The following is a 248,807-nucleotide window of genomic DNA, read 5'->3' as shown; positions in this document are numbered from 1 at the left end:
GGAAGCCTCAGCGGGAGTGTGCGTGGAGGTGGTCTTTAAAGAAGGGTAGGGAGGCTGGGCAGGAACAGGAGTGAAGAGCCTGCCAGTGGGATGGAAACTCAAGTCAGAGCCTACACCATGCAGGAGTCCAGTGACCATTTCAAGTGCTGGCTTTGACGCCCAGTGGTCACCTTGGTCTCACCGAAAGGCACATAGCATTGCTAACCATCATGAAAGCTATGGAGATCTCCAGAAAAACGTAGCCGCTCACTTTTTGTAGAGTTTGGAGGTAGGATTGAGACACTGTTTTCCTGAAATCCATCCATGATCTCCTTAATTCACCATGGACCAGAATTTAAGAAGCCCTCTCATTAACATACAGATAGGAAAATGTGCTGTTTCCAGTTCCTTCCCACAAGAGTTTAGGTCCAACTCGAAGTCTTGGACACACCACGACCCTGAAAATGCCTTGGTCAAGTTTTGTGACTCCCCATCAGGACAAATTCAGTAGTATTTATCTGTCCTTATTGTCATCCTAGTACCAATTGACTTAGGTTCCTTGAAAAGTCTTTCATGATAGGACCCTCCACACTCTGTTTTGCTTCTATTTTTTTTTTTCTCAGTCTCTTTGGTGGACTCCTCTACCTCACCTCAAAATATTGGAGTATAACAGGGGTCACTTCTCAGCCTTGTCTCTCCCAAAGCAATCCCCAGAGTACCATAGCTTTAAATACTATCTACTCCCAATTTATAGTCTAGTTTCAACTTCTTCCCTATTTTAACAGATTTTTTTTTTATCCTTACCTGAGGACATTCTTGCACCTACAGACAGAGCAGTAGGGAGAGAGGGGCAAAAAGAGAGAGAGAGAGATCGATGTAAGAGAGACACATTGAGTGGCTGCCACCCACACGATCCCAAGCAGGGCCGGGGACAAACTGCAACCGACATACGTGCCCTCAGCGGGAACCGAACTCGGGACTGTCTGGTCTGCGGGCCGATGCTCTAACTGCTGAGCCAAACTGGCCAGGGCAACTTCTTCCCTATTTTAGGTCTTGGGGTCTAAAATGCATCTCAAACTTAACATGTCAGAAACAGAACTTTATTTTTACTCAAAATCTGCTTTCTCTAAACTTCCTTATGAGGACTTGTGAGTGGGGAATGTCAGGCCCAAGAAATCAATACCAGTTAACATCACAGCCTCACCAAATAAGCCTGACCAAATATAGCAGGCTAACTTTTAAGTCGATAATTTTGCATGGCCCAAGAATGGTGTTCTAAATATCCAAATAGCTCTTGGCAGAAAAATGGTTCTCCACCCCTGAATGAACATTAATGTCATCATTTGTGGTCCAACATTTGTATCACTACAGTTTGCACTCTGAGACTGCTTACAGAGGGTGACTGCTTCTTGGACTTGGACACTGCCTGCAGGACAGTCTATACTGTTTGATTTCTATTGATGAGTAACCCAAAAACTTTCGTTCTATACACCTGAACAGGAACTCGGATGTTAATAAATGCCTAATCATGGGTTACCCACTGTTCTTGTAGCACAACCCCACTTGCTGACTACTGAGTCAGCCAACTGTTGAAAAGTCCAGTTGTCCCCACTAATCATAAAGTAAATAATGTAAGTTTGTTGCCTTGTTTTCCCTAGCACCCCAGCTCTTTGATCACTAACTCCTTTCAACTTTGCATTTAAAATCCTACACTTATCCCCTCAATTTTGAAACATTTCTTCTGTTCATACCAAGGGTTACATCCTTGATTTACCAATCATGTATGAATAAAACTCTCATTTAAATTTATTTTGGAATTATCTGAAGTGTCAAAGAGAAAAACACAGGCCTAATATGGCGTCACTTTTGCTAAAGCCCATGATACCAAACCCAGATTTAGTGCCTGACCTAATTGCTATTTAATTTTTTCCTATATATATAATCAACTAGTCTGGAATATTCTTGTCAAGCACTAAGGTAATCTATCACATGGGCCCTCTCCATTCCCAATAGAAAGAAGAGGTAATCTGCAAAATAAGAACCTTGCCAGCTTTACATTCTAGAATGAAAATTAATTGAAGATATCCCTGGCCCAATGGCTCAATTGGTTGGAGCATTGTCCTGATATGTCCAACCCCCGCCAGAGCATATAAAAAAGAATCAACCAGTGTGTGCATAAATGAGTGGAACAACAAATCAATGTTTCTCTCTCTCTTTCTCTCCCTTCCTCTCTCTCTCTCTCGCTTAAATCAATAAATAAAAATTAAAAAAACAAACTTGCCATCCCTTCCCCCAAAAGTAGAGGTCCTGGTCTAAAAATAATATTTTTTGCCCTGGCCGGTTTTACTCAGCAGTTAGAGTGTCGGCCTGTGGACCAGAGAGTCCCTCCCGGGTTTGGTTCCCACTAAGGGCACTTACCTCAGTTGCAGTTTGTTCCCCCACCCCGGTTGGGATTGTGTGGGTGGCAACCAGTCAACGTGTCTCTCTCACATCAATGTTTCTCTCTCTTCCCCCCTTTTTCCCTCTCGCTCTATCTGAAGATAAATGCAAAAAAAAAAAAAAAAAATCAGTAAATAATACTTTCTTTTCTTTTGTTAATAGCCCTCTTGCCCCACCCTTACAAAAACTTTCCATTTTGTACAACTCCTGAGAGAGCCCTTCTAATTGCTAGGTGGGAAGCTGCTTGATTCATCAGTCGCTTAATAAAGCCAATTAGATCAGATTTACTTGGTTGAATTTTGTTTTTAAGATCATCTACCTCACCACTCTTAATACCTCACACCAGAGAAAGAAGGAGGTGGATAGTATGGCTATAAATTTTAGATGGGGTGAGGGCAGGCCTTATTGAGAATGTGATATTTGAACTAATACTTCATACGCAGACGTCTGGGGGAAGGGTATTCCAGGTAGGAGAAACATTTAGCACGGAATCCTGCACTGAGAGGATTTCAGGCGTGTTCAGGTAAAGTGAGGAGGCCAGTGTCCATGGAGCAGTGAGTGAAGGAAAGGATAGTAGAGGTGAGGAAGGGTGCAGAGAGGGAATATATAAAATGGAATGAGTTTAAGCTGCTAAAATGGATAACTTGATGAAGGTTGAGGCATGAGGAAAGACTCCACTCTTGTTCTAACTAGCCTGGGAACTTAAACTTTTTTTGACTTTTTAGTCCTGCATCAATGCCTAGATATACATCTAGACCTCCAGGTAACCCTCTAATTACCCCCTGAAGGACTCATGTATCCAAGCCATCTGATTACTCCATTGAAGGGCTCGTGTATGTAGCCACCTGACACCCATTATCCAGACCACTGGATGAGACCAGACCTTCTGGCGCCCATCTTCCAGACCACCTGGCATCCATCCTCCTGACTCCCTGACGTCTGACTGATGACTGTCCTGGACCAATCCTGGGCTAAGATTACATTCTCAAGAATGCACTTTTTGCTATAAGAACTTTTAATTTTTCTTTTTCCTTTGGAACACCTCTGGGTTTTTTGCCTAGCTGTGTTTCTAGTTTGCAAACTCTAAGACTCTTGAATAAATCTTTATTATTTATTTCTCACAAAGCCTCCAGACTTTCTGAATTAATTCAACAGAAGTCAGAGAAGAGATGGAGCAAAGTGCAGCTTATATAAGACCTCGTAGGCCATTGTAAAGCCTTTGGTTTTTACTCAAGTAATATGGGAACCAATGGGAGAGTTTTTAGTAGAGATAAGATATGATTTATAATTTAAAGTATCTATTTCTTGTGTTGAGAATAGACTGTGGGGGGCAGGGAAGGGTAGAGCCTGGGAGATCAGTTAGATGGCAATTATCGTGTCAATGCAGGTGGTGCCCACCTTGATGCACAATAGAATCACCTGGAGAGTAGTGACAAATCCCAATGCTCAGGTCACAGTCCATATCAATTAAATCAAGATATCAAGGGTGGGAGCCAGCCATTATTGTTTTGTAAAGATCCTTGGGTGATTCCAATGTGCAGCGAAGTTTGGGAACCCCCAAACCAGGCCAGAGATGAATATGATTTGAATCAGCATAGTAAGCAGTGAAGGTGGTGAGAAGTATTCAGATTCTGAATATGTTTTGAAGATTTCAACAAGACTTCCTGACAGATTAGATGTGGCATATAGAAGAAATACACACATGAACATCAAGGACGCCACCGAAGCTCTTGGACCAAGGGACTGGAACCATGTCGTCGCTGTCAGCTGAAATGAAGAGGACTGTGGGCGGGGTGGGATTTTAAAGGGGTGATGTGGGGCCAGTGTGTTTGGACATGTGTTTGGGGTGCCAATGAGCAGTAAGTCATGAAAAAGGTTAAGGCTGGAGATACCAGTTGAGAGTCAGAGGCATAGAGGTGAAATTTAACCCTACAAAACTGGATGAATGTGGAAAAGAGAAAAGAGACCACAGACTAAGTTTTAGGGCTTATTACTAGATTGTTCTTACTAGATTGAGGAGAAGAGGAGTAACCAGCAGAAAAAGCGGAGGAGGCGCCTCCAAGGAGGTGGGAAGAAAACTGGAAGTGTGGCAGCCTGGAAGCCGAGTGAAGAAACTGTCTTAAGGAAGAGGGAGGGATCCACTGGGTCAAATGTAATTGATGGGTCCAGTAAGATGAAGGCTGAAAATTGACGAGGATCGTGAGGACTTAAAAGAGGAACAGTTTCATGGAAAAGTAAAAGTGAAGGCTTGACTGGAGTGAGTTTTGATAGACCGAGAGGAGAGGAATTTGAGACAGTGAGTTTAGACAACTCTTTGGAGGGATTTTGCTGTAAAGAACTAGAGAAATGGCCCTGGCCGATTTGGCTCAGCGCTTAGAGAGTTGGCCCACAGTTCAGAGAGACCCAGGTTCGGTTCCCACTAAGGGCACATACCTCAGTTGCAGTTTTTCCCTGGCCCCGGTTGGGGTCGTGTGGTTGTCAGCCAGTCGATGTGTCTCTCTCACATTGATGTTTCTCTCTCTCTCTCTTCCTCCCTCTCTCCTAGCTCTGAGGATGAATGCAAAAAATGTCCTCGGGCGAGGATTAAAAAAAAAAAGAACTAGAGAAATGGGATAGTAGCTGGCTGGGCAACTGGGGTCAAAGAGAGTGTGACACTGGCTGGGTAGCTCAGTTGGTTACAGCGTGATCCCAATACACCAAAGTTTCGGGTTCGATCCCCAGTCAGGGCACATATAAGAATCAACCAATGAATGCATAACTAAGTGGAAAATCAATAAAGGGGAATAAAAGATACATTTAAAAAATAAATAAAAGAGAGTGTGTGTTTGTTAAAATGGAATACTTAACATCAAATTTGTATGCCTATGGGAGTAATGGAATGCAGAGTGAAAATTTGATGAATTAAGAGAAAAGAGGAAAGCATTCTATCTAGTCCCACAGTAGAGAGAGGTGATGAAATCTGGTGCACAAGAGAAGGAATTAGCACATGGGTGATTTTTCTATTAACAGACTGGAAGGCAGGGCACGCTAGTGCATTCTGAGAGGTGGTTGGGTGTGATGAGGGCGCTGTGGCTGTTCTCTTTCAATTGGTTCACTGTTTCCAGTGAATGCAATGAAAATTCAGCCTGGTAGTTTCCCATGCTTGTAACAGACCTAGCATTCAGGTGTCTAATAGCAGGTATCGAGGAACCCAGGAAGTTTTAAAAATGATCGAAATTACTTTTAGTTATGAGGTACCTCCGATAATTGTAGAAGCAAGAAACAGCCAGTAGAGGGAGAGCTAAGCACATGTGACATAAATATAAGCATAAGGTGTGATTTTTGCCCAGAGGTAAGATCAACACTAATGATGGTATTCATGTTGATTTTTTTGTTTTGTTTTGAAATTTATATTGGTATTTCTGTGGTTTTCTTTTGGATGAAGCACACCGTCTTGACAAAAGTTCAAAGCAATTTTTGTTGTTGATCCTCATCTGAGAGTATTTTTTCCTTTGATATTTCAAGAGAGTAGGAGGGAGAGAGAGGAGAGGGGAAGGGGAGACACAGAGAAACACATTGATTGGTTGCCTCCTGAAGGGGTGGGAGTGAGGGGTAATGGAGCCTGCAACCCAGGTATGTGCCCTTGATCAGGAATTGAACCTGCTCTGACCACTGAACCATACCAGCCAGGGCTCAAAGCAATTTTTACGACCCCAGTCTAAACATTTATCTTTTTTTTTTTTTTAATTTCTTTGTCTGCTAAATTCTCCTTTCGGACTAAAAACATACCTACAGTTACTGAGGGTCATTCTAGTAATGATTGAGTCTGTCTTTGAAGGTCAAACTCTACCTGAAGTTGAAGTTTAAAACAAAACAAAACAAAAAAACCCACCAGCCTTTCCCTGTATTATTTGGGTGGCCAGACACAGCCAAGTGGAGTAGATTCTACTTTCTTCTCTTCTGGACAGCATTTTACAAACATTATATTTGTTTTGTTTTAAATATAAATGTAAAATTTTAATTCCAGAAGGAGTCCAAACTGTATGACTCATTTCTTCAATCAAACAATCCAATATTGTTGGGTTTTGGTGAATTTCAAGACTTTGTATCAAGAATTAATTTATCTTCACCACCTCATGCCATCCATCTCTCCAGTTGTTTTGTATTTGGAGGAGTATGAACCAGCGTTTTGTCTCTTTTGAGACCGAGCATTTTCACATATGCTCAGGTTAGTCAGTTATATCCATCTAGATAACTTTCACCCTCAAAGAAAGAAAGGCGCAAGATGCATGCTACAGTCTATTTAAAAAGGAAAATAACTAATAACTATCTGTGACTAGGGGAGAGAAGACTGTAAGATCCCCAGTTCACATACAATTCAATCGAAATGAAAGGGGGAAATGGCACGAATCAATTTTTGAGGAGAGGTTGTTCGTAAATAGCACTCTGATGGCAAATCAGTTTCGCTTCTGCTTGTGTAAATGTGACTTTGTAACTGTGGCCACAGAGGGCTGTACCCCAGCTGGTTCCACATGTCTGTACTAGGGCAAGGAAACCGCCACCATCTGCACCGTGGACTCCTGGAGCCCAAGCAGAAAACGTGACATCTGGTAAGTTCTTTCTTTTATGTAATTTCTGCTGTGACTTTTGGTTGAGTTTTTTAAAACACAGACTTTCGATTTATGGAAAAAATTGAGAAGACTGTATGTACAGAGAGTCCCTGGTTAACCCACACCCAATTTCCTCTCTTATCTTACATTAGTATTTGTTATATATTTGTTACAATTAATGAACTGATCTTTATAACATTATTATTATTAACTGACGGCTAAACTTTATTTGGGTTTTCATAGTTTTGATCTGATGTCCTTCTTATGTTCTAGAATCCCAGCCAGGATATCGCATTACGCTTAGTTGTTGTGTCTCTTTAGTCTTCTCTTGGCTGTAACAGTTTCTCAGACGTCCCTTTGGTTTTGATCACCTTGACAGTTTTGAAAAGTGCCGGTCAGGTTTTGAGGAGTACAGACAGGTCAGATATTCTGTAGGATTCACCTCTGTTGAGTTCTGTTGTTTTGTTTTTGTTTTTATTCATGATCAAACCAGAATTACGGGTTTAGGGAGGAAGAATTCGGTGTCGTTCTCATCACATCAGATCAAATGTACATACAATGAACATGATTTATGACTGTTGATATTGACCTTGATCACCTGGCTGAGGCAGTGGGTGTCAGGTTTCTCCACTGTAAAGTCACTCTGCCTCCTTCCCGTGCTGTGTCCTCTTTGGAAGGAAGGTACTCTGCAAAGCCCACGCTCAGGAGTGAAAGATGAGGCTCTCTCTCCTTGAGAGCGGACTATCTACCTAACGTATTTGAAGTGTTTTTATATGAGAGATTTGTTTCCTCTCTCGGTTGTCTTAAAATACATTATTTCTTGAGGGAAAGCAAATTCTACTTTCTTGTTTGTTAACTAAGGTTGTGTAAAGGCCAGTGAACTCAAAATCTGGAGGGTCAGGGTTTAGTTTGTATTTTACTTAATCGTATGATCTATGGCAAAGTCACTAATCATTCCTCTCCAAAGAAAACATATATTGCAGGCGTCATGGGGGTAGTTTAATGTCATCTTATGCATCATTAACTTTGGCAAGCTTGGGGGAGCAATATGAGAGTATTTGTTCTGATAAAGTACGTTATGAAAATATCTGCTTATTTTACTTACCTGGGGGAGAAAGACAGAGAAAACCATGTCACCCCAATGCCTCCTCTACTGTCTGTACCTCTGTTGCTGTGCTTCTAATGTTGCACACTTCAGCTGACCTGTTAACACTGAAAATGTAATTCTTTTCTTTGCGGGGTTTGAAGGCCCTTGTTTCGCTTTTGCTTCTAAGCGAACATATTCAAATTGTTCCTTTGGGACTTACCTAGTTTGGAAAGCAATGCAATGTCCAATAAGGTGGGTCAAGAAATGTTGCAGACACCAAAGCTACTTAAATCTTAAATAAAGGAAATAAATCCTCAATGTCATCAACATTCTATCATTTTATTAAGAATCTCTTTCTTCTCCTTATTTCATTATTTTTTTTTCCATTTTATTTATTTGCTTTTCAATAAGTTTAAGTCTTTGAGGGGTACAGCATTACGCAGATTCTGTGTCCAATGGCCTTAGCAGGAAGGTTGCTTTGGAATTTAGCACGAACCATGCCACAACTTCCGTCAGCACGAGTTACCTTTCTTCCCCAGATGACTGGTTTGTTTGGTTTGCCACCAGGAGTCACTGTGTTGTTCTTTACTTTGTACGCATAAGCACATCTCTTGCCCAGACAGAATTCAGTTTCATCTCAAGCATAAACACCATTTTAAGAAGCGCTGTGTGCTCCCTCTGGTTCCGGAGACCTCGTTTATGGTCGGCAAAAATGGCCTTGGACCACAGCCTCCCAGACACATCTGTCGTTCTAGAAGCCCTTTCCCCAGCAGGCCTCCACAGGCTCCAAGATAGTGGGAAATGCTCCTTGTTTCACTCTTATGTCGCCTTTCTGTGGGAGGGGATGAGGCTTTACCAAAAATTCTTCAAGGATGATGGGATAAAACCCTTAAGGTGATTGGTCAATGGGGACAAGAGGGGAGTCAATTTATCAGGTAAGGTGGCATCTGTTCCCCCCAACTAAATAGACTTGGCCCCGGTAAATACTAGTACTGATTTCTAGTTTAATTGTCTTCACCAAATAGTCTAAAAATAAATAACACTTGTACCGATGCTTAAGTGTTTATAGAGCAACTCGGCATGAAATATCCTATTTAATCCTCACAATGAACTCTGGATATAGGTATTTTTATAGTCTCATTCCATATGAGGTTAAACTGAGGCTCAGAGAAGTGAGGTGATTTGTTCAGTGTTATATTGAAGTGCCGGAGCAGGGTCCCAAAATCTAGGCATCCTGACTCCAAATTATGAATCATTTTCACTGCCCCATTCACTGTCTGGAATGTAAGTCCTGTGTGTGCAGACAACTTGCCCATTTTGTTCCGTGATATATTTCCAGCATCTAGAACAGTGCCTAGTACATAGTAGACACTCAACAAGTATTTGTTGAATGAATGAATATAATTTCTGCCATTATTAATCTTATCATCTAAGGCATATTTGAAAGATATACTTCATTCATTCAACAAATATTTGTTTAGTGCTTACTCTGTGCCTAGCACTTCTCACATTTACTAAAAGGAGGGAATACACCAGAGTTGATCAAAATGCCCCTTGAAGAACTTAGCTAATTTAAGCATTTTGATATTTTTCCTCTTAGTGATGCCTTGGAGTGGGGGTGGGGGTAGAAATGAAAGGAAAACAAGAATAATGTTGGGAGGAGTTAATGATGTGAAGCAAGGTAGGATAAAATGAGATCCAGACCAAAGAAGAACAGCTAGGGGCAGAGACCAGGATGTTTGTTGGTAATTCTTTTCATTTTTATTTTATTTTTTATTTTATGCTCACCCGAGGACATTTTTCCACGTTTTTTTTGTTGTTGTTGTTCAGATAGAGTGGGAGAGAGAGAGAGAGAAACATCAATGTGAGAGAGACACATTGAGTGGTTGCCACCCACATGACTCCACCTGGGGCCAGGACAAACTGCAACAGAGGTACATGTCCTTAGCAGGAACCGAACCCGGGTCTCTCAGGACCACAGGCCAACGCTCTAACCACTGAGAAAAACCGGCCAGGGTGGTAATTCTTAATAAACACATTTAATTCTGCATCAGACACAGAATTAATGCAGTGGCAGTGTACTTACTACTCAGTGTCTCCCAGCCCCTTTTCTCTCCTCCCTTCTTCCTCCTCCTTTTTCCTCCTCTTTCTCTCTCTTAATCTCTCTCTCTTCTCTCTTGCTCACTTTCTCTTTCTCTCTCTCTCTCTCTTACACACACACACACACACACACACACCACTCTAGCTTGTTTTACTTCTGAGGGCACTGAAGAATTTTCAGGCAGTAGCTTCATTTTGAGTCTCTGAGTACAATTCTATCAAGTTGCTATGCTCCCTCCTACTCCACAGCCTTCATTCCCCAAATGCTTTTGTCATGCATTTGAAGGAGCCCCTCACCGGTGGGCACTGTTCCCTGCATTGTCCTACTCTAGCTGCTTGGTGGAATGAAGAGAAGGCTGAACTTGGCGTCACTGTGTGACCTTGGACAAGTTCTTTCCCCTCTCGGGGCCTTGGTGTAGAATCTATAAAAGAAGGGGCTCCCAAGTGCGTTTTATTTAATTCCACTATATGAAGCTGTTCTTGTAGAGAGGTAACGATTGTACATGTGTCACCTCTGTTATGTTATTTTAAGAAAAAAGACAGTAAGCAAAACAAACAAAAGAGAGCGTGGGAGAAGCAAGAATAACTGTCAAAAGTCATAATTATTTCACAGGAAACTGGTTCTGGGCAACCTTCCCATATCTAGCTCAATATGCAGACAGTCATTTAAAAGACACTATTCTTAGGTTCAGTGCACATACATTTAAATAAGTACTAAAAGCAAAATTTAAGTGCTAACCACATGTTTGAAATACAAGTGAAATAAACCACAAATGAAAACCGTGCTGTGTGAGCAATACATTTGGGCTGTTTTTGATTGCTTCTCCACAGAAACCAAATTTTCACAAAATTTCACCATTATGAAGTGCCTCTCTTTGGGGGAGAGTGGACTGCAACATGATTTGAAGAAGGTCTGTGCACCTACTGGTTATTTACTCCTTAAAGCAAAATGTACCTGAATTCGATCATCTCAGTTGTGCTATTTTTAATGACACAAGAGCACTAATCGATGGTACAACAGATGACACTTCAAAATAAGAACCTTAATCCTTTTGCCACCCTACTAAATCAGAGACTATTCACACTTTAAGGACTAGTTTTATCTTTCATTTATAGATGAGAAAACCAAGGCCTAGAGTGGTCAAATGATTGGTCAGAGTCCTGGCGCTCCTGTGACTGGGGCAAAGCCAGAACTGGAGTCTTCTGCACTGGCTTCCAGCTGAGTGCCCTTCCCGCCACATCATTTAGTTCAACCCACTGACTCTGAGGGTCTGTGCCAAACTCCCCCCTCTTATTAGTTGATATATTTGTTTATAGGTTATTTTTTTTTTCCCTCATCCGAGGACATTTTTCCATTTTTTTGTTCAGGTAGAGTAGGAGGGAGAGAGAGGAACAGACAGAGAGAGAAACATCGATGTGAAAGGAACACATTGAGTGGCTGCCACCCGCATGACCGACCAGGGCCGGGGACAAACTGCAACCGAGGTACGCGCCCCTAGCCGGGGACAAACTGCAACCGAGGTACGTGCCCTTAGCGGGAACCGAACCTGGGTCTCTCCAGACTGCAGGCTGACGCTCTAACCGCTGAGCCAAACCGGCCAGGGCTATAGGTTATTCTTTTTAAGGGCACTTTATTTTATTCTCCCTCCTCAGCCTGTTTTGTAAATGATCCCTTTCCATTTTCCAGAGTTTTCGTTTGCCAGCCAAATGGTCCCTTCCTGCCAGTTTTTGAACATGGCCGGGAGGAATTTAAAGCCCAATTCACCCACAACCACAGCTCAGATAACTTCCAATTTCTTCAAATTCCATTTAGAGGATCACAAATCACTCATGTACTGTGTCATAGATGCTGCTCAGTGGGAGGCCCATGGTTTGATGTCTTCCCTGCGTGCAGCTAATCCCAGTGCAATCTTAGATAGTTACCTGCTAACAGCCCTTGCTGGTCATCGTGTTCTGTTGACCTGGTAAGTAAAGTCAGATGAAATGAAGTCCTTCTGATTCTGAAGGAAGCCAAAACCACTGCTGCATTCCAGAATTTGGTGAACACACGTGTTTCTAATCTAAATCCACTTCCCTCTCAGATGGAAGAGTCTTCCTCGATCTCAGTGTTTGAATGGTGGTAACACCAACTTGTTCATTCTTTTGGGCCTCATCCAACTCCTCTATTTCTTCCTGGGATTTGACTATCAGAACACAAGTTGTCCTGGAAGTCTACAGTGGGTTTTTCCACCTGTGGGACCATACATTTTGTTTTGTTTCCTGTGCCCAATGGGATATGATCCCAACCAAGATTTTGTGTGACTAGAGCTCACTGAGCTGCTGTCTTCAGACAACAACAGATCTCTTTCCTGGAGGTAATTCCTAGTTCTGTATTGACATTTTTCCATTTTTTGTTCAGGTAGAGTGGGAGGGGGAGAGAGGAACAGAGAGAGAGAGAAACATTGATGTGAAAGGAACACATCAAGTGGCTGCCACCCGCACAACCAACTAGGGCCGGGGACAAACTGCAACCGAGGCACGCGCCCTTAGCGGGAACCGAACCCGGGTCTCTCAGGACCGCAGGCCAACGCTCTAACAGCTGAGCCAAACTGGCCAGGGCGGGCATTACCATATTCTTGTGCGCATTATTGCTCATCTACCTTCTTTCTTAACCTCACCTAGGTTTTGACATGGTTTAGCACTTTTAACTTGGCATTTCAAATCAGGAATTGCCTGCGTCTCTCGTGAGTTTGGGTGACTTCATAGGGTACTTCCTCTACCAGCGTTACTGGTGAACATTTCGAGTTAGAACACGGAATCTTTGATTTAAAGTAGCCTTAAAATTCATCTAGTCCAATGCTGTTGTTAGGTGATCACACCAATATAGGTTCATATAACCTATATTGGTGGGAAATTCATTACTTTCTAAGGAAGATAATTCTATGTTGAACAACGCTTAGTACTAGAGACTGTTAAGCCAAAATGTACTTTCTTGTACCTTCCACCTGGTAGATCTAGTGATTCCCCTCTTGGGACCATAGAAAACACGCACCATCCCTTTTTTATACGCAGCTTTAAGGTCATGTATTTGAAGACCCCTACGAAGCCTTCCTATGTCGTTTGCCTTTGCCCCTGTCTTCCTTTCCTCAAGTTAAACATCCCCAGTTCCTGTGGCAGTCCACACTACGAATGCTGCTCTGTTTGCATCCCTGCCTCTTTGTTCCTACTCTGCTTTACTCTCTAAGTCAAGACTTTGATCATATAAAAAACGAATTTGGTTTTTAAACATCCTTGAGTGTAGACTCTCTTCAAAAGCTTCCCATCATTTCATTCGTCCAGTCAGCATTTACTGTCAGTCATTGCACTTCAGACAGAAATGCAACATTGAAACAATGACCTTGACTAGCTCATGCCTCAGGAAGGAGGAAGCAACGGGCATGAAGCGTGGTAAGCGTCATAACAGAGGTGTGCTCGGAGCAGCGCTGACATAACAGGGGAATGACTGGGAATCACAACACGGTTTTACAGAGGAAATGCTAAAACATACCCTTGAAGAAAGAGTAGGAATTCACCAAGAAGAGGGGAAGGGTACCCCACACAGAAGAAACAGCATGTACTAAAATGCATGGAAGTCCAAGAGAATACCCTTGGAGAACTGTGAGGAATTCGAGGTGGTCTGAGTCAGGGTGCAAGATAAGGAATTGAGAGATAAGGACCTAAGGCTCAGAACCTTGCACATAGTAGGGGTTCACATCACATTCAACAACACCCACCACGTACAGAACCATTTGTTTAGTTAATACCCACCAGCCAAACTAAGAGCAAGAGGCTATTTCATTTTCATTTGGGGTTAATATGTAAATGAGGCACAGTCTCCCTAACTAACGGCCTGTGGGTCTAATGAGGGTTGACAAATCAGGTGGTATTTTGCATAGTTCAGAAGGGCTGATGACTCTCGGCTTTGAATTACACAGCTGAGTGACCCAAATAACAACATCAGATACAGTAAGCACTTTCGGTGCTCCCCGCTTGTGTTCCTCAAATTCTCCTCTATGTGTGGAGACAAAGAAGGTCCTCACCCGGCCTGTGCAGTGCCCTGTGTTCTGAACCTCTCTGCGCCTAGTTCTCCCTCCGAGCCCAAGCCTGGTCTGCTGGTGGACTGGAGACAGGCTGGATCTGACACTTCTCCTTTCGGAGGTTCCTCTCCTTCTCCCTCCCGTGCAGATGCACCTGCTATGGTGCTGCACACAGTCCCCACTAGGGGTGTCCTCTTGGTTGAAGTGGGGGTGGGGCGGTGAGGAAGACGCAGAGAATCTAGTCACTACCCCGCACCTTTCTCACTCTGTAGCCCCCAAAGCAAATCCAGGGTGCCCGAGGAATGTCCAAAGTTCCATCCATCGCTCAGGTTCTTGCTGAGAGCTGCTGGGACTAGATTTCACTTGCGCCAGGGTCCAGGGCTCACCTGTTTGGGGCACTGATGTCACCCAAAGCAGCAAAGCTATATAACTTCACTTTCACGGTTCTGGTCACTAGAGATTATTCTCATTTCAAAATGAGTTGCCCTAGCCCTGGCCATTTTGGCTCAGTGTTAGAGAATCAGCCCCCTGATCAAAGAGTCATGGGTTCAATTCCGATCGCGGGTTGCAATTCAGTCCCCAGCCCTGGTCAGGGTTGTGTGAGAGGCAACTAATCGATGTGTCCCTCTCACATTGATGTTTTTCTCTCTCACTCTCTTCCTCTCTCTCTCTCTCTCTCTCTCTCTCTCTCTCCCCCTCCCTCCCCCCTCTCACTCTGTCTGAAAATAAATGGAAAAATATCCTTATGTGAGGATTAAAAAAAAAAGATAAATAGAAAGTCTGTATCAGTTGAAAGTTCTATAGATACAACTAATACTGAAACCCAATGGTTAAACATTCATTTTTGTGATATTTAAATGGTATATATTGTACTAGGTGTTATGAAGTATTCAAAGATATAGCTCTTGGAACCTCGTTGGGGAAACAAAGCATAAGCAGAATTAAATGTTATTTTTGTGTTTTTTGTATTTATAATTTCTGCTGTCCTCCCTTCCCTTCTTTGTATGTATTTTTAGGCTGGTTCTCCCAAGTGGATGAAGCGGGCATTTACATAACAGGAAATGGCAGAAATGGAGGATTTTGTGGGTCAGGAGTCGCCTCCAGGTAACATCCCTACAATATCTCTTGATGAAGTAAATAGAACTGTTGACCATCATTTAATCAAGGGCAAATGGGTTGAGACTGTTTAACTATAGTCATTGTTCCTGGCTCGTTATTCAGAAACTGCTTTCTTAAGATACATTTTCGTTGTTGTTAATCCTCCCCCAAAGATATCTTTTCCACTGATTTTTTTTTTTTTTAAGAGTGAGAGTGGTAGGGAGAAAGGGAGGGAGGGAGGGAGAGGGAGAGAGAAACAGTGATGTGAAAGAGACACAGCAATTGGTTGCCTGCTGCACGACCCCAACCGGGGCCAGGGATCAAACCTGCAACCCAGGTATGTGCGCTTGACCAGGAATCAAATCTGCGACTCTTTGGTGTGCAGGCTGACGCTCTAACCACTGAACAACACCGGCCAGGGCATGATGCCTTTTAATAGTGACTGAAGATACATTACCTCACCAACAACTAAATTAACCTGTTCATAAGGTAGTGGCTGTCTGACTAGCAATTAAATTTAGTTCTCCCTCCCCTTTAAAAGAAAGGTCCAGAAAGCCATCTAGGATTTTCTGAGAGCAGCCTCTCTTAGAATGGGCAAGGTAAGGCCTCTGGGATCATTCGGATGCTTTCCTTAGACGAGGACATGTAGGGTGAATCACATTGGAGTCAGTGAGGATGGCCCCCTCCCTGCAAGTCTGGGTGCAGGGCTCCTGGAGCCAAGGAAGGAGCCTTTCCTAGGAAGATGCTGGAAAGTAACCTCTAGGTGCAGAACACGGTGTATCACATCCTTTGTTTTGAGACTCGAAGAGGCTGAGGAGCAAGGGAAGCTGTGTTTCTGGGTCAGTGGGACAGTGGCTAGCATCTGAGGCATGGGTGGGCATACAAACCAACATAATTTCAATTTGGGGCACCCTTGATTGAACTTAGCGCTGAAGAAGTGGGGTTGTTTTGCTTGGAAGAGGCACGCGGCCCCTGGCAATAGTCTGCATCAACCATGAATGAGTATATTCTGGGGTCAGGCTATTTGGGATCGGTTTTCAAAAGTGACACCTTGTGGCAGCAAGAAGCAAGAGCAGCAGTAGACTAAGGTTTCCTTCTTTGACATGCCCCCTCCTCCCCCACCACACACACACACACACACACACACACACACACACACTGTTCTCTCAGATCAGTAAGTGTGAAATGCTGAAAAGGGCCCAGGGAGTGCTTGACAATTACAGGGATTACAGGGAATAATGAAATGTGCCAGTTCAGACCACTTCATTTCAGTAACAATTTAATAGAAAAATACTTCCCTTAAATAGTATAGATCCAAGATGGAATACTCTCCTTTCCAGGTGGTTTTTCATTTTAGAAACCGAAGAAAAAGTTTAAAACCCTGCTGTTTTATCTGACTTCTTAACCTTTGCTTTAGTAGAAAAATAAACTCGCAACGTTTTATCAGATTAATTGCCAGTGCTTATAAAGTTGAAATAAAGCCCACAGGTATGGACCTGCACGCCCCTTGTTTTACATATGTGGCTAAAATACTGTGCCAACATTGTTTACACAAAAGAGTTCCTGAGTTACAAAGTCGAAATCAAGCCCGACACCCATTAACTTCCTTTTCACAGACAAGTTGTAGAGACATCCTGGAATTTGGAGACATCTTTTGTAACACCACAGCTGGCCTGGGGCCCCAGTGGCATATTCTTTTCTCCTCCGCCTCTTCCTTTCCAGCTCCAGCCACTGGGCCAGCAGCCACTCGGTATTTCGTTCTAATGCAGTCCTTGGCTTGAGCCAGGATGAGTGATCTGAGTTGAGCTCAGTCATGAAGTGAGAATGAGATAGAAGGGTCTGAAGTACCAGCTCTTCCAACTCCCTGTCACTGCAGGAGCCTGAGGGGGTAGAGATTCAGGCAGACGCCGTTCCTCTGTGCTGCCGTGCTCCAGGGGTGTGAGCTGGCTCTGGGGCACGGCGGAATCTGTGCTGGAAGACGCAAGGCTGCGCAGAGGTGAAGGCGGCCTGCGCTGTCTGGACACCTGCATCTGGAGCCCAGTGGTGGAGGCTGCATCCTGGTCCCCACGTGAAGCTCCTCCCTGTGGTTCTTCAGGAAAGATGGTTTCCAGTGTCACACCCAGGGGGCCTCGCGCCCTTAAGAATGTTATGACTCGGGAGGAATCAACTCTTCTTTCTGTTCACCTCGGGGTCATTTCCTAAGGCACAAGCCAGCCCCAGGAGTACACAGTGAGGACCATTTCCAACAACCTTGACTCCAAAGACCCACCTATTGACCCTTTCTATCTGCCGGGGGATGTTTGCTAAAACCAATCCAAAACATCGTTTTGGCGATACTTTTCCCCAAAGAGTGTGGACCGTGCCAGCCATTTACTTGATAACCAAGGGAAAGCACTAAAGGATTAGTCTCCACAGAAATACAACGATCTGCTTTGCGGTGATTTCTGTTCTTCTGTGTGTGTGAGGAAGCAGCTGTTAGTGACTGTCAGTGAGGAAGGGGAAAAGTCTCCAGATTTAATCTCTGAAGGGCACCCGATGGTTGAGCACCCCCCAAACCTGTATGACATGTATTTTTTGTCAGCCCTCTCATTTTGCAGATGAAGAAACTGAGGCTGAAGGAGAAATGATTTGCCCGGGTTAAGTGGCCCATTCTTTCCTCTGCATTCTGCTCCCACTCAATTTCTTCCCCTGTTTGAAAAGACCTCCCAGAGGCCTGTCTCCACTCCACACTTAGCCCTGCCTCGGCTTCTCTCTGGACTGTTGGCACTTGGTGAAGAATGTTGAGCCATTTTGGCTTCTCAGCGTTTCCAAACAGGAACTTTTCATTTCATTTCAACATCTCTGCGGAGGAGATATGTTGGACCCTGCGCTTTGGAACTCGATGCAAAGTCCTGGGACGTAGGAAGCAGACTGGAATGGCCCGACAGTGCCTGCTTCTGAAATGAGCTCGCAGGCATGCTGCGCTGGCCGGGGGCCTGTCGGGCTCTCTGGGTCTGTGTACTGATAGAGGTCAGGCAAGTGTACCATGGCCCAAGACCTGTAATTTTATATGACCTCTGTTTGCCTCTAGCTGATGATGACTTGTTTAAAGAACCGATGAAGAAAAGACGACGATCAGATAGAGACCAGCGGTTCCGAGCATTTCCCTCCGTAGAACAAAGTGCTCTTAAGGAATGTGAGTGTTATGAAACTGTTAAAATTGTTGTTTTTATTGTTTTTGTAAAAAAAAAAAGGTGGCCCTGTTCTTTTCCAAATGTGTTCAAATGCTCAGAGGAAGAGAAGGTTAAATTCAGGAGCAGAATGAAACGCCTTCCTATGATCCGGACCCAGCAAAGGAGGCCTTGTAGTCTCCGCGGAGATATAACTTGATGTTAATTTCTAAGAGTCTCTGGAGAAGAGGGTTATCATCAAAATAACCTATTCCTCATTAAAGCAAAGACTGAAAATGGTCAGGTTGGTGCTTTAGTGAGTATTTATATGATGCCCTTGTTTTTTGTTTTCTTTTAAAGTATAGTTGATATACAATATTATATTAGTTTCAGGTGACATATTTTTTTCTTTCCATGACCACAGGAGAGAAGAATCTAGAAGGCCTAAAGCCCGTGGCAAAGCCTATGCTGACTTATGTTTCAAGGAGTTTCAGAGCAGGCTGGCCCCTTGAGAGGCTGTCTGATCAGCTATTGCTCTCTCCCAGGAGCTAGTATCTCTAGTGTCAGATAACTTGCTATCTTGTTTAACTGGCTTTTCATTTCATTTCCTCTTTTCCCTCTCTTTCTGTAATACTGAGCAGATGCCACCTGTGCAGACCTAGGACCTGACCCCTGCCAGGTGCATCCCAGGTAATACATCTCTATTTATTCCAGATGAAAAACTGGAGTCAAGGACCAGAAGGGTTTTGAGCAACACTTACCAGAAACTTATTCAGTGTGTCTTCCTGGATGACAGCATCCCGAACGCACTCAAGTATCTCATGTGAGTCTGGGATTGACTACCATCAAGTCTTACTTTGATGTCTTTCCTGAGGTGATTGCAGGTGCTTCTCTCCAACAACAAAGGGAAATTTCTAATTAGAAACTAAGCAAGAAAGCTGAAAATTTCCATAGCCATCGTTTATATTACTGATAGTTTCTGCTCACTGAGCTGTCACTGTTGCTAGGTAATCTGATGGATACTTTATATACATCAATTGCATGTAAGTGTCCCAATACCCTTATAACGTAGAAGCTATTATTATCATCCCCTTTTACTGAAGTTGAGGCTCAGAGAGGCCAAGATATTGAGCAAAGTCACACTGTTGGTCAGTCCCTCAAAGGTCCCAGAATCCAACCCAAACCTCCTGACTCAAACCTGTGTCTTCAACTGCTGTGCTGAGCTGGCCCGAGAGACTTGAGTGGTACTAAGGCTGCCTCTCCTGCTCAGCAAGACTCTGTGTTGCTCCTAATAATAGTTTACCTCTGCATAAACTTTATGTCTAGGGTCAAGACCATGTAATTTCCATAGAACACAGAGATGCTTCACATCTATATAAACATTGTAGAGTTTGTGTAGAATTATCATTCTTTTTGAGTAGAATTACCAAGTATTTTTGCATAATTTCATTTAATCCCCATGACAATTCTGTGTAGTAAACCGGGATTAATATTCCTCTTTGGCCGGATAGAGAGCCGAGACAGAGAGATGTTGTCACTTGCTCGGGATTAGACCTCAGTTCCTTTGTGTTCTAATCTGATGTTCTTCTCATTATGCTTTGATGATCATGGTAATGTGCACTTAAAAATTGATCTAGAAACAGGCTTCTTGCTTTAATTGAAAAACCGTCATTGGACCCAATCTACATTGGATTATTTGGAAGCACTGGGGCTGGGAAGAGCTCCCTGATCAATGCCATCATCCAGCAAGCAATGTTTCTGCCAGTGTCTGGAGAAAGCATATGCACGTCATGTATAGTACAAGTGAGCTCAGGCTGCTCTGAGCAGTATGAGGCCAAAATCCATCTTCTCTCTGACCAGGTAGTGTCTCCTCCCTCTCTTCCCCCCTCCCTCCCTCCCTCCCTGCCTTGCCTTTTTCCTTCCCTTCCAGTTTTTCTCCCTACTCCTCTTTCTTTTCTTTCTTTCCCTCTCCCTCTCTCTTAGAGATTAACATTATATTCCTTGTAAATATAGCTCATACCTTTGTTGAATGAATGTGAAAGTTCAATAGAGCGAGATGGGGGTTCTAGCCTGGGTCCTGTCACCGTTCATTATGGGACTTTGGGGAAGGCCATTTCCCTCCTTGGGTCCCTGTATCCTCATCCACATAACAAGGGGGTTGGGTTAGATGATCCCTGGCTGGAAAGGATGGTTTTAGATTTCCAGAACATGCAGCCCCCCCCGCCCCCCTTCCTCCACAGGGAGAGTGGGCTCTTCCCTTTGTCAGTGTTTTTCGAATCTGTGTCATGAGGGGCTTGGCCCTGCTCTGCCTTGGCAGGAGTGGAAGGAGGAGCTGAAGAACTTGACTAAACTCCTGCACAGGACAGAGGAGCTGGGCCGAGAAGAGGCGGATGTGTGGGACGGGGATGATGCAGTGGAGGAAGCCATCTGGAAGCTCCAAATGTTCTATGGAAAAGGGGCGGAAAGGAAGAACTATGAGGAGTTACTAAGGGCAAAGCCCAAAGGAAAGATTCCCACCTCCAGGATCATCACCCTCAAGGCAGAAGAGGTAGCTTCCAGATACTTTTTCTTTATTTGTTATGAGTCTTAAGTATAACAATTGAATCCATTTAGGGGATTTGTTCAGGGTAGGGTGTTTTATATTGGAAATAAGGGGTTTTTTTTTGTTTGTTTTTGTTTTTGTTTCTCAAAGCTTTAATTCAACATCTGGCCTTTGCAGAGCCCAGAATAGTCAGGACATTGTTTTTTTCAGACTAGCCCTCTTTTTAAAGTTTATTGTTACTTCAAAATTTAAAATTATTAAAAACAATGTAACTGCTGGATTTCATGTCTCATCTAAGTAAGTGTCAGAAGTATCCATGACCAAATTATTTTTCATTATTTATGGCTGTCAAATGGGAACATTCTGTGTCTGAATGAGGGAGCTTTTGTGCACAGGAAGGACTATTTACACTTACTTGAGGATTAATTAAGGACGCTTTTGGCACAAATGATTAAGAAAACAAACCCAACTTATAATGGCCTAAACAAATAGGGACTTCCTCACTTTCTCACACAAGGAGTCTGGAGGCAGTTGGCTTCGTGGATTGGTTCAGTGACTCAACAATGTCAAGGTCAATATCTCTCTGGTTCCCTTGGCCTCCACCATGCTTGTTGCCTCATAGTCATAAAATTGCCACTGAAGTGCTATTCTTCACAGCTAGCTTCAGAGAAGGAAGAAATGGATTAAAAGGTGGCATCAACCACATCTCCCCTTCCATTGAAAAGTAAAAGCTTTCCAAGTCACACCTCCAACACACCTGTGTAGATTTCCTTGTTCAGAGCTGGTTCACGTAGCCTTTCCTGGCTGAAAGGTAGTCTGTCTGGACAGCGAGAAGCTGAGCTGTCACGATGGACTCAGACCAGTCTCAATCCACTACCTGCACAATCAATCAGGATTCTTTCAGCATGGGTGAAAGATGGGATGAATATTAGATATACGATTAATAGATTATACTGTACTTCTAATCAGTATTAATTTTATTAAATTAAACTTCAGTTTTAAGTTAAACTAAAATACTTGCAGAACAAATATTTAATTTATTAATGTTGTACCTTTAAAAGCCTAGTTTTTCTTGCCTCTTAAAAAGTTGTCATTATAATAGTGTTATTCTACTTTAAAAATCGGACTTCTTAAAATACAATAAGAATAATTACTTACACTTGTTCTAAAATTTAGTGTCCAATCATCTCCTAAGTTTAACATAGCAAATCCTCCTCAAATAGTTAACTTACATAATTAGTCAAATTTCCTTAGACATTTTATATTACAGTTAAAATGTAATATATTCAATTCTTTCAAAAAATTTAAATTTAAAAAATTAAAGCACACTTAGGAGTCAAATGAATGGAACCTTTTAAGATAGCTTCTGCTTATCTAGGAAATCAAACAAATGTAGTAGCCATTTCTTACATTTAAGTGGATGTTACTATTAAAAATAATTGCATTTTTAATATCTAAAACATAGACTGAGCATATCCAAAGAAACATAATGAGTATAAAAATGGTTACTTTATCTGGATACACAGCTTTCACCAAGGTATCAAAATAATATATATTTATTAACTACTCTGTATTTAGAAATACTCCTTACCAGTGTTACAAATTTAATCATAGAAACCGGGGGAACAGAAAGCCCATGTCGGTGAGTGAGAAGGCACAGTTTCAGAGTGTGGGTCAGGGACTCTAGACGGGCATGAGGCCATCTGAGTTTGCCTCCCAGAATGGTTTGCCCTGAGCCAGGTTATTGGATCAAGCCTTCTTCTTCTAGGAAGGGACTTTTCAAGCCCTTGCTTTTTGTTTTATGGAGCTCTTATTGTGTCTACCTTATTTTTTTTTTAAAATAAAATATCTTAAGGAACTTTTATCATCTCCTCTTTCACAGTTTCTTGTTATGTGAACAGAATGGATGATATCTGCCACCCCCTACCCAGACTGCAACAGCTCGCTAATTCAATCTCAACTCTCTTGAGAATTTACTTCCTTGTCTTTCTTCCAGGACCATTCTGTAGATGTTTACTAACAACGACCCTCATACATCCCGAATCTTCTGTCCCTTGAACTAGCCCAGTAGAAATATGCTGCCACCTACAGTTGCTGGCATGAATGTGTCCTTGTCCCAAGAAATGTTTAGGTAGGAACAACAGGCTGAAAAAAATCCTCCCCCACCCCCCACCATGAAAACATTCTGGAAATGCCTACATGTCAACGTGGTTTTTGTACTTGAAAGATAACTTTTAAAAACCATTTTAAAGATCATATTCAGATCAATTTTTGACTTGGAAATTATGATCACCTGATCACTATCAATTTTCTGTAGTCTGGGCTCTCTGGTAATTAAAATGTTCATATTAACCATGCCAGAAGGATTCTCTTTCCACATTTCAGAAAATTGCATACTAATGACCTGAATTTTAGAATTGAAATGGAATTTAGGAGATAAAAGCATTATCTGGCAAAGCTCTAACTTTGCTCAAGTCCCAATCTAACTGACTGGTTGCTTCACCTGTCAGTTGAGGAGTTTGAACTTCCCGGATTCTGGCTCTCAGCACATAGATAGGCCCTTGTTGATGAGCACGGGCCTCCTGGTGCCATAGCTGCTGCTTATCATTACTCAGCACCTTCAGTGAACCTGAATCACACCTCCTCCAGGCCGAAAAGGCTGGGAGAAGGTCTGCTGTGTGTGACTTTTCCTCCTTCCTCAGGCAGGAGAGCTTTCTGTCAAGCTGGACCCCTACATCCGGACTAAGAGGAGAGACAGGGATGGAGAATCAGGGGAGACACACATCTGGCCCTTGATCAAACATGTGGAAGTGATTCTTCCCAAGTCACAGCTGATTCCAGAAGGAGTTGTGCTGGTGGACATTCCAGGCACAGGTGACTTCAACAGCAAGAGGGATGAGATGTGGAAAAAGGTGATTCTCTTTGTTCCCTCTTTCTTCAACTCCTCCACCCTTTCTTTCGCAACCAAGAATTCTCTGCCTTCAGCTTAAGGGATTTTATGAATTCACGGGAGTCAAGTTCTTCCACTTGCTATGTTCCGAGCCTCAGGACAACAGCAGGAGATGGGTGGCCAGAGAAAACGGAGAGTTAGGAATCATGAGGTAGGCCTGGTAGCTGGAGCAGGAATGCGTGTAAAACAATGGTCAGCAGGAGAGTGGCCTAAGAACACACAGCAGAAACAAGGACGGAGTGGGAGAGGAGGGCTGAGAGTTGGGTACACAGCAGAGAAGCCGACAGCCAGGCACCAAAGAGCCAAGAGGCTGCCACTGTGCTTGGTTGTTAGGAACAGAGACTCAGGAAAGCAAACCCACGTGGCGTGCAGTCAATCAAAGGATGAGCAAAGAGTCCCCTGAGACCCAGACTCAGAGCCACCGCTCAGGATGGAAGAGCTATTTCCTACTCATCCTCTGCATGGTCTCTTGTGACTGTTTCTCTTTGTACATCTCTCTGCACACTCCTGCTTCTTGCTCAGATTTCTCTACTTAGCCATTGGGATCCACACTGTGGGAAACGACCACCCTAGCCCTGTCTTTATTATTTTTTATTAATTAATTTATTTTGGTTACAGGTGTTCCTCCTTCCCCTGCCCCAGACACCCTCCTCCCTCTACCACCCCCCTCCCTGCCCCAGGCATCGTTGTGTATGTCTGTTGGTTATTCATACATGCATATATGTTCTTTGGTTTAGCTCATTCCTCTTCCCCACCCCCCTCCTCTGAGGTCTGTCAGTCTGAACTGTACTCTTTTCTATGTCACTGAGCCTATTTTGTTCATCAGTTTTTGTTGTTGTTGTTGTTGTTCATTATATTCCACAGATAAGTGAGACCATGTGGTATTTATCTTTTTCTGATTGGCTTATTCCACTAAGCATAATACTCTCCAGGTCCCCCAATGTCATCTCAAAGGATAAGAGATCTTTCTTACAGCTACACCGTACTCCATTGTGTATATGTACCACAGCTTTTTTATCCATTTGTCTACTGATGGGCACTTGGGCTGTTTCCAGATCTTAGCTATTGTAAATAGTGCTGCTATGAACATAGGGGTACATATATTCTTCCTGATTGGTGTTTCAGGCTTCTTAGGGTATATTCCTAGAAGTGAGATCACTGTAGCCCTGTCTTTAAATGACATTATGTAGTCCATGTGCCCATGACTGACTATGTAGTCTCTGTGTTTTAGTTAAAATTCCCAAGAAGGAAAATGTGATTGATTACTGCCCAGTGAATAGATTAGCTCTCTCTGGATTAAATATCCAGGCTTATTGTAATCAGCTGTGGCTGATGGTGCTGGTTGAAATGAAAGTCCACCCGTTTAACCAAAATCTTCAGTTCCCAACAGAGGAACCTCCAGATGTGTCTACAGCCAGAGTTAAGCATTAATTTAATCTGCACCTAGAGGCTGTATTTTTTAGAATTTATCTCTTTGTTCATTTGCTTTTCATTCATCAGACACATATAATAGGTAAAATCTACTAAGCACTGAGGATGCAAAGATTATAGATAATAATCACAATAGCAGACATTTACTGAGCACTTACCTTGTGCCAGGTCCTATTCTCAGTGAAGTGAGTTGCCCATTATAACACTGGGGATTTTAACCTGGACAAGATGGCAGTGAATGAAAAGAGGCAGAGCATGACCTTTAATGTTAAGAAGCATGAGTGCACGCATGCGCATGTGTGTGTATGTGTGTAACGTTTATAAACATGCAGCGAAAGTGAGATCCTGCCTGCAGGAAGGACACATATCCAGTAGTTTCTGTGTTTACCACCACTTTTAACTACATACACCTTTGTATTGTTTGTATATTTTGTATGAACATGTATTACCTTTACTCTAAAAGGCTGAAAGCAAAATAAGACAATATTGAATGAGAAATAGAGTCTCGCCCAGCCAGTGTGGCTCAGTGGTCGAGCGTCGACCCATGCTCCAAGAGGTCACTGGTCCAATTCCCAGTCAGGGCACATGCCCAGGGTGTAGGCCAAATCCCCAGTGGGGGGCATGCAGGAGGTGACCAATCGATGTTCTCTCTCGTCGATGTTTCTGTCTCTTCCTCTCCCCCTAATATCACTAAAGAAAAAAAATTTTTTTAAAGAGAGAGAAGTAGAGCCTTCTCACAAAGGGCCCAGAGTCCAGCAGGACAGAGGAAACGAGCAGATGACTAAATTTGTGGCGGAAAGTGATGTAACAGAGGGACAGGTGCTGTGAGCACTCGGAAGTGGAAATTACCTCCAATAAAAACTCTTATTTCTTCAACAAACACCCACAGAGCATCTACTCAATTGCACAGTAGATTCTGGATGGACAGAGACAAAGCCCTTGTCCTTGGGAGTCTCCTAGTCCACTTTGGAGGCGGTGAGGATTCGGAGAGACTCCGAAGCTTCGCCTCCCCAGGCAGAGAGGGCAGCTGGAAACGGGCCCGCTGAGCTCTGGCCAGAGAGCCAGTGGGCTGAGGGAGCTGGCTGTTGGGGGAAGGAAGGGTCTTCCTGGGTGGCTGGAGGGAGGGAAGGGGGTGTGGGGGTGTAGAGAGAGGCCCAGAAGACAAGCCTGGAAATGGGGATGAGTTTTAATGCCACACTTCCTGGGGAAGCGCAAAGGCTAGGAGGGACTGAGACGTCTTGAGGAATGAAGGAGCTCAGGAACAGGGAGTGGGAACACGGGACACAGGACGGAGCTAGAAGGGGACTGGGAGGGAGGACCCCCATCACAGAGTCACGATTCGTGCAGCAGCTGCAGGCCTGTGGGCCAGGTGAGCTTTGTGACTGGTTTCCAGTCAAGATCAGGATGATAGGATCAGGATGACAGCTTCCGGATAATCAGCTTCTGCCCTCATTTTACAGAGGAAGACAGGAAGACTCTGAGAAGGGAAGTCATTTGCCCAAGACCACACAGCTACTGAGTGGCAGAATTTGAACCCGAGATCAGGCTCCTACCTTCCCAGCTGAGGCTTTATCGATCAGGATGTCCCCTAACTCGTCTTTAAGACGAAGGCAGTCCCTTCCTCCTGTCGGTCGGCTCAGGGCTGGCCAGGAGAGCCCTTGTTTCTGCAGGGTCTCAGCTCGTGGAGTGGAATTGCCAGCCTTGGCTCGTTCCAGGCCAGGCCCAGGGAGCGACGGCCTAGGGGAGGCTGCCAACCTCTCTCACTGGATGGAGCCATGGTTGCCGCCGGTTCAGATACACTGGGCAGCTTATCAAAGGCCACTCAGAATAGAGGAGCCAGCAGATCTGGCTCAGAACACCCGCTCTGAGGAGGTCAGGCTGAAGTGAAGGGATGGTTCCCAGCGTGCTCTGCTTGGCCCTGGCTCTCCTGCATTCTTGTGGTTTTTCGATCTCCTCTCACAAGTTACTAAAGACTTCCTTCTTTCCAGGGAGAACAGAGCCAACACCCCTGCCCCATCTCTCCGGCTGCCAGTTTGGCCTTCCCTAAACTAAAACAATTATGAATCCAGACCTCCCTGTTCTGCCACCTAGAAGTCCTGAGACTTTAGGCATGTCACCTGACCTCTTGGAGGCCCATTCTCAACTTGAGGAGAGAGGGAGATGGGGGGGGCAGGGGTGCCATCCCACCCACTCCTAAGTCCAGTCACTCTTGTCTTATGGACAAGCTTTTTGGTGTTTTCTTCAACTTGAACTTTCCTGGCAGTTAGGGGCATTGTGGAGGGTATGAAATTCAATCACTGCCACCTTTATGATTGCCATCCTCTTCTCATGTTAATAAACATTTATTAAGCACCTGTAGTTTACCAGGACCATGGGGAATGCTGTTGACCTTTAATAAAGAGACAGCCAGATATTTTTCCAGCAAAATGGGTTGATTCAGGAACATTAAAGAATTGCATTTCAAGGTATTCCGTCTAATGGTGAACAGTGCAGAAGTCCAGAGAAACAGGAGATGAATGCTCTTTTATGGACTTGGAAGGGGCTGTTGTTAGCAAAGAGTCCATGGGAGGAAACAGAAAGCTCAAAGTATAGTGACTTTCCATTAGCTGAGTTATGGCAGCCTCCCATTGGCTGGGCTGTTACTGGGCAAAAAGGAATCTTTTCTTCCTCCTGCAAAGGTAGTAAAATGGTGTGACTTCCTGTTAGAGATGCAGGGTATGTCATTTCCTGTTGAGGTCAGTAGTGTGTGTTGAGTGACATGTGTGTAAGAATTCTCTCTTCTACCCTCTGGACTCCACTTTAAATGCATTTTTGTTATTTTGTTATTAATTTTCACAATACAAAGGTGAACGAAGGACTTGCCTTGAAGAGCTTGCAGCCTGACATCCTAGGATCTTCCACAACCTGCCTGAAGATCCTGAAGCTTCCCAAAGTTGATTATAATTTGGGGAGTGGGAGGGAGCAACTCTTTTATTTTTTTCTGTCTAGATGTGTGTTCATCCACACAGGATGGAGCTTCAGACCTACGAGTGGGTGTCCTTATGCTGGTCCTTTGCCTCTCAGGGCCTATTATCTTCTCTACAAAAGAGTAAAGTTTGTCTGACTCTAGAGATTGATGATTTTAAAACAATGATCCACGAAACCAAGAGATTCATGGACAGAGGGTGGGGGGCTCTAAGCAGGTTGGGGCTCCAAACCCTCCACCCCCAGTTGGAATCCTTCATAAGATTTTATTTGGAAAAGGCTCCACTGCTTTAAAAAACACCAAGTTTGAAACCCACTATTCTAGATCAAGTTTTATCAGCCTCGACACTTTTGCCGTTTTGGGCTCAAAATTCTCTGTTGTGGGGACTGATCTGGGCATTGGTAGGATGTTTAGCAGCGTTCCTGGCCTCTAGCCTCCCCCACATCAGTCATAACAATTAAAAATGTCTCCAGACATCACCAAATGATCCTGAGAGTATAAAACCAGTACAGAACCACTGGTATAAAGCTAAATTGATTTCATTAGCAGGTCACAAACTTGTCACACCTTCATGTGCAAAGAACTGTTCTGAGGAACCACAAATAAACTTCGTTCTTGAGTTGGACCAGCTTTTCATTGATAGGGAGAGATAAGACAGGTGAAACAATACAGTAAGAGAAATGTCACAAGGCAACATGTGATTACTTTTACATCAAAATTGCTTATTTCAGAAAGCAATATTTGTGCTGTCAATCAAAAGTTTTAATTTCATGTTCATTGACGTTTGCCACTTGAATCGTATGGTTCCCGGCCCCTGCTGCCACATGATGGCAGTGTGCTGAATATGCAGCGACAGTCAAAAGTCAAAATGATGCCCTGTGATGATAGTTTTGGGGTACATTCATGGCCAGAACTCGTCTTGGAAAAATAATAATTTCCCCAAGAGGACAACTATGGCAAAGCAAGCTAGTGAAGAATCTGGTACTTGAGGTCCGACTTCTTGATTTGGTTGATCACTAATGCTACAAATAACTAGGAAGCTTCCACCATGGCTGCACACTTGAGGTGGGGTGGATTCCAAGCTGAATGGTGCAGCCTCTTTCCATCAGGCACCTCACAGTCTGGATGGGAGGGTGCAGAGAGCCAGCTCTGCACAACTCTGTCTGAGAAATACTGTGGCAGAGAAGTCCAGGTACTGTAGGATACAGAGGAGAGGTGGCCAACCCATCCTTAGGGAGCCCTTAGCAGAGTCTCAAAGGGCAAGTAGAGGTCAAGCAGATGTTGTGGCAAGTGCAAAGGCCCTGCGGGATGATTAGAGCAAGTTACATCTGAGAAACTGAAGGAAGCTCAGTGTGGCTGGAGCATAGAGAGTGTGGTGGGAGTTGTGAGAGGTGGGATAGAGAGAGAGAGAGAGACGGGGCAGAGCATGGAGGACATAAATGGTATATTAAGGAATCATGAGCCCTACAACTGAGACACCATTTATGTCGCTAACCATATTGTGGTCTTGCTCCACAGACCATCGATAAATGCTCCGTGATCTGGGTGATCAGTGACATTGAAAGAGTTTCTGGAGGGAGAGCCCATGAAGACCTTCTGAATGAGAGCATCCGAGCCTGCCAACGGGGTTTCTGCAAGGATGTTGCCCTGGTGGTCACCAAGACTGACAAGCTCCATTTGCAGGAATATCTAAGGTACCACGTTGGGCTTGCAGGGATGTGGGGCTTTCCTCCGTGGCTCCTGACTACAGAACAACTTCCGGATGCGGTAGGCACTGTGCGTGTTGGGACTGTTGGGGAGGAAAGAGGAGTCTTGGCGACTTCCTGGAACTGCAGGACCCTGAAGTGGACTGGCTCAGGAATCTGAACCATGTGGCCCCTCTTCCAGAGTAGCTGCAGAACACCCAATGGGTTATTCTCTACATAGCTCCAGGGGTGCCGCTCACGTGGATGCGAGGCAAGCAGCTCCTCCTGGAGCTGTTCGGTGTGATGGTCCTGCCAGACATGGTAAATGGAGATGCTCCCACAGCTAGTAGGCACTTTCTAGAATATTCTCTGGCACAGTGCAGCCTTGAAGTGTCAGACTGTGTTTTCAGATTTGTCTACTTCTGAGAGTTTAGACCTGTTTGGAACAAAGTTCTCGAAGTTTTAGAACTTTGGCCGAAAGTAAAAGCATTCTTACAGAGTTATATTCTAACAACACGAAAAAGGAAACAATGAAAGATAAACATTTTAGAGCTTAATAGATATTAATTTATGTTGATTTCCATGTAGATCTCTGCATCCCAGCCCCCAACAAGGAGGACTATTCCATCTTCCACACTGGGGTACTTTGAAAGTGAAAGGGGGTGTCACTAACCATTACAAAGGGTCAGCAGGTATAAGGCAGGTATAAACTGGGCTGTGCTGGGCACACGGCTTATGGCCAAGGGATATCGCATTGCTGATGCTTCTCTGCTCTAACAAGAGCTTCTTTAACGGTCACTGCTTCCATCACCCCACCCCACCCACTGAAAGGTAAATCTGGGGTCTCCGGGAATTTACTAAGCAGAGAACGTTTCCTCAGGGAAGACATAGGTTAAGGCTTCTCCCCTTAGCTTCTTGTTCTCATGGTCTAGGTTGGAATTTCAGCTTTACTTTTTTAATTTAATTTCAGCTTTAAGATTCCATCCACTTCAACCCCTGACACAGAATAATATCTAAAGCTTTCCTTTTCCAATGCCAACTCTAAAACTAAACCTAAGGCGATCGAATTTGTTAAATGTTTATTGAACACAGTGGTGGGGACTGCCATATTGCTTTGTCACTATGGTCACTGTCGTAAAAGAGGGTTAACGTTCAGAGGAGCGGGACAAGCAAAGTGTTATGGGAACCCAGAGAGAGAGGGAGGAGGGAGAAGAAAGGGGGGATGAGAGAGAGGGAGGGAGAGAGAGGGAAAGGACTGTATTTTGTCTAGGTCAGGGGGTGAGGTCACAGAAAATGCCACTGATGATAAAACATTGAGAAATAAAGACATTTTTTCCAATGGACACTGGAGGTAGGGCAGAAGAAAGAGCTTATGTAAAGGCTCAAAGTCACGACAGTATCTGCGGCTTTCAGGGAAGGTCAAAAGACCCCGTGACACACAATGAGTTAAGTAATTGTTGCAATTTTCTAATTTCATTTCAGGGAAAGAAAAGTGGGAAATGTAAGTATGGACTAGTTATTTTTATCTCTAATCTTTAAAGCCCTACTAACATATCATTGATATTGCGCCCCCCCCCCCCCCAGCACATGTTTAATGTAAACATCTTGATGAGTTTGGACTGCATGGACTAGTTATTTATTTATTTATTTTTAAATATTTTATTCTTTATTGATTTCAGAGAGAGAGGAAGGAGGAGAGAGAGAGAGAGAGAGAGAGAGAGAAACATCCATGAGAGAGAAGATCAATTGGCCGCCTCCTGCAGGCCCACAACCTGGGCATGTGCCTTGACCAGGAATCAAACCGGCGACCTCTTGGTGCATGGGTCGATGCTCAACCACTGAGCCACACTGGCCAGGCCGGACTAGTTATTTTTAAATAATACTTTTAATGTTTAATATTATATAATTAATCATTATAATTACATATTACCTAATAATTAAAATTAATAATTTTATAAATAAAATAATTATTACATTATTATATAAAATTGATCATTTGAATACATGCACATTTGTCTGGGCCAAATGAAGACCTGTCAATAACATGTGCATCTTACCCTTCACCACTCTTGATAATTGTGTACTCTTTGCCATGCTTTTATTTTCCTTCACAATCTAGCAAGCTATTCAAAGTCAGCGAGAGGCTGTTTTAGAAAGAAATGAAATGATAAAACTACAAAGAAATAGAATTCTCAAGGAAAAACTAAAGGTGAGTTAACAGACTTCTCTGTGTATTTGTCTGCTTTTTAACCACTCAGATTTTGAGAAACAAATGTCTGTTTGGTCTTGGGTAGTAGAAAAGATGAAAGTTTTGGAGTAGACGATTTGGACTTAGTCCTATTGATTAATAACTTTGTGACCTTAGGCAAATTACTGTTCTTCTCTGAGCCTCCATTTTTTTTTTTTCATTTATAAAATGGGAAATAACAATATCTACCTCCTATGCTTGTTGGAAGAATTGAATAAGCAAATGGTCTGCTGAGCCCTGGCCGGGTTGGCTTAGTGTAACCACTAAGGGGGTAGTGTAATCACTAAGGGGGTTGTGTTGGCCTGCAGTCCAGAGAGACCCAGGTTCGGTTCCTGCTAAGGGCATGTACCTCGGTTGCAGTTGTGCGGGTGGCAACCACTCGATGTGTCCCTTTCACGTCGATGTTTCTCTCTCTCTCTCCCCCTCCCACTCTATTGGAACAAAAAATTGAAAAATGTCCTCGGGTGAGGATAAAAAAAAAAAAAGTTCTGCTGAGAAATATGTGCAGGTAAAATTAAAGATCACCGTAGTTTGGGTGAGTTTGGCTGGAGTAATGCATAGTGTGATGTGGAAATACAGAAGGAGAATACGCAAATCACATCGGCAGGCTGGGCAGTGGTGTTGGGTAGAGGTTCAGGGAAACACTCAGCCTCTTGAGCAGAATTCTTTTAAAAAATATTTTTTCTTTATTGATTTTAGAGAGATAGGAAGGGGGAGGAGAGAGAGATAGAAACATCGATGAGAGAGACCATCAACTGGCCGCCTCTTGCACACACACACCCCCGTCCCTCCCGGGGATAGATGCCACAACCTGGGCATGTGCCCTGATTGAGAATCGAACTGGTGACCTCCTGGTGCATTGGTCGATGCTCTTGAGCAGAATTAAAAAAACCAGTATCTTTAGTAAGATGAAGAAGTAGGAGAAAGAGCATTTGAGATGAAGAAAGAACATGATTGAAAAAACCATGTTTTTTAAGCAAAGGGTACTTGCAGGGAGATAAAGTCTGAGCTGTATTTTTCAAGCTTGAGTAGTTGTTTCGTGGGACTCTTAGTGTTTTCTTAAATTATTTTTATTGTCTGTCACTGAAATAAGTACAAACATAAAACTCCCTACTTTCATAGTCTTATACAACTATAAAACCAATTTTCAGATAAACTGTAAACAAAACAACCTATGTGGTATATTGGAGTTAGTATAATGTGATCGATGATATGGTTTTGCTGAAACTAAATCTTCAGTGCTGGGTTTAATAGTAAAAACATCTGGCTTTAGGTCCATTTTGATATTTAATTGCTTTCTGTATTTCAACTTCAATTACATCCATGCAGAAAATGTCTGAAGTACGATGTGGAATTGAAAATTTCAAAGCATTTGTTTCTAATTCAGAATAATCAGACCGCATACGTAAGCCAATGTCTTCTACTAAGCAATTCTTGAATGCTGGTTTTGATGAGACAATAACTCAGTAAAGCTGTTCTTATTCTCTTTAATCATTTTTGTGGCATTAACAATATGTATTTTATGAATACCTAATTATATTGTTTCTGGAAATAGAAACATAAAATGCTTCAATACACAATTCACAGCTCCATTTATTGCTCATCAGTGTGGCAAATTGGTGTGTATGCACGATAGGGTGTAGGCAACAATACATCAGCCTGTAGGGCGACTATGGTTCTGACTATCACAGTACAGGTTCGCTTGAGGTCTTCACACCTATACTTCTGATGGCTAGGTGATACCGTAATTCTCCAAACACTTTATTTCAGTTTGAATTATTGTGAAATCTTTACCTGTACTGCATGCTTTCATTTGGAGCAAATTTAATTTTAATTATAGAAAATATGAGGAAGAGGTAGACTGTAAAGTAACCATTCATATAGATGGCCATGCTTATTTTTTAATTATAAAAAATTAAAATTAAGAAAAAGTATTGTAAGAAAAATTACAGACCCCGGAGAGTACATTTATAGATCTCAGTTTGGAAATACAGTTGCTCTTGAACATGTGGGAGGGGGTACTGACCTCCTGTGGAGTCAAATAATAGGCATAAAACTATAGTTGACCCTTTGCATACACAGATTCCTAAAGAGAGGAGATGACCCTTGAAAGATGTGGGTTTGAATTGAGGTCAACTGAAAAAAAAAATCCACGTATAACTGGACTTGCACAGTTCAAATCTATGTTCTTGAAGTTTCAACTTTACTATACATTTTAGAAAGACTGTTCTCTCAGTAGTATGGAGAATGGAAGGTTGAGGGGAGGATTGAGTGAAGATTGGATGTAGACACCATTTGTGAGGGTTAGTTAAGAGTCTGAACTAGGCAGTCAATATAGGAATAGAGTAGAGAAGATACATTCAAGAGATATTAGGGAGGTCAGAGTCACAGGTCTGGATGACTATAAGAGACAGCTGGTTATTATATAGCATGTTACCTTTGCTTTAGTACACCTGTAAAAAAAAACCCTATATTTCTCCTGTGTGTGTCTCTCCTTTACTCTCACACAACTACTACTCAAGTGTGTGGGGCTCCTGGAAGGCTACCTGCATGTCTAGTTCAACCTTGACTACGTGGGCTTCCAACATTTCCAGAGATGTGGACTCTCCCCTCTGCCAGGGCCCTACTTACTCAGCTCTTTTATATCTTTGCATCAAAAGGATTGACAATGCTCCACTGTTTTCTGCCACCCTGAAATAACCATGCATTCACACACTCTTTTTAAAAAAAATATTTTTCCTTTATTGATTTTAGAGAGAGAGGAAGGGAGAGGGAGAGAGAGGTAGAAACATTGACGAGAGAGAACATTGACTGGCCCCCTCCTGCATGGCCCCCTCTGGGGATCTGGCCCACAACCTGGGCATGTGCCCTGACTGGGAATTGAACCGGTGACCTCTTGGTGCATGGGTCGATGCTCAACCACTGAGCCACACCAGCCAGGCATTCACACATTCTTTATGTTTTTTCTCTTTTAAGTGAGATGAGTGAAAGATTATGGAACAATATTTATGCATAATTGTAGTATGACTTCTCTGTGATGTTTTACTAATCAGAAAAAATTATTCTCACCTGATTCTTAATTTCTTGATGTTTAAAGCCATCATTTGCTTAAACATTTTCATATTTAAATGTGTATGATTAATCACTAACCAACCAGTTCAGAAACTTGCACTTTTATAGAACCTCTTCCCAGTGTTGTATTGTGTTTGCTGATAAATGTTTAACAATCAACTCTATTAAAAAAAACAGGCCTGGTTTGTAGCACTTGCTGATTCCCATTGTGTAAATACTCCCACTGTTGCCCTTTTTTTTTTTTTTTAATCCTCACCCGAGGACATTTTTCCATTTTTTTGTTCAGATAGAGTGGGAGGGAGAGAGAGAGAGAAACATCGACGTGAAAGGGACACATCAAGTGGCTGCCACCCCCACGACCAACCAGGGCCGGGGACAAACTGCAATCGAGGCACATGCCATTAGCGGGAACCGAACTTGAGTCTCTCTGGACCACAGGCCGATGCTTTAACCGCTGAGCCAAACTGGCCAGGGCCCACTATTGCCCATTGTAACCTACCAGTGTGATGTCACTGAAGGCAGAGTTGGGAAGAGCTGCATCCAGTTGCCTCCCAGAGCTGGTACAAGCTGCCTCTAACACATCGCTGCCTTTTCCAGGGTTGTGGCTCTTTTTCCAAAAAGGATCCTGGTACTTTCCCCGCTCTGAACATCCAAGTCTGCTTTTGAACTCTTTTCCCTATCATTTCCATTTAGAATGATCATTTTAACCCCCAAGACAATAGTTTCTGTGCAGCAATTTCTGAACAACTTCCCAGCTTGTGAGGTGTGGACACATGGGAACGTCTGACATACAGAATAGTGTCTGTTCTTTGTGGGGCTCTCGTAGAACCGAAAGCGAGGGAGCTGGAGTTCGCGGCAGGCTCTCCTCGGCCGGGCGTGTGCCCTGTGCCGTGGTGGAGTTATGCCGCCCTTTCTGTGCCTCTCTCACTTCAGAGAAAACTGCCGGCCGACTCCAAGGTTCTGGAAGCCTCACATCTGGTGTACACGGTCAGCGCCCAGGAGTACTGGCAGCAGGCTCTCCTCACCGAAGAGGAAACTGGTAATTGAAAGAACTCTCAGTCACTGAAATTCTCAAGGTTAAGCTTGGCACTGAATTTCCTGCCCTAGACCGTCCTGGGCCATGCTCCCAGCTTGCCGCACTTTCTGTACCTGTTAGAACACGGTGAGGTTTGTTTGTTTTCCTCTGCATTGTGGTGATGCCTGAGACCACAATTCCTCCCTCCTCCAGATCTTACCACAAGTCGGTAACGGTCAGTCATCGGGTTAGTATTTGGCTTGAGATTCTTCACACGCCCAGCTATTGGCATTATAAAAATTGCCAGAGTATCTATTGTGTGCTTAGTCTGTGTGTGGGGCTGGGAGTAGAAAACATGGCCCCTTTCTTCATACAACTTAAAATCTAGGCGAGGAGCTATCACTAAGCCATGTACAAAACTCAAAGTAAAAACAAGGCTTAGTTCAGTAGTGCTGTTAGCACAATAAAAGTCCAGAGAACCTGGAGAATGTGTGACTGGACTTTTCAGTGAAGACCAGTGAGCAGATCTGAGCTTGCCTTCGACCTGAGATTACAATGCATTTCACAAGACACGGGTGAGCCAAGGCGCAGAGGCGTGAAATGTTCCCAGAAATGGGGGACCTGCTTGAACAAGGATGTAAAAGAAATAATCAGCATGGCACATGCATAGAATCGTATAGGGAAACTTCCACTTAAAGGAATAAGGGAGAAAATACAAGAGTGACATCTGTTATCTTCTGACTAACAAAGGGCTAGGGCCAAGGTAAGTTTCTAATCTGGAATCCCACCCATCAGAGGGTCTTATCCCTTTTTACAGCAAGTATAAACTATTTTGATATTAAGGTCGTTCGATATAGATAGAAACATCTAGGGGGACTGAAGGGCTGAGACTCTAGAATGTGAGCATTTTTGGCTTCATTATCCAGGTAAGTACTCATCCAGAGGCAAGTACCAATTTTTTAAAACCAGCTTGCACTTTTCTACATAGATTGTTCCATACCGCTACAAAACCTAACAGTCACCATTGCCAGTTTACCATTCATTATTGTTGGTCCTAGACTCAGGAAGAAGGTCCTCAGAAAGGCTGGTTTAGTGGGCACCCTGCCCACATAGGACCTCAGTGGTAGTCCATGCAGACTGCCATCCAGACCTGTTCCTTCTGATGGATTCTGTTTATCATGAACTCTGGTCTTATAAAATTGTTTGTGCTGCCTGTGAATCCCAGAAATCCCCAAGTTACGAGAACATATCAGGAAAAGGCTCTTGGACAAGAAGAGGAGGATGGTGACCAAGTACGTTACTGAAGCCTTTGGCCTGTTGCTCCTCACAGACAGTTTCAACTGCACGGAACACCTGCCGGTATGGATGCCACTCGGACTGCCTCCCCTGCCTCCCCCGAGCCGAACATTCCTCTTCCCCAAGTTAGGGGTTATAGTTTTTTTTCTTTTCATATCAAAAGAAGATACTAAGCTCAGAGGATCTAAATAGGACAAAAAGATAATTAGAGGGTTAAAATTGTAACATTTGAGTAATAAAGAAAGAAAGAATGTTTATCCAGGACAAAAGGACTGAGGAAAATGTACACATGGTCAGTGCTTACTTTTCCCTCCTCTTAGACTTGCCTAAGATGAAATGTATTAGCGGTGGCAGGAGCGATGGGTTTACTTCTGGCGGATACAGACAGTTCTAGGTTATCCTGCAGAGACCTGCGTGTGCACACAGTCCCAAAGGTTTGCCTCTGCCTGTGGACTCCCTCATGCCCTGTGCTGTCAGAATCTCAAGCCCAGAGCAGCAAATGTGCGAGAGGAAGGAAAGAAGGAGGGACTTTCAGCAAAGAGTTTAGATATTTACCTTTGCAGTTAGAAGGCAGGCCTTCTGAATGACCAGTTAAAATTACTTTTCTCATAGTAATGGGCAAATTTATCTCTTTAATAGATGTGTGTGTTTTTTTGTTTTGTTTTGTTTTGTTTTGTTTTTACCCTAAAATAAGAGGGAGAAGCTGCAAAAGTAGAGGCTTAAGAGAGTTTGGGAGAAAAATCTATTTCTGGAATCAGTTACCAATTGCATTTCTTCTTTATGGGGGACTGACTTCTTAAGAGAGTATCCTATACAGGTGACCCCTGAAAGCACAGGGTTGAATTGCATGTCTACTTATACATGAATTTTTTTCAATAAATACATACAGTACTGTAAGTGTATTTTCCTTAATTTGTTTTATTAATAACATTTTCTTTTCTCTAGCTCACTTTATTGTGAGTCTACAGTACTGAATACATATAATATATAAAATATGTGTCAATTGACTGGGTATGTTCTCAGTAGACTTTGGGTCAGCAGTAGGCCATTAGTAGTTTAGTAGAGTCAAAAGTTGGATGTGGATTTTCTACTGCACAGGAGTCAGCTCTCCTAACTCCTGTACTGTTCAAGGGTCAACTGTATAAAGAACAAATTCTGACCCACAGCCTGCAACCTGTTTAGGAAACCAACCCTATCAACTGTGAATAGCTCAGGAAGCCAGCATGCTGTAAGTCAGAATTGCAGGAAGTCAGACTGCTATCTCTAGTAACAATCCAAGAAACTAAACAATAACTTCTGTAACAATCGGCCCCAAATGGCCAGACCTTAGTTAATAACTGACAGCTTCCCTAATCTTTTTTTTTTAATCCTCACTCGAGGACATTTTTCCATTTTTTGTTCAGATAGAGTGGGAGGGAGAGAGAGAGAGAAACATCGACGTGAAGGGACACATCGAGTGGCTGCCACCCGCACCACCCAACCAGGCCGGGGACAAACTGCAACTGAGGTACATGCCCTTAGCGGGAACCGAACCCAGGTCTCTCTGGACCGCAGGCCGACGCTCTAAACGCTGAGCCAAACCGGCCAGGGCGGATTATACAAAATACAAAAATATTCCCTAATCTTGATCCGTGCAACTGACTTACGACCAACCAGAGAAAGCCAAATATGCACTCTGCTGCAACACAGATGACCCCGGCTTCTAGTTAGCTCACCCACACGCCTGCAGCCTCCGGTCAGGGCAAACCGGAAGCCTTCCCACCGCCTGCTTTGAGTCCGCCAAATGCGAGTGACGGGGGCTGACGGCCTGGCTCTAGCAACCTCTGATCAAGAGGCTTTGCGTGTCCTCCTTTGGTAGGTGTTTATTTCCACATTTGCTTTCACCATCAGATTTATACAAGTTGCCTGACTTACTGATATGCAGAGTAGGAAAGGGGCAGAGAGAGTGGACCAGTAGGGCTGGATGGGAGTTCAAGGTCCCGAGAATGTGGGAACGTCAGCCTGGGACGGCCCTGGGAAGTGGCAAGAAGGGACAGATCATAGAGACCTAACTTCAGTGTGAAAAGTAAGCAATGCCAAGTGTAGAGGGTGTACACAGTTTTGGTCAAATACCCACATTTAAAAAATTCTGTATACAAATGAACTAGAGCACAAGATTCACTGTCATTTTAAAAAGTAGTATTTTTTAAAGCTTTGTTTTGGTCTAGTTCTGTGAGGTGGAAAAAAAAAAGACCCTCCTGGAATCTGAGATTTGTCTAATTTGACTTTTGTCCTCTAAAATACTGGGGAAGGGTTTAACCTTCTAACTTCCCGAAAACGTTCTTTGGGGTGAGAGTTGCTTCTCTGCCCAGCAAAAGATTGCTTTTGGAAGTGCTGATGGAAAACCAATCAGATGTGGTGCTGTGTGTGGTTGGTTTATTTTACAAACACAAGGACGAGGCATTTTGCAATCAGGCTTGGAGTGCCGGCCCCACGGGCTCTTCTCTGGGGAGCGGAGGTACAGCCCGTGGAGGGGCGCAGCCCCGTCCTTGCAGCCAGACTCCAGGCCACAGAAAACACAGCGGAGGGGGCGGGTTGGCACTTCTTTGATAACCTTTTAGAGGGAGTTGCCAGCAGCTTTCTTCAAAATTCTTTGGCCTCAGATATTGGTCTCAGCCTTAATTTTTGATGGAAAATTGGAAGGCAAGCGTTTTGTCAGTTCCTTTGCATCCTGAAAAATATCAAACCTAAAAATGTTCGCGACTGATCAGTTTTTGAGATTGTACCTCAAAACAAAACAATCAGAGTTGGGATAGTTAGTGATTTTAAATGAGCAGGGCTCTAGTTGTTATTTTTTAAGAATCAGTGGGAAGTTAATTATGACATCTCAATGATGAGCCCTGCATTTATTCAAAGTAGGTGCCAGCTCTTCCCCTTTTTACTGTCCTTTTCTTTCCAGCCCTTCCCTTTCTTATCATTTTTTTTGGGGGGGGGGAGGGTGTTCCAATGTGGATTTGGTGAGAGGGAGACTTTGTGAGAATCCTGCCCATAGATTTTCTTTTTGCAACTTCGCTCTCATTTCATTTTGATCACCCGCCACAAATTCGAAAGAATCTAGAGGATACGATGGAAAAAAAAAAAAAAGTATGGCTTATAGAATTCTTACCAGTGAAACTATGAAAACCCTCACGGCATGCCGAAAGCTAAATAGTCCCCTTAAACTCTGGACTCCTCAATCTAAGACTCACAGAGTGTGTGTGTGTGTGTGTGTGGGGGGGGGGGTGAGGCTGTTTTCAGGATCATTCAGCCCCATTCACTTCCTTCAAAGGTGGTGCGATCAGGATCCAGAGAAGTTAAATCACCTGTTAAGTTCACACCTCAATTCCAGAGCTATTTCTGTCATCAAATTTGGAATAGAATTTATAAACCTACATTATCGACATTTCTCCATGCCACTCATTCAGTCCATACATGTTCATGGACCGCACTCTCTGTGCCACGCCTTGGAATAAACACACATGAACAACACGGTCTGTCCCTTCAGCAAGTCCCTAGTTCGGGGGAGGGGACAGGGCCCGAGAGAGACACCGCCCGGCAGGAGGGGTGCCGTGCCGCAGGGGTGTACCAGACGCTGCGGGAACGTGGGACAGAGAGCCCCAACTCCGCCTGGGGTCGCCAGGGAAGACATCACGTGGGAAGTGACTGTTGAGCTTTGTCTGGAAGGATGAGAAGCTGGGAACAGCAGGTGTAAAGGCACAAGGTCACGAAAGGAGTGGCACGTTTTTGAGGAATGATAGTAAGTTCAGGGGCAGCTACAGGGGAGGCCCTTTCAGGCAAACAGAGCCGGTGGTGCTGGAGAAGTAGTCTGAGTCCTCGCTATGAAAGGCCTTAGGTTAAGGGCTGAGCTCGGGAGTGTGGTTTCTGTCTGCTGCGGAGCCCCCAAGGTTCTCACACAGCGAACAGACACCAGAGTTCCCAGTCTGAACCTGAAGGCCAAGGCTCTCCCCGGTGGTTTCTCCATTATATTATTTGAATTGATGGTTTCCTCCCCGACTAGACTGTATTCTCCTCTGAAGAAGGGACAGAGCCTTGATTTTTGGTCCCATAGCTTTGGGTGGTGCAGGGCCCAGAAGATTGGCCTCACCTGGGGACTTGCTGGAAACGTAGAACTCCAGGCCCTCAGATTTGAACGTACTCTCCTGGGGATTTGTACGCTCCCTGAAGTCTGAGAGACATGAGCCGCAAAAACTGCTCTGTGCACAAAGCTCATTCAATGGTCATTGACTCAGATATCACTGGAAAAGTCTGTTTCAGTAACACCAGGGTTTTTATTTGGCCAGTTCCTCCCACAAATGGGCTGATGGATTGTACACCCAAAGTAAGTTGCAGGAGGCGCACAGCTGTCTGTTCTGCAGTCCCTCAAAGCTTAAGGAGGTTCACGCACTGAGGGATGCCTTATTGGGAGGATAAGGAGAAGTCAATTGTGGGTGATTAACTCAGGCTAAATCCACTTAAAGGAAGCAAAGTTCGAGAAGAAAGTGCCTTTAGGGAGGGGGTGACCTCATGCTCCTTGTGATCCTGTCCCTAGAATGAATACTTGCACATGAGTGGCCTGCGGAGATTTGTAGAAGAGAAAATACAGCTGCTGGAGAAGGCCATTGACCAGTGCTTTGCCCACATAGCACAACCTCTGCAAGAAGGGGTCAGGAATGCCAGGACTTCCTACCGCCGGATCCTCGGGGCATGTCTGGTGGTGAGTGACCCTTCCGGGAAATGTGTGGCGAGGTCTGCCTCATCCGAAGGTCAGGATTTGGTAGTTGCCCATAGGAAATTGATACTCAGATCTACCGGAGTGAAAGGTATTGAGGAGTGGAGAAGACAAAAACATGATATAACCTCACCCACAGGCCACATTTAGGGAGCAGAATAAAGAGGAGTCCGGAGAGGGAGCAGAGAAAGATTAGTCTGAGAAATCATAGCGGAAGGAAATGGTGTAATGCTTATTTTCTTGTGGTTTTTTTTTTTTATACTTACTTTTCGTGTAAAGCTTAAGTTCTTATTTTCTAATAAGGAATCCAAGCAGGAAAGTGTTAAGGAGATGGTCAGATACTCCTGAAGGGTTAAGGAAAACTGGGTAAGAAAACGGCAGTGGGATTTGGCACCGAGAGTGTTCATTGGTGACTGACAGGCAGCTTCCAGAAAGGTCGCCGTGAGCCTCACCTCCTGGTGTTCTTGCCCTTGTGGCGTCTGCTCCCTCAAAGCAGACAGAGCTGGACTCTGTGGGCAGCAGAGTGCCGCAGAGGGACGTGTGTGACTTCTGAGGCTAGGCCATCAAGGGCCACCGAGGCTTCCAAGTTGGTCTCGTAGCTCACTCACTCAGTGGGAAGCCAGCCTCCCTGTGCTGACGTCAACCAGCTGCGTGGAGAGGGCCACATGAAGGGGGGCTGAGCCCCCCCCAGCCAGCACCACCTTCCCTGCCCTGCAGTGAACCTCCTTGAAAGCAGATCCTCTAGCCCTAGTCAGGTGACCACAACCCCAAGTGACACCTGCCAGAACCTGCCAGAACTGGCCAGCGTTGGGAAAGGCCATCCAGGACATGCAGTCTTTTGACCCTCACTTGGCCACATAAAAATGGGCCTTGGGCCGGGAACACTTCCTACCAAGAGTTAAAGAGCCCTCACAGCCTGTGCTGGGCTTATGTGCCTGTGTGGGAATATCTTTCCCTGTTTCATGCTCAGTGTGTACTCCTTTGTTCTGCTTAGAGCAGACGTCCAAGCCCTCTGGCGAGCCCCAGTTTCCTGTATTTCTGACCTGTGGGGAGGGGCCGGGTCCTCCTGCAGCACAAAGTGGGCTGCGTGCAGCTGCATCACCTGCTGTGGCTGTGGAGGGACTCGCTGGCCATGGGGCCCAGGTGTGGCAAGGGGTTGGCTGGATTCTGTGCACACTTTCCCTCCTCCTGTGTAAGCAAACGCCGTAGCACTTGAGCCTGGTGTGCATGTTATCTGACATCAGTGACCTTGAATCGTGCACTGGTCTCTTCTCTGGGTGGCGCGTGCGTTTTAACCTTGGCCGCAGAGCCCAGCCACCAAGTGAACTGTGAAGCACCAACCAGCCAACACCAGTCTGAATTCCTGACCCACAGAATCGGTGAGAGATAATAAATGTTTATCGTTTTAAGGCACTAGTTTTGGGGCCATTTGTTTCATAGCAATAGACAACTAAGCAATGCGCTTGTGAAACAAAGGAGCATGTTAGTCATCTCCAGGCCTTCACTGGGCCTTCATCCCGTGAACCGTCCTCTTTCTCATCAGCTCTTCATCAGCTTCTCTCTCTGTGACCATAAACCTACCCACGGTGTTCCTACTGGATAAGCAACTTCCCTGTGTGATCAGAAATGTGGGCAAACATTTATGTGCTAACATCCTACCACTATGTAACATAGTGAAATAACTTAGATGTCTAACAGTGAGAATAGTAAAATAAATTATGATACATCCATGGGATGTATTCTGTGGTTATTAAAATGATGTTTTCAAAGTATTTACAATGAATTAAGGAAATGCTCATGTTATAATATTAAGTGAAAAGGGAAAAATAAGATAGATAGAATGTTGTCAATTGTACCATCCAACATAGCCATTCACTTAAAACAATGTATCATTGAAGAATAATCCCAAAGCCCACTACTGAAATTTTGGTCAGTGCAAATGTATTTTTTAAAAATCCTCATCTGAGGATATGCTTGTATTGATTTTGAGAGAGAGAGAATATCTATTTGGGAGAGAAATAGTAATCAGTTGCCTCCTCTACTTGCCCTGGCCGGGAATCAAACCTGCAACCTTTTGGTGTACAGGATGATGCTCCAACCAACTGAACCACCCAGCCAGGGCAGTGCAAATAGATTTTTATTCTCTTTCCTAAGGATCACCATCTGGCTAAAATTTATCAATGTCTCTTACAGTTCTAGCTCCATAATATTTTTTTCCCTCTGATTTGTGAACTTATTTCTCTGGGAAAAAAATATTACACAAATACAAAGATACATAAATCAAATTGCATTTCCTTAAATATTTAACAAAAAGAATAAAAAATTTGGACTCTGCTTTCAAGAACCTGAAACAGATACTCCCAGTAGGGTCGTAGCACATTTTCATTTGATTACTGCTCATTTAACAAATATTTATGAAGCACTCCTCATGCCCCTGCCAGATGGCAAGGACATCGGGGTATCGGATGAGACGCTGTGCCTGATCTCAGTGAGCTGATGGTCCCCTAGAGGAACCTAATGAGTCAACAGACAAATACAAAACTGTATGAGAAGAGTTGGGAGCAAAGTGAGCACAGGGCACTTTGGGAAACCAGGACAGGGCACCCCACCGACTGAAGGCATGACTGCTGTCCTGTCTGTCTAGCTCAGTAATGTGTTAAAAGGTTATGTGGCTGCTACTGTGATTCTTAATAATAGCCTTTGGCCAGAGGCAATGTAATTTTGATCCTGGGGCTGTGTAGTTAATGCCTACTAACTCTACTAATGTATTGTTTACTTATGTAGAGGAGTAGAGGAAACCAGGGTTTCCACCAGACCCTGAAGGCTGTTTGCCTGAAAAACGGCATCTATGCCTCGAGGACGCTCGCAAGAATAGACCTGAACGAAGCCATCACGCAGCCCATCTATGACCGGATTGATCCTGTTTTTGGAGGCATTTTTAGGTAAAGGGTCTTTCATCTTGTTCCTCTGTGAACAAATATCTGAAGAATGTTGGGCCAGAGTCTCATCTTGAAGAATTTATACTTTGGACTTGGACGTGTAAAGAGTAGCTTGCAACTCGAGGAGGAAAACTTACTCTCTGGCAAAACACAAAAGCCTTCGTGGTTTGGTTTACTTAAAAATTTCCCATGGTGACCGGGAGTGCAGCTGGAGATGCTGCCTTCGGACTAATATTATGATTGCCATGATTTTTTCAAATATCTCATACGGGGGGCAGGGGATACATTTTCTTATGGACCCAAGCCCAGGATAGGGTATTTTGGTTGGAGAGTGTGGAGTTAGGCAAACACAGGGCCTTCATAAATTTCCCTGAATGCAGAAAGGAGAAGTGACTCACTGAGCACTCTGATTTTGACACACTACATGTTCACACACATGGCGTGGGAGGGGGTATGTGCCTTCATGGCTTCCCCTCCTTCTGTTCGTCCTCAATGCCAATCCTTTTCTCCATCAGAGGAAACAGAATCTCCTAATCTTCCAATCTGTCCCCCGTCTTCCTCCTTTGCCTCTAGCATTTCTCCTGGTTCACCGCCTGCTGCTGTTTGAACCATCCTACCTCCGCTTGGTTCTTACTTAGTGCCCCCTACCCCACCCCCACCTGCCTTGGAACATTTTGGGATCATGCCCTTCTGCCTCTGCCCACCCCACCCACTGCTTACAAGTCTGTAGGGTCCACTCCAAATTCCTTAGAATGGCACTCGACATTCCTTCTGCCTCCAACTGCCTTTCTGATCTCTCCGAGAGCCGTGGCCCAGCGCCAGCCCTCTGCCCCGCCTGGAGGGGAGCAGAGAGCCACTGTGATGTACCGGGAACCATGCTAAGTACTTTGGGTGCATTATTTCATCGCATCCTCGCCTCAGCACTCCGAAGGGTTTCTGTCTTCGTACAAAGACAGCTTCACAAAGACAGGACAAACTGAGATCCACCCAGCTCATAAGTCAAGGGCTAAGATTTCAGGCCGACACCATCTCCTCTACAAACTGCTGCTTCTCTTTTTCTTTTCTTTTTTTTATTCCTCACCCAAGGGTATTTTTCTGTTTATCATCAGACAGAGTGGGAGGGAGGGAGAGAGAGAGAGAGAGAGACAGAGAGAAACATCGATATGATAGAGCCACATCGACTGGTTGCCTTCCACACGACCCGACCAGTGCTGGGGACAAACCGCAACCGAGGTATATGTCCTTGACTGGAATCGAACCTGCGATTCATTGGCCTGAGGGCTGATGCTCTAACTGCTGAGCCAGGGCCAAACTGCTGCTTCTTATTCCTGGGATGTGCTGAAACTTCCTTCACCGCCTTGTGCCTGTAGTGAATAACCCCTTCTTCCTTTCATTTCCCTAAATCTTACCCATTACTTAAGGTGTAGGTCAGGCCCACCCTTTCAAGTGAAAACAGGTTGGCAGTGGAAAGACTGAGTTTTGAGGTTAAACAGATCTGTGTCCAAAGCCTGGCTCTGCCACTTACTGATCACATCAGCAATATCTTCCGAACCTCAGTTTTCTTATCTGTAAAATGGGCATCACTGCACTGATTTTATAGGTTTTGATGTCAAGGGCCTGGCACAGCACAGTGCCTGGCACAATATAGGAATGTGATAACTGTCCGATCTTGTCTTCCTTCTCTTAAAAATGGATAAAAGGATACTAGCCGGTCTCTCTTTTTTTTTTGGCCTCACAAAGCCACTATCGTTTCTTAACAGTTTACGTTGCTTTCTTCTGAAGGGTTGGAACGTCCTCGGGTTCAGCTTTGATGCCTCACATAGATGCTTTTAAGCACTCTCTCCAGGAGAAAATGACAGAAATTGGGATAAGAAATGGCTGGAAATATGATAGCTACAAAAAGAGCTTCCTGATCCAGGAGGTAAGAGTGTTAGATCATGAAGAGGGCAATGAGGTTGGGTTGTGGGTTTCTTCCCAGCAGGACTTGGGACACCGCCTGACTCTCCGCACTTGTGCCCCTGCAGGTCTGGGGCTCTCATAGCAGGAGCTGTGAGGTACACAGTGGGGTGGGGGGAGCAGCGGGCCCGAGCCTGCCACGGGGGCCACGCTTTGCTGCACCGCGACCCGCTGTAAATGCTGAGGTTGTCAAGTGGACTCCGTTCCCAGAAAGAATCTTCAAAGGCTCTTTAGCTGTACAAAAATTTGAATCCATTTGTAATGTTTTTACTAGCCTCTCTATCATTTTTGCCAATATTGTGAAATATCATCCAAAGCAGTGAAGCGTAAAGAAGTATATTTTTGCAGATTGTTTTTTATTTATTTATTTTTTTATGTAAAAAGAAAGATTTTATTCTTTAGAAAGATAGATCACATACTATATAACAACTAGTGAAGTGTTTTATTTTATTTATTTTTATTTATTTATTTTTTAAATTTTTTATTTATATTTTTGTTACAGATATTTCACCTTTTTTCCCCATTGGCACCCCCCTCCCCACCCCACCCCTGCCCCATCCCCGGCTTAGTTGTCTATGTCCATTGGTCATGCATACATGCATATAAGTTCTGTGGTTTATCTCTTCCCACCACCACCCTCTTCTGAGGGATGTCAGTCTGTGCCCTACTTCCATGCTTCTGGGTCTACCGTATTCCTCAGACTGTTATGTTCATTATATTTGGTATATAAGTGAGATCATGTGGTATTTGTCTTTTTCTGCTTGGCTTGTTTCACTTAGGATAATACTTTCCAGGTCCCTCTATGGCGTTTCAAAGGATAAGAGATCTTTCTTTCTTACCGCTGCATAGTACTCCATTGTGTATATGTACCACTGCTTTTTATCCATTTGTCTACTGATGGATACTTGGGCTGTTTCCAGATCTTAGCTATTGTAAATAGTGCTGCTATGAACATGGGGGTACATATATTCTTCCTGATTGGTGTTTCAGGCTTCTTAGGGTATATTCCTAGAAGTGGGATCACTGGGTCAAATGGAAGTTCAATTTTTAATTTTTTGAGGTAGCCCTGGCCGGTTTGGCTCAGCGGTGAGAGCGTCGGCCTGCAGTCCTGAGAGACCCGGGTTCGGTTCCCGCTAAGGGCATGTACCTGGGTTGCAGTTTGTCCCCGGCCCTGGTCGATTGTGCGGGTGGCAGCCACTTGATGTGTTCCTTTCACGTCGATGTTTCTCTCTCTCTCTCTCTCTCTGTTCCTCTCTCTCCCTCCCACTCTACCTGAACAAAAAATGGAAAAATGTCCTCCGGTGAGGATAAAAATAAATAAATAAATAAATAATTTTTTGAGGTAACACCATATTGTTTTCCATAGTGGCTGCACCAGTTATTTTATTTTTTAAATTATTTTTATTAATTCATTTTTGTTACAGATGTTTCTCGTTTTCCCCCATTGACACCCTCCTCCCCATCCCCCCTGCTCCTTCCCCAGCCTTGTTGTCTATGTCCATTGGTAATGTACACATGCATATAAGTTCTGTGGTTTATCTCTTCTCCCTCAACTCCCCCCTCTTCTGGGGTGTGTCAGTCTGTACCCTACCTCTATGTCTCTGGGTCAATTTTGTTCATCAGTTTGTTTAGTTCATTATATTCCACAAATAGTGAGATTATGTGATATTTATCTTTCTCTGCTTGGCTTGTTTTGATTAGCATAATACTCTCCAGGTCCCATGTCATCTCAAATGATAAGAGATCTTTCTTTCTTACAGCTGCATAGTATTCCATTGTGTACATGTACCACAGCTTTTTTACCCACTCAGCAGATCGTTTTTTAGTTTTGAGTATTCAGGACTTTTGTCAATGACCCATTGTCTCCTAGACCTAGCCTGTCTTAGTCCATTTGGGCTGCTACCACAAAATACTGTAAACTGGGTGACTCATAAACAACAGAAATGTATTTCTGGGGACTGGAAGTCCAAGTCAAGGGGCACGCAGATTTGGTACCTGGTTGGGTTTGCTTCCTGGTTCAGATTCAGCCGTCTCCGCACTGTAACCTCACAGGGCGAGGAAGTGCTCTAGGGCCTCTTCTATGGGGGAGTAATTCCAACCATGAGAGCCCCCTCCTCATGACCTCATGACCACCCAATAGCCACCACCTAATGCCATCACACTGGGGATTAGGATTTAAATATATGAATTGGGGGGGGGGGGCTGTGTACCAACATACAGTCCATAGCACATCCCAGCCCAAACCACATGGCAACACTAGAGAAATAGCCTGTTCCTCACCTACACCGCCCCCCACCCCCAAAAGGGGCTGTTTCAGCGCCTGTTACATGCTGGAGCTCAACTCAGCAAATATTTAACAAGATGTTTGTAGGTGCCCGGCACTGTGGGAAGCACTTTGGGATATAAAGATGCTTAATTCCTGCCCACGAGGGGCTCACAGTCTAGCTGTGGAGATGACCCGGGAACAGCCAAATGTAATGTAAGGCAGAGGAAGTGGAGACAATAAACAGGAATGCTCGGCCTATTTCCGTTGAAGGAATTGTCACAAACGGCCTTTTGTTCATGCGGGTTCTCAGATAAGCGCCATCCTGGGGGGCCTGGAAGGACACATCCTCAGAAAGAAGAGGAGGATCTATGAGTCTCTCACCAGCTCTGTTCAGAATGACCTGAAGCCCTGTTACGAAGGTGAGGCTCTGGGGGCAGCAGCTCCGCTCCCTCTCTGTCAGGATTGCAGCATCCTTCTCTGCTGCACCCCCAAAGCCCCCCAAGTCCTATGTCTCCCGAACACTCTTGGTCTACAAATTAAAACCGAGCAAGTGCAGGGGTGTGGGGAGAGGTAATTCATGAGCCATTTTTACCTGCGTGTTTCCAGTTCCCTGTCCTTCCTTTATCAGATACGTTGCTTCTCCTCTCCATGCTGCATCGCAGCTAATTAGACCATAAACCCACCCCCATTCTCATTCTTATTGTCTTATTTTCTCTGGGAGGCAGGGGGTTGGATGTAAGCTTCTACTTAATTCACTCATTAGATTTTCTGAATGACAGCTATCTAAATATTGAAAATGTCCATTTTTGCATCATGTTACTAAACTATTTCCACTGTGTGGAATATGGTGCTACGAATGTGAATGAATATGTGTGTGTGTGTGTGTGTATGTATACGTGTGTGTGTGTATACGTGTGTGTGTATACGTGTGTGTATATGTATATACGTGTGTATGCGTGTAGTTTGTTTGCTCGTCCTTCTGATGCTGAAGATTTCTACTCAAGTCCTTGCTGTGGGGTAACTGTGACTGTCATTTTTGCCAGAGGCGGGTCAGATCACTGGTAAAAAAGCATGTGAGAGGATGAAAGATGTCATCAGAAGAGGGGTGGACCGGCAGGTGGCGGAGGGCATGTTCGAGAGAGCTCAAGAAAGGATGCAGCACCAATTTCAGCAACTGAAGGTATTTCACACCCACAGTCTGAATTCCAGCCCCGAGAGGCCCCTGCGGGAGTGGAGGAAGCTGGCACAGAAGATGGGAGGAGTGGTAGTCATCTGGGCCCACGGAGAGCCAGATGTCTTCCTCAAAGTGGGTAAACCAGTGCCCATGGTGCCAAGAACGGAGGCCAGCTGGCGCTGGGCATCCTTCCTTCCCTGCCTCCGCATGCTGGGCTCAGGCCCTTCTCTGGGGCTGTGACTTCAGAGATGCAGCCCCTGCAGCCTTCTCCTCATCGTCCCCTTTAATGAGTCAGCAGTAGAAATGTAATATCAAGATGGGATCCTAAGTTTTTCATACACATTAGCTCACTTCATCCCCAGCAAGTCTGTGAGGAGGTACAGTCGGCCCTTCATACCCGAAGGTTTCACATCAGCAGAGACAACCAACATGGATTGAAAATATTTGGGAAAAAACTCCAGAATGTTCCAAAAAGCAAAACTTGAATTCGCCATATACCGAGCACTACACTCAATCTGTATGAATGAAGTGGTGGGTAGGTGTACCCTGCTCTAGCCTAGATGCAAATACTACGCGATTTTATATAAGGGACTTGAGCACCCTCAGATTTTTGTACCTGGAGTGGGGGGGTCCCGGAACTAATTCCCTGTGGATACTGAGAGATGACTGTATTATTATTATTCTCATTTTATGGATAAGAAAAACTGAGGCAGAGAGGTGTAACAGCAGGCTACACAGCTAGGAAGTTGTAGAACTAGGATTTGGGACCAGGGAACCAACATTCAAGCATCTCCAAAAATAGCATAATCTCAATGCAGATATATATATATTTTTTTTTTATTTTTTTTTTATGAATTTTTATTTATTTTTTTGTTACAGATATTTTACCTTTTTACCCCATTGGCACCCCCCACCCCACCCCCTCCACCCTGTCCCCGGCTTAGTTGTCCATGTCCATTGGTCATGCATACATGCATATAAGTTCTGTGGTTTATCTCTTCCCACCCCCCCACCCCCCATCCCCTCTTCTGAGGGATGTCAGTCTGTGCCCTACTTCCATGTGTCTGGGTCTACTGTATTCCTCAGACTGTTATGTTCATTATATTCCGTATATAAGTGAGATCATGTGGTATTTGTCTTTTTCTGCTTGGCTTCTTTCACTTAGGATAATACTTTCCAGGTCCCTCCATGTCGTCTCAAGATATATATTTTTTTCATGAGGAAAATGTCTTCTCTACATAAAACATCAGTACATGCCAATAAACTCTTACAGGCCAGCCTCTTGCAGTACCTAGCGTGGACAGGTTGGCTTCTATCTCGGAAGACAGCTCCGCACTGTTTCCTGGAACCTAAGAGCTTCTGTCAAGTCCACTTGGACCCTCTTGTCTCAGCTCTGGGTCTCTTAGCCTGCCATCCCCTCCCCAAGTCGTATAAATTCTTTGTTATAGTCCAAGGCACTGCCGGCCCCTGGCCCTGTGAGTTTCCAAGTTCTCCTGCCTCAGGCCAGGCTTAGCCGATCCGCTCCCAGGAACCTGGCTAGCTGCTCTCTGGGTCACCTCTGAACCAACCTACTTCCTGAAACATCTCCAACCTGCTTCTGCTTCTGTCCACAGCTCCATCCCCACCACCACCACCACTGCAGTTTTGGAAAATACATTTACCCACAATACAAAGCATGTAATTTCTCTTGGAACAGGCTAAGGGGTTTCTGGTTTACCAGTAGCAATTTACTTCCTCTGTCATTTAACATGTTACCACAGTCTACACACATGCAGGAATTGGCCAGACTCTTCAGCACCCAGTACATAGAAATTGGCCCTTAAAGGTGCCCAAGAAAACAATTCCACTGGAAGAAAAAAAAACAACAACAATGGGTACATTGACCATGTGCAAATGTATCCTAAATGATGGAAGTGTAGGAAGTCGTAACTGGGCAAGACCACAGTGCGTGCTCACTCCCTGACCTTTCGGGCAAGGAGGCAGACACCAGAGTGCCCAAGTTCCTCACTCTAGGCTCAGAGCTAGAGCTGAGACGGGAGCTTAGCGTTTTAGGCTTGGTGTGTTGAAGAGAAAAGCATAAGACTTGGAATCAGAGGATCCAGGGTCAAAACTAGGCTCTGTCAGGCTAGAGAAGAGAATTAGGTTTTTTTCAAAGGGAGGCAAGAGATGGTCAGGAACATGGTTGTAGGTGATAGAAAGAATGAGAGTAGCAGGAAGACCTTTGTCAGGCAGTAGGGATGGAAAATCAAGAATGTCATGTGTGATGTGTTGCGCAAAGCAGGTACTCAATACCATGTATCCAGTGACTAAATGTGTGATAGGAGGGTGGGCCAGTGATCAGCACGTTCTCTCTTTTTCCATCTCTGCGGGTGCTGTGATCTCTCCCAGGCTTCCATGTGGGATCCCTCCCAGGCTTCCATGTGGGATCCCTCCCAGGCTTTCATGTGGGATCCCTCCCAGGCTTTCATGTGGGATCCCTCCCAGGCTTTCATGTGGGATCCCTCCCAGGCTTTCATGTGGGATCCCTCCCAGGTTTCCATGTGGGATCCCTCCCAGGCTTTCATGTGGGATCCCTCCCAGGCTTTCATGTGGGATCCCCCCCGGCTTCCATGTGGGATCCCTCCCAGGCTTTCATGTGGGATCCCTCCCAGGCTTTCATGTGGGATCCCTCCCAGGTTTCCATGCTGGGATCCCTCCCAGGCTTTCATGTGGGATCCCTCCCAGGCTTCCATGCTGGGATCCCTCCCAGGCTTTCATGTGGGATCCCTCCCAGGCTTCCACGCTGGGATCCCTCCCAGGCTTCCACGCTGGGATCCCTCCCAGGCTTCCATGTGGGATCCCTCCCAGGCTTCCATGTGGGATCCCTCCCAGGCTTCCATGTGGGATCCCTCCCAGGCTTCCACGCTGGGATCACCCAGGCTTCCATGTGGGATCCCTCCCAGGCTTCCATGTGGGATCCCTCCCAGGCTTTCATGTGGGATCCCTCCCAGGCTTTCACGGTGGGATCCCTTCCAGGCTTCCACGCTGGGATCCCTCCCAGGCTTCCACGCTGGGATCCCTCCCAGGCTTCCACGCTGGGATCCCTCCCAGGCTTCCACGCTGGGATCCCTCCCAGGCTTCCATGTGGGATCCCTCCCAGGCTTCCATGTGGGATCCCTCCCAGGCTTCCATGTGGGATCCCTCCCAGGCTTCCATGTGGGATCCCTCCCAGGCTTCCACGCTAGGATCACCCAGGCTTCCATGTGGGATCCCTCCCAGGCTTCCATGTGGGATCCCTCCCAGGCTTCCATGTGGGATCCCTCCCAGGCTTCCATGTGGGATCCCTCCCAGGCTTCCATGTGGGATCCCTCCCAGGCTTCCACGCTGGGATCCCTCCCAGGCTTTCATGTGGGATCCCTCCCAGGCTTCCATGCTGGGATCCCTCCCAGGCTTCCACGCTGGGATCCCTCCCAGGCTTCCATGTGGGATCCCTCCCAGGCTTTCATGTGGGATCCCTCCCAGGCTTTCATGTGGGATCCCTCCCAGGCTTCCACGCTGGGATCCCTCCCAGGCTTCCACGCTGGGATCCCTCCCAGGTTTCCACACTGGGATCCCTCCCAGGCTTCCATGTGGGATCCCTCCCAGGCTTCCACGCTGGGATCCCTCCCAGGTTTCCACACTGGGATCCCTCCCAGGCTTCCATGTGGGATCCCTCCCAGGCTTCCACGCTGGGATCCCTCCCAGGCTTCCACGCTGGGATCCCTCCCAGGCTTCCATGTGGGATCCCTCCCAGGCTTCCATGTGGGATTCCTCCCAGGCTTCCATGTGGGATCCCTCCCAGGATTCCACGCTGGGATCCCTCCCAGGCTTTCATGTGGGATCCCTCCCAGGCTTCCATGCTGGGATCCCTCCCAGGCTTCCACGCTGGGATCCCTCCCAGGCTTCCATGTGGGATCCCTCCCAGGCTTTCATGTGGGATCCCTCCCAGGCTTCCATGCTGGGATCCCTCCCAGGCTTCCACGCTGGGATCCCTCCCAGGTTTCCACACTGGGATCCCTCCCAGGCTTCCATGTGGGATCCCTCCCAGGCTTCCACGCTGGGACCCTCCCAGGCTTCCACGCTGGGATCCCTCCCAGGCTTCCATGTGGGATCCCTCCCAGGCTTCCATGTGGGATCCCTCCCAGGCTTCCACGCTGGGATCCCTCCCAGGCTTCCATGTGGGATCCCTCCCAGGCTTCCACGCTGGGATCCCTCCCAGGCTTCCATGTGGGATCCCTCCCAGGCTTCCACGCTGGGATCCCTCCCAGGTTTCCACACTGGGATCCCTCCCAGGCTTCCATGTGGGATCCCTCCCAGGCTTTCATGTGGGATCCCTCCCAGGCTTTCATGTGGGATCCCTCCCAGGCTTCCACGCTGGGATCCCTCCCAGGCTTCCACGCTGGGATCCCTCCCAGGCTTCCATGTGGGATCCCTCCCAGGCTTCCATGTGGGATCCCTCCCAGGCTTCCATGTGGGATCCCTCCCAGGCTTCCACGCTGGGATCCCTCCCAGGCTTCCATGTGGGATCCCTCCCAGGCTTCCATGTGGGATCCCTCCCAGGCTTCCGCGCTGGGATCCCTCCCAGGCTTCCGCGCTGGGATCACTCCCAGGCTTCCAGGCTGGGCTCCCTCCCAGGCTTCCACACTGGGATCTCTCCCAGGCTTCTGTGCATCCTCACCAGCTCCTGATTTAGCCTGTCAGCAACAGAAGGACAGGTCTTCTGATAGGCAGGGGAGGAGATGCTGAGACAGGTGGGGCTTCACAGAAATGTTGCCCTGATGACTCCTGAGCCTTTCTGTAGACTCTAAAGTGGCCCACCTTGGCCCTGCCTTTGGCTTTGGCAAGCCCAGTCTGCGCACTCTGACCGGGCGGTTGGGTGGGGCCCCTTTCCTGTGGCTGTGCTATCCTGACAGTGACCACCCTTTGTTGTGCAGCACGGAATCACGGAGAAGGTGAAGGGCAGTATCGCCACCATGCTGACCCTTGCGTCGTCCCAGGGGGATGGTCTCTACAAGGAGCTTGCAGGTAAATACATCAATTCTTTGCATAAAGGGTGGTGATCTTGCTGACCCTATCCCCACCCCAGCCGTGGTGGCTCTTTGCTGGATTTAAAGAAATTAAATTAGGAAGAAGTTCCAGGAGAAGGAATAAAGACAATGATGATGACTACGACTGCCTCGCCCTTAGCTGAGCACTAGGCTGAGACCAAGCACTGTACTCGGGTTTTGTGCTCAACATCTCATCAAACCTTCACATTAGGCCTCAGAGGTAGATGTCATTGCCCCGTGCTGCAGATGCAGAAACAGAAACCCAGATGAGCCCTGGTCGGTTCGGTTCAGTTAGAGCGTCAGCCCAAGGACCAGTGAGTCTCGGGTTCGATTCTGGTCAAGGGCACGTACCTCGGTTGTAATTCATCTCTGGCCCTAGTTGGGGTCGTGCGGGAGGCAGCCACTCGATGTGTCCCTTTTTTTTTTTTAATCCTCACCCAAGGACACGTTTGTATTTATCCCAAGGACACTTTTGCATTTATCTTCAGAGAGAGCGAGAGGGAGAGAGGGAGGAATAGAGAGAGAGAGAGAAACATTGACATGAGAGAGACACACAGACCAGCCGCCACCCACATGACCCCAACCGGGGCCGGGGACAAACCACAACTGAGGTACGTGCCCTTGGCGGGAACCGATCCCGGATCTCTCTGAACAGCAGGCCGACGCTCTAACCACTGAGCAAACCGGCCAGGGCTCGATGTGTCCCTTTCACATCAATGTTTCTCTTTCTCTCTCTCTTCCTCTCTCTCCCTCCTACTGTATCGGAACAAAAAATGGAAAACTGTTCCCAGGTAAGGGTAAAAAAATAAAAGTAAAAGAAACCCAGATGAGATAATGTGCCCAAGGATTCAGAGCTGGAGAGTGTCAAATTCAAACCCATAACTCTGCCCAGCCGTCTCCACAAACCAATTCTTTTAGTTGACACCTTCTGAAAAGCCTCATTTTCCGCTGGTGGTGGAGGAGGGTTTCTCTCCATTCACCAGGGCCCGGGGATGCCACACCAGCTGCATGTGCCCTGTGGCAGGCTACCATCTTCCTTCATGCTGTGGGCTCCCCGGTGTAAACTGGAGAGTGTGAACTGGCGCCAAAAGCAATGGGACAATTTCTAGCAAAATTTGAAATGCACCTATCCTGTGGCCTGGCGATCCTGCTTCCAGGAGTTCATCCTATGAAATCCTCGCACGGGAACAGAATGGCACGTGGACTAAGCTATTCAGGACAGCAGCACCTATATCAAATGTGGGAACAACTCAGTATCCATCCGTGGAGCCCTGGTTAAGTTAACTCAGGAACACAACCAGCGGAGGACTGCGCTATTGTTCAAAAGAATCAAGTAGCTCCGGCCGGTCTGGCTCAGCAGTTAGAGTGTCAGCCCGCAGAGCGAAGGGTCGCAGGTTCAATTCCCAGTCAAGGGCATGTACCTGGGTTGTAGGTTCGATCCCCAGTCCCGGTGGGGGTCATGCAGGAGGCAACCAATCAATGTGTCTGTCTAAGGTTGATGTTTCTCTCTTTCTCTCTCTTTCCCTCCCTTCCGCTCTATCCAAAAATCTATGGAAAAATATCCTCGGGTAAGGATTAACAAAAAAATAATTTCCACCCAGGCACAGGGCAGTGTTTCCGGTGTTGAGGACACAGCAGTGACCAATACAGACAAACGTCTCTGCTGACAGAGCTTATAGCCCAGTGGACGGGAGGCAGGCAGTAAGCCAAACAGTAAACAAGGTCAGAGGCTGCAGAAGGGGGATAGTGCTATGGAGAAAAATAGAGCCGGAGAAGACCCTCTTTCTCCGAGAGGCCAGCCTTTGGTTCCAGTCAGCTTTCGGATGATTAGATCAGGAGGGTGATCTGCTTTACTCAAGGTCTACCAGTTTAAATGTAAATTTCATCCAAAAATGGACTCACAGAAACATCCAGGGTAATGTTTGACCACATATTTCTGGGCACCACAGCCTAGACAAGTTAACATAAAATTAACCATCGCAAGGATGTCATCTGATTGCAGATCACGGGATGAAAACCTAAGATGCCAAAACAGAGGAAATTCACTGAGAATGGGCACTGCTGGGAGGGGAGGGACGGGGGAGGAGAGGACTACCTGGACAAGTGTGTTATGGCTGCATTGCACCTCCTTCCACGAGCGCCTGTGAGGCCCTCGTAAGGGCCCAGAGGTGGCCAGACCTGTTTAGCGGGTAGGCTTTGTTATTTGACGGTGGCCCCTAGGCTGAGATAACCCCTAAGGTAGGAACCAGAATGCCAGGTTTGATCAGGTTATTTACAAAACAAATGAATTGCACTATCTGATCATGAAGTTTTATTCCAGATCTCGCTTTCTGGGACAAGTGACTCAGGTCATAACGTGATTCTCAGGGGATTTGTTTTCTGGGGACATTTCTGAAAAGGATGCTAACTCCTGGCGTGTGTTCTTGCTCCTCTGCAGACGTCAAAAGCGAGTACAAGGAGATGGAGAAGCTGCACAGAAGCCTGAGGGAGGTGGCCGAGAATGCAGTGCTGCGCAGGGGCATGCAGGAGTTCCTCCTGAGAATGTCCCCCAGCAAAGCCGGCCCCCCCAAGACATAAACTTCTTTCTTGGGGCTTAGCACCAAGTAGATGAGAAACAACTATGGAGACAAATAAGGAGAATGACTTCTGTTTTGTAAAATCTAATAAAAAAAAAAACACCCCCCAAGTGTTTGGGTTCGAAATACATATAAAACTTAATAGACTGTTTTACTTGTGGCATAGGTGGATGACTGGGTAACATAATTTAGTTTTTATTCCATAGCCAAAAAGAGTCATCTTGAATCCTGAATTGGGTTCTGAAGCTTTAGGGACAAGAAACTTGTGTTTCACCGAAGGAAAATATCTAAACGTCGAAAAACTTAAATGTTATGGGTAAAAGCCTTTGCAAAATAAAGCTTTGAGGACTCCATTTTATTTACCATTTTAATACTGATGAGATGTTTGTGTAAGGAGGTAACTTGTGCCATGGAAACAGCATGGATCTGAGAGCCAGCCAGAGGAGGCCCAGCTTGATCACTTCTTGGGAGTGCTCGTTATAATCGGGGCTTCGCAAACATTTTGAGCTCAGGACCCTATGCTCTTAAAAATTATTATAATTTATGGGGGTTGTACTTATTGATATTTTCTGTATTCAAAATTGTAAATAGTTACTAATCCATTTAAAAGTAACAATAATAAACCTATTATATGTTCATATAAAGAAGATGTTTTATGAACAAAACTTTCAAAATAAATTTAGTTAGAAGAGTGACATTATTTTACACTTTTGCCAATCTCTTTATTCTCTGATATAATAGAAGACAGACTCTCTTGTCTGTTTCTGCATTCAACTTTTCACAATATGTCTTTTTGGTTGATGTATATGAAGAAAATACAGTCTCATACAGATGCAGAGTTGGAATACAGAAGAGTATTTTAGCCTTTTCAGATAATTTCTGGCTATTTTTCAATATGACAATCTTGACAAGTGGTAGTTTCTTTTTTTTTTTTTAATCCTCACCCGAGGACACTTTTGCATTTATCTTCAGATAGAGCAGGAAGGAGAGAGGGAGGAAGAGAGACAGAGAAACATCAATATGAGAAAGACACATTGAGTGGCTGCCACCCACATGACCCCAGCCGGGGCCGGGGACAAACTGCAACAGAGGTACATGCCCTTAGTGGGAACCGAACCTGGGACTCTCTGGTCTGCGCACTGACGCTCTAACTGCTGAGCCAAACCGGACAGGGCAACAAGTGGGAGTTTCTTGAAGGTTATTTGCAGTGTGGACTCTGAAACCATACTGGTGAACTTTAAAATATTCTGTCACATTAAAATATATTTCTATCTCATACTTTCAATGTGTCTTTTACCAATGCATGATTTTGTGGCATCAGTCATTGGTTATTTTGAAAGTATTTTTCATTGAGTTAAGCAGATCTTCCAAAATGTCGACATATTTCACTTATAATAACAAAAAGTCACATTTGTTAATACCTCTGCCAATTTCATCAGGAAAATCTTGAAGTATTGGGAATCTGTCAAGTTCATGGTAGAGGGTACAAGTTTTGCAAAATTTCATTTTATCCCTAGAAGCTTATCTTGTGATTGGCAATAAACAATGTTGGTTGTTTTCTGGGAAGTTATAGTTCATTCTGTTCATTTTGAGAAAATGTTCACCATATAACTAAATATGATTAATCATAGTCTGTCTGTCAATAGTTACGTCAAGTAAAAATAATGTTCTGAGAAAAAGAAATGTCAAGCTCAACTCCTAATTCAATCATACAAATGCTTTTCCTTGAGATAGTAAAAGTGGTTTAAGTGTATTTCCCTTTTTGTTACACAAAATAAATAATAAAATATCATCTACTTAAGAGTCAATAATTAATACAACTAATATACTGTTTGATTAAGAACACTCTGACGCCAAAGTGCCCTTTTTATGTGCACAGTGAAAGATACATAATTACTAGGATAGTTTGGTACCACTGCATTGGTTTTTGCTAAAGTACAAATGGTTTTACCGACCTTTTTTTTTGTTTGTTTTGTTAATCCTCACCTGAGAATATTTTTTCCATTGATATTATTTAGAGAGAGTGGAAGAGGGGGAGAAAGAGAGAGAGAGACATTGATGTGAGAGAGACACATCAATTTGTTGCCTCCTGCACGACCCTGACCAGGGCCTGGGATGGAACCTGCAGCCCAGGTATGTGCCCTTGACTGGGAATCAAAACCGCAACCCTTCTGTCCAAGGGTTGATGCTCTAACCACTGAACAACACTGGCCAGGGCATGATTTTACCCACCTTTTTAAACCTTTAGTGCAAGTGCCAATATAGTAAAAAAAAAAAAAAAAAAAAAAGGCAATCAACATAATAATATTACTATAAAAGTAGTTTGACCTGGAAGACCCCCCAGAGGTGTTTCAAGGACCACACTTTGAGAACTGCTGTCTCAGACAAATTACTTAAACTCCGTAAGCTTCAAGTTATGTATCTGTAAATGGTGAAAATAGCAATACCTACCTTGACACTACTATGGTTGTCGGACAGTTTGAAATAATGCTTACCAAGTATCGACACATAGTACTTAATAGTAGTCAATAAATGATTATTATTTGGAGGCAGAATAGAAGTAACGTGGTTTGATGGCTTATTTGTTGGGAGACACAGGTCTTGATTCCACCGCTGCCCAGTACCAATATGCCCTTTGACAGTTCTTCAACATCTGTACGATTTCATTTCTTCGTGTACCAAATGAGAGAGATGAACTGGATAATCTAAAAAGTCTTTTGCTTCTTTAAAATTCTAAGACTTAAAAATTCTTCTTTTCTTATTTTAATGTTTGTTTGTTTTTGCCTAAGTAAGATTTTTTAAAAAGGATTTATCCATGTAGGTGGGTCTCAGTGGTTTTCTTTCATTTTAAACTTCTAAACACATTCAGTTCTATTGAAGTTTTCATAGTTTTACTTTATATATTTCAAGGGAGGGATGTGGAGAACTTCCACTTCCAGCCATGACAGAGCAACAGGGACCAGATTTACCCTCTCACCTGAAGTCACTAAAAAGCCAAACAAAATTTGCCCTGGCTGGGTGGCTCAGTTGGTTGGAGTGTGGTCTGTATACTGAAAGATTGCTGGTTCAATTTCCGGTTAGGGGGCACACAGGAGGCAACCGATCAATGTTTGTCTCTCACATCAATGTTTCTCTCTCTCTCTCTCTCTCCTGTCTTTTCTCTCTAAAATCAATAAAAACATATCCTCAGGTGAGGATAAAAAAAGCCAAGCAAAATTTATTAAACAACAGTTTTAAGATATGAGAAAATAATCAGTGTGTAGGGTAATAATCCATGAAAGAAGAAAGACAAAAAAAATGAGCCCTACAAATGCCCCATTCTGCTGCCTGGATGGAGTTGCCAGGCCACAGTACACAGAGACGGAAGCCATGCAGAGTTTGGTCATCTCCCTGAGTTACGGAGACAGTGCAGAGATTGGGGGAGTCCAAGGTGGTTAGAATTTACAGGGTGGAATGCCGAGGAGAAGCAAGCTATACAGAGAGAAAGCTTTGGAGATATGAAGCAGGTCTCCCTCAAATCTTCAACAGTGCTGATTAGCAAATGCAGCTACCCAGAAAGAACCACTGGAAAGAAGCAGGAAGCAAAATCCCCAATTTTCACATCAAGCTCAGAGTAGCCAGAGTAGAAAGACCTTCTTATACATGAGGCATCAAATAGAGTTCTCAGAGAACATTGCTTTAGTAGTGGGGCCAAAATTGTCCTAGACCAAAGCTGTTGTGCACCTACCTAACAAAGTTTAAAAACAAGCCTCAGAAGAATCAAACTGTTTCCAACTAGCTTAACTGCATCCTAGAGCAAAACACAAAAACACTTGAAATAAAAAAATTCAGCACCCAACTAAGAAAAATTCACAATGTATGTCATCAAAACAAAATTATCAGGCATGCAAAGAAGTAGGGAAATATTAAATATGGCCCATAGTTAGAAGAAAAGTCAAAAGAAGCAGATCCAGAAGTGACACAGGGTAATAGAATTAGTAGGAAAAATATTAAAATGGCTATTATAAATTTACTCCAAATGCTGAAGAAGATAGGATAAAGCATAAACACAAAGAGGAAAGAAATGAAACAAATAATAATAATTTTCAAAACCCAAATAGAACTTCTAGAGATTAAAAGTTCAATCTTTAGATTAACAGCAGAATAGATTCAATAAAAAAAAATTTTTTGAAGGAAAATATGTGAGGTGATGGATGCATTAGATAACTTGATGGAGAAAATCCTTTTACAATGTGTATATTTATTAAATCATATCAAATTATCTCATTGTACACTTTAAATAGCCTACCATTTAATCATACTTTATTTATTTATTTAATTAATTAATTTTTGTTACAGATATTTCTCCTTCCCCCCACTGATTCCCCTCTCCATCTCCCTCCCCACCCTGTCCCCAGCTTTGTTGTCCATGTTCATTGTTCATGCATACATGCATATAAGTTCTGTGGTTTATCTCTCCTCCCCCACCCCCTCTTCTGGGGATTGTCGGTCTGTACCCCACTTCCACGTCTCTGGGACTACCCCATTCTTCACACTGTTACGTTCATTATATTCCACGAATAAGTGAGATCATATGATACCTGTCTTTCTCTGTTTGGCTTGTTTCGCTGAGGATAATACTTTCCAGGTCCCTCCATGTCATCTCAAAGGATAAGAGATCTTTCTTTCTTACAGCTGCATAGTACTCCACTGTGTGCATATACCACAGCTTTATTATCCATTCGTCTACTGATGGACATTTGGGCTGTTTCTAGATCTTATTTATTGTAAATAGTGCTGCTACAAACATAGGGGTACATATATTCTTTCTGATTGGTGTTTCAGGCTTCTTAGGGTATATTCCTGGAAGTGGAATCACTGGATCAGATGGAAGTTCAATTTTTAATTTTTTGAGGTAACACCATATTGTTTTCCATAGTGGCTGCACCAGTCTGCATTCCCACCAGCAGTGTACTAGAGTACCCTTTTCTCCACACCCTCGCCAACACTTGTTGTTTGATGATTTGTTGATGGTGGCCATTCTGACAGGTGTGAAGTGATACCTCATTGTTGTTTTAATTTGCATCTCTCTGATGAGTAGTGATGTTGAGCATTTCTTCATATGTCTCTTAGCCATTTGTATGTCCTGTTTGGAGAGGTGTCTATTTAGTCCCTCTGCCCATTTTATTGTTATTATTATTATTATTATTTTTTATCCTCACCCGAGGACATTTTTCAATTTTTTGTTCAGGTAGAGTGGGAGGGAGAGAGAGGAACAGAGAGAGAGATAGAGAAACATCGATGTGAAAGGGACACATCGAGTGACTGCCACCCGCAAACCAACCAGGGCCGGGGAAAAACTGCAACCGAGGGTATATGCCCTTAGCGGAAACCGAACCCGGGTCTCTCGAGACCGCAGGCTGATGATCTAACCACCGAGCCAAACTGGCCAGGGCTCTGCCCATTTTTTAATTGGGTTCTTTGTCTTTTGTTGAGCTGTATGAGCACTCTCTATATATTGGAAATTAACCCCTTATCTGATGTATCATTGGCAATTATGCTCTCCCGTAGAGTGGGTAGCCTTTCCATTTTGGTGGTTGTTTCTTTTGCTGTGCAGAAACTTTTGAGTTTGATGTAGTCCCATGTGTTCATTTTCTCCTTTGTTTCTGTTGCCTTGGGTGATGTATCAGTGAAAATTCTGCTGCGTATGATGTCTGAAATTTTGTTGCCTACAGTTTCTTCTAGGATTTTTATGGATTCATGAGTCACACTTAAGTCTTTTATCCATTTTGAGTTTATTCTTGTGTATGGTGTAACTTGATGGTCTAGTTTCATTTTTTGCATGTAGCTGTCCAATTTTCCCAACACCATTTATTAAAGAGGCTGTCTTTACTCCACTGTATGCTCTTGCCACCTTTGTCAAATATTAATTGAGCATATTGCCTTGGCCCCATTTCTGGGTTCTCTGTTCTGTTCCACTGGTCTATATGCCTGTTCTTGTGCCAGTACCAGGCTGTTTTGATTACAGTGGCTTTGTAGTACAACCTGAAATCTGGTAAGGTGATTCCTCCAACTTTGTTCTTCTTGTTCAAGATTGCTGTGGCTATTTGAGGTCTTTTTTGGTTCTATATAAATTTTTGAAGTATTTGTTATAGTTCTGTGAAGTATGTCATTGGTATTTTGATGGGGATTGCATTGAATCTATAGATTGCTTTGGGTAATATGGACATTTTAATTATGTTAATTCTTCTAATCCATGAACGAGGTATGTGCTTCCACTTTTTTATGTCTTCCTCTATTTCTTTTTCCAATGACCTGTAGTTTTCTGTGAATAGGTCCTTTATTTCGTTGGTTAAGTCTATGTGTAGGTATTTTATTTTTTTACCACGATGGTAAATGGGATAGTTTTTTCAGTTTCTCTTTCTGTGAGTTCATCATTGGTGTATAAGAATGCCGTCGGTTTCTTGACATTAATTTTGTATCCTGCTACTTTGCCAAATTCATTTATTAAGTCTAGTAAATTTTTGATGGAGTCTTTGGGGTTTTCTACGTATAGTATCATGTCATCTGCGAATAACGACAGTTTTGCTTCCTCCTTTCCCATTTGGATCCCTTTTAATTTTTCTTCCTGTCTGATTGCTGTGGCTAAGACTTCCAGTACTATGTTAAATAAGAGTGGTGAAAGTGGGGATCCTTGTCTAGTTCCTATTCTTAAGGGAAATGCTTTTAGTTTTTGCCCATTGAGTATGATGTTGGCTGTAGGTCTTTCATATATGGCCTTGATTATGTCGAGATATAATCCCTGTATTCCCAGATTGCTGAGCGTTTTTATCAGAAATGGGTGCTGGATTTTGTCAAATGCTTTTTCAGCATCTATTGATATGATCATGATTTTTATCTTTCATTTTGTTTATGTAGTGTATCACATTTATTGATTTGTGAATATTGTACCAGCCTTGCATCCCTGGGATGAATCCCACTTGGTCATGGTGAATAATTTTTTTGATGTATTGCTGGATTCGACTTGCTAGTATTTTTTCAGGATTTTGGCATCTATGTTCCTCAGGGATATTGGTCTGTAATTTTCTTTCTTTGTAGTGTCTTTTTCTGGTTTTGGAATTAGGATTATGCTGGCCTCATAAAACAAGTTTGGAAGTCTTCCTTCTTGAATTTTTTAAAATAGTTCAAGGAGAATGTGTATTAGTTCTTCTTTGAATGTTCGGTAAAATTCCCCCATGAAGCCATTCGGGCCTGGGCTTTTGTTTGCTAGGAGAGTCTTGATTACATCTTCAATTTCTTTTGTTGTTATTGGTCTGTTCAAGTTTTCTATCTCTTCCTGGTTCAATTTTGGGAGACTATGTGTTTCTAGAAATTTGTCCATTTTGCTTAGATTGTCGAATTTGTTGCCGTATAATTGTTCATAATATTTGTTCACGATCCTTTGTATTTCTGTGGTGTCAGTTATTATTTCTCCTCTTTCATTTCTGATTTTGTGTATTTGGGTTCCCTCTCTTTGTTGCTTGGCGAGTCTAGCTAAGGGTCCATCAATCTTATTTATCTTTTCAAAGAACCAAATCCTTTGAATTGTGTTTTTGGTCTCCATGCCATTTATTTCTGCTCTGATCTTTACTATTTCCTTCCTTCTCCTTGCTCTGGGGTTTTCTTTTTGTTTGTTCTCTAGTTCTTTAATTTGTGAGGTTAGATAGTCTATTTGATATTTTTCTTGCTTCTTGAGGTAGGCCTGTAGTGCTATGAATTTCCCTCTCAGAACTGCTTTCGCTGCATCCCATAGATTGTGTGTTGTTGTGTGTTCATTTTCATTGGTTTCCAGGAAGTTTTTAATTTCTTCCTTGATTTCCATGGTAACCCATTCATTGTTCAATAACATGCTATTTAGCCTCCATGTTTTCAAATGCATTTGCATGTTTTTGTTGCAATTAATTTCTAGTTGCATGCCACTGTGATCTGAGAAGATGCTTGATATGATTTCAATCTTCTTGAACTTGTAGAGACTTACTTTGTGCCCTAACATATGGTCTATCTTTGAGCATGTCCCATGTGCACTTGAGAAGAATGTGAATTCTGCAGTTTTGGGGTGTAATTCTCTGTAGATATCCGTTAAATCCATTTGATCGAGTGCTTCATTTAGAGTCTGTGTTTCCTTGTTAATTTTTTGTCTAGAAGATCTGTCCAGTGATGTCAGCAGGGTATTGAAATCCCCTGCTATGATTGTATTGCTGTTGATTTCTCCTTTGAAGTCCTTCAAAAGATTTTTAATATATGTTGGTGCTCCTATATTGGGTGCATATATGTTTACCAAGCTTATATCTTCCGGTTGGATAGATCCTTTCAAAATTATGTTGTGGTCTAATTATGGTCTTCATTTTGAAATCCACTTTATCAGATATAAGTATTGCTACCCCAGCTTTTTTGTGCTTTCCATTTGCTTGAAAGATTTCCTTCCATCCCTTCACTTTCAACCTATCTAAGACTTTTGTTGTGAGGTGGGTTTCTTGTAAACAACATATATGTGAGTCATGGTTTCTTATCCAGTCAGCAACTCAGTGTCTCTTTATCAGAGCATTCAAACCATTCACATTTAAGGTGATAATTGATATGTACTTATTTATTGCTATTTTTTTTAGTGTGGTTCTATTTTTCTTCCTATTTCTTCTACTAATTACAACAGTTCTTTTAACATATCTTGCAGTACTTGTTTGGTGTTAATATATCCCCTTAGTCTTTTTTTTTGTCTAGAACGCTCTTTATTTGACCTTCTATTTTGAATGATAGCTTTGCTGGGTAGAGTAGTCTTGGATTCAAATCCTTGTATTTCATGACCTTGATTATTTCATGCCACTCCCTTCTGGCCTGTAGTGTTTCTGTTGAGAAGTCAGCTGAGAGCCTTATGGGGTTTTCTTTGTAGGTAACTTGTTGCTTATCTCTTGCTGCCTTTAGGATTCTCTCTTTGTCTTTAATTTTTGGCATTTTAATTACTATGTGTCTTGGTGTGGGCCTGTTTGGGTTCTTCTTACTTGGGGCTCTCTGTGCTTCTTGAACTTGAATGCCTTCTTCCTTTACTAAGTTAGAAAAGTTTTCTGTCACTATTTCTTCAAATATATTCTCTAACCCTTGCCTATTTTCTTCCTCTTCAGGGACGCCTATGATGCAAATGTTATTACGTTTCCAGTTGTCCCACGGTTCTCTTAAGCTGTCTTCCTGTTTTTTAATTGCTTTTTCCTTTTGTTTTTCTGATTGGTTGATTTTTTTTACCCTGTCTTCTAATTCACTGATCCAGTCCTCAGCTTCCTCTATTTTGCTGATTAGTCCTTCCAATGTGTTCTTAATTTCTGCTATGTCATTATTCATTTCCACTTGTTTGGTTTTCAATGTTTCTATATCTTTACTCATGGTGCTGATGTCCTTACTCATGCTATTGAGCTTCCTCAACATCATGGCTCTGAACTCTACCTCTGATAATTTGCTTAGCTGCATTTCATTTATCTCATGTTCTTTCATTTGGGATTTGTTTCTTTGTTTCACCATTTTGGCTATCTCGGTGGGTTTTGGAGCCTGCCAAATTTTTCCTGTGAGTGTTGGTGTTCTGCTGTTTGTGGCTCCCTCTGATGGGTTTGGATGAGCCTGGGTGGGCCCATGTTAAACACCACTGTCAAGTCTTACTTTCCCGGGTAGATTTTCAAGCCCAGGAAAGGTTCAGTTATCCTCTAGCTTTTTCCTGGTGGCTAGTAGTCTTAGTTACTCAGTGCCTTGGAATGTAGCCCTGGTGTTCTGCATAAGAGGATTTCTAGAGGGTGAGATAAATGCTGGTTATTAATGAGCCTCAATTTGCATTTCTTTCCCTCACCTGGGAAAGGCTGAATCTCTGAGGGGGGGTGCTGCTGCTTTTCCCCACAACTGTGGGAAGGAGCACACTGGCCACCGTCCTTTATGGCTGCAACCCAGCAAAAACTCTGAGTGCCCCCAAATCCCAGGTGTCCCCAAAGAGTTCTAGCCCAGTCTGCCCTCCCTCTGCAGTAGCCCCCAGGTGAGTTGCTGTGGCTATTTTAGTGCTCTGTCCTGGCTCTCTGTGCTGTGGAACGGGCTTGGTCTTTATTCCCCAAGGGCGTTGCTCACAGCTAAGACTGCTTCTGTTCGTGGGCTCCCAGCCCGCCTCCCCCTCGTGCCTCCACAGATTCTACCAGTGTCCCTGGTTATATGGTCCTGTCCTGCTGCTTTCCTGTTGCTTTTTTCAGAGGATTTGTCTTTATTTTAGTTGTAATTCCCGTTTGGTCCTGGGAGATCAGCTGCATAGCTTCTATTCACTCCACCTCCATTTTCACATCCTCTAAGTCTATCTTGTGCGCAGCTGGGTTGCACAGGCTTTTCTGCTGTCCTTGTACCCTGCAGGTCCCACAGGTAACTGGATCACACATTCCCTTTGGGGACCCAGCTTAATGCCTATGTTATGGGCCGCTGGGTCGCACAGGCCTCTCTGGTGTTTCAGTTCCCCACAGGTCCCGTGGGTATCTGAATGGCACAGTCCCTGCTGGGTTGCATAATCCTTCTGGTGCTTCAGCACCCTGTAGGTCCCAGGGGTAACTAGATCGCACAGTCCCTGTTGGGTCACACAGACCTCTCTGGTGTCCCTGCACTCTGCAATTCCTGTGGTCAGGCAGCTGGATCACACTGTCTCTCTCAGGCTCCGGCTTCCCACTGCACTTGTGGGCTATTATACCGCACAGGCCTCTGTGGAGCCCCAGGTCCCACTGCTGGTGGCTGGGGAGTGCTGCTGTCCCATGGGGCTCAACTCCTGCTCAGCTTTTGCTGTAGTTTTTGGGAATGGGTCTCAGCTGCTGGTCTGTTCTTCTGTTGCCTGGGGATGGATGTCTGCTCCCCAGCCTCTGTTGCTTGGGGTATATCTTTACTCTGATCGGGCTGCTACTATGGAGGATGGTGCTGGGCTCTGGGCTGTCTGAGGGCTTCCATGACTGGCACCTTGGGAGCTCCACTACTGTGCACCGGTCTGTGTTGACACAGAGTGTCCACTGGTCTGATGGTGCCAGGTGTGCTGCTGGGCTCAGGTTGCTGGGCCCTAGCCGCTTCCACTGCCTCCTCCTAGGGAAGACCCAGGATCTTCCAAAATGGTGGGACCTCCCCATGGTGCAGGGAGAAATACCCTGAAGGGCTTCTTACCACAGTAGCCGGCTTCTCCCGTCCACAACACAGGAACCTTCTGCTCCACGGCTCTGCACTGCTCAGGTTTGGTTGTCCACCTTCATGTCCACTCACACTCTCACACACTCGCTCACTCTCTCACACACTCACCCTCCCTCTGGTCCTGCCCGCCACCATCTTTCTTTAATCATACTTTAATAACACTGAAAAAAGAGAAAATATTAGAAAATCCGAAGACAGAATTATAGCAGCAGAATATAGTCAAAATGTATCAGAGAAGAAAAACAAACAAACAAAACAGAGTATCAGTGAAATAAAAGACGTCATAAAGCAGCCTAAAATATGTGTTACTGAACTCAAAGAAGGATAGGAGAGAGATGGAGGTACGGAAAGAATATTTAAAAGCATAAGAAACTTTCAAACTTTATCAAAAACAAAAAACAAACCTATAAGCCTAGACATCCAAGGTGCTCAGTTAATCCCAAAGCATAAGTTACATAAGAAAATCACACCAAGATTCATCATTATCAAATTGCTAAAAACCAGGAATTAAGAAAAAAATCTTAAGACTAGCCAGAGGAGGAAATTTATTACACACAGAGGAATATAAAAAAGGAATGACACCAGACTTCTCATTATAAACAACGCAGTCCAAAAGACAGTGGAGTGATCTCTTTAAAGAACTGGAAAACAACAAAAATCCCCCAAACTGTTAACCTAGAATTTTATGACAGTGAAAACATTTTTCAAACATGAAGTGATAAAGACTTTTTAAGAAATACAAAACTGACAGAATTTATTACCAGAAGACTAGTTTTACAAGAAAGGGTGAAGGAAGTCCTTCAAGCAAAGGATGATGGTACCAGATGGATATTTGAATCTACATAAAGAAATAAGGAACATTGGAAATAGTAAATATGTGAGTAAATATAAAATACTTAAATTTTTCTTTACTCTCATTAAGACTTGAAAAATTAAGACAAAAATAATTACAATGTATCACAGTTTTTGTTGTTGTTGTTGTTGTTGTTAATCCTCACCAGAGGATTTTGCCATTGATTATGGGGTTTATAACATGTAGGAGTAAAGTGTACGACAATCGCACAAAGGCTAAGAGGGGAGAAATGGAAATATATTTTGTAAGGTCTTTATACTATACATGGGTGATTAGTAATACTTGAAAATAGAATATGATGAGGTAAAGATGCATACTATAAATCCTAGTGCAACCACTAGGAACCCAAAGGAGAGAAATGTCTAATAAACCACTAAAGGTGATAAAATGGAATATTGAAACTACTCAGATAATCCTAGACAGGCAGGAGAAGAGGGGGAAAGGAACAAATAACAGAAGATAAAATGGAAAACAGCCAAATGGTAGCTCTAAATCCAATCATATTGGTAATAACATTAAATGCAAATGGTGAAACACTAATTAAAAGGCAGAGATAATTAGATTAGATTTTTAAAAGCAAGACCCAACTCTATTTATTTTTTAATATTAATAATCATTAATGTTTATTGAGTAGTTACTATATGCCAGACATGTGCAAAACAAATATAAACACATGAAGTACACTTTGTTGCACTTATCATAAATTATCTCCTTTAACTCTTATTGAACCCTGAAAAAGGATGATTTTTTAAAAGGGTATAAAAATATGAAAACTAACTCTTTTTTTTTGCTTCAAAAAAAATTCAATTAGAGTTGACATACAATATTATATTAGTTTCAGGTGTATGACATACTAATTCGGCATAGTATCCACCTGACACCCATACATAGTTATTAAAATATTATTGACTATATTCCCTATGCTGTACTTTACATCCCTGTAACTATTTTTTGGTAGCTGCCAATTTGTATTTCTTAATCCTTTCACTTCCTCACCTCTCCCCCTAAACCTCCTCCCATCTGGCGACTATAAATTTGTTGTTTGTATCTGTGAGCTTGTCAAGAAACTCACTTTAAATATAAAGTCACAGTAGGTTTAAAGTGAATGAATGGAAAACACATAACTTATAAATCCTAACCTAAAGAAAGTTCCAGTGGCTGTAACTTCTGTCCCTGGCAGAACAGAACAAGTGGGGAAGAAGCTGGGGTAATGTCTTGGGTCCTGGTCAGAGGCATCGGGCTGATACCAACATGAATCCTGGAGAGAAGGTCGGAACTGATGCCAGAATGAGAGGAAATGCTTAAATACCAGGGGTAGAGCCAAGAGGCGTACAGGAGATTTTTCAGGAGGTTAATATTGGGAGCAAGAATCTTTCGTAGTGGGCTCCATTATGGCTTCGAAGTCACAACTGATTCTGAAACGTTTCTTTGTGTTGATTTGAATTTCTTCTGTTTGAATTATCCTTTCATGATCTTTAATCCTTGGGGGTTCCCCATGACTTTATGACATCTTTCTTTTATACTCGGGAAGAATTTCAAACTTACAGAAAAGCTGCAATAATCGTACAGAGGACTCCTATGGACCCGGTGTCAACGTGCTAAAACATTTTACTACATTTGCCTTATTCTTTGTGTGTGTGTGCCCTTCTCCTGACTCCTGAACTGTTTCAAAGTGGGTATATATTGTGTCCCTTTACCCCTTTATATTTTATCATGTTCCCTAAAAACAAGTATATTCTCTCACGCAACCCCAGAACAATGCTCATACTCAGGAAATCCAACATCGATGCAATATTACCATCTTATCCAAGGTCTACATTCAGCTTTATGTCCACAGAGCAGCCCTTACCCTCTGGCATCCAGCCCAGATCACATGTTCCACCCAGTTGGCACAGCCCTTGGATTTCTTTAATCTCAGACTTCTTTTTTTTTTTTAGAAATACAGGTCAGCTGTTTTATAATGTTTGGGTTTGTCTTTTCATGATCAGGTTTAGAATATACCATGAGGAAGTAGACTAGGAACTAAAAATGGTTTGAAGTCGGACCTAGGTGTGGAAGTGGGTCCCTCGCTCTGTCCTGCAGGGTCAGGGTGATGCTCACTAGCCTATGGGGATGAGTATGTAGGGCGGGAAGGTTGAGGACAATTGGGAATAAACCTCCCAGTCCCTTAGGCCTGTAATGTCACCTGCCCATGGCTGCCAGTGACCAGGGGAGGCACACTGTGGTAGAGGAGTGGAGAGAGGCGGTAGACCCTAGCCCCATGTCAGCCTGTAGGGATCAGGAGGCAGATACTTTCCTCTCTTCAGCTTCCCCTTCTCTTCAGACCGGCTGCATGACTGGGGGGCCAGGAGGATCTCAGCACAGCAGTGGGAAACCAGAGGCAGAGCCTTCGCCACTGAGGAGACAAACCTGCCCAGCTGAGCCCTCCAGAGGCTCTCACCTGACTGCCCTCTGTCTCTCCTCCTCACACCCCTTCTCCAACAGCCCTTCTCCCGTCCCCACACGCCCTTTCGTACCTTCTGTGGGCAACCCCAGAGCTCAGGCTTTGGTCAGAAAGTAATGAGAGCCCTGGCCGGTTTGGCTCAGCGGTTAGAGCGTCGGCCTGCGGTCCAGAGAGACCTGGGTTCGGTTCCTGCTAAGGGCACGTATCTCGGTTACAGTTTGTCCCCGGCCCTGGTTGGGTCGTGTGGGTGGCAGCCACTCCATGTGTCCCTTTCAGGTCGATGTTTCTCTCTCTCTCTGCCTCTCTCTTCCTCTTTCTTCCTCCCACTCTAACTGAACAACAACAACAACAAAAAAACGAAAAAAATGTCCTCAGGTGAGGATTAAAAAAAAAAAAGAAAGTAATGAGATGCCCTTCTGCCTGCTTTATTGACTCAAAAGTGGGGGAAATGGATCCCCATTCTACAGTGTCAGCCTCACCACCAGCAAAAGTTTGTGGCTCTAGTCAGAGAAAGACAATTACCATATGAGTGGAATCTAATGAACAAAAGAAACTAACAAAGGAAATAGAAACAGACTCATAGACAGAGAACAGACTGACAGCTGTCAGAGGGGAGGGGGCTCGTGGGGCTGGGTGAAAAAGGTGAAGGGACTAAGCAACAAGACAAGACAATAAACAAAAAGCTCATAGACACAGACGGAAGTATGGTGATCACCAGAGGGAAGGAGGGTTTGGGGAGGTAGAAGAGGATCAAAGGAGGATAAATGGCGATGGAAGGAGACTTGACTCGGGGTGCTGAACACAATACAATATACAGATGATGCATTAAAAAACTGTACACGTGAAACCTCCATAATTTTATTAACCAATGTCACCCCAACTAATTCAATAAAAAAAAGAAGAGTTGTGGCCTTGCAGATTCTGTGGGCAAGGACACTTCTCCAAAGCACGTGTTGTCATTATTATTGTAGAACCCCACGCTGTCTTGTCTCTTATGAGGAGAGCTCATTTTGGACTCTGTTTCGTGGCACAACTGTGCTAAGACACCTCTCTCCCTCTCTGTCCTGAGCTAATGTGACGAAGGCCACCACTTGCCCTGAGATGGCTCTGTTGTACCCATCTCACCCAGACAGTGCCAACTTCACACAGCTTCTCCCTCATCCCAGGACTCTTCCTTTAGAGATGCCACATGTATCCTTCCACAGTACATTGCAAGTCATAAATGGTGGCTTGTAGGGTTGGGGGGTTGGTGGATGAACAAAATGTAACCTTGAAATATGCATTCTTATAGCCTGGCCAGCCGAGGATCAAAATACGTATGTGAATAGATAAGATACGCATGATGGCCTGGAATGCTCCCTGAATGTATAGTATACATGTGAATAGATCAGGTACGCATGATGGCCTGGAATGCTCCCTGAATGTATAGTATACATGTGAATAGATAAGGTATGCATGATGGCCTGGAATGCCACCCTGAATGTATAGTATACATGCGAATAGATCAGGTACGCATGATGGCCTGGAATGCTCCCTGAATGTATAGTATACATGCGAATAGATAAGGTACGCATGATGGCCTGGAATGCTCCCTGAATGTATAGTATACATGTGAATAGATAAGGTATGCATGATGGCCTGGAATGCTCCCTGAATGTATAGTATACATGCGAATAGATAAGGTATGCATGATGGCCTGGATTGCCACCCTGAATGTATAGTATACATGTGAATAGATAAGGTACGCATGATGGACTGCAATGCCACCCTGAATGTATAGTATACATGCGAATAGATAAGGTACGCATGATGGCCTGGATTGCCACCCTGAATGTATAGTATACATGCGAATAGATAAGGTACGCATGATGGCCTGGAATGCTCCCTGAATGTATAGCATACATGCGAATAGATAAGGTACGCATGATGGCCTGGAATGCTCCCTGAATGTATAGTATACATGTGAATAGATAAGGTATGCATGATGGACTGCAATGCCACCCTGAATGTATAGTATACATGCGAATAGATCAGGTACGCATGATGGCCTGGAATACTCCCTGAATGTATAGTATACATGTGAATAGATAAGGTATGCATGATGGCCTGGATTGCCACCCTGAATATATAGTATACATGTGAATAGATAAGGTACGCATGATGGACTGCAATGCCACCCTGAATGTATAGTATACATGCAAATAGATAAGGTACGCATGATGGCCTGGAATGCTCCCTGAATGTATAGTATACATGTGAATAGATAAGGTACGCATGATGGCCTGGATTGCCACCCTGAATGTATAGTATACATGCGAATAGATAAGGTATGCATGATGGCCTGGATTGCCACCCTGAATATATAGTATACATGTGAATAGATAAGGTACGCATGATGGACTGCAATGCCACCCTGAATGTATAGTATACATGCAAATAGATAAGGTACGCATGATGGCCTGGATTGCCACCCTGAATGTATAGTATACATGCGAATAGATAAGGTACGCATGATGGCCTGGAATGCTCCCTGAATGTATAGTATACATGTGAATAGATAAGGTATGCATGATGGACTGCAATGCTACCCTGAAAGCATCCAATGGGCTTATCGCCCAAGTGTGAATTTGTTATGTATCTCTGCTGAAAATAGTGAGAGACAGCTGAAACAGGAAGTATGCTGGGCTTGGCTGTAAGGTCAACAGGTATACAATCTCAAGGACTTAATTACTTAAAACACCATGTAACCTAGGAAACCACTTTGCAAATAAATTGGGCTGCATCCAGAGATCTGGAGCATTTGCTCCCTTGCATGCTCCCCCCCACTCCAAGCAGCATCTGCCTATAGTTCATTGTGATGCAATGATCCCCTGCAGGCCAAGAGAGACAGCAGTGGCTCCAACTCATTATAACTATTAAATTTAGCCAATTAGTTCTGCTTAAGAAAGCAGAGATGATAGTTTTAGACTGCACACCACCCAAACTGTAAGAATAAAAACATGTCTTGCTAAATAACAAAAGGGAATATGTTGTTCAAGAGGCACTTTATTACCTAACAATGCTGGAAAAATGAGATGTTATCATCAAAATACAACATCAGCATCTCCATATCAAGGAGACAGTGGAGAAGAGACCCCTCACTTTCTCTGAAAGCATCATCCCACGTGAAATCAGTGTTATCAGCTGACCTTTGGTTTCTTTCACATTTCTCCCCATTCCAAATGAATTACCAAGAACAGTATGAATGCATGTCAATTTATTTCCTTCAATCGAAGTAATGTCTTAGTTCAGCCCTGCCCCCTTCTCCCAGTCACACAGTTTAATCTGATTAGGGACAGAGGAAATTCATGAAGATTCATGAAATCTGGGTAAGACTGCGTTCTAGTACCCTCCGTGATAAAACCATTCTAAATCTCTGTGTTAAAAATCTTGCTGCATGGTCTATATAAAATTCCTTCCATTTATTTTTCTCCTGGAAGAAACATGTGGGATATTGATGCTGGAAGGTGGACAGACAAGTTATGTGACCAGGATCATCATCTCTTGGCATCAAGAGGAGGAAAAGGCAGACTTGGCCTTGAGCTAGAAGACCAAAGAGGCTGTATACAGCGGCCCCGGAGACAAAGTCCAAGGCAAGTGATTCTCATATTCTCTCTCCTTCATATCAAAACCTGCAGTAGAAGGAAGTTTTTGAAAATCTGATAGAATAGTGGAAACTATGGATCTGTGTCATAGAAAGAATTGAGGGCAAGTTAAACATTCCCATTCAAACCCAGATTGGGCGACATTAGGTAGCAGTAATGGATGACAATGAAGGTTGCCTTTAGGCATGTATTTCTTTACATCTGAGACTCTTCATCTACATCTACCTGGAAGGGTAAGTTTCTCCAGATGACTGATTCTGGAAATGGACACATCTTAGTACTGTCCTCCTGCCCATACAATAGCATCAATCCTTCCCCTTTCAGACTGGCGGAAATTTGAGTTATTCTAAAAACAAGAGCAAATTTGGAGGTCTCCAGAATTTCTTCTTGGATGTGGTAAACTTTTGTGTGCGTGTGCGAGTGATCAGAAATCTTGGTTAAAGGCAAGTCTTGGGTGGGGTTGGAGTGCTGCCTTCGCAACAGGATCCTAGTGGTCTTTGGGGAGCAAAGGTCAAGAGAAGACCAAGGGCTCTGGCTACAGATCCTGTCCTGGGTGCCTGGGATGCCTGCACATGTTACTCTACTTCTTTGGGCCGCAGCCTTCTCATCTCCCAAATGAGGGCATAATGTGTCACTGTGCTCAAAGGTCCCTTCCAGCTCTCACATTCGAAGTGATCAACTTGAACTTTGTGAAAGGGGTAGCGCATCACGTGCCAAATGAAAGAAACAGGCTGACAAAATAGGAAGGAAACAGCGGGTATCAGTGCAGACGTCTCCCAGGGTGTAAGTCTCAGCAAATACAATGTGAGTGGTACCCTTGGATTTTGTACAATGGAGCAGCCCTGGGGGTACCAGGCACACCTTTCTTTCTTTTTTTTTTTTTTTTATCCTCACTCGAGGACATTTTTCCATTTTTTGTTCAGATAGAGCGGGAGGGAGAGAGAGGAAGAGACAGAGAGAGAAACATCGACGTGAAGGGACACATCAAGTGGCCGCCACCCGCACGACCAACCAGGGCCGGGGACAAACTGCAACCGAGGTACGTGCCCTTAGTGGGAACCGAATCCGGGTCTCTCTGTACCGCAGGCCGACACTCCAACCGCTGAGCCAAACCGGCCAGGGCCAGGCACACCTTTCTATCTACATATATTCCTTTAACTGTTGACTTCTCGCAAATGTGCCTTCCCATGGGCAATTTTAGGAGAATTGCTGTATGCTTGAGGGATTGATAGCTCTCCAACAGCCCACTAATGGCAGGGCCCCTGACTCCCAGAGAAGTGCTCTCCCCCTTCCATCAGAAAAGATGAAGCACAAGAGGGCCTGATGCCTGGAAAGGAAAGCTTGGGCGTGACTGTGCAGTGTTTGAATGTGGGCCAAGCTGTGCTAATAACATGAGACGGCATGCTTGAATGTGCTAAGCCAAATACTGGAACGTCAACACCATAGGGGCCCGGGAAGCTGCCAGAGCTCAGAGAGGCCAAGGGTGTGGGCTTGGCATGTCAGCACGTGCATGTTTGGTCTTCGGCCCCTTGGCAAAGTGCCTCTGGTCTCTAGAAATAATGCCACCCAGCCCGAAGATCAGTCATGCAGTGAAACAGGTCCAGTGTGTGCCCAAACGCAGGGGATGGGGCTGGAGAGAGGACCCCTCAAAGGATAAAATGAGAAAACCGACCTTGCTCCCTGGGATGATGGCCTCTAAAGGAGGGACCCTTTAATTAAACCCACAGTCAGAGAGCATAAGAGTTGAAAGGGACCGCACAATCCGTCTTGAAGAATCTCTGGTCCAGATGCACCTGCTGGGAGTTCAAGCTATGAGGGGGGAGGGGAGGGAGATGAGGCTGGAAGGGCTTTCTCGTTCCATCTCTGTGGCAGTGGACAGCAAGGAACGGGACCAAATGGACCATCAACGATGTTCATACGGATATGATGTGGCTTTATCTAGTGATGCGACACGCGGGGACCTGGAGACTCTAAGGCAGAGGGTTGTCATCGAGCCGTTTTCCTAGCTCAGTTTCTGCTTCTGGCGGAGATCTGGCCATTTGCCTCTGGTCTGGGTCCTCAGCAGCTTCCCTCTGCTCATTCCAGGCACGGGGAGAGTTTCCAGAGAAAGGCAGTGAGATTCATGTGCTGAATCCCTGGTAGACACGGTCTGCCCTGTGAGGGGCATGGCGGCACGTGTATGGCAGAGAGCCAGTGTGTGCTGGGGACATGGCCGAACGTACTCGGTCCAGAGGAGAGAGATGGCCAACAGCACTTGCCGGTGCTCTTTCCCCCAACAGAAGGCTAAAGATGATAAAATGACAAGAAAATATCTTAAAGACACACACCAGGGGTTCCCTAGTAAAACAACCCATCCAGATCCCCCCACACAGTGAAACTGAATTCACTCACCTATGTCCACAGAGCTTTGAAATACCTTTCTCCACTCCCAAATATGAAGAGATAACCAAGACTCTAGGGAAAAATGCTCTACCATAAAAATATAAAGACCAAAATAGATAGACTATAAGAAACTTAGAGGAAACAGAGACAACTGCAGAAAAAATGTTAATGTCTTGAGGAAGACATGTGAAGATATTGCATCCATGAGACAAGGAAGCACTATCTTGAAAAATTACCACAGAATAAGACAGCCCTGGAAATTTAAAAATATAGTAGCAGAATTTTTTTTTTAAATTAAAAAGAACATTTGAAAGATAAAATCAAGGAAATATCCCCCAAAGTAGGACCTAAAGGAGAGAGAGAGAGAGAGAGAGAGAGAGAGAGAGAGAGAGAGAGGAGTTGGGAAAGAAAAGCTAGAAAAAATAGAAAATTTGTCTGAGAACTCCAACATCTGAATAACAAGAGTTTAGGAAAAAGAAAAGTGTGTGTGTGTGTGTGTGTGTGTGGGGGGGGGGTATTTACAAAGGGAATAATTTAAGAACATTTCCAGGAATTATAAAACCTGAGATTCCAGATTGAAGTGTCTTTTGAGTGCTTAGGACAATGGGTAAAAACTGAACACCCATCTTTATAAAATTTTGAAACAGTGGATACAGAGAAAATTTGAAACACTTCTAGAGAGGAAAAGAAGAAGGTCTATATAAAGATCAGAAATAAGAATGGTTTGGGACTTTGTCACATTGAAACTAGGGGACAATGGTAGAATGCCTTCAAAGTTTGGAGGGCAAAATATCTCAAACTTAGAATTTTACACCTAGACAAACTGTCAGTCAAGGGTCAGGGTAAAAGTAAAGATATTTTCAGACATGCAAGGTCTTTATAAATGCATTCCACCATTAAGTAAGTTAAAGAGAAAGGCAGGATAGTAAGAAAGCAGAGACTCCAACCAAAGACAAGATTAAAGTGAAGAAAAATCTGTACATAATAGGCATGAACTACCTGTAGAGAGCAACTGACCCAGTATGAAGCAATTCAGAAAACTTGGAAGAGATGTCTACAGAAATATAACTTGATAGAATACCTGATGTACTTGACCATATCAAGAAGAGATGGGTACAAGTGGTGTAGGGGTGGGGGGATTGGAAAAGAATTAGTGATAAATCGAAAACTACACAAACAGAAAAATAAGACCATTAGCAACTCTACTCTAGAGAAAACATTTTCTTATAGAAGAAAATGTATTGCACGCCTGGCTGTGAATAGTATTTATGTAGTCATAATAAATCAAACTGAAAAATGATCAAAACAAAAACACTCTCTAGCCGTACTAAGAGGCTATGGGAAGGAAGGTGTACAGAGTGGGAGATAAAGTTAATTCTTTTCTCCACAGTGGGAATGATAAATGCATAAAACAAACCAAAAATATCAACAAATAGCAACATACAGTATGATTTAAAAATGTGGACATAAATACAAAAAGTAACGGTTTAAGGATTAAAAATGAGTGCCTATGGAATTAGGGAATGGGCATGAGCGGGTAGGAAGTGGTTGCTTTCATAGCAAGTCTTGTAGAACTATTTGATGATTTTTAACAATTATTAAAATATATGCATATCTTTTTTTTTTCCTCACCCGAGGACATTTTTCCATTTTTTTTTTGTTCAGGTAGAGTGGGAGGGAGAGAGAGGAACAGAGAGAGAGAGAGAAACATCGATGTGAAAGGGACACATCGAGTGGCTGCCACCCACACGACCAACCAGGGCCGGGGACAAACTGCAACCGAGGTACGTGCCCTTAGCGGGAACCGAACCCGGGTCTCTCAGGACCGCAGGCCGACGCTCTAACCGCTGAGCCACACCGGCCAGGGCTATATGCATATCTTTGATAAGTATAAAATCTAAACTAAAAATAGAAAATCCACACTTTGCCCTAGCGATGATATGTATCCCCTGATGTGTAGCCAATGCTGTAGGAAGAAAGAGAAAGAAAGAAAAGTATTATATCACTTTGTATTGTCTCTGATTCCTTTGTTCTTTTCCTTCCTCTCCCTCCTCTCTCTCTCAATTCTCTTTTTCATTTATTGTCTTCTATTTTATCTCTGCCATTCATTCTTTCTGTTTCTCTTTACCTCTCCCCGCCCTTTTTTCTTCTTTTCTCTCTTTCTGGCATAGTATGCAGCCAAACTATTATTATTATTATTATTATTTATTGAAAACAATGTTTCCTGTTCTTAGTTCTTAATATTAAAAGCATGCCTGGAATGTTCTTTCTTTCCCCCAACCAAAGCAATCTAAGCAGCAAACTCAGTTGTAAGCTACTTTTTATCAAGGTGAAGAAATTTTTCATGTAAAGGTTCTCTTAGACTTGGAGGATCCATCAGAGGTCCTTGGGGCCAACCAGTCACCTGATGCAGGTGATTTCTCTGCAGTACTTCTGTCCAGCACGTGTTCCAAGCTCTGATTAAACAATGAGTGTGGAGAATACGGAGCCATCAGCCAGGACGCTCCGATCCAGGCAGCTCAACTGTGAATAAGAGCTTCTACATGTTGAATGGAAGTCGGCCTCTCTCTCTCAGACAGTTAAAAAATAACCTAACACTGCTCCCCATGACAGCCCCTGAGTGGTTTCTACTCTAGGCTAAGCATTGCTCTTTCCTGTTGCGTTCTGGACCCTTCACCACCCTAGTGACTCCCGTGGGCACCCTCTCCGGCCATCTAAGCAGTGACTTAATCTTTCAGTCAGAGGCACCTAGAACTGAATACACTTCACCAGGTCTGTGCTCATTAATGCAGACTGCAGGAGATCTGTCACCTCCATTTTCTGCTTACCATGCTTCTATTGATGTAACCTAAGTTTTGAAGTAGCTGTTTATCTCAACTCTTGCTTACATCAACCTCAAAGTCATCTAAACTCTTAGGGGTTTTTTCTTAAGTGCCCATACTTTGTTTGTGGGCAGATGAGTTTTTCGAATATTGCTGTCTATCTTACACTTCTCCTACAAAATCTCTTCTTCTGAATTCTGGCCCAAATTCTCACCCTGTTTTGAGAAGTTTCTTATGATTCTCTTGAATAAGCATATTTAGCTGCCAGTTATAAATTCCTCGTATTAAAATTACTTCATCATCTAATTCCCAAACAAAATTTATATCATCTGAGCTCTAAGAACGATCCTCTTAGAGCCCCCCAATCTGTGACCCATTTTGGGTACCCTGGGCCATTGAGTTTGGCAACAGAAGGAGGTCTGGGCAAGCCCTACTCATGGGTCTCTGGCCTGTGCACATGACGGAGAGGGGGCGCATCACCTTTACTGCCTATAACCCTGGACCAGTGTCAGAAAACCTGGGCTGTCTCATGTAATCCATCATCCCCATACCTTCTGGGAAATGAATGGGAATGAGCTGAGCCCACGGAGACGAAGCAGATGGTTGGGTAGATTCCACGATGGATGAAGAGCAGGGAACTCCACAAGGCGGAGGCTCCTGATCCCACTGTGTTGGACTCAGTGCCAGCTGTCAACAGCTGGACACTAGACAAAGAATCACATCGTGATTAATACTCCATCTGTCAGGGACTGTCAACTCTGGAAAATAATAATAATGCTAACATTTGCGGAGTGCTTTGAGTTTTCAACATTCCTCTCCCTTGTAGTAACCCTTAAGATGGAAAAGCCAGGAGATCACAAGCCAGTTTTATAGATGAGGAAATGAATTTTCACAGAGGTTCAGTGACTTGCTCATACCCGCGGCTCTTGGGAGGGTGGAGCTGGGAGTCAAGGCTGGGTGTCCTGGCTTGAAATCCAGTCTTCTCTCCACAAGGCATCGCTGAAGCCTACTATTCATGTCACACATCAGTAAATGTTGATCTACCACCTACGTTGGGCCTGTCACTGGGCAAGCTGCTGGAGGGGGGCACAGAAGAGTATAACGCATGAACCTTGAGCTCCGTGAGCTCATAGCAACCTAAAGCACTTTGTTCAGGCGCCTGACCAGGTGGAACAGCCCTAGGCACTAGGCCATCAAAAGTAAAGTAGGCCCGGCCAGTGTGGCGCAGTGGTTGTGTGTTGACCCATGCATCGAGAGGTCGCCAGTTTGATTCCCGGTCAGGGCACATGCCCAGGTTGTGGGCCTGATCCCCAGAGCGGGGCATGCAGGAGGCAGCCAATCAGTGTTCTCTGTCATTGATGTTTCTGTCTCTCTCTCCCTCTCCCTTCTTCTCTCTCTAAAAATTAATTTAAAAAACATTTTTTAAAAGTAGAAGTGGCCCAGTTAGTGGCCGGGGTGGTCCTGAAGGGTGAGCTGAATTGAAAAGTCTGGGAAGGTGGTGGTGGAGGGTGGGCAGTGGGCAGTCTCAGTAGTTGGGTGTGAGTGTAGAAGGGTAAGAAGGGACTAGCCTAAATGCTGACAGAAGGGGTGTAGGGGTCAAGGTGACAGAAAACAGGGTAGAGAGGGTGAGCCAATGGCAATGGGCAGCCACTGACCTTGCGCAAGGAGGGAAACCCATGCTTTAGGTGTCCAGCTGACATTTATGGGGCTATGCTGCAGGGTGGGGAGCAATGACAAGTGGGACATGTTCCCTCCCTCAGAAAAATGACAGACAGGATTGCCGTATTGTCCTCTCAGAATGAGTGGCTCCTCATCACACTCCAACAGCACAAGACAGGAATGGAACTCGGGGTGGGGGGCTGGGCGAGAATACAGAACTCTTTAAAGAGTGGATGAAAAGAATTCTGGAGGTGCTGGAGGTTGTCTGCATAACATGAAGCAACTTAGCACTACTGAACTGTACACTTACAAGCTGCTTGACCTTGGAGAAGTTACTTAGTTCCTTCATCTCTGTAGAGTGGGAATAACAGTACCTACCTCACAGGGTTGTTGTCAAGGTTAAATGAGTTAATATAAGAAAAGCACTTAGCGCTGGCTGGTTTGGCTCAGTGTTTAGAGCGTTGACCTGCAGTCCAGAGAGACCCGGGGGTTCTGTTCCCGCTAAGGACACGTACCTCGGTTGCAGTTTGTCCCTGACCCAACCTGGGTCGTGCATCGTGCGGGTGGTGACCACTCGATGTGTCCCTTTCACGTCGATGTTTGTCTCTCTCTCTCTCTTCCTCTCTCTCCCTCCCCTCTATCTGAGGATAAAAAAAGAAGTAAAGCCCTTAGAACTGCTTAGCACGTGGTATATACTATTAAGTGTTTTCTCCTCTCTTTCCCTCTCTCTCTTGTTAAACCCTCACCTAAGGACATGCTTAGAGAGAGGAAGGAAGAGGGAGAGGGAGAGGAAGAGAGAGAGAGAAACAATAATGTGAGAGAGAAACATCGACTGGTTTCCGTCCATATGCTCCCTGATTGGGGATCAAACCTGCAGCCCAGGCACGTACCCTGACCGGGAATCAAACCAGCATTCTTTCAGTACACAAGACAACGTTCAACCAACTGAGCCACTCGGGCCGGGTTCTTCTCTCTTTCTCTTCTCCCCTGTTCCTTCTTCTTTCTCCTCCTTCTATTATTATTATTATCATCATTATTATTATCTCACTACTATATTTTCCCTCTGCAATACAGAGCCTCATTGGAGCTGCCTCCCAGGGACGGTCAGGAGTGCAGTCCCTGACAATGACTAAGACATTTCTGACTCAGCTGTGGGTTGGCAGCTGCACTGTGAAGAGGGCGGAGCCTTGGCAAACTCTCCTCATGGACGAGATCCGACCCTCGAGTACTGAGGCTGAATTTTTAACCAATAAACGGGAGCCTATGCATAAATGTAACCTGCAGACCTCTGTCCTCAGGCTGTCCACTAAAATTGACGGTATTGCCACGGCTCGAACTATTTTTAGGATTTCCCTAATGCCTTTCCCCATCTCCACCTCAATCAAAATGTAACTGCCCTCTTAACATTTTGGTTAGATCTCCTTTTCGAAATGTAATCAGTCATGCTTAGGGTTATAGGGATTTCTGCCTGTGTCTGCCCCTCGACCTGGGTGGCAACCCCCTCGTCTTCCTCACTCCTGCATCCCCGCCCTGTGCGATGTCAGTGCTTCACAAATGCTGGCTTTATGGTGAGTTATGTTGAGACTGACTTCGCGAATCAGGAGACATACTTCTGAATATCCCCACTGCGGCTGATCTGCGTCCTTTGGGGTGGATGCGATTTTAGGAAAACACGAAGTAATTCCTTTTTACTATTTTTGTATTTTAAAATTGTAATCTACTGTGTAAAATTTTATTTTATTTTATTTATTTTTATAATGTTTATTTTTGTTACACGAAGTAATTCTAAGCTAAGTTTGGTGAATTCATTCAACAATGCCAATTTGGTCCTATAAATAAGTTTACAAGTCTGGTTTCCTCGCATGGCTTGTAAGCCAGGTCTACCTGTCATTCTCCTGGAAGATTTCCAAAAGGTACTTGGCGCAGGGCCTTTAGAATAGGCACGTGAAGACCAAGGCTGCCTTCCCTGCTCTGGACCTAGCAGCCATGCCTGCGTGGGGTTGTAATGCCCAAATTGGCCACCAGAGGGGGAACATGTTCCAGACCCCAAGGTGGGCCTCCACTCTTGCTCCAAAAACTTTGCATTTAAAGACTGGCCGCCAGAGCAGCTGCAGTTCACGTCTCAGTCAGTACCTAGCAGAGCTGCTGGTGCCTCCACAGAACATCTCCCGAGCATTGCCCCAGGCTGAACGAGGCGAGGCACCAAGACAGGGACTCCCCAGCCCCAGGCACCCCGCTCGGGCACAAAGCTGAGTCTTGCCTCCTGACTTGATCCTCCTGGAGAAGTGACCCTCAAGACAAGTCACCGGGCACCCCTACAGTCTCCTTCTATGACTCTGTCTGGATTTGCCTGGCTGTGGGGAGAAGCTCCGAGCAGCTGCCTGGGTCTCAGTGCGGTGCAGCAGCCAGCCACCATGGCGGGTGCCGGGAACTGAGGGCACAGCCTCTGCAGCCTCGGCGGAGGCACTAAGGTGAGTCTTTATCACTTTGACACTAACTTAGTCCCAACACCTGGGGCTGGTGTCCCAAAGGCCGTTGGAGGACACTGAGAGGTGGCGGATGGAGCAGGGCACGGTGTTTGGGGATCCTCAGGCGGTGGCGCACAGAGGGGCCAGCACCAAGTGAGAAGGTCCCAGTGCCAGCCTGTGGGGTCCATGAGGCCCTGTGCCAGCGGCCTGGACTGGCGAGTGTGAGTCTGCATTTGGGTGCCAGAGGAAGCTACTGCCTTAGTGACCACTATTCCTGGCTTGCGTCACTGCTCCAGAGCCTATTCAGGGACAGATGGTACAGGTGGCAGTCCCTCTACATGTGCAGAGTATGTGTGTGTGTGCACGTGTGTGTGTGTGTGTGCACATGTGCCCAGTGGTGGAATATATGAAGGGAGAATTCATTTATAAGACATCTATACCTTTCCAGCTTTGGGTTATGCTTTAGGTTAACTAAGTACAGTTAGAGGGGGAAAGGGCTTAAAACCTCCTCAGTGATTCTCTCTCCAGAGAGAGCCACATGAAAGCTAGGCAATCCAAAGGAAAGCTGTGAGCCCTGCAGAATTAGTTGCTGGATCCACCTTCTTTGCAGCCACAAGCAAGGCTCGTGCCACCCCTGGGCAGGAAGAATGGATCGAGTCCTTCTCCTGCCCAGAAAGGGACTGTGAGTCAGGATCTGGGTCTTAGCTCTGGTCTGCATCACGATCACCTTTCGCAAAAGGAACCTCTAACAACGTGGTTTCTGGCTCTGTCAAGGCAGGAGGGAGGCCTCAGGAACTGCAGGCCCCCCACTTGGCTGCTGGGCAGAATCAGAAGATGCTGGGGGGCTGTTGGCTCTCACCAGACTCTGCCACCAACTTCCTATCTGCCCTTCTGCGCAAAGCCCTTCCACGTACACTGTCCCGCATGAAGCTCTCGATAACCGAGTGGCTGGCAGATGTGGCTGGCTTCTCCCCATCACAGAAATGATGGCCTGAGGCTGCGCGAGCTCAGCTGATTGGGCCAAGTTCCCGAGTCATAAGAAAAGTGCAGCCAGATAAGACCCTATGTCCGCTGGCCTGCACAGAGCGCCTGGGGTGGGGCTGCAGGTAGCGGGGAGCGCCAGCTCTAAAAGGCATCCTCAAGACACTCTAAGAGGTCAGTAAAGTGTCCTCTCCATCGGGGAGGAAGGCCCCACTGTGACTTGAAACACAGAAGTCTAGGTTCCTCGGGCTTCCTCCACAGGGCACCTGGGCGACCACACCCTGCCCATGTTTCCATGGCCCTCATCCCATCCTTTCCAACTCTCAGAGCCTCTTCTTGGCCCCAGAGCCCCCACCTGGCCCTCTTTAGTGACTCATCTTGGACTCCAGAGGTGGTCAGTGACAGGGATGGATACACCCTTCCCGGATAAAGCAACCGCATGGCTGAGCCGGTGCCGGGTGGGAAGTTTGTGCGGCACCTCATCCCTCTCCGACATCCGCTGGTTCTTGCCTCCTTGTGCCTCGATGGCTTATCTTTCAAATGGGGATGACAGACTGACACTGCCTGCCCCCCTCAGTGCTCCTGGGAGGGCAGAGCGATCCTGGATGGCAAGTGGTCTGGAATTCGTGGGATGTGCACACTAGGGGTTCCGCTCCTTTATTAGCACACACGGCAGTTAGTTGTACCTTGTCTGAGAGCACAGACTTGGCCCAAAGGCTTGAAGATCACTGATCAACGATCGAAGGGTCCAAAATAAAACTTGAGGCAGAAAGAACATCATTCGGTTTCATTCCTAAGTAACAAACATTAGCAGAGCTGGCTGAGCATTTTGCAATCTCATCTCATTCACGTCTGGCTCCTGCTCGGCCAGCCCCTCCCCAACAAGCTCCCCAGGGCTCCTGCTCCACCAGCTGAGGGTGCGGAGGAGCAGAGATGGGCCGCCCTACAGACACAGTCCAGATAGCAAACAGCGCTGTCTAGCTTTGGTCCAGAGCTGATCAGCAGTGGGGAGGTAAAAAGAAGACGGGGCTACAGCAGTCCAAGCCCGGCTCCCACCTCCATTCCCCGCATGGCCGCTTGGGCGCTCTGCAGCCTCTGGGCAGCAGTGCCTGTTGCCTTTGGCAAGGAGTGGGTTACCACATGCAGAAGACACTGGCCTCCTGCTTTGCAGCTCTCCAGGATCCGGTGGAGGCCAGGGGAAGGGGTGCCTCACACGGTGCTGTGAAACCAGGGAGGGTCCCCAGCAGCTCAGCAGCAGCGGAGCTGCTCGGGGCCCCACCTAGAGGCCCTTACTGGGTGGAGGACTTGGATGGATGGAGGGAATTCGGAGGCTAGCAAATTGGACAGAACTGCAGCACAGAGAAGCTGGGATAGGAGCTGTCTTGGGCTCTGGGAACCCCCAGGGCAGGGAGGAAAGGTCATGGCAGAGCCGTGGGCTCCCCTCTGTCCCTCCCTCCCACAGGCTGGAAGAAAGGCCTGCAGAGACTGCGAACACCCTGACTGTGTGTGTATGTGTGCGTGCTTGCGCGTGCACGTGTGTGTGAGTGCATGCACGTCTGTGGGTGCATCCATGTGTGTTACATGCACGCACGGTGTGCAGGAGATGTGGCTTGAAAAGTCAAGAGCAGAATTCATTATTCATCCTTCTGGCTGTCAGAAGGACAGTTGTGTGGCAACTGGTCATTTATGGCTTCTTCTCAGCCCTGAAGTCAGAGGTCTCTGGAGGCAAAGGTCACGTCATGGAAACAGGGGATTTGTTTGCTCTGCCAGGCAGACCGTCCGGCCAGCCTCCTCCTCCATTCTCCCTACTGAGCGGACTGGTCCTGATGCCACTGTCCCCACCTGCCTCTGAAGGGGGACTCGCGAGGTGGCGCTGCTTTCAATCAGCAGCACTGTCCTTCCCCACCCTGCCGGCCTGTTGGGCCAGGTCTCCTTCCCGGTGGTGGACCCCCGGCTGGCACCCTGGGCCTCAGGACTGAGTGTGCTCCACGCTGGGCCTGGGGCCCATCCATCTTCCCAGGGGCTTTTAGCCTCCAAAGAATTCAGTTTTTACAAGTGGAGTTTTTGGATTCAATACTCATATAGTCAAAGAACATCAGAACAAAGGTCAAGTTAAATTAATGTCTAAAGTAGAACATAATTTATAAAATCACTGAACATTATATGTGAAAAAAGTATCAAGTATTTTATGTAAATAAATACTTTGTAATTTGGCTCGAAAAGATGGATTTTCTCATTATACAAGGAATACATCATAGAAAATCCAGGAAATCCACAAGCAGAGGCACGGGTCCCACCCAAGTCCTGTGACACACCTGGAACAACCAGGACGTCCCATGTGCACTCTGCCCTGTCGCACATGCAGGGCGTGTGCATATTACACAATGGGCGGTGGTGTACACACTGAACAGGGCTGGTTCATTAGCAGAGCATTTTCCCCAGTCGGTGGGTATGTTCCTGGAACACCACGGGTAGGACCTCAAGCTCCCGTGATTCAGCCTCAGGAAGCCATTCGGGTACCTCCTGGGTGGAAGGCTGCCCAGGTCTTGGTGTCTGGAGGGACCACCGGCTCCTTGGGCTCCTGCGGGAATGATTCCCTGCTATGATCCTGCTGAACCAGCTCCTGTAACCAGCAGCCTGGCCGGGTTGGGAGCACTTCTGGTTCTAGCTGTGTTGGCTGGTGGTCTCTGTACCTGCCGTTGTGTCTACTTTCCCTCGTTTTCAACACAGAACAGAAACCCAAGTCTCTCTGACATGCTCAGGGCTGCAGAGCCTCAGAAACTGCTCCATGTGCTCCTCCAGGCCCCGCCCTGCATGGCTCTTGGTGCCCCCCCAGCTCAGGGCACCAGCCCACTGAGAGCTGTTGAAAGGAAGAAGATGGTCACGATCAGAAAGGCCCAAAGGGCCTTGTCTTCTGAAGCACTGAGGAAATTGGAGAGGAACAGAAGTCCTGAGGACCCAGTAGATGCCACCTGTTGATGAGGACAGGGTCCCATTGTTCAGGCGCAGGGTCACAGGATAGACCCTTTGTTTCTTTTTCTATCCATTTGTTTCTGTTTCTACTTACAGTTTTTTCTTTCTCTCTACCCCTGCTTCCTTCCTCTCCCTCCTCTTCTCTCGCCGTCTCTCTGGCTGCTGCTGCAGGACGGGATGGAGAACAAAGCCATGTACCTCAACACCGTAAGCGACCGCGACACCAGCTCCATCTTTGAGGAGCCCTTCGATGGCAGGAGCCTGTCCAAGCTGAACCTATGTGAGGATGGTGAGTGCCTCTGGCTGGGTCTCGGGTGAGAGATCTTCCCTGACCCCTACACTCAACCTCGGCATTGTCCCAGGTGCTGGTGACCTCCCGCCTAGTATGCATGTATTGAACTTCATGCTTTGAAAGGTCTTTTCCAAGTGTCTTCTCATTCATACATCTCAGCAAACCTTTGTGATCAGCAAGATGAGTACCCATTTTACAGATGAGCTAGTGAAGGCTGAGAAAAGCATTAGGGATAATTCAACACATAGAGGGGTTCCAGCCCTGAGTCTCCTGACCCCTTTTGTCTCTCTTCCGAGTGAGTGAGGCAAGGGTCAGACAAAGGCATCTGAACCAATTAGCCAGGACCCTCTCAAATGAGAAGCCACCAATCCATTTCTAGAAGCTTTTGTGAGAAAAAAACATACTCTCCAGGTGCTCATCTGCCCCCAGGTCTGAGGCCCCAGGTTCCCCTTCTTGGTGACCCAGATGTCTCTGCATCTTTGGGAGCTGGTAATTTGCTAAAACTCTGAAGATGTAACTGATATAGCCCAAAAATAGCCAAAGCTCCTTGCCAACAGCCTGCCTCCTGTGTACCCAGCACAGAGCTCAACATTTAGTAGGTGCTTTTAATAAAGGCTTGCTTCATGAATGCACATACTTCTCTTTGCATTGAGTGTGGGAGTGGACGGCACCATCCCCATTTCAGAGATGAATAGAATGAAGCTCACACAAGAGTCCTATAAAGACTTATTGTCAATGAGATAAACTTATTGTCTGTATCAGGGTTCTCCAGACAAACAGAACTGGTGTGATGTTTATTTCCAATATAAAGAAATATATTATACAGAATTGACTCATGTGATTATGGAGTCTGAGGAGTCCATGATCTGCCATCTGCAGACTTGAGACTCAGGAGAACTGGGGTATAAATCAGTTCAAGTGAGAAGGCCTGAGAACTAGAGGAGCCAATAGTGTAAATAGCACTTTGAGGGCTGGAGAAGGTGAGACATCTCAACTCAAGCAGCCAGGCAGGAAACAAAAAGCAAATACCTCCACCTTTTGTTTGATTCAGGCCCTGAACTGATTGGATGAGGCCCACCCAATTGGGAGAGCAATCTGCTTTACTGAGTTCACCAATTCAAAAGCGAATCTCATGCTCACTTCGGCAGCACGTATACTAAAATTGGAACGATACAGAGAAGATTAGCACGGCCCCTGCACAAGGATGATGTGCAAATTCGTGAAGCGTTTTGTATTTTTTGCCAGGGTCGTGATGAAACATCTCACAACGACCCAGCCACATTGCCTCCCATCTCCTTCAGCCCCTCAGACCCCCAGCTCCACCCTAAAGAAACAACCAAACAAACAAAAAACCAAAAGCAAATCTCATTCAGAAACACCTTCCAAGACACACCCAGAAATGATGTTTAATCTGGGCACTGTCATGGCACATTAACCATGATGCAGTCCTTTTCTCAAGAACATGTCCTGTTGTGCTCCACTCTGCTAGCTGCCTCTGCTATAAAATTACTCAACATAGAAATGGCTTTCATGCTCCAATCCTGTTTTTTCTCGCACAAGGTGGTTTAGAAAGGCAGGGACGAAGGACAAGCACTCAAGGTAAATGTGTGCTTGTGACCAATACACCTCCGCATGCTTCCCTGGTAAACTGCCCACCATTACACCGCTTCCTCTGGATCCCAGTCAACAAACATATTTTGAGAATCCACAAAGTGTCAAGCTGTTGGTTAGGTGCCAGGGATGCTCCAAAAAGAGATTAAACCATCCTTGCCTTCAAAGTACTTATGATCCCAGTGGAAGGGACTGGTGTGGGGACAATTACCCATAATACAAAGTAGGTGAAAATATGTGTGATTACTGAAGTCAAACACGGAGAAGCCTTTCTGGAAAAGGCCTTAAAGACTGAATACAATTTTGTAAGAGAAGAGGTAGGTGGGGAAGGGCATGGTCGGCTGAGCTGTACTAAGCCAGGCCAGTGTTTCTGTTGGGTTAATGCTACCTGGGAAGAGAGGAAGGACCCTGGAGCACTTGGCCACTGGTCAGGGCTCAGCACATCCCCACTAGCACCTCAGCAAAGGCCAAGTTGGTTTCAATATCCTTACTCCAGTCCCCTTCCCACCAGCCCATCAGTGGGGAGGCCTCGTTGAGCAAGACAGAACTGGGGTCCAGCATGATGGGGGAGACTGAAGGACTACCTCCTGTCTCCCTTGCATGCACTTCTGACCCCCCTTTCCCCGCTTTGCTTTTTCCTTTTTCCCATAGTCTTATGTTCTTCTAAAATTACATATGTAATTTTCTTATTATGTTTATCATTTGCTGTCTGTTCCTCATGAGAAGAACAGACTGGACAAGGGCAGCATCTCAGTTTTGTTCATTGATGTCTCCCAGCCTGGCATGTAGTAAGAGCTCACTAATATTTGATGAATGAATGAATGAATGAATGAACACAGGGGTCCTTGAAATCTAAACGTGGCAAAACAAAGGCATTTGAAATGTGAATTCCAAATCATCTGGGCCTCCCCGGCTTGCTGTTCCTGGATGCCAGGTGTGAGGTGGGGAGGAGGACACCAGGAACCCAAAAGACTAGAGTGTTGGGATGCAGCCAGCTGCCTAAAACTCCTGGGTTTCTGGTTTGATTCCCCCCCTTCCCTTTCATTTTGAAGAGGAAAGTGATGAGCTCTGGCTTGGGAAATTGCAGCCAGATTTGATCTATTTTCTCAGGACTTGGCTTTTCTTGATCCTCATCTCTGGAGAATGTAACAGCATCTCTGGAGTGTACCAGGAGAGGGAGGGGAAGGGTGGAGCAGGTGGGAAGGGGCACAGAAGTTGATGGGAAGAAGACAGAGCGCAGAGGTGGGGACAGGGAGCGAGACTGAGCCACCCGTGGGCCTTGAGGGAATTAAAACCGTACTGTCTGGTGGGCTTCACTGGGGCTCCAAGTCCTTTCCAGATTTCCCCCCCAGAAGGTTGGGAGGTGGGGAGGAGAGGAGGTGCCCCCTCCTGGTCCTGGGGATACTGGGATCTGGGAAAGCAAAGTTGCCAAAATGCAATTTGGAAATTAAGGTATGACTTGGACTTGAATGCAGGTGGGACTTTAAAGAGGTCGGGGTCATGCACTGACAACTTCCCCTCCCCTCCCTTCTGCTCGCCTTTCTTTTCTCCTCCCACCCTGCCTTTATCCCTCCCTTCTTTTCACTTACCAGGTGAGAAGGGAGGGTGAGGACTGCTCAGTCCCCTCCATGAGAAGCCATTTTGCCCACCCCTTGCATCCTTGGAGGCTCACTCCCACACCCCGCTCTGTGACGCCATGGGGACTGCTCCCATTTCTGCACCCCGTGGTTGGGACGCTGCTGGGACTCACCTCCTTCCCTGTGTCTGAGCTTTCAGCACCCTATTGGAATCCCTGTTGATGGGAAGGCCCCAAGGGCAGGAACCTCCTCACCTCCATGTCTCCACCTGGCAAAAGCATCGGTCCCACCTGTGTTGCGGAACTACCGTGCAAGGAGTAACTGCAGAATCCCACCTCCCAGGTCCGTTGGCCAGGCCTTCTCGGCCTTGATGCCTACTTACCCTCCCTTGGAACAGAAACACACACAGGGGCCAGCTGGGTCTGCTCCCCCCTCTCCCCCTTCCTCTCGCTTCTCCTTCCTGCCCTCCCCTCTCACCTTCCCCGTCCTTCCTCTTCCCCTTCTTCCCTGGCCTGGACAGCTGTAGGCCTCTCCAGTCTGGCGCCAGGAGGCGGGGGAGGCGGAGGGCCGGGCGTGGGCGGTGTTTGGCTGCGCCTGGCTCCTCCACGGCCCTTTCCGAGGGTCAGGGAGAAGTGTTAGTGTCAGAAAAATATTGCAGTCAGTCACCCCGCAGCCTCAGACCCTCCACCACACTCGTGGCATCGTCACCGGCCGCAAATGGGAGGCTCGCAGAGGTAATGAGTTACACATGTTCCTGGCTGCGCCTGGACGCCTGCTTCTGCGTTTCGGGCCCGAGCTCCCCATTCCGGTATTCCTTCCCCATAAAATTAAATTATTCTCCCGGGGGAACCCCCACATCTCCTTTCTCATCAATCAGATCTTCCCAGTGTATCTGGCGCAGCTGAGGGCTGCTGGGCAGGTGCCCGGGGCTCGCAGTGGATTTCCTGGGAGGGTCCCTGGGGCCCACGGAGGGCCCCCGCCCTCTGCAGGCTGGAGAACTGAGCACCGAGGCAGGAGATGAGCGGAGACGCGAACTCCCACAGCAGCAGCGTGCTCCCGGGTTCTGTCCCGGTTAGAGCAGAGCAGAGAGCCAAGTGCTGCGAGATGAATGTGTGGTCACTGGGGTGGCGGCAGGCTGGGTCCTGGGTCTCTCTTGCCTGTGGGGTGGTCCTCCCACAACATGGGGAACAACCTGGGGTGGTGACAAGAGCCCAGACTTTGGAGTTTGGCAGATCTGGGCTGAATCCATAGATCACACTGGCTGTGTGACCTTGCGCTCGGGCAGTGTCTTCTGTTTGCCCCCCATCACCACCATTCACGCACTCTCCGCCTCCTTGGGGTTGCCTGTCGGGGAGCCACCCTGAATGGAGATGGGAGACAGAAGAAAGCGAGGTTGGAGTATTTACTCGCCCACTGCCAGCTCTATGGAGTCACCTCAGGCTGCTGTGTCCTTCCACTCAAGGTCATAGGTCCTTGTAAGCCACCCTCTCCACACTGGCCTTTCTGCCCAGGTTCCAGCACTGGCCCCCTCCTTGACCCTGGGGGCCGGGGCTGGTTACAGCCCAAGGACACCGCTCCAGCCCTTGTGGGCATCTTAATTCCTTTTCTAAATCCTGTGAAGTCGCCTAGTTTGAGTGGGCCATCTGTTTCCCTGACCCTCTAAACCTCAGTGTCCCCATCTGCCAAATGGGAATAATGTCACTCACTCCACGGGAGCAGTGGGGAAATCAGGTGGCATAACCCACCAAAGCACCTTGTACACAGTCAATCCTCGATACATGTGTATTTCACCTTCCTGACCTTTGGGGAGTCCCTGCACATCTTGGGAACATGAAGAGAAAGGAGAGGGAGAGACGAGACTGCTGCCACCCAGGGTCTCCCGGGGACCCAGCCTGGATAACATTGTAAAGCTGGTTCTTACCTTCTGCTAAAGAAAACGCTGTCTCAGCCCTGGCTGTGTGGCTCAGCTGGTTCAGTCCCATGCGCTGAAGGGTCTCCAGTGGAGTCCCAGTCAGGGCACATGCCCGGGCTGCGGGTTTGATCCCCGGTTGGGGTGTGTGCAGGAGGCAGCCAGTCTGTGCTTCTCTCTCACATCGATGTTTCTCTCCCTCTCCATTCCTCTCCCTCTAAAATCAATAACAACATATTTAATTAAAAAAAAGAAAGCACTTTTGCAGCTAATGAACTTCCTCATGAAGCCTAGATACTCAAGGAAACCGAGCGAGTTCTTTTAGTCCACTCTCCCACATAGCAGAATCTTTAAGGGATATTCTGGGTTCCGAGGGCCCCTGGTTCTGCGCATGCGTGAGGCTGGCCGTCTCCCCCACCTCCACGCGGATTACAGCAGCTGGCTCCCAGAGGCCTTCCTGAGGTTTGCTACCAGAGGGTGGAGGGATGTTTTATTGTCCCCAGTGGAGTCTGGTGTCTTTCGAAGGGGACAGGGAAGAGTGAGAGGAGCCCAGACACCCCGAGGCGCCTTTACATTGTGGTGTGAAAGGAAACTCTGCCTTCTTCATTCACTAAATCGCCCATCGCCAAACTATGCCACTTTGTAGGTGGCGTGACTCCGGGGAGTGGGGGCTGCGAGGATGGCTCTGAGGGGCGTGCTGCTGGCCTGGCACACTCTGGGGTGGGGGGAGGGCCTCCACGGACAGCGCGGCCATACGTGGGAGGGGGCGTCAGGAGATACCTGAGCGGAGGGGAGCTGAGCCAGGTCCTGGTTATTGTTCATCGTATCACCCACTTCTCCACACCCAAGGATCTTGCTCTTCTGGTTCCTGCCCTTCATTCCCTTGCTCATTCCTTCCTTCCTTTTCTCATCTTCATCTTTCAATGAGAAAGGTGCTTTTCAGGCATCCTGCGGGTGCTTCGCACTGCCTGTGTGCAGCGAGGGCCGCAAGGAGGCACGAGACTAAGTTTCTCTGGCCCTTTCCCCGGCCTCTGGCCCTTGTGTGCTGTCCATTCACACCTAGGCTGCAGCTTGTACACCTGAGTCCCCTCTGGACTCTAAGTCCTTAAGGGCAGACACTGTCCACCTTAGGTTCATCTTCGTGTTCTCAACACCTAGCGCTGTGTCTTGCACATGGAGACGCCTTTGCTTGTGGAATGACCGAACACATTCCTGTTCACCAGGGGGAAGGAAGGCTTAGAGACGTAAGCTTGACAAATGAAAGGAATTGTGACTTCATTTATCCAAAGATTACAGGGCTTTACCGTGCTGCTGGTAGGTGCAGAAATATAAGATCATGGGTCCTGCCCTCAAGGGGATTAAAGTCCCCCGAAGCCACAGACATGTAAACAGACATCGCATTATAATTGGATTAATGCTCAGCTGGATGTGCAAGCGATGTGCAGTTAAAGGGGAGAAGAAGGAGCCCTCAGTGGGCCTTGGCGGGGTGGTAGGGGAGGAAAACCTTCTGCAGGAATACACATGGGAGCAAAATTTCAAAGGGCAGGCTGCAGTGCCTGTTAGAAAGGGCGGGAAAGACTCCCCAGCCAAGGGAGGAGCGTTCGGGCTGAGCAAGGACAGTGGTGGGAAGTAATCAGCACTCACTCCCCGAGCTCCGCCAGGCCAGGCACCATTCTAAGCATTTTACAAGTCTGAGCTCATTTGATCCTCACGTCAACCCAGTGAGATGAGTCTCATTATTAGACCCAAGTGACATATGAGGAACCAAGGCACAGAGACCTAGTAACTTGCCCAAACTCACAGCGTTAGGAAGGGTTGGTGTCAGTCCACTCAGGGTAACAGAACACCGTAGACAGGGGGCTGGTAAGCAAGAGAAACAGATTCCTCACAGTTCTGGAGGCTGGAACTGTAAGGTCAAGGTGCCAGCAGATCTGGTGTCTGGGGAGAGTCGGCTTCCAGGTTCATAGAAAGCTGTCTTTCCACTGTGTGCTCATATGGTGGAAGGGGCGAGGGAGCTCTCTGGGGTCTCTTTTACAAGGGGATTAATCCATTATGAGGGCTCCACCCTCATGACCTAATCACCCCACAGAGGCCCCACCTCCTAACATCATCACACTGGGTGTCAGGTTTCAACATATGAACTTGGAGGGATATGAACACTCAATCTGAGCAACTGGAGTCAGATTCACTGACACGACAGCCCACACTCTTAATTGTATGAGACTAAAGCCAAACCGTGGAAGGTCTCCTGTACCATCCATAGGGTCGGGGGTTTGGGGGCAAAGGGAAGCCAGCAAATGGTTTCCAAGCGGTGAAAGGAGACAGTCCGATTTGCATTTTAGAATGGTTATGCTAGCTGTAGCAGGACATTAGGTTGTCCAGCATCGAGGTCACCAGTGACCTCTGCAGAGCCATGTCTGTGGAGTGGGTGGAGAGAAGCCAGAGTGCAGTGGGCTGTGAGGCTCGGAAAAGAATCTGCGGAGTGGTGGAGGGAGTATGGGGTCAAATCTAGGAGGATAATCCAGAAGTGGAGGAGGTGGCAGATGACCCAGTTCTGCTTGTATACTCTTAGATGAGAGCTGACAGGTTGGTGGGGTGTGTGAAAGCGAGGTCCAAGGAAGGAGCTCTGGCTCATGCCATGCTGATATGGGTAAGAGGTTAGGAGATAAGGAGGAGAAGCAAAGAGACTGAGAAGGAGCAGCCAGGGAAGGGAAAAGCAAGAGTGTTGAACCCTGGAAGCATGCTGGGGAGGAAGGGGTGACCAGCTCTGCCAATGCTGCTGAAAGGTCGCATTAGAAGCGCAGTGAACACTGGCCATTGGACTGAGCCTCTGGGCATCAGTGGTGACCTGGTGTGTTAGTCAGCTCAGGCTGTGTAACAAAATACCACACAAACTGTTGGCTTCAACAACGGACGTTTATTTTCTCATGGTTCTGGAGGCTGGAAGTCCAACATCAAGGTGTCATCAGGGTGGGTCCTCCGGAGGTCTCTCTCCCTGGCTTACAGACGGCTGCCTTCTGGCTGTGTCCTCGCACGATCGTTTCTCTGTGCCTGTGTGCCCCTGGTGTCTCTCTGAGTGTCCAAATTTCCTCTCCTATAAGGACACTAGTCCAATTAGATCAGAGCCCACTCATTTTAACTTAATCACCTCTTTAAAGGCCCCCTCTCCAAATACAGTCACGTTCTGAGGTGATGGGGGTTAGAGCTTCAACATAAGAATTTAGGGATCACAATTCAGCCCATAACACTCCAGGCAAGAGCAGTTTCAGTGAAGTTGTGTGGGAGGAGGCAATTGGAGTGGGTTCAGGAGAGAACGTGAGGAGAGGAATTGGAGGCAGTGGGTACCTGCAGTTCTTTCGAGAAATTACGTATAAGAGGATACACATGGAGGAGGAAGGAAGATCAAGAGAGATTTTTTTTTTATCTTCACCCGAGGACATTTCTCCATTTTTTGTTCAGGTAGAGTGGGAGGGGGAGAGAGAGAGAGAGAAACATCGACATGAAGGGAACACATCGAGTGGCTGCCACCCACACAACCAACCAGGGCCGGGGACAAACTGCAACCGAGTTACGCGCCCCTAGCAGGAACCGAACCCAGGTCTCTCTGGACCGCAGGTGGACGCTCCAACCACTGAGCCAAACTGGCCAGGGCTTTTGTTTTATTTTTGAAGATGGGAGGAATAGCAGTACGGTGGATGCTGATGGAGTGATTCCACGCAGAGGGAAGCGCTGGCTAAGCAGAATTGCTGGAGTCAGGTCCCCGAATAAGGAGGAGAAGAGAATCTGAGGTGCGGGTGCGGGTGCAGGCGAAGCCAGGAGCACAGGCAGCTCACTGCCGTGGGAAGGGAAGGCAGTGTGAGGCCCGCACGCAGGTCAGTGGTTCCACTGTGGTGGGAACTCACAGAGGCGATTTCCTCGCTGCTTCCGTGTTTGCAGTCAAATAGGAAAGGAGAGGGGAGCAGGAGGAGGAGGATGGAACACGCCTGTGGGAGACGAGTGTGCGAATGGACTGGACAGGGAGCAAGCCCACTGGACAGCCCTCTGGCCCACTTGGGCTTGGTGACCACGAGCTTCAGGTCGGATCAGTCAACGCGGCGCCATGCGTTTCCTTTCTCCGCGAGCTCGGCTGGGGGACGGAAGCACAGAGCTGCGGGGTCCCCTCGAACCCGGCTTAGAGTGTAGCCACGGGGAATGAGGAAGCCGGAGAGGGACAAGGGAGTGAAGGCTGGGCGTAGAGAGTGAATAACAGATTATAGAAAGTACACTGAGCCCTGGCCGGGTGGCTCAGTTGGTTGGAGCGCCGTCCCGTACACCGAGGGGTTGCAGGTTTGATTCCCAGTCAGGGCTCCTATCTGGGGTTCAATCCCGGGTTGAGGTGCACACCAGAGGCAACTGATTAATGTTTCTCTTTCACATCGACGTTTCTCTCTCTCCCTCCCTCCCTTCCTTTCTCAAAGATCAATTAAAAATAAAAATAAAAACATATCCTCGGGTGAAGATTAAAAAAAGTAGAACGGACACCAGATCAGAAGGGAAGGTAGGACGTGAGGGGAGAGATGGGGGAAAGGCAGTAAGTCCCATGGTTTGCAGGCCCTGGTGAGGTCAGGCAGCTCCGGAGTCGGCGTTGTTGAGGGAGAGTAGTAGCAGAGGTGGCTACGATGTGGGACTTTGAAATTGGGATTAAGAAAGGGCCCCGGCCTGGCTGGTTTGGCTCAGCGGTTAGAGCATCGGCCTGCGGACCGGAGAGTCCCGGGTTCGGTTCCTGCTAGGGGCACGTACCTCGGTTGCAGTTTGTCCCCGGCTCCGGTTGGGGTCATGTGGGTGGCGGTCGCTCAATGTGTCTCTCTCGCATCGATGTTTCTCCCTCTCTCTCTTCCTCCCTCTCTCCCTCTCGCTCTATCTGAAGATAAATGCAAAAATGTCCTCAAGTGAGGGGAAAAAAAGAAAGGGCCCCGATTATTGGTAAAGCCAACAGAAATGTAATGTGAGCCCCTCATGCAATTTTAAATGTTCCAGTAGCCATGTAAAAGGTAAACAGTCACAGATGAAACTAATTTAAAGACAGTCCTACTTTTTATTTCATCTAATATACCCAAAATATTATCTTTTTGATATGTAATCGCTATCAAAAATAATGGAGGTATTTCTATTTTTTTTTCTCCTGCTGAGCCTTCAAACTGCAGTGTGTACTTTGCATTTGGAGCGCATCTCGTTTTTGGCCACATTTCAAGCGTGTCAGGGTGGAGGCAAAGCCAGGGCAGAAGAGGTCAGGAGGACTAAGAACAGGAGACCCAGAGAACGACAGTGAGCCCAGAGATGGGGAGGGGGAGCAGACGCCCCTTAGCAAAAAGGAGAAATGCACAGTCTTGTGATGCGAGACCCCAAGCTGGGGGCCTTGGGGGGAGAAGAGAGAAAGTTCTGAAAGTAGCAAGAGTAGCAAAGAAAAACACCGTCTGCACCCCTAGGCTGGTTGTAGGAGCGTGTGAGTGAGAAATCCACACTTGGGAAGACAAAGGAAGCAGGTTTCAGTTACAATAAGAAAGTAAAAGAAATGTCCCCGGCGGAGGATGAGGAAATCAGGGATTTTGTGGAAGACTGCTGGGAGGTCCAGGGTCTCAGTGGGAAGGTTTTAGCAGTTGAGGAGGGAGATGGGGGTCAAAGGAGGATATACACTTTGTTTGGAGTTTAGAATGGTGATGAGGAGTCCTGGGCTTCTCCGGGACTGATGCGAGCCAGGACCGAGGACTCGGTGGGGTTGGTCAGGCTGATCTTGGGGCAGAAACTGATGGTGAGGCTGCATTTGTGACAGGGGTCTTGCCAGGAGCACACAGAGTCCTGGGGACCCTCCCTCCCTCCCCACGGTGGTATGTGGGTCAGGGAGCAGGGGAGGGGGCTTGTCTTACCGCCCCATGAGCTCTGGGGTTCATTTTGGCTCTTGTGAAGGCCAGGAGGCCAGGGGAGGTGGCAGGAGGGGTGGCTGGGTCCTGTAGAAGTGATTGTAATAGAAGTGGCAATAATACCTGGCTCCCCTTAATCGAGCATGTGGACAGCAGTGTGCTCTGTGCTTCAAAAAGATCTCTCCATTAAACCTCATTATATGTTATGTTCCCAGTCTGTCCGTGAGCAGATGAAGTCTTAGGGGAAGTAAGTTGCCGAAGGTCACCCAGCTAGTCAGAGGCAGAGCCTGGATTCCAAGCCACATCTGCTTGATCCCTACACCCCACCCCTCCGCACAGCTCACACCTGCTCCTTGGCCAGGCCCTGGAGTCCCTGCTGAGGGGCTATGAGAGCAGACTCGGAGTTTAGGGTTTCAGGGGTGGAGATGGTCTGGCTCTCAATGAAGCTAGGGTGGGGCTGTGGGAATAAATGGCTAAATGCAGGGGACAGACAGAACGGATTATTCTAAAAGGTGCCTCTGACAGGAAATAGATAAAAACACAAATAGGTTTGGACAGGAGCTCAATGACGGGGTCTTAAATGGCTTCTGGGAGAAGCCAGCAACACTAACGTCAAGGCGGGCTGCAGGTCAGAGAAATGCTCTACCCTCCCCAGAGATTCTGCCCCACCCCCACCTCCTGAGGCTCTGGCCTCAAGTCTAATGTCTGAAAGGTTAAAGTCAGTGGTGTGGTGCACCGACCAGCTAATGGCAATCCTAGACAGTGAATAAAGAAAAATTGGGTTGTCCTGGCCAGTTTGGCTCAGTGGTTAGAGCGTCAGCCCATGGACAGAAGAGTCGTGGGTTCGATTCTGGTCAAGGGCACATATCTGGGTTGCATTTGGTCCCCCCCAGCCTTGGTTAGGGTTGTGCAGGAAGCAACCAATCAATGTGTCTCTCTTGCATCGATGTTTCTCTCTCTCTCTTTCCCCATCCCACTCTATCTGAAGATAAATGGAAAAAAGTGTCCTCAGGTGAGGATAAAAGAAAAATTGGTTTATTTAAAGAAAAGAGGCTGGAGGATGGGGATATACAAAAGCAAGGGCTATACATCACCGAGGCAAGGGGTATTGGGTCGATGACGGCAGCCCCTAGGGGCTGGAGTTTCATCCTCATATGCACCCACTGGTGGGGAGTATTTGTCGTCAGTGGGTTTTGGGGTCTTGGTTGGTGGGTTTGGGCAGGGGGGCTGGGTCTACCGGAATGTGGATGTGGGCTCGGGTGCTTCTTTGGCAAGTTTGGTTTCTTCTATGGTTTGATTCCTCGTGTCTGGCATTTCTCATCCAGCCATTTCTCCTGGTCTTTGTTCTCCTATGACGAGAAGCTTACAACATGGCCATTAGAATTATATTGCCTTGTAAATCCTCACAATGTCCATATGCAGAGTTCAGCCACAGGGACACAGCTGTGAAGAGGGGCCCAGCGGGGTAGACCTGGCCTGGCCCTCCACCTTGCCCACCCAGTTGCTGTTTACCAGGAAAGCCCAGCCACAGAGCTGAGGGGCGCCCATGATGGTGCCAGCCTTCTGCACGGTGTCCCAAAGCCTGCCCGCTCCCTGGTGCCTTCTCACTTCCTGCTGTCTGGCTTGAGATTCCGTCCAGTCATGATAAGCCCAGGTATTCACAGCAGGTAGAAGAAGGCTTGTCTTTAGAAAGTCCTTGTTAAGATGGTTACTCGACTTATGGTGATTACATGATAAGGCATATAATCGTAAAATCACCATGTTGTACACCTGAAACTAATATAATATAGTGTTCGACTATACTTTCATAAAATACATAAATTACTCCCTTTAAAAAAGAGTCCTGTTAAGAGAGGAGGCTGCAAGGAGGTGGCTGCCTGCTTGCCTCCTCCCTGACCCTTACTGAGCATTAGGGCTTCCATCGTCCACAGGTCTCCTTGGGGGGCACAGGGAATCTAACTGATGGAGGAGGGACTAGGAAGAGAGAACATACTGGAAACCTGAAGGGGGCAGATGGCAGCCATCAGATCAGGAGTGTTGGATGGAAGAGGATTAATGAAGACCAGGGAAACTGAGGACACGCTTCCCCAGTGGAAGCCACACCTCCCAGTTTGCAGGTGTGTGCCCGCTCTGCCTGCAGGTCGCTTAAGGGAGCACCGCTCACTCTTAAAACTGTCTTTGTTTGAACGTGATCTCACAGTTTGTCTTTGAATAAAAGTGAGCTTGATGTTGTTGTCCCCTCCCGGGGGAGTTTTATGTCAGCATCTCTGTCCTCCAGTGCATTAGGACCTCAGGATGCTCTTCAGCTGTAGGACTTCATCCCCCAGCCCTGGCCTCCCCTGCGATGGGGATGTGATGTCATAAGTATTCTAAGCATTTCCAGGGTGTCCAGGGGAGTTGGCTTACTCATGTAGGTTTATATTGGGGATCATCGCCTGAAGGGAGTTTACAGACTAAAGGTAAGAAGGGGCGTGGAGCTGAGAAGAGCCTTGCTGGGTGTGCCCTCCCCCCACCTTGTGCCAGTGGCCCTCCTGTAAGATAGTTCTGTTTTGTGATCAGAAACATAAACATAGTTATTCTCGATGTTCTATTCTAAGATAAGTTTTCAAAGTTCCAAAGTCTTGTTTAGGGCCTAGATCCTAGAAGATGATGAGCCTGTTTTTGGCCAAATTCCATCCCCAGAGGAAACCCGGAAATGGAACAGCACCTGGATAGGAAGGTGCATCGTGGGTAAGAGGAGGATGCTTCCTACCCGTGCTCTCTGGCTGCAGTCCCTGTCTCGGGGTAATGCGGAGATAAAGCCACAGCCATGGGTTCTCCCCCATGGCTGTGTCCTGAGCAGCATCATGCTTCAGGACACTAGCATGTGTCACTGGCCTTGGGGCTGGGGGCCTGAAGGAGAGGGAGCTGCCCTTCCCAGGGGCACAGCATGGGCAGCAGAGATGGCGTCTGGAAGGTGGCACTCATAACACTGCATCTCGCTCAAGAAGCGGCTGCTGGCCCTGGCCGGTTTGGCTCAGCAGTTAGAGCATCGGCCTGCGGTCCAGAGAGACCCGGGTTCAGTTCCCGCTGGGGGCACATACCTCGGTTGTGGTTTGTCCCCAGCCCTGGGTGGGTCATGCGGGTGGCAGCCACTCAATGTGTCCCTTTCACATCAATGTTCCTCTCTCTCTCTCTTCCTCTCTTTCCTTCCTACTCTGTATGAACAGAAAATGGAAAAATGTCTCGGGTGAGGATTAAAAAAAAAAAAGTGGCTGCTGGATGAATGGCTGAACTCTCCTGTGACATTTCCCGACTCTCCCGTTATCACACCACCAGCCCTTCTCTAGACTCACATCTCCTTCCTGCAGGGCTGGAAATCGCAGCTCCGCCCCTGGCCTTGGGCAAACCACCTCGGCTCTCCGGGGCTCCGCTTCGTCCTCGGAACACAGGAGTAACAATACTGTGTCCATGGGGGTGGTGGCACTCAGAACGAACGGATCCCAGTGCTCAGCCGGAATGGGTTCGAGAAGTGGCAGCTGATGTGTTGCACTGCGGGAGATTCCGGAGCTGTTTTGAAAAGGAGGTTCTATTGTTTCTTAGGTATGGTGAGGCCAACAGATCAGGAGGTGGCTGCCACTGAGAAGATAGTTTGTTACTCACAGAGGCAAAGGGAGTGAGGGGAAACCATAGGCAAGAGTTTTCATTGTGGTTTTCTCGGGAAGGAACAGGTGAGGCACGTAAGCAGTTTGGATAACTAGCAGATTGGCTAGTTTGGGTAACTTCTGTGTGCAGGGGCTGTCTCTAGTTGTCTGGTACCCGGTGGCCCTGGGGTGATTAGGTCAGGTAGATCATGGCCCAAAATGTGAGAGTCTCTAGTTGTCTGGTACCCGGTGGCCCTGGGGTGATTAGGTCAGGTAGATCATGGCCCAAAGTGTGAGAGCTGATGAAGGAGGTGGTGGTGGGGTGAGGGCTCTGGATTGGTTGCTTTGCATGTGAAAGGCTTGCTTAGAGGGAGAATCCTGTATTATCTGGGGAGCCTGAGAGGGGCAGTCTCCCCATCTCCCCAGGGTCTGCAAGGCCCAAAGGTGTTGAAGCACCAACTAGAAGCCAGAAAAAGTGGTCTTTACAAAAGCTTAAACAATGCCTTGGAGTGCCCTGTCAATCTGTGTTTAGTTATTTAGTTATTAGTCTCATTTACCTACAAACCGCCAACAGATGTTAAATGAGCACCTGCTACATGCCAGGCCCTGTGGGATCCAGAGATGAATCATACACCCTGTCCTCTGGGAGTTGACCCTCAACAAATCTGAACTTCTGTTGATTTATGGGTGCAATTCTCTTCTTATTATTAGCTATATTATCATTGTCACAATTTTTAAAAAATCTTTATTGTTGAATGTAAAATGTATTACAGATATTCCACATTTTTCCCCCCATTGACCCCCCTCCTCCCACTCCCGCCCCCCTCCCGCCTTTTCCCACACTATTGTCTGTGTCCATTGATTATGCATATAAGTTCTTTGGTTTATTTCTTCCCACCCCTCAACCCCTTTCCCTTTGAGGTTCGTCAGTCTAGCAATGAATTTGTACTTCTTAATCCCTTCACCTTTTTCACCCATTCCCCCAAACCCCCTCCCATTTGGCAACCAACAAAATGTTCTCTGTATCTATGAGAATGTTTCTGTTCTGCCTGTTCATTTTGTTTGTAGATTCCATTGTCGATAGATATGTATTCATTGCCATTTTGTTTGTTCATATATTTTATCTTTTTCTTCAATAAGACCCTTCATCATTTCATATAATAACGGTTTGGTGGTGATTAACTCCTTTAACTTTTTCTTGTCTGGGAAAGTCTTTATATGGCCATCGATTCTAAATGACAGCTTTGCAAGATAGAGTAATCTTGGTTGTAGGTTCTTGCTTTTCATCACTCTGAATATTTCTTGCCACTCCCTTCTGGCCTGCAAATTTTCTTTTGAGAAATAAGCTGACAGCCTTATGGGAACTCCCTTGTGGGTAACTATCTGCCTTTCTCTTGCTGCTTTTAAGATTCTCTCTTTGTCTTGAACCTTTTGCATTTTGATGATGATGTGTCTTGGTGTGGACCTCTTGGGGTTCATCTTGTTTGGGACTCTGTGTGCTTCCTGGACTTGTATGTCTGTTTCCTTCACCAAGTTAGGAAAGTTTTCTGCCAATACTGTTTCAAACAAGTTTTTGATTTCTTGTTCTTGCTCTTCTCCTTCTGGCACCCCCAAGATGCGACTGTTGGCACGCTTGAAGTTGTCCCAGAGGCTCCTTACACTCTCCTCATTTTTTTGGATTCTTTTTTCTTTTTGCTGTTCTGATTGGGCATTTTTTGCTTCCTTATATTCCAAATCGATGGTTTGCTCCTTGGATTTACGTACTCTATTATTGAAGCTGTGTAAATTATTCTTTATTTCAGTTAATGCCTCCTTCAGTTCTAACTGTGCATCTATGATTTCTGACTGGTCCTTTTTTATGCTCTTGAGGCCCTCCCTAAGTTCACTGAGGTTCTCACTAAGTTCATTGAGCATACTCATAAGCAGTATTTTGAACTCAGCATCTGTTAGGTTGCTTATCTCCATTTCGCTTAGCTCTTTTCTTGGGGTTTTGTTCTGTTCTTTCATTTGGGACCTGTTTCTTTGTCTCCTCATTTTGGCTGCCTCCCTGTGTTTGTTTCAGTGTATTACTTAACGAGAGGTATGGGGCTAGCTGAGACCAGATGCTGCTCGTTTGAAAGAATTTAGTAAAAACCTGAAGCAGGATCCAAGACAGGCCAATCCTATGGTTAAGCAAGTGGCAACAGCTTGGGTGGGCCTGAAAATTGGGTGGGGTGGGGCGGGGCCTCAGGGAGTCACCAGGGTGGGGCTACCAGCATGAGCCAGGTTGCTGGAGTCCCAGATAAGGCTTCTGTCTGCCGCCCCAGGGAAGGGCTCACCAAAGGAACAAAGGCCTCTGACAGCACGTTTGTCCCGGAGAAAGCCCTCTCTCCAGCCCTCGCTCCAGTGCCAAACAGCTCAGTTCTTCCCTGTATGTCTCTGGTGCCCCTCGAGCTGCCTCCCCTCCGAGCTTAGAGGGAGAGAGTCCGATAAGTCCGTGCGCGGGCCCTTTAAGGAGCTGCCTGGGGCTCCAGCCACCTCAGCCTCCCTGAGCCTCAGTTCCTGCTGGTTTTTCCAGCCAGAAGTTATGGGGATTCTCTTCCTGGCACTGGAACCCTGAGCGGGGCACCTAGTGTGGGACGGGGACCCCTCAGTCCTCAGGGAGGACCTTCCCAGCTGAGGTGTCCTCCTGATTTTTATCCGCCACACGTGGGTGTGGGACCAGCCCATCGCGCCTCCGCCCCTCCGCCCCTCCGCCCCTCCGCCCCTCCTACCAGTCTGGATGTGGCTGCTGCTTTAATTCCGTAGTTGTAGGACTTCCATTCAGCTTGATTTTAGGTGATTTTGAATGATGGTTGTTCTGTAGTTTAGTTGTAACTTTGATGTGGTTGTGGGAGGACACCATACCGCGTTTACCTACGCCGCCATCTTGACCGGAAGTCCTGATTGTCACAATTTTTAACAAAGCTCCATACATGATCACTGTTGGTTCCAGGCCCACCAGGTGACAGAGGTCCATCGTCTTCACTCAGATACACGGAAATCCTTTCTGTGGCTCAGTCTGCTCTGGTGTCTGTGCAAAGACCACTAAGCTAGAGGCTTCTGAGCCGCTAGGCTTCAGGGACACTTTTGACTTATTTCCATCCAGGTGGCATGGGTTGGGATCTTAGACTTCCTGTCTTCAAAATCAGATACCTAGATGGCTCTTCCAACTCAGTTGGTGGTAGAAGTTGGGGAAGTGAGACAGTGCAGGGGTGGAGGGAATTAAACTTCTCCATTCCTGCCCTGAGGATAGACCAATTCATTAGACCAAAGTGCACTGGGAGAAGGCAGGGGGGTGGCACTAACGGCTTAGAAAGAGAAGGATTTAAAAATGGAAATAGCTGAGCCCTGGCTGCCACCTTGCAAACACATCATTAGATGATGTATTTCCTCTGACAAGGGGCCAGGAGAGGAACTGGGAATCTTTTTCAGAGGAACCCAGGGCCACTCTGCAGGAGGTAGTCTTTTGGTCTGAATGTAGGCAGAACCCTTAGACTGCTGTTATTTGAGTCTCTCTGCATTGACACAGCATTTCTTTCCATTCAGGCACTGCCCGTGTTGGGCAAGTGTGTTGCCAGCCCCAGGACCCATTTCTTCCTGGAAACTCCCTTCCTTCCAGGTGTCAGCGATGGGCCAGCTCACCTTGACTGCCCTCATCTCCCCTCCCCCTTGGCTGTCTCTCTACCCCTTCAGCCCGAACTGCAGTGTAATCTGCACACCACCCAGAGTCCCTTCCTCCTCCTGCAGAAAATCAACACACAAGCCCTCGATTGTTTTCAATAATTGTTCAGCAGAGTAACTTGGGAAATGGATAGGGGTTGAGAAAATAACAAATATTGCAAGGAAGTTACAAAATTATAAGATATCTCTAGAAGTACTAGGAGAAACTGTTTTAGGTTATCATAACATCTCAAACGAATGAGCTCTGGCCATCCCTCCGTCCACCCCCTCTCCTTTTCTGAGAACTGAATGTAGAAGGCTCAGACTCATCCAGTCTTGCAGAAGACTGTCATATCCTTTGTCTGGTACCCTCACCAGGCCATCTGCCTGGAAGATTCAGATCTGTGGTCCAACAAGGGAGAGATGACTGGTGTTTGCTGTACCCAGTGGGTGGTTCAGAACCCTCCCACATTCAGGTCAGATGAAACTGCGGGTAGGTAGCTGTCATCTGTAGTGTCCCTGTCCCACACCCTCCTCTTCCTTTTATTGAGAGAGAATAAACAGAGGTTCCTATTAAAGCTAGAAAGGAATGGCAGCTTCAAAGACAGAGGTTATTTGGGGCTGCTTTTTACAATGGACAATGTGAGTGATGAGTAAACAGAGTGAGGATAATGAAATCAGCCTTCAGCGTTTCAGAAGATCCTTGGATGAGATGCGCTCTTGTGGTCCCTTCCAGAAATAAAACCTTATCTCCACCTGCTGTTCACCAGCTGTGAGATCAAAGAGAACAAAGGGAAAATGACTGTCCTTGGTAAAACTCAATTAGGTGACAGTTGAATCATTGCATCCTGTTTTTTATGTTGTCTAGACCCAGGTTCTTTGGAAATAAGTAAATACCCACTCAGATTTAATTTGTGAGTTGTTGTTTTTTTTAGTGGGAGGAAAATAAATTCAAACAGATTAAGACATTAAAAAATTAAGTTTTCAAGGAAGGGCTGAATTAACCAAGGGGATAGCTCATGGTCTCACAGTTCATATGTGACAGAGGCAGGCTTTGAATCTACCTCCACAGGGCCCCAACCCCACGCTAGAGCCCCTGGGGGAGTGTTGGGGAATCTAGGACCCAGAGTTTCCCACCTGAGCATGGCATTGGCATTGGGGTGGGGGTATCTCCTGACTCATCCTCAGCTCCACTGTCTGGGGTTGAGTGGTTTTCAGATGAACTTTCCTTTTCTGATCTTTAATTTCTGCTCCCAAGCACCTCCGGTCCACCCTCTGCAGGCAATATTTCAGCAAAACCTCTTCAGGGACTACTCTTGTTCCCACGATTAAAAGGAACCCTTTGCGATTTTAATCTCTGAGAAGAAATAAAATTGTTTGAGACAACTCCATTTTGAATGTGTCCTATTAAAAAAAATAAAATAAAATAAACCAAGCTTTGATAATAATAGCAAGACTTTTCATAGATTTTTCCAAGAACGTGTCTTCACATTCTCTTTTGATATAACAAATGCCTTACCCCAGAACTGTGTACCTCTGTGCCATCAATGAGGGATTTCATCATTGAATCGAAAGCAGAAGGTCGGGGGGTGGGGCTCAGGCCTCAAGATGTCTACAAAGTTGCACGTGTGATTATGTTACTCACCCAGGATTCAAGTGTGGATTGAGTTCTGATGACTTGCTCCCACGGTTTCACCTATTTGGGCTCTAAGTGGCAGTCCAAGGTCACAGCTGAGCAAGCAGAGCCAAGATTTTGTTTATTTTTTTTTCAGACCAACATTTTGCATAAAACATGTTTTTACAGCCAACAAAAATGTGTCAACTATTTGTGTAAGACAAATGTAAGAGATATCTTTGCAGCAAAAATAAATGCCTGACATATGTATTTGGTCTTGCAAAGAACGTTATTGTGGTTCTGCTATGTGCTGGTTGATGAGGAGAGAAGAGATCAATGGGACACCCCCTTCCCCAGAGGCAGATGAAGATGTAAATAGACAGTTGTGAATAATGAAGTTACTGCTAAAGATGTGTAGTGTTCTGGTGTGGTTCTTTCGGTGGCACTTAATCCTTCATGTTCTACCTCCCGGCGTATTCTAAATCTTGAACATCTAAAAAGTTTGGTTTAGCTTCTCTCCATTAAAAAAAAAAAAAAAAAAAAAAATCTCCTTGGAGCACATCAACTTTTTCTTGCCATTTGTCATGGAGCTGTGATTTAATTACTTTTAATGTTTCTCAAATGTTTCTCACTATATACAATACAGTGATGCTCAAGAGGATGTGAAGTGATGTATGGGTGCAAATTTGTTATTTTAATGGTTAGGCATTTATACTAATGTGTAATAAGAAGATACTAAGTTTCCACTTAGGATGATGCTATCAAGTTTCCTTCTCAAATAAATTCAAGTTTTACAAAACGTGGAGTGACAAAGAAAACAATAGCCCAGGGCTGTGGAGCCATGGTCAGACCGCACAGGCCAGATGCTGACGGGATGCCTGGAGGTGGGAACATCGCGTATCTGACAGTTTCCAGCCCGCCAGGAAGCAGTGCTCCGCGCTGAGATAAACAGCATCCCCCAGCCTGGCACTGGGGATTCGATCTGCTCACTCTGCTGTTGTTGTTTTTCTTTCAGTTTCCATTTACTTTCTTGGAGCCACTGGCTTTGCCTTCTCAGGCCTCTCGAGCCCCCTTCTCTTGGTTTTCTGATCTCCTGAGAGGCCCCCCCTCATTTCTGGAGGCCACCGCAAGATAGAAACACCTTCCCCTTCATTCTCTTACATCTTGGAAGAGTTTTGTTTTTGTTTTTGTTTTTGTTTTGTCTTTTTGTGCCATTTTCTCCCTCGATCTGGTCTTGTGTGTGACCAGTCTACAGACAACTAGGTTCCATAACTAACAGCCTTGTCTGGCATTTTCTCCAGAACTGTTCTCACATGGAGGAAGATAGTTTTCTTCTTAAAGTCGCAGTTTTTCAGTTTATAGCTGTGACTCAGATGATGACGCCGGAGAGGAAAGATAATGGATTCAGCCCATCTAGAAAGAACAATCCTTCAGAGCCCTGCTGAGTTGCTGCCTCCTCTGTGCAAGCTCCGGGGCCACCTCCCGACACAGAATGAATCACTGCCTCTGCGACGTGACACTTCGCTTGTGCCATGTCTCTCTTAAACACATATGTCATCCACACCCAACAGTTCCCTGTTCACAGGTCCTCTTCCCCTTAGTTGTGAGCTTCTGAAGGGCAATGGCCATATTTTAATTTCTTGTTCCACAAATATTTTGAGTGCCTACTATGTGCCAGGCACTGGTCTAGGCACTGGGAAGTTGCAAATGAACACCGCTGACAAAGTCTCTTCTGCATGTGGCTTGTTATCTTTGCATTTCCTAATGTCTAATGTAAGTGTATCAGTTATCCATTGCCGTGTAACAAATGATCCCCAAACTAAGCAGCTTAAAACAACATTTATTGTCTTACCCAGTGTCCGAGGAAGCCATGGATGTGCAAGGAAAACTAAGATTTTGTTTATTTTCTTTTTCACATCAACATTGTGCTCAGAAATATATTTATGTGTAATACAATCTGGCAGGAATCTGGGAGCAGCTTAGCTAGGTAATTCCAGCTCAACATCTCTCAGGAGAGAGCTGTCAAGATCTCAGCCAGGGTGGAGTCATCTGAAGGCTTGCTTTGGCTGGAGCATCTGCTTCCAGGCTCACTGACATGGCTGTTGGCTGAAGCCTTGCTCCTTATCATGTAGCCTCTCCATAGGGTGTTCATGACACAGCAGCTGGCTTCCCTCCAAATAACTGTTCCAAGAAAGAGAAAGAGTGAGCAAAAGGAAGCTGCAGTGTCTTTTGTCCAATCTCTGAAGCGACACACCATCTCTTCTGCCATAGTTCATTGGTCGCACAAACCAATCCTGGTGCAATGCAGGAGGCTACACAAGGGGTCATCCAGGGCCCTTGAAGGCTGTCTTCCACTGTAGGGCAATAGGTGGTGGGTGTTCAATGAACACGTGTTAAAGTATTAGACTAACAATCCATAGAGATCAAATTCTCTACTTTAAAACAAATAGACTTTATTTTTAAGGCAGTTTTAGGTTTACGTCAAAATCGGTAGAAAGTGCAGGAAGTCCCCAGATACCCCATGCCCCGCCGCACACACAGCCTCCCCCACTATCAACATATTTCAACACAGTGATATTTTTAAAAATATATTTTTATCGATTTTTTTACAGAGATAGAAACACCAATGTGAGAGAGAAACATCCATCAGCTGCCCCTTGGATGTCCCACACTGGGGAACGAGCCAGAAACCTGGCATGTACCCTGACTGGGAATCAAACCAGGACCTCTCAGTCCATGGGACGACGGTCAATCCACTGAGCCACACTGGCTGGGCAACAGTAATATATTTGTTACAATTTAGGAACCTACACTGACATGTCATTATCATGCAAAGTCCATAGTTTACATAAGGAGTCTCTCATGGTGTTGGATATGGTACGGGTTTGGACAAATGTATAATGACATCTATGCCTTGTTAGAGTATCATACAGAATAATTTCACTATACTGAAGTCCTCTGTGCTCCACCTGTTTATCCCTCCCCCTCCCAACCTCTGGCAACCACTGTCTTATTGCTGCCTTCACAGTCTTGCCTCTTCCACTATGTCATATAGTTGGACTTGAACACTATCTAACCTTTTCTGATTGACTTCTTTTACTTAGCAATATGTATTTAAGTTTCCTCCATGTGTTTTCATAGCTTTAGAGCTCATTTCTGTAACTTTTTTCTTTTTAAAAACAAAAAAACAAGTGAGCACACCTTTTGCCCTGGCTTTACTGATGGTATCATTTTGGAGTGTTTTTTGTCTTCCACTCAGCTTAAATAATGTGAATGGTTTACCCAGCTAACATGCTGCTGCCATGTTAAATTAAAGACCCAATAGCTCTGTTTTGTGCAGACTTAGTAACTTGTCTTTCTCTTCAATTATCTTCTTTCCTTTACAGTCTTGTTCTCTAGCCATCTTACCAAAACCTTGTATGTTTTGCTTGTCTAGAGATTTGTGGAAAATCTCCATTTGAAACCCTTATTATGTCCTATTTAATTTTTTTTTCTTTATTGATTTTTAGAAAGAGGAAGGGAGAGGGAGAAAGAGATAGAAACATCAATGAGACATAACATCGATTGTCCGCCTCCTGCATGCCCCCCACTGGGGATTGGGCCCACAACCTGGGCATGTGCCCTGACCGGGAATCGAACCAGTGAGCTCTTGGTGCATGGGTCAGTGGTCAACCACTGAGCCACACCGGCCAGGCATATTATTATTATGTCCTATTTAAAATAGATTTTGTATAATGTACGACAAAGTAACCGAGTCTTGCTAAAAGAACTAAGCTCTCCCAGAGGAAGGTCTAAGTCGTGTGTGTTAGTTGATGAAGGGACCAGTCACCAGAGGGTACTTTCTATTAAACTGAAGCCTCAGGTAGAGGGGAAGGGAAGTGCTCTTTTATTTTTTAATCCTCACCTGAGAATATTTTTGTATTTATCTTCAGATAGAGTGAGGGGATGGGAGGGAGAGAGAGAGGAAGAGAGAAATATTGGTATGAGAGAAAGACATTGACTGGTTGCCTCCCGTAGGACCCTGACTTCAGGGTTGGGGACGAACCACAATCGAGGTACATGCCCTTGACCGGAACCAAACTCGGGACTCTCTGGTCCAAGGCCAATGCTCTAACCACTGAGCAAAACCAGCCAGGGCTCTTTTTAGGAGGGAATAAACCTAGAGTTGCAGTTTGCTCCACTCTCACAGTGAGCTGGCAACCCACATGCAGAGGACGCAGGCAAGATTCGAGTTAGCAGTGTTGTGGGCTGTGTGATTTCCCTCTTCCTGTTCTGCCAAGATTGGAAGTCAGTGTAGACTTCGAATACAAGCATGGTATTCTAATTAGTGGGATTAAAGAAAAATAAAGAGACCTTCCTCTAGTGACTGGCTTCTATTCTTAGAGGAAGGAAGAGGGCCTTACTTTTTTGTTTTCCTCCACAAGGTAAGAAATTTCAAGCGAAATGACAATGAGCACTCATCAGGCACTATATAAACTGTGATGTAGTCACGCTGTGAATGTATATTGTTTGCACTTAACCCTTATTAACATTCAATTTACTAAATGGACTGCCTCAGATTCAGGCAAATTACAGTGCCTTGTGCCTTCGTAAAAATGTACCATGCAAAGAAGCATTTCGACATTTTTTGAGAGAGAGAATGAGTTCTTGTTATATCGAACCAGAAAAACAAGATTCCTCTGGAACTGGAACGGTTAGCGGAATTTAGTTTAACTTCATTAAATCTCCCAAGGAAGTAAGGAGAGGGTCAAAGAAAGCCAATGAATGGAGAAGCTCAGACCGATGGGGAAAACATACGAATAATACATTTCAGCATGGGTATCTTCCGACCCATCCCAGCAGTTGCTCTGCCATCATTCTCATCATCATCCAGCGGGGAAGCTGGGTTGGGGCAGGAGAGCTGGGACAGCCATCATGACCATGGTAACTCATAGTTGTGTACTATTCAATGTCATGCCTGCCATTCCGACTCTCAAAGGAAACAGACTTTAATATGTTGCAACCAGACAGCCAGCATCTCTCATAACAAAAAAAAGATGAAATGATACAAGAAGCCTACATATTTAGGAGCAAACCAGGTTGTATAGATCCTAGTGTGTGGAAAGGGATGAAAAATTCTGGCCGTGAAGATTTAGAGTGAGATAGAAAGATGTACTCTGTGCAAGTCTTAGTGGAAAATCCAGTTAACTCTTCAAAAACTGTTCATATTTTAAGGGTTGACGAGAATTTGTATCTCTTCACTTGCTCCAAATCATACTCAATGTTTTATGGAAATATCATGTGATAGTTTTCCACTTAGTTGTTTTAACAGCAGTGTTTTCAATAAAATGGGGTGAATTAGTGGGAAAATGTTCCTCACTTAATACCTCTGGGGATTCAGGGCTCCAATGTAGTCACCACCATGTCCTGCATGGTCACCAAACCTCCTGAAGGCCACAGAGGTGCTAGTGACACCTCAGAGATAATAAGTAGCCCACCAAGTACTGCCCTTGAAGACCCAGAGTTGCCAACGAATTATAAACATCACACCATGCTTAAAAACATCTTCTGAACATCAGTTATTTCAACATCTGCATGTCAACCTTTCTCTGTTCCCACACCGTCCCCCAGGTGCAACACACTCCAGGTGTTAACTTTGAGAATAAGCATAATAAGGTCATGCATATTTTGAAAAACACCCTCCAATGCTTCTGCCCTGCCCTGCTGGGGACCAAGGTGGGTGAGCATCCATTCCTTCCTTCCCACTGTCAGTCACATAGCAGGTGAAGTGAGCGTCCTGGCCTCCGCCTGGCTCAGAGACGGGCGACTCAAAGAAGTCCAGCAGAGAGATGGCCAGAAGTCAGAGCACCTGGGTCTCACCTACAGTTTACCCCTAACATCTAACATCCTCCATCTGTACTGCTTAAGGGCTTGGACTGAACTATATGTAAGATCCAGTAGAGCGCTGACATTTTGCTGTTCCATGGGGGCCAGCAGCTGGGGAGCCTTGTGTAGTTTCACAGAATGAAGTTACTATGTTTTCTTGTAAATCTAAACCCAAGGTTGCAAACCAGTGGTCAGATCCAGCATGTTGATGTGTTTGGTTTATACTCCCTAGTGTTCTTTTGCTTTTTTGTCTTGTTTGTTGTTGTTTTAAATTAGCTGTTAACACTTTAAAACAGGGAGATTTCTCTAAATCATTTCTGGCTTGTCTTGAAAATCTGGCAATAGCCAACCCTCATCCCTACACTGCAGCCTCTTGCAGACGGGGCCATGGGCTGTTGGTTTCCCTGGGCCAAACTGGCCCACTTGGCTCATTCCATCCCTTCCTGGCCACTGCAGAAGTTGGAGTTTGCAACTCCTGTTTAAATTCTCTCCATATTCTCCTGATCACAAGGGACAATGATGTTTTGTAAGGGACACATATTCCAGCCTATCTGAGCTTTCTCTGCTACTTGGAATGCCCCCAGGAGGGGTGCTGCGAGGGTGAACATGCCTATCTGTCTTGTTCAAGAGCGCAGAGGGTGGCCATATGATTTCACTTACACGGGACTCTAACGGACAAAATAAGGCAGCAAACCAAACGGAAACAGACTCATAGATACATAGAGCAGACTGATGGTCACCAGAGCCGGGGGGTGTTGAAGGACGGGGTGAAAGAGGTGAAGAGATTAAGAAGTACAAATTGGGCCCTGGCCGGTTTGGCTCAGCGGTTAGAGTGTCGGCCTGCGGTACAGAGAGACCCGGGTTCGGTTCCCGCTAAGGGCATGTACCTTGGTTGCAGTTTGTCCCCGGCCCTGGTTGGTCATGCGGGTGGCAGCCACTCGATGTGTCCCTTCACAACGATGTTTCTTTCTCTCTCTCTCTTCCTCTCTCTCCCTCCTGCTCTATCTGAACAAAAAATGGAAAAATGTCCTCAGGTGAGGATAAAAAAAAAAAAAAGAAGTACAAATTGGTAGTTACAGAGTAGTCACAGGGATGTAAAGTGCGGCATAGGGAACATAGTCAATAATGTTGTAATAACTACGCACGGTGCCAGGTGGGCACTGGAGATATTGGGGAGCGCTTTGTGAAGTGTACGATTGTCTGACCACTATGCTGTACACCTGAAACGAATACAAAACAGTATTGAATGTAAGCTGTAATTTAAAAAAATAATACAACTGTATAAAAGTGCAGAGGGTGGGGAGAAAGCTAGAAGCTGAAAAGCTTGTGATGGTTCTGAAAAGCTCCTAATCGGTGCAGCGGTGTCACAGATGTATGAGCGGCTTGTACGAACATCTCCGTGCACCAGGGAGAAGTGGGACCAAGGAGAGAGAGCTTATGAGGTTTTCACGTGTCTTTTTCCTTTTCCTCCTCTTCTTACCCTTATGGTTTAGGCCCATGCCACAAACGACGGACGGGCGGCTGCTGCACCCAGCTGGGCTCCCTGTCGGCCCTGAAGCATGCTGTCCTCGGGCTCTACCTGCTGGTCTTCCTGATTCTCGTGGGCATCTTCATCTTAGCAGGTGAGAGCATCCTCTTCTGTCCTGGCCGTTAAGAATGTGGAAGGAGCTACTTGGGAAGTGCGAGCAGAGAGGAACTGGAGAGCTGGAGCTTCTGCCCTTCATCCCCACAGAGCCTGAGTACTGCCCTTCTCTCCATGGAGACCACAAAAGGGAAGTTGGCTGGTCTTTCCGGCCAGGCACACTGTTAGCAGCATCGCCTGTTTCCTTTGGGATGAGTTGTTGGCAGGGGCTCTTTGGGCTTGGGAAATCTCTGAGTCCAGGAACAGAGACCCGGTTGCTCCGAGTGTCTTCTGACTTTCCCTGAATTGTTGTCTGACACTCATGACACTGGGCCTCCCTGGAGCTCTGTGCTGCGGTTGGCACAGAGCAGGCTGGGCCCCTTGTCCTGAGACGTGATGAACGTAGTCATGAGAGACTTTGCTGCTGAGCCTAATCAGGGTCATGGTCAGCCTGCTGCCCTTTTGCTATTCCTGGGGGTGGGATGGGTTTGCCCCAGTTCAGGTGGGCTCCTCTCCCCAGTTTCTGTCTGTGGGACTGGTTGGTGGTGAAGGGCTGGAGTTAGGAGCACATCCTCTAGCCAAGAGGAAGCAGAGCATGGATGTAGCGAGGGATCAGATGGAGGGCCCCATGCTTTGAGCAGCCCTGTTCACCGCCCATAGGTCATCCATCATGATGAAGATAGTGAAGGGATGGAGGCTGTGGTGGTCTCTCCTGACTCCCACCCAACAGGAGGGTTGCTCAATGCCCACCCTTCTCGATGGAGGTATGTAGGGTTTGACAAAATAAGCCAAGGGATCCATTTATTTCAACCTTGCTTGCCCTACATGAGTGCCTACCTTGTGCCAGGTTCCATGCTAGGATTGGAGACACAGCTAAGGGAGACCCAGGGGCTTCCTTTAAGGAATGCCCAGTCTAAGGGGTAAGGCAGGGGCACACCGACAGAGCCCTGCCACAGGGACTGTATGTGGACACAAGTGCCGTGGTCATCCAGAGGAGGCACACACAGAGGAAGTGTGGGTGTGGCATGCGAGAGCCTGGTCAGAGCAAGGCTGCCGGCCAGGCAGAGCTGGCGTGGAGTGCTGAGGGTGGGGTCCTCGCGTTCGCTCTAGCGAAGGAATCTGGAGGCTAAGCCCTTGCACGTGACCCTTCACTCGCAGTCCTGAGGCAGATGCTTAGGACCTCCGGGGTCTGGTCTCTGTTTCTGTCAAGTGAAGAGAGTTACCTGGGCCCTGTGATGGGGTGTTCAGTGCTGCCCTCGCCCTTGGGTTCCCACACTCAGGGCAAAGGGCTTCATTAGGGGTGGCGTCTGTCCCGAGAACGACTGACCTGGAAGGCAGCCAACAGCAACAAGGAGGGAAACGCGTGATTAATCCCAGGGATGCTATCCAGCCAGAGGATGATTGGAACATGTTCTTGGGCTGCTCAGTGAGAGATTGGGATCTGGGTTTTGTGGGCTGAGCAGGCACGACCATAACTAATTTCCAGAATTTTTGGAAAGTATTTTGGCCCAGCAGGAAAGCTGGGCTATGGTATTACAACTTCTCTGGGAAACAGGAACTTTCAGGCGACAGAAGAGGATCTAGAGGAGAGAGTCAGGCTGGTGGGGACCCAGGAGCAGGTCTCTGGAGGCCCGGAGGGCCTGGAAGGGCGCCATCTCTTGGAGAGAGAAGGCTCGCTGGGGGAGGGAAGTTCTCTTCTGGTCTGAATGGCTGTGCAGATATATTCAATGTGGCCTCCAAGGGTAGAAACAGACAAATGGGTGGATTTTGGAAAGAGACAGATTTTCATTCAAAGTGGAGGAGAGTTTCTAACAAGCAGTGCTGTCCAGAATGATGAAGGAAGGCTTTTCTCCTGGCTTGGCGTTTGAACGGGATTTATGATGACATCCTGGAAGTTGCAGAAAGGAAGGTGGTACCTGGTTTCTCAGTCTGCTGAAAACATTGCCTGAGTTGTTCCACGTGGAAATGGGAGGATTTTGGCCATTATCACCTTTGATCCTGAAGCTTCTAGGTACCAGATTGCCTGTGTGGAATAAACATGCGGGTTGGTTTGGAGCTGATCTGGTGAAACAAAGCATCATACTTTCTCTCTCAGCTCTGTGGCATGGCCACTGTTGCCTGCCCAGGTTCTTGTCTGGAAAATCATGTTGGCCTCTGGGAGAGATTTGGTGAGTGTAGCTGGTGAAAGAATAGAGTCATCAGCTGCCGCTCTCCTAGAGAGAGGACTTAGGAACACAGTGGAAAAGTCTGAGGGTTTCCAAAGACCTTAGGTAAAAAGGAAGTTTTCTCAGGTTACCCCCGATGAAAGCCCTCCAGCGATGTTTCCTTTCAGAAAATACCAAGATGACGGGGAAGTCAATGGTTCAGAGTGAGCCAGAGCTTGCCTGGCCTTCTGCTCAGTGCCCTGCTGAGGTCACCTTGTACTGGGTGTGCCACGGGCTGAATTGTGTCTACCCCCCCAAATGTATATATTGAAGCCCTAACCTCCAATATGATGGTATTTGGAGGTGGGGCCTTTGGGAGTTAATTGGGTCATGAAAGTGAGACCCTTAATGGGGAGATTAATGCCCTTATTAGAAGAGACCGGAGAGAGAGAAGGGGCCATCTGCAAACCAGGAAGAGCACCCTCATCAATAGTCAAATCTCCCCTGACCTTGATCTTAGACTTCCCAGCCTGCACTGTGACAAATAATGTCTGTTGTTTAAGCCACCTAGTTTGTGGTATCTTGTTTTAGCAGCCCTAGCTGACTAAGACAGGAGGAGTTCTGTTTGAACCATGCTTAGACTTCAAAACCTCCTCATCAGTGAAAGCTCATACACCTTACAACTGGATGACAAAAGTATTTCCTGCAACTCAGGGCCATGTCTGAGTACCTGGTCAATAACATCTGATTGGAGTACCCATGATTGCTCTTACAGCTTTTTCAATATTAAAAAAATATTATCTAATTATATAAAAATATGACTCTGCAAAACCTTACATGGGGCTTTTCTTAACTTGCCTGTTTATCCAAGTAGTCAAAATAAAAGCCAATACTGGACCTTGTGTTGATGCATCATCTCAGCTTCAGAAGGTTAATCCAGCCACTGCACAAGCTGTTTCATCTGTGGGGCTTTCTCCCTACCATCTAACATTCATTCCTGACCAGCATCCTCTCAGGATCTTTCCTCTAATATTTCCACACCATCCTTGGGTTCTCTGACCACAGCTGTCCATCGTCTCCCAAGGAGGCTGTGCAAGTCCTTTCTCTTCAAGCCATTTTGTTTATTACCTGGGCTGATGCTCTTGCTCTGCTCCAGATTCACCTTTGAACAGTGTAAACTATGGGACCTAACTTCATGAACAAGAGAACTGCGACTGAGTGATCATGCGGTGAGGAGGTCCTCAGTTGCGCACTTTAGTGAAGAGGTTCTCCGATGGGGTTCAAGGATCAGAGGAGGTTCAGTCTTATCCATGACTACTCTGGGACAACACTGTGGTGCCAAAGGGTGGTCATCAGGACCACCTCTTCCTCCCTTTTCTTGTCAGTGAGGAACTTGAATTCCACAGTGAAAATAAAATAGCCGAAAGGAAAATGCAAACATTTTGGGGTCTCCCTTGGTGGGAAGCTGATGTGTTACAGCAATGTAGACTCCAGACCTGGACCAGGGAGAGTTCCTGGGTGAGATATGGGCTCCCCCCATATCTTTTTTTTTTTTTTATCCTCACCCAAGGACATTTTTGCATTATTTTCAGATAGAGTGGGAGGGAGAAAGAGAGGAAGAGAGAGAGAGAGAGAAATATCGACATGAGAGAGACACATTGACTAGTTGCCATTCACACACCCCAACCGGGACCAGAGACAAACTGCAACTGAGGTACGTGCCCTTAGCGGGAACCGAACCCGGGTCTCTCTGATCCGCGGGCCAACGCTCTAACTGCTGAGCCAAACTGGCCAGGGCTCCCCTCACATCTTAATTTACTTGTTTCTTTCTTTCTTTTCTTCTTTTTTGTTAATCTTCTCCCAAGGATATTTTTTTCATTAATTTTTATAGAGAGAGTGGAAGGAAGGGAGGGGAAGACACAGAGAGAGAAACATGGATGTGAGAGAAACACATTGATTAGTTGCCTCCTGCAAGACCCCGACTGGGGCCAGGGATCGGACCTGCAACCCAGGTATGTGTCCTTGACCGGGAATCGAATCCAAGATCCTTTGGTTCATGGGCCAATACTTTAACTGCTGAGCCAAACTGGCCAGGGCTTAATTAACTTATTTCTTAATGTCAGCAATCAGACGTCACCATCATCACCCTTCACGGTGCTTGCCTTGGGCATGAGTACTTGGTGGGTGCAGGGCAGCGGCACACACTGCGGTGTTGCGGTCCATTTGGACAGCTGAACAAACTGCGTGGACGGGGGGCCGAGACAGCACACAGTATTCCTCCCAGTGCTGGAGGCTGAGAAGTCTGAGGTCAAGGTGCTGGCAGATTTGGTGTCTGGTGAGGGTCCTCTTCCTGGTTCACAAATGACTGTCTTCTCGCTGTGGCCTCACTGGTGGAAGGGGCAAGGGGTCTCTCTGAGGTCTCTTTTATAAGGGCGCTGATTCCATAATGAGGGCTCCACCTCCATGACCTAATCACCTCCCACAGGCCCCATCACCTTGTGGGTTAGGATTTCAACATATGAATCTGGGTGGGGCGTGCACCTTCAGTCTATAGCATGGGAACAAAAACATCATGCGATAGACGTGGTTCCTGCTCTGGGAGCATTTAAAATGATAAACATACATACACATTAGGACAGTAATGATGTCGCTAACGCTAGGTGCCAAACTATGCAAGGGAAAGCCTGATTCCTGAGAGCTGGGATGCTTGGGGTAGGCTCAGCCTGGGAGAGCTGAACACCAAGTGATCCCCGTGCCACGATCACTTGTCTGTCCCTGACTCCATGATCAGAGAACAGTGTCTCCGAGCCCGTGTCCATCCATACGGCAGAGTACTGACAGCATTGTGCATCTTGGAATTAAGAACACAATGCCCTTGGCCTTTGCTGGGACTCTGTTGGAAAGGGCTGTGAAATTCCATCCTGTGCTTGTCGTAAGGGTGCTGCTGAGGACATTGTTTATCCCATCGCACAGGTGGACGGAGAGGGCCCAGGGAGAGCTATTTTCTGTCTTAGAAGGAAGTGTGATTTCCGTGAGGAATTAGTTTATTTTCCCCTTAAGGAGACTGTGAATCTGAGAGTAATTAAAATTGCTTTAAAGGAGGTAATTAATACAAATTGGGAGTTCATTATCATCCTATTGTAAGGTGTCTAAATTTGAAAGTAATTAAAATGAAAATCTGGAGACAGATCTGTGGTCCCCCCATAGCAACCTCTAGACTTACGGAAAGCATTTTTCTGTTTGTCTCATTCCTACGTCCATTTAGATGATCTCATTTGCTCTCCCTTTATCTCGTCCTCATCTACGGTTACCTTCGTATATTTTATGTCTCCCTATAAAATGCCTCAATCCTTTTTGCAACAAGAAAGAGTGTTATACACAATTTTGTCATTAGAATACAATTCTGCCTACTCTATTTAATTCTGCAAGTGCATGATTTTTAAAATATGTGAATGGATAAATGAATGAAAGAGACAAGGAATCTTAGAGGGGAACTTATTTGTGGGAAAAAGATGATTATGTCAGTTTTAGCCACGTATCTGAATTTGGATAAATATAGGATCACCACTCAAGAGCACATAATAGTAGAAGAAGTAGGCATGTAATTAATTATATCAATATGCACATCATCATATATACGGTATTGGCATTATAGCATTTAGGGAGAATATAAAGACAGGCAGGATCATGTATTACCTTACACTGCTTAATACCACGGACTTTTTTTTTTAGAGAGAGAGACAAACATTGATTGATGTGAGAGAGAAACATCAACTGGTTGCCACCCACACAACCCCAACCAGGGCCGGGGACAAACTGCAACTGCGAGGCACATGCCCTGAGCGGGAACTGAACCTGGGCCTCTCTGGTCTGCGGGCCGACGCTCTAACCGCTTAGCCAAACCGGCCAGGGCAACACCATGGACTTTCAAGTCAGCCTGCCTGGATTAGATCTCTCCCCACCCCCCACTCTGTTACCAGCTGTGTGACATCGGCTAAATTACTTGACCTCTCTGTACCCGAGTTTCCTCATCCGAAAATGGAAGAAATAAGTATCTCTGCCTCATTGGGTTGTTTCCACAGTAAGCACAATAAAAATAGCAGCTGTTATTATTGTTGTTATTACAGTATTAGTACTACCATTACTAATAGTACTATTCCTTGTTTTCTCTTGGCTTTCTTTGCAGTCAATTAAGCTTGATGATGTGAACTGAGAGTTAGAAAAACTTGGGTTTAGTCCCAGTTCATCTATTAGCACTCTGTAATCTTGGGGGGAAATCACTTCATGCCTAAACCTTAGTACAGTCATTTGTAAAAAGAGCAAGTTGGATTAGATCAGTGTTCCTCAAACTTTTTGATCATTACCTACATTAAGAAAGATACATATTTGTTTATTTTTATTTCTTTTTGTTAATCATCATCCAAGGATATTTTTCTTTTTCTTTTTTCTTCTTTATTGATTTTATGGAGAGAGAGAGAAACATCAATGAGAGAGAACACCTCCTGCATGTCCCCCACTGAGGATCAGGCCCACAACCTGGGCATGTGCCCTGACCAGGAATCAAACAGGCGACCTCTTGGTGCATGGGCCAACACTCAACCAGTGAGCCACATTGGCCAGGCTGGAGGATATTTTTTCCATTGAGAGAGAGAGAGAGAGAGATTGATTGCCTGACCCCCGCACAAGCCCAAACCAGGGCTGGGAATTGAACCTGCAACCCAGGTATGTGTCCTTGACTAGAATAAAACCTGAGACCCTTGGGTGCATGGGCCAACACTCTAACCACTGAGCAAAACCGGCCAGGGCTAAGAAATGTATTTTACATCACAATGAGTTCACGCATGTTCACACATATACACAAGAAATAGTCTTAAACGTATGATACATGCCGATGATTTTCTACTCTGTTTCTGTTCTTTTTTTTTCTTTATTGGTTTCTTAGAGAGAGAAAAGGAGAGGAAGAGAGAGACAGAAACATCGATGAGAGAGAACATCGATTGGCTACCTCCTGCATGCCCCCCACTGGGGATCAGGCCCACAACCCAGGCATGTGTCCTGACCGGGAATCAAACTGGCGACCTCTCGGTGCATGAGTCGACACTCAACCACAGAGCCAAACTGGCCAGACTGTTCTGTTCATTTTTTAAAAATTGTCACAACCCATGCATTTATTTCATGATTCATGAATGGGGTATAAGCCATAGTCTGAAAAACGAGGAGCTAAATGATTGCTCTGTTATTCTATGTGTCTTTACTTTCTAAGAGAATAGCTATATTATCTTTAGGATATGGGCTTGGAGGGTACACTTCTGAATTCAAATCTGGGCTGTACCACTGAATGGTTCTATAATCTTGGGGCAAATTATTTAACCTCTCAAATTCTCAGTTTCCACATCTATCAAATAGGATCCTAATGGTACCTACTCCATAGGGCTGTTGTGAGGACTAAATGAATTAATATGTGAAAACTCTTAGTGCCTAGCACATAAAAGTACTCAATCAATATTAGATGCTTTTATTATCATCATCATGACAGGAATAATCAGAGGGATTTTGCTCTCGGAATAGCAAAGGATTAGATGCCTACTCATTTAGCCTGGGCACCTAGTGGTTTTGCTTCTAAACAGAGAGATCTTGGTGTGTTCTGGGTGCTGGGAGGCCCTGTTCCCATCGCTCACACATTTCTAATAAACACAGGGAAGCCTAGAGACCCTGTCTGAAGGTCCCTGGGTTTGCTGTGACGGTGCAGGGCTCAGTATGTCAAGAAGCAGGCGGTGTTTTCAGCACTGTGGCTCCTCGGCGGAGAGAGCAAGCAAGCCGGCTCCCGGGTGCCGGTCCCACTCGTGACACTCGGGAGCTTAGCCTTGGAAGGGGCCTCAGAGGACGTCATGTACGATGTCCCCCCAAGGGCGCGAGCCTCACTCCCACTTTCCCAGACAGACGGGGTATTGTTCTTCTGCTGAAGAACAGCCACAAGCGACAGAAACCTTTGGCTGATCTTCCTCGACGATCCCATACATGCGGTTTCCAGTTCCTCTTGCAGGAACAGCTCACAATAAGGTTTTCTCCTCATTCTTGTGTTCTTCAGTGAGTTGAAAACACCAGTTCCTTCAACAGCAGCTCATTAGACCTGGTTTGGAGACCCCTGTGTGTGTCTGCCCCTATCTGCACACTTGCTACATTGCATTGAAGGTATCAGTGCATGTGCTTACCCCCTTCCAGCCCAAAAGAAAGCCCTTTCACGATAAGACACTGTGTCTGGTCCTCCTGTGTGCTCCCAGTGTCTAGAATAATGCCCTGCACATAGCAGGTGCTCAGTTAATGTTTGGCCCTATACACACATCCTCACCCTACAAGCTCCACTTTTGAGTGGTAAATGGAATGAGACACAGTACAGCTGGTGTGTTCTGGCCAGGGCAGTGTGTGCCGGGCTGTGACCAACTTTGATCTTGACGTGCATGTATGCTGATGGAGCCCAAAATTTGCACAAGCCTTTCTAGTGGTAACCCATTGCAATCCATGACCCCACATCCAACGGATGGAGTACTATGCAGCCATTTGATAATAATGGCCATTCTCCACCCCACCGGAACACCAGATCTCTTTCAAAGGAAACGCCGCCCAGCGACAGCGCCTTCATCTTATGTCAGTACAATTGGCTTTTGTTGGTTTTGTTGTTGCTTGAACTTCAATGTGGATCTTGTTAGTAATCTTAGTGATATGTCATCACTCTGGTTTCTGCCAAGTATTGCAGCCTGTTGGGTCAGTTTCAATCTGGATTTGGACATCTGTCATTTAGCTTTTCCTTTCAGCCTTGGGTCAACATGTTTGAACATGTCTGAACCAGTCTCCCAACCCCAGGTGGCCTTGTGCATGGTTCCCAGGAGGACGTGACCAAGGGGCATGTCAGCCCATGCACATATGTTACTGTCCGGTGAGGTGAGTTGGGGTCACCTCACAGACCCTCCACCAATGTTCTTCCCTAAACCTTGACCTAAAGGGCTCATCTGAGAAACTGCCTTTCCCTCTGCCTCCCTCCTTGGCTGGGGACTTTTCTGAGCGAACAGAGCTTCCCCAGCAGAAGGTGGCCCAGTCTCACCTTAGCTCCTCAGCAGTGGGAGGAAAAAGAAAGAAGAGAATTTTGATACCTTGATTTCTCCACAAGAGATTCCACTGCCCAGAATGAGGGGCCTTTCCTATCTCTCTGACTTTAATGGCCACCTCCAACCCCCACTCCGGTAAGAAAAATGGGCATGGGGGAGATGGCCTGAAAACTTGACAGGAAGCTCTCTGGGTCTTCATCCAAATCATCACAATAATTAGATAGGACAGGGCAGCGGACCACTCTCAGCGACATCCTGCTGGAGTCCTTCCTCTAGAGTCTAGACAAAGGGCCAAATCTGGCCACTGCCTGTTTTTGCCAATAAAACTTTATCAGCACACAGCTACGCTCATTCTTTCATGGGTGGTCTATGACAGAGTTGAGTGGTTATAATAGAGACCGTCTGATCTGCAGAGCTTAACCGAGTTACTTCCTGTCCCTTTCCGGAAAAAGTTTGCCAACCCCCAACCTCCACTAGGCTTCTACTGACCATTAATTAGTTCTTTATCTTTTACCTCTGGCTCGTGCTTCATAGTTTTCAAAGGATTTTCATATACTTTATGTCATTCTCCTAACCATCGAAGGAATCCAGAGAAGAGTTTACAGCATAAGGATGAGGAAACTGAGGCTCAGAGGAGTTGCCGGTGCTGGCCCAGGCCCCACAGCTGGGACTGCTCTTACCCCAGACTCCCGTTGGAAACAGTATCCATCGCCCAACAGTGAAGCGAATGGCACTGTCGGACTGCCAGGGTTCAGATCCTGGCTTTGCCACTTACTGCGTGACCTTGGGTGAGTCCTTCAGGTTACCTGAGCCTTAGTGTCCTCATCTATAAAGTAGAAGTGGTAACACTTCCCACTTCAAAGAATTGTGGTGAAAATTAAATTAATCCATCCATGTAAAATGCCTACAATATCCATAGCATGCAGTTAAGTGTCATCAGTGTTTGTTAGGTGACAATCATTGAGTCTAATTTCCACCAACCGCACCAGAATCCAGCCCTCATCTGACTAGGCTCTTCAGGAAATGAGAGGCGTGCCAACTGCTTCCATTTCTATCCCAGGAGCCAGGACTGGAGGAAAATTTAGAGGCACCCAGATCTTGCTAAGAAAAGGAGCTTTCTTATTTAAGGGGAAAAAAAGATAGGGATGGGCTAGAGTCCATTTCTTTTTTCCTTCTACAGCTCGCCTCTTCCTGTTCATGGCTCTGCCTTTGTACCTTCAAAACCCACCTTTCCTTCTGCTTTGTGCTTCTGTCTTCTGCTGTGTGTTCCGGAGCTGCAGTGTGTTCCAGAGCTAGCAAGCAGATATTCATCGCTAACTGATGGTTTTGAGTTTGGACTGGGATGGAAGCTGAGCAACTAATAAGTTCTTGTTCTCCACCCATTGGGAGAGAAAAAGTCATAAGCCCTTGGAATTTCTGCAGCCATCTTATAGGCACTGTGCCTTGTCTGCCCCCACCCAAGGGCCTGGCACTATTAGACACAGCAAGATTGGAAGAGGAATAAAGAGAGGGGCCTACCATGAAGATTGCACCAACTAGAGAGCAGATATGCATAATAAAATAATAATAGTAATAATAATTAATAAAGTATAAAACACAGTGTAGGGAAAAGAAAAGATATTTTGGCATCAGGCAAACCTGAGTTCAGTATGTCAGCTTGATCACTTACAAGTTGCGATCTGGGGAAATTATTTAAGCCTCATTTAAAAAAAAACAACAAAACATTAAACTGGGGATAATAATGATCACGTATCAGTATTGTGACAATTCTGAAATAACACATAACGTGTCTTGCACGATGCCTGTCTTATACCATGGGTTCAATAAATGTTTTCCTGTAAATCTCACGAAGTACATTCTGAGAAGTTCCGATGTAATTCAGTGAAGCAAGTGATTGGTCTTCTTTCCTGTCTTGCCCCCACCTGCTTCACCTCTAAAACTTTGAGTAGCTAGGAGTTCAGTCCTTGGTCATTTCTCTTCTTTCATTGAATTCTGCTCCTGATGACCTGTAGGAAATTCCCTCGTATTCCACCTCTGACATTTTTATGCATCTATTTTTAAGAGAAAGAGAGAGAGGGAAAGAGAGAAAAACATCAATCTGAGAGAAACATCGTTGGTTGCCTCCCGTATGCACCTTGATGGAGGCTTGAACCCGTAATCTGGGCATGTGCCCTGACCAGGAATCAAACCCGCCACCTTGTGGTGTACAGGATGATGCTCCAACCAATCAAGCCACACTAGCCAGGGCCCACCTCTAACTTTTGCCCTGAATTCCAAACTAATATGTTCAACTACCTACTTTTGTCAATTGTACTTGTCATTTAATAAGCATGTCAGAATCAACAGGTGAACAGAACTCTTGATTTTTCCCTCCCCTACTTTTTTCCATCTCAATAAACGACACCACAGTCTACCCAGTTGTATTAACCAAGAACCAAGGAATCCTCCTAAATTTATCTCACCTGCCTCCTATGTTCACTTCACCAGCAAACCCTAGACTGGACCCTCCCATTTTGGCATCAGGCAAACCTGAGTTTGCAAACCCTAGACTACCCCCATGTAGGTTGTCACAGTCAGCAAATAAAAACACAGGACACCCTGATCAAGTTGGATATCAAATGAACGATGGATACTTTTCTCGTAGAAACATGTCTCAAATAGGTGGTGGGAGGTCCTGGGAGGAAGGGAGATAAGGCACAGAGTTTCTCTCACAACCAGCCAATCTCAATTTGTGAAGGTGGGTGGTTCCATTGCTGTGGCCTCCGGGCAGATGGTCTTGTTGGGATTATGTCCTCATGCCTTTCATCTCTGAGAAGTCCCTCCCAGATGGAAAACCCAAGTCTTCTTGGCCCCAGTTGCTCTTCCAGCTGGCAGCCCTGTGGCCTGATGGTCAACAGCCACCCCCTTGGCTTCTGCCTTCTCTGTGTTGCTTTGTGAGAGCCCCTCATTCCCTGAGGGCCTTTAGGGAGCAATCCGAGGGATACAGGGAATTGGGACTGGGGGTGGGGGGACACTTCCTATATGCTCGTCTCACCCTGCTGGTGTGGTCCCAATCCATAGCTTCCCCTCCTCTGGAAGTCCCAGAAGAGATGTGGGCCCAGGCTCTGCTCCAGAGCAAGGGACATGAGTGGCATCTCCCAAAGGTCCTGCAAGCTTCTCCCTGAGGAGAGCATCAGTGTGAGCTCAGCTGTCATCTAGTGGGTGCTGGCTTCTTTCTGCTCCGTGTTGCAGAGATCCCATCAACGAGGGGTCCCTGGAGCCCCACTTAGCACCTGCATGAGCGTGGGGGAGGCAGTGAAGAGATCCGAAGTGACTTGCTGGAGGCTCCGGTACCAGTTCCCAGGGTGGGAAATGAGGGAATCACAGAGCCCTGGCCATGCTGACTCACTGTGGGAGGGTTTCCTTCTGCAAAGTGCGTTGTTTCTCCTTCTTACTGTTGTTAACAACAGTGCGATCTGGCCAGTGGTTCTCTGTGAAACATATTATCTGCCAGGGTTTTGGAAAAACTGCATCTTTCCGGGAGGAGTTGGGGAAAGGAGTCTCCTACCCATTAACACTTGTCCCCTGACCATTAGCCATGGCCACTGAGCAAGAATAAACAAGCAGATTGTCCTGAGGAAGTCCATGTCCCTTCAGCATTTATAAAAGCCCTTTGTACCCTTGAGCTCAAAAATCCTACCCCATGGGTCTCAAGGAAATGATTACAAAGGAGGAAGACAGGCACGTGTACAAAACTCTTAACGTTTTTCACCATCACTCAAAACTGGAAAAAATATAAATGTCCAACCTTAGGGGGTTGTTTAGCTCAATTGTGGTAAATCAACACAAAGGAATATTACACAGCCTTTCCAAATGACGGCTGTGAAGCAACATGGGATAATGTTTGTGAAATAACGTTAAGGGAAGAAAGACTGCCCGGTTGCATGAAGGTTCTCCAAGTGCAATGGTGCAAGTAGGTACACAGACCAAAGAAGGGAGGGAGGGTGGCAGGCAACGCAGAGAAGGAAAACAACTGTGGTCAATTTCCTCTAACGTTCTTGGTGTTTTAATAAAACCACCCTTTGAAAAAGCCATGGAATCCTTCTGTGACCCCGAGACCACAGCACCCTGTGTGACTGCCCTGGAGCCCCCAGCACACTCCCAGGTGGGCAAGCATGGCTTTCTTTACTCCCTCTCCAAACCTGTGACTGTGCTGCCCCCACCTGGTGTCAGATGCTGCCAACAGAGGCTCCCTGGAGCCAGGGACTAGAGGACACCCCTGACCGTTAGCTAGGAGAAGCCAGCCGCTCAGGGTTTCCCCTGCCTCTCTGGCCAAATGGGAACTTGTATTCAAAGGCTCCAGACCCCCTAAAGTCCTGATCCCCCGGGAAGGCCTGTCTTCCTAAGCACCCTCCTCAGGAGTCCCAGATGCCACTCAGACCCAGACGTGCTCACTGGTGCCTCCATTGGTTCTCCAAGCTCACAGCTTTGCTAAGTTGTTTTTTTGTGTTTTTTTTCCATAACGTCTTCCTTCTCTGGGAGTCAAGTCATTATTTGAGAGTAAAGGGAGTAAGTCAAATGCTCCGTTTTCCTTTAAACTGTTTTTACTTTTATCTTCCCCCCCCCCGCCCAGTTTTATCAACATATAATTGACAAATTAAAAATGGTATATATTTATGGTGTACAATGTGATGTTTTGATATATGTATATATTGTAAAAGGACCACCACAATCAAAGGAATTAACATAACCATCACACTGTTACCACTTGCTGTGTGTGTGGTGAGGACATGTATGTGGTGAGAACATGTAAGATCTGTTCTCTTAGCAGATTTCAAGCATCTCATACGCTGCAGTCACACACCGCTTACTGTCAGGCGAGTTCACTTCGCCCACATCATAGCGGGCACTTACACAGACCGAGATGGTACAGCCCACAGCACGGCTGGGCTGTATGGGATAGCCCACTGCTCCTCGGTACAAGCCCGGCTGGCATGTTACTGGACAGAACACGAGGTTAAATCAAGCTCAAAATAAAATGACAGAGTCAAGAGATGCGGCCAATATGATAGCACGAGGCTGCTGCCGGAGTAACATGGCATACTGTTTTACAGCAAGCTCTTTTTTTATATATAAATAGGAAGAGTACACTCTAAAATAACAATAAAAGTACAGTCTAGTAATTACATAAACCTGTAACATAGTCCCTTATTATCATTATCAAGTTTATGGACTGTACGTAATTGTATGTGCTATACTTTTGTTTTGAAAATTTTCCGCTTACCTAATTTTTTCAATTACAGTTGACATTGAATATTATCATTATTATTGTTGTTGTTGTTGTTCATCCTCACTCAAGGATATTTTTCCATTGATTTTTTCTTAGAGTGGAAGGGAGGGGAAGCGAGAGAGAGATACATTGATGTGAGAGAGACACACAGTCTGGTTGCCTCCCACATAACCCCGATCGGGCCAGGGATCAAACCTGCAACCCAGGTATGTGCCCTTGACCAGAAATTGAACCCATAACCCTTTGGTCCTTGGGCTGACACTCTAACCAGACTGGGCTCAATATTATTTTCAGGTGTACTGCATAGTGGTTAGACATTTATATAATTTAAGAAGTGATCCCCGTGATAAGTCTAGTACCCACCTGGCACCATACATATGTGCTACTTTAAAAAAAAAATTTAATCCTCACTCGAGGATATGTTTATCAATTTTAGAGAGGCAGGAGAGAGAGAGACAGAGAGAGAGAGAGAGAGATGTGAGAGAGAAACATCGATCAGTTGCCTCCCATACCTGCCCTGACCAGGGATTGAACCTGCAACCTAGGTTAGGTACCCTGACCGGGAATCAGACCCGAAAACTTTTGGTGTGTGGGACGATGCTCCAACCAACCGAGCCCCCAGCCAGGGCCCTATTGCTGAACTGTCATACGACTGGCAAGGCAGTAGTTTGTTTGCACCAGCATCCCCACAAACACGTGAGGATTGTCTGATACTCTAACAGTATGATGTCTGTAGGCAATAGAAAATGTACAGCTCCATTGTAATCTTATGGGGCCACCATCATATATGTAGTCCGTTGTTGACCGAAATGTTATGTAGTGAGTGACCATACTCTTAACTATAGCCACCAAGCTGCAGATCTCCAGCTCTCATCGTCTTGAATAACGGAAACTTTGTACCCTTGACCAACATCTTCCCACTTCTCCCTCCCTGTAGCCCCTGGCAACCATCGTCCTACTCTCTGCTTTTATGAGTCTGACTTTTTTAGATTTCACACGTAAGTGGGATCATACAGTATCTGTCTTCCTGTGTCTGGCTTATCGCGCTGAGCAGAAGGTCCTCAAGGTTCATCCATGTTGTTGCAAATGGCCCACCCTAATCCAGTGGGACCTTAATGTAATTTGATTACATCTGCCAAGACCCTCTTTCTGAATGAGCCACATTCACAGGTTCTGGGTAGACATGACTTGAGTGGGGAACGCTGTTCAATCTCGTGTGCCAGGGAATGAAAGCGTACCTATCTGAAGTTCATTCCTGCTACAAGCATTGTGGGCTTCCTCTTCTGCTGAATTTTAGGAGACCATGTTTTGTATTCTTTTGTGATGTGCTTAGTCAGGTGCTGCCACAAGAGGAAAGACAGGACAGGCTCAGAAAAAGAAAACGTCTTGTTCCAACAGGTCCTAGAGACAGGAGGCAGGGCACACCGCGCAGGGCCACGTGGGGAGCACCAGGGTGGTTAGGAGGCAGAAGACAGAATGAGGGGAGTGCTTGGGCACGGCCTTTATTGGGGTTTCCACAGGAAAGAAGAGACAGTGCAGAGTAACCAGTTAAGGATTGGCCAGTTTGAAGAATTTGGGTGGGCTCTGGGCTATTTGGGTACCTGGTACCTGGCCCTGGGATGATTGGACAGAGAGAAATGGCCTCCTGGGGTGCACAGGCCAGATCGAGAAGGTGCATCTCTGGACTGGTTAGTTTGCATATCAAATGCATGCTCAGGCTGGGCTCCTTGCTATCTCCGGGAGAATTGGCTAGCCCAGGGAGGGGCAGATTCTCCCCAGCCAGAAGGATCTTTTAAGATGTCATGCATCATAATATACAGAAAAATTTAAATATAAATGATACACCACCACCCTACTCAGTGGGAAAGAGGAAGGATCTGGCTTCCTCTGTCCCCAGCTCTGCTCCTGCACATCAGCGCAGCCCTCCTGTCGGGTGGGGTGCACTCACGTTCTCGATGGGGCTCCTCCTCCTGCCTCATCATGTGGCTCTGTGCAAGTCAGCAGCTGCACCAGAGAGAACATGTCGCCACACTGGTGGTCTGATCTTTGGCTCCATGTCCCGGCACTGCTTTGGCCTATCAGTGTTACCAGTGGTTCAGCCTGGAAAACCCATTTGTACTTTGGGGTTCTTTAGAGATTGTATCAGGGACTCCAGGTCGACAGTTATTGCACTAAGCCTTCGAAGTCACATTGGCTCTGAAAAATTCTGGGTCCCAGAAAAGAACATGGCACCTGCTCTCACACCGTTCCCCTTTTGCATTCATTTCTCTCATCTTTCATCTTGCTCGTATACTAAGGCTGACGGTTTCTATGGCTGACTCCCCACTAAAATGACCTCTGGGAAGGCAGGGACCCTATTTGAATACCTTTGCATTGTCCACATTAGTCTAGATTTCAGAATTCCCCAGACTTGGGTTCCAGTCCCATTCTGCTCCATTTTCACTCTGCGACTTTGGGCAAATGACGTAACCTCTTATCTGTTCTGTGGGGATCCTAATGCCATCCTCTGAGTGGTAGGGTGACCCTTCTATGAGACAGTGTCTGTAAGGACCCACCATTCCTCTTGGGAAGGCGTCACAGCACACGATAATATTACTAATATTATGCTAATTCTTGGTGTGGTCTTTAAACTAAGCTGCTCAGTCCACTTTAACCTGTTGTTTTTCCTCATGGAGCTAAGCACTCAAATAAGCATCTTATCACAGATCTCAGTGGGATTAATTGAACGAATGCATAGATGGTATCTCTTAATATATATTCAGAGGCAGAGGGATCAGCATCATAGTTCCTGGGGAAAACTGAGATGAGACAAGGTTAGAGCCACCTTGAGATCCAGGTACCTGGACTGAAGCCCTTCCCTGTCCCCATACTTTAGAGGGGACCACTCGGTCCCTCATCTGGCCACAGTCCATCCCATACGGCAAGGAGTCCTTGGGACTAAGAGAACATGCCCAGCTGGAGCTCACGACCCCCTCCTTCTGGCCCAGCTCCCTTCCGGGCCCATTGGATCATGCTGCTGAGGGGAAATCACGTTGCTGGCCAGGGAGTGGCAAAGCGGTGCTGTTTGCAGGTGTTGGGGAGGATGGGAGGGTGGAACTTGGCTGTGCAAGCTGGGGTGTCCCCAGGCATGGACGCGAGGCCCACTGTGTCACAGGACTGCACGGGAGGCGAGAGGGGGACAAGGCTTTCCTCACAAGGCTGGGCCTGGACCAGGTCCTGGGTAGGCGATGTGTTCCTGGCACCTCCAAGGTCTGGCTCTCAGCAAAGTCCAGACATGGGTGATTTAATGGCAGCCTTTACAGGTGTCACTGCCTCAGACGCTGGGGTTGGCCTCCGACTGGCAGTGACAGTGCGCTAAGCCCTCCCCTCCTGCTGGCTCTGGGCCTCCCCTGGTTTTTAGGACTCAGCGCAGAGGCAGCCAGAGGGTGGCATTGCTCTCAGCCCACATCTCACCATGAGAAACCAACAAGCTGAACATATGTTTGTGCCTTCCTGGGCCTCTGCTCAGGGCCCTGTGGGTGGCCTCAGGCCTGCCCAGGACTGGCCTGCTGCTTCCCTGGTCCATGCCTGGCAGCCGTCTGCCCAGGCAGCTCCCCCCAGCTCCCGCACTTCCCACCCTCTGCAGCCCCCACCCCTTGGGGCCACACCCATGTCCACCACCCCATCCTCCTCCACCGTCTGCATTGGAGGATGCAGACCCGAAACACGGTCAGGCAGGGGTTGTCCTCTCCGCTCGTCACTGCGAGTGGACCAGTTTCCACAGGGAAAAGCCCCTTTAATGGGGTGTGCTCAAGGCAGGAGGAGGTCAGCTGGGGTGAGCTATATATTACTGCTAATCTCCACTCTTCTTGCTTTCTTCACACCGGAGGTATCACAGGACGACACCCCGCCTGCCTGTTTGTGGTGCCGAAGGCCCCCACCTTCCCCCCTTGCCACCAATGCCACCGTGACATCACAGTAGGATTGTATTTCACACCATTATTCCACGTGATTATTATACCATCCTGTGAGGCAGATACAAGCATCCCCACTCACAGATAGGAAGATTGAGTTCTCACAGGTGAATAGGTGTTTGTTAAATTTTAACGGTACTGGTGGTAAGGGTCTGAGCTGGACTCAGACTCTGTTTCCTCACCGGGCTCATTCCACGAATGCCCACTGCTCACACGTGGTTTCTGCCTGGGCCCACGGGGGAATGCAGATCAGCAACGAGAGCTCCGGGCCGGGCAGGACAGGCTCTGCTCTCACGTGACCGAAACTCCTGGGACTGAGTCTGCCCAGGCTCACCGCCCTATCCACCAAACCGCACAGCCTCTGGGCCAGAAGTCGAAAGGGAAACTGAGGCACCTGGGGGTGAGGGAGAAGGAGGGCAGTTTTCCACAAAGACTAGTCCTGAGCCCATTCTCTGTCCCACCCACCTGTGTCGGTTCGCACAGGCCGGCCGGGTGGGTTTCCGTGATGTCAGCTGTTCTAGTACGTGTTACACAAACATCTCCGAAAGGGGCTGTGATACCACACTGCAAGTTATGAAGAGAAACACATGAACTCTCGGACGGATTTTCACATTTTCTTCGAGGCTGGAGGTTATGGAGACATTGCCTTTCCTCTCGGCAGCCCTCCACTTAACTGGGTGTTTGGGGCTGGAATCGTTTTTTTTCTTCTCAGTCTTGGAAAGTGTCCCACAGCTGGAACCGCCTGCACTCAGCTGTTTGTTTTTCCTCCTGAGAGAGGGACTTGGGAACGTTATCCACCGAACCCCAGAGGAAGGGGCAGTTTTAAGAGGCCCCAAATCTGCAGGACACAAACCCCGAGCACACGGGCCCCGGGCCGCACTGTCCCTCCCAGTGGGCCGAAAGGCTGGCTGCCAGTCCCGACGCCCTGTAGAGCCGGGCCGGCCCCAGACCCCCCCACTTTTACAGTTGAGGGCAGAGCAGATGGGGGAAGGGGAAGAAGATTATAGCCCACAGGCCCCGGGCCAGGTCCCGAAACTTCAGTTGTGAAAGCTGAGCTGGGCTGCATGGAGTGGCTCCCCGGTGGCTCATTTCTCCTCTGGCCTTGGGTGGGACTGGGCAGCCTGAGTAATGCTGGCCCGGACTGCTTGCCTGGACCCACCAGAGCTCCTCCAAGTCCCACCCTCACCCCAGGGGGTCAGTCCATCTTCCTGCCCCACCCCGCCCCAGCTCTTCAGTTCCTCTTTAGACATGTTTTCCATTGTTATTAGAAATGCAGATTCCAGGTCCCCCCCATTTCTGAATCAGAATCTCCAGGCTCTAATCTCAAAATCACTCAAGTGTTTCTGATCTGCAGAAGGTTTTCGAACAACTCCCTGACTTTCCACTCCCTGGGATGAAGATGGAGAAAGGGACCTCCTGAGATTCTCCGCGGTCCCGGGGACACTTGGGGGTGTTGATAATGATCAGTCCAATGCACCCAGTCTTCTGGTTATCAGGTCCTTGGATATAAATAGCCATTGGTCCTGCCTATCGGTGTTGTCTGTTACAGTCTGATTTAGTTTTCTTTTTTTTTTTTTATCCTCACCCGAGGACATTTTTTGCATTTATTTTCAGATAGAGCGGAAGGGAGAGAGGGAGGAAGAGAGAGAGAGAAACATCGATGTGAGAGAGACTCATCAACCGGTCGCCACCCACACAACCCCAACTGGGGCCTGGGACAAACTGCAACCAAGGTACATGCCCTTAGTGGGAACCGAACCCCAGACTCTCCGGTCCATGGGCCGGCGCTCTTACCGCTGAGCCAAACCGGCCAGGGCTCTGATTTAGTTTTCTAGAACTGCCATAATAAACTAATACCACAGACTGGGCGGCTTAAATAATAGAAATGTATTTCTTACAATTCTGAAGACTGGAGGTCCAAGATCAAGGGGCTGGCAGGGTTGGTTTTTCCCGAGGCCTCTGTCCTTGGCCTATGGATGGTCCCCCTCTAGCTGCCTCTTGAAGAGATTGTCTCTCTTCTCATCTTGTGTTTGGTGTTTTCTCCTCTTATAATGACACCAGTCGATTTGTATCAGGGTCCACCCTGACAGCCTCATTTTTCTTAAACACCTCTTTGAAGACCTTATCTCCATATACAGTTAACATTCTAAGGTACTGGGGGTTTAGATTTCAATATAGGAAGTTACAGTGTGTGTGTGGCAGGGAGGGACACAATTTAGTCCATAACACAGTCCTCTTCCTCTTCTTTCAATGGATGATTATTTCAAATTCTTTATGTTGCTCGAACATAATAATACCATCAGGAAATAGAATAGCATTACTCATAATTTTACTATTCTAAAAAAGTCAATTATTTTTTAATAATCCAGTGTTCTTTTAATCCTTCTATTTGTGTGTGTGTTTGCTTAATATTACAGCTCATGCGTTTCCCACATTGTTATATAACAGACCTCATAGCTGTCATTTTTAGGGCTTCATCCAAGTCCATCTAGTTGATGTACTATGATTTAATTATTCTTGAATTGTTCATTCATGACACTCCAGTTTTTTGCTGCTACAAATGAGAGGGCAATGAGTTTCTTTGTGCTATAGCGTTTTCCTTCTCTTGGATGATTTCCTTAGGCTGAATGCCCAGGGGCCAGAGTATTGAACAGAGGATGTGAACATTTTTATGGCTCTTGATACATTTTGCCAAATTGCTTTTCAAAAGTATTTTACAATGTCATCAGCAATGTATAAACACACTAGTTTTCACCATAGTCCTGCCAGCCTGATGTAGCACTTACCTCATTATTTTTAGAGAGATTTCATTATATTTTATTTTGCGTCTTTTGATAGCTAATGATCTTATAAAATTGTTCATACATTTGATTATTAATTATGTCATCTCTTTTTTAAAATTTTTTCGTTGATCCTCACCCGAGGATAGTCTTTCCATTGATTTTTTGAGAGAGGGGAAGGGAGGGAGGGGGAAAGAGAGAGAAGTGTAAGGCTTAGCTCTTGTTTTCCAGAAGCCTGCCATCAACCATCACATTGTTTTTAGTTATTGCTGATTTCTTTGTACCCGATCTATTGCTTTGCACATTGGGTGTGCTTAATAAATTTTGTTAAATGTAGTTCAACCCCAGATAGCATGTTGATGTTTTTGGCGGTTCACAGAGGTCTGCATTCAATTCAAAGGAATGCAGAACCAGAATCCAAAATGAGCCTGAAATCCAGAGAAACAGCTCAGACCTGAGAATCTAATATGAATGAGCAAGAGGTCCTGTGCGAGAGCACTAGGGAAGATACACTTGACAGCAATTTGAAAGCAAAGTTTAGGGTATGAGGTTGGCAACCCTAAAACTGCATGATGAAGCTGCCCACCAAAAGCTATTGCAATCAACGTTTTATTAATAGAGACGTCATATGTCGAATAAGGGAGGTGACAGTTGTATTCGGCTTCATGCAGATTAGACTCCACAACTCCTCAGTGTTGGTCATTTTTTTTCTTTTTGATTTTTTAATTTTGAAAATAATTAAACCTACAGAAAAGTTGGAAACATTATATAGTGAACAACATATACCCTTCATCTTGGTTCATCAATTGTTAACATTAGGCTACATTCTACCCCCCCAACCACCACCATTGTAATTACTCTTTTTATTGTTATGGAACCATTGGTGCAAACTTCACCCCCAAATGCTCTAGTATGCATTTCCCAGAACAAGAATATTCTCTTATGCCACCACTTACAGCTATTACATTCAGGAAATTTAATGTGGGTGCAATACAATTATATAGTCCATAATTCACTTTCTTCCATTGCTCCAGTAATGTCCTTTATAGCAATTTTTTATATTCTGCAGGATGTAATCCAGGATCACATATTCAGTTGTCCTATCTCTTTAGTCTTCTTTGATCTAGAATGGCTTCTAGCGTTCATTGTTTTTCATGACATCAATATCTTTGAAGAACACAGGTCAATTGCTTGGTAGAATGTCCTTCAATTTGAGCTCTTTTGACTGCTTCCACATGATTAGATGTAGGTTAAACATTTTTGACAGAAATACTTCATAAATCCTGCTCAGAGCATCACACCAGGGGACATATTGTGTCACTTTATTGCTGACGTTAAACTTGATCGCTTGGTCTTTATTATTATAAAGGTATCTTCTGTTCCCTTTCTAATGAAGAAGTAATCTGTGGGAGACCCTTGAATGCTGTGTAGAAATATACTGTTTTCCAACCATCTTTCACTCAGTGATGTGGATAGCCATTGATAATTCTTGGCCTGACTCAGTTATGACAAAGCTGATCATAAAAATGCTGGTGTTGGCTTCTAACCGTGCTCAGTGTCCTCCTCCTCTCTGCGCCCTGCAGTTACAGATGGATGAAAACAGGGTGCTGAAGTCACTCCAGTCATGTGCTTCTTTTCCCAACTCCATATTTAGTGACATCACGGCGGCTTGATATGGGCCACCGTGGAAGTATTCACACCTCAGAAACGGGCCAGCACCACAAAGCAGGATTGGTGTTTTTCTCCTGGAGAACCAGTTGTTCAAACATTTACCACCGGAGGCAGACAAGCGGAAATACATTTAAAGGAGAAGATTTGGATAGTGAAGGGACCTGTCTTCAAATGATTAAATAACTGTCTTATTGGGAATCCTCACTATTTAGGAGGTGCCCCCTTAACATCCCCCTCTCCTTCCCACTTGGAGCTGCAGTCATGCGTGAGTCCTTGCAGGAATCCCAGACCCTGCCCATCTCCCACCACGTGCTTTTCTGTGGGAGTCGGGGGGGGGGGGGAGGCGCAAGGGACCAAGGAGCTGCAGGTCGCCTCGAGAGAGTAAGGCATGCTTCCCCCTCTGATCCTAGAGGAAACAATATGGATGCAGAGAGATGAGAGGTGCAGAGGACATGGAGTTCCTGCTAAATGGCGTTCATATTCTTGGCTAAGTGGGCTCAGAGTTACTTCTGAGAATGAGAGGCATAAAGCAGGTTTGGGCGGTGAGAGACATGAAGAAGCTAAGGGGATTTTTTTCCCACCCCACCAATTCACTCAAGGCTGTTGAGCTCCAGGTATATTCAAACAGCACGAGAGTGGGCCAAGACAGCATCATTCCTCAGCAGTACTATGCAGTCCAAGAGGTAGAGCAGGAAAGGAGGTGGCTGCAGCCGCCCAGGGTTTGTAATTGATGACTGTAGAAGTATGTAATCTCCCCAGAGGCCTAGGGTATTTGAAAGCATCTCTGGATCCAAGCACAAGAGCAATTCAGGCACAGCCAGAGGAAGCTAATGGGGAAGGTTATGGGATCCATCTGCCTACTGAAGACAGTGGGCAGGTCTCCTATGGTGAGAGAGCTGACGCACTTGGTAGAAGTGATTGAAAAGAGAGGAGTCAGCATTCTGGATCTCTTTGGAATGTACCAAATTATTACCAGTTCCTAGGGGGACAGGGCAGGGGGGTCACCAGGGGTGAAGAGGCTGAAGAGCTGTGTGTTCAGGTTGCTGGAAAGTCACAAACATGAGGCAGATAAGGAATAAAGGTGGGTAGAACATTCTATTTAGAGTTTCAAGACGGAGTCTCAAGGCCTGGCTGTCATGAGCTACAGCTAAAAAACATCATTTCTTCTCACTGCCTTCAGATCTTTGTCTAGTATAAGTGAGACTTGAATGTTGGTCCAGAATTTAAAATTAGATACTGTACATAACAGTGCTCTGTAAAATGTAAAACTATACAACTGTCAATGTCACATCATGACTGTTAATGCAAGCAAACCTGATAATGAAGAAAGGGAAGGCATCTGGAGTGGAGGATATTCATGAATACCAGTAGTACGAATTTGAATAGGGCTTTTCTATTCAATGGGGTTTTCTTCCCATAGATTTGATTTCCTCAATGAGATGATACCTGCATAAAACATGTAACAATGCCTGGCCCATAGTAAGTGCTCAACATCTCTTTCCTTTAGCCCTCACAACAATCCGAAGTTAGAGGTTGTGAATTCTATTTTTAGATAAAAGGGAGAGATTCAAAATGACAAATTCCCTTCTCGAAGAGGAGCAAGTTAAGTGGTGAGTAGGACTTGAACTCAGGACTCAGGATTCTAACTTTTCATTCCTTCCTCTCTAATCTACATCTAAGAACCCATTTAATGCTCCACCTATGAAATTCTAAAATCAACTTTCTTTACATAATCTTCTGCACTTCACACACACTGTCAATTTTTGAAAAATATTGGAAATATGAGATGCACACAGCTTTTTATTACAATATGTTAAAAGTTGTTATTGCCCTGGCCGGTTTGGCTCAGCGGTTAGAGCGTCCGCCTGCGGTCCGGAGAGACCCGGGTTCGGTTCCCGCTAAGGGCATGTGCCTCGGTTGCAGTTTGTCCCCGGCCCTGGTTGGTCGTGCGGGTGGCGGCCACTCGATGTGTCCCTTTCACATCGATGTTTCCCTCTCTCTCTCTTCCTCTCTCTCCCTCCTACTCTATCTGTACAAAAAATGGAAAAATGTCCTCGGATGAGGATTAAAAAAAAAAAAAAAAAAAGTTGTTATTAATTTTTATTTCCTTTTGTAGAAAAGGTTCTGAACCCACAGAATACCATTTTGTGATTGATGACTATCACTGGCACAATTTCATATTACTCTTTTGCAATACTAAATATTTGTGCAATACTAAAGATATCCAATCTAATAATGCAAGATACTCTGGGGACCAATTAACATTTCAAAATAACTCTCACTCTTAGCATCAATGTTTTCAATTGGAAAAACTCTGCTTGTTGGGGTGGGAATGACTTTGCATTATTGTCAGTGGTGGTTCATATGGATGGATGGATGGATGGATGGATGGATGGATGAATGGATGGGTGGGTGGATGGGTGGATGGGTGGATGGATGGATGGATACCTAATTCTAATTTCCTGGACAGTAGTGTGATATAGTAGAAAGAGAGATGAACTGGGTTTCAAGAAATATAAGTACTAGCCCTGGTTCTGCCATGAATAATCTAGATGACCTGAAATATTTTTCACTTTTCTCAGCCTTTGTTTCCTCATCTGAAAATAAGGTGTAAATGATTATTAAGGTCAGTTTCAGTTCCAAGCGTCTATGATCTTATGGCGCCATGAGACTACTTTTTGAAGAACAACAATGTGAGAGATTTGACACACGGGCTGCAAACCTCATGTTCTGAAAGAGGAAACCCAATAAGTGCCTAGATTCCTGGCAAGTCTGCCCAAGATTCTTTATATGCGTATTAGTAAGAATAATTTCCAAACTCCTTAAAATACTTTGTGACAGGCTCAACAAGTGAAGAAAGATGGATCTGAGAAAAATGACCAACGGGGAGAGCTTACACCACTCCAACCCAAAGCCACGTGGAGACTCTGGGGGACTGACACTGAGCTGTTTGAAAACAAGCAATTACAGAACAAAGTGTCCAGAAAGATAGTTACACAGAGACATGCTCACCACCCTCACTGATTTTAGACTGTGGCCTCATGTGACCGTGTCTGGAGGCATCCGGAGAGCTGGAGGAGGGCTCATCTAACCTGGCCTCCGTGGGCTCCTGCTAGAGCAAGAGGGCTAGACTGCACACTGGGACAGAGCAGGTAGTCTGGGGTTGAAGTCCGGACTTGTCGTTCACGAGTAGTGTTGTCCTGAACAAACTGCCCGATCTCGCCAAGCCTCATCTGTGAAGCTGGACACAGGAGCATGTTTTGTATTCTTTCATGAAACGGTCAGTCAAGTGTGGCCACAGAGGAGGCAGAGGAGAGGCTCAGGAAAACAAAGTTTGTTGTACCCACAGGTCCTAGAGACAGGAGGTGTGGCAAACCACGCAGGGCCACAGAGGGGAGCAGAAGACGGGAGTGAGGGGAACCCTGAGGCCATGACCTTTATTGGAGCTTGTGTGAAAAAGGCAGGGCAGGGAGGGGTAGGCAAGCCAGGGTTGGTTCCGTTGAATTATTTGGTGAACTTGAGACTGTAGAGGTGGTCTCCAGTGGCCTGGTACTTGTCCCTGGGATGATTAAGGCAGAGGAATCTTCCCTCTTGGGGCCTGATAGAGGAGGTGTGGCTTCGGATTGGATAGTAAAGGCATTCTCCTGGACGAACCTTCGCCATCGCTGAGAACTGGCTAGCCCAGGATGACCCGTCGACGCCTGACAGAGTGATTTCAGCGCAGTGTTAGGGTAACCACAAGCAGTCATCTTATGGACAGTGCCTGATTATAACGCCATACCACTTTGTTTCATGGTGTGTGTTTGGTATTTTTTCCCCTCCATGATGTGAAGCCAAGAGGAGAGTCTGGTGGAGAGATGCTGGAGTCGGCATCAGAACACCTGTGCCCAGTTCTGGTTTTGTCCCTTCCTAGCTACAAGATCTTTGAAAATTTACTTAATTTCTCTGAGCTTCAGCTTCTTCCATGTATTTATTTATTTATTTATTTATTTATTTATTTATTTTTATCCTTACTCGAGGACATTTTTGCATTTATCTTTAGATAGAGCAGGAGGGAGAGAGGAAGAGAGAGAGAGAGAGAGAGAGAGAGAGAGAGAGAAACATCAATGTGAGAGAGACATATTGATTGGTTGCCACCTGCATGACCCCAACCGGTGCTGGGGACGAACTGCAACTGAGGTATGTTCCCTTAGCAGGTACCAAACCCGGGACTCCCTGCTCCACAGGCCAATGCTCGTAACCGCTGAGCCGAACCGGCCAGGGCAGCTTCTTCCTCTTTAAAACAAGGATAACAACACTTACTTCATGGGTTGTTTTAAGGGCTGAGTGGCGTGAGGCATGTGGAGTGTCTGAAGTATGGTAGGAATTTGATAAACATGAGTTAACTGATGTCGAATCCAGGGATCTCTTGCAGAGTCTGCTTGTAAATTCAAAACACCACACTTGTCCCTTGTGTACAGAACCCTCTTACCTTCAGCTGTGATTTCACGTTGGTGAAGAAAGTTGTGAATTTTGTCATCTACAGTATTACACTTGCCAGTTTTCCATCTGCTGCTGGTCATCAATGCGTATTGATTCAGTCGGGCTGAGGATTTCATTTCACTGGGTGCCATGTCCTTCAAAAGTGCTAAAGCCCTCCTCTTCCTCAAACTCCAATTCCAGGAGGCTGCCGAGTCCTGGCAGTGTTCTTTCTTTCTTTTTATAAATATGTTTCTATTGTGTTGGTTTTTTTTTTCTTTTAGAGAGAGAAACATCAATGTGAGAGAAACATCCATTAGCTGCCTCCTGCACGCCCCCTACTGGGGATCAAGCTCAAAACTCTGGCATGTGCCCTGACTGGGAATTGAACCGGGACCTCTCAGACCACAGGACGACACTCAATCCACTGAGCCACACCCAGGCATGGCAGTGTTATTTTGTATCATGTCTTGTGTGTGTCTCTCCTCTCCATCCTAACAGGCTCCAAGGCCCCCCTCTGTCACCAGGACTATAGCTTCCTATCTCACTTCCCTCCTCCAGTTCCTGTCCTTCCCAGTTCCTGCTCCCCACTGCTGACAAAGGCAGCTGACACAAACGCAAACAGACACCGTCCCCCAGCCTACTGAAGAATGGTTACTAATCACACTGATTGTATCCAACTCCGGCAGATAATATTAATGTTGGGTTTGGTGTTGCTTTCCCCCCAATGAACATTTTGAAACTCATTGGAACAGAGGAGTTTTAAAACAGTTTCTTTAGTGTGTGTGTGTGTGTGTAGTTTTCTCCTTAAGTAAAAAAAGGCAAGGTTGTATTTTAGACCTTTCCGTACAATTAACCCTCATTATCCCCAGGTGATCGGTGCCAGGATCCCCTCGGATGCTCAAGTCCCTTATATAAAATGGCAGAATATTTGTGTCTAGGCTACAGCAGGGTACTCCTTCACACCACTTCATTTGGGTGGACTTGGTGTAGTGCTCCGTGCACGGTGAATTCAAGTTTGCCTTTTTGAAACTTTTTGGGATTTCCCCCCTCCCCCAAATATTTTTGATCCACAGTTGGTTGAATCTGTGGGTGTGAAACCCTAGGACATGGAAGGCCACTTGTATTTACCACAGCCCAGACCCACATAGAGAGTTGGTACCTCACATACATATACTGAATGACTTAATGCATGAGTGAACAAATGAATATCCTAAACTTGAACGTATCTGTGATCTCTTAAGTGATGGGAAATCAAGGTGTGAAGAAGCAGAGCTCAAAAGGAAGATGGGAAGACTACGGGCCTCTTTGTGCTGTGGGAGGGAGGGATGCTTCTTGTCATAACATGGGGTTTCTATGGAAATCGGAGCTCAAGACATGGGCTTGGAAGTTCATTGTGAGAAGTGATCCTGGGAAGCAGGAATAGCGTGTTGGGAAGGTCAGAAAGGAGGAAAAGCAAAAACAAAAAAAAACAAGGATATGTCTTCAGTCGGTTTCCACTGAGGTTGCTGGGGCTCAGTCCTGCCAGAACCTTCTTAGGGGCTTTGTATTAGGAGCTTCAGGATTGTCTTCCTGTGGAGAGTATTTATCCACCAGCTCCTGCCCACATAGGTTGGGGTTTCTCGAGGGTCAAGGCCATGCACAAATGAGGTCCAGTTGGGTCCCACGATCCCGAGAAGTCACAGAAGCCCTGGGGGCAGGTAGCAAGAGATGAGAGGTGTAGATAAAGTAAGGGGCTGCCAGGTTATACCCACCCGAAGCTGGTCACTGTAGCCCTGGCTGGAGTGAAAGGTGGGCTGAGACAGTGTGAGGCAGGACCAAGGGCTGGCCTGTGCAACTCTACTGTCCAAGCCCTTCCATTTCTAAGAAGTGATGGGGGAACATCTGTGGCTTGTAACACTCTCCATTTTCAACCATTCATTTATTCCCCTGACAGCTCTTTGTGGACCACCTACCTGGGTTCAAGGTTCTGTGTTGGGCACTATGTCAGTCTAAAGAGCAGGTTTCTGACTCCACTTGTGAATTCACAAAGAATTTCTTTCTTTCTTATTAGGTTTATGTGCTTTATCGAAATGCTGAAAGTGATTTCAGATACTGTAGTCTCTGAAATGGGATCCTGGGGACAGTCTGCTCAAGAGGAGCCTTTTGATTTATGATTCGTCTTAGATCCCATTTCCACAGTAATCACTGTGAATTATGGAAGACTCCCTCTGCTTGTCCACCCAAGGGAACACTGTGCCAGAGCACAGAGGATTGAGCCACACCTCTGGGGAAAAGAATAAACACAGCGGTGGGGTTTTCCTCCTCTGAGGTTGTACCAGGCCATCCTAATGTGGACATCATGGCTGGCAGCTGGCTACCAGTCAGCAGGTCCTCTGTGCATTCTCCAGTTCACAGTTTTGCTCACCGATGTGCCGGAGACAGGGTCTGTTTGTAAAGGATAGGCATCTGTCAGGGGCAGGCAGTCCTCATCCTTTGCCTGTTTGCTGATCCTGCCCATGAGACCTAGGACTGGCCACCTTTGCTTGCTTACTTGGAGAGCCCTGCAGTCTCTGAACTGGCAAAGGCCACTACAGGTGGGCATTCAGGATTCCACACCGATGCAGGAAAAATCGTGGCCCTGGGAGCCACCGGGGGTGTCTGCAGACTGACGGCACCAGAAAGCACAGGCCACCGGTGCAAAGATGGAGAGCCTGCCTGGCCCCTTTCTCAAAGGGGCGCCTTCTGATCCGGGAGCTGCTGAAAGCCCCTGGCTCCCTCCGGTGTAAGTGCAGGGCCTGGCGGGGCCACAGGCAACGAAGCCAGCCTCCGTTGTAAAGGTTTGTCCTGATCGTCCTGCTGAGCTAGAAACGGGGCATGTGGTACTTCCACCTAAAACTGCCCGCCGCTTTGGGTCCTTAGGAGTGTCCCCTAACATCACCCCCATCCGCTTCATTTCCCCTGCCTCAGCCCTTCTCTGTAAAATTATCAAAAATTTCAAGAGGGAGACAATAGAGCATTAAGCCCCAAGCACTGGGTCCCTCTGACACTGGTCATACACTACAAGGGCAGCGTCCAGGGTCAGGAGAACCCTAATGAAAATGTGTATCACTTTAAGTGCTAGAGATGTACTGATAACCTCTTTATTGTGTCATTCTGAGTGAATATGATGCTCCACTTTTACATTCATTTTCTATTCAAGTCACATGTCTCCAGATCTCAATCAAGTCAACCCAGTTTTGCAGACCACTTGAAAGAAGGCCCCGTCCCGCCTTTTCCTCGGACTTATCGGTGTGCTGTCTTTGCAGTTTCATTTCAGCTCCATCCGTTCCCACACTCTGCCTTCAATGTGATGCTCTGTGAACTCTGACCCCTGCCTTCCTCCCTGCAGCGTCATTGGCTTACCTGAGGCCATGAAATAAGCAGGGACTTAGAGCCAGGCAGGTCCACCTCCTGCTAAAAGGATGGCTTTGGGCTAGTTTACTGCTCTAATTTCATTTCTTCCTTCTGTAAAATGGCGATGCTATGTGCCCGCAGGCTGGGAGGAACCCAGGCGAACTGTGAGGCGCTCGGCAGCCTTCTAGCCGCTGCCTCCCCGTGGGCCCCTCCATCGGACTTCTCAGACGCCACTTCTTCATGTTCTCCCAAACCTCTAACAAGTCCCTTCTGCTTCTGGGACCTTCACAAGGTGAAAATGGGCTTCACAAGGTAGTTGGGAAGAGGAAATAAAGCACCTTCTAGTAAGAGACCAAGACTGAGTTTGGCATGCAGTAGGTGCTTAATAAATGTCATCTCCTGCCCTGCTTCCCATATAGATTCTGGAGTCCAGCATGTGACTGACTATCCCAGCAGCAGGTGTACAGTACGGATGAAGGGACAGATGACCCTGTTCATCTCTAGTTTATGCTTCCGGCCCATCTCTTGACTTCTCTGAGCCTGTTTTCATCCTTAAACGAGATTATGAATACGTACTTCCAAGGTGTTATGCTGAAAAGTCGGGCAATAGATGTGAACTTTCATACAAATATAAAGGGTTATTCACACCAGTGCCCCAGGTGTATGTCACTAAACAACAGACAGAACACTTTGCTTTCTGCCTCCTAACCCACACACAGATCGGCCACGCTGGCATTGCCAGGGTGCTCGCTGGGTTTGGGGGAGACAGCACGTGATTACACTGTCACGAGCATGAAGGACAACTCTGGAATGCAAAGCTGACTTGGAACCGGGGTGTGGGTGGGAGGGCGATGCCATGCAGATGGAAGGTTGCCAGAGATACGGTGGGCAAGCCACTCAGCTCAGGGCATGGCCTGAGGCCCATGTGAACACATTATATTATTAATGTATTAATGTAGTCGTTAATATAGGTTCATATGTTATTACCAATTATATACCAACACATTCACTGGAAGTCAGCAATTAATACTGAAGCAGAATCCAAGTTTGAATCTCTCTCTGATTCCTGCCAAGCTGCCTGACTCCAGTTTAAGCTTATGATGGGGAACTCACTACCTTCATGGTTCATTAGATATTTGTGTGTCTCTTTAAAAATCTGTTTTGGGCCTTCCACCCTTTCAGTAGTATCCCAGAGTGGTTAAGGGCTGGGAGCTCTGGAACCAAACTGCTGGGCCCGGTTAGTCTCATCCTACTATCCGTGTGACCTTGTGTTACTTAACCTCTGTGTGCCTCAGTGTCCTCATTTGGAATATGATGATAATAATAGTACTTATCTCATAGGGTGGTATGGGATTAAGTGTGTGAATATGGAAAGCACTTAGGACAGTGCCTGGCACACCATAAGGACTCAAGAAATGCCAGCAAGCATTGTTAGTCTCTGATTTATTTTCCCCTTCGAGAAAGTATAAAAGTTGAAGAATAATTAAGGCACATTAAAAGTAAATATACCAGGCAGAGAGATAAATGAACTGTTTGCATAAACATAAATTAAAAGAGTCACACTCAAAAAGAATTGTTCCCTGTTGACAACAGCAAGCATCTGGAAGAAATTAAGTGGGGGAAGACGGTGGGTGGTGTGGTGGTGTGGGCTGAGAACACACTGTGACTGTTAGGAGAGATCATTCATTTCTGGGTTGGGCAAGTGATCCCCAAAAGGGAGGCTGCTCTGGGCTTATACAGCACGATTTGGTGCCCAAAGAGTATTTACCCCTGCAGATAATTTCTGTTCTGATTTGCCTGGGTACCTAAAATGTCTATGTCATTCCTTGGAGCTAACACATTGCCTTGAAAAGGCCACTTCCAACATGCAAACACACTTACGAAAAATCACAAGGTGCCGTTTTATATCTGTGAAATTAACAATATGAACATTGCAATGCTCAGTGCATGGAGGTTTCCCTGAAACTGGCACATTTCAAAATCCCTAATGTACATAGAACTTCTACCACGTGTGTAGAGCTTTCTGGAAGAATTTTTGAGTCATAAAAATGTCTATACCTTTTGATAGTAGATCAGTAGATCCAATTTCTGGGAATTTATTGTTAGGAAACATTTCAAAAGAAAGAAAGAGCTTTCTCCATTACTTTCCCATGATAGAAAACAAATTCAATAGTAAGAGAATGGGTAAATTACAACACATCCCTGAGACAGACTCTCATGCAGTCATTTAAATTATAATTATAAAAGACAGAGAGAAGGATGGGAAAATGCTTATGAAATAATTATATTGTGTTAAAAAAAAAAAAAAAAACAGAAATCAAATTGTAAGGATTGGGTATACATATGGATGCAACTAGAAAATGAAAACAGGCCCTGGCCAGTGAGGCTCAGTTGTTTGGGCGTTGTTCCATGTACCAGTAGGTTGCTGGTTCGATTTCCAGTCAGGGCATATGCCCGAGTTGCAGGCTCAATCCCCCAGTGGGGTATGTGCAAGAGGCAGCCGATCAATGTTTCTCTCTCTCCCTCTCCCTTCTTCTCTCTGTAAAAACCAGTTACAAGTCTTTAAAAAAAAAGAAAGAAAGAAAGAAAGAAAGAAAGAAAGAAAGAAAGAAAGAAAGAAAGAAAGAAAGAAAATGAAAACAGAAAGAAACCCATGTGCTTTATTGGAGGTTGTGGGATTATAGAACTTTTTTCTTTCTTTTATTTGGATTCATGTTTATATTTGTTGTGCAATAAGCAATAATGAAAGACTCAAATGAACTCTCTAGGGAGGGTAGCTGATACAGCCAGCACTGTATAGGCAAGTTTCAGTTCCGTTTCCTGGACAGAGAGAAGGGCCCTAGAGCTGGTAGGTTCTCAGAGGAAGGGGCCGGTGGGCAAGGCCAGGGGCCTCCAAGGGCACAGGGTGGAAACTACCTGAAGATGGAAGGAGGAACTGCTGGGAGCTGGAAGAGAGTTGGAGTAAAGAAATGACCTACTTCATGGTGTTGCCCCTGCTAGGCCTGGGAAATGAAGCCTTAAATCAATCAAGTAGGTTGCACTGTTTCTCTTATTCAAAATTCCAGTTTGAAAACCAGAATTGACAAAAACTCACAGTATTCTCACTAGTTCTGATAAGCTGTGATTTCTCTTAGAACTCCAGGGACATTGTGAACAGAGACTCACACAACAATATCAGACTTGCTGTTTCTCAGCTGCCCTGCCTCTAATAGTCATCAACCAATCAGGGTCAAATACTGGACAAACACACAGGCTTTAAAATCAAATCCTGGGTTGGCCGGTGTGGCTCAGTGGTTGAGCACCATGCACCAAGAGGTCACCAGTTCAATTCCCGGTCAGAGCACATGCCCAGGTTGTGGGCCCGATCCCCAGTGGGGGGCATGCAGGAGGCAGCCAATCGATGTTCTCTCTCATTGATGTTTCCATGTCTCTCTCCTTCTCCTTTCCTCTTTCTCTAAAATCAATAAAGAAAAAATACAATAAAATAAAATCCTGGCCTATGATGATTTCTTAAGCAGTCAGTTCCTGCAGTTACTTGGGTTGTGATTAGGTCATGGATCCATTTCCCCAAAAGCTTTACTTGTATTGACAACTCTTTGGTTAACTTCCCAGAGTGGCAGAGCAGTGGAGTGAATCACCAGACCAGAAGTGAGGAAGCAGGTCATTGGATAGATAATATATATTCTCCTGGCCTCAGTTTCTTCATCTGTAATTTGCAGAAAATTTTCACCAAAGACTGCATAGACCCAAATCCAATAGTGAAAGTCTGAAAAATCCAGATGAAGCTAAACAGGGCTCAGTTTTGGGCCACATTAATAGAAGTACCATGTCCAGAATGAAGGAGCTGATTCTTCTACCATACTTTGCCCAGTCTGTCCACATCTTGGAAAACCACATTTAGATAAAGCACCACCTTTTAAAAGGGGATATTGATATACTGAAGTATGTGCAAAAGACAGCAGCCAGGATGTATGGACACTTAGAACCTAGTCGTGAGAGAACAGGTGTAGGAACTGCAGTTTTTAAACCAGAAACTTATCTTATAACAAGGACATGATCGTTGTCTTTGGAATTCTAAAGAGCTGTCTGTTGGGAAAAATATTTTACTAGCTCTACATGACCCCACAAGGCAGGATCAGTGGATAGAAACTACAGGGAGGCAAATTTCAAGTCTGAACAGAATGCAGAATGTTCTAATCAAACCAGCTGAAGGTGGAGAGATGGTTATAAGCAGAGGCTGGGTGAGCACTGGGCAGTGTGACCTTGGAGACAGAGAAGTTGCGGTGGGGCTCTGAGGCCCCATATAGCCCCATGAGCCTCTGAATCTAGCCTGAAATGGCTTATCTTCTCCACAGTGCCCACCATAAATGCTTGTGCTTTCAGAAGCATCGCTGAAGGGTTGCCACAGCTGATCTTCATGTGGCCCAAGCACCCTCACAACCAATCTTCTCCCCTCCCAACCTGAGGTTCTGAAATGATGCTCTTCTATCAGAATGTTCTCATTGTTTGAACAAGCTGTATACCAAGTTCCGGGGTCTCTCCATTCCAAGATTTCCAAGGCAGAATTCCCTCCATGCCTCATCTGCCCCACCTCCCACTCTGGTTGCCATTTCTCTAGTGTGCAGAGCAGAGAGGGAGACAGCTATGGACTGCACACAGCAAACGGACAGCAAGGATCCCTGGACACTCCAGCCCCCATGTACCTGAGCCAGTGCGGCCCATGAGCTTCCAGCAGACACTGGATGCCAGATTCTATTGCTTTAAGCACATCCCTCCCCTTAGCATTGCGATACAGCTGCTTGCAACAAGGAAAGGAACCTCTCCATGAGGAAGGATGGGAAGTCACTGGGATGAGAAATTTGCCTAAAGAGGGAAATACAGGATCCAGAAGAAGGCCTGGAGGAGTGTATCAATATAAAAGCACGTGCATCCATCCAGAGGGGCCCTTGCTACTGTAGGTGAGCAAGAGGAAAAGAAACCCCAAACTCAGGAGGCTGGGAAATAACAGTGTTGCCGAGAGCCTGGCTGAGTCTGCTGCAGGAATGGTTCCTGCAGGCAGTTCTGGAGCCGACTTGTGGGGAAGCGCCCAGGTTCTGGAGCAAGCAAGTGGTCTGGCTCCATGACTTACTTGCTGGGCTACCTTGGGCCCCACTAACAGCTCTAACCGTGAAAGAGGACAATAATGGTACCTGCCTCCTCGACTTGAGAGGATAACAATTCACAATATCGTAGGCTTAGCCACATGAAACTGCTGATATCTGACCATTTTGAACATATAAAAGTGACCATTTCATATGGATCAACCTCATACATATGGTTAAACAAGTACAGTGGTTCCCAAACTAGCCTGCATCTTGGAATTATCTCTTGAAAATTCCAAAGCCCAGGTCACACCCAGATGGATTCAATCACAATTTCTGAAGGTGGGACACCTGGCCAGGTGATTCTAATGGGCAGACAAGTTTGGGGACCATTGGCTTAGCACAGAGCTTGGTTTCTAGTAAGGCACTCAACCATAGCTACCTCTGCTTTCCCTTCATCTGTTGTTTATTGAGCACCTATTGCATGCCAGGCTCTGGCCAGGCCTGCCTCCCAGGACCCGAGGACCTCCTTCTGGCACTCATTTCTCGCCCTCCTCATTCTCAGTGTCCAGGCCCCGGAGCTCCCCAGACGACCTGAAGGTGTTGACTCTCAACGTGAACCGGCTGAACGAGAGCTTCAGGGACTTACAGCTGCGGCTACTGCAGGCTCCGCTACAGGTAGACCTGACGGAGCAGGTGTGGAAGGTGCAGGACGCGCTCCAGAACCAGTCGGACTCGCTGCTGGCGCTGGCGGGCGCGGTGCAGCGGCTGGAGGGCGCGCTGTGGGGGTTGCAGGCGCAAGCAGTTCAGACAGAGCAGGCGGTGGCCCTGCTGCGCGACCGCACAGGCCAGCAGAGCGACTCTGCGCAGCTGGAACTCTACCAGCTGCAGGTGGAAAGCAACCAAAGCCAGTTGCTGCTGCGGCGCCACGCAGGCCTGCTCGACGGGCTGGCGCGCAGGGTGGGCGTCCTGGGCGAGGAGCTGGCCGACGTGGGCGGTGCACTGCGCGGCCTCAACTACAGCCTGTCCTACGACGTGGCCCTCCACGGCACGCGGCTGCAGGACCTGCAGGTGCTGGTGAGCAACGCCAGCGAAGACACGCGTCGCATGCGCCTGGCGCACATGGGCATGGAGCTGCAGCTCAAGCAGGAGCTGGCTGTGCTCAACACCATCACAGAGGACCTTCGTCTCAAGGACTGGGAGCATTCCATCGCGCTGAGGAACATCTCCCTCGCCAAAGGTAGGGAGCCCACAGTGCCTTCCTGGGCACCTCTTGCGCAGGACCGTTCCATGTGCATCCTCCCCAAGGGCCCAGGAGTCTCGCTAGCTCCCCAAGCTGATTTGACATTGGGAGCCCATACCTCCTTTATTAAGCCTTGCCCTACAGTTCCCTGGGTATTTCTGCCCAAATGGCCTATGCCCATTTCCAGGCCTATACCTGAGCCTGTGAACTCCCTCCCTCAGAGTGCACTCCGTGTCCACTCCACTAGGCATGAGAATAGCCAAGAGTGGAGCTAATGGGGAACTGGGCAGTCAGAGCTTGGATATGCCAGTGAGAGCCTCCAAGAGTTTGGGGCTGGGGGTCTGGTTGCTGGCTCAGGCTGGGAAGAGGGAGGTGCTCCTCCAGCGTCATGGTGTTCCAGTGGCTAGAGCTACAAGGAGTTGGAACTCCAAATTTGAACCTGGCCTTCTAGACTGTTACAAAGCAATACAGGGCGGGGCAAAAGTGGGTTTACGGTTGTGAGTAGAGTTTATTCTTGTGTTATTTATTAATTCTTGTATTATTTTCCATACAAACAACTGTAAAGCTACTTTTGCCCCACCTTGTATTCATCTAGGTAGAAGAACATATTGAACAATTTATAAGTCTTAAATATAATGACAAAAAATGTGCAGGCCTCCATTTGTACCCTTGCTCGGGGCTCGCGAACATTAAAGCCTCGTAAAGCAACTTCCCTGTCTTTCACTCCTGTGTCCTGGTCCCTTGCACCCCACCCCTCTCTCCCATGCCTTCCTGTTTCTGCCCACCCTGCACATCACTGTCGGGGGCAGCTTTTATGAAATGCACATTTCCTGCATCGCCTCCTGCTCAGAACTCACCATGGATCCCCAAGTTCTGCCAAATTCATTATTAGTGACAGTAGACAATAATCAAACACCACCTATGTCAGGTACAGTGCCAAGAGTATCTCATATGATGTCTTTTTTTTTTATCCTCACCTGAGGACATTTTTGCATTTATTTTCAGATAGAGAGGGAAGGAAAGAGGGAGGAAGAGAGAGAGAGAGAAACATCGATGTGAGAGAGACACATTGACTGTTGCCACCCCCACAACCCCAAGTGGGGCCAGGGACGAACCACAACCCAGGTACACGGCATTAGCAGAACCAAACCTGGGACTCTCTGGTCTGCAGGCCGACACTCTAACCGCTGAGCCAAACTGGCCAGGGCTCATATGATGTCTTTTAAAAAATTTTACCTTTATTGTTGGAAGTATTACAGATGACCTCCCTTTTTCTCCCCATTGACCCCCTTCTCCCTGCTCTCACCCCCTTCCTGCCTTCCCTACATTATTGTCTGTGTCCACTGGTTATGCATATATACATATAAGTCCTTTGGTTTATCTCTTCCTGCATCCCCCCCCCCTTTCCTCTGAGGTTTATCAGTCTAACATCCAATTTGTACTTCTTAATCCCTTCACCTTTTTTGCCCACCTCTCATCCCCCTCCCATCTGGCAGCTAACAAAAAGCTCTCTGTATCTCTGAATCTGTTTCTGTTCTGCTGGTTCATTTGGTTTGTAGATTCAATTGTTGATAGATATGTATTTCTTGTCATTTTATTGTTCACATTTTTTATCTTCTTCAAGAAGACTCTTCAACATTTCGTATAATAATGGTTTGGTGATGATGAACTCCTTTACTTTTTCTTACTTGGGAAGCTCTTTATATGTCCATTGATTCTAAATGATAGCTTTGCTGGGTAGAGTAATCTTGGTTGTATATCCTTGCTTTTCATCACTTTGAATATATCTTGCCACTTCCTTCTGGCCTGCAAAGTTTCTTTTGAGAAATTAGCTGACTGTCTTGTGGGAGTTCCTTTGTAGGTAACTAGCTGTTTTTCTCTTGCTGCTTTTAAGATTCTCTCTTTGCCTTTAACCTTTTAAATTTTAATTATGATGTTTCTTGGTGTGGGCCTCTTTGGGTTCATCTTGTTTGGGACTCTCTGTGCTTCCTGGACTTGTATGTAGGGAAGTTTCTTGTCATTATTTTTTCAAATAGGTTTTCAATTTCTTGCTCGCTCTCTTCTCCTTCCAGCACCCCCATGATGCAAATGTTGGCACACTTGAAGTTGTCCCAGAGGCTCCTTACACTACCCTCATTTTTTTTTTTATTCTTTTCTCTTTTGCTGTTCTTAGTGTTTTTTGCTTCCTAATATTTCAAATCAATGGTTTGATTCTCAGCTTTAGCTACTCTACTGTTGATACCCTGTAAAATACCCCCACCCCCCGTGAAGTGTACTTTTTTTTTTTTTTCAATCCTCATCCGAGGACATTTTTCCATTTTTTGTTCAGATAGAGTGGGAGGGAGAGAGAGAGAGAGAAACATTGACGTGAAAGGGACACATTGAGTGGCTGCCACCCACACGACCAACCAGGGCCAGGGACAAACTGCAACCGAGCTATGCGCCCTTAGCGGGAACCGAACCCAGGTCTCTCTGGACCGCAGGCCAATGCTCTAACTGCTGAGCCAAACTGGCCAGGGCCCGTGAAGTATCCTTCATTTTAGTTAGTGCATCCTTCATTTCTGACAGGTCCTTTATTATGCTCTTGAGGTCTTCACTAAGTTCCTTAAGCATCCTTATAACCAGTGTTTTGAACTCTGGTTATCTCCATTTTATTTAGTTCTTTTCCTGGAGTTTCGTTCTGTTTTTTTCATTTGGGACATGTTTCTTTGTCTTCTTATTTTGGCTGCTTCCCTGTATTTGCTTCTGTGTATTAGGTAGAGCTGCTATGTTTCCTGGGCTCCCTAGGGTGGCCTATTGTAGTAGGTGTCCTCTGGGTCCAGTGGCACAGCCTACCTGATCACCCCAGCTGGGCACTCGAGGTGTACCCCCCGTGTGGACTGTACACCCTTCTGTTGTAATTGAGTCTTCATAGCGGTTGGCATGTCAATGGGAGGGATTTACTCAGGCTGATCAGCTGCAAGGGCTGGCTGTGCCCACTGACTACCTTGGAGGATCAGCTGTGCAGGGGCTCACCATACCTAGCAAGACTTACTTCAGCAGGGCTCTGGTACCCACTGAGTCCACTCCTTGAGTGTGTTGCTTGTGGAGGTGGTTGGGTCATGGTGTTCTGACATGGTCTGAAGCTGTCCACTGGGTGTGCTGGCTCTGGGAACTCCTAGGAGGTACAGGTGAAGGTCAGCCACTACCTGTGTTCTACCCGGGGACACCAGGCATAAGCTACAAAGCAATCTGCAGATGGCTGCTTCTTGTGCTGAGCTTAGAAGTGCCCAGGAAAGGCCAAGCTATGAACCAAGACTGGCTGCTGCTAGTGCTGGGCCTGGGGCCACTCAGAGGTATGGGGCTCGCTGAGGCCAGATGCTGCTTGTTTGAGAGATTTTAGGGAAATCTGAGGCATGAGTAATACAGGCCATTTCTCTGGTACAGCCACTGGAAACAACTTGGGTGGGCTCAAAAGTTGGGTGGGGCAGGGACTCAGGAAATCACCCGGGTGGGGCAAACCGTGTGAGCCAGGTTGCTGGAGTTCTAGATTTGGCGCCTGTGTGCCGCCCTGGGGAAGGGCTCACCAAAGAAACAAAGGCCTCCGCCAGCACGTCTGTCTGTGAGAAAGCCGCCCCTCCAGCTCTCTCCCTGATGCCAAACAACTCAGTTCTTCCCTGTATGTCTTCTCTTTCAAGCTACCTCCTCCATGCTGGAGCCTTGAGGGAAGGAGTCCGAGTAAGTCCGTGCACGGACCCTTTAAGAGGAACTCCCTGGGACTCCACCAGCCTCAGCCTCCCTCCGCCTCAGTTCCCACTGGTTTTTGCAGCCAGAAGTGATGGGGACGTCTCTTCCTGGCACTGGAACCCTAGGCTGGGGGCTTGGTGTGGGACAGGGACCCTCACTCCTCGGGGAGGACCTTCCCAGCCAAGGCATCCTCCTGATTTTTATCCATCACACATGGGTGTGGGACCAGCCCATCTGCACCTCCACCCTCCTACCAGTCTCCATGTGGCTTCTTCTTTAATTTTGTAGTTGTAGGACTTCCATTCAGCTTGATTTCAGACAGTTCTTCATGATGTTGTTCTGTAGTTTGGTTGTAATTTTGATGTGTTTGTGGGAGAAGGTGATACCGTGTTTACCTATGCCACCGTCTTGACTGGACTCATAATGTCTTTTAAAAACAAATGCACCGAGCCCTGGCCAGTTTGGCTCAGCAGTTAGAGCGTCGGCCTGCGGTCCGGAGAGACCCGGGTTTGGTTCCCGCTAAGGGCGCGTACTTCGGTTGCAGTTTGTCCCCGGCCCTGGTTGGTCGTGCAGGTGGCAGCCTCTCGATGTGTCCCTTCAAGTCGATGTTTCTCTCTCTCTCTCCCTTCCTCTCTCTCCCTCCCACTCTATCTGTACAAAAAATGGAAAAATATCCTCGGGTGAGGATAAAAAAAAAACAAAAAACAAATGCACCGAGATTCAGAAAGCAGCCTACAGTTGCAGCCTAGGAGGCGGCAGTGCCAGGATTTGGACCTAGGCTTTTCTGACCCAGGCTTTCCATTGCATCCCCGTCCCAGCCTAGCTTTCCTGCCTCCTCCTGCTCGTCCCCAGGGCAGGCATTGCCAGCAGAACTGTGTGCAGGGGCCAGTGCAGCAGTGTCAGTAAGTAAAGTGACCTCAGTGTCGGGGGAGTAGTAGGACTATGGCAGGTCCAGCCCATTTTGGCCAGACTGGCATTGACAAGGCCTTCCCATTTTTCAGGAGCAGCCAGAACATAGAATGTTCTAGAAAATTTTCATAGTTTAACACCAGGGGCCATACAGGGTCCCTAACGGCCAGCTTGCATTCCCCGTCCTGTGTGAGGCATCCGTCCAGTGGGACGCATCTGGTCACTGGCCCAGAGACAGCCCACCTTCCCCACAGCCATAGCTTTCCTCCAGCTGTGCCTCGTACTGCAGCGCCTCCTTCTTCCCCTTCCTCCACCGTGTCCGCATCCTTCAGATCTCACTCCAACCCGCTTCCTCCAAGGACCCCGGTGCCCTCTCCAGCTCACCCAAGCCTCCCTCCTCAGAGCTTCTACATTTATCAGAGCAGAAGAGAGTAATGATGGAGCCTCCCATTTGCATGGTCCTTTCCAGTTCGCTGGGTGTTTGGGGGTACATCATTTTGTTTTAAAGTGGATCCCCGCGACTAGCTATAAGTTGGTGGAAGGCAGGTTTCATTACTGAGGGCGGGGTAGGATTCCTGCAGAAAAACAACGGCGGCTCCAGGAGGAAATAGCTGATTTACCCGGGACTACGCAGCTGGTAATGATCTGACCCAGGGCTTTTGTTTTCAACAGCTTTAATAAGGCATAATTGAAATGCTGTGAGATTCACCCATTTACGTGTACAATTTAATGACCAAGCCAGGACTTTCAGCGCAGTGCCTGGTGCTCCTTCTGCTGCGTGATGGTGCACCCCCATCTGTTCAGCCCTATGTCCTCCAGTGCCCAACGGTAGAATTCAGGTTACTGGGACTTAATCAATGTTTGTGGAACAACCAGTCAATCTCGAGCCTGGGCAATCAGAGGATTGGTTTTTTGTCCTGGGTCGTTTTGGGTTTCATCTTTCAGAAGTCAAAGGAGGGTGGAGGTAGAATTTTCCTTTCAAATCCACACCACTGGGATCTTAGCTTTTCCCATCTTCTCTTTTCCTTGACTTCCCCTGCCCACAGCAGGTACTTAGTAATAATAGCAGCTACACCGAATCATGACCTACCATGAACCAGACATTTGGTCAACATTAATTCTCTAAGACGTTAAAAACCACTAATCTTCTCATTCTGCAAAAAGGTATTATTGTCCCCAGCTTATAGATGAGAATCTTGAATAACTTTCCCACTGTTTCTTAAGCAATTGGGTAGTGACAAAGCCAAGGTCTGATAGTGAGTTGTTCTGGCTCAGGAACCATCTTCTTGTCACTGACCATCCTGCCTTCCCGGTAGAGAGAAGGGAGCATGTTCTCTTGGACCTCCCAGGTCCTCCCCTCCCCCCTTTCTTCCTCGTCAACAGACATCACCGTGCTTCCTTCTGATGCAGTCTCCTGGGCCTCTCTGAAACTTTTACATCCGGGTCCTTTAATTTCCAAGTCCACTCTCCTTGACTCCAACTGAAACTGCTCATTCATTTGCCAGAGTTCTTCCAGTGGAATCCTCCAAGTAGTCTTTCTTTGGTTCTCTGGAACTAAAAGTCTCATCTCAGCCCTGCCCAGGCCTGCCTTCCCGTCTTCAAGCTTTGCATTGTTGACGGTCTGCTGACTCTTCAGAGGTGACAGCCACTCAGCCCCTCTGGTTCTCAGGGTCACCACGGCATCTAGTATCTCCCTTTCCCATTTCCCTTTCTCGGGGTTGCCAGGGACACAACTGGTATGAGTAAAGAAAATTCTGTTGGGCATATCTGAATGTAATTACCATTCAACTTGAATGAGACAAAACTTGACCCAGGCTTTTGGATAAAGGATGCTTTATCAGATAAGCTTGCATGAATTTCTAGACTGCTCTCTGGAGTGGCCTTTCTGCCCTAGCTTTGTTCAGTTCCTCTCTTAGACTCTCTCTCTCTCTCTCTCTCTCTCACTCTCTCTCTCTCTCTCTCTCTCACACACACACACACACACACACACACACCCTTTTCTGGCTCAGAATCCACAAATATTCAGCCATGTGTATTTTTCAAATATGAGCTTATTTATGTTATTCTTGGGCTTGACCCCAAATGGTTTTCATTCTCTTGCTTTGTTATACAGTTTTCTCGAGAATTTTGTCTCCAATGTGTCTTTTGTGTACATTCACAGCGGTTCCTTCTGTTTTCTGCTTAGGGTTTTCAGCATTAATCAGGTCTGTTGAAATCTGTCTGTGGCTTTGAAAGCAGCAGAGAACTTAGATGATCTAAGAGAGAAGGCATACAGAAAGGTAACCAGAAAGGGGAGGGACGCAAGGATGTGGAAGGACCACCGGAGAAAGGAGGCATACCTGGGGGCGGGGGGAGCAAAGGCCTGGAGGCAGAACTCTCCAGCCATATCATGGCTGTCTGCTAGATGGTTGTTTTGTAGAATCACGCACGTTAGAGTGATAGCAGATCTCTGAAATTGTCTAGACCACTCCTCTTGTTGAGGACCCCGAGATTAGGAGAAGGGGAATGACTTGCCCAAGTCAAATCCCGAGGCAGTGGCCCAGGTGGCCCAGGACTAGAAAACACATCTTGATTCACGAAAACGAGTTGGCAAAGCAAACATATCAGTGGGCCACTTTTTCACAAAGAAAAACACACACACGCACAAAACACCATCTAGTAGAGTCCAGTTTCACAAATGTTTATAAAGGGACGGTATAATGTCGCGGGGCCTCGAATCCCAGATTTGGACCTTGGGACCTTGGCCACAAGTGACTAGGGATGTGTTGGAGGTGTTGTGTATCTTTGATCCAGAGCAGCATGGAAGTGTTGTCTCTTCTCCACTAGGGCCCAGGAAGCATGGGCTGGGCAGCAGCTCCGGGAGGGGAATGGCACTCTGTCATTTCACCTTCCCTGTCTGACTCCGAGAGGATGCTGTGAAAATCAGCGGTTGCACCCAGCCCTGCCCACCACCCCTTTTCCCTTAAGGTTCAGAGGAGAGCTGGCCCTACAGGACCTCCCGCTCTTCTGGGTGCAAGTTCCCTCAGCGGTGAGATGGGGCAGATGGTCCCTGTCCGCTCTGCATGCTCAGGGCGGTAGGGAGGTTGTCGGGAATGCAGGACATGAGCGAGCTCTCCAAAGTAGAAAGGTAGAGCACTGCGAGTCCGGTGCCCAGTGACATCAGGGACTTGAAGTAGAGTAACAGGAGCTCCACCCCCGGCAGCTGCCCTGGGGCGAGCATGGCTCCGGGGGTGGTGTTTACAGTATGATTTCGGTCACTGTTGCGCTGGCGTCAGGCCCACTTTATCAGCTGTCATGAGAACTTGTTCTTGGCAGGTCGCTGTCCAGATTCCGGCACACGCACGTCCTCCGCCCCATTGCTAGTTCCAGGATTCGGGAAGGGAGAACAGATTTCTTTTCCCTCCCTGTGGGCTGGTTCCCAGAAGAATCCTGGTGTTTCTCCCAAATGCTGGGTCACATATTCTGTCTTTTGTTCTGGGGATGCTTCCAGCTGGCGTGGCTCACAGGCAGCGGATTGGCCCTGGGGGCAGTGTGTGTGTGGGGGGGGGCTGGTGGACTAAGGGGGGACCCCAGGCACAGGTGTCCTACCCCCCATACCTCCTCTAGAAGGTGGGCAGGAAGGAGAAGTTGGCACACCGGACCAGAAGCACGGTGGAGGGGGCTCAGGGGCTGTTTTCATGACCGAGGAGAAATAGACCCCGCGGACCCTTATCCCGGCCCACCTCCATGCTCTGGCCTGCTCTAGGGGAGAAAAGATGAGAAAGTGACAGTGTGCAAAGCTGAGACCTTAAAAACCTTGTCTGGGTACCGCTGGGACCATGGATACCGTAACGGCTTCTATGACTGCCCGGAAGTCATTCTCTGAGTCCCTACCTTGTGCCAGGTGCTGTGTGAGACACGGGGGGGGGGGGGGGGGGCCTCTCTGTAGGGCTGTCCTCTTTGCAGACCCAGTTCGAGGTGAGTGGCTGTGCCCAGTCAATGGGCACAGGGGACCTGACCAGGCTCCGGGGGGCCTCTGGGGGTCTGTGCACAGTAATGTCTGAGGCTTTTTCCAGCTCTGAAGTGTGGGGGCTCTGCTCTGGTGCCCTAAGAGATCAGAAGGGCGAGCGTGAAGGTGAGCCCCAGGGCTAAGACGGGCAGGACTCTTAGAAAGGAAGGGCTTGGGGGGCACCATGAGGAGAATATTTCTGCAGAGGTGGAAAGGAGTTTGTATCCGAAAGCACCAGACTGTAAGTGTGCGGAACAGATCAACTGGGAGTGACCTGCGAGGCCTCCGACAGAGGGGGTCCCCTGGGTACCACGTGCATTGGATTCTGATGAGCTTCATGGACAGAATGGGCATGAACAGGATCGCAGAGAGAAGCCGGAGACAAGGAGGTCTCTCAAAGGGCTGGGAGCCAGCCGTGAGGACGCGATGAGCTCGGTGCCCGGGAGGAAGGGGGCGGAGACCCACACGTGGGAATCTCCTCAGTGACCAGCCTTGGAGAGTAACAGCCTGGGGGGCGGGGGGGTGGGCAGAGCAAAGGAGGCGTGACAGCGCAACCTCAAGGTTTTTAGCCTGGATTCCTGAGAAAATGATAAAAAGGCGGATCCCAGGAGTGCACTGCGCATGGGCAGCAATGACTGGAAGAAACGCTTGATCCGCAGACCGCTGGGCAGCCTGGCCCGCAAGGCTCAGACGGGCCACGGTTCAGGCTCCTCTGCATCTGCTGGGCCAGTACCACCTACGGAGGTGACTCAGGTTTGGAAATCAGCACCCGCTTTACTGTCCACCCCAACTTCTTCCCAATTCATCTTTAGCACAGGCCCTTACTAACCACATATTTGTGTCTTAAAAACTATGTCCACATGAGGGATGCTTTTCAGACCTGACTCTGAATGATCCAGCCAAGTTTGGCAGGGTGATTTCAGGACAGGTTAGAGCCCCACACACAGTCACCCTAGAGTCATTCTAAGGAAGCATTATGAAAAGTGGGTACACATTTTAAGGGTGGCCTTGCCACTCAAAGGTTACCAAGACCTTGTATATCCATTATGTAATTTATCCACTTACTCATCACTACGCATGCCCAAGGATGGACTTTTTACTTAGATTTTCTAGAACCAGGACCTGGAACTCAAGATGCTCTGTATCCGTAATCAACCCCTACCTTCTAAATGGTCTCTGCCACCCTGAGGCCCCACCATCAGGGTCATTCCACTGGGTAGCATCCCCCTTCGTGAGAATTACTCTAAGGAAGAGCCATACATTGAGTCACACCCATTAGAGCGAAGAGAACAAATGGGAGTGTCCGGTTCGTTGCATCCTTGACCTGCTCAATTCTTGGAGCTCTGGGTTCTACGTGGGGAGGAGGTAGGGAGAGCAAAAAGGGGTGGGTTATACTGCAGGCAGGGGAAGGGAGGTCCACCCCTGTGGCAGCTCATGGAGTGGAGAGACCCAGGGACCTCTCTCCGTTCCCTTTCCCCAGCCTTGCCCTGGCCAGGCGTTGCTGGAATGGGAGCTGGGAAGCTGATCTGCTTCTTTACTATGTCTTTCCTTTGCTCTATAATCTTAGCTGTGTTCTGAACAGGTTCTGTGTCTCAACTCGTCACCTGAAAACTGGGACCAGTGTGGCCCTTCTGATTTTACTTTTCTTCATAGAAAAGAGGACGGTGGCTCTGAATCCCAGTCCACAAATGATCTGTGTAACTCGTGCATTTTTCAATTGTTGATTACTTTTTCTCTGTGCACGTGCCATCGAATTATTAAACAACTGTCTACTTTGGTTCGGGTCTGAGGACAGTGCCAACTTTTGGAATTTATCAGTACATCTTGATCTTGGCATTCTGGTTGTTTTGTGTGTATTAACACCCTCTGATCTCATATACTCATTCACTCATCAAATATTTATTGTGCAAGACATTACTGCTATGCTGCAAGTATACATGTTTTGGTTTCCTGGGGCTACCATAACAAAGGGCCGCAAACTCGGTAGTTTAAAACAACAGAAATGTATTCTCTCACAGTTCTGGAGGCCGGCGGTCTGGAATCAAGGGGTGCACAGAGCCGTACTCCCTCCGAAAGCTCGAGGATCCTTCTTGACTTCTTCCTACCTTCTAATGTTGCCAGAATCCTTGGCGTTGCTTCATTTGTAGACACATCACTCCAGCATCCGCCTGCATCGTCACATGGCATTCCCCCTGTGTGTCTGTCCATGCGTTCTCTTCTTCTAAGGACACCAGCCATTGGTTTAGGACCCACCATACTCCAGTATGACCGTATATTAACTAATCACATCTGCCAAGACCCTATTTCCAAAGGTCATATTCTGAAGTTCTGGGTGGACATAAATTTTGAGGGAACACTCTGCAACCCAGTACAGTATAGTTTGGCATTTTCTTTGGTCCTCTGTATTTCTCACAAAGCAGCAGGAATGGGGAGCTCAGCATCTCTGGATCTTCCCAGCTGGAAAAGGGATGTCAAAGATGTCGTTTTGCCTCAGGGGGCTGGCCACTTATTGGCAAAAAGGGAACATATATATCTGTGACTACAGGACAGGCAGCATGAGGTACGTGTCAAAGGGTGCCACATACGTGCATTCAAACAGGCCGTGCCCATTTTCAGCAAGAGTGGTGGATCAGAGATGGTTCGGCCAAGAAGGTGGTAGTGAGCAGCCCTGGGGTGTGGGGAGTGGGTGGCGATGGCAGATGGGCAGGGAGGGCTCAGCAGGCTGTGTGGTGGGAAGGTCCAGCCATGTTCGGGGAATGAACGACACGATGTCCAGCACAAGGAACGAGGCAGACAGAGAGCCTGACAGCCCCGAGCTGCGACCGTGGCTCCTTCCCTCTCTAGCTGGCTGTGTGGCTTCAGACCAGTGACCTCAGCACCCAGCTTTCTTGTGGGGACTGAGTCCAATCATGAACGCTAGACTCTTGCCACACTGGAGTATTGCCCTGGAGGGAAGCCCTGCTCAGGAACAGTTAGAAATCCCTTCTGCCATCCAGGTGCTTCAGCCAGAAATCCGAACATGATCTTGGCCGCCTCCCCTGCCTTCACCTCCGTTTAGCCAAGGGCTGTCTCTTCTACTTCCAACCAGCCACTCACATCCCTCCCGACTGCCACTAATTCAGGGCTCCGCGCCTCTCACCTGGGGTAGAGCCTCTCCCTTGCCCTCCCCGCCTCCTGTTTCAATCCAACAGGGCAGCCCGAGTGCTCTTCCCTGTGTGCAGCTCTGAACACGCTCTTCTCTCAGGCCCCTCCTGTGGGCGTGGTGCCCTCAGGGTCCGGCCCAGTGCTTAGGCCTCACCTCCAGGACCCTCTGCTTTCTCATCCTTCTTATCCCGTCATGTGCCCCCAGCTTCTAATCTCATCAGGGCTCACATAGCTATTTCTTATCTTTAATCTCTCACAGGGACTGCTCCCGCTGCCTGGAAATACCCCCTTTCACTCTGACTTAGTCTGTTCAGGATGCTGTAACAACGACCCATAGACTAGGAGGCTTGAACTGCAGACATTCTTTCTCACAGTCCGGGACGCTGGAACTCAGAGCAGGGTGCCGGCATGGATGGGTGCTGATGCGTCCTCCTCCTGGCTTGCAGATGGATGCCTTCCTGCTGGATTCTCGCATGGCAGAGAAAGCATGCTCACCGGCGAGAGGAAAGTAGGGAGCAGGACTTCTCTTCTTACAAGGCCACTAATCCCATAACGAGGGCTCCACCCTCATGACTTCATCTAACCCTGGTCAGCTCCTAATACCATCACGCTAAGGGTCAGGGCTTCAACATGTGCCTTTGGGGGCACAGACATTCAGCTCACACTCCCCTTCCTCCCTTTAAGTCACCGTTCTGCCTTGAAATTCACTTTGGGTACTACTTCCTCCAGGAAGCCTTCCCTGATTCTCTCGCCCACACCTACAAGACTGGACAAGGTAGAACTGGCTCTTTCTCTTTGTAGGAGGGAGTTTTTGTTTCCTCTGCAGGTGGCCTGTTCCAGAAAGCCACCCTCTAACCTTGCTGCTGCTTGTGACCCTTTCAGGACCACCGGGCCCCAAAGGTGATCAGGGCGATGAAGGGAAGGAAGGCGAGCCTGGAATCCCTGGATTACCTGGACTTCGAGGTAATGGGGACGCCCCCGGGAGGGACCTGGGCGTACCAGGAAGGGAAGGGGCTCTCCATCCACTCCGGACCCTGTGCTTTCTCACTGGTATCGGCCATGGGGCTCCCTGGCTGAGTACCCAGTCAACTTAGCCTCAGATCCCTGTGCTGTTAAGAGACGGATAGGTGATTGGCATATCAATAGGAAGGAGCAAATTGTTTGTCATAGAAAGTGCCAGGATTTGAAGAACAAGGGTCCATGAGAGGCTCCCAGCTCCCTGAAACTACTTTCCACCCCAGGAGTCAGGCTCTGTGTGACCAGGACCTTCAGAAGGAGTTGAGGGTGTTCTGTAATCCAGACCAACCCTCCATATAGGCTGTGCCCCCTTCAGTGAATCACCAGGCACCTGATGCCCCACCTCCTGCTGAACCTGCACAGGGCAATCAACACCTGCCCCTCTCCTCCCTCTGTCCTGCTACACACACCCATGGCAGCCCTGCAGAGCCAGTGGCTGGTACAGGGGGGGCTTTGGGGCTTCTGGAAAGAGTACAGTAAGTCCTCACTAAACTTCACCAATGGGTTCTGTGATTTTAAGTGAAGCAACACATTAGGAAACTAATACCAGAGGCTAACTGATATAAAGAGTTAAGTCCCCGAGACATCTCATCAACATGATAGCAAAACTGCGCTGAAAGAAGAAATGGTGTTACTCAAGGACGAGCTGTGTGTTCCTCTTAGTGTCACTGTCTCGGAAGTTCCTGTCCATCGCTTTATCAAACTTTGCATCCCAGTCTGTCCATCCCTGAGCCTCTAGTGTGAGCAACATTTTTCTAGGAGGGTGCAAAGTTCTGCATAACGTGAGAAAAGGAGAAGTTTGTCAGGGGAAAGGTGCTTGCTTATTTATATCAGGAATCATACCTCCAAACCATCTCCTTTCTAAACCTCTAAGCAGGAGAGGAGGCAGAGGCTGTTAGGGGAGAGCCAGTGGCCTGGCCTCCACTCCCTGCCTCCCCTTTCAGGGGATTTCCCTAAACTCAAAACTGGGGATGCCCAGGGGCACACCGTGCTGTGGCACCCCTTTTCCTGCTTTAGTAAATTATAGCATGGGGGGCCCTGGACACATCCTGCGCTAGGTTCACAGTTCTGCAGCACAAGGGCTGTTGGACTCTGGGAACATTGTGTTAGGAAGGAGAAACAGAAATTCAGCCCTTCTTTGAGAACCTGCCACCCTCTGGGGCCACCTGTCCTCTTCCAGCATTTGACATTGACCCTGGAGGAATAATTAGTGGGAGGTTGGTTTCTCCACAAAGAAAACCAACTGACATCCAAAGCAGCAAAGAACAATTAATCAGGTAATTAAGGCTGCTCAGCTTTGCAGAGATAACCATGGGCTTAGGTCAGGCCACTGGGGACCCAAGGCTGTGTCTGTCGGTTCTGGCTGTCCTTGGGGACATGCCAGCGTGGCTGTGGGGTCTCCTGGTCAGGAGCCCGAGGGCCTGATCTGGTAGCTGGCCATCCATCCCATTCACTGACCTTGCTGACTTTCTCCCTCCTGCTCAGCCTAAGTCCCCGTCTCCATACTTCCCTACGTTTACCCCAAGGAAGGAACCTTTTGTTTTTGTTTTTCTTAAATATGATGGGAAACTGTTCCATCTTCCTCTCACGCTAAGTACCGGTAAACCCTTTTCATCAGTGTGAGATGAAGCCCACCAACCCTGAGCTTTTAGTTCAGAAAGACCATGGCTCTGATACTCTGCTGTGTGACCTTGGGCAAGTTACTTAATCTCTCTGGACCTCAGTCTCCTCATTTGTAACACAGGTGAAATAATACTTACCTTAGTTTATTGTGAGGATTAAATAAGATACTTTATATAAAGCATCCAGAATAGTTCCTGGCACATAAAAATGCTCAAAAAAATTTGGGGGGGGTGGTGGTCAAATCTAAATCTCCAGCATAGCTAGAGGTAAAGGGACATCACCCAAATGGGGTTGGCAGCACCATCGTCACTCACAGTAGAATTGGCTTTTTACGGGGGGAAGTGTCCAGCCTAACTGGATAAAGGTGTCAATGGGGCAGGTTTATGCTGACCTCTGGGTCACTGCCTTTGCAGCATCTTTAAATTACCTGAGAGGAACCAGGAAGCAGAGGCTACGGGAGGATTAATGGTTGGAGTCATTTGCTGAGTCAGACGGTGACCTCTAAGGGCCCCGACTTGTCTCTTGTCTCCCCAGGTCTACCAGGAGAAAGAGGAACCCCAGGACTGCCTGGCCTCAAGGGTGATGACGGGAGACCAGGAGCCACAGGAGCGATGGGCATGCGCGGGTTCAAAGGTGATAATGAATCTCAGAGCACCCTTGCTAGGGCCAGCCCTTGGGCACCAGCATGGGCATTGGAGCAGGTGGACCGGCTCTGAATTCTGGCTCAACCACTGATGAGCTGCGTGACCTTGAGCAAGCCGCTTAATCCCATCATTAAACATCAGTTTCTTCATCCCCAAACTAGAAGTTCTCACGATGCCAGGTTTCACAGACCTGTCATGAGTTTTAAATGGGATGTACCTGTGCGAAGGCACTTTGTAAACTCTGAAGTGCTGTGGAAATGCACGGGAGAACCAGCATTAGTACCGAGTGCAGCTCAGAGGAAGCCAAGCCGGGAGAGGAGCCTGCAGGGGGACGGAGGCTGCAGACCCAGGACTGCCGTCCTCACAGTCCGTCCTAGTCTTTGTATTCCCCAAATATGTCAAACTTGAATCATTTCTCAGCAGCACGTTGCCACTAGTGTTCTGGTTTTTCTTCCTCTTGATAGTCACCTTGTTTGTTTTTAGGGGAGCCCAATTTACAGTCCTTGTCTTTCTACATTGATTTCAAGAGTGTCCAGACCTCCTATCATCGTCGCAGAAGGCGACGAGGAAATAGGATGCCTTTCCCCCAGGCTTGACCCCCTCACTTAAGATGACATCTGAGGAAAAGATGCTGTTAGTCATTCCCACCCAGTGTCTAGGATGGTCTCTTAATCCTGCGTCACTGGGAAGTTTTATTCTACTTTCTGGTTGGTGATTAAACAGGCTGAGGTTTTCCTTACTTTTTTGATCCACATTTTTTAAAAAATTGATTTTGAAACAGAGTACAAAAGCAAAACATGCTTGTTGAAAAAATTTAACAAAACAGAAATGTAGCATATAAAGTCAAAAGTCAGCGCCGCCCTCCCCCCCCCCCCCCCTTTGGTCCCTTAAGCTCTTACTCTTTAGGATAACTACATAAACAGTTTGGAACACATCCTGCCAGACCTTTTCCTAACCATGTTCATATTTACATATAGGGTTGCCTTTGTTTTTTTTCCCAAAACTTGGATCACCCTGGTATCCTCTCCTGGAACTTGCTAGCTTGCTTATTTTCACCAGACATCATGCCATGGACTTCTGATTTGTAGATAGCTTTCTGAAGGTACTTGGAATAGAATTGCCTGGAAAGTTTAACACCTGCTTGAGTGGTGTCAGGACCTACTACTTCTTTGTAGAGCGAGATGCTTGCTGGGAGAAGGGCTCTGTTCGTTCGACCGTATCCTGGGAAGGAAATTCCACAGTTCCCTTGGCACTCTCTCTCATGTTTGATAGCCTCCCCGACTAGTAAATCTGCCCAACACAGAGCCTATGTCTCTCTCTATGGAACTGAAGGCCCTCCCCCCTTTCCTCTTCCCATGATTATGCGGATTTCTAAAACCTTGACTATTTCATAGGAATATCTTTGCTTTGTCTCTTTCTGCTGAATACCATGTACTCCTTTAGCCTGTGCTGGTTTTTGAAGCTTTATTGAGGAGGAAATGAAACTTCTCAGCTGGGCACCTTCTTCTTGAGGTGCCCAGAACAAACAGCTCTTTCCTGCCACGCCATGCCACACCATGCCACGGCACACCACGCCACGCCATGCCCTCCAGCGCTGCTGGCTCCTGCCCGAGGTCCTCCCCGGTCTTGGGTTAATAAGTCTGCTGCGAATAATATTTTATTTAACATTAGGATTTATTTCCATTTCTAATGCTAGTTTTCTCCTCTGTTTCAGGTGATCGAGGACCAAAAGGAGAGAAAGGAGAGAAAGGAGACAGAGCAGGGGATACCAGTAAGGAAATTTTGTTGGGGTCACTGGATTCTGTATCAGCACAAGAATAGCTATCACCCAGGAAGCCCCATAAGTTTGGGGGTCCTGAGGCTGGATCCATGGCCAGGACTCCAGTGTTAAAGGAGCCCCCTACCTGCTTCAGGCCTCCAGCAAGAGACGGGTATAGGGCGCGGGCCCCATTTCCAGGTGTGGTATAAGCCCAGTGGTGGTGTGGAAGGAGCTGAAGGCAGACTACCTGGGCTCCCCACTGGCTGCCACAGTAGTGAGCTATGTAATCTCTGGGCCTCAGTTTTCTCATCTACAGCATAAGGATAAACAAGCCCATACCCCACAGGATCACTATGAGCATTAAGTGAATTCGTCCACATGAAGTGCTTATTACACTGCCTGGACATGCGCTTAGGACTCAGTAAGTGTTCGTGGTAATTATTCTATGCAGCACACCAATTCAGACATACTTCCTATAATCATTGACGAGGCTTGCTAACATTCAGTTCCTGGCCTCGTTAAAAATGCATGACTTCCCTGGGTATTTACATGGGGAAAGGCACGGAGGCAAAGCAGAATCCTTTTAGTTTTTCTCCTTTGCCACTAACTGAGCCGGATGTGAGGGATCCCGGTATCTGACAGACCACCAAGTCTAGGAAAGGGCATCCTTCTGAGCAGAGTACTTCCTCAAATGTTTACAAGGCCAGCCAACTTCTCCAGTTAGCACTCTTTTCTGGGGTGTCTTCTCCCTGCTGCCTGTAGAACCTTGGAGAGGTTGCCAGGGGAGAACGAGTCTCCTCGCCAAGTCTCGGTGAATAGTGTCTCCTCACCAAGTGGCAAATAATTAGCAGCATTCGTATTTGTTGGGCTCTGAAATGCTGCCACCCTGGGTGAGGCAGACACGAATTCTCCTCTTCCAGGGCATCTGCTCTCCAACCTTGGCTCTCTAGGGAGACGCTGGGAAAGTGTCTAGACACCTCTGCAGATGCACACTTTGGACCCAGATTGAGGTTTTCTCTAAGGCCAATCTTTGGTTTCAGCAGGTCCTTAAAATGACACTTTTGTCCCAGTCTGCATGACCAGACGACCCCACTCTTTCCCAAGGTGTCCTGAAAACTTCGACTTCCTCCTGCTCCCATAGCCCTCCCCTCCCCCAGGGCAGTGATTAAGGCTCCAACAGGGAAAATGTTTGTGACAGCACTTTGTCACTAACGTGGTGGACATACCTGAGCACAAGGTGTGCCTGCACTTACCCTGGACTCCTCACGCCTGCCTCGCCTTAGATGCTGTAATGCACAGAGCAACACATGCGCTTTGAAGCGCAGCCAGAGGCTCGGCTAGGAGTGTCCCGGCCAGATGAGATCGGCTGGACCCTGCAGGAGCCAAAAGGCAAGTTTTGATGGCAAAGGAAGGGAGTCTGGATATGATCTAGGACATCTGTGACATATCAGAGTCACACTTATGAGTGGGCTGGGCACCGTACTTTGTCTTTGGGTTACTGCCTTCTCTCCGCTGGAGTGCCGCCGAGTAGCTGCGAAGGACCCTGGCATTTAGCTGTGTGAAATAAACAACTCTTGATGGGGTGGCAGGAAGGGAGGGACTGTGGAACGATGACCTTTAGAGGGAGATCAGAAACGCTGCCCACATACCAGAGGGGTGCTTGTCAGGAACTCTTTGGCAGCTGTTCGTTAGCCGGCTTGAGAGAACAGAGGTCTGCGCTCGCCGAGTGTGGTGAGTAGTAGTCATCAGTCACCACTAATCCCAAGGATGCTTTTGTCACTGTTTGACTCACCTAGGTGGGCCCCGATGGCTCTGTGCTTGGATTGGGCTCTGAGGCTGGGGGCACAGGATGGGAGGTGGGAGCTGAGCCACAGTATGTAGGGCTCCCGCAGACGTGGGTGGGGAGATGGGGGAAAGGGAGTCCAGTTCACTTGGCCCTGGAGCCTATTGACGGCACTGAGAGGCTGATGTAAGCTCTGGACAGCCCCTCCTCAGGGACTGCTGGCTTCTCTTCTGCCCTGAGGAGGCTACACCCTCCCTGGAGCCAGAGGTCGGACAGCAGCCCTTGCACCAAGCTCTAAGCCTCTCTCCTGCCCCATGATGAGACCCGAAAATGGCACCATCGGCGAGGAACCCGGGAAGTGAGGTGGCTCAGCAGAGACAGCTCCATCAACGGGAGGCTTTACACAGCATGCGGAGGAATGTCGGAGACATACAGGAATTGTAGAACGACAGAACCGAGGGACATTCATCCATCTCCCCATTTCCAGAGGCCCCAGGTGGAGAACTGACTCTCCCAAGGCGAGGGCAGAGGCAGAACCAAAAACCTAGGCCTCTGACTTCTGATTCTGGAATGAGAGCTTAGGCCTCTGGTCTGGAAGAGTAGGGTTGCAGTCCTTACAACCCCTAGCGATTTTCTCCCGTGGACACACAGACGTAAGGGTCTTGGGCTGAAGGGGGCCATGTAGCAATTCAGAGCTGAGATCTCTGCTTCCCACGGCCTCCACCCCTGGCCTGCCTCTGACCACAGAAAACCCATGCTGTGTTGAGACTCCTGGTTGTTTTCAAGGAACTCCAATCCCAGAGGTATTAACTGTATCCCTGGGGCTAAGGCTCTGAGGAGGAAGGCAAGGATCATCTTTCAGAAAAGTACAGAAATTCTGACCTCCGCTGAGCGCTCGCTTCCAGGGGTGGGGGTGGGGTGCTCACCATTCCCTGTGCAAGGGAAGAAGGTTCTCAGCGGCAGACCTCTCCTCTCCTTCAAGGAGGGATACAGTGGGGGAGGGGCCCTCTGTAACCCAGCTGGTGCTGAGGCCATGGAAACGTTACTAAACACCTCGCACCTTTAGCAGCACAAAGTTCCAGCAGGTGGGGATGTTACTACATGAAAGGGATTGAAAAATAAGATTGGCCAAATAAGGTCAAAATCAGAAATTGGGTGTTTCCTTTGCAGAGGGCATTATAGAGAAGACTTCTTGGTACTCATATTTTAAGTCAATATTACAATATATTCGTACAAGATCTTGCCATTGTTTACCCATGTTTTGGTCTGGAGTCATAGGATTTTAGAGTTGGGTGGGGTTTCAGATCAACTCCTCTCCCAAGCCCGCCCACCCCACCCACTCACTAAACAGGGAGCAAGAACAAAGAGCTGGAGAGGCTTGCTACAGTCCCCAGGCTAGGACATGGCCACACTGGATCTAGAATCCAGATCTCCTGCTTTCTGCCTGATGAGAGGTAAAGTTTGTTTGTTGGTTTTTTCAGGCAAGGATGATATCAGTCACTCTGTTCGGTGTTTGGCTTTTGGGAGTGTGGCCAGGAAAAGATATACACATCTCAAGACAGAAAGACATTTGTTTTATCCTTGTATATGGTCCATCTGCAAGAAAAATAAATAGTATTTTTGCAGCGAGGGGGTGGGTAAAGGATTCAGCTTTGTTTAAACCCCACAGCATGAATGTAAAGCAGGGTACATTCAGACTGTTTAAAATCTTTTCCTCAGTTTGGCTTCACATGGAAAATCTATGCAGGACGACCCAGGGGTTAACTCTAAGCCAGCGCCTGTTGATAGTTATCAGTGGCATCTCAGAAAACTTGAAAAATGTCCAACATCTCGTGTGTGTTTTTAATATTTAGGGATGTAAGGGGGGGCAGTGGGAACCCCAGTGTGCAGTATAAGCTCAAATTAAATGATCAGGATGGTGTCTTCTAGACAGTGTTCCCCCAGCTGCCGAGATGTGTCTGTCTGAGAGTAGGGATGCCAAGGAAGTCCTTCGGAGTCCGTGGATTCTCTCCCTCCCCTCCCTGCACCCACAGCTGGCTGCAAGCAGTTCCCCAGGAATCTGTTTAGGATAATTAGCACCGGAAGTTAGCATTTTTTCACGCAAGGAGAGACAGAGTTCCTGGACCTTTTATATACAATCATATTTCTTTTTTTTTTTCTTTTATGATTTTAGAGAGAGAGGACGGGAGAGAGGGAGAGAGAGAGAGAAACATCAATGAGAGAACATCGATTGGCCGCCTCCTCCCTGCCCTCACTGGGGATCGGGCCCACAACCTGGGCACGTGCCCTGACCGGGAATGGAACCGGCGACCTCTTGGTGCATGGGTCGACACTCAACCACTGAGCCACACCGGCTGGACTATGCAATCATATTTTTTTATTCACATAGTGCATAGGTTCCTGTTTTCCTGTACAACTCAAGTACCCCAACAACAACCTGATTTAAAAGTAAACTGCACTCCTAAGAAAAATGCGCTGCTCCCCCAGCACTACCAACACTCTTGTACCTGGACTGTGGGGAGGAAAGCGCCTGCGTATATTCTTTCACTTACTTCTCACAGCGTGTCCAGGAGGCACGATTCCAGAGATGCATGTGAGAGGGAGGAGGGGGCTGGGGAAGGGGGAAGGAGCCTGCCCGAAGGCCCAGAGTTCCTAAGGTGTGGAGCCTACACAGATCAGGTCTGGCTGGCCTGGAGTCCTCTCTACAAAGCGGAGTCATTTGTGATTCTCCCAGCCCCTGACAGCACAGGGTCCTGAGCACGGGGTCCTGATGGGCCACTGCCTGTTCTTAGAGTCTGACATAAAGGTGCTAATTCTCAGTTGCTTTTGAGGACTCTCCCTGTCTCCGTGTTTGCTCGTCATCTCACCCTGCCTTGGCTGCCTTGCCTGTCTCTGTGGCTCTGAGATGGGCCAGAGGAAACTTTTCACGCGGGTGTGGGGGTGAGGGCTGTGTCTGCCAGCGAAGGCCTTCCCACGTCGCTGGTTTTCCCATTCTTTGAGGCCATGGGCACTGAGCACGGTAGCCTTGCTGGGACAGCCACGCGCAGGCGCCCGGCGCCTACCTGGTCGTGTCGATGGCCTCGCACGTTTGCACACTCGCTCGCTCCTTCCCTCTACCCTTCTAGGGCGTGTGCTCTGCAGACGCAGACCCCGAAGGATGTGTAGGGATAGAAGAGTGTTTTTCAAACGTCTCCCTCTTTAGGCATATGTCTAGTCGCACTGAAAATACACAGGGACACACAATTCACTCAGAAAGATTGTCCCACGGCTAACATCGCTTCCAGCCCTGGCCGGCAGCGTGGGAGACATCAAAGAGAAGGGGACGAGGGCGGGGATGTGGTAAATGAGGTGATGGTGGGAACCAGATGAAAACTGGGCAGGGTAGCAGAGGCCGGAAGCCCGTGGATCAGAAAACCAGGGGCACGGAGCTGGCTTTGAAAGGAGCAGAGGAGGGATAGATGAGGCAGAGCCCTTGGGAAGGGAGGAACTGGACTCCCTCACTTCCATCGTAAAGAAAAGATAGATGTGTGGAAGGAAGGGGAACATTTAGAAAACAGAGCACGGGCTCATTCACTTCTTTAGCAAACAATTAGTGAGTTTGCTATATATGGGCACTGGCTGAGGACTGGGGATCCAAAGACGGGGAGACCTGGCCTCATCTGGAGGAGCTCCCCGTCTGGCCGGTGGGAAAGACAAAGTCACAGTGGAGTGCGGTGAGCGCCACAGTGGATGTCTGTCCGAAGGCTCGTCTACTGTGGAGGTGCCGGTGAGAGGCGTCTTTGACCCAAGTCTTGAAGGGCAAGTTGGTATCCAACAAGTGGATGTGGAAGGTGAAGTTTTCCAGGTCAAGAGAACCATGATGAATTAGCATTGTCTGAGAAATCCAACTAGTTTGACATAGCGAGGGTTTGCGATGTAAGAAGGAACAAAAGGGGGGGGGTGAGAGGTATGTGGAGATCAATGGTCAGGAGTTGACCTCTGGCCACTGGGAAGCTGGGCTATAAGCTGGGCTATAAGCAGGGAATGACATGGCAGCGACTGACCAGGGAGAGAACCAGATGGGGCCGGGACCAAGGGGTGGCGAAGCCTCAGCTGTCCCTCAGCACCGTGACCAGTGCCGGGCACAGGGTGGGCACAGGGTGGGCAGACCCTCCCTGTGGAAAGGTCCATATTCAAGTTCATGCTCCTCTGCTGCTCCTGCTCCTTCTCTTGTCTGAGCTGCTCCCCCGTCAGAAAGTCCTGCTTTTCAGAAACATCGTTCCCGAGAAGATGACAGGTGAGCTCTGGGCAGCAGCGCAGGCCATGGAGCCTCCATCCTGAGATCCCAGGCCCCTGCTGACCCAGCCCCAGGCCGTCCCGCAGCCTCCCCCGGCCGCAACTTCCTCTTCCCGGGTCTGCGCGGAGAATGGGATCTGGCCTTCCGAACGCTCTGGTTTGCCAAGAACCTATCGTAAGCCTTCCAAAAACAAATCCAGTGACTTTTCCTGAGAGCTTCCTAGTGACCCCTTCCAGGAGAGCTTTTACATGGCCGTGTGCAGAAAGCATTTCCGTTCAGATGAACCCATGGGGCCCTTGGTTTGATGGCTTCAAACAGATCTAAGGGAATACAAAAGCAAAAGGCCTGGCTCCTTTAAGAAGCCAGGTGGTAAAATGTGGGTGTGCGGTGGTGGTGGGGTGCCTGACAAACAGTGTTGAACCCAATACAAGAAATCGTACTCCTATACCTAGGAACAGCCGGGCTAGCTCGCCCTGTTTCATTCATGTCTTATGAAGGGGCAGAGAGAGCCGCAGCCTGGGCCCCAGCGAGGAAAACAGCAGAGGCAGGAGAAACAAAGGCCCTTGAGAAACGAAAACCCCTGGGGGGAACGTGTGCTCCAGCGGCGCTGAGAGGCTTAGCAGGACCCCAAGTGCTTGTTTTCTAAATACATGCTAAGTAAAAGCAGGAAACAACTGAAAGCCAAAACTGAGGGCTAGCTGGGAGAAAATAAACACGCTAGCGTTTGGAGTTTATGTCAACAATTAGTGGCCAAGTGTGTGAGTGGAATCTGAGAAGGGTCTCCCTTTACCTGTCAGTCCAGTGGGGTGTTTCAGGCTTGCAAGTGGAGGTAACCAGTGTGCTCCCTGAACCCCTCTCCTGTCTGTGTGAGTGAGCCAGGGAGCCTGTCACAGGCTGTCTCCATCTCCCTCCCTCACGTGCTTAGCTGACCCTGCTGGGCGCATCCTTCCCAGCAGGGCCTGGAGGCAGTTCCCACGCAGACGGGCATTCCCAGCCCCCGGCGAACACGCGGTGGTCTCTGGGATTTGCCCGGCCAGAAAACTCCTTTCGTAACACACACCTTCAGACCGAAGGTGATCAAGGAATTTTTCTCCAGAAACAAGGCCTCGGCACCACTGAAGACTTGAAGTGTGGGTCTTTGATGTGGGTTTTGTACAAAGAAAGTTTAAAGTTGAGCCATACTTTAAAACCAGGGATGGTTCAACTGCTTATTTAGACAGCAGTCCAAACGGTCAGGCATCGTTCTTCAGCCCCATGAACCTGCACCCTCTCCTCTGAGCGTGGGAGGATGGCGTGCTGCAGGCACAGCAGATTAATCCGACGTCCCCACAGTGTCCTTTAGATTCACTGAATCAGCGTTAGCTGCCTCTGCAGGAGCTTCCCAGCGCCACCTTGACTCTGGGAAACACTCTCGGGTGTACTTGGAATGGGTCTCTAGATGGACTTCCTTCCCCTGACACCGCCTGACTCCAGCCTCTCCCAAAGAGCCAGTTGTCGAATCATGATGGAAGAAAGAAGAGCAAAGGTCTCGTGGGTCAGTGATAAGAGGGGGGCATGGCTGATTGCCTCACGGACTCAGAAGCTGGGTGAGTCCCTCGCCACAGTGCTTGTCCCCCAGCATGATCCTGGGGTTTATATTGAGTCCAACACTACTTCTTGAGAGCTGACCACCCCAGTGGCTGAGCTCATGTATGCTTCAGTCACTCTCTAAGGTGTGTGTGGTTATTCCAGAAGAGAACACCATACTGAGAGCTTCAATTACTTGCCCAAGGTCATGGAGCTAGAAAGTGGTCAGCATGGTGCTTAAGGCAGGTTCTGTTTCAGGGATTTAAAGTATGGGGATGGGGAAGCATTCCAGCCCAGGGTCTCGGGCTTTGAACTTGGAGAGCCGAGCTGGGAGAAGAAACAGGGCAGGGCAGGGACAGCATGTGAGTGAAGGCAGAGGGTGTGAAAGAGCCTTCTCAGAAAAGGTCACTAGTTCCAGACGTGGGTCCAGGCAGAGGGTCTACGAGTCCTTTAGGGGGTGCCATGTAAGCATCTCACCTCCCAGCTATACGTGAAAGGAGAGCTTGGCATCACTGACCTTCTCCTGGCTCGACAACATTTCTTTCTAGTCCTCAAGGCCCTTTGAGAGGCCCCAGGAGCAAAAGCAAGACAGAGGACTCACCTCTGCTCTGGGCCACCCAGGAACTTCCTACAAATCCAGCTCTGAGCAGAACTTCTGGCCCTTAGAAACATCCTTCCACTGCAGTGGAGAGAGCTCCTGGTTCGGGGCTGAGCGGAAAAGGTGCTTCATTTGCTCTCTGGTCAGACACGTTTTCCTTGGACACCTACTAAGATCCAGGCAGCCGTGAGCAGGGCATTGCAGAAACAAAAGCAGCCAAGACAAACTCCCAGTTTCCAAAGAACCTGCAATAGGATTGTGAAGACCAATGGATGAGTCAACAGTTACAACCAATCCAGCATGACTAGCGCAGTGTTAATGTGGGACATTTTCCTGCTACTTTTATGCAGCAATGCCAAGCGCCCAGTGTGACCCACAAAGATACAGCACATGGGCCCCACCAGACTGTGGGTCTGGAGACTCCGGTGTGGCCACTTTATCGTGTGACCCTGAGAAAGTCACTTTCCTTCTCTGAGTCTCAGCTTCCCCACCTGCTAAATGGGTATGATACCACCCACCTTACAGGAGGACTGCAAAGATCAAATGAGACCATCTCACAAAAGTGCTTTGAAAAGGCACAAAGCACAATATTAAGTTAAGAGCATATTAAGTTTCCTAATTACCATTAGGAAATAGCATTGTATAAAGCACACCACAGGCCAGACCACATTTAAAAACTGATGCCCTCCAGCAGAGCCTGACCAGAAATTCCTTCGTTTGCTTGTGGGATGGCTGCTGTCCTTCACATATGAACCACATTTCCTGTGGATTGGGGTGGGGGGGTCATGTCTACAGAAGGGCGAAGCCCAACTTTCTCCACCTCAGGGAGGTGGGGCTCAGAGGCCCTGGGCTGTGTGGCTGGGGGCACGGGGAGTTCTTTCTCCACCAGAGAATAAAGGTTCAACTTTCTTCATGGGCAGCTGGTCCAGATTGTGCCCTGTGCTCTAGTCTGCAGCTGCAGAAAATCAGGGCCTATTTTCCCAGCCCCATGTGTTTATTTCTCTTCTCCACAACCTCCTTTCTTTCGACTTGTTTTGCTTTGGCAGGGGCCTGGAAGTCAGGATAAACAAACCCAAAGAAGCTGCGATGTTTCGGCTCAGGCTGGGTTTCCCTCCTCTCCTTTCCTCTAGAAGCGAAGTTCCCTGGGCTTTGGGGCCCTTCTGCACAGCCGAGCAGGTTCCAGGGTTATTGAGGGATCAGTTCTGCTCCGAGAGCCCCTCAGAAGGGCTGTGAATCCCCTCCATCCATCATCGGTTCACTCACTCACCCTCCCATTCAGTACAGTTTGCTGAGCACTACCGTGGGCCAGGCTCTCTGCCTGCAAGTGGGCTGTGTGTGTGTGTGTCAGTCAGGTGCTGTGGCCGGGGCTTCCACAGGGCTTACTCCCAGAGGAGGTGACATCCATATGCCTTCCTCACAAGGCCTGACAGCTGTGTAGCTGGGACTTGCTCCCAGATCCGTCCCTTCAAGCAGTGCTCTCAACCCTGGCAGTGCATTTACATCACCTGTGAACTTTGGAAATGATCCTTGCTCCCCACCCTGCACCCCTGGTAGATTTTAAAGTACCCTAGGATATTCTTCCATGCAGCCCAGGGCTGAGGATCACTGCTTTAATCCAAGGCTCTTTCCCTTTCTTTTAAAGACCCTGATTATTGCAGACCCCACAGGGCTGTCTGGAGATAGAGGAAAGGTATTTTATGTAGGGAGAGGGCTGTTATTAAGTATTTGTCTCAAGTGTCGCCCTGGCTGGTTTGGCTCAGCGGTTAGAGCGTCGGCCTGCGGTCCGGAGAGACCCGGGTTCGGTTCCCGCTAAGGGCATGTACCTCGGTTGCAGTTTGTCCCCGGCTCTGGTCAGTCGTGCGGGTGGCAGCCACTCGATGTGTCCCTTCACGTCGATGTTTCTCTCTCTCTCTGTTCCTCTCTCCCCCTCCTACTCTACCTGAACAAAAAATGGAAAAATGTCCTCGGGTGAGGATAAAAAAAAAAAAATGGTATTTGTCTCAAGTGTACAGTCTGATAGTCGTCTCTGCGGTTTGAGAATGAAAGGTCTTTGCCCTTCTCCCTGGCTCCACCTCATAGCAGCTATGTGACCAGTGGCAAATTACTCGACTTTTCTGGGCTCACTCTCTTTTCTGTTAAGTGGGAGCCATAGCAACTAATGCATGGAGCTGCTATGAAGAATAATGAGAAAATGCATGCAGGCATCACTCTGCAAAGTACCTGATGTGTAGCAGGAACTGAGTATACATTCGTTCTTTTCACTGGCCGTCCTTGACTTGCTCTCCTGGGCAGCACCCAGAACTTGGCTTTGTTGTAGTTGGGTTTGAGGGTGGCTCTGAGCCAGGTGTGGACAAGCCCTGCAGGTAGTAGATGGTTCTAAGGCTACGCCTGCCCTGGAAATCAGTTCCTGAGGGTAACCACTGGCCGTTAAGCTGTCCTCCCAGACCCGTGGAGGGGCTGAGAAATGAAGCCACTCCCTCGGTTGAGCTCCCACCAGATGCTGGAGAAAGGAAGATACTTCACGTCTCACTTCCCAATTATAAGCACAAAACCCAAAGCATATAGAGTAAAACAAAAGTAGGGAATAATTAGAGGAAGAAACACTAGAGCCATTTGGAGATGCCAGCACCCTGTGACTAAAACCAGATGCTGGTCTAAAACTCCTGGAATGGATTCCCAAGAGATACTGTCAAGTTCCCTGCCATTCCCAGAGGCAGGATGAGCAGCTGTCAGGCGTGATACAGAGCGGAGGGGATTCCTGTGTTTAAAGTGGGAGAAGGTTGCACAAGCCCCTTCCAACTCCTGGGCTCAGTAGTCAAAGCCGGGGGAGTCTGGGACAGACCTGGCCTGCTTTGCCTGGAACTTCGCTTTTCCTACATATGTATTTACAAGGCAAAGAGAACAAAGAAACACTCATTTTGAAGATCCCCACATATGATATTTGTAAGATCTGTGCTAGGAGCCCCACAGTGGGCTCAGCCCTAGCACCACATTCCTGGACCGTTCCAGAGATGTCTTGCTTAAGGAATCACATCCAGCTCTTATTAAAGAACAGAAAGTTGCTGACAGCAGGAGCCCTCTTCTGCCAGAGGCCCCTGTCCCCCTCCCTTAATATGCTAATGAGCCGGGAACTGTACCCTGGGGAGAACAGAGGAAGTTAGCAGGAGAGTAATCCAGTTGGAGGGATGAGCCCCCTTTTGCTCCCCCTCCTCATTCAGCAGGAAAGCTCAGAGGGTTTCAAGGATGCATTCCTGCTCCCGCCACTGTATCCAAGTAATCCTCAGCAACATGAAGACCCCTCAGAGCTGACCCATGTGTTACTGGGCAAAGTGCTGACCTGCCAGGGGTGGGAACTCACAGTGAGGTGCCCATATGTGCCATGTGCTATTGCTCACAACCGCCACCATTCTGCCCATTTTAAGAAGAAGGTAGGTGTAGAGAGGTCACATCCGGCCAGCAGTGGAGCCAGAATTCAAACCCTGTGCCCAAATCCAGATCCATCCAACCTCTTTCCATTTTCCCCTGTTGCCCGCCCTCCCCTGCCCCCAAGGATCACCCACACAGTGTTTTCCTCCATCCAAATTCCCCAATCCACCGAGGGCCCAAAGGGCAAGTAGCTAAGCCCTTAGACTGGTGTGTTGGATTCAAAGGTGATCTCTTTGGGTATTTCTGATGCAAGGACCAGGGAGTCGTTGAGTCACTGCAAGTATTGGGGGCTTATAGTAAGAACACCTTCTTTAGAAGATCAGGACTCATAATACAGTGGGTCTTGCAGAGCCTGGAATGGGAAGGTCATTCAGATCCAAGGCAGTTCTGGGGCCACAGCACCAGGGGGTCATGTCTTCACTGCAGGGTCTCATCTTCAACATGGCTTATTAATTCCTACCTTTTTGCTTCAACTTGTACTCAGCTCTCTCCATCCACCCCCTACCTCCCGCCTACCCTGGCCCCAGCTCAGATTCCTAAGAGAATCTGGGTAGTCCTGCCAATTATCATCACAGTGGTTTGGACAGAATTTTTGAGCTAGACCAGTCATTCTGGTCTTACCCATGTGTAAGGAGGCGCCCGTAGGCAGTGAGTATGGCTTACACCTTGACCAGCTTGTCTAATGCCAGTCGTATCACATCTGATGTTAAAGATAAAGCCAGATGATGGTTCAAGTGGTTAGGACAGATTTTAATCAATAATATTCAATTGCAATAGGGAAAAGAGACCAATGTGAACTGAACTCAATTTTGATTTGCACAGAGGTGATTGGGCGTTTGAAGGGGACAATGAGGGCATAGGGAGGGGGTGAGTGGGGACTCAGTAGAGTCAAAAAGTAAAAAATTACAAAAAGCAGGAAGGGGGTTGGTCCCTATGAAAGCCATCTCCCACTTATCCAAGTGAGGTTCCTCCCCTTAGAGTGGCTGGGAGGCAGGGCCCTATCTTCAGGAGTTGGCTAGACACACAGTAAATTCTTTTGATAACCTTGAGTTTTCTTAGGCAGGCACTTTAAGGGAGGTGAGAGCCATCCAAGAAATGTGGCTTTGAGCTGTTACCAAGTAGGTTAGTGTTTTGTTCAAGTCTTTGTAGGCCAAGGTCAAGACCTAGTTGATGAGAAGGCTCGGAGGAGCCTGGCTAGCGTTTGACCAAGGAGAGAATCGTTGTCACTGATCCCCTTAACAGCCCTAGGGAGTGAGTGTGACCAGTGAAGAAATGAGGAGAGAGCTCTCCATGCCTCTAAGACATGAGAACACTGGCAGCATGCCCTGAGCAGCCCCCGTGCCCTCCCCTCCTGCTGGCTCACTGCTCTCCCGGCCACCCTCGCTGCCTGCCTCCGATCCCCTCCTGCAGCACCTAGCAGGGGCATCTTGGATTGTCTTGCACTATTTTTATGTCCAGAAAGAAGCAGGGTTAATACCTCTGTGTCCCCATGGCTGGGTCAATACATGTTTAAAGATCGACCAATAATAGGGGATCTACAATGATTTACAGAAGGGCAGCACAAATAGATGAAACCCAGAATCAGGACCCCCAGTGACGCTGTGAAGAGTGAGTGCACCATCTCCATCCTGGAGCACCACCACTCCTGCCCGGGCCGTGGGGCCAGTGGGTGGGCACAGCATCCGTTCTCAACAGCCAGGCACCACACATTAGGACTGGAACCAGAGAGATACAGAAACCGTGAGGCATTCGGCTGGGGGTTCCGACCACACCCACTAACAAAGTCATGCTCCTAACCATCCATCTGGTCTCCATCCCATCTGTTCATCAAACATTTACTTAGCGTTTTCAGCCAGCCAAGCATAATATTAAGAATTGAGGGGGCCCTGGCCAGTTTGGCTCAGCGGTTAGAGCGTCGGCCTGAGGTCCTGAGAGACCCGGGTTCGGTTCCTGCTAAGGGTGCGTACCTCGGTTGCAGTTTGTCCCCGGCCCTGGTCGGTTGTGCGGGTGGCAGCCACTCGATGTGTCCCTTTCGCGTCGATGTTTCTCTCTCTTCCCTCCCACTCTACCTGAACAAAAAATGGAAAAATGTCCTCGGGTGAGGATAAAAAAAAAAAAAAGAATTGAGGGGTCGTGGACAAATAAAAAAGAACTCTCTTTGCAAGGAGTTCTTCCCAGGGGGAAATAAGCTATGTACATATAACCCTCAGGGGCAGCTTTCCTTGAGCTCTCTCAGGAAGTTCCTCTGGCCTGAGTGCCAGCCTGCCTCCATCTCGGCCCTACTGGTTGAACCACAACCCAGCTTAACTCTGTGGTATGGTTTAGGCAGTATTGAAAGTGGCCGGCATTGGAAAGACCCAGTGGTCTAGAAAGAGAGGGACCTGGCATCCCAGTAACAGCTGGTTACTTCCCCTCTTTAAAATTCTATCTTGTTATTTCTAGATGAGGGGTTTGGACTGGGCAGTCCCAAGGTCTCTACCAGCTCTGATACCCAGTGCTCTTAGCTAGAAAGCCTCAAGGACAAATACAACACTTATTTATTCATACATCCTCAGCATCTGGTACACGTTTGGAATATGGCGGGATTCCCTAAGTGCATCTGGATAGATAAGTAAATGAGCAATAGAAAAAGAAGCACATACATTGATAAAGATCCCTATAAAGAATTAATAAAGATAATGCATCTGTATACAGGAAGTAGAATGACCCTGACTTCAGTGAATATTATCACAGCCCTCAAAAGCTAAGTCTGGCTTATCTTTCTTGGACAAGTTTATTTTCAATACAAACTCAGTAGTTCCCAAGGGCATGCTGCCTCCTTGGTCCTTTTAGGAGACTTAAGAGAAGCCAAACTGTTTCTATGAATTCGGGGTAGAAGCATTACAGTTCAAGGGTTAATGTAATTGTTTTAACGTAATTTGCATCAAAGTCATGAAGCAAAATTAGTGGACCCTGCCCAGAGATCTCATCAACCATAAAGGACACTGGGAGAGAAGAGAAGGTATAAAAAGAATTGGCTTAAGGGTTAAGCCTCAAGTTCAGGCCCCAGCTCTTCTACTACTAATGTGGGATGACCTTGGGCAAGACACATCCCCTCTCTGGACCCTGTTCTCTTACATATCACATGAAAAGTTTGGATTATGTGATCTCCAGCCATCTGCTAGCTGATTCAAGGCTTCTCCATCATTTGTGATGATTAGAAAAGCCCAAAGACTATGGGACTGTAACCTAAAGGTAGCTCCATGCACTAATAGTGATAATCTGTAGCCCACAACTAAGCTTAAGGAAGTTGTTGCAAGAGATAACCCCAGCAAATGCAAGGCTTCCTTGTCCAGATGCCATGTCTGTTCTTCTCCATGATCTGACCCCGTTGGTGCCTCAGCTCAACCCTCTTTCCGGAGGGGCCAGTTTAGGACTGAGCCAGACCTGGGCTCTACTTCAGGAGAGAGGATGAAGTCCTCGTGCTTGGCCCCAGGAGTGATTTGGGTGATGGGCAGGGCGGGTAAGGCATGCCAGGAAATGAGGAGGTGGGTTCTATGGTCCGGTGCTGTAGCTAGGCAGAAAGCTCCAAGCAGTGGTTAGAACCACCGATGTTCCAGAAAACCTGATAGCAAAACGATGAAACCCTCTGATCTGGAAGAAAGCAAGGAGGTGGCCCAGGTAGAAAGAGACAGTTCCCAGGGTTCCTTACGCCAGCTTCCTTCCATCTGGTTTCACAGTAGGACAAAGAAATGCCGATTCTGGTCTGGGCTTTGATATGAAGGGATTCTTTTCTGCCTGCTTCTCTGTGTAAAAGAGGGGAACCTGTGACCCCAGATCGGAGGCAACAGGGAAAACAACAGAGGCCTTGCCCTGTGAACATCTGGGTGTCCCTGCTATAAGGGTGCAAGTTTCCCCATCCGAGATGGCACCTCCATTCACTCTCCATTCCCTTTCAGTTTCTGTTCCCATCAATGCACTCACCAATACTTGGCCATAGTTATATTTGTATTTGGTTTTCAGCTTTATTGTCCCACTAAAATATCAGTCCATAAAGGCAGAGACTTTGTTCCTGGATGTACCCACAGCTCCCAGAATAGGATCAGGCCCCTAAGAGATGGTCAGGTACCGATTTCACTCACCAGAGAAGCGAATGGAGTGAGCTCAGGCTGGCCAGAGCAGAGGATGAGAGACAATCTCTGCACGTGAGTCCTGGCTGCCCCCCTCCAACCTCTTCCTATTCTGACCCGATACTGTGAACTCTGCCTGGGTTGCTGGACTCACAGTGTCTTCCTGCCATTTTTCCCTCTGCTTATAACCCCACACCGAGGCTTCTGTTGGAGGCCTCCTGGCCTGAGGTGGCCCGCAGCCTCCTTGACAGGGTGCTGACAGAGGTGAGGCAGGTCTGTGCGAAATCAAGGCTGACATCTCGGCGTCGGCCAACCTGCCCAGGACCGAGCCCATCCAGCCAGAGGCCAGGGCTCCCGGTTAGCACGTCGTTACCGCTGCAGGGCTTTCTGTCCGGGACCCAGCCTCTGCCTTCTGGCTTCTCTCCAGGTTCTCCTCCAGATCCCGTGTTCTCTTGCTCATCCTCAGCCTTTATTGACAACATAGTGGGAGTCTGTGTGTTCAGGAAGTTCGTGTGGAGAAGATGGTGAGAGATGCAGGACGTGCGGAAAACGGCATGAAACGTTTTGAGGGGCCTCTGAAAGCTGCCGCTTGCAATGTTTCAGCACCTTGGGAATGGTGTGGTTTCCGGGTGACTTCTCTGGTGCACCGTGCAGATATGCTGGGCTTTCCCCGCCTGGGCAGCATGGAACAGGCTCGTGGCCAGTTCTGGCTTCTCTCCTTTCTCATGTGGGGTTTATCACATCTGCCGTCTCCTCCAGGAACCTACAAAGGTCTTTGCCAAGTCACAGTCATTGGAAGCAGGAATCCCCTAGTCCACCTGGCCAAAAAAAAAAGGAAAAGTCCAAGGTTGCAGTACTTATTGGGAGCAGAACTCCATCAGGTCTGCTGTGTTCTCTGGCAGTGCACACAGGGGTTTTCCTGCATCGTATCACCTACTTGTCCCCGTGTCAGAGTACAGTGTCCCCACCTCCACCCTACATGTCCTAGGTGACTTCTGGCTACAAACAAAACAAAACATCTTCCTTGGCCTTGGAATCTCGAACACCAGAGCTGAAAGATGCATTTCAGACATCCGAGCCTGTCACTCCCGGCAGTCCACACACATATGTGATCTCAGAATTTTGGGACACGTGAAAAATATAGATCCCTGACTGCTGCCACCAAGATGCTGACCCAGTAGGTCTGATTGGACCCAGAACTCTGCATTTTCACAGGCAGAGCACAGTGGATTTTTAGGGCAGTGAAACTAATCTATATAATACTATAGGGAGTGGATACATTTGTCCAAACACATAGAATGCACAACACCAAAGAGCGACCCTACTGTAAACTAAGGACTTTGGGTGAGTATGGTGTGTCCATGTAGGTTTGCCGATTGCAACTAAGGCAAGACTTTTGGGGAGATATCGATAATGGGAGAGACTGTGCATGTGGTGGTGGGGGGGGTAGAGTGTGTATGGGAAACCTCTGTACCCTCCTGTCAATTTTGCTGTGAACCTAAAACTGCTCTATAAAAGTAGAGTCTGTTCTCATAGATACAGAGAACAGACTGATGGTCGTCCGGGGTAACAGGGGACACTGAGGGACTGGATGAAAAGGGTTAAGGGCTTAAGAAGTACAAATTGGTAGTTACAGAGTAGTCACCGGGGTGTAGAGTGTGGCATAGGGAACAGAGTCAGTAACATTGTAAGTGCTATGCACGGTGCCAGGCGGGTCCTGGAGCTATGGGGGAGCCCTTTGTGAAGTGTACGATTGTCTGACCACTGTGCTGTCACCTGAAATGAATACAAGATAATATTGAACGTAAACTGTAATTTTAAAAAATATAGAAAATAAATTGTATTAAAAGAAAATAAGAGGGGAGGGAAGGCGGTTGATAAAGGGCAGTGGCAACACACCATGATTCCTGCTGGTCACGGTTTTGGTTGTGGCTGTAGCCCCAGCCCCTCTTCCCTATGCGGGGGATGAGGGGTTGGTAGAGGGGCGTCAGGGACGATCCCAGGGGGCCTGGGGTATCCAGAGCAGAGGACTGACTGTGGGCTGCCCCCGACAGGTGGCTTGGAGGCGCTGATGATCCGGCTGGTGAATGGCTCGGGCCCGCATGAGGGCCGAGTGGAGGTGTACCACGACCGGCGCTGGGGCACCGTGTGTGATGACGGCTGGGACAAGAAGGACGGGGACGTGGTGTGCCGCATGCTGGGCTTTCGTGGCGCCCAGGAGGTGGCCCGGACGGCTCGATTCGGGCAAGGTAAGGTGCTCTGGAGGAAAAAGACACTAGGAAAAGGTCCAGAAATCCTAGGACTAGTCTCCTCTCCAAAACTCAAGCCCCTCTGCAGCAAGCCCGCCATGTGTCACCTGGCTCTGCCCAGAAACTCCTTGCAACCAGAAGGTCACTGTCCCCCAGGCAAGCCGGCCTGTCTTCAAACAGTTCTGACTGTGCCCACTGGTTACAGGGACTTGTGGTTTGGCCTGAGAGGAGGGGCCACGCGTCCTGTCCAGACAGGGAAATGGAGCCAGGTCACAGCCAGACTGGTCACTCCTCATAGCTGCCTTCCAACCCTCCCCCACAACAGGCTGCCGCAGAATCTTGTCCCTTAGACCTCAGGCACTGTTGGGGACTGAATATCTGTGTCTCCCTCCAGTTCATTTGCTGAAATCCTAATCCCCAATGTAGGACTAGGAGATGGGGCCTTCGAGAGGTAATTAGGTCACAAGTAGAGCCCTCATGATAGCTCTAGTGTCCTTGGAAAAGGGACCCCTGAGAGTTCCCACATCCTCCTTCTGTGAGGAGACACAGCAGGCTAAGCCCTCAGCAGAACCTGACGGTGCCGGCACCCTGGCGTCGGGCTTCCAGCATCCAGAGCTGTGAGAAATAAATGCCTGTGGCTGGTGAGCTACCAGTCTGGTGCTGCTCCATCAGCCAGGCCGATAGACAATCTCACTGACTCTTGGTGAAATCTGTTGTGACAGCTGATGGGAGTGGCCACCTGACCCCACTCACACTGGCCTCTCTACTTCAAAGGCCAGAGTGCACAGGGCACTCAGGGGCCAGTCCAGGGGTCAGCCCACCGAGCATTGCCTCCCACTTAACACTTTGGGCTGGATTTCAGCCTGTTTTCTTCAACGAAAACTGCCATCTTTGTTTGCATGAGGAATAGTCCTCACTTTTAGTATCGGAGGCTAATGAGGACTTCTTCTTAACAAGTGGAAGTGAAACTTTTTGGGGAAGAAAGAAAAATCATAAACCCTCCTAGAGAAGCCAAAACAGGCCATTTGAATGCCACAGGCAGCGTTAGCCTGAAAAGGAAACTGTGTGGCTTTTTTCATCTCCCCCTCGACTTTTATATCACAGGACACAGGGAGAAGTTCTAAAATTGCAACTTGATTCTGTAAATCAGTCAGTGGGAAGCTGGACTTCCTTCCATGTACACATGCACCATTTTTTCCCCATCATGGTCCCCAAACTAATGTCATGTGATACCCAAGACCTTGACAGGTGGGCAGGCCAGGCCTTCTGAATGGGTATGTGGAGGGGAGTGGGGGCTTGGGGAGGAGAAGGGGCCTGGCTAGCCGAGCCCCAGCTCAGGCTGCACCCCCTTCTTTCCGCAGCAGTGTCTAGCATCTTCCCTGGGCCAGGCGCTGGGCTCAGTGCGGGGGCAGAGAAATGAGTAAACCTAGTCTCTGACCTCAAGTGCTCAGTTCAGAGGTGGAGGCAGACATATTCATAGACCCTAAAGATCACAAGGGCTGTTGTGCCATAGCAGCTCCGGGGGGGGGCGGGGGGGTGCTTGCCTCCTCTGGCAGCAGGCAGGGCTCTGCGGCAGGCCCAGACACCCCTCTGACCATAGCCTCATACCCCACTGGTGCCCCAACTCTTAGTCACAGTACGCCCCCTCCTCAGCCTCAGGGTCTCCCACGCCCTCAGCCCCTCCCTCCACTGGCTCTGCTGCTTTCTGGATGAGTTTCCTGCCCTGCCAGCCGGGACTGAAGGCCCATCCCTCCCTCCACTCTCACCCACTTTTCTCCCCCTTATCTGGCCCCTGGTCTCCCTGGGTCCTACAGATTCCACCGGTGTCTGCCTCTCTGGCACCCTGGAATCTGTCCCCTCCTCTTCGTTCTCACTACTCTTGCCTTAGGAGCTCGGGCAGGATAGAGCAGTGGTTAGGAGCTCAGGTTCAGGAGTTGCACCCAGGTTAGAATCCCATGCTGGCCACTTACGAGCTGGTGACCTGGAACAGATTTCTTCACCTCTCCAAGCTTCTGTGCTTCCACTTTTTTTTTTTTTATCCTCACCCGAGGACATTTTTCCATTTTTTGTTCAGGTAGAGTGGGGGGGGGGGGAGAGAGGAACAGAGAGAGAGAGAGAAACATCGATGTGAAAGGGACACATCGAGTGGCTGCCACCCGCACAACCAACCAGGGCCGGGGACAAACTGCAACCGAGGTACGTGCCCTTAGCGGGAACCGAACCCGGGTCTCTCGGACCGCAAACCGACACTCTTAACCGCTGAGCCAAACCGGCCAGTGCTTCCACTTTTGAAAGATGATTACAAGGATCAGGTTTGTTTATTTTTATTTTTATTTTCTTTTATTTTTTATTTTTTAATTTATTTTTTTGTTACAGATGTTTCTCCTTTTTAACCCCATTGGCACCCCCCTCCCCACCCCACACCCACCCCGTCCCCGGCTTTGTTGTCCATATCTATTGGTCATGCATACATGCATATAAGTTCTGTGGTTTATCTGTTCCCACCCCGCCCACCCCCTCTTCTGACGGATGTCAATCTGTGCCCTACTTCCATGTTTCTGGGTCTACCCTATTCCTCTGACTGTTATGTTCATTATATTCCGTATATAAGTGAGATCATGTGGTATTTGTCTTTTTCTGCTTGGCTTATTTCACTTAGGATAATACTTTCCAGGTCCCTCCATGTCGTCTCAAAGGATAAGAGATCTTTCTTTCTTACCGCTGCATAGTACTCCATTGTGTAAATGTACACTGCTTTTTTTATCCATTCTTCTACTGATGGACACTTGGGCTGTTTCCAGATCTTAGCTATTGTAAATAGTGCTGCTATGAACATGGGGGTACATATATTCTTTCTGATTAGTGTTTCAGGCTTCTTAGGGTATATTCCTAGAAGTGGGATCACTGGGTCAAATGGAAGTTCGATTTTTAATTTTTTGAGGTAACACCATAGTGTTTTCCATAGTGGCTGCACCACTCTGCATTCTCACCAGCACTGTACTAGAGTCCCCTTTTCTCCACACCCTCGCCAACACTTGTTGTTTGTTGATTTGTTGATGGCGGCCATTCTGACGGTGTGAGGTGATACCTCATTGTTGTTTTAATTTGCATCTCTCTGATGATTAGTGATGTTGAGCATTTCTTCATATGTCTCTTGGCCATTTGTATGTCCTGTTTGGAGAGGTGTCTATTCAGCTCCTCTGCCCATTTTTTAATTGGGTTCTTTGTCTTCCTTTTGTTGAATTGTATGAGCACTCTATATATATTGGAAATTAACCCCTTATTTGATATATCATTGGCAATTATGCTCTCCCATACAGTGGGTTGCTTTCCATTTTGATGATTGTTTCTTTTGCTGTGCAGAAGCTTTTTAGTTTGATGTAGTCCCATGTGTTCATTTTTTCCTTTGTTTCTGTTGCCTTAGGTGATGTATCAGTGAAAATTCTGCTTCATATGATGTCCGAAATTTTGTTGCCTACATTTTCTTCTAGAATTTTTATGGATTCACGGGTCACATTTAAGTCTTTTATCCATTTTGAGTTTATTTTTGTGTATGGTGTAAGTTGATGGTCTAGTTTCATTTTTTTGCATGTAGCTGTCCAATTTTCCCAACACCATTATTAAAGAGGCTGTCTTGACTCCACTGTATGCTCTTGCCACCTTTGTCAAATATTAATTGAGCATATTGCCTTGGGTCCATTTCTGGGTTTTCAGTTCTGTTCCACTGGTCTATATGCCTGTTCTTGTGCCAGTACCAGGCTGTTTTGATTACAGTCGTTTTGTAGTATAGCCTGATATCTGGTATTGTGATCCCACCTACTTTGTCCTTCTTTTTCAAAATTGCTGTGGCTATTCGGGGACTTTTTTGGTTCCATATGAACTTTTGAAGTATTTGTTCTAATTCTGTGAAATATGTCATTGGTATTTTGATGGAGATTGCATTGAATCTGTAGATTGCTTTGGGTAGTATGGACATTTTAATGATGTTAATTCTTCTAATCCATGAACAAGGTATGTGCTTCCACTTTTTTATATCTTCCTCTATTTCTTTTTTAAATGTCCTGTAGTTTTCTGCAAATAGGTCCTTTACTTCTTTGGTTATGTTTATTCCTAGGTATCTTAATTTTTTTGCCGCGATGGTAAATGGGATTTTTTTTTGGTTTCTCTTTCTGTGAGTTCATCATTGGTGTATAAGAATGCCATCGATTTCTTGATGTTAATTTTGTATCCTGCTACTTTTCCAAATTCATTTATTAAGACTAGTAGGTATTTGATGGAGTCTTTAGGGTTTTCTATGTATAATATCATGTCATCTGCAAACAATGACAGTTTCACTTCCTCCTTTCCAATTTGGATCCCTTTTATTTTTTCCTCATGTTTGATTGCTGTGGCTAAGACTTCCAGTACTATGTTAAATAAGAGTGGTGAAAGTGGACATCCCTGTCTTGTTCCTGTTCTTAATGGAAATGTTTTAAGTTTCTGCCCATTGAGTATGATGTTGGCTGTAGGACTTTCATATGTGGCCTTTATTATATCGAGATATGATCCCTCTATTCCCACATTGCTGAGCGTTTTTATCAGAAATGGATGCTGGATTTTGTCAAATGCTTTTTCAGCATCTATTGATATTATCATGTGGTTTTTATTCTTCATTTTGTTTATGTGGTGTATCACATTTATTGATTTGTGAATATTGTACCAGCCTTGCATCCCTGGAATGAATCCCACTTGGTCATGGTTAATAATTTTTTTGATGTATTGCTGGATTCAATTTGCTAGTATTTCGTTCAGGATTTTGGCGTCTATGTTCATCTGGGATATTGGCCTGTAGTTTTCTTTCTTTGTAGTGTCTTTTTCTGGTTTTGGAATTAGAATTATGTTGGCCTCATAGAACGTGTTTGGAAGTCTTCCTTCTTCTTGAATTTTTTGAAATAGTTCATGGAGAATGGGTGTTAGTTCTTTTTTGAATGTTTGGTAAAACTTCCCCGTGAAGCCATCTGGGCCTGGGCTTTTGTTTGCTGGGAGAGTCTTGATTACCTCTTCAACTTCCTTAGTTGTTATTGGTCTGTTCAAGTTTTCTATCTCTTTTTGGTCCAGTTTTGGGAGACTGTGTGTTTCTAGGAATTTGTCCATTTCACTTAGATTGTCAAATTAGTTGACATATAGTTGTTCATAGTAGCTGTTAACAATATTTTGTATTTCTGTGGTGTCAGTTGTTATTTCTCCTCTTTCATTTCTGATTTTGTGTATTTGGGTTCCCTCTCTTTGTTTCTTGGTGAGTCTAGCTAAGACTCCATCAATCTTTTTATCTTTTCGAAAAACCCGCTCTTTGTTTCATTGATCCTTTGAATTGTTTTTTTGGTCTCTATGTCATTTATTTCTGCTCTGATCTTTACTATTTCCTTTCTTCTACTTGCTCTGGGGTTTTCTTTTTGTTTGCTTTCTAATTCTTTAAGTTGTGAGGTTAGACAGTCAATTAGAAATTTTTCTTGTTTCTTGAGGTAGGCCTGTAGAGCTATGAACTTCCCTCTCAGAACTACTTTTGCTGCATCCCATAGATTTTGTGTTGTTGTGTGTTCATTTTCATTGGTTTCCAGGAAGTTTTTAATTTCTTCCTTGGACTCCTCGGTGACCCATTCAATGTTCAATAACATGCTATTTAGCCTCCATGTGTTGAAATGTCTTTGCATGTTCTTGTTGCAGTTGATTTCAAGTTTCATGCCATTGTGATCTGAGAAGATGCTTGATATGATTTCAATCTTCTTAAACTTGTAGAGATTTAGTTTGTGTCCTATCATGTGGTCTATCTTTGAGAATGTCCCATGTGCACCTGAGAAGAATGTGTATTCTGCAGTTTTGGGGTGTAATTCTCTGTAGAAATCTATTAAATCCATTTGGTCTAGTGCATCATTTAGAGTCTCTGTTTTCTTGCTAATTTTTTGTCTAGAGGATCTATCCAGTGGTGTCAACGGGGTGTTGAAGTCCCCTGCTATGATTGTATTGCTGTCGATTTCTCCTTGGAAGTCCTCCAGAAGATTTTTAATATATTTTGGTGCTCCTATATTGGGTGCATATATGTTTATTAAGGTTATATCTTCCTGTTGGATAGATCCTTTCAATATTATGTAGTGGCCTTCTTTGTCTCTAGTTATGGTCTTCATTTTGAAATCTATTTTATCAGATATGAGTATTACTACCCCAGCTTTTTTTTGCTTTCCATTTGCTTGGAAAATTTTTTTCCATCCCTGCACTTTCAACCTATGTGAGTCTTTTGTTGTGAGGTGGGCCTCTTGTAAACAACATATAGATGAGTCATGCTTTCTTATCCAATCAACTACTCTGTGTCTTTTTATGGGAGCATTCAATCCATTTACATTTAAGGTGATTATTGATATGTACTTATTTATTGCCATTTTTGTTTAGTGTGGTTCTATTTTTCTTCCCATTTCTCCTGCTAATATCAGCAGTCCTTTTAACATTTCTTGCAGTGCTGGTTTGGTGCTAATGTATTCCCTTAGCCTTTTTTTGTCTGGGAAGCTCTTTATTTGACCTTCTATTTTGAATGATAGCCTTGCTGGGTCGAGTAGTCTTGGATTCAGATCTTTGTTTTTCATGACCTTGATTACTTCATGCCATTCCCTTCTGGCCTGTAGTGTTTCTTGTGAGGAGTCAGCTGAGAGCCTTATGGGGTTTCCTTTGTAGGTAACCTGTTGCTTATGTCTTGCTGCTTTTTGGATTCTTTCTTTGTCTTTAATTTTTGGCATTTTAATTACTATGTGTCTTGGTGTGGGCCTGTTTGGGTTCTTCTTACTTGGGACTCTCTGTGCTTCTTGAACTTGAATGCCTTCTTCCTTCACCAAATTAGGGAAGTTTTCTGTCACTATTTTTTTGAATATATTCTCTATCCCTTGCTCGTTTTCTTCTTCTTCGGGGACTCCTATGATGCGAATATTATTACGTTTCCAGTTGTCCCACAGTTCTCTTAAGCTGTCTTCCTGTTTTTTAATCGTTTTTTTCCTTTTGGTTTTCTGATTGGTTGATTTTTCTACCCTGTCTTCTAATTTCACTGATCCGTTCCTCAGCTTTCTCTACTCTGCTTTTTATACCTTCCAATGTGTTTTTCATTTCTGATATGTCATTTTTTATCTCTTCTTGATGGTTTTTAATTTCTAATTGGCTTATTTTCAGCATCTCTATGTCCTTACTCATGCTGTTGAGCTTTCTCAAGATCATGGCCCTGAATTCTAGCTCTGTTAACATGCCTAACTGCTCCACATTGATCTCATCTTCAGTGGAGGTCTCTTGCTCTTTCATTTGGCTTCTGTTTCTGTGTTTCACCATTTTGGCTATCACAGTGGCCTTTGGAGCCTGTCAAGTTTTCCCTGTGGGTGTTGGTGTTCTGCTGTTTGTGGCTCCCTCTCCTGGGTTTAGATGAGCGAGGGAGGACCCACGTTAAACACCACTGTCAAGTCTTACTTTCCTGGTTAAAGTTGCTAGCCCAGGAAAGTTACTCTTATCCTCTAGCTTTTTGCTTGGAGGCTAGCAGTTGAGGTTACTTGATGGGTTTTGGGTTGTCACTTGATTGAAAAACTCCCTTGGGTGCTCAGCATAAGTCAATTTCACGAGGGTGGGGCAGATGCTGGTTGTTAATGAGCTTCAATTAGCACTTCAATGGCCCACAGGGTGGGGTTTTATCTCTGAGGGAGGGGCCGTTGCCTCTCCCCAGAGCCCTGGGAAGGAGCAATGTGGCCACTGTCCTGCGTGGCAGCAACTCAGCCAAAGCTCCGAGCGCCCTCCAAATCCCGAGTGTCCCGACACAGCTCCAGTCCAGTCATCCTCCTTCCGCCGGAGCCCAAGGTGAGTGGCCGTGGCTGTTTCAGCCTCTGTCCCGCTCTGCGCTGTGGAGCCGCCTGGGAGTGTAACCCGAGGGCACCGCTCCCAGCTAAGGCCGCTGCCGAGCTGCCGACCGTGGGCTCCCAGCCCCTGTCTCGCGCCTTCGCAAGCCTACCGGGATGGAGTCAGTGTCCCTGATTATATGGTCCTTGCAAGCTGCTTTTCTGTTGGTTTTCCCCGTCGACTTGTCGGTGTTATAGTTGTAATTCCAGTTTGGTTCGGGAGATGGTCTGTGTAGCTCCGTTCACTCCGCCGCCATTTTGAAATCTGCCCAGGTTTGGTTTCCTTCATTTGGTCCCCAAGGCCCTTCCTCATCGGCCTCCTGCCTCCACCTCACGCTTCAGCCATGTGCATTTACTTGTGTTCTCCGAGCTCACATAGCTGTTTCATGTGTCTTCAGTCTGGAATGCCTTTCCCTTTTCTTCTAGCTAATTCCTAGTCAGCTCGTAAAGTCAGCTCACGCATCGCCTCCTGAAGGGAGCTTTGCCAGCTCCTTCCGCCGCCCTCTCCACCCCCCGTCTGCTGTGCTCCCAGAGCGTTACTTTGTGCATGCCCCTACCATGCACCTCCCATGCTCTCCGATCTCTGGATGTGTGTGAGCACCCTGTGGCTTTACCTTCACAGCTCCCAAAGCCAGAACTGTGCCTGGGACATCATCAGTACCACATAAACATGAGAGAGAAGGAAGGGAGAGGAGCAGGAAGGAGGGGAGGAAGGGACTTCTGTGCCTGTCTACCCTGAATACCCAGGGCAATGCAAGAAACCACCAGTCCCGGGCAGTTCTCTGAGGAGTCTGGCACCATAACTATTTCCCTAGACAGGGCTCCATAATCAAATGATCAGTTTCCCTGGGAAGACCCAAATGAGAGATTCTTAAAGATGTTTAGTTTTAAGTTGGCCCCAGAGCTATTGGAGAGGGAGTGACGGTGGATAGAGAAGCTGGAGGGGCCCTGGCCAGTTTGGCTCAGCGGTTAGAGCGTTGACCTGCGGTCCCGAGAAGCTGGAGGGGTGATGGCTGGGACGAGGTCTAGGAGGAGATAGGTGGGAGTGGAATTGAGCACAGCTGGGAACCACGCTTGAACATGCGGAGAAAATCACTCTGTGAGACAGACAAGCAAAAAGGAGGTGAGGTGGGTACAAATACAGACACACTTGCAGGCAGGAGTGGGTGGGTTAGAAGTGGTCACTTCTTATCATATTGTTATTACCATTTTTGTCCCTTTTTTTCTAAGATAACATCTGAATAATGGGAGATGGCTTTGTGAGAGGCTCAGCAAACAGTAAAAGGCCAGGTGGTAAATATTTTAAGCTTTGTGGGCCAGATGGTCTCCCTTACAACTACTCAACTCTGCAGTTGTAGCATGAAAGCAACCATAGACAAAATGCAATCAAATGGTGGGGCAATGTTCCAATAAAACTTTATTTTTATAATTTTTTAACTCATCTTTATGTTGAATGTATCACAGATGTCCCCCTTTTTTCCCCCATTGACACCCTGCTCTGCTATCCCACCCCCTCCTGCCTTCCCCACACTATTGTCTGTGTGCATTGGTTATGCATATATGCATAGATGTTCTTTGGTTTATCTCATCCCACCCTCCCTCTCCCCTTCCCTTCAGTCTAACAACCAGTTTTTACTTCTTAATTCCTTCATCTTTTTCACCCATCCCTCCAGCCCCTGCCCATCTGGCAAGCAATAAAAAGTTATTTGTATCTAGGAGTCTGTTTCTGTTCTGCTTGCTCATTTAGTTTGTAGATTCAATTGTTGATAGATATGTATTTATTGCCATTTTATTGTTCATATTTTTGTTCTTCTTCTCCTTCAAGAAGACCCTTCAACATTTCATGTAATACTGGTTTGGTGGTGATGAACTTCTTTAGCTTTTTCTTGTCTGAGAAACTCTTGATATGTCCATCGCTTCCAAATGATAGCTTTGCAGGATAGAGTAATCTTGGTTGTAGGTTCTTGCTTTTCATCACCTTGAATATCTCTTGCCACTCCTTCTGGCCTGCAAAGTTTCTTTTGAGAAATCAGCTGACTGTCTTATGGGAACTCCTTTGTAGGTAACAAACTGCTTTTCTCTTTCTGCTTTTAAGATTCTTTTGTTGTCTTTAACCTTTGGCATCTTGATGATGATGTGTCTTGGTGTGGACCTCTTTGGGTTCAACTTGTTTGGGACTCTGTGCTTCCTGGACTTGTATGTCTGTTTCCTTCACCAAGTTAGAAAAGTTTTCTGTCGTTATTTTTTCAAATAGGTTTTCAATTTCTTGTTCTCTCTCTTCTCCTGGCACCCCTATTATGTGAATGTTGATGCTTGAAGTTGTTCCAGAGGCTCTTTACACTATCCTCATTTTTTTGGATTCTTTTTTCTTTATGCTGTTCTGATTGGGTGTCTTTTGCTTCCTTATATTCCAAATAGATGGTTTGTTTCTTGGCTTTACCTACTCTACTATTGACTCGCTGTAAATTATTCTTTATTTCAGTTAGTGCAGCCTTCATTTCTGACTGGTCCTTTTTTATGTTGTTGATGTTCTCACTAAGTTTCTTGGAGGTCTCACTAAGTTCCTTCAATGTCTCATTGAGTTCCTTGAGCAACCTCATAACCAGTGTTTTAAACTCTGCATCTGGAATAATTGCTTATCTCCATTTTGTTTAGTTCTTTTCCTGGAGATTTGTTCTTTTTCTTCATTTGGGACATGTTTCTTTGTCTCCTCATTTTGGTTGCTTCCCTGTGATTGTTTCTATGTAGTAGGTAGAGTTGCTATGTCTCCTAGGCTTGGTAGGGTGGCCTATTGTTTTAGGTGTCCTGTAGGATCCAGTGGCACAGCCTCCCTGATCACCCCAGCTGGGCCCTCGAGGTGCACACTTAGTGTGGACTGTACATCCTTCTGTTGTAATTGAGTCTTGATTGCTGTTGGTGTGTCAATGGGAAGGATTTACTCAGGCTGATCAGCTGCCCACTGGCCTCTGACTACCTTGGAGGATCAGCTGTGCAGGGCCCACCACACAGAGCAAGACTTACTTCAGCAGGGCTCTGGTACCCACTGAGTCTACTCATTGAGTTTGTTACTTGTGGAGGTGGTTGAGTGGTGATGTTTCGATGTGGTCTGAAGCTGTCCACAGGGTGTGCTGGCTCTGGAGCAAGGTCAGCCACTGCCTGTGTTCTATCCCGGGCCACCCGGCATAAGCTACAAAGTGATCTGCAGACAGCTGCTTCTGGTGCTAAGGTTGGAGGTGCCCAGGAAAAGCCAAGTTGTGAACCAAGGCTGGCTGCTTCTAGTGCCAGGCCTGGGGCCACTTAACAAGAGGTATGGGGCTCACTGAGACCAGATGCTGCCTATTTGAGAGATTTTAGGAAACTCTGAAGCAGGATCCAAGACAGGCCAATCCTATGATAAAGCCTTTAGAAACAGCCTGGGTGGGCCTGAAAGTTGGGTGTGGCAAACAGTGTGAGCCAGGTTGCTGGAGTCCCAGATATGGCTCCCATCTGAGGTCCCGGGGAAGGGCTCACCAAAGGAATAAAGGCCTCTGCCAGCACATCTGTCTGAGAGAAAGCCGCCTCTCTAGCCCTCGTCCTGAGGCCAACAGCTCAGTTCTTCCCTGTATGTCTCTGGTGCCTTTCAAGCTGCCTTCCTCCGAACTTAGAGGGAGCAAATCCGAGTAAGTCCATGCGCGGACCCTTTAAGAGGAACTGTCTGGGGCTCCAGCTGCCTCAGCCTCCCTGAGCCTCAGTTCCCGCTGGTTTTTCCAGCCAGAAGTTATGGGAACTTCTCTTCCTGGCACTGGACCCTGAGCTGGGCACCTGGTGTGGGACGGGAACTCCTCACTCTGTAGGGAGGACTTTCCAAGCCTAGGTGTCCCTCCTGATTTTTATCCACCACACGTGCGTGTGAGACCAGCCCTTCAGCACCTCTGCCCCTCCTACCAGTCTCCATGTGACTGCTTCTTTAATTTTGTAGTTGTAGGACTTCCATTCAGCTTGATTTCAGGCTGAATCATGGTTGTGCTATAGTTTAGTTGTAAGTTTGATGTAGTTGTGGGAGGAGGCGAGTACTCCCAATAAAACTTTATTTATGAAAGTAGGCAGTGGGCTGCATTGGCCCAGCGTTTGTCACCTGGCTTATTGTTTGTGCTGTGTACTCTATACTGTGGTTTTATAAAGAACAAGGACTGGATTGGCTAGATGGAGAGGCCTGGGTCATGGTCTCTTATCCTAATAGTTATGGGACAAGTTACTTAATCTTTCTGGGGCCTCGGTTTTCCTATCTCTTAAATATCTGTTCAACGGCTGTCCTGCTGACCTCTGTGTGATGCTTCCGTGTGATGCTTCCATGGGAGCCTATAGGATTCAGTGTAGCCTATTCTGTCTTTTTTTTTTAAATTGAGTTTTAGAGAGGCGAAGGGAGAGGGAGAGGGAGTTGTGGGGGGAGGGGGGAGAGAAACATCTGTGTGAGAGCAAAACATTGATAGTTGCCTCCTACATGCCCCCATCAGGGATTGGCCCACACCTGGTCACGTGCCCTGACTGAGAGTCGAATGGCTACCTTTCAGTGCACAGGACAATGCTCAGCCAACTGAGACATGCCGGCCAGGGCTCTTCTGCCTTTTAACATTACTCTAAATAAACATACAGAAGCTCAAATATTAGCTCCCTGAAGCACAGAGATTTATCCTACTTTTTCCATTCAATGACATAGTCCAAACGCCCAGAATAGTACTGAGCATGGAGTAGGCCCTTAAATATTTATGGAATGAATGAATGATAAGGATCAAATAAACTTTCCACTGACCCATCCCAGCAATATCACCTTCAAACAGCCCCTAGTGCTCTAGCTGTCAAAAGACCCGGCCTCTAGTTCCAGGTTTGCCTCCCCAAGATAAAGTGTCAGCCCATTGCTCCATTTCCTAATCTGTAAGGAGGGGTGGGAGGGGCAGAGTACCCGAGCTTGCTTACCTGATGGGTCTCTGCTAGGGAGCTCAAAGAGAGAACCTGTGTGTGAGTGCAGACCTCGTATAGGGCAGGCTGCTCAGACTTGAATGCATGCATGGATCACGGAGATCTCCTTCAAAGACAGACTCTCAGACCTGGCCTGCGACTCTGCCTCTCCAACAAGCGCCCGGGTGATGCTGCTGCTCCTTGTCCTCGGGCCATACTCTGAGTAATCAGAGGTCAGTTCTGAACCTAAAGTGATGCTTGGTACCTGGAGTCATGGGAGTTCTCGCCTCCGGCATGGCGGGGAGCAGTGATGGTTTGTGGCCTCAGTGGCCCTTCACCTCCAGGCTGGGTAGTAACTGCAGATGTTTAGTGCTGCTGAGTTAATGCCCCTGCTGTCATTGTGTCAGCTCCTCCATGGCGAACATGAGCTAGGACTCCCTGGCTAAACACCAACTAGAGTTTGGAGCTTCACGATCCTCTATCTGCATTTGGGCTGCTAACCCTGGGCCTGTTCTATATTCATCAGTCCCCCTTATTCCCTTCTTTATTTGTTTTGGGTGTGACTAATCCCACATTGCTCTTGGGCCTGCAGCCTTTCCCTGGGTAATTTATAAACTGATGTGTTTTCCAGGAGACATTTAATCTGCGAATTATTCCTCAGCCTCAAAGGGTTTATTGTGTAAGAGGCACAGGGTATCTGGCCAGGGGAGAGGTTCTGGGGAAGAAACAGCATCCAAGAAGACCGCGGAGGGAGGCCCGTCCTCCCACCTCTCCCCCAATCGCTGCTCGGCTGTCCTGTGTGTCGCTGCAGATCTCTGCAGAACAAAATCATTGGTTTGTGCAGCCAGTTTGGGATTTCTCCTATGCAGTTCGAGAGTGAGTGCAGTTCAAGGGTTTGGACAATCAGTGCTGACCGTTCCTCTAAAAGGAGAGGGCCTGGCTGTCGAGAGATGGGACGGGAAGGAGGCAGGGCTAGCGTCAGAATGTAGGGACTGTCTATGATCTCATTGCACGTGCTCAGGTTGACACAGCCAGAAATGTTGAAACCCATTTATGACCTTTAACCCCATGCTTTTGGGTGCCGGTTCATAGACCTAACAAGTCAGGGTGCTGGAGTGACCAAGCATTCCAGTTTACATAGAATTTACCCAGTTTTAGCACCAAAAGTCTCTCATCCCAGGAATCCCCTCCCAGTTTTATTTTATTTTTATTTATTTATTTTTATTGTCACCCAAGGACATTTTTGCATTTATCTTCAGATAGAACGGAAGGGAGAGAGGGAGGAAGAGAGACAGAGTAACATTGAGGTGAGAGAGACACATCGACTGGTTGCCACCCACACAACCCCAACCCGGGCAGGGACAAACTGCAACTGAGGTACATGCCCTTAGAACTGAACCCAGGACTCTCTGGTCCTCAGGCTGACGCTCTAACCACTGAACCAAACTGGCCAGGGCACCCCTCCCCCAGTTTTAAAATGGAAATGGTTCCCCAGATGGGAGCAAAGCCCTGTTTCTGCTGTACCAGTGTTTCTCACACATTAATGCATAGCACTTGGTTAAGGGTGGATTCCAGTTCAGTCAGTCCAGGGCGGGACCGAGGTTTTGCATTCCTAAGGAGCTCTGGGTGGTGCTGATGCTGTGGGCTGGGACCACACTTTGAGTAGTGAAGCTCTAAGCATTGCCTCCAGGGAGCCCTGAAGCTCAGCCATCCTTGCAGAGGGCCCCCAAACGGGCTCGCACCATTTAGGGCCTGGCATGGCCATCAGCCCAGAGAGCCCACCAGAGCCAGGGTGATGGTCCTGCCGGTTCATCAGTGGGTACTCCAGGTGGCTCCAGGTGCAGCCCACTCCCTCTCCACTGATCCCCCTGCCCTCAGACAAGCCCTCTCCATTCCCCCTTAGAGCCTCAGCCAACTGTCCTTTCCCTTAACATGTATTGAAGGACCTCAATGCCAAGTTTATGTCTCTCAGGGCTCAGGTACAATCCTAGGAGAGCCATCTAAAGACTCCCCTACCCGGGCACCTTCAGACCTGCAGGTTGGTCCCCTTGAGATCTGGGTGAATGGAGCTTACTGCAGGCAAAATTCAAATACAGTGATACCTCGGTTCTCGAACGCCTCGGATTTCGACCAAATCGGTATTCGACCAGGAGATTCGAGAAACTTTTGTCTTGGAATCCGAACAAATATTTGGAACTCGAACTTCCGAGATGAGCTGAGTTGAGCCGAATGGCGTTCATTCGGCCCAGCGCGCCTTGCTCGCGTCATCAGTGTGAGTGCAGAGAGAGAGTCACGCTTTACACTGAATTTAACCCTTAGACATACTGTACACTTTTATTTCTTGTTGAGACTTATGTTTTTCTACATATTATATACAAATTAGGCCAGTAAATAGGCATTTTCTGGGGCTTGGAACGAATTAATCCAGTTTCCATTATTTCCTATTGGGTTCATTGCTTCGGTTCTCGAACAATTTGGTTCTCGACCGTCCTCCTGGAACGAATTATGTTCGAGAACCGAGGTATCACTGTAGATTGTCTCCGGGACCTTGTATTCTGGAAACTGACCTAATTATTATGGTTAGGGATGATTCTTCCTGCCATCAAATATATGCCTGGTTATAATGGTAAATTCTGGGGTGCTCCGCCATTCCAGCACCATTGTTTGGGGCTCATAGAATAGGAACCATCTAAGTTAAACTTCAAAAGATTTAAGACACTATTGGAACCGAAATACTTGGAAATGGGGTGCTTGATCTGTCCAATCCAGGATCTGTTTGACATTGTCCCTCTGATCTAGCCCTGCCTGAGTATTCATCAACAAAGACTGCAATGTGTCCTATCTCAAAAGTGATGCAGTGTCTCATATAAGGTGTGGGCCTGAAAGGTGGTAAGACTTGGGCTTGAGTTCAGATTTTGCCACTTACAAGCTGAGCAACCTTACATCAATTGCTTCCTGGGCCTCAGTTTTCCCATCTATGAAATGGGTTTATTAATACCTGTCTCACAGCACCACGGTGAGAATAGAGGAAGATCGTATGTGTAAGATGTCTGACACATAGGAAATACTCAGTAAATACTGCCATCACCACTATCAATTATTGTCATTCTGCCCTTAAGAAACTGAGCCCAGAAAATAAGTATTTGGTCTTGGTGGGGTGGAGAAGGTGGGAGCCACTAGATTTGCCAGGACAGCCTGGCTGAGGGCAGACACAGCAATGCTTCTGTTTCGCTTCTGTCCTGCTCACCTGCATATCCGCTAAGAAACCGTGTTGACTTGTCTCCACAGGCACAGGGAGGATTTGGATGGATGACGTCGCCTGCAAGGGCACAGAGGATACCATCTTCCGCTGCTCCTTCTCCAAATGGGGGGTGACAAACTGCGGACATGCTGAGGATGCTGGGGTGACATGTATCAGATAGTGAAAGCGGACGCAACCAAGGTCTGGGTCCTACTGCCCAGCCTCCTTCCTGTATTCCTGGGGTGGGGGCATCATTTGGGGCTCCCCTGACCATGCCTCTGCCCTGTCCAATCCAGCATCCCCTGACCCCTCATTCCTATCTCAGGACCCCAGTGGCCTATTGTCATTTTCCTCTTGGACACCTGCTCCAAACTGTAACTCTGGGGTCTACTACCTGTTTCTCCCTTCCATCCGAGTTCCTGAATGTGGAGTCCTGGTCAACCAGATTGCCATTTTCCCCAGCCTTCTAAACACCAAGCACCAGGCCTCAATATCCACGTGCCCTTTGGTCTGCTAGTGACAGATGAATGCTGGAGACAAATGCTGAGTGGAGATGGGTGGGAGGTATAACAGATCATTCAGTCTTTAGGTAATTCCCAAAGCTCAGTTCTGCCAAGAGTTTTGACATCTTCCTTCCCAGCAAGAGACAATACTGAATGATGTATGTGTCCCTCTTTACGCTGCCTCTTCGTCCTTGTGTTAGTTTGGGGAGTGACAGCTGTAGGAGTGAGAGGGAAAGTCACCTGCAGGAATTAATTTCGATTTGGAGAAGGGGAGTGACACTAACATTTATTGAGTGAGCACCATGTTGGGTGTTCAATTTATTTATCCACTTTGTAGCATTCCTACAGGGCATGTTAGCTTAGGTAAGATCTCACCTGCATTCACCTGGCCCATAAGTCATAAAATTGAGACTGACTGAGACCATTGTTTCCACCTGAACCTTGGTGTGTCTTTGCTAGGCTTGAGCAAGAATCTCGGGTGCAAGACCTGTGTGCCTAGAAGGTGACACACTCCAGACCTATGGAGTATGAGCGCAAGATCAGGCATGACTGGCTTCCAGGCCAGACATCCACACAGAAGGAAGGGTGGTTTGGAGGGTGGCATGGGGGTTATCGGGGCTAAACAGAGACCAACACTCAGTCATCTGGCAATCAAGGCTAAAGCCAAGTCTCCTGCATCTCAGAGGTGTTGGAGGTGATGCCATTGAGCTTTTCGGGCCTCTCGGGGTGTGATCCTGTGGTCAGGAGAACATGGATCCTGATAGGTCCTACAAGAGTAGAAGGAAATGAGGATTCCTCATAATTTCCAGGGGCAGAAGGAGCCCTGGGTTTCTGTAAGTCCTCAATCTGCTCCCCTCTCCTATTGACAGGGGAATCATATTCTGCTTTTGACACAAGGGGGAGGTCACACTGGGCCATCTCTGTGTTCTAGGACTAGGGGAGCTACATGGTAGTGAGGGAGCACAGACCCACCTCTTTTGTGGGAGTCCCAGACTCACAGGCCTGGGTCACAGCCATCTGTCATATCAGGTGAGCATCAGCCTGCCTGGGGAAAGTGGCACCTGGCACCCTCTAAGGGTGGGTCCAACAAAGTTCCTGACAACAAAACCAATATGTGCTATTGGTTGTTTTTTGCTTACAATATGCTTGTTATTCATTAATGTCCTAATGATCAGAGACTTTCCTTCTGACCAATTGCTATGTTTACATAACTCGCATGTACTCATGCATTTTTTTTCCCCAGAGCCAATATATGTACGCATATATAAACATGGCACTGTTTACGTCATAGCTCAGCACATTGCTAAGTTTGTATTAAAGAAATACTAAGGTGGAAAGATGTCACATTGAATGAAATAGATTCCCAAGTTGGTTCTGGCAAAAAAAACCAGTTACCCCATTGATGAAGACCCTCATGTCATTCTTACTTGGTCTTTTCATTTGGGAAAACACACGTCTTGTCTTACATCAAATAAAAGTGATGGTGATAAGTGTTTGAACCTTAAAATAAAAGTCTACTAGTTTACATACCTACTTAAGGGGACATGGAAATCCCCATGGACCTGTATTTCAGGGACTAATGGAAATTAGGCCTGGCCTAAAATACATCGGACCTTTTGTAAAAAAGAATTTCAATAAAGCTAAGAACATGTCACTGACAAGCTTTGTGTCACTTTTCTCATGCAAACCTGGTGAGACGGTGGGATCATTTCTCAGTGGGGACTGTGGTGAAGTGGACGCCTCATGAGAAGGTGCCTTCATGGTTCTGGAGGATACTAAACAATGCAGGCCAATACATGGTGGAACATGGTATCTCAAGCTTTGTTTGGTCACCTAGGGAAGGGGCCCAAGCAACAGAACAGTAATCAAGGCCCAGCTTATAAGAGAATTGCTTTTATAGTCAATAAAGGAAAAAACACTTATCTATTTCCTCACATCTCCAGAGTTTTTCCCTAGAGATGTGCTTCCATCTGGAGTTCTATTCACACAAAAGAAGATGGTCCAGATTTAGGTCCAGGGTCTGTGAAGTCCCTGAGCCTCACCACCTGATGAGAGGCAGGACCTCCCAGGCTCCGGACCTGAGCTATGCATGGTCTTGGCCACATGCTTATACCTGGCACCTCTGGGAATATCTATTTAATGGCCCCAAGCTTGCTATGGGCCATGATAATTTGATAGAAATTTAACACAGAAAAGTTGACTTCTGGAAATCCACAGATGATCTATCCTGTTTTTCTCCTCTAAAAAGCCTGGTCAGCCCTGGCCGGTTTGGCTCAGTGGTTAGAGTGCTGGCCCTTGGACCAGAGAGGCCCGGGTTCAGTTCCTGCTAAGGGCACGTACCTCCCTTGCAGTTTGTCCCCGGCCCCAGTTGGGGTTGTGTGGGTGGCAACCAGTCAATGTGTCTCTCTCACATCAATGTTTCTCTCTCTCTTTTCCCTCTCTCCCACCCTCTCTCTCTATCTGAAGATGAATGCAAAAAAATTGTCCTTGGGCAAGGATTAAAAAGAAAGGCCTGGTGACATCCACCCCCAAACCACTGTTTTCCATTCTGTAAACAGCTCCCAGGGAGAAGGCAGCAGCCTCTCTTTTCCTGCCCTCTCTAGTCTACAAGGCACTGCTCTGCGCTCGTCTGGTCTCGAGTGCCTGTGAGGAGCTGTGAGGAGCAACCTCTGGGGCCTGCATGTGCTGTCCTTGAACCACCCACTCTAATGGGCTTGCCCTGCAGGAAGGTGTTAGGACCTCCTCCGCCATTGGCACCCCGTAGTTTCTTCAGCCACATTGTTGCATCACAGTTATTCTCACATTCCTATAGCATGTCAAATGAGCGAAACACTTGCTTTATCTTTGAAGCTAGCTCTCCCTTCAGCCCTTCACAGAATGTCCCTCTTCCCTCTGTCCTCCCGGTCCCCTCCCCCTTTAGCTTTGTGGAGCTGGGAGGGGGTCCTGACTGGAGCTTTGTCATTTATTGCTCTCCACCAGCCCACCCCCCGATTGGAATAGGCTGAGGAGCTCCCGGGAAGACCTTTCGGTTCCCTGGGTCACCCTCCCAGTCCGGCTGAGGGAACCTGAACGCCCCTGGTGGGGCTCACAGACGGGTGTTCTGCAACAACCCGGAACCCTATGCATCTTGCTGGAACTTGCTCTGTGTAGCTCCCCCCTTTCAGATCCCAACCCCTGCCCATTCCAGTCACCGCGGCTTCCCCTCTCCGGTCTTCATCCCCCCCTTGGTGGGGTGGCCAGACCCTGGGCTCCCCTGGCTGGGCCGCCGTCGGACAGAAAGCCTGGCCAGGGTGGGCTCACCCCACTTGTTGCCTTTTCTCAAGGGTCACAGTCTTGTGCTACCTGTTGTCCAATGTCTGACATTATGTTTCAAGTATTCTGGACAATTTTCTGGTTATGACAGAGGAAGGATGATTCTGGTAAGTACTTTCTCGTGGGCTAAAGCAAAGATCTTCCTGAGGGTATTTTCTGCTCAGATAGAATCATGAGAGCGAAGTCTTTTTTTTTTTTTTCTTTCTTATAATTAATTAATTTTGTTACAGATGTTTCTCCTTTTTTCCCCATTGACACCCTCCTCCCCATCCCCACCCCCGCACCCCGTCCCAGCTTTGTTGTCCCTGTCCACCAGCTATGCAAACATGCATAAATTCTGTGGTTTATCTCTTCCTTCCCCCCGCCCTCTCTTCTGAGGACTGTCGGTCTGTACCCCACTTCCACACAAGAGCAGAGTCTTCATCGTTAGGCACAGAACCACGTGAGGGCGTGCAGACTAGCTGTGGAAAGAGCATCTTCTCGGGTGGAGGGGGCTTCCCTTCACAGTCCCTCACACCCCTACCCACTCAGACTCCTCAAAGGCCAGCCCAAGCCTCATGCTCATTTCTCCTTAGTATTAGCTGAGTTAACCTGAGGATGAGCAACAAGGAAATAACATCAGAAAATACAAACAGCTTTGAAACAGACGAGTCTCCAAGACACAAGTCTTAGACCCTTTGATAACTACTTGACTTGTGGTCCCAAAGAGCAGGTCAAGATGTCCTGGCTCCTTCCCTGGCCCACTTCCCACTCAGCCCCACCTCTGTCCACATCTGTGTTCCCCTCAAGTAGAAAAGAGTGTGCTGACTCTGCCCTCCACATGGGCTCCAGTCACTGAGATCACTGGGTCTGAGGAACAGACCTCATCCTTCTGCAATTGACTGATTTGGGTCAGTTTTATTGGACACAGTGACTCACCCTTCTCTCCCTGTGGAAACCCCTGCCCTGTCCCCATAGGAGAATAGTTTCAACAAAATGCTTGTCCTTCTTTCTACTGTCCTTTAATAAGTATTATTGAGTGTCTCTTCTATGTGAGGCCCCATCCTTGGTTTAGGAGATGCAGTGGTAGAGAACCTTATGTGGTTCCTACCCTCATGGAGCTTACATTCTAGCTCGTGTCCTTTTCACAGGCTTTCAGTATCACATTAACCACACAAGAACAATAATACACAACAACAGGAAATATATAGAGGACCGTGGACGGGGGCTGCTGGCTAACCTACTCATGCAAAACACAAATAACACACATTTTTAAAACAATTTTGAATACCATCATTATTGCTAAATTACCAACACCACAGATGGCTCTGGTTTTACAAATAATCAGCAAAGGAAATGGGGGTGATCAAACACAAAAAATACAAGCCTATTCATTCAAAATGGTAGCGGTAGCTCATGTGAAAACAATAGCTAGCATCCCTTGAGCTCTCACTGTGTCACAGGCTCTCTGGGCTTTACAATATTGAACTCCCTGCATCTTTATAAGCACTGGTTCTGTTCTAATCTTTCCAGTTCTGTGGGGGTGGGGGGAAGACTCAGGCACTGAGATCACACAGTAAATGGGAAAATTAGGACTTGAATCCAAGAAATATTAAACACTACCCTCTATGTAACATAAACAATGGTCATACCAGAATTCTCAAAGGTTAACTCTGAGGAAGGTGGAAATGGAGATCATAGATCAATTGTAGCAGAAAACAAAATATTTGAACCTTTGAGTCCTATTAGCATGCTTACAGAAATAAACACCTCTGCATTCAGTTACCTATGTTCAAATGACCCAATGCACCACTTATAGAGTGAACCCATAGCTCTTAAACTAGGACCAACCCACACAGACTCCTCTGATCCCCAAAGGACTCTCTAAAGAGCCTGGAGGTAGGTCCTTCCTGGCTGATCCTGGAAGATCTCAGCTTTTTTTTTTTTACAGCATTTAAAGGAGTCAGACAAAGGTCAAGTTATGCAGTTCCTAGGGTCTATTCATCTGCTACATCATGAAAAGATCCACCCATGATCTAGAACACTTTGAGTTTCTTTTTTCTTTTCCTATATTCTTCAACACCTTTGGTCTTTTTGGAATTATTACTATAATCTCTTATAGCAAAAAAAAAAATTAACGCAAATCATTTTGAATATAATTTCTTCCCTCTCTAAAATCATTGGACTTATTTATTCTGGAATCACACGTTTGATTGAGGAGGACGGTGTTGGACATTCAGAGCTGTATAACTTTATGCAAAGAAGAACGTCAAGCAGGTCTCACCACAGCACATACTAATCATTTTCTGAGTCAAGGGTAAGAGCCATTTACTATTTATGCTGAACTTATTTCCTAAGTTATCTAGTTATAACCAGACAAATATTTTATTCCTTTTATGTGTTTCTGAGACATAGTGATACTTGAACAAGGAACACCGGAAAGTTAAGAAACGTCAAGGACTATGTTTTGAGATCCTCCTTGGGTAGTTGAGTGCTGGGCAGGAGGAGACAAAGGATGGCTGTAGCATCTCTGCACTCACTCAGGAAGGGCTATGCCAGGGGGAGTGGGTTCAGACTAGGATAGGGGTTGAATGTTAGGGAAAGAGGTAATTTACTAGGAAAATCATGACAGAAGTTGGGTTTGTTAGAAACCAACACGATCAACTTTATTTGGAGCTTTCTATGAGGATTCAGAGAGAAAGAGAAACATCAATGTGAAAGAGACACATTGGTTGCCTCTCACGCATGCCCTGACTAGGGCAAGGATCAAACCTGCAACCCAGGTACGTGCCCTTAACCAGGAATCAAAGCCGTGGCCCTTCAGTGCATGGGCCGATGCTCTAACCACTGAGCACCCCAGCCAGGGCTACTGTCAACTTCTTATCTACAGTTGGGGGCAGTAATAGCTTCTGATGGCAAGATTCCACTGTCTAAGAAACAGAATGTTTGAGTAGGTCATAGTGTGGTTATTGCATATACTTAGTTGATCAATCTCCTTGGGCACTGTGCCTTAATTTAAGGTTATCTCCCATCAGATGGCCAGTGATACTACCTTAGGGTGGGCCTTTGTTGGAATGACACTGCCAATATAAAATCCAGAACTATTCATTTTCTACCCGTTCTAATAAATGTCAAACCAGAGTCTTTATTAAAACAATTAAACGATGACATTTGCTATTTTACTAAACTGATTATCATAATGAGCAAGGTTTGATGAAATACCCAGCCGAGTACTTACTTCTGTGTGTGTGTTGTAATGGCCAAACTCTATCACAAACGCTGGATCAGAAGGTTCTGTTGCAATTTCTCGCTCCTTTTCGGATGGTGGATGTATGGTCCTGGGGCATCAGAACAGCTTGGCGTCTGAAACCTTTTGCTACTTTGCAATGTGGGCTCCGAACATGTGTGTCAATTATTATGTTGTTGTTTCTCAGCCCCAAACACATCCTATACTCAGCTTGTGATGCTTTGTGATACTCTACACGTAGGCAGCACTAGAGGGGGACTGTGGGGCTGAAGACCAGGGAGTGCTTGATCTCAATTCTCTGCTCCTCTCTGCTGCTGCAGGGACAACGCCTGTCCCTCTGTGAGCTTTCCCTGTTTGCGTGAGGTTTCTGTAAGCAACACCCCAGCAAGACGTCTTCCTGGAGCATCTGAGGTGCCTTCTGGTAGCATCAGCTGGATCTAGACCGCAATTTTCCCAACACTGTGGAACCAGCCTCACCACACCCTCGGAGACACCTGCACCACTGCCAACACCCCGGCCCCCAAGCTCTGCGGGGCTCCCGTTTCTCCCTTGGTTTTCTTGATTCTTTCAACCACAGGGAGTTATAGTTGCTTCTTATAGTTGCTACCACCATGATCTCATAGAGCTCCCCCCTCACCCTTTCTGTTATCTAGTTAATGGTTTTCTAATGTTAACTATTCTCTTAAATAACAAGTATGGTTCTGCCTACTGGTTGAACCTTGACTGTTACAGCATCAAAGCTTGTCAAGTCACTGCTAGGGACTCCCTCATTCAAAGATAGTCACCAAAGATCACCATTTCTTCTAGACCATGTTACAGTTTTAAACACTTAAACATATAAGCAAAAAACTCAAGGTTTTGAAAAACATCAGTAAGTAAAATGGGCTCTCCCCTCCTTTAGAGTCAAAGACAAGAAATGAACATTTAGTAAGTACTTACAACAGAATCATAAGCCTTAAAACAACTCTGTAGGTAAGTGTTTCCATGCTATAGATAAGGAAGGTGACCCTTAGAAAGGATAGTAAGTAACCCAGAGTGACACAACCAGGATGTGGCAGAGTCGCGATAAGCTCAGATCTAAACCCAGAGCTGTACCGTGTTGCCTCCACAGGCTGGATGGCATGAAGCCATCCCTTCTCAGAGTAAAGAGAGTGAATTTATTCAAACTGAATACAGGTGGTATAGTTCTAGAATGTGGGAAAGTGGGTATTAAATGTTAAGAAAGCAGTATTCATGGCCTCCAGGAAGCTCTAGGTCTAGTGGGAAAATAAGATCATGACAATGTGGTATTAGTTAGTGCAAACCAGAGGAGCGGTATGAATTGCAGTGGAGTAAAGACTAACTTTTCTGTGGTTGGTGTTATGGACATTGACCCTGGACAAACATCATTGCCACTAGATCTTCAGTAATTGACTAGGCTTGGAATAGCAAGAATGTAGAATGTGGACCCCTGCTTCTCCAAAAAAAGAAAACTAGAAGGGAAGGGAGGAAGGAAGGAAGGAAGGAAGGAAGGAAGGAAGGAAGGAAGGAAGGAAGGAAGGAAGGAAGGAAGGAAGGAAGGAAGGAAGGAAGAACTATGTTTATTAAATATCTTGTATTTGCCAGACACTGTGCTAGGTGTTTTCTTTGTTCTGCCTTACCAATCCTCACATCTATTCTATGAGGAGTAACTTATTATTTGTCCCATGTTACCGATGTAAAAACTGAAGCTCAGAGCAGTAACTAGCTTGCCTAGGGTTATGTAGTTACTAAGGGGTAGAGTTGGGATTTAAGCTCATGTCTGAACTAAGGCCATGGGCACAGGAGTGGAAATAAGGGGTCAGAATTGAGAGATTTAGGAAGTGGTTACTTACCTGGGATGTTTCTGACTCTCCATAAAGTGAAATGAGAGATGGGGAGTTTATAAACACACCGCCTTGTGCGTCATATTGCTGACGTCTATACATTGTGTTTGTTACAATGACAGGAGATAGGAATTCCTTAGGGCGAGAAAATTAGATTCATGCCCTTACTGATATTTGTGTTACCAGGTCAGGAGAGGGAAGTCCTATTCTTCTTTTACATGCTTCTAGCAAATCGGATAATATCTATCAACCTGGGGGTATGTCCCATACTTCCTCATAGCCTGTTATGAGCACGCCCCCATCCAAATACAGTCATGAGCCACATAACGACATTTAGGTCAACAACTGACTGTGCATTTGATTAGAATGGAACTCAAAAATTCCTATCACCCGTGAAGTCATAGGTCTCATCACATCATAGTGCAACACATGACTCACGTGTTGTGGTGATGCTGATATAAATAAACCTACTGTGCTGCCAGTCATACAAAAGTATAGCACATACAGTTATGTAGAGTTCATGATCCTGGAAAATGGTAATATGTGACTTCATTACCTGTTTATGCATTAGCTGTACTCTTATTGTTATTTCAAAGGGTATTCTTTCCACTTGAAAAGACAGTTTGCTGTAAAACAATGTGCCTGTTACACCGGCAGCAGCCTCACACGTCTCGTGGTCACCTCATCTCTGGATTACATCATTTTCTCTTGTGCTTGATTTAATCCCATGTCGTTCTGTTCGTCATGGCCCCTAAGCATATAGAAGTCATTGCTAATGTTGCCAGTTAGAGGCCACCTTGAGTGATTGACCTAGAAACAAATTTAAAGTGATTAAGGACTACGAAGGTGGAAAATCAGTGACGGTGATTGCTCACCAGTCAGGCATGTCCCATTCCACCATAGCTAGGATCTTGAGGAATGAGAACAAAGCAAAAGAAGCTGTTGAAGGATGTGCTTCACTGAAAAACGAGACTAACAAAAATATGAGAAGGGCCTATATCAGATGTGGAGAATTCTTCTAATGACCTTAATTGAAGACCAGTGCAAAAGTGTGTCCCTCTCAGCACTATGATGATCACAACCAAAGCAATAACATTGTTTGTGATGTTGAAAGAAAAGGCTGGACCAGACTACAGTGTTGAATTTACTGCTAGCTCCGGTGGTTTAAATGCTTCAAGAATTGTTATTTATTACATAACATAAAAATGCAAATTCTGGTGCGAAGGCAGCTGAAGAATTTTTGGAAACTCTAGATAAGCTGGTTGTGAAGGAAAATTTCATGCTAGAGCAAATATTTCAGATGGATAAAGCCTCCTTATTCTGGAAACAGATGCAAGAAAGGACTCTCATCCATAAGGAGGCCAAGTTAAAGCTGGATTTCAAGGCTTTTAACAGTCTTGATTGGGGGCAATGTTGCAGGCTACACACAAATCCTCTGTGAATCTGGCACAGTGAAAACCCCAGAACCTTCATGCATGTCAATCAGCACACACTGCCAGTGCACTACAGGAGCAAAAGGAAGTCATGGATGACCCAACTCCTCTTCCAAGAAGTCCTCCTGAATTGCTGTGCCAGCAAAATGGAGAAGTGCTGTTCGGAGAATAACATACCTTTTAAGATTTTGATTATTGTTGATAATGCTCCCGAACATCCTCCTTTTACTTGTTATTCTTTATCCCAATATCAAAGTAGTGTTTCTCCCTCCAAACACCACCTCTTTGATTTAACCAATAAAGCAAGGAATTAGAGCGGCTTTTAAGGCCTACTATCTGAAGATGACTTTTGCCCAGGTCATTGGTGTAACTGAGGAGACACTGAGAAGACACTGATGCAATTCTGGAAGGATCACAACATCTACGATTCCATCAAAGAACCTTGCTGGGGCTTGGGGTGATGTCGTCAAGGAAAGTATGAAAGTCTTCGTCTGGAAGAAGACACTCAAGAGGTTTATCCACGATGTCAAAGGATTTTCCAAAGATGAAGAGGTTGAAAAAATCAACAAGGCTGTGGTGGAGATGACAATCAACTTTAACCTGGGTGTGGATGAGGATGACATTGAGGAAGCCCTAGAGGTGGTTCCTGAGGAATTGACTAATGAGGAGTTGTTGGAACTAAACAGGAATAATAGCAAGAGAAAAGGAAACTGCAGAAGAATAGAAAGATCCACCAAGAAAATTCATGGTGAAGGGTTTAGCAGAAGCTTTTGTAAGCTTCCTAAAAAGTTTGAAAACATGGACCTCCACACTGAAAGGTTTTCACTGATAGAGAAGAATGTTCATGGTGTATTATCTGCTTACAAGCAAATCTATGATGAAAAAAAGAAGCAAACCGAGCAAGCCTCCTTGGACCTATTTCTGAAAAGAGTGACATCTCTTCAAGAAGGGCCTCAGGCAGGCCCTTCAGGGGTGTTCCAGAAAGAGGCAGTTATGCTACAAGATGACAGCTCCAGGCACGTTGTTGCCCCAGAAGTCCTTCCAGTGAGACAAGATGTGAAGGTAAGACAGTGATGTTGATGATCCTCACCCTGTGTAGGCCTTGGCTAATATGTTTGTTTGTACCTGAGGGTTTTGTTTTTGTTTGGATTTGTGCCTCTCAGCACAATGTTGGTGTGATGCTAAATGACCCCCTGCCCTCCAGAAGGGAGAACAAGGAGGAATGAAGGGGATGGAGGTACTCAAAACCCCATTCTGCCATTGAAAAATTTCTGAATGATGACCTGTGTTTTTAAGTTTCTTAATTTGTGCAATGACAGGAAGTAAAACATTTAAATGTTTATTGAGCCCTTTCCTTACACCAGGCACGCTGCTGGGTGCTGGAGACACAAGTTACAAAAGACAGTCTGTTCCAGCCTTAAATGATTGCAACAAAGAGACCCACTCCAACTGGCTTACCAAAAGGATTTTGTGCAAGCCCCTCACTACCTGGTCTACTCAGCTGTAGCCCAGCTAGAGGAGCCAATGACAGACCACAGTCACATGGAGAGACTCCCCTGCTTTTATGTTACAGGTTGTGGGGGGATATTTATCTTAGGAGCATTGAAGATGGCAATATCAGCATCTCTGGACACAGTCCCTGTTCTCAAGGTACTCTGAATTTAATAGAAAGGTGGACAATGAAACTGGCAATAACAAAGTCTGCTAACTGCAATGACCTAGTTAAGGGTCCGTGATACAAAAGCACAGAGGAGGCACGTCTAACTCAGATGGAGGGATGCCAGAAAGTTTTCTGTGTTAACCCCTGAGGTGAATCTTGAGGGTGAGCTCAAACAGCTACATCAGTAAGGCAAAATTAAAAATGTGGAGAATACCAAGTGTGAACGAGGCTACGGAAGACAGGGACTTGTATGCACTGCTGGCGAGAGTGCTGATACAGCTATTTGGGTTAACGTTCTGACAGTATTTAGTAAAATTAAATATGGTTAAACCTCTGACCAAGCAATCCCACTCTTAGGAATGTATGTCAGAGAAATATATGTCAAGGGATCAGATAAGTAAAATGTACCTACTTTAGAATATCATATAAAGAAAACAATAAAATATATGTGTGTGTATGTATGCATATACACTTATATATGCATATGTACATACAGCAACATGGAAAGACCTCAAAATAATATTAAATGAAAAGACATACAAAATGAAAATCGTAATACTACTGCTTTCAGCCAAGATGGTCAGACATGGGTAAATATAACCAATATTTTCCTTGGCATTTAAATCTCTTTGAAAGATAATGAACTGGGTGGAGGTGGGGGTTTGTAAAGAATAAAGGGGGCCAAATATGTAGTGACAGAAGATGATTTGACTTTGGGTGGTGGGCACACAATGCACTATACAGATCATGAATCATAGAAATATACACTTGAAATCTATATAATCCTATTAACCAATGTCACCCCTATACATTTAATAAAAAAAAGATAATAAACTGCTCAAAAAAATAATTACAATGCTTGTGTGGGAATATAAAATTATAAAATCACTTTATAAAACAATCTGGCAGTTTCATAAGAAGTTAAATATATACTTATCATACCACAAGACATTTCAATCCTAGGTATTTACTGAAGAGAAATAAAAGCACATGTTTGCACAAAGACTTATTTACAAATGCATATAGTGGCTTTATTTGTAATATACAAACTTTGGAACAACCTAAGTGCCCACCAACAGGTAAATGGAGAAACAAATTGCTGTGCCATACAATCAACATAATTGTGGATGAACAAAGCCAAATGTTGGAAATTTAGGAAAACAAATAATATTGACAGCTCTGAAGCAAAATTGATCAAGAAGAAAAAGAGAAGACAAATAAAAAGTCTTAGGAATGCAAATGAGGACAAAGTAGAGATGTAGCAGAGAATAAAAAAAAATAAGAGAATATTATGAACAACTTTATGCCCACATTTTTTTTAAACATAGATAAAATATAGATAAAATTTGAAATGAGACAAGAGGGACCCTACAGTCCTATCCTCTGGAAGGGCAGACACTGACGAATCTGTAGTGTGGACGGCAGAATATGCTTCACAGCCCATTTTTTGTAGTTTTACTGGGTAACAGGCCAAGGAACTTAAGGGAACTTGAAGGTCAGGAGAAAAGACTAGACATCAAGTAAACAGAGTGGGAAAAGCTTTATGTAGTATTTCCCTCCTCTTCAGTTAAGACCTCTGTTGGCTCTCTGGCGACATCTGCAGGCTACTGAGAGACTGAACGGGAACTGAAGGCCCTAGGCCAGGGAAAGAAAACGATTGTCTAGGACCAAAATCAACCAGATTTCTGGAGCCCTGTATAACGTGCATGTGAATCACCTGGAGATTTTATTCAAATACAGATTCCCATTCAGTAGGTCTGGGCAGGACCCAAGATTCTGCAGGTGTGTCCCAGGTGATGCTGCAAGTCGGCTTGGTCACAACCTCTTGTTGAGTAGCAATGCTGTAAGGGACTTTTTCAAAAAAGGGAATGTCAGAGGTGGAAAGGATATTAGAAGTCATCTTGCTCAGCTTTCTTATTCTGCAGGTGAGGAACTGAAAGCAGAAAAAAAAAGCAGGAATCACCACAAATGTAAATAATGTGAGAAGTTTTATTTGTCCAAACCTGGCTTTCTTATCTGTAATAGTAAACTAACTGTGCGAGCTCAGAAAGGCCATCCATCTCTAATATTTACTTTTTTAAAGATTTTTTTTACTGCTTGGCCAGTGTGGTTCAACCCATGTGAGTGTCAACCCATGCACCAAGAGGTTGCCAGTTCGATCCCTGGTCAGACACATGCCCAGGTTGTGGGCCCAGTCCCCAGTGGGGGGCATGCAGGAGGCGGCCAGTCGATGTTCTCTCTCATCGATGTTTCTATCTCTCTCTCTCCCTCTCCCTCCTCTCGCTCTCAAATCAATAAAGAAAAAAATTTTTTAAAGATTTTTTAAAATTGATTTTAAGAGAGAAAGGAAGGGAGAGGGAGAGAGAGAAACATCGATTGGCTTCCTCTTGCAAGCATGGCATGTGTCCTGATGGGGAATCAAACTGGCAACCCTTTGGTGCAGACAACGTCCAACCAACTGAGCCACACCAGCAACGGCAGCCACCTCTAATATTTAATGATGATATCACTTGCCCAAGTAAGGCCCCACTGCTCAGATAGAACAGCATGAACCTAGCTTAGTCTCCTCTGGTGAACTCAAGAGATCAAGTTGGATTTCTTTTTTTTTTTTATCCTCACCCGAGGACATTTTTCCATTTTTTGTTCAGGTAGAGTGGGAGGGAGAGAGGGAGAGAGAAACATCAATGTGAAACATCGAGTGGTTGCCACCCGCACAACCGACCAGGGCCGGGGACAAACTGCAACCGAGGTACGCGCCCTTAGCGGGAACCGAACCCGGGTCTCTCAGGACCGCAGGCCGACGCTCTAACCGCTGAGCCAAACCGGCCAGGGCTCAAGTTGGATTTCTGAGGACATCAAAGAATAATCAGACCACCAAATGCCCTGGGCATGACAATGACTGTTTTGTACAATGAATAATATTTTCCCCTGTTTTTCCTTATGCTGCTGGCTGAGGAAGTAACCAGTTCTAGATGAGGCAGAAGATGCTCCTGGTTTCCAAATGAAGTTGATATTTCTCAGAGGGTAAGAGCCCAGTCGAAGTTGCTGAAGGGGAGTTGGGGTCAGAAATCACCATAGGTTCTTCCTACGGCCATCTCTAGCTGCCACAACAAAAAAAGGCCAACTCCCAACACAGTGGCTCTAGCACATCGTCCACCAGATTACAGTGGGGCTGCCTCAGGCCTGACCCTTACTTTTCCCAGAGTATCCCCTTCCTGGGGTTCTGTGGAAACCCACCCTCCCCGGTGCCACAATTGCTCCTTGTAGCGAGGCTATGGGGAAAACACACAGGACTACTGATTTTAAATTCAAGGCCATTTAGAGACATATTCAGCTAACTCTCAACTATATTAGGTGTGGTTGGCCCAAGATTTGGAATGAATTACCTTGAAAAAGCAGCTGACACTGTACTTTATAATCCAGGGCCTTGGAATGAATGACCCCCCCAAACCACAATTAATTGGCAGAATATGGAAATAAGCACTGACTCATGGAATTCATTAACATTACCACATTACCATTTAAAGTAATGGTTAAGCTATATGAATTTAGAAACATAGACATTGACACTTGTATGTATGATCTGGCATGGAGTAGTGGAAAATTCCCTGAACTGGGAAGCAGGAGATAAGGGCTTTATCCCTGAGTCTGCCACTTACTACATGTGTGTCCTTGGGCAAGCTACTTAGCCTCCCTGGGACTCAGATTCCTACGTTTGTTAGATGAAGGGGCTGCATTAGATGATTTCTCAGTTCCCTTCCAGCTCCAAAATTTAAGACCTTTTTTTACAAGATAAATATTTTTATTTTTAAAAATTGAATTGTACTTGTTTATATAAAAGATGAGATTCTAGCCTTTTTGTTTTTTTAATCCTCACCAGAGGATATTTTTCCATTTATCTTCAGATAGAGTGGAAGGGAGGGAGGAAGGGGGAGAGAGAGAGAGAGAGAGAGAGAGAGAGAGAGAGAGAGAGAGAAACATTGATATGAAAGAAATACATCGATTGGTTGTCTTCTATATGACCCTGATCAGGGACCGAACCACAACCGAGGTACGTGCCTTTTGGTCCACAGGCCGATGCTCCAACCGCTGAGCCAAACTGGCCAGGGGTAGCCTATTCTTTTAAAAATAATAAATACACATGCTAATACTAGCCTAGGAGAAAACTCACAATTCCTACAGAAGAAAAATGTTGGTAGTAAGTGGTGTCTCATACCTTATGCCCTACACAGAAGAGTCTGCTCTGCTTGGGTACGGCGTACACAGCTTGGTGCTTGTCACCTGGGACCTTGATCATATCCTGTGTAGCTTCTTCAGCAACTACCACTGTGTCTGACACATAGCAGAACCTCATAATCATTGAGTGAGTGAATGAAAAGAAGCAAGTCATAATTTAGAAATTCTAAAATTCTGGCAAGGTAATTTCCTTAATCCTACTTCCAGTTACTAGCCTGTCTGTCTCCTCTTTAAAGTCAAATCTCAAGAGATGACCTACTGACTTCATTTCCTCACTTCCCACTCCCTCTCTAGCATGTTCAATCTGACATCTATCCCTTTAGGGGCACTGAAATAGTCTTAGGCTTATCTTGGTACTTCTGCCTTGGTATGATGATGGGAAAGGTATATTTGGTCTTGGTCCCTGGATCCTGGGACAGAGATCCTAAAACCCTTGTAATTTTCTGAGTGATAAGGGTGAGGGGGCCATCTTTTGGTACTTATAAGTCCCTTTCAACCATACCTGAGTCTATGCAAATGAGGTGACTCTCAAAGCATGGGGGCCCATTACCAAAGGAACCAATCATTTGATTAGAGGGTTGGAACTTCCAGCCTCACTGTGATATCTGGGGAAGGGAGAGGAGATGGAGATTCAGTTAATCACCAATGGCTAGTAATTGAATCAATCATGACTACATAATGAAACCTCCATAAAAATCCTAAATAGTGGATTGGAAGAGCTTCTGGGTTGGTGGGCAGGTAGAGATGCTGGGAGGGTGGTACAACTGGAGGGGGCATGGACGCTCCTTGCTTCTTCACCATACCTGCCCTATGCATCTCTTCCATTTGGCTGTTCCTGAGTTATAACCTTTATAATAAACTCAGAATAGCAAGTAAAATGTTTCCTTGAGTCCTGTTAGCCATTCTAGCAAATGACTAAACCGGAGAAGGGAGTTATGGGAACCCCTGGTTTGTAGATGGCCAGTCAGAAACACGGGAGACCCAGGCTTGTGATTGGCATCTGAAGTGGGGGCAGTCTGGTGGGACTGAGCCCTTAACCTGTGGGGTCTGCACTACTAACTCCAGATAGTTAGTGGCAGAATTGAATTAAATTGTGGGACACCTAGTTGTTAACTACAGAGAACTGGAGATATGGTTGGTGTGAAAAACCTTCCTTGGCGGAAGCAGAGTCAACCTCTGTATTGCAAAGTTCTAGGGGGTACCAACCCATCGCAGTCTATGGGGAAGTTCCCCTAGAGTTCTATAGTGCACAGCCAGCTTAGCTGTACCAATTCAGAAAATAGCTTCTGCTCTTTCAGAAGGCCTGATCTATTTTCTGTCTCCATAAATTTGCCTATTCTAGACATTTCATAGAAATGGGATCATTCAACATGTGGTCTCTTGTGACTGGCTTCTTTCACTTAGCCTAAGGTTTTCAAGGTTTACCCACATTGTAGCATGTATGAGGACACACTTCATTTTATTAAAATTGGTGAATAATATTCCACTGTATGGATATACCATATTTGGTTACCCATTCATCATTTTATGGGTGTTTGGGTTGTTTCTGCCTTCTGGCTATTATGAATAATGCCGCTATGAACAGTCATGCACAAGTTTTCATAAGGACATATGTTTTCATTCCTCCTGGGTGTATATACATGAGTGGAATAGCGGGGTCAAATGGTAGGTCTATGATTAAACAGCCAGACTGTTTCCCAGCAGCTGTACCATTTTACATTTCCACCAGCAGTGTATGAGGGTTCGGATTTCTCCACATCCTTGCCAACATGTAGCTAGGGCTGAAGAAAAATTCTGATTGCCTGCCCCTCCCAGGAAGATGCCATATCCCTTAAGCGAGGGCTGGGAAAAGAGGAAGCCCTGTGTTCCTGCCTTCCCGGGCCTGGAACGGAGCTAAGCAGGAAGTGGGGAGGGAAGGACTGAGTCATAGTTCAAATGCTACAGACTCTCACTGTTCTTACCAAGTTTTACTAGATTTTCTTGCGTAAATATTTCTTTATTTGCTATATGCCCTAAGGACAATTTTCAGAGATTTTAAAAATAATTTTCACACACTATGCTTCTTTTGTTGGAGATTGCAGAGCCCCTGATGCTGTCATTCTGAAGGTGGAAATCTAAATGTTTGCGTTAAAGCTGCTGAGACTGTGGTCATTTGGTGTACAGCACAGAAAACTATCACAGAGAGAACTGGAGCTCTATAAAATTTACTTTGGCAAACATTAATGTAGGTTAATCAAGTGCTGGAATAAATTAAGAATTAGATTAAGTAGAAAGTGATAATATTTAATGATTAATGAAAAATACATTGACTGCACCTATTTCAACAGTGAGATCTTTTTATTTATTTATTTTTATTTTTATTTATTTATTTTTTTTTTTGGAACGTGCCCCTAGTGGGGACCAAACCCGGGACTCTCTGGTCCACAGGTCAACACTCCAACCGCTGAGCCAAACTGGGCAGGGCTGCAGTGAGATCTTTTTATGCATGATTTTAAAAGAACATATTTTTCTCATTTGATAAATTATGCACAACCAAAGCACCACCACCACCTCGTGCCCGTATATATTAATTACAGGCAAATACATTTTATTATTATTATTTTTTAATCCTCACCCGAGGATAGTCTTTTTATTTATTTATTTTTTTTAGATAGAGTGGGAGGGAGGGAGGAAGAGAGAAAGAGAGAAACGTTGATGTGGAAGAGACATTGATTGGTTGCCTCCCACACAACCTGGCTGGGGACTGAACCTTGCAACCAAGGTATGTGCCCTCGAACGGAAATTGAACCTGAGACCCTTGGGTCCACAGGCTGATGCTCTAACTGCTAAGTCAAACCGGCTAGGGCCAGGCAACATTTTAGAAGGTTAAGTAAGCCAGTGGATTCCGTATTTTTAAGTTTCACTGACTAGTTAATTACAAAATATTGGGAGACTGTTGTAAGGTTGCCTACTTTAATATTTTCCATATAAGGACATCTTTAAAAAAAAACCATCTACACAAGCCATCGCCATTTCAGATCTGAAAGGGCATTTAAACATCAATAAAGAAAGAAGGTTATAATCTCAGAATTATGAAGGGTAATCTTTTTAATGGAATGTGTTTAGCCTTCTAAAATGTCATTTATTTACCTTATTTTATTCCTTTTATGGTAGACCTCTGTTACTGATCAGAAAATTGGCATTTTGGAACCATCAAAATTTGCAAGCAAAACAAATAAGAATGACAAACGTAATGGGCTCCCTTGTTTTGGCAAGGTGCCCCTCCCCCATTTGTATATTTTGGAGGAAGCCAAGACTTAATTTCTGTCAATCTATAAAAATCAAAACACTGAGTGAATATTTACCTTACCAAAATATTTAATAAACATTCCCCTGAATACATAGCTATCATGGTATACTATATTTACATTTTTATACTCAACCATTTGTTAAAGGAACTTGGAAAAGTAGAGGAATTGAAAAGATAACAGTGTGTGCATTGACATTCAGCCATAAATGGAGATTAAGCATTTTTGAAATTATAAGGTATGGAATAGGGAAGTAGGATCCAGTGTGAAATGCCAGATTTACACAACATTTTTCAGGAACACGGCTAGTTTGTAAAATAAGGAACACTTAAGTTGCTTATTAACGTAATTTAGGGTTAAGTCCCAGGACAGTTGTGTGTTATCATACTCTATCGCTGAGAAATTCTCCTGCACTTGAAGAGCAGTGCAGCTGCTCTGGGCTTCGTCCAACTCAGGCTAATTTCTCTAAAATTCTTTATATGGCCAATAAAGTCTCTGGAGCCTTCTTACTGTGATTAAACGCTAGCAAGGGCCTTGCCAAAGCCACTTAGCAAATAATTGGCATAGTAGGTTTCCAGAAACTGAGTGGCCACAGGCAGTCACAGCAAAGATCAGAATCAAATTCTGTGGAAAATATGTCACTTTTAGAGAAAGGAGTCGGCATTCGTTTCTGGCTTCGCGGAGTCTGTGGTCAAGGCGTCCCGTCCGTGGTGTTCGCTGGAGGTAAGTGGAATGCATCATTGGTGCCTTCTTTTCCATTTTTAATTCCATGTCGCTCCTCCAGAGAATTAGAAGAGTTATTTTTCTCTTCCTTTTTCCCTCTTCACAAGAAAAATCAGGTAATGCACTCATCCCACAAGTTATTTGGAAGATGAGGAGTAACCGGGGCAAAGCAAAATATATTCCAAACAAATCTCTTAAGTGTCTTTTTTTCCCCTCTTCCTCACAATATAACATGCTTTGAAATAAATCATAATTCTGGCAAAAAATAATAATAATAATAAAGCCTCCCCCTTGGACTGAGGGTGGGGAGAAAAGCTCAGATTCCACCAAGCCAAAGGGAGGTCTGAGTAGATACATTCCATGCTTCACAGACAGATCAGAATGGTCCTTTCCTATCCTTTCTTCCTGTTTGTGAAGAAACCAGCCTTCAAGTCAGCATATTCAGGGCTTGCTCAGCTATAAGGTGCAGCTTATAGCTGACAGTGAAAAATCACCTGGGAATCAGAGCTCTGGGTCCAACTTTGGTGACCAGTTAGTCGGTAGCAAGGTTCATAACCGAGACGACACCCTAAGCCGGACAGATCAGTCAGGCATGTGTTGAAACTAGGAGTTCTCAGGGTTGCACAAGTTCAAGATTTAAAACATAAATGATGAGGCACCTGCCAGGCGCTTACACGGCCAAGTCAGGGACTGGGGTTAAAGGAAAAGTGTTACCCCAGCATGTTTTGGTCTGCCCATCTTGTCACAGGCAAGACCAAAAGAGGGTAGTTCTCGTCCATAAATATTTATGAAGAAGTAACCAAGTCTATACTTGGAAAAGGAAGACAAAGATAAAGGAAAGATTTTCAGAGCTAAAAATGGTAGATTGGACATATGCACCGTCTTTCACTCCCTCCCTAAATCCTGGTGAAACAAGAATAAAGTGATTTTGTCTTTTTAAGACGTAAACCTATAAGAACGTGCTAACAGAAAAAAAGAAAAAAGCAACATTTTGAAGCTGGACAGCTGGTGGATGAGTGGTGAATGACTTAGAATAAAAAGGCTGAATGTTAAGCATGAAGTGAAGAAGGCTACTGAATTCTCGAAAGGCTTAGGACGCAGAAGCAATAGCTGCTTTTGCAAGTGGGGATGAAGATGTAGCTAAAACTAGACAATTAATTGAAAGTCTGTTTAAGAAACAGCAACCAAATCAGAAGCAATGATCATCCCTAACACCCCCAGATTGTGGTCTTAAGTATCAGTTCCCACTTCAAAAAGAAAAAAAATGGGAGCCTTTTTAAAATTTATTTTATTTATTTATTTTCTTTATTGATTTTACAGAGAGAGGAAGTGAGAGGGAGAGAGAGAGAGAAACATCAATGAGAGAAAACATCGATTGGCCACCTCCTGCATGCCCCTCACTGGGGATCAGGCCCACAACCTGGACATGTGCCCTGACTGGGAATCAAACCGGCAACCTCTTGGTGCATGGGTCAATGCTCAACCACTGAGCCACACCAGCTGGACAAAAAAAAAAAAGGGAATTTTTTGAAGAGATGGTTGATACCAAGTCTGGAACAAGAAATGTACAAGATGAGTCTGAAATATCTTGTCATATCAATTAAAAATGAAGCTATTAAAAACTATTAAGATCATGTAAACAAGATTCAGGAGCCAATTTGAAGAGGCTCCCACTGGCCAAAGATGTTATACTATGAGTGCCAGTAAGAACCATAGTTGCAATGAATGAAAATCCATCAGATCTGTTGAAATATTATAAAAAATGTTTTTATAATGATATTTAAAAAAAAATTTTAAGTAGTCACCTTTGGAGGATGACTGGTAACCAATTCATAATTTGAAAACTGGTAAATGAGGGGAAACAATGAAACATTTATTTATTCCACCTTTTTAAATATAGATGGTGTAACTGGGTAACGAAACAGTATTTGAGAGGAAACTAATAAATGAAAAATAACCAATAGGGTTAAAATATCACTATTTTGTTTACACAATGAAATACTACTCAGCCATTAAAAGAAGGAAATCTTAATGGACAAAATAAACAAACAAAATAGAAAGAGACTGCCCTGGTCGGTTTGGCTCAGCGTTTAGAGCATCAGTCAGGGACCAGAGGGACCCGGGTTCGGTTCCCACTAAGGGCACGTACCTCGGTTGCAGTTTGTCCCTGGCCCCAGTCGGGGTCGTGCGGGTGGCAACCAGTCGATGTGTCCCTCTCACATTGATGTTTCTTTCTCTCTCCCTCCTGCTCTATCTGAAGATAAATGCAAAAAATAAAAAATAAAAATGTCCTCAGTGAGGATAAAAAAAAAAGAAAGAAAGAGACTCATAGATACAGAAAACAGACTGACAACTGTCAGAGTGAAGGGGGGGGGCTGGGTGGAAAAGGTGAAGGAATTAAAATTTTAAAAACCGACTCATAGACATAGACAACAGTATGGTGACTACCAGAGGGGGAGGTAGAAGAGGGTAAAAGGGGGAGAAATGGAGACCAAAGGTGACTTGACTTTGGGTGGTGAACACAGTACAATATACAGATGAACTATTATAGAATTTTACACCTAAAACCTATATAATTTTATTAACCAATGTTTATGAATCTCAATAAATTTAATAAAATTTTAAAAAATAAATAAATTTTTTAAATCACCATTTTTTAACCTCCAATAAATTAATAGATCTAGGGATTGAGCATTAATACTACTAACATCATTAAAAAGAGACAACCAGACATGTGCCTCCTGATGAAAAGGCGTGCCACCATCTAAGATTTAATATATATGAAGCAAAAACAAACAGAACTACAAGAAGAAAGAGAACTCTACAATCATAATTCAAGAGTTTAGCACCCTTCTTTAAATAGTCAATAGAACAAGTAGAGAGAAAATCAGTGAGTATATAGAAGACACTATATACATAGAATATATGTTGTTCTATATGTAGAATAACTCTGCTGATTAATTTGATCTAATAGATATTAATAGGCTAATCCACTCCAAACTGTAGAATATACTTTTTCTATACATGCACATGGACATTTCTCTAATATAGACCAGTGTTGGGTCATAAAAATAAGTCTCAATAACTTTCAAAATAAATGTCAAACAAAAACCTTAGGGAGTATTTTCTCTGACCTAATAAAATTGCATTAGAAATTAATAATACTGAGATATCAAAAATCTCCAGATGTTTGGAAATTGAAAATTACACTTTATTAAATAATAAATTACTAGAAAAATGTGACAATATTTTGAACTAAAATATAATGAAAATAATCTGTGTGATTCAACTAAAGCAATATTTAGAGAGAATGCATAGCTTTAAATACTTATATTACAAATGAAAGAAGGTTTAAAATCAACTATCTAAATTTCTACCTTAAGAAGTTAGGAGAAGCCCTAGTCAGTGTGGAGAAGCCCTAGTTGAAGCATTGTCCCCTACACCAAAAAGTGGTGGGTTCAATTCCCAGTCAGGGCAGATACCCAGGTTGCAGGGTCAATGCCCAGTTGGAGTTTGTGCCAGAATCAACTGATCGATGTTTCTCTCTCACAGCGATGTTTTTTTTTCTCTCTCTCTCTCAAGTCAATAAAAAAAAAAAAAATTTAAAAGTTAGGAGAAAAAAGAAAATTAAATTCAAAGCAAGTAGAAGAAAGAAAATAAAAAAGGTAAGCGCAATAATTAATGAAACAAAATATAGACAAGCAATAGAGAAAGTGAGCAAAGCCAAAAGTTTATTTTTTGAAAAGATTTATAAAATTAATTATATTCTAGCAAGATTGCCACCCCCCCCAAAAGAGGGAAACACAAATTACTAAAATCAGGAATGAAATAAAGGCATCACTACAGATACTACAGAAATAAAATGACAATAAGGGAACCAAATTAACAAGTTTATGTCAATAAATTTGAGGACTTAGATAAAATAGACAAAGTCTTTGAATGACACACTTATCAAACCTGACTTAGAGAAAATCTGATTACTTCATATCTACTAAAGTAGTTAAATTTGTAAATCACAGAGGAATTCCACTAAATGTTTAAGGATAAAATAGTACTACTTTTAAACTCAGAAAACAGAAGAGGAGGGAATACTTCCTCACATTTTACAAAGTCAGCATAACTTTGATATCAAAACCTAATACAGATGTTATGAGAAAAGAATATTACAGGCCAGTATTCTTCATAAATATAGATACAAAAATTGTTAATAAAATATTAGCAAATTAAATCCATAAATACATGTATGATTATTTATATAAAGTCCAAAAAATTAACTAGAACTAATAAATAAATGACAAGCTATTTGCTCAACATACAAAAATCAATTGCAGTGCTTATACTAAAAGCAAAAAAGTAAAACTAAAGTGGAAAACAGGACTATTTACAATAGTATTAAAAACATAAAATAATAATATATTTAACAAAATATATGCACAACCTCTACACACACACACACACACACACACACACACACTATAACGCCTTTGCTAAGAAGACTTAAATAAATGGTGTTCGTGAATGTGAAGATTCAGTATTGATAAGATAATTCAGTAATTTTTATGGAAAATCAAGAGCCTAAAATAGTCAAAACAACATTGAAAACAAAAAACACAGTTTGGAAGATGGCTACAGGCAGGACCGAAGAAAGGGTGAGTGTGTGAGAGAGTGAGCAAGTGTGTGAGAGAGTGTGAGTGGACGTGAAGGTGGATGACCAAACCCAACAGCGCAGAGCCACAGAGCAGAAGGTTCCTGTGCTGTGGACGGAGCAGCCGGCTACCTCGGTAAGCGGCCCTTCAGGGCGCTTCGCCCTGCACCATGGGGAGGACCCACCATTTTGGAAGATCCCGGGTCTTCCCTGGGAGGAGGCAGTGGGAGCAGCTAGGGCCCAGCAACCTGAGCCATCAGCACACCTGGCACCATTGGACCAGTGGACACTCTGTGTCAACACAGACCGGTGCACAGTAGTGGAGCTCCCAAGGTGCTGGTCACCAAAGCCACGGACAGCCCAGAGTCCAGCACCGTCCCCCATAGTAGCAGCCCAATCAGAGTCCAGATATACCCCCAGCAACAGAGGCTGGGGAGCAAACATTTATACCCAGGCAACAGAAGCACAAACCAGCAGCTGAGACCCACCCCCAAAAACTACAGCAAAAGCTGAGCAGGAGTTAAGCCCCACGGGGCAGCAGCACTCCCCAACTGCCAGCAGTGGGACCTGGGTCTCCACAGAGGCCTGTACAGTCCAGTAGCCCACAAGTGCAGTGGGAAACCGGAGCCCAAAAGAGACTGGTGCAATCCAGCTGCCCGCCCATGGGAACTGCGGAGTGCAGGGGCACCAGAGAGGCCTGTGCCACCCAGCAGGGACTGTGTAATCCAGTTACCCGCAGGACCTGCAGGGTGCTGAAGCACCAGAAAGGCCTGTGCAACCCAGCAGGGACTGCGTGATCTAGTTACCCACGGGGCCTGTGGGGTACTGAAGCACCAGAGAGGCGTGCGTGACCCAGCAGGGACTGTGCCATTCAGTTACCCGCGGGACCTGTAGGGTACTGAAACACCAGAGAGCCTGTGAGAAACAGCAGCCCATGACATAAGCATAGAGCCAGGTCCCCAAAGGGACTGTGCGATCCAGTTACCTGCGAGAACTGCAGGGTACAAGGACACCAGAAAGGCCTATGCGACCCAGTTGTGCACAAGATAGGCTTAGAGGATGTGAAAATGGACGCAGAGTGAATAGAAGCTCTGCAGACGATCTCCCAGGACCAAACAGGAATTACAACTAAAATAAAAACAAATCCTCAGAAAAAAGCAACAGAAAAGCAGCAGGACAGGACCATATAACCAGGGACACTGATAGGATCTGCGGAGGCATGAGAGGGTGGCAGGCTGGGCGCCCACAGACAGCAGCAGTCTTAGCTGTGAGCAGCACCCTTGGGGAATAAAGACCAAGCCCACTCCACAGCACAGAGAGCCAGGACAGAGCACTAAAATAGCCACAGCCACTCAACTAGGGGCTACTGCAGAGGGAGGACAGACTGGGCTGGAATTCTGTGGGGACACCCAGGATTTGGAGAGCACTCAGAGTTTTTGCTGAGTTTTGGCCACAAAGGACGGTGGCCAGTGTGCTCCTTCCCACAGCAGTGGGGAAAAGCAGCAGCCGCACCCCCTCGGAGATTCAGCCTTTCCCAGGTGAGGGAAAGAAATGCAAATTGAGGCTCATTAATAACCAGCATCTATCCCACCCTCTGGAAATCCTCTTATGCAGAACACCAGGGCTACATTTTAAGGTACTGAGTAACTGAGACTACTAGCCCCCAGAAGAAAGCTAGAGGATAACTGAACCTTTCGTGGGCTTGCCAATCTACTCAAGAAAATAACAGTGGTGTTTAACGTCCAAACCCAGTAGAGGAAGCCACAAAATAGCAGAACACCAACACCCACAGAGAAAATTTGGCAGGCTCCAAAACCCACTGAGATGGTCAAAATGATGAAACAAAAAACAAATCCCAAATGAAAGAACAAGAGAACTCTATCAAAGATGAGATAAATAAAATGCAGCTAAGCAAATTATCAGAGGTAGCTATCAGAGCCATGATCTTGAGGAAGCTCAATAGCATGAGTAAGGACATCGGCACCATGAATAAAGATATAGAAACATTGAAAACCAACCAAGTGGAAATGAAGAATGACATAGCAGAAATTAAGAACACATTGGAAGGACTAACCAGCAGAGTAGAGAAAGCTAAGGACTGGATCAGTGAATTAGAAGACAGGGTAGAAAAAAATCAACCAATTAGAAAACCAAAAGGAAAAAAACAATTAAAAAACAAGAAGACAGCTTAAGAGAACTGTGGGACAACTGCAAACGGATTAACATTCGCATCACAGGAGTCCCCAAAGAGGAAGAAAATTGGCAAGGTTTAGAGAATATATTTGAAGAAATAGTGACAGAAAACTTTCCTAACTTGGTGAAGGAAGAAGGCATTCAAGTTCAAGAAGCACAGAGAGCCACAAGTAAGAAGAACCCAAACAGGCCCACACCAAGACACATAGTAATTAAAATGCCAAAAATTAAAGACAAAGAGAGAATCCTAAAGGCAGCAAGAGATAAGCAACAGGTTACCTACAAAGGAAACCCCATAAGGCTCTCAGCTGACTTCTCAACAGAAACACTACCGGCCAGAAGGGAGTGGCATGAAGTAATCAAGGTCATGAAAAACAAGGATCTGAATCCAAGATTACTCTATCTAGCAAGGCTATCGTTCAAAATAGAAGGTCAAATAAAGAGCGTTCCAGACAAAAAAAAAAAGGCTAAGGGAATATATTAACACTAAACAAGCATTGCAAGATATGCTCAAAGGATTGCTGTAATTAGTAGAAGAAACAGGAAGAAAAATAGAACCACACTAAACAAAACTGGCAATAAATAAGTACATATCAATTCTCACCTTAAATGTGAATGGTTTGAATGCTCTGATAAAAAGACACAGAGTAGCTGACTGGATAAGAAAGCATGACTCATATATATGTTGTTTACAAGAGACATACCTCACAACAAAAGACTCACATAGGTTGAAAGTGAAGGGATAGAAAAAAATCTTTCAAGCAAATGGAAAGAAAAAAAAAAAAAAGCTGGGTTAGCAATACTCATATCTGATAAAGTAGATTTCAAAATGAAGGCCATAACTAGAGACAAAGAAAGCCACTACATAATAGTGAAAGGATCTATCCAACAGGAAGATATAACCTTGGTAAACATATATGCACCCAACATAGGAGCACCAACATATATTTAAAATCTTTTGGAGAACTTCAAAGGAGAAATCAACAGCAATACAATCATAGTGGGGGACTTCAATACCCCGCTGACATCACTGGATAGATCTTCTAGACAAAAAATTAACAAGGAAACACGAATTCTAAATGAAGCACTAGATCAAATAGGTTTAATAGATATCTACAGAGAATTACACCCCAAAACTGCAGAATTCACATTCTTCTCAAGTGCACACGGGACATTCTCAAAGATAGACCATATGTTAGGGCACAAACTAAGTCTCCACAAATTCAAGAAAATTGAAATCATATCAAGCATCTTCCCAGATCACAATAGCATGCAACTATAAATCAATTGCAACAAGAACATGCAAAGACATTTGAACACACAGAGGCTAAATAGCATGTTATTGAACAATGAATGGGTTACAATGGAGATCAAGAAAGAAATTGAAAACTTCCTGGAAACCAATGAAAATGAACACACAACAACACAAAATCTATGGGATGCAGCAAAAGCAGTTCTGAAAGGGAAGTTCATAGCTCTACAGACCTACCTCAAGAAGCAAGAAAAATTTCTAATGGACTATCTAACCTCACAACTTTAAGAACTAGAAAGCAAACAAAAAGAAAACCCCAGAGCAAGTAGAAGGAAGGAAATAGGACAGATTAGAGCAGAAATAAATGACATGGAGACCAAAAACACAATTCAAAGGATCAATGAAACAAAGAGCTTGTTCTTTGAAAAGATAAGTAAGATTGATGCACCCTTAGCTAGACTCACCAAGAAACAAAGAGAGGGAACCCAAATACACAAAATCAGAAATGAAAGAGGAGAAATAATAATAGACACCACAGAAATACAAAGGATCATTAACAAATATTATGAACATTTATATGGCAACAAATTTGACAAGCTAAGCAAAATGGACGAATATCTCCCAAAACTGAACCGGGAAGAGATAGAAAACTTGAACAGACCAATAACAACAAAAGAAATTGAAGATGTAATCAAGACTCTATCAGCAAACAAAAGCCCAGGCCCAAACAGCTTCACGGGGGAATTTTACCAAACATTGAAAGAAGAACTAACACCCATTCTCCTCAAACTATTTCAAAAAATTCAAGAGGAAGGAAGACTCCCAAACTCATTTTATGAGGCTAGCATAATTCTAATTCCAAAACTAGAAAAAGACACTACAAAGAAAGAAAACTACAGACCAATATCACTGATGAACATAGATGCCAAAATTCTGAACAAAATACTAGCAAATCAAATCCAGCAATACATCAAAAAAATAATTCACCATGACTAAGTGGGATTCATCCCAGGGATGTCAATAAATATGATACACCACATAAACAAAATGAAAAATAAAAATCATATGATCATATCAATAGATGCTGAAAAAGCATTTGACAAAATCCAGCATCCATTTCTGATAAAAACGCTCAGCAATCTGGGAATAGAGATTATATCTCGACATAATAAAGGCCATATATGAAAGACGTACAGCCAACATCATACTCAATGGGAAAAAACTAAAAGCATTTTCCTTAAGAACAAGAACAAGACAAGGATGCCCACTTTGTCACTCTTATTTAACATAGTACTGGAATACTTAGCCACAGCAATCAGACAGGAAGAAAAATAAAAGGGATCCAAATTGGAAAGGAGGAAGTGAAACTGTCATTATTTGCAGATGAATTGATATTATACTTAGAAAACCCCAAAGACTCCATCAAAAATTTACTAGGCTTAATAAATGAATTTGGCAAAGTAGCAGGATACAAAATTAACGTCAAGAAATCGATGGCATTCTTATACACCAATGATGAACTCACAGAAAGAGAAACTAACAAAACAATCCCATTTACATTGCAGCAAAAAAATTAAGATACCTAGGAATAAACCTAACCAAAGAAATAAGGGACCTATTCGCAGAAAACTACAGGTCATTGAAAAAAAATAGAGGAAGACATAAAAAAGTGGAAGCACATACCTTGTTCATGGATTAGAAGAATTAACATCATTAAAATGTCCATATTACCCAAAGCAATCTATAGATTTAATGCAATCCCCATCAAAATACCAACGGCATACTTCACAGAACTAGAACAAATACTTCAAAAATTCATATGGAACCAAAAAAGACCTCAAATAGCCACAGCAATCTTGAAAAAGAAGAACAAAGTAGGAGGGATCACAATACCAGATTTCAGGTTATACTACAAAGCCACTGTAATCAAAACAGCCTGGTACTGGCACAAGAACAGGCATATAGACCAGTGGAACAGAACAGAGAATCCCGAAATGGACCCACAGCAATATACTCAATTAATATTTGACAAAGGTGGCAAGAGCATACAGTGGAGTAAAGACAGCCTCTTTAATCAATGGTGTTGGGGAAATTGGACAGCTACATGCAAAATAATGATACTAGACCATCAACTTACACCATACACAAGAATAAACTCAAAATGGATAAAAGACTTAAATGTTACTCATGAATCCATAAAAATCCCAGAAGAAACTGTAGGCAAGAAAATTTCAGACATCATATGCAGCAGAATTTTCACTGATACATCACCTAAGGCAACAGAAACAAAGAAGAAAATGAACACATGGGACTACATCAAACTCAAAAGCTTAAGCACAGCAAAAGATACAATCATCAAAATAGAAAGGCAACCCACTGTATGGAAGAGCATAATTGCTAATAATATATCAGATAAGGGGTTAATTTCCAATATATATAGGGTGCTCATACAACTCAACAAACGGAAGACAAAGAACCCAATTAAAAAATGGGCAGAGGAACTAAATAGACAAACAGGACATACAAATGGCTAAGAGACATATGAAGAAATGCTCAACATCACTAATCATCAGAGAGATGCAAATTAAAACAACAATGAGGTATCACCTCACACCTGTCAGAATGGCCGCCATCAACAAATCATCAAACAACAAGTACGGCGAGGGTGTGGAGAAAAGGGGACTCTAGTACACTGCTGGTGGGAATGCAGACTGGTGCACTCTGGAAAACAATATGGTGTTACCTCAAAAAATTAAGAATTGAACTTCCATTTACCCAGTGATCCCACTTCTAGGAATATACCCTAAGAAACCTAAAACACCAATCAGAAAGAATATATGTACCCCCATGTTTGTAGCAGTGCTATTTACAATAGCTAACATCTGGAAACAGCCCAAGTGTCCATCAGCAGACGAATGGATAAAAAAGCAGTGGTACATATACACAATGGAGTACTATGCAGCTGTAAGAAAGAAAGATATCTTATCCTTTGAGACGACATGGAAGGACCTGGAAAGTATTATTCTAAGCAAAACAAGCCAAACAGAGAAAGACACGTATCATATGATCTCTCTTACTTGTGGAATATAATGAACTTAACAGTCTGAGGAATGGGGTAGTCCCAGAGACGTGGAATTGGGGTACAGACTGACAATCCCCAGAAGATGGGGTGGTGGAGAAGAAATAAACCACAGAACTTACATGCATGTATGCATGAACAATGGACATGGACAACCAAGCTGGGGACAGGGCAGGGAGGGAGGGGAAGGGAGGAATCAGTGGGGGGGGTGGGGGTGAGGAGGAGAAACATCTGTAAGAAAATAAATAAGTTAATTAATTTTTTTTTAAAGTGGAAAAAATAAATAATTAAAAATACATTAAAAAACACACACACTGTTAGAAGACTTCTGCTTTCTGATTTAAAGAAGTGCTGTAATCTTACACTAATGAAGACAATGTGATTTTGGTATTAAAACAACCAAATAGATCAATGGAATACAAACTAGAAACTTCAGAAATAGGCTCACAAATATACTGTCCATTGATTTTTAACAAAGTCATCATGGTAATTTAATGGGTAGGGTGTTTTCAATAAACAGTGCTGGAAGAACTGGATACATATGTGGGGAAAATGAACCTTGACACCCTACTTCATGCCACACACAAAATGTTGAGATGACCATAGTCTAAATTAAAAGCCAAAAGTATCAAGTTTCTAGAAGAAAATGGGAGACTATCTTTGCAACTTTGTGTTAGGTCAAGTCTTCTTAGAAATGGCATAAAAAGCCCTAACTATGAAAAACTGTTACGTTGGATTTCATCAAAAAATTTTAAACTGTTCATCAGAAGATGTCAAGAAATCAAAAGGCAAGTAAGTCAAAGACTGGGAGAAAATATTTGCAACATATTCACCCAATGAAGGATTTCATTTCAGCATATATAAACAACACATACAATTCAATTATAAAAAGCCACACAACCCAACTGAAAAATGGACTAAACACTTTAGGAGACACTTTATTTAAAATAGTAATATGAATGATCAACAGGCACATGAAAGGATGCTCAGCATCATTAGCATCAGGAAATAGAAACTAAAACCACAATAAGATACCACTTTACACCCATTAGAAATAAAATCATACATTGCTAGTGGCGTGTAAAATGGAATTCAAGAAAAGCAGTTTGGCAGTTCCTTATAAAGTTAAATATACACATTCCCCATGACCTAGAAATCCCACTTTTAATATTTAGCCATAACTAATGAAGAAATATATCCATAAAAAGACTTGTACAAGAATGTTTATAGCAGTTATATTCATAATATTCCCTAGTTAGGAACAGTTCTAATATCCATCAACAGAAGAAGAGAGAAACCAATTGTGGTATACACATTCAGACACAAAAAGTACATATTGTGTGATTTCTTTTATATGAAATTGAAGGACATATAAATCACATGATAGAAATCAAAACAGTGATTATTCATAGGTGGTAGGGATTCTCTGGAAGCGGACAAAAAGAAATTTTCTAGATGATGGAAATATGTATTATTTTTATTGTAATGTTTGTTTCCTTGTATATACATGTGTATTTTGTGTGAGATGTCAAACTTACCACTGTGCACTTAAAATCTATGCATTTCATTTTATGCTAATTTTGATTCAATACAAGTGAAAATAAATACATTTTTTAAGTAATTTTTTTTAAAGAACTTATAGAAGATGCAAAAAGGTGCGCCTTCAGTCTTGATTTAGCCTGGGATTTTTAACTATATTCTATTTGAAACTTTACGCCAAAACCACAAGTGAATTCCACGTGATGTTAGCTCAGCTTGGTGGATGCTTTCCCAGCTTCCTTTCCTTCTAGCTCTTTGTCTCTCCCTGTGGCAGGGGAGCAATATCTGGGAAAGGTTTTTGGCCTTTCTCTTTGACCATGCTCCAACAGTCTTCTTGAGGGACTGGCGTCCTTTTGTTTTGGCAATAGGTCTCTGATGGCTTCACAAGCCCTGCAAGCTGATTTTACCCCATAAACAATGCCCCCATTGATCTTCTTCCCAGCCCACTGCCACTGGCCAGCTTAACCCTGCTTGATTTCTCACCTGGATTTCACAACACTCTCCAATCGTCTGCCCCTCCAATACATAGCAAGGAGATCTCTCCATCTAACGTGTGATTCTGCTCCTGTCACTCTCCTGCTTTAAGTTCTTCTGTGGCTCCCTAATACCTACAAAACAGAATTTAAATTCCTACCATTGGAAAAGCCCATGATCAGGCCTCTACCTATTTCCCCAATTACTTTTCTCTAGTATTTATTGCTCTAAAACTATGCATCCTCTCTCTTGTGTCTGCACATTCTATTCTTGGGAGAGCCCTGCCTCTCCCCTCTGCTCCCCAATCAGGATGGTCATGAAAACTTCTCATCCATTAAGACCCACATTGATGAAATCTTTCTCACACCTCGAGCATAGACAGGCTCTCATTATCTACTCACCACATTGTATTGTATCCATTTGTTAACTAGTCTGTATGCTTCCTGAAAGCAGGCTGGTTTATATATACGTATCTTTTCATTTTCTTAACATTCAGCCCCTGGCTCAGGATCATTTGCCCAATGAATAAATGAATGAATCAGAGAGAGAAAGGGAAGGAGTGAATGAGCTCACTCACTTTGGGAGTTTTCAAGAGCAATTTCTTTTCTTTTTCTTTATTGGTTTTAGAGAGTGAGGAAAGGAGAAGGAGAGAGACAGAAACATGGATGAAAGAGAACATCGATTGGCCACCTCCTGCGTGCCCCCTACTGGGGATTGGGCCCACAACCTGGGCATGTGCCCTGACCAGGAATCGAACCAGCAGCCTCTTGGTGCAGGAGTTGTCACTCAACCACTGAAGCCACACTGACCAGGCTCAAGAGCATTTTCTTAAAGTACAATACCTCTTCCCACACACAGGCAAGAATCTCATCAAAGTCCACTTAGTTCAGGTTTACATTTAAATCTATCTATCTATCTATCTATCTATCTATCTATCTATCTATCTATCTATCTATCTATCTGATCTATCTACCTCCCATTCATTATAGCAGTCACTTCTAATAAGCTACATCCCTAGCTCAGGACTGTTCTTTGATTCAGGATTGCTGAATTTGTACTGATAATACTAATAGATACATGAAGAGGTGTAAGTATTGGGCCCTTGGGTGGGTGGGACTTCCCTTCTGATATCCACTTATCTTTTCAGGGTGCCTGGGGAGCAATTATTCAAAAAAACTGAAAAAGTGGTCTCTGGTTAAGGGCGGTCTGGGGGGTAACAAGCTCTGGGCTCATGCTTCATGCCTTTTAATATATTACACATGTGTGTATAGCCCATGCAGCTTCTCTATTTAGCTACCTTGGAAGAAAGGGCCTGAACCTATAATTTTCATATGCCTTGAGAATATCTGGTTTATTTCCATCTACCTATGTTTAGTAGGTGCTGTTTCTAACTGGCAGGATCATTTCCAGCAGTATGCAGTGAGTGGGACTTCATTCTCACTAAGCCCCCTGGCCTTCCTATACATTCCAAGTGGGTATTGAATAGTTCAAAGGCAAACCATCCAAAACTCTTGCCTATTACTCACTATATTGATTCACCCTAAGAAGTTGAGAATCAAGAAATGGTTTCCGTCTGGATTAGAAAACAAAGAACACAGTGAAGCAAAAACAAGGCCATGGTGCTGAAATTGTGGCCAGATGTCAGGGCCAGCCCAGAAGTCTTACACAATCACAGAGGATAGAATACTCATCTCTGTGAGGCATTACGTAGGCGTCTTTCCTGCGTCTTTCCTGCGGGAGGGTTAGAATTCCCTGTCACATCTTCTCAACTAGCTGGACCACAGTGGAGGAAGGAACTCATCAGTTACAGGCCACTAAGATCCCAGCACATTTTCAAAAGCACTTCTTGTTTTTCAAGTCCCATATTCCCAGAGCCAGAAAAATTTTTCTTCTTATTGGGAGGTAGGAAAAGTCAGAGAGCTGCGAGTGGAAATCTTTAGCCATTGAGGATGATGAGTAAAGACTGGTAGAGTCGAGCCTTCCTAACAGGCAGCTGTGTGGAGAGCTTCCCAGCTCCTGCTTTGCTCCAAGGCTGCACTGCCCCCCTCCCAGATCCCCAGCATTAGGAAACCGCTCCAGGCGAGCAGAGTACCTGTTAAAGGTCACCGATGTTCCCATTCCTGTGTTCTCATTTCTGTCTCATGATCACCATCCATCTAAACTGTCCCTAGGGAGGAATGAGCTATATAAAGCCAAAAGTAGTTAAACTGTAATAAGATGTTATGTTTGCCCACTGTTTTATTATTTCCCAACCTCACTTAGGTGCACCCATGAAGACAAAAATTAGGACAAAGGTGGTTTCTTTGTGAGGCTAAGTGGAAAGGACAAACATGATAGTCACATTGTCTGAGAGGCAGCAGCAAGCTTTAGCAGGTGATTGGAACCATGCAGAATAAAGAGTGTGAGTGAGGAGACTAGGAGATGATGTATTCTTTGCCTCTTCCAGTTTCTGGTGACTGCTGGCATTCCTTGGTTTGGTGGCCACAGGCTGTATCTTCAAGGCCACTTTCTTCAAACCTGTCTCAGCTCATCTTCATATTGCCTTCTCCTTTTTGTATCTTGTCAGATCTCTTAGAAGGACACCTGGGACTGCAGTTAGGGTTCACCTGATAATCCAGCATTATCTCCCCATCTCAACATTCTTTAACTTAATCCCATCTGCAAAGACTCTATTTCCAAATGAGCTAACATCTACAGATTCCAAAGATTACATGTTGATGTCTTTAGGGAGCCATTATTCAGCCTATTACAATATACTTTGTCCATTTTCTGTTTTCTCTGTTGTTGAATTTTGAGAGTTTTTTTATATAATAGTCTAGCTATGTGGTTCACAAATATTTTCTCCTAGTCTGTAGCTTGTCTTTTTACCCTCTTTACAGGGTCTTTTGCAGAACAGAAGTTTTTCACTGTGATGATGTTCAGTTTATCAATTCTCTTTTTCTAGAGCATGCTTTTAGTGTCAAGTCTATGAATTCTTCACCTAGCCCTTGGTTCTGAAGTTTTTCCCCAAGTAGCATTAATCGGTTTCTAAAAGTTTTATAGTTTATGTTTTACTTTTTTCCTAAAAGTTTGATTGTTTTATATTTTGTTTTACATTTGAATCCATGTTTGTCGTGTTGTTTGCCATGATGAGCTTTATTACATAGTTATGAACATTTCTGGGATGCTGTGGTCGGCTGCATTATTCACTCTCTCTCTTCTCTTTATGATTGTATATCTGTGCCCATTGCCAGCCAGAAGACTTGAGACTGAAAACATCAGATCCAAGAATATACTCTGTAGCTGTGATTCAGGAGTCAAGAGACCATTACTACCACTTTAGATGTCTTTCAATACCCACAAAGTGAGTGACTAGGCACTAGAACACAGCTGTAGAAACCCCCAACATCCCCACCCTGCCAACACACATCAACACACACACACACACACACACACACACACACACACACACACACACAACTCCGCTTGCCAGGGGACATAGGTGAAGGGGCAGGAAGGTGGTTCTACCTCACTGCTGATTTCCAAATTGCACCAAGTACCTCTCATTGGCAGAATCAAATTCTACTGTACAGGTTACTAAACTTCCCAGGTGTGCCTTCCATCACATACTTTCTTCTCCTTCCTTTACTTTTAAAAAATAAAGCTCATTTATTATACAATATAACAAAAATACAGAAATTACTCAAAACAAAGTGTTCAGCTCCACCATTTATCAAAGGAAACCCTCATGCAACATCATCCAGGTTGAGAGCTAGCCTGTTAGCATTCCAGGAGTCCTTCTCATTCCCACTTCCTGCTCCCTTCCTCCTAAGTGACCACAAACCTGATTTTTTATGGTCATCACTGCAGTGGGCTTTTAAAATTTTTTTTGCCAGTTAAACACATACCCCTAAACATTACAATTGTTTTTTTTGCCTTTTTATGTGCTTTATAGAGGATTATGCAATATAATATTTTTGTGTCTAGCTTCTTTGCTCAACATTGTAAGATTAATCCCACTTGGTGCAGACAGTGACACTGCTGTATAGTATTCCACTGTACAAATACATCATCATTTATTTAGCCTTTCTGCTGTTGATGGACATTGGGGTGGTTTACCAGTGTGGCTGTTACAGATAATGCTGCTATAAACAATTATGTGTATGGTTTTTGGTGCACATATGTGTATGTCATTTGGGTATATATCTACATGAACAGGATGTTATGTTTTGAGTTAATTTTTGTATAAGGTGAAGTTTAAATAAAGATTATTGTCTCCTCTTCCCCCCTCCCTTCTCCTGCTCTTGTTCTTCTTCCTCATCCTTTCCTGCCTCCTTCTTATCTTTCTCCTTCTTTTGCCTATGGATGTCCAATTGCTCCAGCATCATTTGTTGAAAAGGAATGACAGGGGTTTCTTTGTTTGTTTGTTTATTTGTTTATGTTCCAGCCAGAGTGATCTCCTAAACTAAAAACAGACCATGTCATTCTCAGGTTCAAATTCTTCAATAGATTCTTATTACACTAAGAGGACATCTACTCTCCAAACTTATCCTGGGTCACCTTCAGCCACTTTGCACTATGTTCAGCCACCCTACCTTCTTCTTCTTCTTCCTTTTTATTTTTTCTAGTTTTTATTTGTTTATTTATTTATTTCAGACACCCCCCCCCCCAGCATTGTTGTCTATGTCCATTGGTTATGCATATATGCATACAAGTTCTTTGGTTTATCTCATACTCCCCCCCGCCCCCCACCTCCCTCTTCTGAGGTTTGTCAGTGCGAACTGTACTCCTTTCTATGTCTCTGGGTCTATTTTGTTCATTATATTCCACAAACAAGTGAGATCATGTGGTATTTGTCTTTCTCTGACTGGCTTATTTAGCTTAGCATAATACTCTCCAGGTCCCTCCATGTTGTCTCAAAGGATAAGAGATCTTTCTTTCTTACAGCTGCATAGTGTTCCTTTATATATATATACCACAGCTTTTTTATCCACTCATCTGTTGATAGACTCTTAAACTGTTTCCAGATCTTAGCTGTTGCAAATAGTGCTGTTATGAAACATAGGGGTACATATATTCTTTCTGATTGGTGTTTCAGGCTTCTTAGGATATACAGAGTATTCCTAGAAGTGGGATCACTGGGTCAAATGGCATTTAATTTTTTGAGGCAATACGATGTTGTTTTCCATAGTGGCTGCACCAGTCTGCATTCCCACCGTCAGTGTACTAGAGTCCCCTTTTCTCCACACCCTCGCCAGTACTTGTTTGATGATTTGTTGATGGCTGCCATTCTGACAGGTGTGAGGTGATTACTCGTAGTTGTTTTAATTGGCATCTCTCTGATGATTAGTGATATTGAGCATTTTTTCATATGTCTCTTGTTTGAAGAGGTGTTTATTTAGGTCCTCTGCCCATTTTTTTTTTTTTCTATCCTCAGGACATTTTTTCATTTTTTTGTTCAGATAGAGCGGGAGTGAGAGAGAGGGAGAGAGAGAGAGAGAGAAACATTGACGTAAAAGGGACACATCGAGTGGCTGCCACCTGCACAATCCAACCAGGGCCGGGGACAAAGTGCAACCGAGGTACGTGCCCTTAGCGGGAACCAAACCCCAGTCTCTCTGGACCGCAGGCCAACGCTCTAACCGCTGAGTCAACCCGGCCAGGGCACTCTGCCCATTTTTTAATTGGATTCTTTGTCTTCCTTTTATTGAGTTGTATGAGTACTCTATATATTTTGGAAATTAACCCTTATCTGATGTATCATTAGCAGTTATGTTCTCCCATTATAGTAGGTTCCCTTTCCATTTTGATGCTTGTTTCTTTTGCTGTGCAGAAGCTTTTTAGTTTGATGTAGTCCCATTTATTACCTTTTTCCTTTGTTTCTCTTGCCCTTAGGCATTGTATCAGTGAAAACTCTGCCACGTGTGATGTCTGAAATTTTGTAGCCTACATTTTCTTCTAGAATATTTATGGATTCACAAGTCATGTTTAAGTCTTTATTCCATTTTAAGATTATCCTTGTGTTTGGTGTAAGTTGGTGGTCTAGTTTAATTTTTGTGCACGTAGCTGTCCAATTTTCCCAGCACCATTTATTAAAGAGGCTATCTTTACTCCATTGTATGCTTTTGCCACTTGGTCAAATACTAATTGATCATAATGTCTTGGGTCAATTTTTGGGTTCTTCTTTCTGTTCCATTGATCTATATGCCTGTTCTAGTGCCAATACAAGGCTGTTTTGATTACAATGTCTTTGTAGTATAACCTGATATCCAGTATCGTGATTCCTCCTACTTTTTCCTCCTTTTTCAAGATTGCTGTCTATTCAAGGTCTTTTTTGTTTCTATATGAACTTTTGGAGTATTTGTTCTAGTTCTATGAAATATATTGTTGGTATTTTAATGGGGATTGCATTGAATCTATAGATTGCTTTGGGTAGTATGGACATTTTAATTATGTTAATTCTTCCAATCCATGAACAAGGTATATGTTTCCACTGTTTTATATCTTCCTCTATTCCTTTTTTCAATGTCCTATAGTTTTCTGTGAACAGGTCCTTTACTTCTTTGGTTAAGTTTATTCCTAGGTATCTTAATTTTTTTGTTGCAATGGTAAATGGAATTGTTTCTTCAGTTTCTCTTTGTATGTATTCATTATTGGTGTATAAAAATGCCAGTGATTTCTGGATGTTGATTTTGTATCCTGCTACTTTGCCAAATTTATTTATTAAATCTAGTAGTTTTTTATGAAGTCTTTAGGGTTCTCTATGTACAATATCATGTCATCTGCAAATAATGACAGTTTCACTTCCTCCTTTCCAATTTGGATCCCTTCTATTTTTTCTTCATGTCTAATTGCTGTAGCTAAGACTTGCAGTATTATGGCAAAAGTGGGCATCCCTGTCATGTTCCTGTTCTTAAGGAAAATGCTTTTAGATTTTTCCCACTGAGTATGATGTTGGCTGTAGGTTTTTCATATAGCCTTTATTATGTTGAGATATGGTCTTTCTATTCCCACATTGCTGAGTTTTTAAATCAGAAATGGGTGCTTGATTTTGTCAAATGCTTTTTCAGCATCTATTAATATGATCATATGGTTTTTATCTTTTATTTTGTTTATGTGTTGTGTCACATTTATTGATTTGCAAATATTGTACCAGCCTTGCATCCCTGGGATAATCCCACTTGGTCATAGTGAATAATTTTTTTAATGTATTGCTGGATTCAATTTGATAATATTTTGTTAAGGATTTTGGCATCTAGTCTCATCAGGGTTATTGGCCTGCAGTTTTCTTTCTTCGTAGTGTCTTTACCTGGTTTTAGAATTAGAATTATGCTGGCCTCATAAAACAAGTTTGCAAGTGTTCCTTCTTCTTAAATTTTTTGAAAAAGTTTGAAGAGAATTGGTGTTAATTCTTCTTTGAATGTTCAGTAAAACCCCCGCGTGAAGCCATCCGGGCCAGGGTTTTTGTTTGCTGGGAGTTTCTTGATTAATCTTCAATTTCCTTAGTCGTTATTGATCTGTTCAAGTTTTTTATCTCTTCCTGGTTCAGTGTTGGGAGACTGTGTGATTTTAGAAATTTTTCCATTTTGCCTAGATTGTCCGATTTGTTGGCATATAATTGTTCACAGTATTTTGTCATGATCCTTTTTATTTCTGTGGTGTCAGTTGTTACTTCTCTTTCATTTCTGATTTTGTTTATTTGGGTCCTCTCTCTTTGTTTCTTCTTCTTTTTTTAATCCTCACTCGAGGACCTTTTTTTGTTTTCATTTTTTGTTCAGATAGAGTGGGAGGGAGAGAGAGGAAGAGAGAGAGAGAAACATCGATGTGAAAGGGACACATTGAGTGGCTGCCACCCGCAAGACCAACCAGGGCTGGGGACAAACTGCAACCGAGGTACGCACCCTTAGTGGGAACTGAACCCAGGTCTCTGTGGACTGCGGGCTGACACTCTAACCGCTGAGCCAAACCGGCCAGGGCTGGGGTTTTCTTTTTGTTTGCTTTCTAGTTCTTTAAGTTGTGAGGTTAGATAGTCTATTAGATATTTTTTTGCTTCTTTAGGTAGGCCTGTAGTGCTATGAACTTCCCTCTCAGAACTGCTTTCGCTGCATCCCATAGATTTTGTGTTGTTGTGTGTTCATTTTCATTGGTTTCTAGGAAGTTTTTAATTTCTTCCTTGATCTCCATGGTAACCCATTCATTGTTCAATAACATGCTATTTAGCCTCCATGTATTCAAATGTCTTTGCATGTTCTTGTTGCAATTGATTTCTAGTTGCATGCCATTGTGATCTGCGAAGATGCTTGATATGATTTCAATCTTCTTGAACTTGTAGAGACTTAGTTTGTGTCCTATCATGTGGTCTATTTTTGAGAATGTCCCATGTGCACTTGAGAAGAATGTAAATTCTGCAGGTTTAGGGTGTAATTCTCTGTAGATATCTGTCAAATCCATTTGATCTAGTGCATCAATTAGAGTCTCTGTTCCCTTGTTAACTTTTTGTCTATAGGATCTAGCCAGTGATGTCAGTGGGATGTTGAAGTCCCCTGCTATGATTGTATTGCTGTTGATTTCTCCTTTAAAGTCCTCCATAAGTTTTTTAATGTATTTTGGTGCTCCTATGCATATATGTTTACCAAAGTTATATCTTCCTGTCAGATAGATCCTTTCAATATTATATATTGTCTCTAGTTATGGACTTCATTTTGAAGTCTATTTTATCAGATATGAGTATTGCTACCCCAGTTGTTTTTTTCCTTTCCATTTGCTTGGAAAATTTTTTTCCATCCCTTCACTTTCAACTTATGTGAGTCTTTTGTTGTGAGGTGAGTTTCTTGTAAACAACATATATATGAATCATGCTTTTTTATCCATTCAGCTACTCTGTGTCTTTTGATCAGAGTGTTTAATCCATTTACATTTAAAGTTATTATTGATATGTACTTATTTATTACCATTTTTGTTCATTATGGTTATGTTTCTCTTCCTATTTCTTCTGCTTATTACAGCAGTCCTTTTAACAGTTCCTGGAGTACTGGTTTGGTGCTAACATAATCCCTTAGCCATTTTTTGTCTGGGAAGCTCATTATTTTACCTTCTATTTTGAATGATAACTTTGCTGGATAGAGTAGTCTTGGATTCAGATCCTTGTTTTTCATGACCTTGATTACTTCATGCCACTCCCTTCTGGCCTGTAGTTTTCTTGTTGAGAAGTCAGCTGATGGTCTTATGGGGGTTCCTTTGTAGGTAACCTGTTGCTTATCTCTTGCTGCCTTTAGGATCCTCTCTTTGTCTTTAATTTTTGGCATTTTAATTACTATGTGTCTTGGTGTGGGCCTCTTTGGGTTCTTCTTACTTGAGGCTCTCTGTGCTTCTTGAACTTGTATGCCTTTTTCCTTCACCAAGCTAGGGAAGTTTTCTGTCACTATTTCTTCAAATATATTCTTTAACCCTTGTTCATTTTCTTCTTCTTCTGGAACTCCTATGATGCAGATGTTGCTATGTTTCATATTGTACCACAGTTCTCTTAGGCTGTCTTTCTGGTTTTTAATTGTTTTTTCTTTTTGGTTGTCCAATAGGGTGATTCTTTCTTTCTTTTTTTTTTTTTATCCTCACCCGAGGACATTTTTCCATTTTTTGTTCAGGTAGAGTGGGAGGGAGAGAGAGGAACAGAGAGAGAGAGAGAGAGAAACATCGATGTGAAAGGAACACATTGAGTGGCTGCCACCCGCACAACCGACCAGGGCCGGGGACAAACTGCAACCGAGGTACATGCCCTTAGCGGGAACTGAACCTGGTTCTCTCAGGACCACAGGCTGACGCTCTAACCGCTGAACCAAACCGGCCAGGGCAAGGGTGATTCTTTCTACCCTATCGTCTTATTCACTGATCTGGTCCTTGGCTTCCTTTACTTTACTGGTTATT

The 248,807-nt window shown here is 45.8% G+C and overlaps 2 protein-coding genes and 1 non-coding gene across 3 annotated transcripts; all 3 read left to right on the top strand.

Annotated features, from left to right (window-relative positions):
- Positions 1 to 6,901: 6,901 nt before the first annotated feature.
- Positions 6,902 to 58,425, top strand: NUGGC (nuclear GTPase, germinal center associated). The gene is made up of 19 exons (XM_036282250.1): positions 6,902 to 7,007; positions 15,266 to 15,353; positions 18,418 to 18,522; positions 19,211 to 19,319; positions 20,134 to 20,356; positions 20,814 to 21,044; positions 23,741 to 23,950; positions 29,903 to 30,078; positions 31,552 to 31,570; positions 32,189 to 32,278; positions 36,323 to 36,428; positions 37,630 to 37,763; positions 42,268 to 42,432; positions 45,232 to 45,389; positions 47,169 to 47,307; positions 49,919 to 50,027; positions 50,652 to 50,788; positions 55,735 to 55,825; positions 58,286 to 58,425. The coding sequence occupies exons 2-19, from the start codon at positions 15,311 to 15,313 to the stop codon at positions 58,423 to 58,425; spliced, it is 2,385 nt and encodes a 794-aa protein (XP_036138143.1). The 5' UTR covers positions 6,902 to 7,007; positions 15,266 to 15,310.
- Positions 58,426 to 85,528: 27,103 nt separating this feature from the next.
- On the top strand, positions 85,529 to 207,648 carry SCARA5 (scavenger receptor class A member 5). Its single transcript, XM_036241938.1, has 9 exons — positions 85,529 to 85,894; positions 90,017 to 90,134; positions 117,409 to 117,537; positions 153,936 to 154,610; positions 167,263 to 167,343; positions 169,555 to 169,653; positions 171,379 to 171,435; positions 189,236 to 189,430; positions 205,549 to 207,648. The coding sequence occupies exons 2-9, from the start codon at positions 90,023 to 90,025 to the stop codon at positions 205,680 to 205,682; spliced, it is 1,482 nt and encodes a 493-aa protein (XP_036097831.1). The 5' UTR covers positions 85,529 to 85,894; positions 90,017 to 90,022; the 3' UTR covers positions 205,683 to 207,648.
- Positions 91,270 to 91,376, top strand: LOC118616581. The gene has a single exon (XR_004956578.1). It is a non-coding gene; the product is annotated as a U6 spliceosomal RNA (small nuclear RNA).
- Positions 207,649 to 248,807: the final 41,159 nt, after the last annotated feature.

Source organism: Molossus molossus, unplaced genomic scaffold, assembly GCF_014108415.1.
Source record: "Molossus molossus isolate mMolMol1 unplaced genomic scaffold, mMolMol1.p scaffold_m16_p_4, whole genome shotgun sequence".
Taxonomy (NCBI): domain Eukaryota; kingdom Metazoa; phylum Chordata; class Mammalia; order Chiroptera; family Molossidae; genus Molossus; species Molossus molossus.
The sequence above is the reverse complement of the archived record's forward strand: the minus strand, read 5'-3'. Positions and strand labels throughout refer to the sequence as shown.

Bases quoted from the DNA above. Each gene is read 5' to 3' on its own strand.
- NUGGC (XM_036282250.1), top strand. From the start codon at position 15,311: ATGGCAGAAATGGAGGATTTTGTGGGTCAGGAGTCGCCTCCAG. The intron at 15,354-18,417 runs GTAACATCCCTA...GTTTGCCTCTAG, and splicing joins GGGTCAGGAGTCGCCTCCAG to CTGATGATGACTTGTTTAAA. The intron at 18,523-19,210 runs GTGAGTGTTATG...TATTTATTCCAG, and splicing joins ACAAAGTGCTCTTAAGGAAT to ATGAAAAACTGGAGTCAAGG.
- SCARA5 (XM_036241938.1), top strand. From the start codon at position 90,023: ATGGAGAACAAAGCCATGTACCTCAACACCGTAAGCGACCGCGACACC. The intron at 171,436-189,235 runs GTAAGGAAATTT...TGCCCCCGACAG, and splicing joins AGACAGAGCAGGGGATACCA to GTGGCTTGGAGGCGCTGATG. The intron at 189,431-205,548 runs GTAAGGTGCTCT...TTGTCTCCACAG, and splicing joins GACGGCTCGATTCGGGCAAG to GCACAGGGAGGATTTGGATG.